At 42.2% G+C, this 283,075-nt stretch overlaps 8 protein-coding genes across 25 annotated transcripts; 3 read left to right on the top strand and 5 right to left on the bottom strand.

The window, feature by feature from the left end:
- Window positions 1–33,504: 33,504 nt before the first annotated feature.
- On the top strand, window positions 33,505–90,983 carry AGPAT5 (1-acylglycerol-3-phosphate O-acyltransferase 5). 2 transcript variants are annotated; one of them, XM_068414056.1, is made up of 8 exons: window positions 33,505–34,059; window positions 51,106–51,175; window positions 51,385–51,500; window positions 57,119–57,208; window positions 64,905–64,995; window positions 72,628–72,789; window positions 86,628–86,751; window positions 88,425–90,983. In XM_068414056.1, exons 1-8 carry the CDS (start codon window positions 33,841–33,843, stop codon window positions 88,648–88,650), a joined length of 1,098 nt encoding a protein of 365 aa, XP_068270157.1. In that variant the 5' UTR covers window positions 33,505–33,840; the 3' UTR covers window positions 88,651–90,983. The 2 variants fall into 2 exon arrangements, with proteins under 2 accessions (XP_068270157.1, XP_068270165.1); XM_068414064.1 differs by lacking the exon at window positions 33,505–34,059 and adding an exon at window positions 46,306–46,609.
- A 39,124-nt stretch (window positions 90,984–130,107) lies between these two features.
- Window positions 130,108–140,438, top strand: TMEM14A (transmembrane protein 14A). Of its 3 annotated transcripts, none has more exons than XM_068407291.1 (5): window positions 130,108–130,282; window positions 132,928–133,013; window positions 134,766–134,867; window positions 138,742–138,829; window positions 139,821–140,438. In XM_068407291.1, exons 2-5 carry the CDS (start codon window positions 132,938–132,940, stop codon window positions 139,858–139,860), a joined length of 306 nt encoding a protein of 101 aa, XP_068263392.1. In that variant the 5' UTR covers window positions 130,108–130,282; window positions 132,928–132,937; the 3' UTR covers window positions 139,861–140,438. The 3 variants fall into 3 exon arrangements, with proteins under 3 accessions (XP_068263392.1, XP_068263373.1, XP_068263382.1); XM_068407272.1 differs by lacking the exon at window positions 130,108–130,282 and adding an exon at window positions 130,762–130,838; XM_068407281.1 differs by lacking the exon at window positions 130,108–130,282 and adding an exon at window positions 132,341–132,412.
- A 2,187-nt stretch (window positions 140,439–142,625) lies between these two features.
- LOC137676342 (glutathione S-transferase) lies at window positions 142,626–152,759 on the bottom strand. Of its 2 annotated transcripts, none has more exons than XM_068423131.1 (7): window positions 152,683–152,759; window positions 149,279–149,385; window positions 148,142–148,193; window positions 147,765–147,897; window positions 146,528–146,669; window positions 143,857–143,988; window positions 142,626–142,976 (listed from the first exon to the last, which is right to left on the bottom strand). In XM_068423131.1, the coding sequence occupies exons 2-7, from the start codon at window positions 149,363–149,365 to the stop codon at window positions 142,854–142,856; spliced, it is 669 nt and encodes a 222-aa protein (XP_068279232.1). In that variant the 5' UTR covers window positions 149,366–149,385; window positions 152,683–152,759; the 3' UTR covers window positions 142,626–142,853. The 2 variants fall into 2 exon arrangements, with proteins under 2 accessions (XP_068279232.1, XP_068279315.1); XM_068423214.1 differs by having other exon boundaries at window positions 152,647–152,737.
- A 1,418-nt stretch (window positions 152,760–154,177) lies between these two features.
- LOC137660878 (glutathione S-transferase-like) lies at window positions 154,178–172,461 on the bottom strand. Its single transcript, XM_068396087.1, has 7 exons — window positions 172,337–172,461; window positions 159,830–159,943; window positions 158,831–158,882; window positions 156,884–157,016; window positions 155,848–155,989; window positions 154,839–154,970; window positions 154,178–154,510 (listed from the first exon to the last, which is right to left on the bottom strand). Exons 2-7 carry the CDS (start codon window positions 159,914–159,916, stop codon window positions 154,391–154,393), a joined length of 666 nt encoding a protein of 221 aa, XP_068252188.1. The 5' UTR covers window positions 159,917–159,943; window positions 172,337–172,461; the 3' UTR covers window positions 154,178–154,390.
- A 2,941-nt stretch (window positions 172,462–175,402) lies between these two features.
- LOC137660749 (glutathione S-transferase 3-like) lies at window positions 175,403–196,722 on the bottom strand. 3 transcript variants are annotated; one of them, XM_068395784.1, is made up of 9 exons: window positions 196,241–196,722; window positions 196,015–196,066; window positions 194,718–194,851; window positions 184,623–184,739; window positions 183,862–183,913; window positions 180,380–180,512; window positions 179,883–180,024; window positions 177,958–178,089; window positions 175,403–175,694 (listed from the first exon to the last, which is right to left on the bottom strand). In XM_068395784.1, the coding sequence occupies exons 1-9, from the start codon at window positions 196,304–196,306 to the stop codon at window positions 175,572–175,574; spliced, it is 951 nt and encodes a 316-aa protein (XP_068251885.1). In that variant the 5' UTR covers window positions 196,307–196,722; the 3' UTR covers window positions 175,403–175,571. The 3 variants fall into 3 exon arrangements, with proteins under 3 accessions (XP_068251885.1, XP_068252061.1, XP_068251969.1); XM_068395868.1 differs by lacking the exon at window positions 175,403–175,694 and adding an exon at window positions 175,701–176,626; XM_068395960.1 differs by lacking the exons at window positions 194,718–194,851; window positions 196,015–196,066; window positions 196,241–196,722 and adding an exon at window positions 189,102–189,160.
- A 5,879-nt stretch (window positions 196,723–202,601) lies between these two features.
- LOC137663304 (glutathione S-transferase 3) lies at window positions 202,602–213,819 on the bottom strand. 2 transcript variants are annotated; one of them, XM_068400379.1, is made up of 7 exons: window positions 213,684–213,819; window positions 210,985–211,091; window positions 208,336–208,387; window positions 207,436–207,568; window positions 205,534–205,675; window positions 204,322–204,453; window positions 202,602–203,386 (listed from the first exon to the last, which is right to left on the bottom strand). In XM_068400379.1, exons 2-7 carry the CDS (start codon window positions 211,069–211,071, stop codon window positions 203,243–203,245), a joined length of 690 nt encoding a protein of 229 aa, XP_068256480.1. In that variant the 5' UTR covers window positions 211,072–211,091; window positions 213,684–213,819; the 3' UTR covers window positions 202,602–203,242. The 2 variants fall into 2 exon arrangements, with proteins under 2 accessions (XP_068256480.1, XP_068256490.1); XM_068400389.1 differs by lacking the exon at window positions 202,602–203,386 and adding an exon at window positions 203,713–204,074.
- Window positions 213,820–215,320: 1,501 nt separating this feature from the next.
- On the bottom strand, window positions 215,321–248,168 carry CILK1 (ciliogenesis associated kinase 1). Of its 9 annotated transcripts, XM_068415508.1 has the most exons (15): window positions 247,963–248,168; window positions 247,170–247,284; window positions 237,435–237,614; window positions 235,254–235,308; window positions 233,476–233,597; window positions 231,398–231,477; window positions 228,847–228,979; window positions 228,214–228,385; window positions 227,488–227,655; window positions 224,768–225,064; window positions 223,497–223,687; window positions 222,695–222,846; window positions 221,298–221,426; window positions 219,444–219,557; window positions 215,321–218,978 (listed from the first exon to the last, which is right to left on the bottom strand). In XM_068415508.1, exons 3-15 carry the CDS (start codon window positions 237,533–237,535, stop codon window positions 218,824–218,826), a joined length of 1,869 nt encoding a protein of 622 aa, XP_068271609.1. In that variant the 5' UTR covers window positions 237,536–237,614; window positions 247,170–247,284; window positions 247,963–248,168; the 3' UTR covers window positions 215,321–218,823. The 9 variants fall into 9 exon arrangements, with proteins under 9 accessions (XP_068271609.1, XP_068271617.1, XP_068271583.1 ...); XM_068415516.1 differs by lacking the exons at window positions 247,170–247,284; window positions 247,963–248,168 and adding an exon at window positions 247,494–247,699; XM_068415482.1 differs by lacking the exons at window positions 247,170–247,284; window positions 247,963–248,168 and adding an exon at window positions 245,414–245,582 and having other exon boundaries at window positions 237,435–237,693.
- Window positions 247,972–270,823, top strand: FBXO9 (F-box protein 9). 3 transcript variants are annotated; one of them, XM_068415572.1, is made up of 13 exons: window positions 247,972–248,190; window positions 252,261–252,334; window positions 253,317–253,475; window positions 253,916–253,973; window positions 256,892–256,991; window positions 260,916–261,046; window positions 263,946–264,060; window positions 264,741–264,859; window positions 265,149–265,239; window positions 266,237–266,332; window positions 267,097–267,190; window positions 267,940–268,094; window positions 269,421–270,823. In XM_068415572.1, exons 3-13 carry the CDS (start codon window positions 253,329–253,331, stop codon window positions 269,527–269,529), a joined length of 1,215 nt encoding a protein of 404 aa, XP_068271673.1. In that variant the 5' UTR covers window positions 247,972–248,190; window positions 252,261–252,334; window positions 253,317–253,328; the 3' UTR covers window positions 269,530–270,823. The 3 variants fall into 3 exon arrangements, with proteins under 3 accessions (XP_068271673.1, XP_068271656.1, XP_068271665.1); XM_068415555.1 differs by having other exon boundaries at window positions 248,107–248,190; window positions 252,257–252,334; XM_068415564.1 differs by lacking the exon at window positions 266,237–266,332 and having other exon boundaries at window positions 248,107–248,190; window positions 252,257–252,334.
- Window positions 270,824–283,075: the final 12,252 nt, after the last annotated feature.

The raw sequence follows: 283,075 nt of genomic DNA, 5'->3' as shown, positions 1-283,075 counted from the left end.
TCCCCTCAGAGTACTGTCAGTGTAAGGCAATGGAAACCCTGTACTAAAAATAACGATTTCAAGTTAATATTATGGAACAATCAAGGTGAAATGGTTTATAAATGTTGCCATTCTATTGCATTGTTCTAACTTTTTAAGGGATTTGGATGTACAATTTCTGTAAACTTGAGAATTATTTCTTCAAAATCTTTTCTTCAAAACAAGTACAGCAGTATCTGGGTGGCAGGATGTTTCAGGCACAAATTGCATTTGTATAGTTGCTCTGTAAAATGTTAAATGTACTTCTTAATGGAAAAGCTCCAAGTTATGATTATTTTATGGAAAATTAAACTGACTTTATTTTCAGAAATACTGAGCACCTGTAACTCAAAATGTTGAGATCTCATTTTCAAGTATCTAAATGCTATATAGCTGGGTTTAGTATATAAACCAGAAAATATAATTTATTGAGGTCTTTTCCTTGCTTAGTTTTCTGACATGTATATTTTTAACAGCATCTTAGCTAGGAAAAGTATGTTTGATACAAAAATTGGTAATCAAGTCTGTGTACAAATTGTACTGTTTATAATCAAAACTGTTTACCTATTTACTGCAGAGCTCTAGTAACATGGTATCACTCTTCACGCTTGACCTTATGAGCCCCTTTATTAAGAAACTAGTTGCCAACTACTATAGACTAAAATATAAATACTTAAATAGGTTGTGACATGTGAACATATGGTTCCCAGTAAATAACAGAATAATTTGTTTGAATTATATTGCTTAACTTTGAATATTACGACCTCCTAGTTTATTTTGTAGTCATTTCCTAAGTGTACTACCCATAAAAATCTGTCACTATTAATTTATATAACATTCCATTTCTCATAAATCTTCTTAAGATTAATCTCAGCTATTTAAATTGTAAATTCTTGGATCAACTTGTTGGTCTTTATTAGTCACATGTGTAACAGACTTGACAACGAAAAGTCTAATATACTTTCTTCTGAATTAAAATGTTTCCGATAAAACAATCTGTCTGAATTAAAGTGTTTCAGATAAAACAATCTGTCAATTTAGATAATTTCATATTAAATTATATGGTTTGCTAGAAATACCTATCTATTGGCTGTCCTTGCAAAATTTGTAGTACACAGGTAGATATAGCCAGCAGGAAATTAAATGCCTAATTTTGGTCTCACATTATGGGCAAAAGGAGTGCTGTCCATCCATACTGACTGTTGCTTTGTAATAGTACATAGCGAACACAGAAGAGGTTAGAATTAAATCCAAAGACTAGCATGTTGTATAGGCAGTAAAAAAAAAATACTACTTCATGTTTATAGCCTGGAGTCTTTCACACAAACAGCTTCTGACCTACATACCCTAGTGTGGGTTCTCAGCCACCTCAGCATTGGAAGGAAGGCATGTTTCTACCCAAGACCTCAACAGGAAAAGACACCGACGCTGGTCAGTAAACCAACATGGGAGGGAGAATGATGAAAACCTGTCAAATGATTCATTGGAAGAAATCCACCAACCAAAAAACCACTTGTGCTTGATACCAAGGTCCTAAGGACAGTAACACACAGAAGAAAAGGCAACACCCAGCAACATGAAGCATTAGTGATTCATGGGTAGTTTCAAGTTGATCGGTGCTAAGATCTTTGCAACATACAGTGCTTAATGGACATTCTGCCATAGTACAGCCCAGCCGCGCACTCTCCCCTACAGAACAGTGCAATTCTCACCTTATCAGGAATCTACTTTTTTTTTAATTATTTCCTCTTTTTTCTCTCAGTCTTTTTTTTGTGGAGGAGAGGTTGTTTTAACCGTACCTTTTTTTGTCCTGCATGAATATTTTTGCCGTTCATTTGTGAAATGACTTAGCTTAGCTGCTGTCTCTCCTCAGAGAGCTCCTGCACCCCTGCTAAAGGCTGTCTCTAACAAAATCACATTAGCATGATTAAAGATCTTTCTAAATTAGCTTAATTTGATTAGGAATCTGTTTAAACCAAAATAAATTGAAAAGCCAAAATAATTATTATTCTTTCCTGAGATTCACATTCGCTGAGTTCATTTTTAAAAGTAGTTTAACTCCCAGCACAGGTCCTTTTTTAACTCATTTTACTTGCATCAGTGATATAGATGATATCACTTGGATGCACAGACCACCAATAACCCTCCCCTCCTTCCTCTTCCAGAGGTAAGAAGAGGTTTTACCACACTTTGCATAATTGACTGGGGACTCACATTGGCAAATGCAGAAATACTGAGGACAGACACAGGCAGGACATTGAAGAATGTGTTGCTTAAGCTGTGTCAGAATGGTAGCAAAATTGGTGTCCTCTTCAAACACTATATCCTTAAAAAACAAATCAGGATCTAAAACAATTTCTTTATAGTTAAAGTGAGAAATATTGTGAGATTGGCTAAGGATGTGTTTGACAGCGAGACTTCCCGAAACTCATAAGGGGGATGGATTAGACATGTCTTTTTCCCCCTTTCTGTGTTATTGTAATCAGTTTGAGATTGCAACTGCATTTGGGGTGTGTATATCTAGTGAGTAAAAAACCTCTACATATTCACAGTCATCCTAGTATATGAGCCATCTGGTATTGACTTATTAAACTACAGATTTGTTGAGCTGTTTTTATGTTTCCATTTTCCTGACTCAACTATAGGCAACTTCTTGGAGATTGTTACTTTTTAAATAAAAATATCTAGTAAAAACTATTGCATCACTTGATTTTGTGTTTATAGTTTATTAAGTTTATAATAAAGTTCTGTTATCTTAATTGATCTGTATATAATGTAATTTAGGCATGACTGCATTATGTGGTAAAGAGTTATCAGCACATTCAGTGCCAGGAAGCTACTAGCACACACATGCAGTTTTTGGTGAAACCTATAATCAGCTTAGGGACTGTAAGGCAAAGGTGCTTTTAATTAGTATTTCTGAGCAGCAACTGTGGCTGTGTGGAGCTGTGTTTCTAACACTTATAGAGCATAAAATGGAGGTATCCCAGGAACAATATCTAGAAAGCTGATTAAACTCATTTTTTTCCTCAAGATCAACACACAACCCTGCAAAAAAAATTGAATATTTGCTCAGACTGAAAACTGGAAAGCATGAAAAAGTCTGTGTCTGTGCCAGCAGCCTGGCTTCTTTAATGACAGATATAATAACAGAAAACCAAATGGCTGTAGACCTATTGCATTAAGCAGAGTTTTATTTCTGATCTCCTTTAATTGCTGTTTTTCAGATCAAGCTCTTTGCATGACATGACCAAATAGTGAGCTCTGGAAGAGCATCACCTTTACTACAGCATCATGCAGCAGCTGACAACAAGGTGGTTTAAAACTGCCAGTACTAAATAAATAACAGCAGGTGTAGAGGTTATCAGCACAGGTGTCTGCTAAGAGCTTTTGCTGGAAGCAGGCAAAGCAGAGTTTTTCTTCTGTTGATACAGATGTGAAACAACCCTCCAAGCATCCAGGAGTGGCTCAAACTCCTGCGCAGGGCTGAGGTGTTGATAGGTAGCAACCAGGTGTAATGTAGGACTGCAGCCTTCTTTGAACTGCCGGAGTCAGCATCCTTCAGAGCGATTGGCAGGGATTTGTGGCATAGTGCTGGAGGCACAGCCCTCCCAGCCTGCCAACAGGTCCACACCTTCCTCACTCCTGGGAATCCCAAGGTCGTGCTAGCTGAACCTTCATATGACTTCTTGCATGCCAGCTTGTGTTGTTTGCCTAGTAGCTTCTGTTGTCTGGAAAGCACCTGAACTATCACTAGAGACAGAACCACCCTGGGGTGTTTATTTCCCAAGGAGATTTATCAATGTCCAGAATGTCTTTCATGTTGTTCTCAGATATTAAAAAAAAAAAAAAAGTGTGGCTACATGTGAGGTGGTGAAAGGATTGGTACCACGAGTCCAGGCAGGTTTGGGGTTTGCTTGGGGTTTGCTTTTTCCTTCTTCATGACAGATCTTATCGAACTATACAGTTAGGGCTTTTAAGAGAGAGAGAAAACTAGGTCTTTAGGGAGGAGTGTGCAGAGGGAGGTTATTTCACAATATTATTGCTGTGACATGATCTTTTAATAACAGGCAATGCAGCTAAAGCTGACACTTGGAAACTCTTCTGTAAGTGGTTACATTCTGCAGTACGTAGGTCTCTCTCAAGACCCTGCTTTTTCAAAACTTTGGATAATTAAAGAAATATACTTTAAAAATCACAGGAGGAGATAGCTTTACAATTGAGAACTGTTATAGAGATTATCTCATGTCTAAATTACAATGCAAAATATTTACACACAAAAATCAAAAGAATGCAGCCTGGAGCATGGTGTAAGTAAGGATGAAATAGCCTTGTCAAAGATGGAAAATCTTTCCTGATAAGGATATCGCAGACCTTGCTACTGGGCAGTGAAGTACTGTCTGCAGAGGAACAGAATCAAGCAAGTCCTTTCACTCAAATCAAGAAGACGCACAACTTTTATATTATACAGTGACTGAGCATCATCATCATTTACTCCTTCATATTCTTCCAAAATAACTATTCCCTGTATAGTGCCTACAGATTTCATAGTCTTGTGACAGTCGAGTTCCTAAAACATAGTCTGTCTGACTGGACCCTCTAAGGCATAAATGTTTTCCTCAGCCAGGCACCATGGTTTTAATGGAAACTTCAAGATGTATCCTTCCCTCTCTGTCAGAACTGCTGTCCAAGCCCAGAATTATAGTTTACATCTTGACTGCTGTTATCTTTCCCTCAGTCAACACTTCCAATATCAGTTCCTCTTGTCCACCAAACGCCTGTTCCTAAGATAATTTGTGCAGTTCTTTGCCATCTTCCCTATTTTAGTCATTACTTGTTTCATTCTTTCAGTTCATCAAACAAAACCTTCATTTTCTAAGCTCTCATCACTGTAGTCTCACCCTCCCTATCCGATCTGACATGTAGCTACTTTTTTGATTCTCACTTTTGTTCCCTTACAGGATACCAGCCTTAAACATTAAATCTTGTGGGGGGGAGAATGGGATGGGACAGTTAATAACTATTTTCATGCTTCTCTTTTCAGACTTCCCTTTTACAAGTTACTGTAGAAATCCACTGTGCAGTTCTCCATCCTCTCCACATCCTACCTCAAAGCCCTTCACTTCTTTACCATTTGTAGTATACTGCAACTACCTGGTTAGGGCTAGGCAGGTAGAAAGCTATACTCTGAGCTTCTGATGGGCCAAGAACTGTATATTTGCTGTTGTATTTAGATGATGTTACGTTGGTCCATCTGTTCCAGCCCTCTGGTTCATCTGCCTCCTTCACATGTTCCCAGAGGAAGCTCTCCAGCACATTGATGTGTTTGTGAGTGGAAAAGTGCCTGGGACCATCAGACCCTACCTTGCCATAAAAATGGAAGAAGAGTCATGACAGAAGAGATTCCCATCATATTACGGTAAGACACAGGATATGTACTTTGCACAACCCTGGGCCTATTTTCAACAAGCAGTAAATACTCTAACATTATCCCAGAAAGGCTGTGTAGACTCAGATTGTATCCAACACACGATATGCTTGAGCCTTCAATTACTTTCCAGGTTTCCTTTCAACTTGGGTAAGGCTGTTTTTCCTTTAGATCATTTTTAGTTGTTGAGTTGGTTACAAATATGGGGAGAGGTAAAGCGAAAGCACTTTCCAGATTTTCTGCTCTCGAGTGAAACATTCCAGCTCATTCACTCACAAACCAGAAGTTCAGTCAGGGCAAATTTTGCTAAGTAGTCCCTGGGATCCAGAGATAAGCCTAAAGCCAAGATGAATTGTATGTATGCAGTACGGAAGAAGGTATGACTTTAATATTCTGTGCAGCGTACAAGGGTAAAAGTCTTTCAATGTGGACAACTAAAGGAACATCTGAAAATCTGCATTATACTCTTTAAATGTTAAGTTGAGCAAACCCAGGGGTTTTGATTTTAACAGCTCTGGGGAGGGATAAAGGTTTTAGTTCAAGAAATGAACAAATATGGACCTGCTCTGATCATAGCCTAATGTGTCAATGCATATGAAAATCAAGACACTTGGAAACAGTACTACAGGCTTGCAGATACTTGACCTCTGTGAAGAGCCTGACTGGTCCCTCTGCCACTTTTAATGTGTACTTAAAGAAATCTGGTGCTCCTCCTCCCCCCCACTGATGACTGAATATTTCTGAATAACTTGAAATTCACACCCACTTGAAAGGCTGACTTGGGAATACACTTTTTTGGACACATGCTTTCAACTGTACACAAAGATAAGGATTTTAGAAGTTTGGAGGCAGAGCATTTCCTCCTACAGAAGAGAATTTATATTTTCCCTGACATTGCCCAGGCAACACAGGCTTGAATAAAAAATTGACGCTAAAAGCAGAGTTCTCTAGTCTGGGAATCAACACTGTTATTTTATTCCCAGCTACATTCAGTATCCTACTTGATGAAGAGAAGAATGTCCTTCATAAGTGCAGCGATATTGAACATATTTTGATGACCCATATAAAAGCTATTAGAGGGCATAAAGATGCAAATAAAAGAATATGGAGTTATAGAATGATCCAACTTGAGACTCAATTTTCCCTGACTTTATCCAGCCTTTTCTCCTGTGCTTTCTTGTCTTCTTTCTTTTTCCCTCTGTTATTAGTAGTGGTATTTCATGTCTATTATATTAAAAAAGTGTTGTGTGAGAGACTGAAACCCATAGTCTCTAAACAGTACTCTCCTGAGCAGTATCATAGCCACTGAGCTACAGAATCAGGTCTCCTCTTCTGCCTTCCCATTTGAAATCTTTTGTAGCCCTAGAACAGCAGTGGTGAGCCACACACAAACTAGGAAGCTATAGAAATCTCATGGGAGATACAAGCTTGAATCTGCCCAGGCTAACAAGGGCTTTGTACCCAAGTCTTCAGTTCTCTGGATGCCTTTATGAAGGTTACTCATAGCATCTACTTTGCTATATGACATGCAAGTTAGAGCATCTACATTAGAAACCTAGGTGAGCATGAAGACAGCAGAAGCAGGAAGACTCCTAATAAAAGCTGTCTGAATATCCAACTGAAGTTTTCCAGGAGATTATATCATTAATGAAGAGACGTGTGTACCTCTGAAAGCTTCCTCTCATGCCTAAATGCTGAAGGCACAAGTAACTCAAAAGGTGTCTGCACATTGAATTCAAGAAAGGTTCCCTCTCTTCTGCCTGACTAGCAGCATCTTCCTTTGCATTTCCAAGCATGCCAGGTATGCAGTTCTGATCTCCCTGTGTCTAAATGGATAAAGTACATGTTGAAAAGGCTCAGAGAGAGGCAGCAAAGTCAAACCTACAAAGTGATCTCTGTATGAGAAGTGATTGCATAGACTGGGATTCTCCCGCCTGGAAAAGAGATGGCTCAGAGGGCGATGTTGCTCTTCACACAAAATATAATCAAGCTATGGAACTTAGTGGATGTTGAAAGTTTATATGGATTTAAAAACAACTGGACACATTCAAATCAGAATAATCTGTCTCAGGAAGGTCCTGAGCTAGGAAATGTTGGAGGCTGGACAACTCTGCTGAGTGGCATGGTGACTCCCTCGATCTTGATGGGACCAATTCCAGGTACTTTCTGGCCTTTTTGCTGCCAGGCAGCACTTATACAAGTTATTATGCACCTTGCAAAACTAGCTGGAAGTGATGGGTCTGATGATCTACAATGGTTTGCAACACTGTAGAGAGACAACATCCTTCCTGATGATGAACCATCACATCTGGTCAGGGCAGCAGCTATGATGTGTGTTGCATCAGTGGCTATGGCACAGTTCGAGGAAGCTAATGACAGCCAAGTCTGCTATGGCTTCGTTTGTGACTGTCACCCTGAAATAGCATGGGTTGAATCTTATGAATACCCTACTGCCTAACCATAATCTTTCCATCCCTGGAGGAGGAAGTCAGCATCTAAATATCTTGGCAATCTTACGTTTGTGGTCCCATCATTACTGCACCAAATAAGAGGTGCCTTCCCTTTCTTGAAGTCCTTCCTACACTGCTGAAAGACCATGCCCTCCCATAGCAGCAGCACAAACCTGTCACTCTTCATGGACCAGAGACTATGAAATGGGTATATAACCATAAGAAATGACTAGCAATGTAGTCAGTTCTGCCTACGCTAACTCTCCTGGCACAGATGCCATGAGCTGTTCTTTCTGCCATGCAGTGAGTAGGAAAGCTTGCTCACTTCACAAGGATTCCCAATACAGTTGCCAACCATCTCCATGTCTGTAGTCAGAAACGGATCTGTGCTGCTGCTGCAACTACAGCAGTCCCAGGGAAAGCTGAAAATGGCATATTGTTCTCACCATGCTGAGATGCAAATAGCAGCCTGGCTCGCAGTGACGTGCCATGGCACCTTCTGCAATGCTCTTTCTTGTGGTGGCTTATTGAGAAACATCTTTTCACAAGAGTTGCTCAAACTTACCCATAGTGTAAGCCATTCCACAGCACACGGGCTCGGGCAGCGGTAGGCTGGGCGCAGTGCAGTCCTGCAATACAACCGAGAAGCACCTGGCTGAGAAATCACTACTGGAAATGTGGAAATTAATTGGAAATGTGTTCCTTACAGCTGTGCCTCTACTGCCAAGTGCTCAGATTCAGCACTACAGATTACGAAATTGCACCCCTTAATGAATCAGCTTTGGAAAGAATAGTTTTCCTGTCTGCACTGCTGTTTAGTTATTCACACATGCACCTTCCTAGTAATGGCTAGGAATCATTCAGTACCTGAAGTAATTATAGCGTACTTTTTTTTTCCCCTGGAGCCATTTTCTTCGCAGCTGATGGTAGCTACCGACGAATACTACTCCTTATATTTAAAGTACTACCAGAATCCTTTCCAATTAATCAAAGAATAGTGTTCCAGGTATCTTCAGGAAGCAAAAATGTTTGAAATTATCAATAAATAACTGAAGCCACACTTGATCTCAACTTGACAACTTTGTGCCTTTGTATTTTTGGCAGAATTACCTTTAGTTACTGAGGTAAGAAAATCTTTGCTTTTTGCAAATCAGGAAGAAGTGCTCTGCTCTGTCATAACTAAAACAATTTACTCACATCAGTGCTCTTATCTGTTCTCCAACTCTATCTTAGTAGCTGGACTCTGTAAAACCAGAGTTTCACTAAGATGATGTCCTGGTTTGGCCCAAACCAGGCCAATTAGTCTTAGAGAAACCAAGGTCACTGCTAAATTCCTCACTGCTTATGAGTGAAGAGCCGAAGGGGGCTCGCACCTGCAGGGAGGAGCAGACAGGGCAGGTGACCCAAGATTGACCAACGAGGTATTCCATCCCATACATGTCATTCTCACTTTCCTATTTATCACTAACCCACTGCCTCCTGGAGGTGGGGCCCAGGAGGGAGGGGCCCTCCTGTCTCCCACTGATTGGTACCAGCTTTGCCAATTTTCCAGTTAAAAGCCTGCAGGTGTGATGGCAGGGGGAGCTACTGCATTTTCCCCTCTGCCCGTGCTGGGGGGAGCAACTCTGCCTGAGGAGGATTTCCAAGCTCTCAGTCTTGGTTTTGTATATATTTGTATTATTATTGTTATTATACTCTTTTTCATTATTATAGTTTATTAAAACTGTTTTAACTTTCCAACCCATAAGTCTCCCTTTTCCCTTTCCCTTAGGGTGGGGGGGGGGGAGAGGGTTAACAGAGAGCATCTGCCGCCTGGTTAATAGCTAGCCCAGCTTTAAACCGTGACAGATGATTACTACTTTACTCCACAGCAAGACAGAATTCTTAAGCCACCTTCCAAATGCAGACTTTCAACTTCTAATGCAGAGCAAAAATTGTGTGCAAATGTACGATCCCAAGTTATACAAGGAAAGTACAAATACAGGGGTCTCTCTGGAAGACTGGATGGTACAAATCGAGTGTGGGAAAATGTTAAGAGCTTCAGGTCATGGCTGACATTTAAACTCAACACCTCTGCTTCAGCGTTGCTATTACTGGTAGTCGGTGACGTAAAACTCTGCTTTGCTGTGGGTTTGATATTGAGATAATTTGTACAATGAGCTACTGGATACAGTTACATTTGCAAACTTAATAAACTTTCTGCAGAATATCGATATGGGTGCATAGAAGCAATGTTCCTTTTTAACTAGCAGAGTTACACTTTTTTGTATGACCTGCGCAAGGACAGTACTAATATCTGCCTCTTTACAAGTGTTTTCTATCCCATTATTATTGCCGATGATTAAGGTAACTGAATACCTGAAAACTGATAGCTAAATTTTGCAAGTTAGAAAATTTCAAAAGAAACTAGTGAGGTGATTTCCCTCCACACTTTACTTCTGCTGCACTAGAGAGGGTCAGAGGTGTTTTATCCTTGGTGATTGCCTGTGGTCTCCTTCTTAATAAGGGGAAAGACTAACATTTGAACTGGTTCAGCACAGGCTCTGTCAGTCCACTGCTCCTGCAGAACAGTCTGGTGGTCTGGTTTATGGACAAATCATGCTATTTATTTTCCATACTATTTTTTAAATACGTTGCTGTAAAACATTTTTCTATCTTTTAGAGAAAGAAAATGAGCTCAGATCTTGATGAATTTGAGGTTTGGAAAAAAGGGGACTGAAATGATACAGCGAGGAAAAATAAGTTTGAAAATATCCTTTAAAAACACCCAGCGTTGTCTTAGGGAATACTTGAGTAATGTACATATGGCTGCTAATAAGGCTGTAAATGGCTGCATTACTGCCAATAAAAGACGCCATCTGGTAGGTGTGCCTATTAAAACACAGGTTTGTCTGCAACCTTTTAAGCCTGTTTTTTCTTGCTGCGGGGGGTTGCTGAATCATTAAGAGAATCAGGGCAGTGTTAATAAAATTATTTATGAAGTTATCAAAATGCCAGTTGTGATAAATTAGATCTTAAACTCCAGCCACCCCTAAATTGGGCTTTGACTTTGTGAAACCAACTTTACCCCAGTTTTGGCCATCAGCCCTTCATACCATGATGGGTAGTAAAAGCACGAGTGCATCAAGTCAGGCTCTGATGGCTTTCTTCTTTCAACAGTGAAGGCTGAGGTCTGACCTGGGGGAGTTATTCTGTGCATACATCAGTATGTGATTGCAATGTGAAACGTGTTATACCTGAAGGGGGAGGTGGGGGGAAAAGAAGGATACCTTACTTCAAAGGGTATTTTTTACCCCAATAAACCTCTTTGTCCACTCCACTGCGGGTCGCTACAGCAATATAGCCAAGTTGGGGGAAGTAGAGTAAAATAACGGAAGAACACACAGGTAGTTTGTACATGCACATACACATCCCATGTTTCTGTTCACAGAGATTGCAGGCACAAGGTGAGGCAATCTAGACACCCAACTCAAACATGCTTGTCCCAAGGGCTGGAAGGACCAACAAAAGCACTAGCAAGCAAAAATCCATTTTAAGTAAGAGGTTATTGCCTATCTGATTAGTGGCATCATCACACAGCAGCTCTTTGCTGACCCTAAAACCATGGCAAACTGCAAATGATACAAGGTTTAAAGAAAACTGAATGAATTTCAGCATTAGGCAGGACCAAGGAGAAGCTTGGCTTAGAGCAAAAATAATAGACAACTCTCATTTGAAATGAGTCATTTAAATCCACTACTCAAAGAACAAAAAGTGGGTTTTTCTGAAGATACTAAAAGGCACTTCTTTCAATACTTGAAATAATCCATTTATCAGTGATACCAATTGAAAGATATTCTAGTCAGGCAGAGTAAAAAGTGTTGGAAGATAGGAGAGGTTTTTTTGATAATAAAAGTAATACTTTATGAAGTTTGGATTTGGGGATTTTTAAAGAGACAGAGTAGATATTGCACACCGACTTCATCAATGAAGCACAGCCGTGGGAAAGCATGCATCACTGTGATTTCATGTTTGACATTATGCAGGTTACAGTAAGAAGAGCTTCCCCTTAAAGGTTTAATTACATTAACAGTGTTATTTTATGTGATATTTTAGTACAAATAAGCTGCATTTCGATGTCTTTCTCAGGTTGTGATTCTGTGATTTATGTTTAGATGTCTGTTTGCATCTGCTGATTGTGTTCAACTGTCAGTAGATTGGTAAAGAGATATTCCTACAGAGATCTTTGATTACTATGGCAAATTCAGGCTTGTTTCAGATAGTTTTGTCAAAAGCATGAAAAGCTTTAGAGATGATTTATTTGTGAAATGTAGTCAGTCACCAAGGTGCTATGAGGATGGGGGGCCCCAGACAGTCCAAGGAACCATCCCTGCAGCCCAGCCCACCGCCATCCACACGCAGGCAATCCCTGCTGCTGGAGCTTCAGAGGGAGCCCTGCCGCAATGCACAGCCGGGAACATGCCAAATAATGTGCCTGGTGACAGCCGGCTCCTGCTGATGCCTGGGGAGCTCACTGAAGAAAGGCTCATGCACAGACTTACAAGGATTTAAAGCATAAAGAGATCTGAAACACCAAAACAGGTAGATAGCGGCTCTAATATAGTGGCAGCTGGCATGGGTTTCCTCTAACAGCCAGTACAAATAAGCTTCTGGCAGTGGAAGACCCTACTTTGCTGTCAACAGCCACAGCTAAAGAGCAAGCGTGCAGATCCCGACCACCTTTCGGCATGGGGTGAAGCTGGCAGGTGCTGAGGCACAACCTGGGCGGCCAGCGGGCCCGCGCAGGAGCCCTTTCCTGTATTCACAACATTGTGTGTACATTTTACCGAATTAGTGTCTTTACCTCGTCTTTGATTTCTCCTAGTTTTCATCAATCTCAGCTAGCCCTATCCCGCCCTCAAAAGTCCCATTTAACGTAACCGACGGATAAAAAGCATATGCAGCTTTTTCAATAAGATTTCTGACTTCACCCTTTTAACCCACAGAATAACTATAAATAGTTTATAATGTCTGGGATTTCCACAGCCTAAGTGCAGCTATAAATAGTTCTAAACATTTTCCCACTTCATGCTTTTGAAAAGAACATTCTCCACTTCCTTTCTTAGAGAACCCCTGGGAATAACGCTAGATCACAGCTCAGAAAACATGTGTATTAGGAGAGTTTAGCAAAACAGAGCTAACAAAGTTGCTAACAGCAGCTCTCAAACCAATTTCGCGTAAGGAAAGGGTCAGGCGTCCTTTGCAACAAGTTCGTATCCATAACTCGCCCCGGGCCGCTCAAGCCAGCCATTTGTGGTATGTCTCCATCCCCTTGGCCCAGCAGGGTATTTTGGAGGGGTTGTTTGTTTTTGCAAGGAATTCGTTGCTCTCCAAGCCCCACAAGCAATGGCGGGGTTTATTTGTCATTACTTGAAGTACGTGTGCGTTCAGCGGTTGGTATTTTAAACACTAAAGCAGGACACGTCCTTTCCACTTATTTTTTATGCGTGACTCCGGCAGCCTCCCGGAGACGCCTGTGTGCGCCGCACCCGGGCCGGGCAGGGCCCGTACGAGCAGACCCCGGCTCCGCCGAGCCCTTCGCATGTCGGCTGCGGGCGCGGAGGCCCGGGCCGCGCTCCGCGGGGCGGGGCGGAACCGGCTGCCCGCGCTGCCCGCGCTGCCTGCGCTGCGCGGCGGCGCCCCCTGCTGGCGCCTGCCTGCCCGCCCGCCTGCCCGGCGGCAGAGCCGCTGCCCGCGCACCCCGCGGGGCAGGACCGCCGAGAGACGGCGAGAAGGAGCAGGAATTCCCTTTCTGCGAGGAGGGGGGTAGCTTAGAAACGAGCTAGGGACGGGAAAGCCGGTCAGGCGGCAGCTCGGAGCGCACGTTTGCGAAGGAGAAGGAAAAAAGGGGGAAAAAACCCCCAAAGTCGATCTAACGGCAAATTCTGTCCTTCTGCCATTCTGTCCTTCCTTTCCTCCGTGTTGCCTTTTTTATCTTGCCTTAAGTCCCCATAGCCCTTTCACGAGGGGGAATGGTTTTAAACTGAAAGAGGGTAGATTTAGATTAGATATCAGGAAGAAATTCTCTGCTGTGAGGGTAGTGAGACACTGGAACAGGTTGCCCAGAGAAGCTGTGGCTGCCCCCTCCCTGGCAGTGTTTAACGCCAGATTGGATGAGGCTTTGAGCTACCTGGTCTAGTGGAAAGGTGTCCCTGCCCATGGCAGTAGGGGTTGGAACTAGATGATCTTTAAGGTCCCTTCCAACCCAAACCATTCTATGATTCTATGATTCACTTAAAAAGCTCTAAACCCTCCGATATCTATTTTACCCTTGATGGGGAGATATTTGAAGCTGACGACCAGAAAACACTGGAATTTATCGCTACAAAGGATGATAAATTATTTGCTTAGTGACAGCAGATCATATGTCTCCTAAAGAACTGATATTTGCAAGATGCAGCCACAGGGAATGGCTTCACATAAAAAATTTAGGAAGCATAGACCAGTACAAGAGCTCAGTTTAGAGACTACTTATTCTGAGTGGCCACAAAAAATTTGTGTGAAAACAGAAAATCCCATTATGCTATTATATCTTTTCAAAATATAGAGCAGTTTGTCGAGACCATTTTATGCATGGTTTACACGTATACAAAAATCTAGATGAGCGGTAGTGAAAGACCAGATTCAAAACAAACATATTTAAATTGGGCCTAGGAACTGGCAGGGATGTTGAGTTCCTAATATTAGATGGCAATGACTTCTGTAAACAAGGAGCATGAGAAGAGAAAGTCTTAACCCCACAGGACTCCAGCAACTCAGAGAACCTCCATAGTTTAAGGTGTAAAGTGTGTGATGGCTAAGACGAAGAGCACAGTGAAATGGTTTAGCAGAGATAAAATCAAGCTGAGATGCCTCCAGGAATTCAAACTTGCTTTCTTGCCTTAAATTAAAATAGTTTTAAATGACGTGTATCTATGTAGTGGCAAAGTTGTATACAAAATGAATGCAAATTGTCTGTGATGTAAGCAAAACCAAGATGCTGAGTCCTTAAAAAGAGCTTCCACAAGCATTACTACCGCAGCCTGTGTGCTGATTTGTTACATGGTACACAAACTCTGCACCCACTTAAGCACTCAAGCACTGAATGAAGTAAAGCTCACTTCAAAAATCCCTCCTTTTTAAATTGACTCAGTTTTAGTTGGTCCACGTAAAAAAGTTGCTGACATAATGGAAAATTTCTCATAACAGAGAAGATCTGACTGTGCATGGGAACAGAGAGCTCTCTGCATGGCCACCTCTCACAACATCGTTGAAGACTTCGGTAGTTGCACATGGTGGAGGGCACTGGGTATTTTCTTCTTGAATCTATTGCAGACAGAATGTGGGAACATGACAAACCTTTGTATCACAGCTGATCAGCCAAAAAGAAAACATCCAATCAGTCCGCTTAAAAACACTCATCACAGATTACCTCTATATTAAGCTAATTGTGAGAAAAGAGAAGCAATCACTTCATGGCTAGTGATAAAAGACAAGCCTGATCTCTTGATGACGGAGAGTAGGTAGTGGCCAGCACATACTCTCATTCAGGGTATTTTTGAATCAGAATTGAGATGCCTATACCATCAGTAAAATGATCTTGCTGTTGTGACTGCCCCAAACAAAGCTAGAGAAATAACCACAACTTTGAGACACAACACTCCTCCCTCCTTGGAAAGAACACTGAGAACGCACCAAGCAGTATGTTGCACTTGCAGTTACGTGGGATAATCCCAGAAATTTCTGTTAAGTCAAAAAAAAAAAGAGCATTGTTATAGCTTCTGTCTTACTGTCACAAAGTACTTGGTAAGCACTCAGGCTCCTCGGCCCAGTTTCTTTTCCTTCCAATCTTGTTTTTCAAGTGGAACTCCTTTACTAGTAAGCATTAATTTACATAGTCATAGTATAAGCCATGGCCTCTGAACTGGCAATTTCATTCACCTCCCTTCTGTGCAGCGTTTTTCTTTTGCACGTCCCTATCTCTGTAGGGTATAATGCAATTAACTTTAATGGATTCAACTCAACATACTGCTCCCATTTGGCATGGAGCAAGTTCTTACAGAACCCAAAAGCCAAATACATGTTTTCCAAACAGAAGTGATATGCTGAGAGGGCTTGGTTCAAGGTTCAAGCCTTAGCACTATTCTAGGTAAGCTCTACTGTGCAGCTGAATGTGGAAGTAAGCTGAGCTAGGAAAGAGTTAAATGATCAAGCTGAAATGTTATTTAAATATCATGAATTAAAAGCGCCAGCCTAGCTGCAAAGAATAAAAAAGGGCACCAGCTTGGCAATGTTCCTAAGGCAGTAAAAGCAATGTTTAGAGAGAAAGAAATCTTTGTTTGAATGCAAAAAGGAAACTCAAATTGGCAAAATGGAGCAAGGAAAATGTATCTGGGTGATAGCAAACTGACAGAATACAAATTTCCCTCAGTATAAGGAGAATCTCCATGAATCTCAGCACGGCCACTGTCAAAGATCTCATAATATATCCAAGGTGAAACCCCAGCAATTTCATAGACTATTTTTATAACTGCATTTAATTTGTAATTGTTTCTGGCACATCTCACTCTCCTCTGTTTCCCACTCCGAGGGAGGAAGGCCAGTCACTTCTTCCTCACTCATCTGTGTTATAAGAAATGCTGTCTGAGAACTCAAATTCTCTCCTGTTGGCACCAATGCAGCTTTTGCTGATGATTTCAGTAAAATGGGAACATGGACACCAGCCTCCCTGGAAAATCTGCAGCAAGTGCAAAGGAACCTAAACCTCTTGCCTCTTCAAAGGAAACCATTAGGCAGAGGAGCAAGATTACACTAAATTGGTGGGTTTTGCTGACTGTCGCCAAAAAAGGGTGGTCCCTCTGCCTCCTCTGCAGGGAACCCAATCCAGCATGGGGACACTGAGATGGACTGGTTTGCTGATTTGGGAGAATGATTACCTTTTGTCTCTTGTTTCGATGGGTTAGTTTTCTCTGGAGTCATCTGCTTGATGAGGTTCAACTTGTGGCCACACGACATCTAAATCCCACCTCGGGGAAGCGGTGTGTGAGCACAGGGCTGCGGGGAGTGGGCCCACTCCATACCAGAGTCAGATATACTGTGAAATAGCCCCATAAGAAAAGTATGGTTAGAAGCCTCAGCACTAGACTGTGAAGGACTAGGATGAGAGTTTCTACAGGGTGCAATTAATGAGATTACTGAGCATCCCTGTTCTTAAATGGCAAGCCTGCCATCAAAAACTGGGTGGGGAAAATTAATTCAATTTCTTGGAGGTTTGTATTGCTTCAGAGTGCATTCATCCTCCCACCTCACCCTGGCAGTGAGAAAGTCTCCACGAAAGACTGTGGAGGAGGGACGTAGTGCTGCCCTGGAGCTGCAAAGTCCTTTGAACATGCTAGACTGGGTAAACCGGGCAGGTAGGCGAGGTGAGCCCTGTCAGTCAGCACAGTGGTGACGATCTATCCAACTCCACAAACCCCATGGAAAGGTTAATCTATCTGCATTTTTTCAATGGGTTTACTCTGCCCGCCATGTCCTTGCCACCCAACTCACAGTGCCGCTGGCAGGGGAGGACTAAGAATAATTGAGCTACAGCAAATGTCATCACTTCCCACAGCCCCTTCCCCTCTGAGCTGGGCACTCAGAGCTGCAACCCAATGGGGGGAAAAGGGACATTCCTCACTCAGTGTGAATACAATCAAAACATGCCAGGGTACTTCTAATGCAATACTATTTAAAATGAATCTCTCTGTAGAATTCCCTGTAAGGAAAATCCCCAGAATAACTCAGTGAACATCTAGTTCAACTCACCATTGTTGTCTGTGATCGATGCCAAACACATCCGAGAAAAGGCCATCGCTGACATAAATTCCTGCAATCGTACGAACAAGTAGAAATGTCTTCCTGACACTGTACCTGGGATTTGGCCAACGGTACATTAATAGCCGTTGTAATTTTCTCGTAGGTAGTGTAACCACAGAGGCCCTCTACACTAATTATTTCAGTTAGGACTTTGGAGATTCCCTAAGCTAGTTCCCATGAGAAAAGGGTTTTTGGGTAAGCTTTCAGGACTCTGGTAAATTGCTCAGGCTGGAATAAGATGACAATATTCCTTGCAGTGACAGAAAGAAAGAAATCACAAGATAATACTGGAAATGGATCCCTTCAGCTGGAAATGTGATACTACATGATCTGCTAATATTTGTTTCTTTCTTTATATTTTCAAAGCAAAGTGGGATGAATGGTACCTAACTGCTGTGCTGGTACTGATTAATGAAACATTTTGGAAATTATCTGCTCATCTACCTATATGCTTATTACAAGAGAAGGATGGAAATTTAACTGTATTCAGCACTTTTATAGCCAGATTTAAAAGCTTTAGTTTTACAGGACTGGGTTCTGTGCAACTAAGGAGTACACTTGTGCTGCTGCATGGGAAATGTCTTGTTTTTAACGAGTTGCCAACTTAATGACCTGAGGGATTTCAAAGTTCCTTTTTAGTTTTAAAGGAAATGATTAATATATATTCTGTCTTTAATTATGGTGCTATAATTGCATGAAAGGAATTCCATTCATTCTTTTCTTCATTTAAATGTTTTACATTTGTGCATGTTACACAATATATTCTCCTAAAAGGTCTGTCTGTAAAAGAGATGTATGGGGTAGTAGCTGGATGGGGTAGTAGCTGGGCTTGCACCACTGGGGCAACGCTCTAGTGTTGAGGTAGACCAGGAGGCCTCCCATCGCCCTGGGGTGAAATCCGTGTGCTCAGCTCGCTCCCTGAAATGCCTGTACACCAATGCACGCAGCATGGGGAATAAACAAGAGGAGTTAGAAATCCGTGTTCGGTCGGGGGGCTATGATCTAGTGGCAATTACAGAGACTTGGTGGGACACCTCGCATGACTGGATTGTGGTCATAGATGGCTATGTCCTGTTCAGGAAAGACAGGCCACTAAGGAGAGGTGGTGGAGTTGCTCTTTATGTGAGTGAGCAGCTAGAATGTATTGAGTTCTGTCCAGGGGCGGATCAGGAGCGAGTTGAGAGTTTGTGGGTGCGAATTAAGGGGCAGGCTGGCAGGGGTGATACTGTTGTGGGTGTCTATTACAGGCCACCAGATCAGGATGAGGAGGGTGATGAGGCCTTCTACAGGAAGCTGAGAGCAGTCTCTCAATTACAGGGCCTGGTTGTTGTGGGGGATTTCAACTACCCTGATATTTGCTGGAAGGCCTACTCAGCCAGCCATCCTCAGTCCAGGAGGTTCCTCCAGTGCATTGATGATAACTTTCTGATGCAAATGGTGGATGAGCCAACTAGGAGAGGAGCGCTGCTGGATCTTATCCTCACTAACAAGGAGGGTCTGGTTGAAGAGGTGAAGGTTGAGGGCAGCCTTGGTTGTAGTGACCATGAGATGGTAGAGTTCAGGATCTCATGTGGCAGGAACAGAATAGCTAGCAGAATCACAACCCTGGACTTCAGGAGGGCCAACTTTGGCCTTTTCAAGCAATTGCTAGGGGAAATCCCATGGGACAGGGTACTAGAAGGTAAGGGGGGCCCAAGATAGTTGGTTAGCATTCAAGGACTGCTTCTTCTGAGCTCAAGATCAGAGCATCCCAGCAGGTAGGAAGTCAAGGAAGGGTACCAGGAAACCTGCATGGTTAAACAGGGAACTGCTGGGCAAACTCAAGTGGAAGAAGAGGGCGTACAGATCATGGAAGGAGGGGCTGGCCACTTGGGAGGAATATAAGTCTGTTGTCAGAGGATGTAGGGAGGCAACTAGGAAAGCTAAGGCCTCCTTGGAATTAAACCTTGCAAGAGAGGTCAAGGACAACAGAAAGGGCTTCTTCAAATACATTGCAGGTAAAACCAACACTAGAGGCAATGTAGGCCCACTGATGAATGTGGGGGCCCTGGAGACAGAGGATAAAAAGAAGGCGGAGTTACTGAATGCCTTCTTTGCCTCTGTCTATACTGCTGGAGGCTGTCCTGAGGAGCCCTGGACCCCTGAGGCCCCAGAAGAAGTCAGGATAGAGGAGGAATCTTGGGTCAGGGACCAATTAAGCAATCTGGACGTCCATAAATCCATAGGCCCTGATGGGATGCACCTGCGGGTGCTGAGGCAGCTGGCGGAAGTCATTGCTAGGCCACTCTCCATCATCTTTGCTAAGTCGTGGGCAACAGGAGAGGTGCCTGAGGACTGGTGGAAAGCGAATGTCACTCCAGTCTTCAAAAAGGGCAAGAAGGAGGACCCGGGTAACTATAGACCGCTCAGCCTCACCTCCATCCCCAGAAAGGTGATGGAACAACTTGTCCTTGGTGCTGTCTCTAGGCACATCAAGGATAGAGGGATCATTAGGGGCGCTCAACATGGCTTCACCAAGGGGAAGTCATGCTTAACCAACTTGATAGCCTTTTATGAGGACGTAACCCGGTGGATAGATGATGGTAAAGCTGTGGATGTGGTCTCTCTCGATTTCAGTAAAGCGTTTGACACGGTCTCCCACAGCATCCTCGCAGCTAAACTGAGGAAGTGTGGTCTGGATGATCGGGTAGTGAGGTGGATTGTGAACTGGCTGAAGGAAAGAAGCCAGAGAGTGGTGGTCAATGGGACTGAGTCCAGTTGGAGGCCTGTGTCTAGCGGAGTCCCTCAAGGGTCGGTACTGGGACCAGTTCTATTCAATATATTCATTAATGACTTGGATGAGGGAATAGAGTGCACTGTCAGCAAGTTCGCTGATGACACAAAACTGGGAGGAGTGGCTGATGCACCAGAAGGCTGCACAGCCATTCAGAGAGACCTGGACAGGCTGGAGAGTTGGGCAGGGAGAAATTTAATGAAATATAACAAGGGCAAGTGTAGAGTCCTGCATCTGGGCAAGAACAACCCCATGTATGAGTACAAGTTGGGGACAGAGCTGTTGGAGACCAGCATAGGGGAAAGGGACCTGGGGGTCCTAGTGGACAGCAGGATGACCATGAGCCAGCAGTGTGCCCTTGTGGCCAAGAAGGCCAATGGCATCCTGGGCTGTATTAGAAGGGGTGTGGTCAGCAGGTCGAGAGAGGTTCTCCTCCCCCTCTACTCTGTCCTGGTGAGGCCGCATCTGGAATATTGTGTCCAGTTCTGGGCCCCTCAGTTCAAGAAGGACAGGGAACTGCTAGAGAGAGTCCAGCGCAGAGCCACGAAGATGATTAAGGGAGTGGAACATCTCCCTTATGAGGAGAGGCTGAGGGAGCTGGGTCTCTTTAGCTTAGAGAAGAGGAGACTGAGGGGTGACCTCATTAATGTTTATAAATATGTAAAGGGCAAGTGTCATGAGGATGGAGCCAGGCTCTTCTCAGTGACATCCCTTGACAGGACAAGGGGCAATGGGTGCAAGCTGGAACACAGGAGGTTCCACATAAATATGAGGAAAAACTTCTTTACAGTGAGGGTGACCGAACACTGGAACAGGCTGCCCAGAGAGGTTGTGGAGTCTCCTTCTCTGGAGACATTCAAAACCCGCCTGGACGCGTTCCTGTGTGATATGGTCTAGGTAATCCTGCTCCGGCAGGGGGATTGGACTAGATGATCTTTCGAGGTCCCTTCCAATCCCTAACATTCTGTGATTCTGTGATTCTGTATATTATTCACTTTCAAATGGGAGAGTAATGAGAATAATGGCATTCCTCAGTTTTGGGGCAGAATATTTTAATTCTTACTCTAAAAGGATACACAAGTTGTTTAAATGATTGCTTGACTAAAATAAGGTGGATTTATATGGAAATAAACGCCTGGCTTCAGATATCTGTTAATGTAATACTGTCCCATATTTTTTACAACAAAAAAAATTTTATAAAACAGGAAATCTCATGTGTATATTTTTGTTGATGCTGTAATTGGCTACTCTAGCCCACTAGCAAATGTCCTAGGATAAATGTGGGTAAATAGTAGTTATACTTCAGAAAGCAAATCTTAATCCTACTGTTCTGCCTGCATAATCTAAGGATTTTCTAGTTCTGGAAATGATTTGTGACTTCTTTCTCCTGTTTTTGCTTCAAGTAATTGGGATATTAAGTTTCTGGGTTTTTAAGAGCTTATATATGCGCCGCATACAAATCCCATCCCTGTGACTTGGACATTTTGATCCCTTGATTATCAGCCAGATATTTTTCAACAACCTGTGAATCTCTGGAAATAAACTCATTGATCTCACTATCCCTTATACCTAAGAAGAGCCTGATTTTGAAAAAACTTGATTTAGAAAAGCCTTTTAGTGTGCACAATACCACCCCACACAGATGCAGAACACTCTTCTCCCACTACCTCCTTGGCTTTCCTGTAACCAGCACCACACCAGGCACCACACCAGGTGCTCATCACCAGGGATCCCTCATCTGCTGTCCCAGATAGTTTGGCCTAGGGACCAAGACCCACTCCTCGACATGGGTCACAAGGACAACACAGACTTAATTTATGAGATTGGAAACCTTTTCTTTTGCATATGTCTGAAAATTTTGTTTCTGTGGGGTTTTGAGTAGTCCCCAGTTCTTTAGAAAAACATATGAAACCTGCATTCATTAATGTAATTCACAGCTGCTCATATGCACCTCTCTGTCCTGCCAGAGTCAACTGGCTCTTCCCCCAGCAGCACCACCACAAAAAAAAAGGAACAAAGACTAGGAAAGGACTACCTGGGTCATCTACCAGTCAGCTACCTGGGTCATCAAATCCCAGTCATCTGCTATCTCAGGACCCTGTCATATAATCCATTTATTAGGCTCCATCTTAAAACTACTTAGGCTTTGTTGCCTCTCTACACCTGCTGGGAAGCTCTCATTTCCAAGAGATAAGCTTCTATCATCTAACAGAATTACCTAGCATTAATGCCTTGGTGCATCGACTTGCATTTTGCACAATTACACTTAATCCCGCTTCCGTTTCTCCAGTTCTCATCTACCCTGTTAGCCTTCAGTGTCTTGCCTTTACAGAGCTGCATCGGGAAGGATGTAAGTTTAAGAAATATATTTGATACACAAGAACTGCATTATCATTCTGCTGATAAACAGAAAATGCTCTACTATCCTAGCAAGGTTACAGTGACCTTGCTTGTTAGTTCAGAAAGGAAAATATGCACACTTGTTCTGTTAAATGAGTGTGCTGGCATCTTCTGCTAGAAGTGAAGTGCAAAGTTAAACTGCAGCAATACATCACCACGAGATTACAAAAGGAGTGTTGAGGTAATTTTCACAAATGTAATTGCGTAGCCAAAAAGAATGCCACTATATTAACTGATATAATTATAACCTAATATATTAATGTAAGAATCAGCATGGTTATGAAATACTTAGAAAAAGAACTGGCAAAGCAGGTAACAGATGAAAACATCAGTAAGGCTAATTTTCTTTCCCTCAGACGTGTTTCTGGAAACTCTGCCTCAAGCTTAACTGTCAGCCTTGTCAAAATGAACAAGATAAGCAATTTAGCAAAACAGGAATGATAACTTTATTTCTCTTCAAGTAGACCCATAGCTTTGATAATAGTTTTATTGTGTCCACATGTGAACCAGCACACCCCAGGCATTAGTCTGATGGGCCATTGCCATTACTGGCAGATGTTCCTACTTCCTCTGTCCTCACCCAGCTACTCAGCTTGCTGCCATTAGGAAATAACAATAGCACAGACCTACTTTTTGTGGCAAAGTCATTACAGAAAACATTGAACAGTATCAGCCTCAAGACCAGTCTTTGAGGAACTCCACTTTCACACTAGTTCTCTTGTCTCTTTAGCCAGTTCCTCACCTCACCTGCAGTTCTAAAACTAATCTTCAGGTTCTCTACCTTGATTAATAATTTTCCATTTGGCACTGTATCAGGTCCTCTACAGAAGCTGACAACTTTATCGCATTTTTTCAGTTACCTTATTAAAGAAAGAAACCAAGTTTGTCTGGCACGAACTACTGCTGCCAAATGCAATTTGCATTTTATCCTCTTTACAGCAACTTTAGTGTCTTTAATAACTTTTTCCAACAAAAATAGATTTTAAAGTCCTGTGAAGTCAGACTGAAAGACTACCCAGAATACCCTTCCTAAATATAGCACCATGTATTGATATGAATGAAACCTTGCAAGCTGCAGAATCAATGTTATCTGTTTTCTTCATGCACGCAGCACATTCTGCCTATCCTCAGCAGACCGTGAAAACACTGCTGGTAGATGAGCACTAATTTAAAAAGTCAATAAATTCCTCCATCAGGCATTTCAAGTAGGTTAATGAAAAATGAATGCATTTCATATTGCCCAAAGTAGAATTGGATAACTTATTTGCATTTGCTCTGGATTATATTAGCAATCCCAGTTGTACCGGTGCAGCAGCTCCCTGCAGGCCCCTGTGGAGTGAGAACATAATTTCTGCAGTCTGTGATGTTGATTCCCAACTATGTTTCTAACTTCTCTTCTCCAGAACTTTGAACAGATACTTGAAATGATTATGTCTGAGAGGAGAAGCTAGGTATATCTCACAAAGAGTAGGTCTACAGCTTATTATGTGCTCAGTTTTACAGACCACAGTATATACATTGTCCTTCCTTATTATACTGCAGCCACCTTTGAGAGAACAGCACTGCTCTTTCTTTTCTTTTTTTTATTACATACTGTTCCTTTCAGAATGTCTTCTCAGGTAGAATACCGGTGGTCCTGGGTGTACACACATGGTTTATCACTTTGATTCCAGTGGTCTTGGGTGTACACACGTGGTTTATCACTTTGATTCCAGTGGTCTTGGGTGTTCACACATGGTTATCATTTTGATTCTCCCTTTCTGGCTGTTTGGTACCTATCTCTCCAAGCAAAAGCATTTGTAAAACATGAAATCATTATTCTGTTCTGTTTTGTTTAGGGGAGGTTTTCAAACTTGGGCTTTAAGAAGTTGTTTACAAAACAAGAAGAATCAAGAAAAAAACAAGTACTATGAGAAGAGATTTAGAAATTGTGGCATAGAAATAAAAGATTGAATAAATTAGATTTGTTTTCTCCAGGATAAAGAAGACTGAAGAGACTTCAGGGAAGAAGTCTGGTAATAACCTTGTAAAAAATGTAAAAGAATAACTATGTTTGAGCTCTTCTTAATGTAAGGGGCCTGAAGTTGATAGTCTCTTGACATGTGTCAGTTTTGCATTTCTATGCTTTTGTTTCAAGACAGAAAGTCATTACCACTTCACCAACAGACATTTTGGGCCTGGCAATTTCACCATAGGTGCCTTTGAGCATTGAGATGGTTGCTTTCATGCATATATCTGTATATAAACTGTTTTCTTTTTCTTTTCTTGGGTACCTCTTTGCAGGATACGGAGATAAAGATGGTGTATAGCCAAAGAGGGGGCAACCCTCTACCCTGTTACATCTATTCAGTCACAAATTACAGGTGATCATACATAGAATTGTGACTTTGCGTGTGTGCATCTCCTATGAAGCCTTTGACTGCTGTATGTCTAAGATTATTCCTTTGGAGATGAACAGAGATTAGTTTTGCTGACACTGGATATATTATTAAAACATTATGTATATTACCTGTTTTCTTTGGTGTTACAATGTCAGGTAAGGACATCACCTTCCCTTTACAGGGTAAGGGTATCATCTGCCCTTTACAGGAAGGGGAGTAGGTAGAATGAAGATCAGCCAACTAGTTCCAGCTCTGTTCTTACACCAGGGTCTCATCCAGGCAAATGGCTTGAGCAAAGTGTCTAGTGTTCTGAGACTGGAAACTATGACAAAAGTATTGTGGGAGGCAGTGAAAGGACTAACTGTAACTGCTGTGTCAGTCTGCTTTCTACGTTGTTTATTGCTTCTTTTTAAAGAAAATTGGCAGAGTCCGGGTCTCTAGGTTTGCTGGTTTTATTAAACAACTCAGAGTTGGACCACCACTGCAGTGAATGGTACCTGACTCAAATTCACTATCGGTTTATATAGAAACTAATAATCAATTACATCATAAACATTTCATAAGCTTCTGTTAATAATCCACTAACTATTTCAATTCCTCTTTCTTCCTTCATCAAGAGTCCACAAAAGTCCATTCTTTTCCATTGTTTAGCTGATCTTTATGTTCTGGTTCCGCTCCGACTCCGGTCGACACCCCGTCCTCGGTGTTCTTGCTGTGATCGGCGTCCTTAATGTTCTTGCCGTGATCAGCGTCCCGTCCTGATCCAGGTTGATCAGAGTCCGGTTCCCACCGCCAGTGTCTCCTAAACATTCAACCTTAAAAACAACTAAAGTTATATTTAAAACCTTATCTATACTAATTTTTATTTCTAAGTGTCCTATATTTCTTTTAAGGTAAAGAAAAGGTTAACCATACATCCCCTTTACTAAAATCATCAAAAGGTAATACTTCTAGGCCTACTCCTGCTTAGCTACTCATTAAGCTTTGATTGATGATTTGTTCAGTCTTAGGTCAGGATTACACAAGGAGCTTTGAGAACAATATTCATGGACTGTGAAAGCCCACCTGTGTTTATTCAGATAGACTTATATTAATTATTCTATTCACTATTCTATTTCACCCCTATTGATTCTTGTCTCTCTAACTCATAAGAACTTTTTCATTAATTATGTGAAAATTTCTATAACATTCTTAAACAGACGGCTATACTTCTCCTTGTCTTACGCAAAGTACCAGCATTAAAGCAAAAGACAGTCCTGCTCTGAAAAGCTGAATACAGAAAGGTAACTTTGTTTTGCGGAAGACTGTGTTATTTCACAATATGGTTTCTTTCTGTTGGGAACAACCCCCTATTTAGAAAAAAAAGGCGTGAAACTGCGGCCCCAGGGTACTGGAGGTGGACTGCCCCAGAGCCATGAGCAAGGGCAGTCCCCATGCAGCAGGCTGCCCCACAGCTGGGGACACGGAGAGCTCCAGCTATCAAGGAAGAATGAGCCTGGAAGCCCTGAGAGCCACGGCTCCCGGCACTTCCCAGATCTCTGCCAAGGAACCAGGTCAGCAAGCTCTCAGGAAGCTGGGTAGGGTTCTCATTGAAACACTAGATTTTGATGAGTCAGCAGATGCTCAATTAAAAACATGTCAGAATTTTTCCAACCAGCTCTACTCGCAATCTAAACAAATAAAGGGTGTGGGGAGGAAATACTGTCCTTATTTTACACCAGAGGGACTGAGGCAGAGAGATATGAAGTAACTTATGCCAGGTGCTATAGAAAGTCTGCAGTCAGGAGGCAAACTTAGATTCCATGCCGTCCCTTAATCACAGGAGTATCCTTCCTCTAAACTTAATTAATTTGCCATTACAATGACCTTGTGAGATAAGTATTACTTTCATTTTATACATGGGAAGCCAAAATAACTTGTACAACAGCAGGTAGGAAGCCTGTATCTGAGCCAGGACTTGAACCCAATGTTCCTAAAGCTGCTAAGCTTCAGTAGTAAGCCTACCTGTTTCTTTCATGGCCAGGGTACACAGACAAGATACAGTCAGTCTTGGATGACCTTAATTACCTAACCATACTAATTGCAGCAATGGTATAGATTCCTACAGCAAAATACTTCTGTGCTACAGTCTTGTTATACCGACGCCGCACTGTCCATACAAAAATGCTGTTTTACTATGAATAAAGCCCTTGTATGTGGTCATGGGTAGTACAGAACTAAAACTTTAGATAGAAGGAGGTAACTAATGCTTCCCCAAACACTCATATATGCAGTTCAACTGTCTTTCCCGGTTCTGCGAAACACAAGCAGCTATAGCTATACATAGGCACACCACATAAGCTCTTTTCCCAAGTCTTTTATGATCCCAGGTGTCTTAGGCTTCTGAATATCACAGAATCACAGAATCAGCCAGGTTGGAAGAGACCTCAGGGATCATCGAGTCCAACCGCTGCCCCTACACCACCCTGTCAACTAGACCATGGCACTAAGTGCCATGTCCAGTCTTTTCTTAAACACATCCAGAGATGGTGACTCCACCACCTCCCTGGGCAGCCCATTCCAATGTCTAATAACCCTTTCTGTAAAGAAATTCTTCCTGATGTCCAACCTGAACCTCCCCTGGTGAAGCCTGAGGCTGTGCCCTCTTGTCCTATCGCTAGTTGCCCAGGAGAAGAGGCCAACTCCCCCTTCACTACAACCTCCCTTCAGGTAGGTGTAGACTGCAATACGGTCACCTCGGAGCCTCCTCTTCTCCAGGCTAAACAACCCCAGCGCCCTCAGCCATTCACCACCACTCTCTGTGCTCTCTCTGGGCTCGGCCATCCAGCCAGTTTTTAACCCATTTAAGAGTCCACCCATCCAAGCCCCGGGCAGCCAGTTTGTCCAGGAGGATGCTGTGGGAGACAGTGTCGAATGCCTTACTGAAGTCTAGATAGACTACATCCACAGTAGTAGTTAATATAAATATTAACTCGTCCTTCAGCTGCATTTCCACTTTGAACACAGCCCTAATTGTAGGCAAGAACTATAACATCACCTGGTATTAAAGTCAGTTCAGTTTTTATTAATAGATTTTCATTTCAAATGTCAGAGGGCTTTTCTTTGTTATCTTGTCTTTGCCTATTTTAAAATTTGGGGTTGAAATTTCCTAAACTGCATTCTTTTAGGGAACATAGCTATGGAAAATATGCTATTCTGCTGGTGTTTGTTAGTATCCTCATAACCTTTTCTTTTCTACTAATTTTAGCCTTTGAACAGGAATTTGAAATTTGATAAGGTAGTGAGTAGCATTTAAGCTATTGACATATCTTCTGCTGCTACTGTGAAAATCGTCTCAAATGTGGCAGTCACAGACCTTTGTTTGCAAGTGCATAATAGAGAACCCAGAGTTTACCAACTAAAACGCACAAATCCTGTTCTCACTGAACAGGCTGTATAGATGCTGTCCTTCCTGAGAGACAGCATGCTTTTCCCCCTTCGGGCTGTCCAAGGACCAGCTGGAGGGCCACAGTACCTTATTTCTGCCATTCTCTCAGTGCTCTCTCTGCCTGCACCCAAGTGCCATGGAGTAAGAGGTCACCCAAGATACATACAAAAGGAATGAGAGCTTGACCAAAGGAGGGGAAAAAGGCAAAACTAGAACTGCTGGTCGAGGTTGAAGCTGTGCTGAGAATTGTTGAGGAAAGACTGGACTGTGACCAAGTGGGCAGGAAGTAAAAATCAGAATTGCTCGAGCACAGAGATTTTGACATGCAGAAGAGTGGATAACAGGATTAGGAGCTCTCGAGGGAAATTAAGAGCAAACTAGGATTCACTAGGAAAAAAAGAGACTCTCATTGTGTGAGAAATGTGAATGGGATGCACAGGAGTCATGGGAGTAGAATTAGCTAGGTTTGCCTGGGAAGGAGATTGGAAAAAACATGTAGAGACAGAGCAGAGCTGAGAATAAAGGCTGTGTTTTGGAGGGGAGACTGAGAGTTTGATGGGTGAAGGCTGGAAACGAGAAGGAGAAAACTTGGAGGCAGATGAAAGGTGACAGGGATCCAGCTTGATGAAAAAGAGTCTGTGTTCATTAAAACACTCTTTCCTCCACGATCTGAAGAGAGTCTTGAGAATCACCATTTCTCTAGAGTTATCAAATACGTTTTAGAACCATTGGCAAAGTGCATTTCTCCACCTTTACTAGTTTCGTTTATTAAATGGTGACATACTGTACTAGACCTGTAGCAGAGAATCTGAAAGTTATTTTTACGGATAAATCCTATGAGAGTGAATATAATGTCTCATGTGAAGTTTTGGGATTTCTTTTTGGTAAAAGAAGAATCACTTGCAAAGTGAAACTTTAGAAGTTAGCAAATGCCATAGGTAATACTGGCTATGCTTGCAAGACAGAAGTTAGAGAACAGCTTTCATATGGAGCAAAACTGAGTAAAGTTCAGTCTGGAAAACAGCCAGCCTAGAGGGGATATTACAGAGATCTGTAAAAATTATGAGTGGCACAAATAAGAGAGTGGAAAGGGATTTTCTGTCTCTTTCAATACAAGCTCTAAGGTACATAAAATGAAAATACAATGAGGCAGGTTCAAAACAAAAGGACATGATTCTACTGCTTGCCAAAGGATGTTGTGGAGGCTAAAAGCCAATACGGGTAAAGGGAAGAATGGATAGGTACATGTAGGATAAATCTGTTGGTGATTACTGCTATATATATAGAAGTCATACCTGGCTCTAGACACTGAACCACAAATGGGAGGCTTGGAGAAGGCTGGGAGAGCATGGGAGAAGTTTGCCTCATTTTTACTTCTGTATCTGTCATACTTACTTACTTGTAGAGATGAAAAGTATAGCAAAATCCTCAAGAAGAAATTTCATAGGAGGCAGAGAAGAACTGAAACCTGCCTCAATTAACGTACAGTTGAATTTGAGTTTCCCTTTCACTGCAAGGGCATGACGTAGAAGACTCTGTAGATCACACCACGAATACAACCATGCCCACTGCCACCCAGGGACATAAGATGTAAAATCCTCTTGTGGGCCACGGAATTAGCTCAGAACACAAGCTGTCCCACAGTGGTTCCTCATCATTTTCTGGTGGTAAGAGACATAGTCTCTGGGCAGGACATGAGGGTGAGGAATGGAACGAGCAGAGCACAGGCATGTAGCCATGTTTCTCAGGTGGACCAGCTAGATGTTGTACAGCCTTATCATGTTCTGTGTGAGGGGCGGCCAAGGAGTCCCACAGGACAGAGGCACAAGAAGGAGCCCTGAAAGGCCAGAGTCGGGAATGGACAGGAACTACTACAGGTAGCACTGCGGCACAATTCAGAATTATCTAGGATAAATAATGCCTATGAATCACGAGAAGCAAGGACTTGATGGCAGTGTCCCAGATCTAATCACTGTGGCATGCTCATTTCTTGAATTGAAAAGTTTGAGTTTCATTCAGCTGCAGACATTTCAATGCCATATTACCATATCATACTCATATAATTATACTAGTAAATTAAGCAAGCCCTAAGCCATAGTACAGGAGACTCGGTACCTTTCATGTGACTAAAAACTAAGATGGTATCTATATATTTGATAACATCTACTTAATAAAGAGAGGAAATGTATTAAAAGAGCCTGTTGAAAATATCAAATTATCAAAAGCAGAAGCAAAGTGTGGGAACGTGTGTGTGTGTGGTGTGGGATGGTGACAGATTAAGAATGTGAAAAAGCATCAAATGGACGAAAAAAAATAAAATTCAAACATTAGTGTAACAAAAAAGGAAAAAGAGGGGGCATGTTAAAAACAGGCGGAATGTAAAATACAGCAAAGAAAAGACAGGCAGTCTTACTTACTCATTGGTAATATAGATGGAAAAAAAGATTCGAGGGGATCAAGAGGCAAACATTCTAAAACTGGTAAAGACGTCTTTTTATATATAAGTCTAATGACTTGAAGGATCTCAGTGCCCATTTTTATCACTGGGGCAAATGACTGAGTCAGATTCAATATAGGAATAATAGCCATATATATAAACACATATACAAAAGAGCCCCACAGATTGTAAACTGAAAGAGTATTATTAAGGTTGCAAAATCTAGCACTTAAATATAGTGATGAAATTTGTTTCATTTCAACTATGAGATTAGGTACTACTTTTCTACTAGACCTCTGTTGCATTTGGTGCATAGAATGTGCATTATTTCTTCATGAGCTTGGTATTTTATGTCACTTTTTGTTCAAGGTGTGTCTTCAGTTATTATTTATTATACGATAGGCAAACCATCCTCCAGAGGCAGAAGTGGTCATTTCTGCAGATTTTGTAATCATTTAATATGCAGGCTCTTCAGACGTATGAGTGAATTTAGAGCGCCGTAAGGAAAGATATGATTTATATACATGGAATCAGAGGCCTCAAGTTCATTCCTTGATATGAAGGTTATTTTTATTCCCTTCACATTCTTTGCACTGCAACTCATCTCTTCAGGCTGTTCACTGAGTCTTTACCCTCATCTCACAAGCTCATACTCTGCCTTTAAACCCAGGCAGCTTAATTTCACCGTACTTTCCCCAGTCCTCTGCCATTTCCCAATCCCAGTTCACTGTTTATTTTACAGACTGCTAATCTACATTTTCTGCTCCTGAACGTAGTCTCATTAGCCAAACACACCTAGTCTCTCTGAATCCTAGTCTCTCTCTGCAGTTGCCTTTGTGGACCAGCAGGTCTGGATCCGCTCTCCAACCCGTCCTGCCATTCCAGCCACACCAGTGCACTCGTTCCTGCATATCTGGCTCTGCTCTGCTGGCACCAGCTTTACCTTCTCTGTGTTGTGTTAGATTACTTTCTCCTTCCTGTATCGTGGTGAATTACTTTTTCTTCCATATGGCCATGTCATAGGCATCGCAAAACAGAAGTTTCCTCCTCAATTTTCTGTCCAACTTAGCTTTGCTTGGTTTAGAGCAGAAAAATTCCCTGCCAAAAGAGGCCGTGATGGGGAAAGTGCCTCTATTCTGGTAGTCCTGAGACGAGGGCAGCGTATGCAGTTACTCAGTGACAGAAATGTATGCATTGATCAGGATGGGAAGCCCTGACAGAAAAGCTGCCATGACCCCTCCTGTCCCCCCTTTCTGGAGAGGGGAAGGAAATAAAGACCATTTAGTCTCGTTAGGGACACAGAAGCTATGATGCATGTCAAATATGAGTACTCTCTGCAGAGCTCAGGACCCCTGAGGTGGTTTGAAGAGAACATTGCCACAGTACTTCAACCTGGTATCATTCCTCCAGTCTTCTTTTGCTGAACTATTCAGGATACAATTCCAAACACACGTTAAAAAACAGCTCGCACGAGGTGAACGACAGCAAAAGACAAAGCTTGCCCCACTTAAAGCCTGGCAAAGGAAACAGATATTAGCAGAAGGTATTGAGCATCCATATCTTTTAAAACAATGAGATCTTCACAAGCTTCAGGATAAAACAACTTTTTTAAAAAACAAGGAATAAATACTTCGCTATGGGCTAGAGCTTAATAAGAAACTCCCTCTGGGAAGGTTATTACACTGTTGTTTTCTACAAGACTTCTTCCATTTTCTTCAAAAGCAGCTGGTGTATCTGGCTGCTGCTGTCACCAGGTTATCGGGGGCAGAGAGGAAAGGACGCGAGGCAGGCAGCTGCCTGCTTTTGGGAGAACCTGGGGGAGTCAAAAGGCAAACTGCTATGCGCAAAATGTGTACAAGTCCCTGTGCATCGCCGTGGTTGTAGCCGGCCAAAGTGCGAAGTACAATTTTCTTAGTGCTCCGCTTTGGACTCATGGCATAGGGAGGGGCGGGGGGGGTAAAGTAAATTTTCTTCTAACCTATGCTAGGTTAAAATTAATGCTAATTACAGCTAATCAATTATAAGCACAGGTGCCTCACATCGCATGGTGCCAAGCAGCCCTCCACCACACCGTGCGGGGGCGGCCCAGCACCCCCCGCCCCTCAGGGCTGCTGTAGCCACCGCTGCGTGCCGGGGCCCGAATGGGGTAGCAGCGGGATGGGGACAGGGCCCCGGGCCTGCTCGTGGGGAGCCCCCGCGAGCAACCACGTCTGCCGCAGCACGGCAGCGGGGCGGCCCGGGCGGTGGGGCCCAGCGCCAGTCCCCCAGGTCGCGGTGGAGGAGGAGCCACGGCGCCGCCCGCCCCTCCCGGAAGTGCCGCTGCAGCCGCCGAAGGGCCGCATTCCTGCCGGCGCGGCTCCTCCTCCGACCGGGCAAGATGGTGACGGCGGCGGCCGGAGGGGAGCTGTGATCCGGAGCCGGTGCCTGCTCCCGCACCTCCCTGCCTCCCTCCCTGCCTCCCTCCCTGCCTCCCTCCCTGCCTCCCTCCCTGCCTCCCTCCCTGCCGGTGGCGACCGCCGCCGCCGCTTCCCCGTCCGCCTGGCGAGTCTGCCCGGCGCGGCGGGCGATGCGGTCGGCGGGGCTGCCGGGCTGTGTGTGAGCGCGCTGCCCATGTGGGTGTCCCGGTGAGGCCGGGGGGGGCAGCGGGAAGATGCTGCTGTCGCTGGTGCTGCACACCTACTCCATGCGCTACGTCCTGCCCGCCGCCGTCATGATGGGCACGGCGCCCACCTACGTGCTGGCCTGGGGCGCCTGGCGCCTGCTCTCCGCCGTGCTGCCCGCCCGCTTCTACCGCGAGGTGGACGACCGCCTCTACACCATCTACCAGAGCATGGTGCTCTTCTTCTTCGAGAACTACACGGGCGTGCAGGTGAGCCGGGCAGGCAGGGCAGGGCGGGGGGGGGGGGCTCCGGCCTGGTGTCCCCCCGGGAGCCGTTGGGGAGCGGCCGTCGGTGATGTCGGCTGGGGGCCCGCGGCGCTGGGCTCGCCGCCCGACCGGCGCCAGCCCCGCTTTGCCTCTCCTCAGGGCGCAGCTCGCCGGGCAGGGCCCGCCCGCCGCCATGTGGGGCCGACGGGGAGGAAGGAGCCGGCAGGTGCGGGCTGTGGCCTTTCCCCGGTGCCGGTGGGGGCTCTGGATGGACAGAGGACAGCCGTGTGTGTTTCGCAGCCGCTGTGGCTCCTCTAGCGATGCTTTTTCACGGAGTATTGGTGTTGTGTTCATTTTGCAGGTCGGGAAAACGGAAGCGATGCGGCAGCGGTCGTGCTCTGTCAGCACTTGAATGGCAGCCTGCTTTGCACACTCGAACCCTGGGGCCTGTGTTGCACATCTGTAGTATTAAATTGGCAGCAGATAAGAAAACTATAATCAACTGTAATTGTACTTAATACAGATGCAAGTTTTTAATAAATAGGTTACTTAACCTCCAAATTATTACAGCTTCTCAGTTTTCATGCAGTCTGCCCCCGGTCAGTCTTTGGCCCTTAAATTTTGTATCAGCCGTGAATTGTAATTATTCAGTATCTCAGAAACTGAAGTCCAAGGTTTCAGGTTAATAAGTTGGAACTGGAGGCCTCTCTTGCATGACCAGAGGGATGTTTGCGTTCAAATAATACTACTTCACTTATCTCATGAAGCGTTAAATGTTTGAAACATTATGTATTTGTCTCTAATTTGAAAAGTAAATAAGGAGACTTAATTCTACATGTAAAAAATAATTATGTAAATGACAGGTGCTTACTGTGCCTAAACCTGACTTTCAAGGTGTCTGAAGATATAGAAATGTATTTGAAGTTAGTGTCAGCTGTAGCTGCTTGAGGCTAAAGAATAACAAGTGCTTACATCTTGGTTGTCAAGTGACAGAGGTGGTACAAATACGCCCTTCTTCATCGTTACAGCTAAAGGATTTGTCCACTCTCTTATGAAGCATTTATTTCAAAATCAGGCTAGGTCTCCACTAATTTCCACTATTGAGCTGCAGTTGTAGGCCTCACTTCATACCAGCTCTCATGGAAACCCCCAAAACCAGCTAAAGATAGAAGAATTGCACAGTTTGACATCAGGGTAAACAGAACAGGTACAAAAGGGAAATGAGATCTTCTTTTACTGGTAATTAGTTTTTGATTCAGCTTGTAACTCATGTAACTTCACCCTTGTGTCTTGTCCAAATCAGTTAACTTGTGTTGTGATTTACAGATCTGTTTGTTTTTTTTTTTAAGGGAAAGAGGGAGCAGTAGTTCACAGATCAAGTACCTACTGTTTTATCAGCCTTTTATGTGGCATCTTTAATGCAGGTGTCTTGAAGTATAGTAACACACCTTGGTCATGAGCTGCTGAAAGTAGCTGTATAGTAGTTTAATTCAACCCATCCTGAGAATTAGAGCCAAAAATCACAATATAAATTTTAATAGAAAAATTACACACATTTCCTACGAATAGTGTGCACAGACTAGCAACCACGTTGAACTTTTGATAAGAACTTTTATCAGAAAAATGCCTGTGGCATAAAGGTACAGAAAGGAAGATGCTAACCAAAAGAAACCAAAAGGCAGCCGTCACCTGTTGAACTCTCTTTTCTTTTATTGCATTGGTAAAACTTCATACACACACACAAAAAAAAAAAGGTAGGAGATACTACATGTGATCACTTAGGACAATATTAAAATAGAGATGTTTTGTCACAGTAAGCAGCAGATGATGTTAAGAGGAGATAATATATGCAAAGTTGAAATAAAGGATAATAGAAACAAGTAAGAGAGCCCACAAATCAATGTGGCATATGTCATAGGATAAATAAAATAGTAACTGAGACTGAAAGGTAAATAAAAACTTGGAAAATATGATACATATGTAGAGAGGTAAGAGGCAGAATCCTTAAAATTCATGTATTGTTTAACTGGAAGATATCTCCCATTTGCTTAAAGAGGAGAAACAGGGTGTCCTTTCAGACCTACTCTTGTGAACACTGAACACGTTTAACTTGAAACTCACAGTGGAAAGTTAAGCATGTGCCTGAGTGTTTGGGATTGGGATGGTAACCTGAGAGCTACTGTGAATTGGCTGGTTTAGGGCATGTAATTAGATGCAGAAGTGTAGCATCATTAAACTTAATCACTTAATCCCAAAAAACAATGCAAGAATAGTAACTTGCGTGGCTTCATGAAGGCAGCGGTAGGCTTTACCAGCATTAAGGCATCGGAATAGCCACGGGAGGGAGGAATTCAGCATCTCCTTCAGGTTTATTAATTTCTTCGATTGATTGGAGTGTGTTGGGATATTTTTTTGTAACTGGATAAATAGGAGGCCAACAACATCCATCAGAATACTGGAACTTGTTGCATGGTCTCACTGAAGTCATTAGGATTATACAGATGCTTAAGTGACTTACTGAATCAAAACCTTAAGTGACTTTTTCTTAGCACTGCCACTGTCTTACCCTATATAAAAGTCTTCAATGTTATGTACTGTTTAGCATTCTTTGGTCTATTACACTTAGAGTATTTGTGGATTTCAATATGATAACACTCTAAGGCAGCTGTGAATATTTGAGATATCTGATACTGAAATAATAATTTTGCTGAAATTCCCAGTAATGTGAGTGGGGTCTTAATAGAGTAAAGTTGGTTTGGATCATAAATGTAGATTATTTTTTGACTGAATTAAATACTAGTGTGTCTTGAGACTTATTTGTTTACTTATTTATCTGTCAGGAAGTGATGTTTCTGTGTATCATTTGCTGTTAGTCCATCAGGTATCTAAATCTGTCTCCCCCTCATGACTGTATGCACAAACATATTTTTCTTCTTTTTTTGTTCTCCTTGACTTGGATGTTTTTAGCCAAGTTTATGAAAACAAAAACTCTAGTTAATGCTAGGAAGGCATTTTATCTTTGTAGCAAATTCTTTTCAGTTGTGAAATGTAACTAAATAAGGTGATAACCTGATCTGCATGACACAAAATCTTGAAAGACTAGTAATTCCATTTCTCTTAAGTATTTGACTTGAGATCTAAAATAATTACAGAGCTATAATTGCTGTGAACCCTTACTGAGTATTTATGTTCTAGAGAGTGGCTCATGAAGTAACTGTAAAAGTTTCTTACTTTCTCATACTGTAAATACTTTTCCTTTTTAAATTTTGGGTCAGACCTGTTTTTTTCTACCAAACAATGTTTTACAAAGCCTTAGAGGAATTGAGCTAAGATGGAATCAGTTTAGGTCTTCCAATAATATTAGAATTCTGTTAATGAATTGCCAAAAATAGCCCTTTTGCTGATTATCATGCAAGAGTTGGCTGTAGAAAATTGAAGAACCAGTATTTAGAGTACAAAAAGCAACCCAGAACATACCAACCCTGTAAATGAGGTAAACTGGACAAAGCCAATATCACTATAATGTAAAATCCTATAATGCTTTGTAAATTTGTCAGTGCAATTGCAGTTTAGCAGATATCCATGAATTTTGTTAAGGAGCTATAAATATATAAAATTAATCCATATGTGGCATTGTGACAGTGCTCGTCAACAATGTCCAAGATTATAAACTCATAGTAATGAAAATCTGTAAATGCAGTCTGTTGGAAAAGTGACATAGAGAGAATGGCCCTGCTTTGGCCCTATGTTGCTTTTGATGCAAATGCAGTTGTGTTGCTTCCCACGTGTCCTGCTGTAAGCTGCAGAAGTGCTACAAGTACTCTTTTCTGGGAAGAATATATATGAGATGCTTGAACTTTATGTAAAGTGAGTAGTAGGTCTTAGAGAGCAAAGGATGTTAGTTTATCAGCGACGAGCCAAAGCAGTCACTGACACAAACAGGTGCAATTCAAGTGCTTTGGAGGACTTGCATTTGCTTGTGCTAATAGTGGATTTGGCCCCAAGTTTCTAAATTACCAAGTAGCCTGTGAACTGTGCGGTTGTGTTACTGCTTTTGTCTTTACTGTGTTAGAGAAGACTGGTCTCTTATATTTCATACAGACAATAAACAGTTGCATCTTCCCATAGAATGTGAAAGCCAAAATTACTGCAAATACGCCTGTGGTTAGGACGTTTGAAGGGCTGAAAGGACTAGTAATTCAATATGATGAATGCTGTCATCTGTGACCCTTAGTGTGTTACTTATCCCAGTTGCTGTCAGAGTGATGAAATTAATGCCTGTTGTGCTTGTGCACGTTTCAGATCAGATGAGGACTAAATTTTTCAACTTTTTTTTGGTTGTAATTAGGTTTCATATTTTGTATTGAGTGGCGGTGAAGAAAAATAAAGAAATCATCACTGGGACTGCTTTCTAAAGGATTGTTTTCCATCTGAAAGGTTTTGACAATTGAATAAAATCCATGACTGAATTAATGTGCATGGATTTTGTTCAATGCCTGTGTCAACTCACTTCCCTACCCCCACCTCCTGCTGAACAGGAGTTTTTGGAAGTGGTTCTTTCATTAAAGGCATTATGAAATTCTGTTTTTCATTGTTATTACAGGACTCTGGAAGGGCTATGAGAATCAAATGCCACCCCAGTGTTGTTTAGCAGAGCTGTAGTGTTTCTAACAGTTGTTTTAGAAAATACGGGAGATACCTGTTAATGCAACGTGCTTTCTGGATTGGTATTGAAGCTTGGACTGGCTGTGTCTCAACAAGGTTGAAAACTGCTCAGGAATAGAGCAAATTAAAACTTTGCGGAGACACTGTGCTTCTGAACTCTTGATGCTGTTTTCTGGTGAAGTAGAGCCTGGGCTGTGTTTCATGTCTTGGCTTCCTAGGAAGTCTGTGAGGAGAGCTCGGCATCTGAGCTTGGGATGGGTGCTTGGTCTTCTAGGTATTGGCCAGTTTGCATTGGAAATGAGGGTTACAAGGTCTGTCCTCTCCCAGGACAGCAGCCTTGCCAGACGAGATTATCTTTACTGACTCCCTGCTTTCCCTTTTGAAGGTGTTCAGCAGTCCAACAGGCAATTCAGGAGGGCGCAGGGTGGAGGTGGGAAGCAAAAGAGGCAGCTGAAGTCTAATGGTCAAGTTGCAACATGCTGAGGTCAGGGAGGTGCTTCTGGTTGCTGTTGGTGAGGTCGGTAGTCATCTCGTAGGAACCTGTTTTTTCCCTCTCCACAGTGGGGGAGGCATCATAACCAGGTTTCATCAAGGCAGGGTGAAGGCTCATCTTCTAACTGCTCTATGTCAGTAGATGTGAGTGACAGAGTCTGACTCCTCTCAAGGTGAGGACCCATTCCCATAATCAGAAGGTCAAAAGGAGACGTCGCTTTTCACCCTCTCCAGTTCTGTTTGGAAAGAAGGTGCTGGCAGTTGCGTTTTGCTGTGAGCCTGTGCTTGAGTTCCCTGAGCTCTCCTCCCAGTTCAGGAGTGGGAGAGTACTGGGACAGTATGGGAGCTGACGGGAAGGCGCAGAGCTGCAGGCAAGGCAGACCTCCAAGCTCAGGCGGTGGCTGAGCAGCCTCCAAGGGCTTGCGCTTTCCTAGTTCATTCCATTTAGCTTTGCAGCAGCAGCTCTTGTTAGCACCCTCTCGTGTTGTTGCTTTGCAAAACTCTGTTAGCTATTGTGAGGCATGTTGAGAGGTGAAGATAATCATAACATCATTTATTTGCAATGGTAGAAATAATGAAATAAAGGTCTTGGGCGAGTGATAGAAATTTGGGGATTGGTGCTGTGCAAAGATTGAAAAGAAACTGGAGAACATAGTGAAGTGAATCACTTTTGTGTGGTAAACTTCTGAAAGAAGCTTTTTATAATGAAATTTTTTGCCGTGATACTAGCTAGCTCCATGAAGGTGGTTTACCCTGGCTCATCTCATTAGAGATTTCAGGGAGCAGCTCTCTCCAGGTATATATGTCTTTTGTAGTATACAACAAAGTCCTATGTGTTATTGTAGCAGAAATTAAGTGATACCTGCTAAGCCTGGGGGATGCAGCTTTCACACTGAGATGAATGCCTAATTTTAGACTCTTACGTTCAACTGTGGTGTGAGGCAGCAAAAATAGATACATTAGGTATGTAAGCTTTGTGCTCTTTCTTTTTTAGATATTGCAGAAGATATATTTGCATATATCTTAACTTTTGTTCTGTCTGCCTTTGGCTACAGTTCTGAAGGTGAATATGAAGTCCTTCATGACTCTGGTTCGTCGGGGTATCAGCTAGAGTTCGGGTATGCTGCAGCTTTGGCACTGGGGCAATCTGGAAAGAATTTAGTATGGGGAAATTCCACATTCAGTGCTGGTTTTGATCATCTCCCTCCTTTTGCCCAGTATATGAAAAATAAAATAAATGAAAGCTAAGATCTATTATCATTTTTAGAAATCAAGTATCAGTTATCCGAACCAAAGTTACCGCTGTTTGGTTTCATAAATTAGAAGCTTCATGTGGAAATTTGCCTAGGATATGTTTTCTGATTGACAAATCACAACTGAATCTGATCTTTTTTATCGTCTTTATGTAATACCATGATACATGTTCATTTTAAATTGCAGTTTATATTTTAAAATTAGCTACCTATATCTAAGAAAATCACAAAACGTCCAGTATTTGTCAGGTAGGAAAAGCTAAAGAGTCCAAGGGGAGGTTTGAAAGCACTTAAAAATTCTGATTCCAAGTATTTAGCCAGTAAGTTTTACAGTCTCATGGTTTAATTTAAAAAAAAATCTGTTTAAATAGATTTTTAATTTGAGTGTCTTAAGATTCATAGTATATTGAGTTCTTAATATAAGTTGTCCTAATTTTGCATAATTTGTTACATTTGGAAATACAAATAATATTTATCAAATTTTTAAAATTTATCTTTTTTTTTTTTTAAACCTGCATGAGTTTTATACACTTTCCTCTTTTTGCATGTAACTCTTTTTTGGTAGACACTGGGCCATGGAGTTTTACAGTGCTCCTCCATGCCCTTTCCTCCTTCTTACATAATACAGCCATGAGAAGTATTTTTTCCTGGTACTCTACCATCAGACACTGTTCTTGCTAAGAGAAGATTCTATTCATGGTTAAACATTTGACTCCAGTTATTTCAAACTATTTACCTCAGGCTTACAGGGTATCCTTTTTTTCTCAGTTTTAGTTGTGTTAGATAAAGTAGGCTCAGCTGTCAAGGATTTTGACATTTCAATTAAGAGGCAGTGTAACTTCTCAGGAGAAAACTATTCTTTTATCTTTGTTCTGTCAATTTGAATTTATGCTATTAAGAGATTTGGGATAAAAAAAATGGAAATTACTTTCTTCTTAATTTCATTTATGTCGCATAGTACTTGTCATCTTCCCTGTTATAACTCACTCCTCAGTGTGGGCCTAGGACATAGTGTAGTTTATGCTAGTTTGATTTTTAAATGTAAAATTAGCTACCCATGATTTGGTTGAATCTGTATTTGAGCACACATCTAGATGTGAAGAAAAATAATTATTTTGGATGACTTTGAAGTGTATTGTGGTACCTGCAGTAATTTTTCCTCTGTAACTTACAGATTGACTTGAAAGACTTATCCCATCTAATTTTCTAACACTACTGGGAATCTGAGGGCACGCGTGTTTCTTTTTGCATAAGCATACATAGTGCGGTGTCCCAAGCAAGCTACAGGTGAACTGGTTCGTTCGCCCGCTGTGGTGGTGTGCGGATATTAGAGTGATTTTTAACAGTGGCCTTTTTTTGAGGATGATTTAAGTTTACTGTGTTCAGGTCTGGAGCCAGTTTAGTTGCAACTTGCTCAGATACCTCCCTGCTTGTTCTCTTTTGCTGTGTAACGATGTCTTTGCCTCACCTTGAAAGTCCATAGTGCTTAAATTCTGAATAATTACTGAAAATTATGTGTGGAGGAGCTTTCAAAAATCTTATTCCACAATCAAAAGCAGAGGACTTAAAGGTTTCTTAATCATCCCCTTTCCCATGCATGTCAACTCACTGATAACTTCACACCAGTTCTGTCTGTACTTGGTACAAATGCTTATACGAGCATTACAGATAAAGACACAATCAACTCCTCCTTGGAGTCCTTGGCATTTAGAAGCAAAGTTCCTACTATAAAGAGCTCTAGTCAGAGGAACAGTGCAAACTGCCACAAGGTTTCCTGCTTCTGGCTGGTGTGAGGTGCACAAAGGATAACATTTCCAGAATATGCTTAATATGCCAAGGCACTGTAGTTGTTATTTTTGGGGGGATGGATGGGATGGCACACGAACATGGCGTATTTTCCACTGCAGAAGAGTAATAAAGTAAACAATAGCTACATTAAATGTGGGTCACTTTTTCCTTTCTTTTAAGGAAAGTACAAAATCTGCGGGAAGAAATCTTCAGAGGAGCCAAAGGCTTATAAGGGAGTCTGTTTCTCTCCTAATGAAACAGGTGGAATACTTCCTTCCACTCTTGTGCTGGAAGGCATGTTCAGATTTTGCATAACACCAAGATGCCAGATGTTAAGAAAAACCCTCCTGTTGAAATCTCAGTTTATAAATAATCTCCTTTCACATGTGCTGTATATATTTGAAATATGTGCAGTACTTGTTTAAAAAAATACAATTACTGGTGATTTATGGTAAAAGTTATTTAGATGCTCTAACTTTGACTTTCCCAAGTGGTCCCAAGTGGTTGTAATTGTGGGCCATTCCACGCTCCATGCCATAGAACTGCCCTGCAGTCAAAAGCAAGTCATTTGCAGAAAGACCCAATAAATTATTTAGGCATTGAAAATGGGATTTTTTCAGAATTTAGATGCCAAAATCTTAAAATTATGTTCGTGATAAGTCCTGCCTTTTTCTGTCACCATGACTGAAACAGTTAAGTTATACAGATGCCTTTTTTTTTTAAGGTTCCTCAGATAGATAAGGAGTCCAGGCAGGAATGAAGTAATTGTGTGTGCTTAAAACAAAGTTCCCAACCCATGTATAGCCCTGATCAGAATCCAGAAGCAAAGCTACTGAATCTGCGAAGTACTCTCAAATGATATTTAACATAACGCTGGCAGGACTGGGGACCTCAGAAAAAGTTTTAGCTCTTTTTTTTTTTTTTTCCTATTTAAACAAACAAAGATCAAAAGGGAATAAATTACGGTACCTCTCTTTAACTTCATGAGTTAGAGCACAAATGCAACTTACAGGATGCATCAGTTTAGTTCTCTCTACATACATATATGCCCACCACTTCTTTGGAAAAGATGATGAGCAGTTTGTTTTCAGAAGAGAGAATCCCCACTCCGTAGATGTACCTTCTAAGAGTAGTGATCAGCATGTTAGGATGGGATAGGATTTAAGATCTGCATCTGCTTTCAGTGGGCTAGATTCTGGCAATTCAAAACTGGCAGGCTCAGTATCACAGATTTTATGAATCCTCTTCTGCATCATTGAGCTCCCCTAGAAGCCAAGAGCTCCTGCTTCTGGTTCATGGGCCATGGGTAACCACTGGAGTGGTTTTGTTGAATCTAGTCTGGGACTGTTGTTTAAATAAGTGTAAACTAACTGAAATTGCCCTGACATACTTGGTATTATGGAAACTTATTTTCTCTGAAATTAACCTTTTGCTCAGATTGGATATTTCAGTTATTATGGATGTTTCCCAGAACTACTTTGCTCTGCCATGTTCTCCTTCTCTAAACAATAATCACCACCTGAATCACCCTCTGAATGAGAAGTTGCGAAACTGTACGCATCACTCTCTAGTTAATGTTAGACTGGTGTGAATAAAGTGGTTTGTAATGTTCTGCTCTAAATCACCATTTGAGGCTTTGGCGAGGACTGCAAGGAAAGGTGCAGAATGCTGCTGTAGGATTAAGCCCTTCAGATCTCAGTCCTCTCTGCAGCATCTGTGAAAGTTGCAGGCAGTTGGGCATTGACAACAAAACTAGTACCATTAAATGTGATATTGCTCATCTCAGAATCACAGAATCAACCAGGTTGGAAGAGACCTCTTGGATCGAGTCTAACCATTGCCCTGACACCACCATGTCAACTAGACCATGGCACTAAGTGCCATGTCCAGTCTTTTTTTAAACACCTCCAGAGATGGTGACTCCACCACCTCCCTGGGCAGCCCATTCCAATGTCTAATAACCCTTTCTGAGAAGAAATTCTTCCTGATGTCCAACCCGAACCTCCCTTGGCAAAGCTTGAGAATGTACAACTGTTTTATTCCGTTTACAGGATTGTGGGGATTTTGTGGGTTTTTTTTGGAATTACAGTAACCCTGTTAAGAGATTCAGAATAATGGGAAATGTTGGCATAATTTAGCCTGCTGCTCTAACTAGATGTTCTGAGTATATGCTTTTTAGTTAACTTTTCTCTGTATGAAACTCTTTCAGCTTTTGCTCTAAAACAAGTGTGGTAGTTATTATTGCTGTTTATTTGATTTGCTTCAGTAAGCTGATGGCAGTGAAACTCAAGATTTTTCTTCAGATTACCTGCCTGCAGTGAAAATTATTTAATTCGTTATAAAACTCTGGAAATTACGCAACTACTTTCTTATAGCCTAAATATTTGCAAGTCTTTTTGTATGCTCAAATACAAAAAGTAGTCAAATGCGCACAGAATAAAAGATTCTAAAGCTGTATTTTTACTGACATATTTGTAATAAAATTTATATTATCTATTAATATGTTTTCATTAGCTCACAAGGTAACTGCATTTCCTTTCAGATTTTATTGATTCTGATTCTTCCAGAAGGCATTTTCCCTTAATTCAGGGGTCAATTATCTTTAATTCAGCTGAGAAACTGTAAACCCTTTACGTTCAGCATCAGAAATAGACTTCTTCTGTACATGTAGCTAGTACCATTGAATGAAGCATAAACACTCATGTTTGTAAGTTTGTCAGTTTAGACCGTAAGACTAAGAGCTAATATGAAAGCAAAAATGTACAGACTTCATACTTAACATGAGATGGTATGATTCAGTTCTGCATAATCCATATATGCTCCTAATAGTTGTCTTAAAAAAATACAGTTACAGCCATTTTATTTCCTTTTTTGTAAGTTCTCTGCTTTTTGGTTCAATCAAATGAATGAAAAAAAAATTGAATTATGTATAGGAATCTTCTCAATATTCCCCAGAGCTCAGTCTCTTGGAAATGGTTTTCTTCACTGAACCCCACTAAAATATATAGCTGCAGAATATTTGAGTGAACACTCTGCTTCAATAAAATGTATTGCAATGTGATTTTATGGTTTGATGCTGAGCCTGAGCAGCAGACTTCAGACGTGTGCAGTTATGTATTGAGCAGATAGTCTCTTTAACTGAAGAGGTTATGAGGTGTAGCAGTAATATGACCATTACCTAAAAACTGTATGTGACCTAAAGGTATTTTTAGAAAAATGATACTTAAAGGTAAAATTTTTTTTCAGATCTAGAGAAAAAGCGACTAAGAACTAAAACATGAAAGTCCTGTCTCCTTCTGTCCTATTCATATTCCTTATGCTGTAAGCAAGTAAAACCTGTATCTGTTTAATGCACATAAAAGTGCTTCTCTGTCTTCTGTGAAGAAAAAGAAACATTTGAAATTCTTATAGCAGGGCATCTGAAAACCTGAGAAATTTGTCAGCACCAAGTACAAGTTCCCCATTTGTATCCTGTCTTGAGCCTGCTTCTTGTCAAACAGGGTAAATAGATTCTGTGATCTGAGGTACTTTCTCTAGAAGCTCAAAGGACTGGTTGTGTCATCAGACAGGTTTTTAGACTAAAAGAACTTAAACAACTTCCCATGAGATGCCTGCAGCAATGCTGCAGAAGTCATCTTGCACAGGGTTACATGTTGGCTTCAGAAGCCATATCTGGTACTTGCTTTTGGTGGTTTGTTGATGCAAGCTCCACCCTTTCACCACAAAATTATATCCAGACTTTTTAACAAACAGATGAGAAATACATTCTAGGATACTATTTATTTTAATAAGCACTCAACGTTATAGTAGTGCCCAGCTAACAAAGATGCTCTTGTCCCAAAGAGCATGCAATCCCAGTTATAAAAGTAGTCAGGAAGAAACAGCAAAATGGAGAGAAGTGCATGTTGTGAGGATAGCACAGCTGAGTATATGAAGTTTGTGTAGTTGTTCTTAAGTGTTGATGTCTTCAATGTTCTGTTTCTCCTGTCTTCTTCCAGGAGAGAGAAGGAATGTTCTGCTATTATCCTACTGCTTTTATTCTTCTTTCCAGTTGCTGCTGCCTGTGCTTGAAGCTGACTTTTTTCCTGATCAGAATGCTCCACCTTCTCCACAAAGTGCCCGGTGCACATCAGTTTTGTTGGAGTAACAGCAAAGAAGGGAGCATCATTCTGCGATTCACACCTGGTTTCTTTGAATAGAGAAGGGAGGAGGGTTAAGAAGTCTGAGGAACCAAGAATGAGTGTGCTGGTAGACGTGTGATAGGACATCAGATGAGATGGACCGAGTTTTTACCACCAATAACCAGCTGTGTTGCCTTACTGCCACTGAAGCAGAAGTGCCAGATCTGCTTGCAGGTCAGCTCCTGAACTGCTCCCATTATCAGACACATGCAATTATCATATTAAGGTAATCTCTTTGCTAGGAGTTTGATGTGGTCACCAGTTGACCTGCAAGCAGGTCTGCCGATAGTGTGATTACTTTTACCTCTTGATTTATTTTTCTCATGGCCCTGTTTACTGAGCTGATGTAGCTAGGATGTGATTAAATGATCCAGATTTCATAAAAGAAGTAAAACTCTAAATTGGGAGCGTCCACCTTATGCAGTGAAACCCTATGCGAATTATGAGTTACTCAGGTGTGGCTGCCATGCAGGACTGTTTTACATAGCTGTGTGACCTACCACGTTAGCACAGCCATAGTTGAATATGTTGCACTGGAAGAAGCAGAGGCTGGTAGGGAAGCTGAAACTGGTGTCACCAGATCACCCAGGAGCTCGTATTCGCATGCCTAGATCAGCCTGTCACTGAATTAGTAAATTCTCCCATCAGGAGAACTTGTTGTAACCTCCTGCCAGTGAATCAGAGCTTCCTCTGGCCATGACATGCTGAGGTGTGTCTTGTGCCTGCTGGGCATGTGAACAGCTTGGTGTATGGCATCCAGGGAAGCTGGGTACCAGCCTTCCCACAGAAGGGAATCTGTTTGCATCCAGTTTCCTTTATTTGAGACCTGACTGAATCGAGTTTGACAGCGCTGCTATGTAAACAGATGTGAAAGACTGCTGTTAATGGTAACTGTATTACCCATTATTGTGAACTGGGCTGTGAAACAACCAAAACATGGCTAAAAGCACACATTTTAATGTTCTGTGCCCAAGTAATGTTTGCAATCTTAGACTGTAAATCTGCATTTTAAATATTTTCCCTCAAATCTCTGCTTACTTTGGCTTGCTGTGTTGCTCTTCTTTTTAACTTATTTTCTTTGCTTGGCTTCATTGTGCCTTTTTTTTTTTTTTTTTTAACAAAACAGCACCTACTTGCTTCATTGCAACAGACAGGACATTTATCTTCTCAGTCTTTCAAGCTGATACATAGGTAGAACGTATATGTGCTGTGGCATTTGGAGAGCTGTGGATACAATACCTGAAACACCAGATACCTTAGTTAGCTTCTGAAACTGAAAATCGCTTCCCAAGTGTGTCCTGGACCACTTGCCTGGTGCTGGCTGGTGAGTGCCCTGCAGAGGGAAGACCACCGTCTCTGGTGCTCTGCAGACCCCAGGAACAGCTCTGTTCTGAGGAGGAGGACTAGGAGTCTCTTAGCTACTCTGATCTCTTCAGGTTGCTTCAAAAGGGGCGTGCACACAACCTGGCACTGTGGGCACTTGTTTCTGCATTGCTGTCCCTGGTAAATCATTTAAGTGCTTGCCTTCCCTGTGGTCCCCACATCTCTTCTGCACCAGCAGACTGAGAAGGAGCCAGTCGCTGCTGCACAGTCTCTGCAGCAGGGAATTCTGCAGAGTTAGCTACAAGCAACAGCAGGGAGTCTGATGGTTTCTGGAGACCATGAAGAAGAGCACTTTATCATTTCCTGCTGCAGCTATAGTATACATTAAGTGCTCTGGTTCACCTAAAAGCATCAGATTGCCAGAAGTTGAAGGCTTGCCCTGAGGGGGCTCTTTCCCTGCTTATCTACAAGCAGATGAATTCATCAGAGATCATCTAGGGAGGGAAAATGGCAATGTTTCTGCAGGATTCAAAGTTCTTAACTGTTAGCCCTCTGTTGTGTAAGGTCTATGAAAATTTCCAGAAACACAACAATAAAGCAAAAATGCTTCATTCTCAGGAGAGCTGTGTAGCTGCCCACAGAGTAGGTGTCTCCTGTGAAATCGGAAGAAGCCTCTAGAGAATGCAGGTTGGAAGTTGCCATGCTTGCCTGCCTGTAGTAACAGTTGTATGGTAAGTTTGTAGCTCTCAGTTCCTAGCTGTGAATGTCTAATGTGTGAACAGCTGTTTGCCGGCCCTTCATGAACTGTATAACCCTTTTCTTGAGATTAGTGAAATGGGCAGTGCTGAAGCGAATGATGCTGCAGTTACAGCTGTTGCATCCTCCTAGGCTGAGCCATCTGAGTAAAGAAAATAGTGTTTCCAGATTTTCTTACTCCTTCCTTTACTTTGAAATAAAATATCCTGATTTTTGTGTTTAATGAGAACTAATTATAAATAGGAAAAGATAGATTTATTTTTTTTTTTAAAGTTCTGTATAATAGTATGGCTGTGTGTTTTATCATGAGTAAAAAATTCTCGTCCGTTACATGTAAACACATGTAACTGTTATGGTAAGACTTAATGTTGCACATAGAAATTGCTTACAGTAACCATGAGCAGGTGTTCCTCTGGGATTAAAAAGTGAACTAGATCCAATCTTACTGAAATAAAAAATAATAGAGATTAACTGTTATATTTGGCAGACACAATCATACATGCTTTTTTAAGGGAATGATCCTTTATATTTGTTTTTACTCATGCAATAGTCACAAGTGAATGCTTTGAATTGTGGGTCTGATTACACTGAGATTTTGACTTTGTACATTAAAGTGGAAATTTTTAGAAGTTGAAGTTATAAATTACATATTTCAAACCTTGTTTCTCGTGTGGGGCAGCTCTTACAGTGTCAAGGGCAGATTTTGTTTTTCTCTTGTTCTTATTGTCTTGGATTTTTTTTAAAAAAGCACAGATAGCATTCAGGACCTTCTGCTTTAGTGGTTTGTTGTATTGGGCCTTTTCCCTTCCTCTGAAACAGTCTTTGCCAGAAACTGCATAGTGGAGTCTAACTTGAAACTAAAGAAAACAGTATTTATGGACCTAGCACATAACCCTGCTGGAAAAGTGTACACTTGAAAAATGAAGCTTTAACTCCATAAGTGAGAGTAGGAAGGTAATTTTTTACTTCAGTGGAATTTTTGCACCTGAACTGTAAATCAGACCCTCTGACCGCTACCTTGCTCTAAAGAGTGTGTGGTACCTGGAGTGTCAGCAGTAAGTTTATAAATGCTCCTGGAACTTCAATGAGAAAATTACTCATACAGCTTTTCAAAATCTTATTTGAATTTCTTGGAAACTGTTCAGAATATTCTTGTCAGCTGATTTGTTACAAATAATGTTCAGTCAAAATTTGTTGTGCATGCCTTTTTTTGGAAAAAATTTATTCAAATAAATAACGTTCTCTTTTATGCTGGATGATCTCTTGTTCACATATTTACTGAATATCTCAATTTGCCAATATCTGGTTTCTTGTCTTGAAAACAAGATTTGACCAACAGTGCAGTTGCAAAGAAGGAACAGCATGAAAGTAAACGCACAGCTTTTTATGGGGTTTTTGCCTAGCGTTACAGTACAAGACGTTACCCATCTGCTATCACAGGTTAACTGAGGGCTGGACAGATTTTCCAGAGATGATTGTGAGACCTTCTGTAAGGATCAGTACAGGACTCGGCATACTAAATAACATTAATCAAGATCTGAATATCAGTTAGATCTTCCTGATAAAATTCCCAGATGGTCCAGACTGGGGAAGTGGTCATAATATGTGGGTAAACCTTCAAAATAGCGCTTTGGCTTTTGGTAAATAGAGTCACGTTGAAGAAGGGTGTAGGTTTAATACAGCTAACTTCCAGAAACAAGGAGTACAGCCATTGGTATTGGCAGGGCAAGGGGGGAATGCTCCCTAGAACGTACTGGTTGGAAAAAGTAAGCATCATTAGATAATGAAGGTATTTATTAAAGATAATTAAATGGCTGCATGGTTCTTCAATTCAAAATTGAAATGGTTTAATTCATTTCTCATTTTCTATTTGAAATAAAAGTAATTGAATTAATCCATTTTAAAAGCTGATTTAGATTACTACTTCTGCATCTTGCTTTGTAGTCATGCTCTCAGAAGGTTATTTCACTAGTAGGCAATTACCTTTTGGGGGGAAACTACAAGGTTAAAGGGTGCCTTTAACGTAACGCAGAAAAAAACCACAACAAAACCTGCTAGCTGGAAGCTGAAGACCAATTTAAAGACACCCCTCAAAATCCTGCTTTTTTGCTCATCCTTGATGGTTAAAATTATGGCACAGGGTTGAGATTTTGTTCTTGATCTAATCCAGGAAAATTTACCATTTTAGATTGAATGATAACGTGTGTCTGTCTGAAGCATGTTTTATTCATTAGATGTATAAAGTTAAATGGTGGTTTTGTACATGTCTGTGGTTCCTCTTTACCTTTAATTGTATTAATGTAGGAATCTTGTGGATAAAGGTCAGTTTCCATGGATCCAGTTCTAGGGCTGAGGCACAGGGACAGAATAGCTTTCTTAAACCCTCATTAATTAATATTCACTGCTTTCTTGATAAGTCAGATGTATGCATGATGGGCACTGATGCAGTGATGGGGTGTTTTTCTGTTAATGGTGCTAACTTGCTGGTAGTTTTCCTCGTAAGTAGCTAATTACTGCGTTGGAGCGCATTGCTGCCTAATGCAATGAAAATAAATAATAAAGTAATACTACATTTCTTTTTTTTTTTTTAGGTAATAATCTATGGGGATTTGCCAAAAAATAAAGAAAATGTAATATATTTATCAAATCATCAGTGTACAGGTTTGTGGTGTTTTGTTTGTTGTAGCACTTTAATAGATTTTAAAAATCTGCTTATCTGTCTACTGTGTCTGTTTCCAGCCTTGCCCTAACAAGCAAGAACTTCTAGTTCAGAAACCTTTAATGATACTTATATGTACAACATGCGCTTTTTGTCTCATCGGTGGCAATTAAAAACTTGTTTAACTAATTTTTGGCTTTTGTCTTTGCAGTTGATTGGATTATTGCGGACATGCTGGCAATTAGGCAGAATGCTCTCGGGCATGTCCGGTATGTCTTGAAAGACGGGTTAAAATGGCTTCCCCTGTACGGGTGGTATTTTTCACAGGTAAGCCCATTCACTTTTCTTTTGCTGTTTGTGAGTCAAATATGTAAGATGTACTTTCCTTCCATTTATCGGACGTGCTGGAAAGATGTAGTTCTGAGGTGGCACTTGTTTATCTGAACATGAAAATAGCTGGTTTCACTCAGTGTAGTTAGATGTGTATCTTAGTTGAGAGACAGTTATTAAAGAATCAGTTTACTTTTCTGAAGGAATTCTTTTTATGGACAGTGTTTATTACTACAGTTAAAACTGTAAGGTCTGTTAGCAGCATTTCAGAATATTCTAGAACTTTGTTCTTTTTACAATCCAAAACCCTACTTAAGAGTAGGTGTAAACAGACTTTTTTTTCCTATGTATGGGGTTTTTTTTATCATGCTACAAATTGGGAGTAAATTGACATTGCTGTGGTGTACTTATTTATTTTTTCAGTTGTTTGGTTTTAGCACAATATAAAAGAGGAAAATTGGACCTTACTATAGTGTGGGTGAAAAGTAGATTCCAGCCTCTGTGAAAGTGTTGATGGCTTTGCTTTGGACTTCAGTTAAGTAAAAACACTGTAAGCCTGAGTCTAACAGTGTTGCTATTACTACCTTTTACTTTCTCCTCTTCCTACATAATGCTCCTCTTCTTCCTTTCAGTTTGAGAGCTCAGCCTGCTATAACTCAAAATTATACAATTACTGAAGAAACAGTGGGCCATGTTCACTGCACAGCCAACATACTGAGTGGATGTGATCTTTAATCTAAAATGGTGAAGGACAGTGTAGATGGTGTTTACCTCCCTAAAATCCTCTCTGAATTTGTCATGTCTGTTCTTTGCTTTTTCTGAAAGCGGGACTGTTTCTATATACAAATGAAATAAAATCTAGAGGGGGATGTTTTTGGAAGTATTGATATGTTTTTGCTAGGTGATCAGAACCTTCACAGTACTTATCTCAGGATTTAGTTGTTGGAATAGAAATGGATTAACTTTTGGGTAACTGTTCCAAAGTGCCTGTTCGATAAGATTATTCTTCTTTGGCTTCTGTCTTTGATCTTTACCTGTTCCCTGAACACTGATCTGCTTTCCCCCCCCCTCCCCGTCGCCCAGAAAAGAAAAGGAAAAAACACTTAGAAAAATATTTCTGATAGAATCAGACGATTTGATTGAATTGACCATCAGCCCTGTCTAAGATGATGGGGGATATTGAGAGAAATACTATACTGCGTATGATTTGAACTATATATTAGTTTGTAAAGGAATAGATGAAGAGAAGGCAACTACAGATGTATGTCCGAATAGGAGGCTTTAATCTCTCCCTCATCCTTGGCTGCACGTTCCTCTCTCTCACCACTTGCACTCTTGCATCCATAAGTCAAGTCAGATCAACTGGTTGCTAGAACTAGCAAAAGGAGGATGTTTTTTGAGTATATGGCCATGGGGGGAGAAGAGGGGAGGAGGCAGGATAGCCCTTGTGTCACAGTTGACCCTGAAACTTTGCCTCCAAGAAGCTAATGTAAGTTGGATTGGGTTTAGAAAGCATTGGGCGAGGGTAGGTACAGATCTATGAACTGCCTAATTAATATGCTGAAGAATAGGAAGCGCCTTAAACAGTGGCCTTTCTCAGCAATCAGATGTAGCCTTCTAGCTTGGGCATAGGTTCCTAATTTGAACAGAGGTTCAGAGTCTTAGATCATGTCACATAAGATGCCCATCTCTAGGGTGTGGACTGTCTCACCACTTTATCTTAGAGCACAGGTAGCAGTTAGGGTTCCTACTGTCTCTTCAGTTTGTGAGAGGTTGCAGTGTCTCCTGAGATAGTGGGAGATCCAGATTGGATGTTGTTTTCAGCTTGATGGTTGAAAATGATTGTTGTCTTCTGGATGAGTGCCTTAGACAGTGAGCAGGCTATAAATCTAGGCTTGAGCACGGTTGGTTGCCATCCTTTCTTCTAAAATCACTATGTTTAGAAGATAATATGCTGCAGAGAAAATAAGAAGACCATTCACGATTTCTTTTTATTGGTGGGTTTTCTGTCTCAGTCCCCTAAATAAGTATGGACTGTCACAGCCTGTAGTACCTCACTGAGGGTATCCATTGGGGGAAAATGGACCTTTCTGTTGTCTAATGCATGTCCTCACTAATGACTCTGGTTCTCCATATTTTTCTTCCACTAATGTGACCAATCTGCTGCATGGAAATATTTTGCTCTTTGTCCTTGCCTGTAGTCATTACATTGGTGGTGATTTAAGTCTTCTTTAATTAAAATACAGACAGGATATATATTCCATCCGCTATCACTAGGTGTCCAGAAATGATCTTTTTTTTCAAGATTTTGGAAAATTACTATAGCTATCCGGAATATCTGGCGCTTAGTTTCCTGACTGCTATATTGACTGTTAAAAGAAGGTTCCTGTGGAAATTAATCTGAATGTAGCCTACATTTTTAATCAAAACATATATATTAAATAAAATCTGTTCAGCTTTGGATTCCTCAAAACATAAAACTACTATTAGATTTAGTGGGGGATGATAAATTTTTTTTTTTTATATATTTATATATTTAAGTCAGTGACACAAATGAAAGGTAGCTTACTAACAGTGGTGATGCGTGTGTGTTTAAATGAACAAGACGGGATGCAGCACGACTGCACTGCAAGCTAATAGGTTTTTTTATTGTTTTTATCACACCAAACAGTGCAAAAACATAAAACACTTCCTGCCTTTCCTGTTGATGTTCTGTCAGTGATGTCACTTACACTCCACTAAAAGTTTCCAGAGCCAGGTAATTACGCCATGCTCACAGAATTCATATTCCCTACCTCAGGTAAACATCCTGTTTGGAAATAAACGTGGTCTGGATGTCCAGGAGAGCGAAATTCAGGCACAAAGGAAGTATACTTGTAAACATAATCCATTGTTGACTGAGAGAAGGGCTTTTAAAGTACAGCGGAAAAAAATTATAACCTTAAAAACAGTACTTCCAGAAATCTGTTTTGAAAAGTATTCATATATTTGATCTCTTACTGAAAAGGAAATGCAATACAAATTGGGGAATTTGAGCTATATACAACTGCATACCTAGCATTCTTCTTTGGAGGCAGCTATCTAATAGCAAGAAAAGAAAAGAACCACTTAAATTAACCTGTTATGTTCCAGGTTTGATTTATTAGGTAGAGCTATTTCTTTTCATAAAACTGGCTTTATTATTTTTGGGTGGATCTGAAATTTTTTTTACCCTGTCTTTCTCCACCAAAATGCAGCTAGCTCCTATTCATCTTATACCATCTAGTGAGGCTGGGATGTAATTTTGATAAACATTTTTGATATCCCAGAGTTTGCTTGTCTTTTCTGTTATTCAGCATCAGCTTGTGCACTCTTTTGATTGTTACTGAATTTTAGCCAAATATTTAGCTAGTATGGCATCTTGCCTCTCTTTAGCTTTGTAACCCTGTGCCATAGGGCAGCTGACATATTTATGTAGTAGGGCTGTATGCAGCAAATGGCAATCTTACAATATGTAATTAGTCTGTTTTTAAGTGACTGTATACTTGTATTTGAGAAGTATAAATCTATTTCTGAGCATTAAAAAGTCTGAGGTGGGGACACCAAACCTGTCTTTGGTGTTGTGGTGTCCCTAGGCAAACGGTACCACAGTAACTTGATTTCTCCAGGTTCACAAATTAAACAAGGAAAAGGTTGTTCCGTATTTTCTCAGTACTGCAGCTGGTTAGTATCTTGATAAATAAGTGAAGATGTTGATTCCAGCCTTCCCTCATTTATCAAAGCTTGACCTAGCTGAGCTCATACAGAATGTTGAGTTACCAATTACATAGAAGTCTTGTATAGCAGATGCAGATGCATTATTTCTCATACCAAACTGAGTTTGCCCTTCCTGAAAGCGGTGGTTGTGGTGAGTGTCACTGTACAGAATTAGACTTCTACTTCCCTTTAATGGTGTCAGATCTTAAAAATGGTCTTACATGTGGAGTGTGTAGATATGTGGCTCTCTGTTTGCTGCACAGCTGATGGAACATTTTTCTGTTCATGCCGTTATCTGTCTGGGACTGGTAAACTACTTGTGGGATGGTGCTGATACGATGCTCCAGCCTGCTAAAGGACTGGAGGATCTGTTCTTGGCTTTGATTCCCTGCCAGCCACAGCAGCACAGCTGCTTGCTGCAGCTGGCTACTTCACCTTGGAAGGGAACCACAGACAATAATATTAAAGCAGAATATTTAATGTGGAGCTAATGTACCACTGACTTTCTGTTCCTTTTCACTGCAGCTTTTGGAGAACAACTTAAAAGTCATGTCAAATACCACGAGCTAAGCAGCTGCATGGCCATCTCTCCACACCATGAAAAGCAAAGGCTGAAAACACTTTGCATAGCCGCCTCTTCTGCCTGCCTCCTTCTAACTCCTTAAACTTCATTCCTGTCCATGCCATGCAAATAAAATAATAGCTCCCCACACACAACACTCCCCCCCTGTTTCTACAATGTACTGTATGTTTTCCTTAGATAAGACATTTGAATGAGGTTCAGCTCTTAGTTTTCATCTTACTGTCGCCCTTCTGTTAAGAGTGTGTAAAACCATGAATGGACAGAAATTATCTGACAAATCCTAATGCCAACAGTCAAGGTGGGCAGAAAAGAGTATTATCAAGTTAGGGAATCAATTAGAAAACCCATGAAAAGAGCGTACCTTAAAAATGAAATTCTGTTATTTGGAAGCTTTTTTTTTTCACCCCCCTCAGAATTGATTGTATCAGTAGATCATTTTGGAGCATGTTTTTTTTTTTTTACATCCTCTTGTAGCTACACTGTAGATAAAACAAAGTGATGGAAGAGGGAAATGATGAGGGAAATTTTATTTCTTTATAACCCTCTTTCTTTGTGTGTACTTTGCCATAGTCCTTTTACTGAAGTTTTTGTGATAAATCATGTGGAACGAGTTATAAAATGAATCTTTTCCAGGAAATGGTCTAACTTTTTGTAATGATTTTCAGTGAAAAAACTTTTATAAAATCCTTTGTCTTCTAAAGATTGTGTTACTTACTCAGTTATTATCTCAGTATAGAACTTCTTTATTAAAAGCTTGATTTGCATGGAAGTTTTCAAGACCTATGCTAGTTACTTTTGTGCCATTCATAAATTTTGTATGTAGAGGTACAATACTTCTAATTCCAGTGTTTGCATTAGTCACTATTTAAGAGTGGGCACATAAAATTGAAAACATTGACCTGTAAGTACTTGCATGTGAGTAACTTCAGTTGCATGATTTTCCCTTGATATACAAGTTGAGCTGTTTGTCAGTGCTGTTGGGAATAGAGAGATCCCTGGAGTCTGTTCCAATGCCATCTTCCAGTTAATTATTTAACACCTTTAAACAAGACACTTCAAGTGTCTTATGTTTTGGGGTTTTTTTAAGATCTGATCTTTTTTCAAACAGATTTTATGAACTTAAGTACATGCAAATGTAGAATTAGTTTTATGTGCTCTCATCCTATGAGAAAGCATCTTGTGGTCAATTTGCAGCGTGAGTCATAAACGTGACTTGTCACTGTCATCTTGTTTTTTCTTCTATCGGCTATTCTACATTAAAATATTTAATAATTTTATTTTTTTTTTTCTCTGTTAGCATGGAGGAGTCTATGTAAAAAGAAGTGCCAACTTCAATGAAAAAGAAATGAGACAGAAGTTGCGGGCCCAGATGAAAGCTGAGACTCCGGTAAGATTATACCTTCCTTCCCCCGCTTTTCCTCATTTCTTTGACTTTTTTAATGGCAAAGGATTATTGGAGAAATGAGCCATGCCTGATACCTACAAGCTACAAGACAGTAATCATGGATTTGTTTTCTCTCTGTATTTCTACAGTTACTTTCTGTGATTAGAGTGATACCTCTAATTAAGCTTAGGAGAATTTGACTAGTCGTTAATGAATGATACGAACTTCGTGTTTCTGTCTGTAGAGGGCAGGGAGGATCTGAACTAAATCTTAGAATGTGAGCTGTAGCACCTTCCTTCGGAAACCACTGTCAGTGTTCCCTGTGTTTCAAAGCACAACATTTTGACTACTGTATGCTTGTCAGAGACTGGTGTTTTTGTAGAATACTAATTGTTTGATCTTCTGAAAGTCAAGAACCATTCTTACCAAATCTTAATTAGTCATCCCAATGATCAATCATTTTTAATGGCCGTGACATCTTAGAACTGAGTAACTTTGTCTGCTATGCCTGGAGGACAAAAAAAATAAAAACAAACAAAAAAACCCCACAAAACCCCCCAAACTGTTGATAATTTTCTATTTGAAGAATGATTGTTAGTGCCAAGTGACTTTTCTCATGACTCTCTGTATGGTTTGTGGCTCAGTGGTTAGAATCACTGTGCTTCGCTTCCATTACTTGCTGTGCATTAAAATGTTTTCTGCCTTTTTGGCTAGACTTAAGAAAGCCAACTCAGCAAGCCTTGATACAGAACAGTTACACTTTCATTTTATTTAAAATGATGCGATTAGAACTTGCCACTCCAAATACTAAGTGGCAAACCTTTTATAAGCTGAGGCTTGGGTAAAAGGAATGCATAAGTTGTTTTGACCTTCATAACAGTCGTCTTTTTTTTTTTTTTTTTGGAGATAATGTTTATGTTTGTGCATGTGTCTGTGTTGAAAAAGTAAACTGGCCTTGCACTTACTGAGAGGCTTAAATGAGTAAAGCGTCCCTGTTTAAGACAATGCTCAAACTTACTTTGTCTTGAACTAAGATTTAGCTTGAACAGTGGTTTTTTTTTTTGTTTTTAATTAAGGTAAGAAAGTGGATCTATTTCCAGTTTTTAGCATATGAGTTACAAAGGCCAGAAACACATTACAACAACTAAACTTTACTGTCCAATGTCTAATATAACGATGTCCACATGGAGAAGATGGTCACCTGTGCCTGCATTACCAGAGAGGGTCCTGGGATGCGAAAAGTTTGCATTGCATCAAGTTATTTTCTGTATGTCAGTGGCAAAGTTTCTACTTTCTGTAAAACTTGCGGTGTAACAGAATAAGCAAAGACAAACGGCAGGATGTATGAAACTTACTTGTAGTCATCCCCCTAAGCAATTCCTCCCCCTGCAGAGTGCTGGTTAAGTTTGCTTTAGTTAGTCTGGATGAAATATCCTAGCAGGGTGTTTTCCTGCATAGACCTATGGATTTCTTGCTAGCCAAAGAGGCAGCTTCTGGTTGAGTCTGGCTCTCCGGCTTCCCTCTGCACCCCTTAAAATGGAGGGGTTTGCTGTAATAATAAGGTTTTGATTGTGATAAGAGTCTTGATTTGAGCTCTGCATTAAATTAGTCTCCTTTATAGAAACATGGATTTTTTTTAATAGTCTTAGGAAGATGTGCCTAGAAACTCATCTAATTCTGCATGTCTTTGGAAACCTGCAAATGATGTTCAGTGTTGCTGCAGTGTTATAAATTGACTGGACAGGCTAGCCTGTGATTTTAACCCAATTGGAATGTAAAGGGAGGTTTAAGCATAAAGCTTTTCTTTAAAGCTATGTACTCTGTGGGTTCTGCTTTCCATGGTGGATGTCTACAGGTGATTAATAAATGAAATAAATCCAGAAGGCTTTTTTTTTCTGGAATCATCTTTCTTCTCCCTCCTTAGTTGTATGTGGATTGAAAACCTATATGTAACCTATGTAAGCTAATGCCAAATGAATTTGAGACCACTTGGGTACATTTGGGTTTTGGTTTAATTTGGCTATGTGGAAGTTCAGTGGTGTTGGAAACGGGCACAGAACCTGGACGCACTTACCAGGCAGTTGTTGCCATTTTCCTCGTATTATCTGGGGTAGCAATATAGAAGAGAAGTAAGTGTAACTGCTGCAGAAATGCGTGCAGTTTTAAATCTCTCTCAGTCAAACCATATAGAGAGCGACACATAAGTTTTACAAAACCAAAGCTGTCAAAAGCCCATTTACTAAGACAAATGTTTGCATCTTCTGGGGTAGAAGACAGAGACCATTGACTTGTCATTTGAGGGAAGACTAAACTTTCTATAATCCACTTTATCTGAGAATTTAAATGTAGATGCTGTAAATGCCCTTTAACCTACAATTACTGCTGGAAGAAGAACGTGATAACCTGTGTCCTTACTGCATTATTCATGAAGAAACTTTGCAGTTCTGCAACTTAGCGTGACATTCACAAGCAACCGTATTGCTTTTAAAATTAAGGCATTTTAATCAGTAAAGCAAGTATGCCCTGAACTCATCAGCATCATGTGAAAATAGTTAATTTACTACTCTGGAATTTTTATTAAAATTTATGCACTGGATGCTACAGCTCAGGGTGGTGAGCTCAGTTTACTGAGCAGCTGTTGTTGCTTGGTCATTCTGCACGAATGTGGTCGAATTCTTTCTTTAATGTAGCTTTAGAGAAAAGCTTGCCTTTCAGCTGCTAAGGAAAGAATTATATGCCAATAGAGAGGAGATGGATGGGAATCTGTGTTAAGGGTCACTTTGTTATTTACAGTTTCTGTGCACATACAGTTTAAACAAAAGAATCCAAATGATTAATGTTCAGTGTGTCTGGAGCCATCCCTGTTCCCATTAAGAAACTGAAGATGTGTAGGAAGGCAGAACCAGTCTTCTGCTCTCATTAGTGTAGCAAGGCCTTTAGTTGTTTTACTGCCTCATGTCATGTGGTTCTTCTATTTTTTTTTTTTTAATTGAAAAGTAAATCACAGGTAGAACATGGACAGGAAAAATAAGGTTGCCTCTTGGCCTCTTACATTCACAGTAGAACTGGATTAGTGATCTGGTGTGCTTGAGTTCATGTAGGGACAGTGGACTGCATGATGCTCTTTGCTCACCTTCTCTTACGGCTTCCACCTGCCAGCCTTAAACAGCCCCTGGTCCTGCCCTGCTGTTCGCAGTTGTTCCACCCTTCTTCCCAGGTGCAGCACAGCAGTGTTAGACACACACAAAACTCTGATGCTAGACTGAAATGCTGTTGCACCTGTGTTTTCTTAGTGGGGATCTTGAACTAATAAATTTTCTTGTTTATTTCTGGAAATTACTTCTCAAACTGCCATTGAAGTATACACTCAAATGGTTCGTTACTGGGCCTTTTGTTGGCAAAACTCAATTGAAACAATGTGATTTTGTTTAAAATTCCTTAAAATCCGGCTGATTGTTAACAAATTGCAATCTTATGTCTTATTGTGAGAGCAGAGACTGTCACACGGTTTGAAGGACACTTTTGTGTTAATGTTTTAATGTAAGCCATAACAAAATAAATGCATTTTTTCAATGTAATACATCCAGCCAGCACTTGATATATTCAATCTGCTTGTTTTGTAAAGAAAGTTAACTCTTCTGAACAGCAAACTATTAAGTTTGATAACTGAAAATGTAACTTTTATTTGTTTTTATCATGCATCGATGAGGAAATCTGTATTCTGAGATGTGGGATTTAACCCAGTACAACCAATATTTAGCTGGTTATTACATGTTTTGTTTTGTCACTCATTCAGTCACAGAATAAATCTTTGTCATGTGAAGCAGTGCCCATCAAACAGTAAAAACCTGGAGGTGACAGATACATTAATAAAACTGCTGTAAGGCTTAATGTAATTATTTTGTCATGTAGTTACTAATTTGCAAATCCCTGACAACTTCTTCGGAAATCCTGGATGTCCTTGCTGCTTTCCTCATATCACCTTTTGTATTTTGTTCAAATTATACCAGATATGCTTTCTCATACCCTTATCTTTTTCCAGTTATTGATCTGAGTGTTAATGTTTCCTATTCAATTTGCTAGAAGCATATCTTTTAGGCAGTGGTCTAGATGGATTCATATAAGAATCTGTCTAGTTGTCAGGATTCGATAATGAAGATAATAACAAAATTAAGCAAATGCATTGTTTAATATGATTTTGAACTTTGAAAATAAAAATACTTGTTTTCCCCTTGTCACCCACCTGGGAACAGCACAGTAAATGCAAGATATCTTTAGCCAGTAGTTACCACTTCTTGATGCCATTATGTTCTTCTACAGTGGCAGCTACTGTCTCTGGGACACCTTCCAAAGCCCTGTCCTTGGTGAGGTTTTCTCTTTATCACCTCTTCCCGCTATATGTTTGTGGTATCTGAGCTGGCTTTGTTCTGTACTCCAGGGACCCCAGGACAACATGTGTTGCCTCATGCCCGTTTCCCCTGCTCCACTCATACCAGCTCCTTTTCTGGTACTCTGATTTGTCTCAAGGACTTCCTTGGCTGCCCTACTCCCCCTTCTATAAGCACAGCCCCTCTCAGTGCCATTGCTATTTCTTTTTGCCTGGGAGACATTGAGAACACTGGGGAAATGAATAGAGTTGCTATTCGGGTAAAAACAGTTATCATCATCCATTCATTTCATTTGTGGATTGTGGCAAGTCCACTGATGTTATGCTGGGGACTTTGCGGGTAACCCCTGCCTGTTTGCTGGCTCCAACAAGAATCAGTAGGGTTCTTCTAAACGAATCCTGATCCACTCCTTGAAGCTTTCAAATTTAAGAGGGAGAGAACGAGTGTATTGACACCTACCCATTACACAGAAACAGGCATGAAAGTACCATGTATCTGAACATAGGGACCTACTCTGGCTTGGGTTAAAATTGGTATATCAATGAATTGGTGACTGTGGTAATGCAAAATTTTCTGTATAATTTTGAATACAAGCACTGTATTTTGCAGTCACTGTGATAAAGTGTGTAACTTTTATGTGGCTAATTGTCCTAAATGAAAAAGTCTGTATAAAAAATTGCTTTAGCTGCAGCTAGTGTTTCTAGGCAATTAAAATGCTCCTACAACTCAACAGTTCTTAATTCAAGTTCAGGGGAGCTTATTTAGTTATTAAAATCTTAGAGATTTGTTGTTCTTATAATCTTTGGAAATAGTGCTTAAGGATTTAGCTTCTGCTGCCCATGGTGAGAGAAGAGAAAAGCCAGTCATAAAGTAGATTTGGTAGGCTGAATTGCACTGGCGGAATATCTTTGTCTTGTACAGGACTGTATGTGAGTATGAGTAGGACATTTGTTTACATTCATGAATTTTACTCTGGTAAAGTAGTACTAATGAGCTACATATTAGGTTTATATATACTGAATTTAAAGCAAAGGCCACTTCTCTGTCTTGTTGGTATGCTTTCAATTCAGATTCTGGTCAACAAACGTGTTTGGCTGCTTGTGTTGTAGAGGTTTTCAAGAATGACTAAAATGCAGTTTCAGCCCATGCTTTGTATTACACACGTAGGACTGGAGTAAGTAGATACTATTCTCTGTTGTGTAATCAGCTTTTAGTGGCTGATGATCTGTTGTTGCATGCTTATAAATGCTGATCTCTGTACCAAGAATGGTATTCCTGTCCCATATGCTTCACTTACTTTGCTTTGTCAATTATTGCCTGTTACAGCCAGTATGTTATGCTTTGGAGCTGCGCATTCAGTCTTTAATGGGGTGGGGGGGAGTAACCTCATCTTGAAGTACCATTTTAAGGACCCAAATTTATGTGCTTTGAATATAAGCACATTTATGAAAAAAAAAATGCATCTGGATTTGAATATTATGCCCTTTCCAGCTAACTCTGAAAAGTTTTACTTAGTCACTTAAATATCTCAACAGTGTACTTCACAGTATACTGAAATGTATACTTGACTGGGGGAAGTGTGGACTGCAGCTGGGTCTAAAGATTCCTGCAGTCGTTCCTGTGCTTATGCAACTGTCATGTTAGGAAAAAAGTAAGCACCTTGGCTCTTAAACTCATTTTCTTTTGTTCTTTCCCCACCAAATCTGTGTACATCTTGGGTTTCTGCCAGGCCTTGAACATTCTTGGACTTCACCTGCCTCTGCAAGCTGCCGGTTCTCCTCCCCAAACAGGGGGAGACAAGTACAAACAAGTACAGCCTTTCCTCTAGCTCTCTTTACTCCACTCTACTGACACTGGTTTTGCCTTTTTTTTTTTTTTTTTTTTTCCCCCTCTGCCAGATTCTAGGCTACGTACTTAGTTCTCCTCTTTCTTGATCTCCTGCTGGCTTCACTGGTTGGCAAGTTCCTAGATTTCTTCCCTCCTCTGCATTTTAGTGCATCTTCCAACCTTCCTCACTGTGGGGTGATTCTGGAGTTTGCTTGTGGGGTCCTGTCTTTCTGCATTCAGCCTTTTCTCGAGCTGTTCTGCAATCATTAAGTGCAAATACCAGCACACTCTGATGTTTTATGGGCCAGAAGCACAAAGTTACATTCCTGTGTGTCTCTTTCTGAGTTTTTATTTAACTTTGCATCTTTTTGTGATGTGCACTCCCGCTTGGCAGTGTCTTCCTGTACTCACTGATAATCCTCCTTGGGCTGTTTTGTAAATCTACTATGTCTTTTTCTTTCAAATATTTCTTGAGACTCATTTCTGCAAAGATAACAAATTAAGTAGTTAGTTTAGGGTCAGTAAGCATGATTTTACTGTGAATGTGTCATCTTCAGTGCCATGCTAGTTACCATTTGTGGCTGTAGCCTTTTCTTCTGCAGCTGAGCCCCCAAAATGAAATTTTCACTGCTTAAGTCATGTTTTGCATCAGCTTTGTATGTAGGAGATTATGCAAGACACAAAAAAAGAGGGATGAAAACCTCTGTTCTGTTTCAAAAGCAAATGGAAAATTCATCAAATTTGACTGCTTCTATTTGGGTACATAACTTTACACTCAGATATGCAGATACTTAGGCAACTTTTACCTGTGTAATGATTTGAGAACCCATAGACAGTAGTTGCTGAATAGGCAAGCAAACTAATTTACTTGGGAAATCTAACCTTGCAGACGTGCATACTTAAAGGAATGTGACTTTAAAGTTCAAATTATGCTAAACTATTGAGTTTATGTTCATAATATATTTAGTATCTAATACTGTGAGATGCATAAAGGCACATAAGGTAGCTGATCTATGATACTTTCAATTAATAGTACTTCTGATTATGAATGAAATTAAATGTATATTTCAGTATAAGAAAAGACTAGATGCAAGATCAGTATTAAAGAAAAAAATATAATTTAGGTCATCTTTAGGTCTTCTCAAAATCTCCTCTTATCCCACTTAGCAAAACTGATACTCTTGTTGATATCAGCTGCTCCTGACTTGCTCACTTTTGTTGATGTGTGCTGTCTCCCTTCCTAAATCACCTGGGCAACTTTCTGTGGTGTACATTCCAAAAAAATTATTTTGAACCTCGAACAGTAAGTTTCTTAGAGCTAACATTTTAGCTCAACTATTCTGATTTTCTTTGGATCCTTACAGTAATCGATGGTGTGAACTAAATATAATATGGACCTGTCAAGGGATGATAATTTCTGTAAAAGGAATTGGCTTGCATTCGTTGTAAGAACTTGTCTGTTTTGTTTCTTTTTAATCCCACAGATGTATTTAGTGATTTTTCCAGAGGGGACTCGTTACAATCCAGAAATACCAAAAGTCATTGCAGATAGTCAATCATTTGCTGAAAAGGAAGGTAAGCAAAAAAAGTTTTGGAATCATTCTTTTGCTACAGTGTTAACATATGTTATATAAAATTGTTGTATAATATGAAGATGATCTTACCTTAACTGGACTATTAAGCCTGCCTGATTGATACTTAAAGGGTAGCCAGTGTTTCTCATACAACAGAGTAAGAATCAAGTAGCTTACATACAGACATTTCATGCATTTTACATTGTGCCAAGAGTATTAATTCTCAAGAAAGCTCTCTGTAGTTTCTGTCTATATCTGTGTATTTATGGACACTTCTTTTCTTGCTCCTTCAAGGACATAAAAAATTACCTATGCTGGATAAGGGCACTGTTCTATCTAAGTTGATGTTATAATCCAAATACAGTTGTTACTCAATATAAAGAATATTTTGCATAGATTGTTGTGCCTTAAAAGAAAAAGTCTTCCATCACTTCATTTTTAATTACTGTTAGTACTACTGTGGCTTTTTTGGTTTTGTTCCTCTCTCACCTTCTAGTCTCACCCTTCCTTGGTTGAACTTTATTCTGTAGTCACTTTGTTGGCGTCATCTCTATAACCACAGATGGAATTACTTCATCTCTGGAAAGGCTTGCAAAAAATCTAAGGGTCCCAAGCTTTTTCATTTTTCTCACATCATATGCACAATACACGTAAGCTTTTAAGTCCAACAGTTCAGTGAACATGTTTCCTGGTTTTGTTTTTTCCTGTTGACCAAAAGTGAAATAATTCACTCTGAAGGTAAACAAAGACTAACAGATAGGTCTGGTAAATTCATTTCTGTGACACACTGAAATGAATTCAGAAGTCTGTGAATCAGCCTGTTGATATCATCAAGCTATTACGTATTGTTAGCTCTTGTCCAAAAGGATATATGCTTTTCTTCTCCTCCTTGGGAAGAATGGAGTTTGTTTGCATGTATGAGCAGGAGAGCTTAAGTCATAATGTATTTATTCATCGCTTCAGTTTCCTGTCGGAAATGAAAGTCAAATGTTTCATTTAGGTTGGCAGTTCTTTGAGAGTTCAGAGGGGGTGTTTGATAGGGGTTTTTTTCTTCTCTCCTACTTTTTCAGGGAAAATAAAGGACTCTTGTCATTATTATTATTTTAATAAGCCTCTTAATTATATCTCTACAGTCTGCAAAACAGTAAAACACTGCTTTTGTGCTTTCAGAGCACCTGTTCGTTTCTTCTAGTGCTTTTCTATTAGGTATTGTTCTGCTTTTATTTTGTAAGGGTTACTCCTTTTAAAAACTCTAAAGACAAATATTAAACAGAAAGCTTCTCCTATTCTAGTGCAGAATCTTCTTGATCTGCTTTTCCCCAATGCTAAATTCTTTTGTTGTTGATCTCTCCTCAACTTTTTATATGGAGAATATGGGAAGCAGTGTGCATGGGACCCTTCTCCCCTGCATGTTCATGCAGAGTGGTATTGCTTGATCTAATGAACTAGAGCATCCCTTGCACAAGCATGCTGAGAAGCAGGGATGGCAGACACTGAAAGCTGCGTACCAAAGTATTCTGACAGCTAAGAGCCACAAGACACATACCAGTACAAGGCGCATATCAGTATGTTGGGGAGCTGCAAGGGTGGGGAACTCCGCGTGGCTGCTGGCAGGAGATGACGACGACTCCCCAGGGTCCCACCACGCCGCTGTGCAGCGGTGCGGGTCCCAGCTTGCGGCTTCCACCCGGCAGCCCCAGTGCCACCACAGTCCTGGCTGCTGGCCATGTGCTGGGGCTGCAGCGTGGGAGCCGTGACCAAATGCCTCACCAGCTGGTCGCGTGTAGATTGAGCGCTGGCTGCGCTCCTTGTAAGCGTGCGAGGGCTGTTATGTGACACTGCTGAGCTGAACTGAAAATGCACAATTGTATGCTTGTCTAAAAGAACCAGGAGGCTTCTTATTCCCTACAGTTTTAGGAAAGGTAGTAACGCTCAGTAGTTCTGCAAGGCAGAGGAATGAGAACGTAATGTAACTTATAGTTTAAAATTTGCACTTCATTCCTCACGGGGATATAAGAAGTCTGATAATTTAGTCTTGTTGTCTTAGTGTGTTTGTTACAGAGCACAGTGCTGCAGTGTTGGTTTTACAGACACGTAGGGGAATTTTTTTGGTGGTTTTATACCTTGAAATGTAAGCTTTATAATTTTTTTCCTACATTTTTGCACAATTTTATGTTGAGAAAGTAGTGCAAATGTAATATTGGAAAAAGTGGTTTAATTAAGAAGAATTAAACTTCAAATTGATGTTAGGACCAGAGATACTGAACCAGAAGATAACAAAGCTATAGCTGAACAAAGCTATTCCTACAGCACAAGCATAACTCATGTTTATTATGCTGTCTGAAATACGGTTTTTGACATAAGTGTGTGTATATGTTTTAGTAGTTTTGCAGAGAGGAAGTGTGGAAAGATTCTCATAACCAAATTAAATATTTCTTCCTCTACTCTCAAAGATCTAAGAATGTGACAGCATGTGTTTTGCCCCTAATCTCCTGAGCTTTCGCCTTCCAACTTCCAAAATTTAAGTATCTAGTCAGTAATCTTAGCTTAGAGTTTGCTTTAGTTCTCCATTGTACGGGAGTAGTCAGCTAATGTGACTCCTGTCTTCAAAATCTGGTGCATTCATTCAGTTGACTTACACATTGATGACCCCTTTTAGGCTCTAATCTATTAGTTTAGGCTTCTTAAAAGTGCAGTGATTCTTCCACACTAGTTAGTGGGCTTGAGTTGCTGAGTCCAGGGAATTATAATATGTAGGTGGCACTCGCATTTTCATAGGGATTTAACTCTAATCGTGTCATATTGTTAGAAGTGGTAATTTTTATTTTAGGTATTTATTTCCAACTGTAAATCTGTTAAGGCTGGGTCTTTTTAATGGTACTGGACTATAGGACAAAATTTGTGTAAAACCCACAAAGTACACGATTGTTATTTTTTGTACCAGCTTCTGGTATAAAATTTGTTCCATTTGTATCTTTCCTATATATATTTTTTTTTCTGATCATCTTGTAGTAGTGAGACCTCTATGTTTCAAACAACCACAAATTTCTCAGGTTTCGTAGACTATGAGTTTTATCCAAATGTTAAGAAATGGCATTTTAAAAATTTGAAAATAAATAGGAATAATCCAAAGCCCTCCTACTCCTAATGTTACTAACTCTGAAAAGTCAAAGCAAAGGGGGTAAGAAGCTTGTTAAATTTAACTCGTCTTGCTTTTGCTGAATGAAGACAAAACAATCTTCCCTGGTGAAAGGCATTTATGGAATTTTGTATTAACGTTTGATTGCTAACAAAGGTCATGTAATCAAGCAAATGTTTCAGGTATTCATTTATTATCTCGCGTGTTTTTATGCAGAAAAGTTGCAAATGTAAATGTTTTTTAATGCTAAGTTTATCTTGACTAGTATCATGCTTTCTGCTAAGATGTTTGTACGTGCAGGATATGCTTATCTCAAAATTGCTTTTACAGGTCATGTAAAAAAGAGGTATTTCAACTGAGCTAATCGAAAATGTTTCCCTTCTAGATCTTGGCATTGATTTTAGATTGTATTTTAAAGCAATCTGAAGTATTTAATATCCATAAATGTTATTTGGAACTGTCTCTTAAAGAAAATTGCTGTTGGTGATATTTTTTCCACACGCTTTCATGTAAGCAGGCTTGATGTAAAAGTGCACAGTGAGGTGTGGAAAGGAGAATATAATTTTTAAAAAGAGGGGGGGTAACCTTGAGTAGCATTTGAGAGACGTGCCATTAGGATGAAGAAAGGATTTCTGTTATTAAAAGCCATCCTTAGGAAATTAAGTTTAGGAAAGCAAGAAGCTACTACGTACTCTTCTTGAGGGGATTACTTGCATTTCTTGTGCTTCAGTTCATGGTAACAGAAAACACTTTTTACAAGAGCATGCAATTTTTTAATACTATCATCAGCTGAGTCCTATTTATGTAAATCGATGGAATACTAGCATACAAATGGGTGAGCTCTCCCACCATATGTCATTTTATAAGTCTAACTCTGGACTCTGGTTTCAGTAAGTAAGGCTTCAATCACTGGGAGCATTCCAGAAGGCTGATGGGAACTCAGTCTTGGGCAAGTACTTGGGACCTCCCAGGTAACTGCAAAGTTTACAGTCTAATATTCCTGCACACGCATACACACAAAAAAGGAAAAGTAAGGAAAGAATGATCTAATTGGTATTGAAATCCATTAATTGTTTTTCACCCTGCTTTCAGTCTTTGTGTCAAGTAACATGTTTTTATAGGGGAAAAAACGTTCTGACATCCACTTTCAGTGCTCACATAACTTGTTGATGAGATGTGGTAATGCAAATGTAATACACGTAGGGTATTCTTAATTTAGAGCTTTTTTTATTGTTTTCATTTAAAAATGTGATGTGTGCACATGTCAGGGGTGCAAATATGACTAATGGAGTCCAGGTCTGAAAATGTAGGTGGTCTGTCTCCACTGAACAGCTCTGTGAGTTTTTGGCATGGATGAAGGGAAGAGAGATCTTCTCCACAAAGTTGTACTCTGCTATTGTATATGTAACTTCACCCTGAGAGGTTAGGTAAATGATGTTTTGTTTGGTGATTTTTATTCTTTTGTGTTTAAATGAAAAATTCAGTTCTATAGACATTAATGATTTGGGCCTTTGTACTTCCCAAACTAAAACTTTATTTCATTCAGTTTTCTTGCAGACTTTCTGAAGTAATTCTCCATCTTACTATAGTAAAGAGATGATATTCGAAGTACCATTGCTCACCGTATTCAGATTTTCACATTATTTTCATATTTTTTTAATGTCTGTTTGTCATTTAAAAGTTAGCTAACATAGAAGATATAGCATTTTAAGGTAGAGTATTACATATTAGACATCTAGTTTGTTTTCTTTGGCATTCAAAATAAAATCTCATGACCTCAAATACTTTGACAGAGAGTCCTAACTTAGTATTGCACAACATCAAAAACAGTTTAAGCACAGTGTGTTTTGTGAATTGGATGCAGGCAGCTTGCCAAGGTAACTATACTGTAACTACTTGGGTTTAAATTCTGTTATGTTGATTTTAGCAAAGATCATCAAGTAATTGTAAGAATGTGCTTAATGTTTTTTATAAAACAGATTCTTCAAAAGGATGTGCTGAACTCCTGTTGTTGCTGCATGTTTTTCATCTACTGAAGTGTTTGAATAATGGATTCTGGACTTTCTTTATTGATTTTAATTAGATGCGTACTCATTCTGTACTTAAACCTTCAAAAGTTCACTGGTAGCACATGGAGTAAGAGGGGCTTACTGTACAGCTGCACCTCACAGATTGTCACTGACCATCTTCATTACCAAAACTTGCAATGGATTCAAAAAACTCAGCACCAAGTAGTCTTAGATACCTAAATTAATTTGTCTAGATGATTCAGTTCTCCCTGAAGCCTGTTTTCCCTTTTTTCTTCCCCACAGTAATAGTTTGGTTGAGGGGAAGATGAGTTGGGCAGGGAAGGAATGACAGTGTTTTTAGAATATGTTTGGGAATTTGGATCAACAAGAGTTGTGTTGAGTGGAATGTCCACACTAATATAATTGCTGACACAACACTAGAATATTCAGTGCTTCATTTACAGAGTAAACATTTGGAAACATAACATAACTAGCTGTTTGATGTAACAGTTCACAAGCTAAGAAAACACTACCACCATGTTATGCTTCAAAATATTTACATGATCCATATAACATTTTGCATAGACAGTTATCACTATTGCCGGTAAAGGTTAGAACAATGACTTCAGAAGGAGTGCTAGATCACCTTTTATCTCTGTGTTCAGACAAGGAGATTCTTAGCAAATATTAAGAAATCAAGGTAATTATTTATACTGAAATTTTCAACTGTAAGAATGATAGAGCAGTTCAGAAACTAGCATTATCTTACAGTGTTCAGTAGATATTTTCATAATTTTAGATCAAAGTATGCTTTGCCCAACAAGGGACAGAAGTTCAGTACAAAATCGGGACATAATATCTTTTGAATTGATTTTGCAAGCAGAGAGATATCAAAAGCAGTACCCACAATACTTTGCTTTAGAAAAATTTCTGCTTCATTTATCAGGAACCAATAGCACCAATGGGTGGTTCTTTAAAAATGGACTGAAGAGTAAGCCAATGAAAAATAAGGCTAGAAACGAATAATTGCAATTTTATTCTGATACTTCTCATTGAGAAAGATACGTATCTTATAGCAAAATAGTGAAAATTTTTGCACAATATGCTTTTTTTTCCTAGAAGCACTTTTAAGTAAGTGTGGAAGAGCTATGTTGAGATCATGAAAAGCTTTGGGTTGGTTTTGTTTGTTCTCATTTTGAAAGTCATTGTATGTTAAAATTCAGGAAATAGAATAAAGTTTATACTTTTGAGTGCAGAGTACTTTTATGTTCTTAAGTATGTTCTAGGTGGAAGTGGTCAGCTGAAGCAAACATGGATGTGAAATACTGTTGTTAAGACTTGTGAAGTACTGTTAAACCTGATATTCTTGTGTCCTTATTGTACCAATCTCTGTGTCTCGGTGTGGATGGTTAATGACAACAGTTTATTTCTGTGGCTATGGATTTGTTAGTAGCCAAGTCACTTGTAATAGGTTATTCGCAGGGAAACAGAAGATTTCCTCCTTGCTGTGGGTTCTCGGTGCTGTATTTTCCCCCTCCCTGCTTCGTTTTTCTGCTGGGTTGGTGAGTTGAATCAGCTGGTGGGAGGGGGGTGCCAGAGCAGTACAAGGTTAGCAGCAGGAATGAGCAAGCGGAAAAGAGCAGTAAGAGAAATGACTGCAAGGATAAAGTGGAATGTCCCATTTTCTGTAGCAGCAAGTCATTGCAGTGGGCTGAAGCTGTCTTGAGTCTAACTGCTTTCCCCTGTCCTTCCCCGAAGTGAGGACCCTCAGAGTAACCATATCTAACGTCCCTGAATATGCCGTTAGGAGAAGGAAGCAAAAGCAGGGAAAGCTAGAATCTATAGCAGAAAATAACAAAATGTATTGACATTTCTGATAGCATGGTAGCTTTGGAGAAATGTAGCGTCCTGTTTAAGCATATGTAGTTTAAGACAACCACTTTTTGTTACCATGGGGCAGTATTAGGATTCAGTATGTTGACAAAATTGGCTTGTTCTTTGGAAGTAAAATGCCAGATGATCATTAGGCGTGCTTAAAATTATCAATGCTTATGCCTCACCTACCAAATCTGTTTCTGATACAGAATTCCAGGAGGCGATGTCCTGTGCATTTAGTATCTCTTAGTTAATTTTCTCTTTTTTTTTTACCTCATTTGAACAAACATAAACAGTAAAGAGAAGTGCTGTTTCATTGCTTATGAGCCACATTAAAACCCTCACTGTTTCTAAAGCAGGAGCTATATAAAGGACTCAGCAGCCTTTTTGTCATTAATATCCTTTAGGATTTCTGTTCATCTTGTGCATGTGCTCAGTAGAGCGTATGCAGTGTACACATGCACGCATGCTCTCTCTCAGCTGAGAATTGAGATTAAGGATAAACCTTTGTGATTTTGAGTTGAGGTGCTGACGTTCCTTGGCATGATGTTCCTTTTGTGAATGTAGTCCAGTTTACTTTCAAACACTGTAATTTTTTTTTCCTCTCTAGGACTTGCTGTATTAAAGCATGTGCTAACACCACGCGTGAAGGCAACTCATGTAGCCATTGACACAATGAAAGACTATCTGGATGCAGTGTATGATGTGACTGTAGCTTATGAAGGTACTGTGGACCACAAAGGGCAAAGAAAACTGGCACCATCTATGACAGGTGAGTTGAGGTATATTAGACATGCTATAGCCATATACTATGTAATATACAGAACCAACTTCAGGTGCTTTGTGGTGTCCTGAAGATAATCTCCACAGTGCTTCAGCCATCTCACCAATGCCATAGGGCATTGTTCATCAGTGACTAGGCTTTACAGTAGTTACCTGTGACATTCCTGTCCTCCCCTTCCCTATTCCATGCAGAGAATATTTCTGTAGTCAAATTCTGCATACAAGTGCTTTTGGAGTTAAAATGAACTTGGGGTCGTAGGCAGCAGGTGCCGTTTACCTTCATGTTTCTTCTAGCACTGGGATTTGACATCATCATAAATTCTCTCCCTCTGCTGTGCTACATATGTGTACATGTGATGTAATTGCTGACATACATGTATTTTGAAGGGAAAATGTGTAGTAATTTTATTTTACTGGCAATTTTTCAAATTGCTGCACATACCCAGTAACCTTACAAACACTTAGCAGCATTTTATGCAAGTGGGCTTTACTTGCTGTAGCATTTTAAACCACCTACAACGCCTTAAGAGAATGGGGTAAATCCATTGCCTGTTCTTTGAGTAATCTAACCAAAAAGTAAGTTCTGGGATTTTTTGTTGGGGGAAACTGTGGGACAGAGAGCTTCAGGGTTTGCTGGTTTGATTGTGCTTGGTGGTGGATTTTTTTTTTTATGTAATTAATTTATCTGCACAATCAATGGAGGGGCAGACGTCATTTTTTCTTTCCAGTTGTAGTGGATGTGTTACTCAGCTGTATCTGTGCACAACTGTCTGTTGCTAGTTGTCTCAAATTGGTACTTCTGAGTATTTTGCACGACTGATACCAAGGGGGACAAAAAGCCACAGTAGTTCCACAGAGCTGTTCAGACTTTTGGGCAAGGGATCAGTGTTGGGTGAGGGACCTGCAGGGAACTTCTTAGCTAACTCCCTGCTCCTTGGCTGGCCCATGTCACTGTGGCACTGGGACTTGTTCCTTCTGCTGCTAAAAATAGTTCATAGTGAGGCTGTTTCCATGTCACTTCATTATTGGGTGTAACTCCTTGAGGTGGTGTGAAGTTTGCATGAACTCCTCGCAGGTGTTAGTTGCTTAGAAGTTCTGGAATTGCCTATTTTTACACTTTCACCCTATTTAAAATTTTTCTGGATAGGTGAGCAACAAAACTGTTAATAGCTTGTATTAACACTTACGTTGTACTGTAAGGTCTTAGGATGGTTTTATTTTATGCATGTTTTGTTCCCAACAGGAATTTTTTGTGGCTAAATATCAAAAGCACATTTTATAATTTAACATTTTTTAGTTATAATTTCCTTTTGAATTGATTTTACAGATTTTTGTGATTTAAAGTTTTGAGGGTTTTTTTAAATACCTTATGACCCTCTTATAGACTACCTTGAAGACTGGCAGCCTCCTTCTTGTCCTGTCACCCAACCCTTTTCAAGACCCCCTTCAAAACAAATAGGTTCGTTTCCCCTTCCCTGCAGCATATCTTGTTTTGTGACTTAATTGTTAAGCAGTTTCAACCATTCTCATGCTGGATTTCTCACTGCCTGATGGTTAATTAAACTATTAAAATGTCATTACCTAATGATAAGATGGCAAACGTTCAAATTCCTTATAAGACCTCTTCACCTATTGAACCTTCCAGTTTGCATGAAGCATGATATAATTATGGAAAGGGATCCAACGAACTGAATTTCCCTGTTGGCTGTTTCTTATGTCCGGTGTCAAGTGGTGACCAGATGGTTTGGGGTGGCTACTCCGCACCCAGCCTTTTGGAGACTCCACAGGAGGCAGTCCAGGCGTATCCTTCAGCCACCCATAGCGTTACGGCTGGAGTAATTACTGTCTCAGCCTTGGCTAAACGTAAAGGCGTAAAGCAGAAAGAAGTGCAGCCAACTGGTTGTTACCCATTACAGAGCAGATAAATGAAATGTCCATCCAGGGCATTCCACGCTATTGTGGCAGTCACATGTATTCCATATAATATAAATTATGTAGATTAAGGACACTTTATAAATTACAGTGTGGAACATAGTTGTCATTCTTTTAGGCCCTCCAGACGCAAAGTGGAAGAAAAACAATTTCTGTTCAGGAGGTCAGGATCATTTCACTATTTGTTATACAGAAATCCAACAATTGGTCTGTTCAGGAATATTAACAAGAATTGAATTACATGTAATGCATTTGAGATTTTTTAGCATTATTGCTCTTTTACAGTACTAAAATGAGTTATAAAATGCCTTTTTCATGTGTGCATTTCATTTGAACATTTTGTATTTGTGTCAGTGCTGAATGAGAATTTTGTGTTTCATTCTCATCGGAATAAAATGGCAGTGAAATCTTGGTCATTTTTAAAAGATAAGGTTGACATGTCTTTTTCAATCTAGCAACTCTGATTGAAATTTATTGCATGGAAAACAAACTTCTGATAAACACAACTTTACTTGAGGACTGTGTTTCCCATAGTATGACATTTCCCATGTGAATGAAATCTGAATTCCACACAGATATAATGTTTCTTGAAATGCATTTTACTTTCAGTTCTATAAATCGCAGTTCCTCAGAAGAGCCTGTCCCACTTGTGGAAAAGCCATACTTACCCAGGGATGTGATCAGCTCTTGACTGCTGTCTCCAGTAGTAAACAGCGCAGGTTAAAAGGAACATTTTAGTGACTGTGGGTAGTACTACCATGCTTTATCTGAGAAATTGTGTTAGTAAACTGTAAATGGGAAAAAAATTCTGAAGAAATTAATTGCATTTTAAATTTTGTAATATAGAACTCTTAGTGTAAATAGCTTTTATTAGCAAAATTGGGGTTTTTTTTTTCAGTCCAGCAAGCTTAAATCTCATAATGTTGACTTGCTCAACAGGATGAAAACAAAGTATAGTATGGTAGCAACTGGAAAATAGACATTCACCATCCTTTCTGCATTGGTGCTTTGAGAAGAACAGTGTATGCCAGGCACACCTGATAACATTGTACCTTTTTAGAGCAGGCAAATTCTTATAGTATATCCTTTCAAATGTGTTGAACTTTTTGTCACTATTTATGCATTTTAATGTTTTGTTGGCACTTTCCAGCTGCAAGTTGTTTGTTTTAGAAGACATCAAATTTGATTAGGCTTAGACAGAACCTAAGATTATACTAGCTTTAGATAGGGATATTGCTTTCCGCTGTTGCTATTTCTTCATATCCAGTTGTGACCAAAGGATGCAATTTTTTTCCTACCATTTATTCATTATTCATTCCTTTTCATTCCAACAAGTTTGGATCTTGGTACGTTTCCAGTGGAAGCTTGTCCTGCACATGGCAGACTTTCCAAAGAATAGCAATTTCTCAGAGATTTCTCCCCTTTTACTACTGGAGATGGTTTGTCCAGATCATTAATGACAGAATGTGATGGTCCTGCTTAGGGAGGATCATGATGCTAGACAGTATTTATTTGTGATCATTAGAATAAGATGCAAATAATGGTATGGGCACTGCGGCACAGCTGAAGTGCATCTCAGGTACTAAATTCTGGAAGAACCATTTAGAAGGGAAAAGGAGGAGGAGAGAAACTCTTGTGTTGGATTGCTTGGTATTGTTTTACTACACTGTCATTAAGTAAAAAGTAGAAATAAGCTTGGAAAGAAAGAATGAGAACCTAGTTTTCCCCCTTCTGAATGAGTATCCTAAGTGTTCACATCCAGCTTTGCCTGGTGTTAAGGGGCAGGTCTTGTGGGACATGGGAACTGGTGTCATTATTGCACCTGAAATACCATTATGTACACATCTACGTCTTTATTATTCTGCCTGAAGGCTTTAACCAGATGGTATTTATCTGGCCATTGTAGATGAGTGTGTGAAATAGCAGCATGTGACAATGATAAACACTGAATAAAAATAGCAAGTACGTGTAGACTCTGTCTTAAAGAAATCAGAGGCATTCCTGAGAATCATTGACTCTGCTGTATATCAATTCCAGAACAAACACTTTGAAAGCATGTGTATGTGTGCATTTCTGAAAATCTGTACATCACTTTGATCGGTATAATTTGAGGAGGTCAGACTGGCCCAGCTTCCCTAGGGGAAACTACACTTTACCAAATGCTTGCACTTCTGTTAGGACCCAGTTAGACAGTGAAGTACAGGACAATAGAAAATAAACTGGAGCAATAGAAACCAGTCTTGATCTGGACTGTGGCCAAATTTGATCACATCCATTGTCTTTCAAGGCCCAAAGAACGATAACAAGCACGTGCTTATAGATATGTTGAAAGAATTAAAAAAATAAATGAATAAACTGATAAACAGTAACAGGAATGTAAAACAGTCTATAAGTAAGATTTATAGTGATGAAATGACTAATAATCTGTTCAGATCTCTGCTAGTTGTCATGTTCTTATTGCATGAAAGAATATTAAAAAGTAAATGGCAATTATTTTAGAGCAAACAAAGAAAGGATGTAGATTAGAACTGAGGCTGGACATTGGCATTGGTGAAATTTGCATCAAGTGTGGGATGGCTTTTTAACATACACAGTAAATCTCACGTCAAGAACTTGTCATTCTGCATCTGTTCAAGCAAAATTTAAGTAACTATCTTTCATATTTCAAAATGTACATTTTCTATTGAAATATTTGGAGGAATTTTGATAACAACACTAATTGGCAACATAGTTCTGTGATATTATATCATACATTTTTCCTTTAAAGGAAAACCCTGGTTTTATTTTGTTTAAAATATTAAAATACAACTTTTTTAATAACATGATTCACCAGATATCACAAAGTAAGTAAACTATCATTCAGTTTTAAACTGAATGCATTTTCACTTGTCCTCCATAGGACTAGATCTGTCATTTTAGAACCCCTGTAATTTCCTATTAAAAGTAGTGTGAGTAACATGAAAAGCCCATCTGTTAATTTGTGGATGACTTATTTGAAATGGCACTTTGAACACAGATGTGGACATATGCATCAATATTCTGCAGATAAGGACAGTCCGAGTAAACACAAAGTATTTTCATACTGTAATAATTAAACATTTTACTTCTGCTCGAAAATAATGACATTTCACTGAAGAGCAGCATCAGTTTATGGAAATGTATGCAGGCCTTGCTGTAGATCTTCACAGGACTCCAAAAATCAGAGAAAATGAAGGTCAGTCTGACCATGAGTAGCACCTCTGTTTCTTTACCTGTCTCAAAACAAGGACATAAAGATGACTCTGTTTGGAGTCCCAGTAGCCCAGTTTCTTGTCTCCACCAACAACCAAACTTGGATGCCTAAGGAGGAGTGTAAGAATAAGGCAAGCATAAATGATTCTTCCTTTTCCCACATCACAAACACCTGTGGGTGCTTTGTTAACAACACCCCTTCCATGGGGGCAATAACCCCCTTCAGCATCCCTTCGAGCCCAGAGGGTGTGTTCCTCTGATTGTAAACTAGGACCTTGTGTATCTCAGTTATTCTCAAGCAGCTGCTACTGAAAGTAGGTATCTGTAGCTTCTCTTTGGGAATTTGTGATCAGAAAGCACATAGCCATCAGAAAACATCTGCTACACAAAGATTTTGAAAGTATTTACACTGGAGATTCAAAAAATTACCCTGCACCCTGGGCCTCATGCACATGTGAGAGGAAGCATTCCGCTCCCCAGGCAGCATTTATGTACAACAGCTCGAGGAACTTCTGATCTTTATGCAAAAGTGTATCTAAACCCTGAGGATAACAAAAACAACTTTTAATTTCTTCACACTGTCAGGTTTGGCCAGAAATATGTTGCTGCTTTGAGAGCCTGTGTTTATTTTTGCTTTTTTTGTGCATCAGAGTCCTTTTCTTCTACTCTGTTTGTGGTACTGTTCTCTGTTTATCAAAACAGACTGTCTGAAGGAAAGGCAAAACATCAATACTAGCAGTACTGGCATAGTTCCTAACAGATCCTGTTTATTTGCTAGAGAGAGCATTGTTTTGAATGGGTCCAATCCTTGTATCTTTTCTTGCTTTTTTTTTTGAATTGCATAGTTCAACTTTTTGTTCTACTTTAAAACTTTAAAAATGTTCCGGGGAAGACACAGGTATCTCCTAAATTTGCTCCTCTTCAGTTACCAGCAGTGGGAGATGTTTCAGATGTGATCCACAGACCTAACCTGATCCAGGTTCTGTTGCTGGTAGCCTGTTGATCAAAACTGTTATGCTTTTGTAGGAAACCTCCTGCTAACTTGGCCAACATACAATGTTCAGAAATGGTTATAGAGCAGTATAAAGGCCAGAATGCATCTGTTACAATAACAGATTAAAGCCACTTGAAGATTGTTTCAGTGAACTACAATGTGCACGTACTATGGGTATTCATCAAATACCATCTTGTTGCAGCAAGACAGCTTACCATGACACTCTGCTGCTCTCCAGTGCTAATACCAGTGTAGAAGACTATATGTACCATTTTCTAATAACAATTTTAAAAGATTCTTTAGATCTGGGCATCTTTAGGAAGGTAGTTATGTGATTATTTACCCTTGAATTTGCCGGATTTGTTGAGCTATAGCTCTTACCTACCATCTTCAGAGTTTTTTTTTATTATTTTTTTTAAGCTGTCATATCTTTCCCTCTTCTTCTGTTCTCCAAACTGAAAATTTGGCTTTTTTGATATCTCTTTGTTTGTAATGCAGGTGCTTTTTCTTCTTAAATGTTTTAGTTGGCCTTTTCTGTGGCCTTCTCTGAGTCCACTACATCCTCCTTGAGACACAGAGACCAGAACTGCACAAGGTATTTAAAATGTGGATTCACAATCTTTTTATGTATCTGAAAAGTGACTCACTTTGCCCTGTTCTCAATGTCCTTGCTGATGCCACCCAGAATTTGGGGCTGCTGCTGCACAATTGAGAGGATGGTTTCAGAGAAGGGCCAGTGACTCCCCATCTGTAACCACCAATTCCAAGTTAAGCATCATGTAATCAGGGTTTCCATTATTTTTTCCCATGTTTGTTTACACTGACGCTCAGCTGCCACATTTTCACTTTGTTTGCTCAGCTTTGAGGTCTTTTTGGAGTTCAGCCAGTGTCTGGCTACCCAAAAGAGCTTGGGATCTTCTGGAGGGTTCACTGTTTGCTCCCTTCTTCAGCTCATCAGTCAGACACAGAATAAAACCATCAGTCCCTGAAGGACCTCAATTGCTGGGTCTTTTCCATCCTGAAAAGTGACCATTAAGTCCTTCCATTTGCTTCCTTTCCTTTAAGCAGCTTTCAGTCTATAAAACATCATCTCCTCTAATCCCATGGCAGCTTAATTTCTTTAATAGCCTTCAGTGTGGAACCCTGTCAGAGGCTTTATGAAAATTCATATATATCACATCCAGTGAATCCCCTTTATCCGCCTGGTCCTTGACGCTGTTGTAGAAATCCAGCAAATTGGTGAGACAGGATTTCCCTTTACAGAATGCATGCCAACTCTTTTCCAACAGACTGTGATTATCTCTGTACTTAGTGATCTTATTATAGACCCTGCTATCTTACCCAGGGATGTAAGACTCTTTGGTTTGTATTTCCCAGCATCATCTCTAAAACCCTCATTTGTAGAAGGGAAACTCCCTGTTTTTCTGGCACAATGGCTGTTTGTGATGATAGGTTACACATCTTTGTTTTTAAATTCCACATTTGAGAGCTTTTGGATGAATGCTGTCTGGTCTTGGTGACTTCCTGACGTCTGACTTGTTTATTTAGTCTAATACTTTCTGTCTGTTTACTTATTGATCTAGTTCCTTTGAGCGATCTGGTAGAAAGAATGTAATGGGTGCAGGAATCAAACATTTTCAGCAAGAAAGAATAGTGCAAACAAATATTTGAGCTTCTCTTGCATGGGCTTACACTCTACCATGAGTACTGCTCTTCACACCTTTGTCATCCAGCAGTCCCACCGGTGCCTTAGCTGGTTCACTGCTTTTGATATATTCAAAAAAGTTAGAATTGTTAGAGCATCTTTTGCATTTTTCAAGTTCCTTTTTAGTCGTCTTAATTTTATGTTTACATTTGGCATGAGCGGTTTTGTGGCTTTTCCTTATTTGGACAAGCTTTCCGTTCCTCAAAGAGGAGAAGGTAGGAATATAGTGGTAGCCTCCTTAATTTTCCCATGAAACAGGTGGGTTTCAGACCCATCCAAACTTCTTTCTTTTGCGGTGTTACACGTCTTTTATATGGGTTTGTAATACAAGTTATTCTGGGGTTTGGTATTTAGGGTTTTTTTTTAGCGGCCTCTAGGCTGCCTCCTTTTGGACTGTTTTCTTTTAAGGTGTTTTGGTACTTTCCCATTTTTCTTTTACCCCCATTCCATAGTTCCTTTAATTGTGCATTTGTGTGCTGTAGACTCTTTCTCTACAATGCTGAAATTAATTGTATTGTGGTTGCAGAGCAATTCCCACTAACGCTGTGCACCACTCAAGACCACATCAGGAATGGCATCTTTGTGGATTTTGCAACTAGTTGTTCCACAAAACAATCTTTATTTTTCCTCTCCTCCCCCCGCCACCCCATCCTGATGGAAGCATTGATGCAGTTCAATAAAGGTAGCTGGAATCTCACACTCCTGCTACCAGTCCTGAACGTGTAGCTCTCAGTCTGGCTTCACAATTCCTGATCACTATTATCAAACTTACCAGGAAGTAATTTAATATATTTATCAAATATATATTTTATTAGAGGTTGGGATTTCCATGCACAAGGATTTGATTGTGCTTCTGTCTCCTTATTATATAAAGCTATTATACTTTATAGAATCCTTCATGCGCACTACCAGTCCCTCACCTGTACATCCTACTGTCATTCCTATAAATCTGCTAGCCTCGTAACGTTGCACGCTCCTTCACGGTCACCGGGATACCTGCCTTACAGGGTAATCTTTTGGTGTCAATAATTCATGTTCTCCTGTCTTCATATTTAGGCTTCTCATGTTGGTACAGAGGCACTTCTGAATTTTGCCCTCACACTTACCACATCCACCTCACACATTATGTCAGTCTGAACAGGTTGCTTCTCCTGACCTTTCACTTTCCCCAACTGCTACTTGAAATGCTGTCTCAGACCTTTTCAGTTTTCATTGCCAGCACCTTAATAATGATTCAGTTGCATCCCATTTCTCTCGTCTCAAAAGGTCCCCCAGCTCCTAAGGTGCTTACTCCCTGTGCTGTGTCCCTCGGGGATGCTTGGAGGCTCTGATCTCTGTGTGCATCTCAGGCCTCGCACAGAGGATTGGCAGTACTACTGAGAGTGCTGTTCCTCACGTCCCATGCTTGTCTCCTGGCTGCAAGCTTGAATTTAGCCTGCAGAACATCCCCTCTGTGCTTCCCTACATCAGCAGTACCAGCAGGTACAGGTGCTGCCTGCTCCTCCGCTGCTCCCCAGGTTAACCCATCTAAGCAACCTTCACTGTACCCTGGATGTTTGCTTTCTCATCTAGTGCTGCTTTGCTGTACCACTGCTTTATTTTGTTAGAGCAAGCCATGAAATAGTTTCCTGTCAGCTCAACCTGAGGTGATGGAAAGTGTGAAGCTGAAAAACAACGCAGCACTTTAAAGTTATGTTTGTTTTGCCAACTGATTGTTAAGTTGGTGCACAAAGTAAATGAATGTGGAGAGATGGGATTTCTTTCATTGAGGAAGAGATAGTTTATGAACTGCTTTGGTAGCTGAACACTTAAGTCCAGACTAATGAAAATTTTAAAAGTGGAGAAAGCATCTACAGTTCAGAGAGGAATGTCTTTGCTATTAAACTATACGCACCACAACATGCAATGTTCTGTTACTGAAGTGACATACTCTTACATGTTTGAAATACTAGTTACTTAGAATAGATACACGATATTCAGATTTCAGCTTCCTGTGATATCACTTTGAATTTATCACAAACATTACTGAAATCTGTTAAAACAGGAGAGAATTGAGGGCTCTTTAAGTGGACATGACTATGTCAGGCTTCAGTTTGTCCTTTCTTAATTTTGAAGGACTTTGGCAATAATTACGTTGCATTAAAAGAGCTGATGTAGAAGGTTGAAATCTGAGCTACTTTATTGCTGTCATATTTAAAGTGCATATAAAAATAGACTTCATTGGTAACTGGAAACTGGAATATCTGTTTAAGTGTAACGCCACTGTCACAACTTTCTTAAGGGGCAAGGCAAATAATTTGGAGTGGTGGAATTAACTTCTGTGGGAGCATTAAGGGGAAGGTGGTCTGAGGCCATTTGTGTGTCCCTTCTCAGTTACAGGTATGTCTGTGCTTCGGACCTTCTCTCCTTCCCTCATTTTCCCAGGTAATGCTGATAATTCAGAACAGAATTAATTGACTTTTGATGGTGAGGAGTTGAAAACAGGTAGAATTTATTATTTTCAATTCGTTCCTTCTGCTGTGGTTGGTCACTAAAAGCATTATAAACATTCTACACTTGTATCTGTTATTTAGCCAGACAGAAAGTTTTATTAGGAAATTCTCCCACACACAAGTCAGTCCACTTGGCTCCCACACAAGTTGTTAGCGTTCATTTTACCCAAATCATACTCGGTTCTTGATTGACTTAACACTTTCCCCAATACAATGTTTGATTATAACACATGATTTGCACTTACATTTTGTCTTTTGAAGGAAAGTTCAGGCTTGCTTGTTCCCGCTGTTATTATAACAAATTCTGGAAAGTTTAAGGATCTGAAAAGCCTGTCAGATGTTGGCCTTAAGGGCTGGTGTCCCTGAAGTTGGATGTAATTTGCACATAATAAATTGCTTCAATAAGATTTTGTTTCTTAGCTTAATTACATAAGCCTTTTGGGAGTTAAGCTAATGTGAAATTAAGGGTCATGGGACCACCACAAACCTTTAGAGGTTGTCATGATAAAATCCAGCTGTTTCTTTTCAAGAACAACCTCTCGATATATTGTTCTTATCTAGTGGTATTCTTATGTGATTGCAGTGACATTGTGCATCTCAAAAAAAAAAAAAAGAAAAAAAAAAAGAAAAAAAAAAGAAAAATTGGATTAGTTGCATTAAACCCTGACATGAATTGGATACTTAAAGATTAGTCACGTTCCCTGACTAGCTTGATTGCATGTGTTACAATGTCATCTGCACATGTCCTGGATGCTTTGGATAAAATGGCTTTGAATCCGTGGGTGGGAATCGTGATCCTCTGTAGGGGAGCACCTGCAGTTGCAGATCACACAGCCTTCAGTGAGGCTGCACTAAGTCTCAGACTGCAAGGGAGGGTGTAGCTGTGGAGAACGGCCCTGGGATTTACAAAGCTGGGAAATTCAGAAGAAGTTTTAGGATCTTCACGTACGGGGATTCAGTGTAGACTGATGGGGAGTCAGTGTAAACTGGTTGAAGACGACCAGTTTAGGAAGTAAGAAAAGTCAACTTGCATTGGAACTTGGGTGTAAGGTAGAAAACCAGCAGCAATACTTAGATATATGTGGATGTTTTTTTGCTTTCTAAGCAGATAGGTAGAGTGGCTACATTTCAACTTTGGGGGAAAGTGGCTTTTGTTTAATTATCTATGTCTTATTCCTGTTTTGTTAACTAGAGCTTATTATTAATAATGTACTCTGTTGCTATCTTTAAATGACCAAATATAAAATTTTTTTAAACAGCTTAACATTTGTTTTAAAAATATCATATAGCTATTAACAATGCTATCTCATCTAACTTGGAATTTTGCTTGTTTTATAATTTTCCTTAATAATTTATAACAGATTATAACTAACATCAGGAAAGAGCTGTTTGTACCTATACAGAACAACCTGTGAGCTATGAAGCAAAAGCAACATACACTACACAATGCACAGAATGTTTTAAATAACTTTTAAAGCTAGATCATCAGCCCTAGCTGAATATGCATAGCATAGATGCTTTTTCTAGAAGTCTAGTATAAAAAAAGACGGTATCATCTGGCTTCCAGGCATTTGTTTTCTAGAATACACTTTTGCATATTTTTAGAATGTTCCACTTAATAGATAATGCCACTCAAAAAGAGGATTTGTACATCAGTGAGCATTATAAGCATTTAAGACATGGAGAATGCATCTGTCATTTTAAAATATTAATAGTATGCTTTTAGGTGCTCATATAGTGAATGACCTTCATATGGTGGCCTGGATAGTATCCTCAGAGAAACAGACCTGGAAAATCCTTTTTTCCCATTAAAAGCAAGAGGAAAAACCTGCTCTCAGATACATGAACACTGATTTCTTCGTGGTTAGTAAAAACATTGCACATAAACCTGAAGACAATGTCTATACCTATCATCATTCTGGACCTCCAAGTATTTAACTTGCCTGCCATCTAATAGCTGTAGCTAGGAGATGGTTTTACCAGAAACTTTTTAGCGACAGTTGTTTGCTACTACATGGCTAAGAGGTGGCCTTGTTTCTGGTTAGAGCCCTCAGCCATATCTTCAGTTGATGGTGCGTGGGCCATGTTGCTCCCTTTACGCTACGGTGCGGTTCAGTGAAGGGCTCGCTCTGCCTGAGGACTGGACAAAACTGCACACAGCACCTTACAAACTTCTGCGTCAAAGTGCTGTAAGACTTTACTGATCTCTTTATCTCTTCTCCATCCCTCCCCCTCTACAAGCACGCAAACATATTTGCATGAACAGGCTTTTAAAATTCTTTAAGGCAATTTCTAGTGTATGATAAGGATTGCTTTTACAGCAAAGTCCTTAAAAATAAATAATCCTGTAAAGAAGAAAAACAAATAGGGGGATATCTGCTTTGGCAGACAACAGTAAAGATGTACATGCAGTGACAATTAAGTTGCACAGACATTCCTCGAGATACCCCTAACAGTTATGGGTCAAAGTCTTCTGTGCCTCTGCACTGTTGTCCAAAAAATGTCAACAACCTAAAAGGACCACCCAGTCTGTGTTAAGTTTGTTGCCCATCTGTGTTGTAGGAGGACACTTCTGTTCCCTTTTCAAAATATGAAGATTGTCCACATTCCCAAGGACTTCCATCCTCACATCATGCATCTCTCTGTACAGGGATGCTGTGGTTACTGCGGTACCCCTTGCTACTGATAAATGCACATGATTACTGATACACAAATACCGGTGTGTTTTTCATCCCATGTGCAGTATTTTTACCACTTGTTAGTTGTAAGAAATCCCACAAGGCTATTTGACTGATGGAGTTTTATTTGCAACTGGTTTAGCACTAGCTTGCTACGTTTTTCTAGGGGCAAATTAAGGAAATGGGGGAGGGGGAATTGCAATAGGGCTGTCTCAAGCTTTGTTAACGCGGTATGACAGAAGAAAAATGAAGGGATGCGAAATGAAAAGCAGCATTTAGTTCTGAGTCTTTTGCCCTATTACACTTTTTAATTATAGGTTATTACTTAAACTAAAGCCCACTTCCTCCTGGAGATGCTTTGGAAAATCACTATAATTCAGATTTTGTCATCCAGGAGCAAACAAAATTTAGATTTTAAAAAGGACAAGCAAAGAGGATTACTAACTTTAATCAAAATTGCGGGCTGGATAACTTGACGACATCGAAGTTATTGCATCCCACACTACAGAATGAGTAGATTGCTGCTGAGGTAGAAGTGTAACATTTTTAAGCACAGCATTTTACAGTTATCAGAGTGCATTTTAGGACAATGTTTCCGTGCTGCATGTGATAACGGACTGCCTTTTCAAAAGCATGTAGGCCAGATGGCTTCTAAGTTCAGTGAAGTGCTCAGGGTCTGAAGGTAGGTTTCCAAGGCATGCACAGCTATGAGGTCAGATTTTCAGCCTATTTTAGACAAATAAATGCCCTACAGCTTTTCTGTAACTCAGTCCTGTTGTTTTGCTCTCTTTTTAGAGTTTCTTTGCAAGGAATGCCCAAGAGTTCATATTTTCATTGATCGAATTGAACTGAAGGACATTCCAGAAGAGCAGATGTATATGAGAAGGTGGCTTCATGAACGTTTTGAAATAAAGGATAAGTGAGTAGCAATATGTAGAACTTTCTGTTTAAAGATGCTGTCTTCCTTCTTTTATATTAACAGATGTACCCATGATTTCTGTGTTACCAGCAGTGTAAGCTGTAGGGCTCTCTGAATAGAGGTGGTGTTGGTACTCCTGTGCACGTTTTGTATAATGCACTTGCCGTTAAAGCTTTTGCTCAGGAGACTGGGATTCCTGGGTTTTAGACCCTCCTTAGACTGAAGAGCTGTGAATCCATGTTTCAGGCAAGACTCATAGTCGTCTGAATACTCTCCATTTATCTTCTTGAAGCTGAGTCATGCGCAGGCAGAAATGTAAGATGCCCGAGGTAGGCCAGCAAGCAAAACTAGTTTGGTTCTAGCCTTGTATTTAGTGTTAGAGTTAGAAAGGGGCAGGTCTTGATCTAATCTGTTCTGCCAAAATTGTTTACGCATCTTCCATCAGACAGTGACTGGCTAAAAACACAAGTAACCCCGAGATCCCTACCTTCACTGGGGAAATTAGGTGAAGAAGAAGTTTTATCTGTTCATCTTTGAATCATGGCAGGACTGAAGTGCCTGGCTCCCTCCAGCATCTCCAGATAAGGTCACTAGTGAGCATATGCAACGGATCCTGGCAGACCTTGTGCCTAAATGTGAGATTTAAGTATTGTTTCAGAGATGATGGTTTAATTTGCCATGTTTGAAGTCAAACTTGAGGGAGCTAAATGTGTTTACCTTCTAAATCCCTTAAGACATTTGTGTGAGTTAGAAATTTCCCTCGTTCTTCGGGTATGTTCTGCTTCAAAATTGTTCTGCCAGTCTCACGCTCCATGGAAGTAAAAAAATGAATTAATTTGTCCTGTGATCTTTGAATCCATGTAAAAGCTAACGTGTCTGTCTGTAAACATGGCACTATTACTGAAGTGTCTTAGAAGTTTAGGATCACTAAGTTATTTTTCTTTTCTACATTTTGAGAGGCAAGAAAGTCTGAATTTCATTTTATAGACAAGTAACTGATAGATAAAATAAAAGGCTGACCAGTGGCCCAGAAGTAGTCTTCTGGTGAAGACCAGCAAAACTGAACCCTGATCATCTGTGTCTTACTTTAGACTCCTGTTGACTGGAATCTCTTTCCTGGGACCAAAGCAGTCTCTCAGGCGAATTTAGAGATACTTAAAACCGCAGAATTTTCAAATCTATTTATTACTGGTTTTCAAAAATAGAAGAAAAAAAATTACTCCTGAACCTATGGTGTAGCATTTTATTCTTGAATGTTTGTTATTAGTTTATTTCATGAAGATAATTCCCCCCTGCCTTTGGTGTTCAATGATTAACTGTGTGCTATTTTGTCCTACGATATTGCCCAGTACTCTGGGCTTATTTGCTAAATGCTGAATGAAAAGGATTCTTTTCAACTTTCATATTCAGTGTTAAAATTGGTCCCTCCAGAAAATCTGCTTTTATTGCTCATGAGGGTTTGGGTTGAGTACTCTGACATGCAACGTTGCTTGAATGCATCATATTCTTAAGGCATACTGATTGCTTAAACTTGTTACAGATGAGCTGCTACGTATTGTTAAATCATTTGTTAAATAATGCGTGAGTAGAAGCAGTTATTGGATGAAAGCAAGTTGCTTAAAACTTCTTATGCTAATGCATAACTTTGACCATCTCCTTTTGTCTGCTTGTAGGTTACTAATAGAGTTTTATGATGCGAAGGATTCTAAAAGAAGAAACAAGTTCCCTGGAAAAAGTGTTCATTCCAAACTAAGCCTCAAGAAAACTTTGCCATCTTTGCTGTTTTTAGGTGGCCTGACTGCTAGTATGCTTCTGACAGAATCTGGAAGGAAACTTTATGTAAAAACATGGATATATGGGACTTTAATTGGCTGCCTGTGGGTTAGCATTAAACCATAAGCAGGTGTTAGTCTCCAGTCAATGAAATGTGCAGTCTTTTCTTGCACATTGCACCAAACTTTTTCCTGACTTTATAGTAAAAAAAAGTGTAAATAAAGCCTTACTGATTGAACATTGGAAATAACAGAATTTGTGACTTAAGCCTTTCTGTGGTTGGTCTGGGGAAAATAAATGTAGATTTTCAAATTTGCTACTGATTTTTGCTGGAATAATGACAGATAAACCGAGTCATATGATAAATTGCTTTCCCCATGAACTAACACCCATCTCTGCAGATGTGAAGAAGTGTGAGTTATGCATAAGGGTGTCTTAAGAGGACCTGTGAATGTATTTACAGAGATTTAGAGTATATATTTATTCTTCTGATATTCATGTTGAATTTTCATTACTCTTGGGTGCATTGCAGCAGCTCAGTTGCATCTGTCCCAGCTGTATCGCAACTAAAATCAAAACTTTTTTCTTTTTTTTTTAATTTTGCTTTTCAGTTTTAGCTAAATACTGTGTTCTTTAAAAGGGACTATGTAAGCTAGCAAATCATGAGATGTTACCTGAAGCAGAAAAAAATATTTCTGAGAACTACTGTTCATGGGGAAGAAGCTCTGTTTATCTAGTGCATGATTTTTGATTATATTGCAGCATTAGCTGATTATTTTACATATGCAAAACATTAAATTTTACTGAGCAAGCAGCTTATTTTGCGCACCCTGTATTTGTGCATAAAAGGAATGTGTGCAGTATAATGAAATGTTAAGTTTTTGTTTCTGGCCTAACCAGACTGTAGCCTATCTTGTGTCTGCATTATCCCTAGCGCCTCGAGAGTTTCAGCTGAGCTCACAGACCTTTCGTGTGTACGTGCCATAAGCAGAAGTTTCCTGTTACCTCACGATTTTCCAGAAGCAAACTCTGTTGTTTGGGTAATGCAGAGAATTACTGTAACTTCAGGAGCGTAAGGATATGGTAACGAGGAACCTTCAGATGTTCCTGCTAAATCCGAAGCATGTGCCTTTTCCTACTAACCTGATTTAGCCTGATGTTTCATAATCCAGCAGTCATCTCCGTGCTGTAGTATCACACTAGATTCTCAAATCATTCTAGGTGATGCAGACTGCAGTTGGATTGAAGTTACAGGGTTGATGTATACAATTTGCACAATAGACTAGTAGTGAAAGAAATGCATATCCTATCAGTATTTCACCTGCTTGCAAATATACTTTAAAAAGCAAAATCAGCAAACCCTTACTACCAGAAAGTCTGTGATTCCCATGGCTGGTATTTTTGGGGGGAAGCGCCTTTTCCTGGTATCAAGGTAATCGCCTATATGTACAGCGATGGGGTAGGAAAGAGGATGGACTTTATCTTCTTCCATTAGGGAACTGGACTCCTTATATCAAAATGAAAGAACTAGAGAATATTTTTTATATTACACTTGCAAGCTTTAAGTGTGCATTTCTTTTTAGCTTCAGTGCGGTTTGTCTTGCATTAGAGTCCATCGTGAGTTAAATGTCTTTTAAAATTATAACTCAGTTTTTCAGATTCCACCATTGCCAGTTAAGATACTGCTTTTACTGTGTGTTTTGGTTTTGGTTTTTTTTTTTTACAGAATTTTATAGAGTAGTTAGAGAACCACCTTAAAATCATACGGTACAACGTTCAGTTTGCAGTTCTGTGTCGTTCCATAATGGATTTTGTCACTGGAGTTATTTATATCAGTGATTGATTCAGGATATGTTGATGAGCCATTTTAAAAACAATGACTGGGAACAATGTTGAAAAACAGTATTGTTATGAGGCTGTGAAACGAGAAAAAAAAAAAAAAGCCATTTGATGTAACAGCCAAATGTGCTCACATGTAGTTCTTCCTATTCTCAGCCGACTGTTTCCAGTGGGTATGACCAGAAGGCAGTGTTCCTACATGAGTGTGATCTTCAATTATGGAATTAAATATTACGCTGACATGACTAAATTTCTTTGTAACAGCTAAGAGTAACGCTTAATTATACATCAGAAATAAATGCAAACTGCTTAATTTATAGAAAAATAACTGCTATTTCGGAGAGCCTAATCACCACAAAATACTGGATCTCTTGCTGTTTTAAGTACCAGGAATATAATCGATGCAGTGCAACGAACAAACAGGATGTTTATTTTGAACCTTATTCTCTATGTTAATCTTAATTATATTTTTTCTTGCCATTAATTTATAAAGTTTTGAAACTGTAATTTGCTGGTGTATTTGGCATTGGGAGTATCACATACTATTTCTAAATATGCACTGATATTAACTTGAAATATTTCTTCATTAAAATAAGAAGAGCCAATGCTCATTCAACTTTTCTGTCCTGTCTACTTGCTCAATTTTTTCTGCACTTTTATGTAACTTGGTTAACAGGGACTGCTTACAAAAAGGCTACAAGTGTGGTTTTAAGTCCTTGATGGATGGATTAGTGTGAGAAAGAGTCAAAAGAAAACAACTTGTGTCTTTTTTCTGTGCAGCTAAAATGTGTTAGAATCGATCTGTGCTTGTTCCAACGCAGCACACCACCAGGTCGGCTGGATTGCAGTAGCTTTTCACCCGTGAACACCTGCACCACTTGTTGGTTGTTAATGATGTTCATTAGCGTGCAGCACCACAGCTCTGGCCAGGAATCGGGCTCTGCCGCACGATAGGTCTTGCACAGAAGACACTGGCAGACAGGCTGGACAGACCCGGGGGTGGGAAGAGGTATTGCAAACAAACACATGAAGTATATCTCGGTAGTAAATGCCACCAAAGGTTTAGTGACGTATTAAATCTGAGAGGGACCTTTATGCTCAAAAACTTACTTTTCCAGCTGTATCAGTGTATCTGATAAAAGCGATTTCCCTCCACACAAGTACTGCTCTGTTCGTATGCATAAAGTATGTGTAAACCTTTTACAGCCAGCAACACCACTGATACTAGCACTGATACCTGCTAGTTCCACAGTGTTATTCTTGTGGTTACTTTTGTGGAAGGAATTGGGCTAGTAAGGAAGCGTTAACTTAAATAATGGCGAACACAACAAGTGAAGTGAGACGGAATACTAAAGCACCGAGTGATGCTGCCATGAAGAAATGACTGAGTAGGACACAAGAGGGGCTCCAGCCTGCCACAGTCTTTTGCTAACTCCTCTGAAGCATCTTCTTAGTGTAATACTTGTTTTTTCTCCCTTCAGTGGAACATAGCATACCTGTAAAACTACTTAAAAATTGGCCCCTGATTATTTTGGCATGTTAGCATGCATAGAATATATATACTCACTTTGGGGGAGAGAGGGGTAACTATTTTAGGATTGGGTAATGAAGGGGACAAGGAGAAGGTTTGACATTTTTGGCTTAGTGTTAAAAATGAAGCAAGCGACTTCTCCCCCATTGCCTGCAAATAAAAAACATTGTTAATGGCAGAAATTTCAATCAGGCCCAGAAAGGCAATGGAAAACCAGTTAATAGGTTCAAGATCTTGGCACCTGCTTTATAAAGGCTTTTCCTTTATAAACATGGAAACCACAGTTTGGTCCTAACCTGCAGTTCTAGGTCACCTTGTAGCAGAGTGGCTCTGATGACAGGGCTTGAAGTGAACAGAACGGGGTTTTTCTTGTCCTCATTTTCATATTCTTGCCTGTCTCATCAGTTTGGAGCTCTGTGTGAAGCATGTTGCACAGTTTGCTAAGCATAAGACAAAAAAAAATGGTTACTTTAAGTTTGTATAATGGCAAAAGTAATGCAACTAAAACAAAACACAGAGCAAGTCCAGAGAAGGAAAAGCTGCGATAATCTAATAGAAAATAAGATTAGAAACATCAGCTCCAGTCAGGCATGACCACATCTGATTGATTCCAGGGAAGATCTATTTTCTGTGTAGGGACCCATTTCCCTGTCAGTGTGGTGAATATTTCTCTTACCTGTGCTCCTTCAGTCACAGATTTGCATCCCTGCCTTGGACTGACTGGTCTGCTATTTTGCTAACGAGGAGTCCCTCATCACTTTTCCAACTGATGCGAGTCTTGGGTTTCCTCCATTCTCTTCGTGGACCCAAAGAATTTCCCTATTTGTGTTCAGCCCGATAAACTGCTGACAGACCACTGACACCCAGCTACATCCTCCTTTTGAGGACTGGCATTCGGTGGGCAAATGCCAGTCAAGAGGCTGGGGTCTGTTGCTGGTGGGCTGGAAGATGTTGGTGTTCAGAGAGGGGTTATTGCTATGTCTGTGTTGAACATCAAAGACGGATCTCCCTCCCGTCTCTGCTCGAGGGTGCTCTTCCACTGACGGACAGCTTGCACGGCTGTAAGTAAACACAAAGGCTAGAAGCTGCCCTGAAAAATGATTTGTTCCTGGGTCATATTTGTAATGTGAAAACTTCATTAGTTATGCTTGTACGAACTGTTTCACAGCTGGTTTTGTCTCCCTTTCATCTTGTGTGGGAACTCAGTTTTTGAAGGACATTTTGATGCTTCTGTCTGTGTTCACTGCGTGACCAGTTCTAACCAGAGCCATTTCAACCTGTTTGCCTGATTGGCCCAGAGATCTACAGAGGACACAGATGTTTAAGGGCAGAAGTTGCTGTCGGTCGTCTGGCCATGCAGTGGCAGTCGGAGCTGCTGGTCTGAGCCACCAGGCTGACCACACAGCCTCTGTGGTACACAGGCCCCTCAAATCCCAGTCCCACCACCATAGATTGAGACATGCAGCACCATGGGCTGCCAGTACACAGGGCTTCCGAGAGAGGTAGGTCCTAAAATCCACTTGGCTTGTTTGCCAAGTATCCAGGACCTGGTGTTCTCTCCAGAGGGTCCCTTGGAAAGGTGGGCTGAGGCTCATTCCTGCTTTGAAGCATGGATGGGCAATGAGTTGGAGGACGATGCCTACTCCAGGGCATCAATCCCAGTCACTGGAATGGGAAGTAGGAGATATAGTCTCAACATCTCCTGAGGAAGACCAGAGCTACGGTACTTTCCCTACCAGCCCCCAGCCAGTGCCACTTTTCACCCCTTTTGGGTGCTCTGGCAAAGGTCGGAAAAGATTTCAAGATTTGCAGGGCCAGCATGACTGTAACCAGCACCGAAGGCATTGGCTGGGTATGTGGATGTCTGCATTCAGCTTCAGCCCTGGGGCACTTCAGCACTCAAAATTGAACCGTCCTAGGGACAAGGTGGAATCAGAGATGGCCCCACGAGCTCACGCCAGCGTGCAGGCAGCTGCAGCTTCCAGGATGTGGTTATGAAATGAGGAGAAGGGGAAGGGTTCTGCTGCAAAGTGCTGTATTTTTGAAGTGCCTTTCCATGTTAGGAGTGAGCCTGGCACATGCTGGGCGCTAGCAGACCTTGTTGCCGCTACGCCTGTTGTGGTCCCACACTCTCTGCACCAAGACCCTCCTTCCCCATCCTCTTCAGAGACACCCTTGAAATTGCCAAAGCAGTTTTGAATTTCTGGATGCAGCAAGCCCTGGCCTTACTCAGCTGTGCAACTATTTCAGCCAGTTGGGACCCCAGGTGAAACTGAGCTAGAGAGAATTTAATTTGCACTTGGCCAAGATGGGAGAGTTAACGCTGTAATGATCCCAAGAAGTATTAAATGCTGTACAACATCGTTAGGCACAACTAAAGGAATATGCAGAGTTTTCAAGGCTGAAACCAGAGCTGGAGGTATTAAGTTAAATTACTTTTCATGCTGTATGTGTAACAGTCCCTGGTTAAGGTTTTCACTTATGGTTTAGCAGGCATTACATCTCCTATAGTCTAATGTTGCACTTTTAGCAGAAACATTATAGGTCCAGAAAATGGCGTTGCCTTTACGTTAGTTTGCACCTGAGTCTTTTAAAGTCTTGTCTGATAGAGACTATAAAAATTTCCTTCTATATAATCTATGAGCATTTTTTGGCTTTTATAAACTAAGAAGTCTTAACTTCTTGTCATGTGAGGTATAAAAAAAGTTGGTTTGACATCAAGGTGCTTTAATAAATTCCTGTTGACCACAAAGGATTGCGTTAGTATGGTCACATACTGACAAATGTTGAAAAGATTTTTAAACACCACACACATTTTTTTATAGCTGGGGAGGATAAATTAAAATGCAGAATTACTTCTTTATGGAACCACTCACTTGTAGGTAGGACTCAATTGCAGTCATAGGCCCACCTGCTTTTCTAATGAGAGAAATAAATATAGGTGAACAACGTAATCCACACTGCTGTTCAAAGACACAAAAGTTGCTGAAGAAATGGTGTTTTTATTGTCCAGAAAAGGAAAGGTATTCCAAAGAGCTGACAATTTTGCATAGCTAATAGTACTCCTGCCAGCACAGGATACCGTATTGTTTTCTATGTTTAAACAGTAATAAGAGATGTGTGTACGTATCCTGATACTGTCAATTGTATTCCCGTTCTGTGACAAGATACCCAGAGATTCAGGAAGTCGCAATACTTAAAACACATCATCCCCTTTCGCACCGTGGGGTTGGAAATGCCAAGTGGCTGCTGTCGCTAACTCGTCCCCTGTGTCCCTTTGGAAAGCCGGCTGCTGCTTTCGGAGCCGGTTTAAAACTAACAATTATTCTTGGCTGCGCAACGTGTGTAAAAGCAAATGTGTGAGCGGGGACACGTACCATCACCAAGAATGCTGGTCACAGGGATGAAACCTAGGCAGCCCATCAACAAGCCCTGCAGAAGGTGGGAATGGGAACTGAAGCCAAACAGTGGGGCTGCGGTCACGGTGAGATGGTCAAGTGCCCGTCGGACCAGGGAATCTCAGAGCAAGCGGTGGGCACCGGCAGCACCGCTGGCTTTACACAGTGGGCACGGCAGAGGCAGAGGCAGCATCTCCGAGCGCCAGACCAGGCTCAGATGAAGTAAACAGGGACTTTGCATTCCTTTTCTGCTTCTATTAGGACAAATTTCAAGCTTTAGAAGAAAAACCCTCTGCAAATTTTAGGACGTCCTGGAAAGGAAGAGTGCTCCCAAAACCCTCAGAGTCTGAAGTAACTCTGATATCAAATGATACCGTAGAATAATTGGATAATTATAAAAGGTCTGCCAGGCTGCAGGTTCTCACCTCTCCTTTCTTTGTCATCTCAGGCCAAATTCTTCCACATGCAGTTATGAGTTTTGCGTCTCTTATTCCTTAGATGCCTGCCTTAAATTAAGCCTCATTTGTAGAAGAATTTAGGACTTGCATCTGCTGTAGAAGGTGATGGGAACATATGAAGTACATCCACAAACCCCTATACAGCAATCTCCTGCAAATGTACTTGGACTGAATAATCAGGAAATACTTCTAGGCTCTGTTTTTCTGTTTGCAGTATGACGGTAATGCCCTTCCTTGCATTTTGGGGGTGTTCAACGAGCACTTTGTTTTGTGAAGTTTTGGATCTTTTTCTGTAACATTCACCGTGACAGTATCAGGAGGAAATGTGTGATTCTGTCTTCATAACCAGGTTTATTTAACGCACGGTCAGTGAGGTATGGGAAGGCCGCCTGAGTGAGCTCAGAATGAAGCGCAGAGGGAGGCTGAAATGAGATCCTGCACATCCTTTCCCCGCACACCATTTCCCAGTTGCTTTGCCAGACTGCGCTTTGCCATGCCTCAGTCTCCTCTCCATCCCAGTCTCTGCGCACCTTGGGTCCCCCCAGCTCTCTGCAGGGTTCATTTTGTCTGCTCCGAGTCTCCTCTTCCAACCTATCTCCTCCTCTTGCATGTTGCACCTCCTCTGAATGCAGTTCTGCTGACGTCCTTCATGTAGCCTGGAAACAAACAGGTAAAAAAAGAAAAATTGAAACCCCATGCTTTTGACTCCGAGTGTCTAGATTTAGAGCTGCTCTGGCCTGAAGCAGATAGCAATTGCAGTTGCTAGGGAAGTCCTGCTCTGGGCCCTGGAGCCTGTCCCATGCTCATGAACTCACCAGAGAACGAAAGCCTGCAAGCTCTAGCTGGCCTCTGGCAAGCACGTGTGAACTACAGCTGTCTTGGTTATTTTCCAAAGCCTTATGAATTGGCCAAATTGAGACAGGCTTTTCACTGAGACTAGAAAAAGTCCATCTCAGCAGTAAGGTTACTTTTTTGTTCAGTTCCAAGTCCCTCTTCCAATAAAAAAAAAAGCACCACAGCTTTTTGAAGAAGATTGCCAGAGTGTTGGGAGGGGGGTGTGGGCTTTTGTTTGCCTTAAACCTGGCCATGGTTAAGTTAAGGAAAAAGGATGCTCTCAGAAATGTGGAACTGTTTGGGCTGAAAACTTCGAAGAAAATCCAGCCTTCAACACAAAGGAAAGCTTTGGCTTAAATATTTGCTGACTGGGCAAAGGTAGATGCAAATAAATGCAGGATCAAGACAGCAAGATGCCTTGGGCAGTCCTAACCAGAGGTTGCACTACCAGCCGTGCATCTTTCCCTCCCTCAAACTTGAACTCTCAGAAAATTTGGACTCAAGGATTGATGTGGGATTAGTTGTGGTTTGGACCAGATTTGTCTCAGTCTTTGTTTTTAACTGAGTGTCTTCAGTGAATCCATCTTATGGCTGCACATATCTCAGATTCGGCTTTCGGCTACTGGAGCCAAACCCCGATAATATGCCAAGCCAGCCTGGCTATACGAATGAGGTTATAAAGGTTTAACTAAACCAAAGGGCTGAAGCAGAGAGTAGCTAAGTCATGTACAGAATACCTAAGTGTTTTGCTTCCTCGTGTAAGTAAATACTGCATTTTGTTCACTTAGTATTAATTTCTAACAGCTGTTCCCAAGCACGCCTTCACTGTCCGGCACCGATGTGTCTCTACAGTGCTCAGCATTGGTCCTGCCACCCAGGTGAGGTCGGTGTTGCTATAACCAAACTGGCTGGCTGATATTAATAACTTCTGCCTGGAAGAAGTTTGATAGTTTGATTATCAAATGCATTATTAGAAACATGAGACTTAAGGCTGGGGGAAGAATGCAGCCCTTAATCAAAAAGAAAAAAGATTTCTGTCATTAAGCGGACCCTGCAGCACACAGTTCCTCAGTACTACGTGTTCAGCAACAGCCATGTAGCTCGTATGTTCAGGCTCATGGGGCTCCTTTTTGGGGTTTCAGCATCCTCTATAGCCCCTAAGACAAGCGGCTGGCTTGCCAGGGCAGCTGGAGTTTTCATCTTTATGCTGTGCGAGTCGGTTGTGGGAGGCAGGGCTGTAAGACCCCAGTGCTCTGCCAAGTCTCATGTCCTTCTCTTTTCTGGATCAAAGAGGTCCTCTTACACCACCTGCCATCTAAGCGACGCTGTTGAGTTTGCACAGGAGCAGAGCCAAGGAGCAGCCTCATGCAAACAGGTCAGGAGGCAGCAAGTACGAGCCGAGAGGCTTGTCCAGTGTTTGTTAGGACCTAATTTGTTCACAACAGCAGCGGCTCAGCCAGCATCTTGGACTAAACCCCAGAATTCAGGCCCAGCTGACACATGCGGTGTGGATGCTGTCTTACAGGTTGCCTGACACGAGCTTCCCCTTGCTCTTATCCACTCCTGAGGTGCTCGGCTAGCACAGTCCTGTGGGGTTCCCTCCCTCCTGTCCTCTGCTGTGGGAAAGTTCCCTTTGTGTGTTCCCTTCCCTGAATTCATCACTGACCAGGCTGCAGCGATGAACACTGGGGTACCAGCTACTTTTCCCTGTGCAAATGAACTCAAACTCACATGTCCTCTCAGCAAGCCACCCGCAGTCACCAGTGGGTGACACACCATCCCTGCAAGCTCAGCCTCCTCTGTCCACAGGAGCCTGAGGCTGGATGCCCCTTCTGATCCTACTCGTCGTCCCCTGGGTCGTGATCTGGGCTACATGGGCTTTTTGAAACATTTCACGCCAAGTTCTTATGTGGGTGAAGCTCATACATTGACCAGAAGGACTGGAAGAGATCTTACAGTTCATAAGCCATGGGGTAGAGTTGTAAGGGGGTATTTATTATTCAACAGCAAGCACGTGCCGATGCTGAGCACACTACAGGACTGCGGCCGTGCACCTCGTGGTGTCTGCCCGTGGGACTCCGGCCAGCGTGCACCTCACATGCCTGCAGCAGGGCACACTGACATACGGGGACTGCACGTGTATTTGTGTGTAAGGACTGGTGGGGTTTCTGTTTCCATTCTTCCATGTTTTTCCATGTTAAACTGCAAATGCAGAAGGGACATATTGGTTTTCACTGCAGTGAAAAGGTCAACCCCAGATCTTTTTGTGCGGTTTATAATGAAGCTTCAAACCCAAGTTGTCTTGCCTGCACAGCTTTTGCAATGCAGTGGCTACTCTAAGGTAGAAAATACACATTAAGAAGGAACTTTCTGTAAGTCAGACGTTCCCTAAGGAATCCTGTGCCAGAGCGCTGGGGAGCCAGGGCTGCGAGACAGCTCCCTTTGCCTGCCCTTTGCAGATAATCCTGCTGTGCCCCCAACAAACCCCAGGTGTAACCACGGGTGAGAGCTGCCGTCCTATGAAGGCAGGCTGAGAGAGTTGGGGCTTTTCAGCCTGGAGAAGAGAAGGCTCTGGAGAAACCTTCTAGCAGCCTTCCAGTACCTGAAGGGGGCCTACAGGAAAGCGGGAGAGGGACTTTTTACAAGGGCAAGTAGTGACAGGATGAGGGGGAACAGTTTTAAACTGAAAGAGGGTAGATTTAGATTAGATCTTAGGAAGAAATTCTTGCCTGTGAGGGTGGTGAGACACTGGAACAGGTTGCCCAGAGAAGCTGTGGATGCCCCTTCCCTGGCAGTGTTCAGGGCCAGGTTGGATGAGGCTTTGAGCAACCTGGTCTAGTGGAAGGTGTCCCTGCCTGTGGCAGGGGGGTTGGAACTAGATGATCTTTAAGGTCCCTTCCAACCCAAACCATTCTATGGTGCTACGGTGTGGTGTGGTTCTTTGCGTGGTGTGAGACAGCGTGTGTGCAAAACAAGGCTGGAAGGGACCTCTGCAAACCCCCAGCTCCAGCAGCAGGGAGCACGGCAGTGTTGGTAACGGGGTAAAAAGGGAGGGTAAGGCTGAACGTCCAGGGTAGGGACCATAACACAAAAAGGTAAAGGAGTCAGAAGGAGAGAAAACTGGGCTATAATGACAATGGAGTGTGTTGGCAGCAGTTGTGGATGCCCAGCACAAATTTGTCACTCCCTGGCCCAGCGTTACCATCTACCACCATCTCGTGGTCAACCAGGAGATACCAGCTTTTCGACGCTTCCACTTCTTCATTAAGAGCCAGGGGAAGAGGATCCTCACGTCTTACAGTCAGGGCTGTCCCTGGTCACCCCGGCACAGAGGAGATGCGGGAACTCACTGAACGGGGCTGACCAAGGGCAACGGAAGCGTCACCAGGTTCATTTGCTGGAGATCACAGGTGACGTGCAATGCATGCCCAGCCCAGGACAGGCCTGAGAAGGTCCACCCGACAGACCTGCTCCCATCTGCACTCACCAGGCTCACAAAACTTGGCAGGCTCACAAGACCTGCCTTCCAAGGAGCCCTCAGTCCGGAGCGGTGGTGCAAGAGGACATGATGCTTCTCCTCCAACACTGGCATAAATGCTCTATGTTTGGAAGGAGGAAAAAAGCAACCTCCCTGCTCCTTTCCCTGCAGGGTGGTAAAATACATGAAACGAGCAGCGGTAGCAAGCCAGGTTCACAGTGAAAGAAATTATGGAAATCAGTTTAGAAAACAGAATTTCATGGGAGGGCAGAGGAGGAAGAGGGCTGCCAAAACGACGGGGAAGATTTATGATTTCCTACTGAAAATATGTGAAGCAGTTTTGAGCTTTGTTTTTAGCTGCTTTCAGAAACCAGTGACACAATAACAAGCCTTAATGCACCATGCTTTTATGTAGGAAAGTCGCTTAATGCACAGTGGACTAATTTCTACGTTTGGATTCTCCCCAGCCCGATAATAAATCAGAAAAGGTCTTGGGGGGGTGTGTTGCAGGGGTTAGAGAGCTGCAATCTCAACCAGACAGAAAGGAGCTGAGGATTCAGGTAATGCAACCCAGGGATGCTTACTGAGTGCCCTCAGAAAATAAAGTAAGTATCTAAACAAACGCTCATCTCATGGGCTGGGTATTTTACATCTGGTTTACCCATACAGAGCCTAGTGAGCTGGACCTCAGGTTCAATGTACTGACTAACTTGTGGCCTACAGGAATAAACTACTTTCCCCTCCCCGCCCATCTCCTACTTTGCAGCAAAACCAGGGGGAGGAATAGAGAGATCCCTGTGCTCTGACTTTCATCTCCTCCAGAAAAAAAACAAGGACTTTCTCCTCCCATTTTTGAAGGATCCCTAGTGAGGACTGTTTTGCCTGTGGACCCCGTGCCAAGCTCCCTGCATTCCTTCCCTCACTTCTTGGCTGTCCCAGCTAGAAAGAGGGCGTCTGATTTAAATTTGTGGGTGGTGATCAGCAGGCCCATGAGCTACAGCTAAGCAGACAAAGCATTTGGCATCACACTCATCTCAGATAACTTGAGACATCCTCAATATACACAGCTACAGCTGAGCTGGACTCCCTTGTGGGAGACAGAGGAGCCCAGACCCTTTTACTTCTCTATACTGTCACTCAGGAGATAGATGCACGGTCCAGTGTTTCCTTCATCTGAACAATTTTAGACATTGATTCTAGGATGAGATGAAGCAGAGCCTATCTTGATTCATTATATTGACTGTATGTCTGCTGGCTATAAGAGCAGCACAGCCTGAGCAGCTCAGGCGCAGACATCCACGCTGGCTGTTGCCTACATTGAGCCAGGTGAACGCTGGCCCTTGTCCCTCTGCCTCCACTGGGGCGCAGGAGATGTCTCAGCACCTGCAGTCCAGGGGAACGGGCTGTAGGCAGTGCAGCCACCCCTGAGCAGAGGGGTCACCTCCCACCATCCTCTGCTCCTGGTCTGGGGCGCAGAGGCTGATGTGGGGATGCCACCCACCTGGGAACTGTTAAAAACGATAGCTGAGCTTCCAAAGCACCACAGCGAAGCAGCTGCAATGTGTGCATGGTTTGGCTGCTGTGTTTTGACATCCTCACACAGGGTACCCCACCCTCCTCCCTTCTGGGGATGGGCCTGGGGAGAGATCTGCCCTCTCGTAGGGTCTGCTTTCTCTGCCTCTTTGTTTTCTTGATATCCAGCTGATATGGAGCTACTCATGTTCTACTGTGGAGAACGACAGGAGCTGAGTTATATTTAGTAATGTTCCCATACAAACAATCAGTCTTGTTAGGCAATGTTTGATGCACTCCATCTAGTGAAGTACATGGCTAAATGCCATGCTCTGATCCAGAAATTTCTATTGCCCAGGCAAACAGGAAGCCCAGAAGGTGCAATTATGTCCCTAATTTTAGAAAGAAAAATCTAAGCCATGGTTAGGTCTATTTCTACCTTACTTTGGATACTTCTGAAATGCATTTTAGGGCAGTCAGTGATGCACTTGGGGGATGACCAAGAAAAACCCCCAAAGCTTACCACCATTACCCGAGCTGAAAGCTCTGCAGAGGGAGATGGCTGAAACCGTGGACTCTGCACAGTGTTCAGCTCTGGCACGTCATTCCCACTGGGTTCAGAGTAAATTGCTTCTATCCAGTTTTCAACAAACTTGCATTAAAACTTTGAGTCCCTGGACTTTATAAGTTTTATTTCCTCTCTCAGGCATGATCACTTTCTGTGTGGTGTTAATGATCTCCTAAGCATTCCTGTTGTTTAACTTTCCATGCAGAGTGATGCATGATGAGAATGGGGCTGTATTGTATTACATTATAATAGTGTTTCTCAAACTGATATAATGAAATACCTGCAGCGGAGCCAGAATGTCCGAGGCATCCTGGTGTGTGTTCAACAACACGCCATATGCAGCTGTGCGTATTCTATCTGTGCAGCCCACGGTCAAAGAAAAATGAAGAGCAGAAAATGGAGGAATTTGTCTACTCTCACATTGGAGGACTGTGCACTATGACAGAGCCATGTTTATTTGTACAGCATCTCGAGGCCTGTCTTCTCAACTGAACTGTGGAAGGACAGACAAACTGGAATCTCCTCTCCAGAAACAGGCAATCGTTGTCACTTCTGTCCTCACTAACACACTCACTGCAACCTACAACCTCCCTCACCTCTGCACACACCCCTTATCTTCAGGATCTAACACATGCTTTTACTGCTCACAGAGAACATAACTTATATTGCCAACAGCTCGCTTTATATTTAGTCATTATTAAAAGCTGGGAGAAGCAAATAAAAGACACTATTGGCTCTGAGCAGCTCCCTGCGCTGCAGGCAGTCAGATGAGATGACCTTGAGAGTTCCTCCATTGCTGGTTGCTGCAGTAGTCACTGCTGCTGAGAAAATGAGCCTGAACAGAATGAATTCAGCATGCAATTTCATTACATTTTTCTGTACTTGTTTTTTTATGAAAAAGCCTCCCACACTCTCAGCTTTCAACTTCATTTCTCTGTTGTTCAGTTGTCCTAAGTGTTTCTACCCTTCTTACTTCATGCTGTCTTCCCTCTTCTTGTTCCTTTCCTTGTGGTTTCTAGATCGCTGTTCTCTTAGCCAGACACACTATCTATTTCTTTGTGTGCTGTTTTCTTGTATCCTTGTTACTTCTGTTAGTCTATCTTGCCCCTTCCCTCTATCTATCTTTTACCTCTCTTCACTTTGGGGTACTTTTTTCCCCATCTGCTTTTGCCTTGTGCTTTTGTGTATCCTGGCTTACATACTGTTATTTGCTCCGGTTCTTTATTTTTGCATGGAAAACCCATTACATTTCTTTCTTTAATCTTCTCTAGTACAGTCTCACCATCACTTATACTACATTGACTTCGTTGATTTCAGGGGCGCTGGAAAGAATAAGAGGATAATCCAATTTGGAAGAGATCAGGACCCAGATAGTACAAAGTGGCAAAATGAGGAAGGGAAAGCCTACAATAATCCTTAAGCTCCTGTGTTGCAAAAGGAAAACTCTGCCAGGTGTATGGATTTGCTAGGCCCAGGAGCAGCAGGAGACCTGTTGGCACGACTGCGACGCGCAGCTGGGCACGCCATAATCTCACTTGAGCTTTCCAGACCCAAGCAAATAAGGGATCAGTTCACCTGCGTGACTTCACAGCATCCTTACAGAAAAGCCGCAGTCTCACATTAGGTACTAGGAGTGAATTGGGGATACAGATGTCTGGAGAAACTCGTGTTACACAACCTGGATTCGTATTCCCTTTTTCCCCCACAGCCAGTGACAGAGAGTTCTCCTTTTTCCCACGTTGTCTGTCTCTGGGCTAGGAAACACAATGAACATCTGTCCCTTTGTTCAAAGAATCTGTTGGTGGAATTTGTTAAAGACACATAAGTATTGGGATTAGGGAGATGATTTCAGTCCAGTCCCTAGCGTGAGGCAGTTACGCAGCACAGCAGCACCTTGCATTGGCGTAGCTGATTCCCTGGCTTGTAGTTGGGTCAGCAGGACAGCGGCTTAATTGCCAGACTGTGCAAAAGAAAATGTGAGAGCAAAATTAAAGAACCAGACCTAATAACAATGAGTATCTGAGCCAGGCTGTCAGTTATTTCCGTCTCCTTCCTGATGACTGAGCTCGCAGGGCTGGTAATGCTGCTAGCAGCATGACTGCAAATAGCAGAATGCTTCCTAAGAGCAGTTCATTAGTATGCATTCATTAAAAATTGCATCTAATCCATCCCTATTTAGTCGCAATGATTTAGTATCTGAAACATGCTCATCCAATGCAATTCCCATTAGTTATGTTTAAAAGTCCTTATGTCACCCAAAGCCCCTTCAAAGTCCCCAGACTACCAGAATACAAGTATCCCCTCACTATTTCTACAGTGTAAGGCTGTTGTTTTTTGGCTCCAGCTGAAGAACAGTTTTCAAGTGTTCAAACGCTCTCTCCCACATAGTGATTTAAAAAGCAAAAGAAAACAAAATGCAAAAGAAAAACATAAACTAGTGGGCAGGCCCTGTAAGGCTGACTTTGCAAAGCCGACCTGCAGAATGGCCTTTGGTGCCGCAGCTCAGCCCATGCCTTGGGTCTCCATCAGCCTCCGAACACTGCGAATGCAGAGCACAGCCCTTCCCAGTGGCGACAGGAACTAGTGGGGATCGCACTCGGCATTTTACATTGCTACTAACACACCATCAGAATTGCTGTCAACATTGACATTGCTGTAAAGCTGAAATTGCTCTGTGACTGGCTGAAGAACTTGAGGAAGTGGACATAATGTAGAAGTATATTAAATCATGTCTTTTTAAATTGCATGGTATTATAAATTTCTCAAAAGAGCTGCAGTAAAAGTTGTCTTGACCACATTCCCAGTGAAAATGCCATAATCCTATCTATTTTACCTAGAGCAGATTATAATGGGGATATGAACATACCACCCCTTAAAGAGAATTGCCAACTCTCTTACTGAAATAAATTGTTCCTTTGCACTTTACAATGGATATATTTTTCATAGCAGAAATGTTTAAGAGTTCATTTTCCTAATGAATGCAGACAGTAGTGTGGCTTTCGCACGCTGCCCTGGAGATGTGTGTTGACTTATATTTTGTTATCCAGAGCTGTCAGGATTGTACGTGCTGGCTGAACTGGAATTTTGCTTCCAGCTTTTCACCTGTCCCCGTGCATGTCCTCACCATTTCCCATCCCTCCAGCAGTTCGCATGACTTCCAATGCCCCAGCTGGCAGTCTCCCTGCATCTCGCTCCTGCTGCCCAGCAGCCTGGGTCGCTGGGGGCTGTCCTTGGCCAAGTGTCTCAGGGAAGGTAATATTTTCTCCTGTCTGCCTTTTCTCAGAGGAAAAATATACCAAGGTTTGCACAGAGACTTCATTTGGGCAGCAAATGTACTCAAGTGGTTAATAAACAGGCCTGGCGCTCAGTGACGTAGTTCAAACTCTACCTTCATGACTCTGAACAGGGCAGTTGTTAGTTTCATTTCCCTCCTCTTGCCTCTCTCATCCTGGAGCTCAGTGCTTACATACTCACAGAAAGGTTGAGGTGGGAAGAGACCTCAGGAGATTATCTAGTCCAAGCCCAGTATCACCTAGCAGGGTCACCTACAGCAGGATTCCCAGGACCCTGTCCAGTTGGGGTTTTAATATCTTGGGAGGTCACCAACGTTGTGGCTGTGCCCTGGGTCTGGCTGCAGGAGAAGGTGTGAAGCAGAAAAAAGTACGAAATCTGGACTGATGTGGGGAAAATAAGGGTGAAGTGGAAAGAGGTGAGATAAGGGATCCCAGCTGCTGAAGCAAGGGAGGGAGGTTGGGGTATGTTAGGGATCCCAGAGTAGCAGGTAGGAGAGTAGTATCCTGGACTGAGAGAGGGTTGTTAATAGGAAAGGGGTACACGGGGTATATGTACTAGTATAGTGGGATAAGAGTATATTACAGGAGGGGTTGGAAGTGTGTCTTCCTTAGTGCTTGTGTACAGCCCATACAAGGCATATTTGGAGAAAAACTATTTTCTCTCCTCCCCTTGGTCCTCCTCTGAAGCCTACACAGGCCAGAACAACAGGGTCCCAACTTAGGACTCTCTTTGTGTTGCCTTGCTTTTCCTCCCTGGGATCTGTTTTTTTCTAAGCTTTATGCTCTTAGATGTTTCAGCTGCAACAATTTTTATCACACTCATATCAGGCAGGAAGCCTGACCGTACATCAGCCTGTCAACCACCGGCTGTTTGATCAGGTGCACAGAGGTAGCAGGGAGAATTCAAATAACTGTCTAGCTATACAATACATATTGTTTCCCCTATCTCCCAACTCCAGAGCTAGAAAAGAAAGATGTTGTTTCCCATCTTTGCTTCTAAAAGCCAGGGTTTCAAACAGCCTTTTGATCTGACTTTCACTGACTGCCAAGGCAACCGGTTCCTGGCTTGCACACAAAGGGTGCTCGCTCTCCCTTGCCCACTCAGGTCATTAAACTTCAGGGCCTAATTCTCTGCTGTTGTTCGTTTCAATTTGGGAAACTACTGCTGTCAGGTAGGTTTATAATGCTACTGTGCCATGTTTGTAAAGTTTCGTTTCTGCTTTCCAAAGCAATGTCTAAATCCATAGACAGCTGTGCCTCTAGTATTAATTTCCTAATCAATGAATTGCACCGAGAAAACCGTCTCTCAATCATCTCAACGTGACATAGAATATGTCTCAAGAAAACCAAAGCATCGGTCATGAGAGCAACAGACAATGAGAAAGACTGGACAGACAAACATCTTGGTCTTGATGATTTAAAAGCTGCATGAATGTGAGAAGTCTGCATCTGATTACTTTAAAGAAATCCATTCCTCTCATCTTCTCTCTCCTTTGCTCGGCCTACGGCAAAGGAGAAAATTCATCCCTGCTGTAAGCCCACTGAAGTTATTCTCATCTCACTGGTTTTAGTGCTTACTGCTGTGCTTTTTGTATTTAGATGAAGAAATAGCATAAAGAAAAGAGAGAGAGAAATTAGGCAAAGTTACAATAACAAGTGAGATACCAAGCAAAGATTAAAGCAAGAAACAAAATATTACCGCTCAGTATGGGGTCAAACACACAGAAAACCAGCATTTTATCTTTAACTCTCCTCTTCCCTCTTTATCTATACGATGTTTCAAGGACTCATACTGTTAATGAATAGCAATAAATAGTGTCTTTTGTCTTCCTATCTAGTTATTTTGGATAAGCCATCCTTGACGTATACTCTTCCAACTGCAAAGCAATGTCGCTACCGTCGCGTAAAGTCTACCCTGGACAGCAGTAAGGGCATGGTGTATGTATACCTGGGGATGTCTGCTGTATGGATTGCAGTGTAATACAGAGGTATCCTTGTAAACCTGGGTTTCAGAAGCAACCAGGTGAAATAACTCTGTGTACTGAGGTTGCAACACTCATACAATAAGAAAGGTCAATTAGCAACACTGTGTTCATGGCATGGGTATCACTGCAATGGCTAGTCAAGCAGCACAGATCCGCTCTGCACAAGCACAGAGAAGCAGTCAGGGACAGGTGTAAACCAAGATGGCCACGTCTGGAGACCTGTCACCTACACACCAAACACTTCTGTCTTCTCCCTGGGGTAAAATTCGAATGTTGTCTGGTTACAGCTGTGTTTGTGAGCTCTGCTAAGGGCATCTGCCCAGATAACATTTTAAAGAAGACATTGGTGGATGGCAGTTATGATTTCACCCACACGGACGTCAAGAAGCATCCCAATACAGTGCAAGACAATCCTCGTAAAAGAGTAGGTTACGCAGAGCACTGCAATATTGGTCATGTCAAAAACCATGGCTAAAAACTCCCTTTAAACAGAGCGCAGCTCCCCTTCTTTCTCAGGCACATTGTTGAACCTCCAAGCAGGTTCAATAGTTTAACATTAATAGTCCTAACATTTTAATTATATTTAATATATAATAATTGCTAGCCTGGAGATATTCAGCACCCCAGGTCAATAACAAATGTGGTCTCCTGATTCCCTGCCTTTCTCTCACATGGCTTCCTCTTCCTTCAGAACTTGTGATGTCTTTCCCTTTACCTGCCTGTTTCATCCACCCTCATCAGGGAGCAGGAGCAGGCTATGGTCACAACTGGTGAGGTGGTAATGAGAACTGTCAGACTGGCCAATGTCCATCCATCGCAGGACATCCTCTATGGTGGACAGTAGCAGATGCACAGAGGCACAACCAAGGCCATGCATAGGCTGAACTTTTTCCTGACATGTCCTCTTGACCTCCACCAAATAGTCATTTAGGAATTTCCTGAGGTGACAGTTTCATCCAAATCCCTGTGTACCAATGGATATATTTTCCATGAACTCATCTAACCACTTCTTGAATCTACTTGTATTTTTGGCCTCCACAGAATCTTTCACAATGTTGTTATACACTCATAAACAAGTCTTGTTTGTTTTTAAACTTGCTGCCTGATCATTTTGTTGAGTGATCTCTACTTCTTGTATTCCAAGAAACAGTGACTAATCGTTCCCTTTTTAGCATCTCCTCAATAATCATCACTTCCTAGGCCTGTAGCGCATCCAGACCCAGCATTTCTCTTCAAGTTGCAGAACCTAGCCTATTTAGTCTTTCCTCACAGTGTTCTTTTCTGTATCTTTCCTGGTTCTCCTACATCTATTCTGTAGTGTGGTGAGTGGAACTAAGCAGGGCATTCAGTAACCCAGGGACAACGTAGATTAGGAGAGTGACGTAATGCTGTGTTCAGTTTTGTTCTCAGCTCCTATCCTCATAACATCTGACGTTGTGGGCCTTGATGAGAAGAAAGGGCATGAAGGAGAAGTCAGAGTGCATGGTCAGCTGAGAGTCACAGACTTGTTCAGGTTGGAAGGGACCTCAGGAGGCCTCTAGCCCAACCTTGTCCTCAAAGCAGGGTCAGATAAGCGGTCAGACCAGGTTGCTCAGGTGGTTCTAGAAAATCTCCAAGGATGGAGACTGCACAATCTGTTCCACTGCTGGGCTGTACTTGTGTGGAAAAGGTTTCTCCTCATACTCAGTGTGAACCTCTCTCGTTTCAGCTTACGACTTTGTCCTTCATCCTCCCATCATCCACCACTGTGAAGAGCCTAGCTCCATCTCCTTGACACCCTCCCTGTAGGCACTGGGGGCTGCTGTTAGGTCTCTCTGAATCCATCTCTTCTGCAGACTGAACAAGCCCTGCTCCCTCAGCCTCTCCTCACAGGCCATGTGCTCCAGCCCTGACCATCTTGGCAGCCTTCACTGAAGTTGCTTCAGTTTATCTATGTGTTGCAAGGGGAGGACTGCGGGTAAAACTGGACATATTAATCTAGATGAGGTCTAATGAGTGCGAAGTAAAGGGGAATAAGCATAATACTGCAAGTCAACTGACCATGCTCCTATTATTACTAGCCCAGATGCTGTTGGCCATGCCTGCTGCCAGGGCTCGCTGCTGGCTCAGCTCACTGCCGGCTCAGCTCACTTCCCACCAGGACCCCCAGGGCCTTCTCAGCAGAGCTGCCCCCCAGGCAGTCAGGCCCTGGCCTAAATCACTAACAAGGTTTTTTCACAGAATCACAAAATGGTTGAGGTTCAAAGGGACCTCTGGAGGTCGTCTGGTCCAATCCCTCTGCTCAAGAAGGGTCACCTAAAGCGGGTTGCCCAGGGCCATGCCCAGACGGCTTTTTAGTATCTCCAAAGATGGAGATTCCACAACCTCTCCAGACAACCTGTGCCAGTGATCGGCCACCCTCACAGTGAAAAAGTGTTTCCTGATGTTCAGCTAAAACCTCCTGTGTTTCAGTTTGTGCCCACTGCCTCTGGTCCTGTCATTGGGCACCACTGAAAAGAGCCTGGCTCTGTCTTCTTTATACCCTCTCTTCAAGTATTTATACACATTGATGAGATCTCCCCTGAGCCTTCTCTTCTCCGGGCTGAACAGTCCCAGATATCCCAGCTTTTCCTCATAAGAGAGATGCTCCAGTCCTTTCATCATCTTTGTGGCCCTTCATTGGACTTGCTCCAGTATGTCCATGTCTCTCTTGTAACGGGGAGCTCAGATCTGGACCCAGAACTCCAGTGTGGCCTTACCAGTGCTGAGTAGAGGGGAAGGATCCCCTCCCTCGACCTGCTGGCAACACTCCTCTGAATGCAGCCCAGGATGCCGTTAGCCTTATTTGCTGCAAGGGCACATTGCTGGCTCATGTTTGCCATCCCAAGTGCACAACTTTGCATTTGTTCTTGTTGAATCGCACATTGCTCCTGTTTGCCCATTTCTCCAGCCTGTCTAGGTCCTCCTGAATGGCAGTCCTGCCCTCAAGTGTACCAGTTGGTCAGTCCCCTAACCCCACTTTGTTGTCATCTGCAAACATGATGAGAATGCCCTCCCTCCCTCACACCCACCAGGTCATTAACGAAGATGTTAAACAGGACATGTCCCAGGACAGATCCCAGCACTACCTCACTTGTTACTGACCTCCAGGAAGAGTACAAACCATCAGCCATTACCTGTTGAGCCCGACCATCCAACACGTTTCTTTCTGGACTGAAGAATGCTTAAAATTTGCATCTGAAGGTTTAGGAAAACATTATAAGCAGAGGTTGGCCAATCTGCTTCTGAGACTGATCAAGACTGGTTCATGAAGATCTAGGGTTTCAGTTATGCTAGTTTTGATCATTACCACCAGTGGACAAATTGGCTGGAGGAATTTTCACCTTTGGCTTCCCCTGTAGTGAGTGGAGAGACAGAGCAAAAGCCTTATCAAAGGATAACCCATTCTATCCACTCTAATATAGATTTTTAAGACAGATGGTATAAATCAGTGAGGGCTATCTGTCTCCACTAAGGAATGAGCTTAAGCAACTAGTTCAGTATTAGACAACTAACTTGCATGCGGCTCAGGTCAGTGAGATGAGCCATACACTTGCCATCTTTTTGTTTTAATTCCCTGTCTGTAAAATGAGGATGCTAATACTTCCTTGTTCCTCACATCTATTTGAACTGTATGTAACTACTAAGTTAGGCTGAAAGGTGTTTTGACTGGTGTCTAGAATAATGACAACTGACATCTTTTTGAGCTTCTCTTATTGGCTTCATGCTACCACTATTAATGATGAGGGGATGGAAGATGGAGCTTCTAGAGCAAATAAATCTTGAGTATCTGCACACAACCTAAAAAAACTCACATGTAGAAGGCATGAGGGGAAAAATAAAGCAGTGAATTTCTACAATTTCTCATTCTCTCAACCTTCTGAACTGCTGCCAACTTCAAATCTAAATTGGCATATTTCTTATTTTGCTGTTTTTAACAGGCGACAATTATAGCTCATTGTTCCGCAGCTTACTGTGTAAAATGCTGAGCAGTACTTCTGTCTATTCTTCTTAGCTCTGAGGAACTTTAACTACTTTTGATTCTTGTGTCCCAGATAACCACTATTTAGCAGTTAAAAGTTCATTAAAAATGAGGCCAAACATAGATGAAAATGCCAACAAAAACATGTCTGAAAAGATAGATGAATAACATGGCAGTGCCAACAGAAACAGGTTTTCTCACACTATATTTTTAAACATATCTAATGAACATTTTATAAACTTTAAGTATATTTGATGAAATGGACTTTCTACAAAGTAATTGTCCTAAGGATGGGGAATTTTAAAATGTAAATTATACTCTGAAGCAGCACCCAATGAGGACACTTTCTGCAAATATCCATGCGTATTTTTTTCATGACCTAGAGTTCAAATTTCTCTACTGTTTTGCACACTATGGAAATAAGTTTAAACTATAATGCACAATTAAAATGAAGATGGAAAAAGCATGTTTGAGTTGCACTCCTGCACTTTTCCACAATTAGGAAGGCAACAGTTTCCTTGGGTTTTCCTTCTTTGGCTGTGAAGGAAAATGGCTGGTGAGTATTTCCAAAACATTTCTGTGCTATTCCACATCAATTAGCTCAACAAAAGCAGGTTTCTTCTCCCATTCTTTTAATCCAAACTCCAATTGAAAAACATATCATTAGAAAACATTCTTTTTGAGGTTCCTCCATTTTTCTTTTTTCATTTGAAGTTTTCCACATTGAAAGGATGCTCAGATCATCCCTTCTCTGAGCTTGAACTTTGCTAATGAGAAGGTCCTCAGCTTTTTTTATTCTTTGTGGATGAGGAAGGGAAAAACAGTAATTTTCTCGCTAGCAGAAAAACAGGGTGGATGAACAGGGTACCAGAATCTTAGATTAGGACAGAGATTCATCACTGACAGATAGGACAAAGGTCAAATAATCTATTAGAAAATATCTAAAACAGTGAAGCACACTTGGAAGCACAAGTTGCAACCAGAATTCCTCACCAGATCACAGCAATAACATCTATTTCCCTACATTTAAAACTAAATCTAAAATACTAAACAATTATTGGTAAGCTTTGTGTTTTGTAGCACTGGTTGAAGAAGCCTAAGAAGCTGGTAGAGTTAGGGCTGGCAAATGGGCAGCAAGGCAAGATGATAACTTGCACAGGGCAGTAAAAGCGTGCCTCTGTGTCAGCAGGCACACTTCACAGGACAGGTGTTTGTGGAAACACACATCACTGGAGCCTGAAATAATTGTTCAGAGCACAAAGTGGGGCAGTTCTAGTAGAGATATGGGCTCAGTAGCCACCACCTCTGCTATGGCACTGGCTGGCAGGAAGAGGATACAGATAACCAGTGATATGACTATCTGTTATGAGGGGAATCATTTTTTATTTGCCAGAGGCAGCAAATATCCCCATGAAAACTGTTGTTCACCCATTCCTAACAGTTTACGGCATTGTTTGAAATATATTCCAATGAGAACATGATGGTCCTTCAGAGATACAAAATGAGCCTCTTTGTTCATGTTATGCAACGGGCTGATAAAAAGAGACAAACATAAAGTTCTTGCTAAAGAATAAAAGAAAACCAGAATGTTTTCATTAACCCATCAGAGGCCTGACATTGTACCAAGGACCACTGACTAAATTCATATTTCTTTTATAGGAACAAGTTTTGGTGAGAAAAATATCTGGATTTACATTGATTGGTCCTTGTTTATGTTAAGAAAATTTTATGTAATAGGAATGGCTAGACACTGCATAGAAAACCAAGCAGGGTATGACGCAAATCTTTAAGGAGATGGAAAATCACCCATATGGTAATTATTTATTATAGAGATGTTCAAAAGCATGCAACTTCCACTAAAAGTGCCATCAGTTGAGTTCATAACTTCCTTGTACCTTCAAAGCTTTTTCTCTTCTAGTGTCATGGAAACTGAAATTTTTTTCTACATTTTCTTCTTAACTGATGCAGAACTTGAGGAATAATGATCCAACTCCAAACTGCTGTGCTCACATGAACCAAAACAGAAAAAGAAAAAATCCAGTGAATGTGAAATGCCAAACAGAAGAGAAACAAATTTATACGAGTACATAAGAGATAAAAAACGAGGCCAGATATTATATCTGGCTATGTGGTCACCTTGATAACTTCAACAAAGAGCCCTTCCAGATTGGTTTTGAGCCAACCTAGTGCTTTTCTCTTATTAAATAACTTCAATGATTTGTAGTCCTGTTTGTATGCTATTTCCTCCTATTTTAATCTTCACAGGATCAGTGAAATGTTAGCTCAAGGATACTTTCTCTCTGAAGCACAAGAGGTTTAGTCAACTTGTTCTGCATAAACATCTGAAAATACATAGATCAATCGATTTACCAAAGGTATCTAATTTGTATCTAATTTGCCCATTCCTTCCTGTCTTGAGATAGTAAACATTAGAGACAAGACACATTGATTAGGTTTTCCCTGTGCCTGAACAATTGTCACAAACATGCAGTTCTGCTAAGTCTGTAGACTAAGAACCATGGATAGTTTGACTCCTTGTGCTTTGCCATCACAACAGAGCTTTAAGGTATGAAAGCTGATCAGGTAAGCAGTCAAATTCCACTGGGATTGGGGGGGTTTTCTTCCTCCCATTTCTGAAGGACAGTCAGTTAGATGTGTAATGTGGGACTGAAATAAAAGGGATGGCTCCAAATTTGGTAAAGTGAGATAGTCCTGTTCCTTTTTTAGGGCCTGAAATATATAGAAATAGGATAGGTAGCTCTTCTTGATACTTCTGTATGGCACTTTCCATCCAAAAGAATCTCAGGGACAGGTGAATGCTTTCATGCACTGCTGAGAGCCCGAAGCTCCCCATGTGGAATTCTGGGGCCATGATCTGAGACAGCTGTGAGGACTAACACACGTAGCTGGAGCTGCAGGAAATGACAGAAGCAGCAGGCTGCTCTTAATTATATCAGAGCTAGCTAAGTACCAAAGATCTACCCTTGGTTTAAAACAAGGCCTGTGTCATCTTAAACAACCACAGTTTGTCGGGATGATGGCCAAGCCAGAATTTCCAGTGCCACTTGGAAATCTGATGCACTTCATGTGCCAATTAAAGAACATTCTTTGGGCTCCAGTGTCCCAAACTGTGCAGCCCTGATAGTCTCCCAGCTCTACCTGGTTGGGCAAACTGCACCAGGCGTGCATCCGATTTGAACCCACCATTCAAAACGTGTGTCTGCATCCTCCTTGTGCCTGGTGTCCCTGGCATCTGATCACCACAATGACCAACAAATTTGATCACTCACAGGTGAATCAGACTGAGCAAAGGACTGACCTCCATCTGACACCTTTAAAAGCTCTTGTTCAAGGAAGAATACATGTCAACATTGATTTGAGCTTCTCTAGAGTAACTGAAAGGAGATCTTCTGTCTTCCTGTGGTGTCTATTCCAAAGCTGAGGAAAAAAAAATGCAGACCATGAACGCAGCTGAAACAGGCACATCTATATCTCTGCCTGAACACTACACTGAGCCCCTATTTTTACCCACTGTTATAGCTAAGATGGCTGAATTACAAGGTCACGTATTTTGCCGAAGGCCACATCATGAGTCATTTGATTAAAACTCTGCCCTTCCTGGCTCTCAGTCCTTTACTCTACTCATTAGTACACACAATGTAATGAAATGTTGGAATATCCCCAGAAGGGAGTCTTGCTTAGACCACTTCCTCTGTAGTTCACTACCACAGACCTCAATTCTTGGCTTGGGCAGCTTTCCAGCTGAACTACATGATGCAAAATAACATTTTAAGTTAAATTTCAAGTGGGATAATGAGCAGCTACAGAACTTCAACATTGTTCTAAATTTAAACAAAACAGCAAGAAGAATTTTAGAGAGTATTCAAGAGAGTAAACAGAATAGAGGCTAAGCAAATACATAGCGGACCCTATTTGCCCTTCCTATTATCCATCTTGACAAGTGTTCTTTGATGCACTTAGTAACTTATGACCTTGTCTCCCTTGTCTTTTTTTTCCAATTTTTAGCAAAAATCCTTTACCCAACTCTCTAACCCAGGATAACTGAAAACTGAAAAGCTGGTAAAATTAACCAGCTGGGGTGACTGATGAGAAATCATTGATAACATTAGATACTTTATTAAAGTTTCATTCAAACTCTTCTATTTAATAACACAGTTTAAGGAAGGGTTCATTTCATAAACTCATAGGGTGTTGGAATGAAAGATGTGATAGTTCCCATGTAACCTCATAAATTCTCTTGCTAGTCAGTCTCGAGTCTATGAGCTCTAATAAAATTCTCATGAGAACACAGTATCCGTCCATAAAAACTCCTGAACCCCCCATGGGAATCGGCTGGTTTAGAAGGGTTCAGAGGTTCAAGCCTGTGGTTTATTTATTAAAATTTTCTCAGTAAATATATCATGGTATAATAGATAACAACCACACTGTTCTGTGCTAGTAACATCCGTCTTCCATAAAATACATGAACAGTAAACTTCAAAAATAAGAACCTTAAGATACATTTAAATGTGGGTGCACTGAACCTTTTCTGACAAAGAGGCTGAAATCATAAACAAGAGTGAGAATTTGCTTCCTTATTTTTCCCCTCACAAAACCACTGTCACCAGAAGCAGCTAAAATGTTGCTCTATGCAAAGCCATAAAAAGGGAATTCAGATCACCTGAGCTTTTAATAGACTGGGCTGAGGTTAGACACTTATAGTCCCAAAAAATGATGGTGACTTAGAGATAACATAGCTGTAGTATTAGAAGTGTGAATCTGATCAGGAACACCATGTCCATGCTGGAAATACAAGCATTTTGCATAGTCTGTGGTTGAAGGCTCTGAACCCATTTTACCTCCTCCCTCTATAAAGCCTCCAAACCAACCCTAAAAAAGACAAGTGCAAACTCCTTCCCTTGGAGCTAGTGAACAGCAGTAGGAATGTGACAGACAGTGGCAGCTTCTGTGAGGCAATACTATACCCAAGAATTGCTAAGATAATCTAGTGATGAGTTTGATAGCTAGCTGGTGTCAGACTAATTATTCCAACAAAGAATCCACACAGTCATTTCCACCATAAAAGGCTCCTTAGGGAGGAAAAGTATCACTAAAATCCAGATAGATTTTTTTTTTTTTTCCTTTTCTGTTGGAAGGCAAAACCAGTTGGTCTAAATCCTGGACCTCTCATGTTGCTGTTTTGAAAAACACTTCCACCCTAAGAAAGAGTAAGTCTTTCATAGATGGTTTATGGCAGGTCATTTCAGGCCTTTGGAGGCAGGCTCTTGGGGTGGCAGGAACAGGGAGGTGATAAAGTCCTTACTCCCAGCACTACAGCCAGCTTTCAGCTCTGAAAACGAACAGGCAGCCAGTCACAGTGCTCCTGGTCCAAAAGACACTGATTCACGAAGGTGGGCAGAGCGTCGCAGCCCCAGCACACTGCGGGACCCAGGACTGCTTCTGCCAAAACCACTGTTACTCTGAGGTTCCGGGGCTGAGCATACCACAGGCAGTCTCCACTTTCTCTACTTCTCAGCAACTCCCATATCCTCCAGTCTTCTCCTGGTACTTCTGTATTAAGAGAAAATGGGAAAGGAGGATGCCATGTGGAAAGGGTGTAATACCCTTGCATATTCCCCGCCTTGCCTCCCTAGGACACAAATGCATAGCTGTCATACTCAGCTGCTCTGCGCTCCGTATTTGCATCCCATACTCATCTCCCCGTTCCCTAACACTGATGCAGTGTTTGCCTATAGAGAGCACGAGGCTGCGCAGCAAATGAGCCATTAGCCTCATCTCTCTGCAGTCTGTGTGCAGGGAGATCCTGCTCAGAAAAATGGACTCTGTTCTGATTTCTGCCAACCATCCACTGAAATGTACATGTGTTTTACTTCTTATTCTCTGTTTCAAACAACTCCAAGCAACTTCACAGGCCTCCTTCACTTACCATAACAACACCCTGAATACGTTCAGAAAATTTGCTTAGCTTGGATAATCAAGTTCTGGCTTTGTATTTCAAAGCAGTGCACTTCAAATCCTGCTGAGACTGCATTTTTATTAAAAATTCTCTGTATCTTTCCTTTCTCTCCATGTGAGCTCGGCACAGTATTTGAATGTCTGGATAACAAAGATAATTAACCAAAATGTTCAAAAAACCTTTTTTTTTCCCCTGGAAGAAGCCAAACTTAATCTGTGCATGTGTTTGTGCATGGTCATGCATATGCCAGAGCTGGTTTCCTTCACACTGACACACAAATGTTTAAATAGAAATGTGTATATAAAATTCAACTGTTCAACATGTAAAAAAACATTAAAAATCTTTATTAATTTCTTAACGGAATCAAGAGTTTGATCCTACAAATAGTGGACGTTATTATTTACTGTTAACCAGCTATAGCTGTGCACATACAAGAAGTCTGCAGGCACAGCACCTTTACACATCTATACATCTTTTGTCTGGAATAGAGCTGGCATTTGCATTTGCCAAATGATTTACACCATACAGATAAGAGAAAGCAAGGGAATATAGCATTCACTGACTTTTGCAAAGTAGAAACTAGATCTGAATTCCATTTTAGCCCACTCAAAACCCTAAGGCTTTAGGGAAAGCTTCTGCTTACATTTTAGCTCCAGCAATAACAGTGACCTGTAATTTACAGAGCATATCTTTTGAACAAAATCTCAAACTTACAAAGATTTACAGAGATCTTTTCAGCCAACAGTGAACTGCAGGGATGGGGGAAAATAACTTTGTGACATAAAGAGATAGGCCACAGAAGTAAAAGACAAAAGACCAAGAATACTGTATTCCCTTGCAAAATGTAGAGCATAATATGTAGAGATGCTATAAATTATAACACTGGATTATCCTTCAGCTTGTAAAAAATGTCAGGAGACCTTAAACACCTACAGATGGTCAGTGCCTCCATTTCCAATTACCTGTGACAGAAGGTCCTTTCCTATGGCCCAGTGCTGATATGCCAAGAACAGCAATTACAGATTGACTCAGAGGCAAGAGTGGTGCCATACTTTGCGGCTGTATTTGTAGTGAGACCCAGAGTTTTCCTTGCATGTCTATCTGCAACTCAAAAACACTGGCTGAAGACATACTGAAACAATGGCAGTAACACAGCTCTATCCCCCTGCCCTGATTTACCACCATAAATCATGCTGTATTGAGAGAAAAGGCTATTCATCAGTCACATTAAGACCCCAGAACTTATCTGTATCCTTCCTAGAAGCTAACAGTTCTGCGTACACTTAATGCATTAAATTATCAATGCAACTCTCCTCCATTCCCAAAAGCTGAGGATTCTGTTATAGATCAAATCATCAGTTAAACTATCAGCCAGTAATCACAAAATCCAAGCCAACTGTTGACAAACCAAATCCATAACTGGCATTTATACTAAATTAATCATGTAACACGTGGCATTTGTTAGCACTTTACCACATTGTACACAGTCTGGTTATTTCCTGAATCCAGTTCCAGTTTCAATCATGGCTCTTCATTTTATGTAAAACATCCAAAAAGTAAAATGATCCAAATGTCTTTATCACCTCAGAAAATGTAAACTGTGGGAGTGTGAAATGTAAATTCTTCACCATTCAGTAAAACACCAGGCCTAGATGGCCTCTCTGCACAGTTTTTCCAATGATCCAATTTGCTGCTTCCATCCCATTTATGATGCCTTTATTGAGAATCATAATAGATGTTCAAAAGCCATTTAGTAAAGCATGTTAATTTTATTTTAGGATTTTGGAGCTTGAAGAGAGTCTGGAAACACATTTGCTTGCCCACTTATCATTACCTTCAACCGTGTGGGATGCAAGCAGAATATCACAACTCTCTCTGGTTTGAGCAGCGTCAGCCCCATAGCAGCAGGCAGTTGCTTGGCCGTGCCCCTTGCTCTCCCTGCTCCTGTGGCCCACGTGCCTCCCAAGGATGGCTCTTCCTCACTATGGACCTGGCGGGGATGCACAGCACCCCCCTTGACAAATGGCATAGATAATGTCACCCATGAAGACAAAGATGTGTCCAAAGAGTGTATGTGTGTCTATCTGTGGATCAAATACACCAAAATGCCTGGTCAGCATTTGCCCAAACTGATCATGTTACAGAAGATGATCATCAGCCATATTCAACAGTTACTGGGGAATTACAAAGAGACTTGACACAAAGCAGGACTCAGACTGAAAAGAAGTAGAAAAGACGTGAAAACTCTTAACAGCACAGAACTCCGTGCAAGTGTGTGCCCGTGTGTTTCTATGTCTGTACGTGTACACTAAGAAGGCTTTGGGATTAGTTATAGGAGAACGTCTAGAAACTTCTAGTATGGTTTGCCTATTGTATTACTGATCTTGTATGCATCGTTCACTGATTGCTGGTTAATTACATACTGTCAATAAAGCAATAAACTGCTTTGATCAGTATTTATTTTAAACTATGTGAACTCAGCAGTTTTTCCCTGCAATGTCTAAGTTGCTGAAGCAACCAGAGATCTCTGTAGCACAAGGATTTTATGTTTTCTTCCAGAGCATTGACACTGAATAAATTCATGTAAAGAATAAATCCATATAAATACAGGTGAGATCCCTTAAGTGCATGCAGTAGTTGTCTCAAAATAGCTATTTTGAAGTAAGACATTACACATGGTTATTTCAGACCTATTTCACAGGAGTTTATATGCAGATGTTATACATGGTTAGCATTTGTAATTAAACATGCTCTTACACTTCAATGTGGGGATCAGCACTCACTGTTTGCACCATATTTTCCCTTTGAGTTCTCTGTGAAAGGAACAAATGGGGCTGGATTTGGATCTCAATTACCACAATCTCACATAGAAGAGCTTAGCTAAGCCTCACTAAAGAATCACAATTGTAACTGTACAAGTGGGATTTGCATAGAATCACAGAATCATAGAACGGTTTCGGTCGGAAAGGACCTGAAAGGTCATCTAGTTCCAACCCCCTGCCATGGGCAGGGACACTTTCCACTAGACCAGGTAGCTCAAAGCCCCATCCAACCTGGCCTTAATCACTTCCAATGGATGGGGCATTCACAGCTTCTCTGGGCAACCTGTTCCAGTGTCTCACCACCCTCACAGTCAAGAATTTCTTCCTCATATCTAATCTAAATCTACCCTCTTTCCGTTTAAAAGTGTTACCCCTTGTCCTATCACTACATGCCCTTGTAAAAAGTCCCTCTCCAGCTTTCCTGTAGGCCCCCTTTCAGGTACTGGAAGGCTGCTAGAAGGTCTCCCCGGAGCCTTCTCTTCTCCAGGGTGAACAACCCCAGCTCTCTCAGCCTCTCTTCATAGGAGAGATGCTCCAGCCCTCTCATCATATTCATGGCCCTCCTCTGGACTCACTCCAACAGCTCCATGTCCTTCTTATGTTGGGGGCCCCAGAGCTGGTTGCAGTACTCCAGGTGGAGTCTCACAAGAACGGAGTAGAGGGGCAGAATCACCTCCCTCGACCTGCTGCCCATGCTGCTTTTGATGCAACCAGGATACGGTTGGCCTTCTGGGCTGCAAGCGCACATTGCTGGCTCATGTTGAGCTTCTCATCAACCATCACCCCCAAGTCCTTTTCCTCAGGGCTGCTCTCAATCCATTCTGCACCCAGCCTGTATTTGTGCTTGGGATTGCCCCGACCCACGTGCAGGACCTCGCACTTGGCCTTGTTGAACTTCACGCGGTTTGCACAGGCCCAGCTCTCAAGCCTGTCAAGGTCCCTCTGGATGGCATCCCTTCCCTCCAGCATGTCGACTGCACCACACAGCTTGGTGTGTGGTGCATGTTGCAGAGTTTCACTAATCCTATAGGTTTTTGGGGTTTTTTTGTAACATGAACTCAGAATTTCCTTTTTCTGTAAGACAGACAAATCTTTTCAGTTTTACCCATTTAATTGGCCTGGCCAATTCTCCCTCCTTCCATAGCTGTAATAACACACTCTAGTATTCCCTAAAGCATGTTTTGCTGTGCGTGCCTGGATATGCTAGTCAGTGCTAATTTGCTATAACCCTGCTGTCCTGACTTTCCCAGACCACACTGATATAAATGTGGGCAGTTTGGTCCCAAGTGTGGACTTTGCAATAGCATCACAGCCCTGAATATTGCCCAGCATTGATGCACTACCTGTGACAGCAAATTCTCCACACATCCTCGCAGTATGGACAGGGCATAAGCAGGCAATCAATCAGGAAGGCTCTAACACTTATCGAACGATGAACTTTGAACAACTTGATAAAGGAAACAAACAAACAAAAAATCTATTTCTGGGCTGAGATTGTAGCTGGATATCCCAGCCAAAGCTAATTGCATTTCACAAAATTGCAAACCTCACATGAGGGTTTATAGTGGAAAAACAGACAGGCCATTGTCTGCGGCATTGTATTCACAATGCTGTAATTATAGCTTTACCATAACGAGTGTAACTCTGTGGTCAGAAAGATGGCAAGAATATATTTTTTCCATGGAATACTTCTTCCTTCATAGATGTTTGGCCTGAAATCTAGAGTTTAAGTTGCAGTGTTGTTGGCATTATTTTTCTCACATTTTCATTTTTTTGGGCTGATCTATAGAAGTGCTTTAACCTGGCTTCTCCTTTTAGGTGTACAAATAAAAATTACTTCATTTTTTACTTTACTTTTTCCAAGCTTGATTAATTATACATAAATGTAGACATGTAAACACTTTCTATCATGTGATGTTTGTAACCCTCTCTTTGCACCCATAGTGGTACTCCTTTGGGTATTATCAGCCACAAAAAATGAAGATAGCTTTTTTCTCTTTTTTCAAATTAGGTCGCTGCTGTTATTAGGCAAGATCCCTGAGGTCTCACTGAGTTGTGCTCCTCCAGGCTGGCTTGGCAGGAGACGTATCCTAAACCACGCTGCCTGATGACAACCACCATGAGATAGCAGTATACACACACTGGGGGTTCCTTTACCACATGGTTGTGGAACATTTCTGGCTTGTCTGCACTGGAGGAGCAGAAAAAATACCCTCAGCAGAGACCAAAGATCTGTCTCCATAATTAACCCCTCATGAAATACAGCACTGTCTAATATACCCTCATGTATCTAAGTGTGGGATGAGCTTTGGAAGGGGAAGGAAAACAACATCTGAACTGTTAAATATGTTACTTCTGATAGGTCTAAAAGATGGGTTGGTAATCATTACTGGAGGCTGCTGAGTAGTGGGTGGTCCTCCGTAGTGGATGTCCCAACTCCAATGAGCTCTGAAGAGGAAACAAGGTCAGAATCTCACTGGGAAAGTGCTGGAACAAGAACATTGCTTTGAGGGCCCAAGCCTCTTTTCTCCACTTTTTCTCAGTAGTACTTGTGTAAGCAATACTCCTGATGTTAATGTGATTATCTACAGGCAGAAGGAATACTCATACAAATAAGGGTTGGGATTCATGCCTAGTAATCTGTCTAATCTGGCACTCTCTCTCCTTCAGCTGCACTAGAAGTTTTCCAGCAGAAGACTCTCAAATAATATATCCAAAATACACCAATATCCTATGGGAAAATTCTGTCACAGCTTATGAACTCTCTCCTGGGACATGAGCATTCATCAAGTTCTGTGCAGACAGTGCAGAAGGATCCCAGGGGAAAAGTGCAACATCAGAAGAGCTATAGTTTAGTCTAAGGGTCCCTTTCTAAGCACTAATACTATGGGGATTGTCCTATAACTGCATGTTTCCTCAATAGGGTACAACACAGTGTTAGTGATCTAAGCCTCAGGTTCCACTGAGGTAAGAGAACCCTGAGATATCACCTTCAAAAAAGAAAATACAAACTCCTACCAACATCACATTTGTCCTCAGATACCTGCGGACACAAAACCAGGGCCCTGAAAAGAACACGAGGGATGCCCTGGTGGGTCAGACCAACATCCAGCTATCCCCAGTATCCCTTCTCCAATAACAAGAGATGCTATTTAAAGAGAACATGCAAGGCGGGTATATACATTTCCTTTGTTCTCCTCCAGCATACACAACCATTGTATTAGGGAAGTTAGGAAGCACATCCTACTCATTCCTTTCAGTATCTCTTTATGAACTCCATTTAATTGTTTAGTCTCCTTTCTTGTCTGCTGACCTATCTGCTTCCAAACCCTCTGCTGGCAGCAAATTCCACAAGTTCCATGTACCTGCTACATAAAAAAAAGTATTCCCTTTTATCTTTTCTAAACCGATCTCCTATCAGTTTTAATGACTGCCCTCTAGTTCTAGTACTGCAGAATTTGGAGAACAACAATCTGCATTCACTCTACCCACTGCCTTCAGTTTATAAATCCTGATCATACCCACTCTCTCCAAATCGAAGCTCATGCTGTGGATAGCTTCACTCCCTTCTATTGCCCCCTGAGAGTATGGCACGTGGGTTTGTGCGGCACTGTCCCTCCGCCTTTCACTCCCCTCTTCAATACACGAGCAGGAATCAGCTCTCTAAGACTGCAGTTCCAGAACAGAAATGTCAACAGCAAACTAAATTTTCTGATGATTTGTCATCATGGCTTGACACAGAGTTCACTGAATGCCAGAGGTGGTTTAAGGATGGAACTGAGAATGGGGAAGCCAGCAGTTGAAGTAAGTTATTGCAGAATCACAGTTTGAGCCACTCTCTGTGCACCCCATAAATTCTAGGATCTCGCAGACCTCTTCATTCTGGGAGGGATGGTGTATTTTACTTCCTTTCTTTTTTTGCTGTGAGAATGATCCGAAGGATGCTTATGATTTGGATACTCCTGTCTGTAAGTTTGCTCATACTGGACCTGAACAAATGTGCACTTGCAGCCCAGAAAGCCAACCGTATCCTGGGCTGCATCAAAAGCAGCATGGGCAGCAGGTCGAGGGAGGTGATTCTGCCCCTCTACTCCGTTCTCATGAGACCCCACCTGGAGTACTGCGTTCAGCTCTGGGCGCCCCAACATAAGAAGGACATGGAGCTGTTGGAGTGAGTCCAGAGGAGGGCCATGAAGATGATGAGAGGGCTGGAGCACCTCTCCTATGAAGAGAGGCTGAGAGAGTTGGGGTTGTTCAGCAAGAAGAAAAGACTCCGGGCAGACCTCCTGGTAGCCTTCCAGTACCTGAAAGGGGGCCTACAGGAAAGCTGGAGAGGGACTTTTTACAAGGGCATGTAGTGATAGGACAAGGGGTAACACTTTTAAACGGAAAGAGGGTAGATTTAGATTAGATATGAGGAAGAAATTCTTGACTGTGAGGGTGGTGAGACACTGGAACAGGTTGCCCAGAGAAGCTGTGAATGCCCCCTCCCTGGAAGTGTTCAAGGCCATGTTAGATGGGGCTTTGAGCAACTTGGTCTAGTAAAAAGGTATCCCTGTCCGTGGCAGGGGGTTGGAACTAGATGATCTTTAAGGTCCCTTTGAACCCAAACCATTTTATGATTCTATGAAAGGTCCAGACAGCTCCTGTCTCAGTCAATGGCCACGGGTAGGAGAGAAAGAGCAAGAACAGTGGGCATGAACTGATGTCTAGGAAAGAGTAAGGACAGGGCATGCATATATGAACTTCCATGCTAAAACCTTCCTAGCTTCAAGCTATTTTTCAGCCCAGGAAGCTGCCTTGAGGCATATACAGGTTTTAGGTATGCCTTGGTGTATCTGCTAGAATTTGGAGAGGGCAAAGGATCCTGTGTCTCTGTCCTTCAGTGAGCTGTTGTCTGGGAAACTCTTGTCTCTCAGTGTGTGCAGCTGAAAACAGACCCTCTGTACCAAGCACATAGTTGTGAGAGGTATCAGAAATCTGATGTCTATCATAGGATGACAAATATTAGGGAAAGAGTCTGAAAATACACACACACACAAATCTCTCCTCTGTCCCAAGAAACTTTCATCTTCATGAGTTGTTTTCAATCAGCTGAAAACATCACACAATGACAAACAAGCCACTTCAAATGCCTCTGAAATCCCTCAGGGCTTCACTATGACTTCCTGAACCGCTTTAAAATCCACATACTTATTAAGAAAGATGGGAAATTTGGGATGTCTCGGAAGCAGAGCACAGCTAGTGGTCCTAATCTGGATTTATTTAGACCAAGGATTCCTGAGATACTGAAGAAAAAAGCCTCCATTTCTTCAGGAGATGGAGTCTATCATCTTTTGAGAACTCAGCTAGGAAAACCAAATCACTCTGCTGATCAGAACCCAAGCCAGTTTAGTCACTCGCTCTTAACATCTGCTACAGCCCTTTGATCATATCTGGTGAGCTGAAACAGTTTTACATATGCTTGCCCAAAGCACTGCATATCACAGTCACATTCTTGCATTTTGTTTCCTTTAATCTCTCCAATATTAAATGTAGCTAGAACCTAATTTCACTGGAGACCTCATACTAAAATCACAGATATTGTCAGCTCACAGTAAATTTGGATATTGCCAGCTCCCAGGGCCCACAGGTAGGTTTTTTGGGCATGTACCTTATTTCAGTGTTTGCTAGCTTCCAGAAGTACTAATTCATTGGATTCAGCATCTGGGAAGATTCCCAAGATACCACTGACCAACCATAATTCTGAGCTGCATTTCACTGAATTTACCAAGAATTTCAGTTGGTGCCATACCAAAATGTTTTCTCATAGGCAAAATTCCCTCCTGAAGTCAGAGGAAATGCACAGCTTCAGGTTACCTCACTTGTTCTTGCTGACCTCTGCAGAGGCTCTCCCCAGCCTCCCACCCGGTCATGCAGTCTCAGCTCTTTCTTTGTGCCCTGAAGCCTGTTAGACCCTCCTAACTTAATTGAAAAAAATGACCGACTGAACTAATTCAGCAGAAAGCTATGTATTTTTCTGCCTGGTTATGTTTCTGTTGGGCTACTGAGTTGACTCAGCCATTGAGGATTGGGAGAGAAGGAGCAAAACTCATCAATTACTGCACAAAATAAGGGACTGGAAAGCAAAACTGGAAAAGAAGAGGCCCTTTTGGCAGCAGTGAGCTGTTAAATTTGAGCACCATCTCCCGTGAAATCACTGCCCAAGAACCATCTCTTTTTCCTTTGCAGGCTTTAGTCCATGTTCATATACATTTAATTCATAGAAAAGGCCTTAGTTTGTGTGGCTGTTTATTAATGTATATGTTCTGTCAGATACTTCATGGTTATTATAAAGTGCAGTATCTCCGCTTTTTACCATTTGATTGAATTGCCAGGGATGATTCTGGATCTAAGCTTTCATACTAAATTTTCAAGGAAGTGACACCTCAGGACCAAAGGGTAATGACCCATAAAGGCAGTCCAATGAGACTGTAGATCAGTCTCCTCAGCCTTTTAAAACAACCTTCTATTACTTTAACACCACTGTCCTTCTCACTGCTGCATACACGCGTGTGTGTATACATGGAAGCTTACAGAATTCATTTCTAAGAGTCACGTTTTTGTACCGGAACATGATAACTGACTTCTTCCTTATTTAACTACAGATTATTAAACCTGAAGCCTCTCAATCTGCATTTCAAAAACTGTATTTTGCTTCTCTTCCTTTTCCATAGTCCCACCTGATGAAGAAAACAATCTTTTGCACAAAAAATCTTCCACAATTACAGCTATCTCAGCAAGCCTAGCTGCTCCTTTTCCCCCCGCTTTTCTTCTGTCTCTGGTATTTTGGAGGCACTCTTCCATTCTACAGATCCCTTCTGGTATCACATTATGTTCTGGGATAGCAGTTAGCATTAACTCTTACTTGGAGCTTATACCTATGAGTAGCCTTTAGTGTTAGTACAGGAAAACAAACAAAAACCGCAAACACCTTACAGCAGGAGACAGGTCTTTTACGTGATTCATCCTGCCAACACCCTAACAACAGGTAGCCTGAGCAAAAATGTTCAAGGGGAAGGAGATGGGCTGCATTACGCAAGCCCCTTAGAGGCTTCTTGTTCTATACAGAACACTAGCAAAGCAAGGCACAAGCTCAGCCTTTCCCTGGAGAGAGTGCATACGTTCAGATGTGAGTGTAGGTGGGGATAACAAAAGGTCACACACGATCAACACAGGTGTAACTTTCTGGGGACTGGGCTGTACAATTTCAAGAAGGCCCCGCTCATCATTTTTACCCCTTTTTCTCTTCTGGTCATATTTTCATGAAGATGGAAAAATACATCCTGGAAACTAAAGCAATTTACTTGTCAAATTTGAAAGCTGTTTTTCCAAACCAGAGAGATGCTAGAGGCTGTTCAGTGAAATGGTTATGTTTATAGTGGACAAAACTGTGTATTCTCCCCTAAATTCATCCTTGTAGGTGGCTCGATTGTTGTAAGTGGAACTTTCCAAAAACAAGGGAAACAAATCAAATACAAAACAAAATAACCAAACCATGCTAAAATAAAACAGCTGGAAGCAGATACTCAACAGGGGAAATTTCAGCTCAGACTGCCAGTTATGGACAACTGAAAACTAGAATAGAAAGCGCTTAGCAACATTACCACTAGCTTTGCTGCTAGCTCTGTTATACCTCACTGTTAGGACTGAGGGGTTTGATTTATCATGCTACCAACAAACTAAGTTAATGAATTCTGCTCCCATTAAAAACCTCCCATGGCAGACTACCTGTGCTGTAAAATACAGCAACCATTTCACATCAGACAATGGTTTAAGTAACAGTTTATGGAAAACAATACCAAATACTTTTTGTAATTAAAAATGGAAGGGAGCATAACAAGCAGCATATAATTATGTGAATTCAAATTTAGCCCAGACTTCAGGGTTATCCAGTCTACTTTAGTGAGGAGTATCATCGAATCAGAACCACAACTGATCATTATCCTAGAGGTGCCAAAAGACACTGTATTTGTTCCACTTTGGAGCCCTCTCAAATAGAATTGTGTGGTTTTGCTCTGTTTAATCCACTGTTTATTTTACTGTGCTTTTCAAGAGCTCCAATACTTCATAAAGACATCCAAGATTTCTGGATTTCAGCTTATGAATCTGTTTTTGGCTTGCATTTTGGAGCCGTCCTGCCCTCAAATGTCCTATGTTTGTTTTCCAAAGTTGCTGTACCTTCAGTCTTCCTTCCCACAGACACTGGTGAGATAAGGAGAGCGGTTCTGTTTTCCACTGGGCAGACAGACTTGGACAGCTCACATGGAGCGGGTTTGTGTCACAGCAGTGAAACGCTAACAGAAAAAACAAACAGAACATTAGGAGTGGAAATTAAATACGTTAACCCTAATGAGACTACTGATTCACTTTCCAGCAAGCTCTTTGGAGAGGAAAACTCCCACACCTTTAAGCAAAGAAATCTAAAGGAAACACAAGATTTTGGCAGAGATTTTCAAATGACCCCTGAAGAAGGCAGGTATCCAAGTCCCATCACACAGCATTGTGTGTCTCTCCCTGTTGTTGCCATGTTTATGCTCAGCCTGTTCATGGGAACAATGGACGCGTGGGGAATGTCACAGGCAGGCACCCCTCAATTACTGCTGAAGCACACATCCTGCACTGGTCAAGAACAGCTCACTTGAAAGATAAAGAAATACTGCAGAGGGTGACAAAATACAGACAAAAATAGGTTGTAGTGGAATAGCTCCAGCACACAGGGCTGGCAGATGAGAAGTCAAGGTGTTAAAATAATCATATCAAGCAGTTTCATAAACTAGCTACGTGTGTAGTATCAGAGTCTTGGGGTTTCCACCTGCTGGGTTTCCCCTGACAAACAGATAACATCAGCGTTCGGTCAATGTGTCTGCTCACCTGACTTCATGCAGGCAACACTCAAAGTTTCAAAGACACAGGCAAGGAGGAGAGAGGAACCGCCCTGTGTGAGGGGCAGTGGTCAGAGGGGTGCCCAGCACAGCAACGAGAGCCTGTCGCTGGGTCACAGGGTGCCTCTGGGGTGCTCCAGACAGGAGACCCTCGCCCCAGTCCCTGACCAGGTCTCCGTGGGATGCGCACCCTTTGGGGACAAGTGGTTCTGCAGACTGACTCACTCTTGTTCATGAGTTCCTACAAGGAGAGGCTGAGGGAGCTGGGTCTGTTTAGTCTGGAGAAGAGAAGACTGAGGGAGGATCTTACCAAAACTTACCTTAGAGGTGGGTGTCAAGAGGATGGGGCCAGACTCTTCTCAGTGGTGCCCAGTGACAGGACAGGGGGCAATGGGCACAAACTGACATATGGGAAGTTCCATCCCAACATGAGGAAAAACGTCTTTACTTTGAGGGTGAGAGAGCACTGGAACAGGCTGCCCAGGGAGGTTGTGGAGTCTCCTTCTCTGGAGATATTCAAAACCCACCTGGACACGATCCTGTGCAACATGCTCTAGGGGAACCTGCTTTGGCAGGGACTCCAGAGGTCCCTTCCAACCCTTAACCATTCTGTGATTCTTCCATCCCAGCACGGTAGGGCAGGGGTTTTTAGGCTTAACAGGCTAACATGGGCCACGGAATTCTCCGCTGCCCGCGGAGCCCAGGCAGACGAGCCGCCTGAGGCAGGATGAGGAGCCTCACGAGGTGGGAGACGCCGGCCCAGGAGCTGGGCCCTGCTACTGAGGGGCCCCCATAAACCCGGTGCAAAGCCCCGCTGCCCCGCGCCAGCACGGGCACGTCTCCCGACCTCCCGTCGCAGCCAAGTGCCACAAAACACCGCTCCCCCCTCGCAAGGAGCTCCGCAAGTGGCAGTGCGGCCGGGCCCCAGCGCGGCGCCGCCATGATAGCGGCAGGCGCTCTCCTTCCCCCTCGCCCGGGCGCCGGCCCGTCGAGGGGCAGAAGCCGGGGAGGGGGCGGCGAGGCGGCCGCAGACAGCTCGGCGGGAGCGCGGCGCAGGCCCCGCGGCGCCTCACGGTGGCCACCGGGCGCGGGAGGCGGGGCCGGGGGAGGTCGGAGGGCAGCGGGCGCGGCGGGACGAGGTACGGGGGAGCAGCGGAGGGGCGCCGTGTTCAGCGGGGCTGGGGCGCGGCGGGGGCGGCTGAGGGCGAGCGGGCCGCAGGGAGGGCGGTAGGGCGGGCGGCGCGGCTCCCCTCCGCAGCCACCTGCCTTCAGGCGGGGGCTGCGCCACGGAGGGCGGGGGAAGCGACCGCGGGGTTGCGTGGAGCGGCGGCGGCGTGGCGAGAGGCGGGCTGCGGGGGGGCGCGGGCCCGGCGCGGGAGGTGGGAGTCCCCGCCCGAGGGAGAGCGGCCGGCCGCGCTCGGCCTCCGCCCCGGCCGGCCCGCCTGCCTGCTTGCCTAGGCCGCGCAGGCCGGGTGGATCAAGGGCCGGGTTTTGAGCCTGGCCCCCGCCCCTGCAGACCTCGCTTTCGGGGGTGCCACGGCCCCCTGAAACCGCCGGTCTTGTGAGGGGGTTACAGCTGTTGGGGGGCTCGCTGTGAGTTGCGCACTTTAGTATTAAAGGCTTGAAGTGAAATGATGAGTGTGTGCTCTTTTCTGCCACCTCTTTAACGCTGTGATGGAGGACACACCTGCTCAGGTAAAAAGAAGGATGAACTTAATTTGGGAGAAGGAGGGGAAAGTGTATCCCACCGGTGTGTGGGAGCAAGGCCATAGTGCTGCTGGGGCTGTTGCCTGCAATCCACCACTCGTGCCTTTATAAATGTCTCCTTTTAGCTCATGTCCAGGGAAGGGAACCCATGTCCCCTTGAAGGGGAATTGAGAAAAGGAAAGGAGACCTGTGGGTTGAAATGGAAACATTTAATAAAATAACAAAACTAATATTAATACTAATGCTAATATTAAATACACAGAGTTGTACTCAGCCCAGTGAATGCTGGATGTCAAACACCACACAATGGTCTCAACAAACAGGAGAGCAGGCCTTGGGAGCAGAATGATGGACAAGCCCTTTCAGGGATGGTGACCATTGGGAAGGAGACCCCCCCTCAGCAAAGCTCCCAGTGTATAGTGAGCATGACATTTATGGTATGGAATACACCTGAGGGCCAGCCTGGGTCAGCTGCCCTGGCTTTCCCTCCTCTTAGCTTAAGCACCTGGCTAACTCGAAACTGCTAACGGCCTTGATCACTGTGGACACCTGCATACCATGGCTGGCCACCAACTAAAACAAAGCGTCTTATCACCTTTGTTCCCGCCGTATCGGGTGCTGCAGTCCTCTCAAAAATGCAGTTTTTCTGAACAGAAAATTGATTCTATGATTCTATCCCAGCGAAACCAGGACAACAAACCATAGCCAGGGAAGTAGGGATCAGTGTTAAACTGGTAACTTAAATGCTTTTTGGAGGACAGAAGCCTAACTTCAGACAATGCATCAAAATCTAAAGGTGAAACAAAAGGGGCATAGACAGAGATAGGATAAAGCTGCTGTATATATAGCTTCCTGAAGACAGCCTAGGTTTCTGTCTGGAAACTTTGTGTAGACTCTGAAAATGCCTATTTTTGCCTGGTGTTGCAGGGCCTGTGACATTGCACTTGCAGTACACCAGGTACAGCCTGGTTGAAAGGGCACTAAGCTGTGTGTTCAGAAGACCTGTGTGCATCTGACCTGGCTTGGACTAGGACAGAACCAATTCTCCTTTCAGTGTTTTTTCCTTTCAGCTAAGTTTCTTCTAAGTAACTGCACTTTCTGAAGCTAACTACATGTTTTTCAGACAGACTCTGCTTCTAGAATTGATAACGCTTGAAGTTTATAGTTATTGCTAAGGTAACAGTATGAACGGTATGCAGAAAGGCTCTTGCTTAGACTTATTCCTATAGAGACCAAGGTCACTGCTAAATATCTTATGATCCACAAGTGAAAGGCTGTGGAAGAGTTGCACTTGCGGGAAGGAGCGGACAGGACAGGTGACCCAAAATTGACAAATGAAGTATTCCATCCCATACATGTCATTCTCAGTTTAAAGCTGAGGGTCACTTGCTCTTCTTCTATGGCCGGTGTCCAAAGAGGACTCTGTCTGTTCTTCCGCCTTCAATCCCAATCTGTGCATTCCTGAGTCCAGTTGCTGTCTGCCACTGAGTCCTGACCAGGACTTCCTGGAGCCTGCCCTGCAGTGTCATCGGGGGAGCTCGATCTTGGTTTTGTATATATTTGTATGTATTTAATTATTTCCATGATTATTATTATACTTTTTTTCATTGATATTTGTTTTATTAAAGCTGTTTTAATTTTCCAACCCATAAGTCTCTCTCACTTTTCCTTTCCCCTTCTGGGGCAGGAAAGGGTTAATAGAGAGCCTCTGTTGTCCGTTTACTAGGCAGCCCAGCTTTAAACCTTGACAGTATCCATAGCATATGCCCAGATCAGCCATGTGGCACAAATGCAACAAAACTGATGCTTTGAGTGCATACCACGTACATCCCCAAAATACCAATTTCCCCTCATGGAAATATGGTATACCTGGATACTGAGGTGTAAGGAAGGGCAGCAGTTAGTGAAAAGATCATACAACAGTCAACAGACACACCTTCACCTTTTGAATGTTTTGACACAGTAGTGAAACATGACTTAGGAGAATGTAGTGTTATTTAGAACACTTTAAGTAATAATTTTTTTTTTACCAAGGGGAAGGAACTTGTCTTCAGTTGCAATGTGTTTTCTTCTCCAGAGTTAGGACCATGGCTATTGACTGGATTGGTTTTGCATATGCTGCATTGCTGGCTGTTGGAGGTGTCGTAGGATACACTCGTAAAGGTAAAGACTGGGACAGCAGGATTTGGAAATGAACCATTTGAGTTTCCTCTCTGCTACGCTTTGTAAAAAAAAAAATTGATGTAAGACGTGAAAATTTTGCTATAATGAACACGACCACATCTTAAATCCATCCTGCACAACTATAAATTATCTGAGTCTCATGAGATTTACTTGGGTCAACTTAAGTATTTAAGTGGTCACTTTTTTCTGTTAATCTAACTGATGAGTTTGTTTTCAGGGCAAAAGGGGGCTGTCATGTTATCTTTGACCTTCAGTGTATTTTAGGAGTTCTCATTTCCTTTAATCATTCCTACATTGAGCACAGTAGAGTATCTTTGATTAAAGCTTATTTTCTATGGCGGCATCCTGGCTTGATTCTGGCATTTCCAGATGCACACTGGAAAGAAAATCCTTTAGTTGCGTGTGCTGATCTGGTGGTTAATTATCTCATACTGCTAGAATTGTGCATTTTCACTCTAAGATAATTGGATAGGGCTTAGGTTATCATGTCCTGTGAAGTGCATGTTCCCTGTTTCAGTCATTTTTGCAGCCCTTCCCAGCTGGCAGCGCCTTGCCCGAGCCCAGCGGAGCATCCCGGCAGAGGTTGCAGCCGTACCGAGGGCGGGCACGCAGGATCTCCAGGCTCTGCTCCCTGCTCGCTCTCCCACAAAGTGCACATCCCAGCAGCACGTCAGTCATCTTCCCTGTTGCCATTATCCATCCCAATTCTGATTCAGGGACACTGTTGCCCCGCGCAGCATGCACATGCTTTTCTCTTAGAGATACGGCTTTGTATCTGACTTTCTGATAACGCTGTATTTTTTTGTTTGCACGCAGCTGCACTCACTGACTATCCCATTCGCTTGTTCTCTTCACTCTAATAGTTGTTCAGTCCTTGTGGCAAATCTAGATTATTTTTTTTATTGGTAATGATTTCTGTTTTCTTGCAAATTCTTATAACAGGACTGTGAGCTAAATGACATCTGGGGATCTGGATTCTTCATTTATAAACATTTTGGGATCAGCTTAATCCTGATAATGCCTTCTGTACTGATTCTATACTTTTATCATACGGTACTGAGTCAAATGCCTATTCAGAAACCTAGGTATATTACCAGAACTGTGGGCTTTATGAACCAGTTTTGTAATAGCACTAAAATAAGATGTCGAGTTACTGTTAAAAGCCATAATTTCATCTTCATTGCCATCTAATTGTTTTAACTGTTTTTTAATTCTTTATTCATTAAATGTGATGTCGGTGATAGCATTTCTTTGTCCAGAACTGATGTCAGACTGAAAGGCTTGTGACTACATGTGTTGTCCAATTTGCCCTTTATATATATTGACACATTTCTACCATTTTTGGAGACTCCCAAGTGCTGTAAGATATAGTTAAAATCAACAGATAGTCCAGAGGAATTACAAAAATGCTTCTAAAGGTATGTATGGTAGAGAAAATAGCCAAATTTAGGTTTGTGCTTCAAAGATTATTTTTCCCAAATTGCAAGTATTACTGGATCCACATCATCTCCCTCTAATTTAGTCAACTTTGCCCTTAATGCCATACAAGAGAATGACCCAGTTACAGAAATATTACCCCTCTGTTCGTGCTGGGTGAGCTAGCCGCACTGTGGCAAAATCGGTTTTATTTTAAAAATATTTCAATAATACTGTGTAGAGAGAGAAATACTGTGTAAAGATTGAGTTTAAAGACTTAATATTGAGAAATAACGCTCGAATGGTTTCTTGCAGGTAGTAAAATCTCTTTAGCTGCTGGTCTCACCTTTGGTTCTGTGGCTGGTTATGGAGCTTATTGCGTAACACGTGATCCAAGAAATGTGAAGATATCATTGTGTGAGTGTTTTACTACAGTAAACAAACAAACAAAAAAAACCAAAAAACAACAACAAAACCAAGCAGTTTCCTGAATTGCATGTAAAAGTCTCTCTTATATTAAATTTTGAGCATTGCTTTGGTTTAAATGTTATTTTTTAAATAGAGTTAGACGTTTCAACTTAGCTTGCAAAATCCAAGAGCTTATACCTGGAACTGTTTGCAAGGTCAGGCAGATCATTCACACAAAGCCAGCAGGTGTGTGTTGCCACCTGGCAGCGCCTCCTTTTATTAGATGGTTACCTAACACTGCAAATATTGTGAAATCCAGCTGAGAAACATGGGAGAGTACTGGAATAAAATCATTAGAGCTACAGATTAGAATGTAATTTGAGAATTAGAGTAGGTGTAGGATCCAGTCCTGCATAATGGAATGTATCCTCAGCTGCCAGTGAAACAAGTAGTTTGACTTGGTGTTTTTCCTTTCCTGCTAAGAAAGACAGGATACAAACAATGCAGTAGTTGTCATGTTAGCTAGTTTGCCATGAAACCCTCACAGAGGCGAGGAACTACAGTCTCTAAAGGGGATTTTGTAACCTCATACAACTCATTTGCAGGAAGAGCTATTTGGAGCTTGTCTCACTCACGGTTTTAGCAAAGATGGCTGTGGTTTCACATGCAGAAATGCATTTAAAATACATTTAAACCAGATTGTGTGAGTACACACTTGCTTTTTTCTGAACTTAGTTAGAGTTTATGGTACCATGTTCATGCTGGCTTTGTGCTTTACACCAGCCACAGCTGTAAAAACTTCCATTTCAAAACAAAAGTTGAATAGCATTGTTAGCAAAGTATATTCGCACCAACTGGGTTCTTTAGTAAAGGTGGTAATGGCATACCTGATCTCCTCCTAGATGGGCTAAAATTGGATATTCCAGTTTTGCCACCATGACCTTGCTCAGATTAAGTTATCCCACTGTTTAAAAAAACTCCTTTTTTGGAATGAAGTCACAGCCTTAAGTATATGTAAATTTGTAATCATTCTGTGTGACATGCTTTTAAGTAGCATATGGTATTGTACTTTTACGGTCAATTAAATCACTAATTTGGATACAGAATTTGTGGAAGAAAAGACTAATTAAAACTTGGTAAATGTTGCCTGTTTCCTAATTCGCTGGTTTTGAAAGGACTAATACAAAATTTCCACTAATCTGCTTGTTGACATCAGATATACTAAAATATTGTCAGTGTTGTGCATTTCATGTAGCTGTAGGCGTGTGAGGACTGTCTCACAACTGGAGAAATATGTATTACTAATTTAATTTTAGCAATTTACTAATTTAATTATAGCAATACAGATGAGATACAGTTCACTACACCTGCCTTAGAAAGTTCTTCTTATGTAAAGTAAAAACAACAAAGACTTTTTAAAGCAGTCTTAGTTCAGAATATTTACAAACTGATGTTCTGATTGCTTAAAAACTAAACAAATATTTAACCTTTGCTATGAATGGGTGGCCTCTTCAAGATCCACCCGTGCTAAATGAAACCAAGAAGGTGGTCTGAACAAACTGGTAATTTTTGCTTGAAGTGAGTTAGGAAGTATTCATACAAAGGACTCTGCCGGTGCCAACCCTTCAGGCTGGCTTTAATCTCTTCCAGGATGATGTACCTCAGTCTACAAGAGGGTGTCTTCTGGCTTCTACATACATAGGTATCTCAAATGAATAAAGAACTCAGCAGGGAGACTTCAGAGGAAGGGAGAATTAGACATACACAGAAACATCTACAGGTCCACACCTTAAAAACCTTTGGTGGCTACTGTATCTGCTACTTTCAGAATAATAAGGGCTTTTCGTTATAAATGTGTATTGCTTTTGTAGAAAATCAGAATGTTTTCACTTATGCCTAACCTGCCGAAGTGCCAAAAGCAACTAGAGCACAAATGAAAGAAGGAAATTAAGCGCATGGAAGAAAGTGACGACTCTGAACTTAGAAACCAGTAGAGTAAATTGCAATGTAAAATGAAGCAAGTACCCAAACTTTTAAAGGTTAGGAAATTTAAAAAAAAAATCCCCCTTCAAAACCATAATTATCTATAGTATTTATTACCATCGCAAGAGCCTCTATAATAATGTAGGTAATGTTTTAGTACAAGACCTTGATAGTAGGGTTCTTGTAACTTGTCCTACGTACAAAGAGTATGTAGCATACGGATACCCGAGGCAAATTTCCTTAGTTGTTTTATACATTATTCTTTCAGGCATATTCCCGCTCCCCCTGAAATTAACTCTGCACTTTCTTGAAGACTTTAATGCAATTTTATGTGTTTGGAGTAGGTGTAGAAATTCAGACTGCAGTATACAACAGTTAGCGTTATTCAGGGTGCAAGTTGATGCACCCAATTTATTGACTTTCTGATATGAATCTGATTTACTGAATTGAATTTGGCTTGATTTATTGAATTTCTTTGACTGATTTAAGGTGAAACAGTGAATATCTAGCACTTTTGAAAATCAGATCTAAAAGCTGAACATCATAAAAACTCACTGGCACATGTAAAAAGCCAGATACTAGTAACTGGAAAAAAGAACATTACAGAGTGAATATGCTTTGAAGCTTGTAATTAATTGTGAATATACTCAGGGCTCTGGCAAGATGCATACTGTGGAATAGTCCACTCTTCAGACATTCCTGAGAGGATCAAGCCTATGGGACTAGAAAACAAGAGCAATGGATAATGGAGCATAATACTTTTTTTTGCAGGGTATCTTTAATGAGTACACATGCATAGCTGGTAGCGTTTCGTAAGATGCTTGCAACTGTCAGAGCTTGTTTTATAATGCTGGAGTGAGTTTAAAACTAATTCTTGACACCTGTGAGCACAGAACTGTCCACAGGAGTAGATAGTGGAGTTTGAAGAGAATTAGTCAGATGGTTTAACTGCTCTATAAAAAAGGGAAGATATTTGTGTAACTGCCATCACTTTGGCTGCAAAAGTGATAAAGCCCAGCTGCCCATGAGAAGTCCTGCCTCTGCCCACTTCTAGGAAGCATTTGAGGTGACAGTTCTTTAACGAAGCTATCTATCTTTGCAGAGTTTTATGTATTCTCATTAATCTTCTCATTTATGTAGCGCTCTGCAGCCATAGTTCAATATGAAATCCCCATGCCTGATCAGTTCATTGCTACCTCCATTTTTAGGTAAAACTGCACCGGGAAGAAGATGCAGTTCCTTTCATGATGTTTGTTCTTTGCTGCTTGCACTGCATTTGTTGCCCTCTTGGGCTGCCCACCTCTTGTCACAGACGAGGATGGTTCCCTCATAGCAAAATGAAACAAAGGAACTTGTGGTCATGATGAAGATGTTGACAGCCATATTCTGTAGCGAAAACAAGTGGCAAACCTTCCAATCTAGTTTTTAAGGCTCAGCAAATAAAGAGCTAGCATTCTAAAAAGAAAACACATAAAGCTGGATGCTCTAGCTCCTTGAATAGTTAGAAAACAGCTGCAAAGATCTAGGGTGGTGGGAATTATGAGACACTACTCCTGTAATTCAGCATACATGTTACTGTTATGATGAAGATTCTTCTTACTTTATTTGTATCCTTGTAAATGTAGATATGCAGGAGTAGAATTCACTGTCTGACAAACTTAGTGTCTGTGGAATATGATTTAGAGTTCTGCTGCACCGGGAAATCTTATTTGTAGCTGAAAGAAATAGAAGTGCATTTTGGAAAAGGAAGAATGTTTCTATAGACCCTGTCTCTGATCTAATGTTTTATTAAATTGCAGTTCATAGCAAAACATAGCAATGACCTTTGATAACTCTCCATGTTCCTGAGTGGTCCACTGGGAGAAGAAAGAACATAAATATATCAAATTGTCTTTTACAGTTTCAGCTTTTCTTTTGACCATTATAATGGGAATGAGGTTCAAGAGGTCCAAGAAATTAATGCCAGCCGGACTAGTAGCATGCCTGAGGTAAACATATATTGAGGATCTTAATGTAAAGATTTCACTGATTTTCAGATAGTTGCCATTTGACATCTGATTCAAGCCAGTGTCAGTGGAAGTTACTATCATCCAGCAACTGTACGGTTTAAGTGAAATTAGTTTGGAGGTCACTGTCCTGTTTCCAGTGAACAGCTTTTTCATCTCACTAGGCAGATACGTGTGATATGGAGTGACTTTCTCAGCAAAGAAAGGAGATATCTGCAATTAAATATTAATTCATATTGATAAGGGTCTTGGAAGAACCTGAGGTAAGCCTCAGTGTTTCCAAACACATATGCATAAAATTAGTCATCTAATTTCATGCAACACAGTCATCATAAAAAGGACCAACACTGGTTTAGGAGTGCTGCATTCAAAACTACTGGAAGCTCAGCACCTTTGAAAACTAGGACATTTTTCACCTAAGAACTTTGGTTTGTATTGCTGCAAACTATGATGTTTCTACCCATTCTGACTGCTTTATTGCTCCTGTTTATTTTAGCATTCTGGAAAACATAATTTTTTGTACTTATTATTTTGGAATTAAATTATGGAGTAAGTTGAAACTTTTTTTTCCCAGTGAGTCTGTAACTCAAAACACTTTTCAACTGTAAGTCAGAATCTCCGTCTTCTGAAGGAATAATAACTGTTGCTTCGTTGTTACCAGATATAACACCATCAACTGTTTTACTCCAGTTACATACAGGGAGGAAAAAATCTGATGCAAGTTGTCAAGATGCAAAATTTAAGAATCAGGACTTAAACTGGAAAATGTTATTTTCCAGTGTGGATCACTTTCAAGGCTAGGTGGAGTGTGTGTGTCAGCAGGCACTGAGGCTGTCGATTTAGACCTTTTGAAAGATTGCTTACTAGGGGCCCTAGTGCCAGGTATTTGTGAATGTGTTGTTATGTAATGATGACTTCACGGGTTTTGTTCATGCATAAGAAGCATGTTTATGTTTCTTGTTCTGTTTTGCAGCCTTTTGATGATTTTGAGGCTTGTTTTTATGCTGCTGTAGGAGAATTTAGCAACTTAAGAACCGAAGTACGACTGCCATGCCCACCGAACAAATAGGCAAGCTCTCCATAGTTGAAAGACAAGTTGAACACAAGTCTTACATTGCATTTATCTTTTCTGTAAAAGATCTATTCCTGTAATTTGATTTTTGACATTTGCTGATATTTTGCAAGCTTTTTAAAAAAACTAAAACAAACGTTTTGTTGAGGATATATTTTGGTCTACTTCTGTTTAAGCAGTCTGTTAACTCAAGGGATCTTTCTCTGTAAGTTTGATCTCTTTCAGGGGTGCTGAGCACCCCAAGAAATTGAGTTAATCTTGCACTGTATCTCTGAGAGAACAATATATATAAATACATGTTTATGCTAAAAAGGTATATTGTATTGAACCATAATTTTGTAGCTCTGAGGTTAGATAATCATTTCTAATCATATTGTCAGTTATTAATCAATAAAGGCACAGGTCTGTACTGTGTTGCACTAGAAAACCCACCTTTCTTTCAGACACACGTGTCTCGTTCCACGGGTTCTAAGTGTAAAAACTATTATCAGTGTTCAAATAAAACATAAGATGTTCAAAGCTTCTGGTTTTTACGCAGACTAGTCAGCCGTTTTGTCAATGGAAGAGTCTGGTCATCTGTACTCTGCACCAGTTTAAAACACGTACCATGCTGTAAATTCCCACTGACATGAACCACAGCTGAGGAAGGTTCACCATTTTGCACAAAGAGCTTCTAAACTCTTGGTCTCAATACTCTTTAACAGGTTTGCCATTGTGGTCTTACACAGATCTTGCTGAAGTCCTCTCCATAAGCAAAGGAGAGTATTCAGACATAAACCATTCAGGGATTGAAGTTGCTTTGGTTTGCACAGAAAAATAATTAAATATTCCCTGGGTCTGAAATCTTTGCTAAGACAGGACACGTGCCGCCAAATCATGAGGAAACTGAATATGGGCGAGTGCACTATTGAAGACAAAGAGAAATTTTGCTTTTCATTTTTTTTCATACAGAGCTTGCTTATAAAGGCTGTCCTGTATCAGATCCCGGTGCTGCACAAATCCATCAGCTGAATACCAAGCTTATTATTCTTGGCAGGGGCTTAGGTCGTGACAAGGTGGTGTGTGCAGCTCAAATGTCTAAGGCACAACTGACCAAAAAAAAAGAAAAAAAAAGCCAACCAACCCCAAACCTCCAGGGCCTCCAGCTCTGGAATCTCTTGCTAACAAATGTTGGTGTCAGTCATCTCCGGGTCTTGCCAGGCTTACAGGTGATTGAGCTGGTGCGTTAGGGATTTCAGATTGGGAGGACAGCTAGACACATAAAATGTGGGTCATTTCCTCCTGAAATAGAACTTCAGGGCACATCAAAGGAATTGAACTGCCACGTACCATAACAGGCTTGGGTGGCCAATGCCGATTTGTATATTTGTACTGTAGACAAGATGAATCCTGCCTTAGATAAAGCTTCAAGGAAAAGTTTAGGCAACCTAGTGCTGAAATGCAGAAGCCACCCTGCGGTTGCTGCTACCCCAGATCCTAAATGCAGTAAGATTGTGTATTCTTGAGCATGTCCACAGTTGAGTCTTCTGTGCATTTGCAGAATTACCCCATGGGGGAAGCGGGCTGGGGCTTGCCTCCGAGCCGCCCAACTGTAATCCAGCAGCGTTTGCTGAAATTCCTGAGCAGCCCCAACAAGTAGTATTCTCAGCAAGTCCAACATATCCCTATGGGCCTGAGGACTCACAAAATGCAAAGGTGATGTCCTGTGCCAGTCTCTGATGGTTCAGCAATCATAGCACTTATTGGAACAGAGGTGTAGCTCAATGAAACTTGAGTACTATGGTGGGCATGGCAAACTACTGCTTCCAGCTGCCTAGGTAATTTTAATGTGAAACTCTTTGGAGATCATCTGGCACTGCGTGTGTGACTGGGATGTTTCTGCTTTGTACCTCTGAGGTACAGCATGTGGCTCTTGTTATGCACAAGTTGGAAAAGGAGCTAACTTTGCTGAGAGAAGTTGTGTGTATACACTGGTTGACTGTTCTCTCTGTTCAGTTTGAGTCCTAGTGAGAAAAAAACTAACTGCAAGGAAGAACAGTTTATGGTGCTGTTCTTCAAGGGGATGGTGATGGTTCCCATGAACATAGGGTAAAGAATCTGAAGTAGTAGTGAATGCTTTAAGCACTGTTGAGATAAAACTCTTTTACTGAAAAGGTAAGCAGCCGGTGCAGTTCTCTTAACAGCTACTTGGGAAGTGACTGGAGAAGGTAAAATCTTTTAGAGAAAAACAGTCAAGTGGTATTTTCCTTCCTGTGACCAAGCAAGCAAAAAGAAGAGCAAGGGAATAGATGGTTTCAATGGATGAAAACCACATCAGGCTAATTAAACTCATGTACTTTGATCTTTCAGTGAACAAAATCTCTTCTGAGAGATTCATATGGTGATTAAACAAGTTTCTTTTGCCCATAAACTTATGAGGATCACAAGTTTTAATTTTTAAAATTTTTAAAATATTTATCTCTGAAACTGCAGCTCTGAAAGTACAGAGACAGCATTGAAATACAGCAGGACAGTGAACTTTGATCTAGGAGACCACCTAGAGAGCAAAACCAAAAGATTCTAGGCCTGATTTTAAATGGCCTCCCCATTTTTATGGAGTGGCTCTTCTCTCCTGCAGTTTTGGGGGGGGCGCTTCCTACAGTCCTCTGAAAGCCACAGCTGAAACATTTTAACCTGCCAGGCGTGTACTGTAATTAAACACACACACAGTATCAGCATATTTTATTTAATGTAATTGTTCCATGAAATAGCACTTTCTGGACTCAACAGGTCCAAATCAGCCTTTTACTCTAATTTAAAAGTGTATTCTGTTTCAACGATTACTATGTGACTGGCTATACGATCCAAGCTATAGAATACATCTATGCAGTTTACACTCACAAGGCACAGCTCTGGTAATGTACTACAGTTGTGTTATCTTCAGCAGCCACATGATTAGATGTTGAATATTTTCCTCACACTGGCAATAAACTTATCATCTGGTGGTGGCTTCCTCTGGCTGCCAGGCTGCAAGAATTTTTTGATTGTTGGAATGTTGCTTGTTCTTCCTTTAAAAGCCTGTAAGAAGCAGCAGTAAAGCCAATGAGAATCAGGAAATTATAATTCCCATCCTTTATAGCTTAGAAACCATGTGACTTCGATTTTTACTTCTCAGTCATACTTATTAAACAGAGAAAGGTAGTAGCTCCTTATAGCCAGCTCAGCACTCAGTATTTTACATTTAAAAAAAAAAAAAAGGCAAAAACACACCTACAATGTATTAGTCTTTTTGGAAAATCCAGGTGCGAATATTCTCATCTGCAATGCTGGTGCTATAAAGTTTACCTTAGTTTCCCAGATGGGGATGGGAGAAATTAATATTAAAGACTTAAGATTCATCTGGTAAAGGTGGAAGAAAAAAGAAAGAAAAAAGAAAAAGCAAAAATCACAGTCTGAATCCAAATCCTGCAGATATATTTGGGAAAAAAAAAGAGGCAAGGACAGGAATACCTCAGTGCAAAGCACCATGGAAGACAAGACATAAGAAACTTAACAGCTCTTGTATATGACTTCTTCAAAATATAATTTTGCTAGCAAAAACAGAAGGACCGGAACTGCAGATGCAACAGGCCACAGCCTTCCTCTCCTGATGCTCATTGCTGTGTTTGAAGACACAGAAGTAGCAGTTACAGGACCAAACCTGTAGAGTCAAGTAAGTGAATTCCTGCCAGCTGAAAGCAGCTGGGAAAAGTACAGCTGGATAAAAGGTGAGTGTCCATCAGCTCTGGAGGCAAGGCAGCATGCGTGTGTTCAGGCTGTTGTAGTCAACAGAAGTAGACCAGAGAACTGTCACTAACATAGAACAATGGCTTAAAAAATTTAAACGTCAATTAGCTTTTAAAACTGGGCGATAACATTTGTATGTTACATTCCATATTGAGATCAGATGATTACTAACCTGTAGCACAGGGAATGCAGACAGTATGTCAGGCTTACATTCTTCTGCCATTAAAATGGCTTCCAGCAGATGGATGTCTGCCCAGCTTAATTTGTTGCCAACAAGATAATCATGCCCATGGTCTTTTAAGGCCTACAAAATAAGAATGAATAAAAGAAGTCATATAGATGCTAACAATTTTATCTAGGTATTTCATTACAGACAGATTTCTACAAAAACACACAGCAGAGCAAATCCATGCAAGAATCTATAAAGTTAGAACGTGATAGGTATTCTCACAACAAAAAATGACATCAGAACTCATGTTTCAGTGTGTGTGGACCTATCACTCACTCTAACCTACTGCACCAGGTAGCTGTAGCAAGTCCAGTCCCACAAGAAAGACTTAAATCATAGAAAAGAAACAGGACCAATGTAACTGTAAGAGGTAGTCAGGGCAGTTTACCTTAGTGTACTTTGACTGGGAAAAGAGGAAAAAAAAAAAAAAAGTCAAGTGAATTCCCAGATGATGTTTCAGCAAAATTTCAGATTGCTGATTATAGTTTGAAACAGGTCAGGAATGAAGGAACACAGCCTTTCCACCCTTCATCGTATACAGAAGGATTCTTTCATGGCAAACTGCTGATGGAAGCATCACAGCCCACCAAAGCTACTAATGGCTGTAATAGGCAAGTTGTGGTGAATGTTGCAGCACAGCTTCAGAGCAGTTACCAGCTCTCCAGCCTACCTTTTCCCTGACGACTGTCACCCTTGTAGCAGAAGCAGAAGGAAACGTGCCTGTGCCTACACTACTCTAATGCTACACTTAAACCATTAACAAATGTGCACTAAAACTAGGACATCAGTCTGTGACTTCAGAAGCCGAGTCCTTCTCCAGTCCCATCTGCCAATTTTACTACAAAAGAGGCAGTGACCTCTGACAGAGGCAAGGCTGACACCTTCATGTAGTTATTTCCCATACTGCTCTAACAAGGTCCACCACAGCTTGTCTATCAAAGCCATATGGGAACTCCCAAACAGAGCACTGGAACCAGATTGCCTGCAGTGCTTAAATCACCTTCTGCTGCTCTGTCTGGCTGCTGAGTGGTTAAAGTGAACACTCATAGCTAGGGATATTCTCTGTGACGATTGCGTAACACAGGGACTGCAGACCTTGCTAAGCTTAATCAACAGACAACTAAAACAGCTGATAAGAGAAGGAAAATTATTAATCATTCTAACAAAATTAACTAGGCTAAAAATCATGAAAAAGTTTAGCTGTCTCTTTACCATAAGTGAACAAGGATTAGTTTAAAGACTTTCCTCCAGTGAGCATACACACTAACAGTATCATATATCATATATCATAACAGTAGTTTATGCCACCTAGGCACAGGTTCGGAGAATACTGATGTCTAAATTTGCTTTTTTATTTTTTAATTACTGAAATATGTTATCAGACTTCAAATCTTTGAAAGATTAATGTGTGCAATCAATCTCTCTCAGCACAGCCTTCCATTGGTACGGCAGTGGACCTACATGAACTCTGATTACAAGAGTGCTGGCTTATGTCATTTATGCGCAATATTTTTTTCACAGGGCAGCCTCTGTGGGTTTTGCTTGTGCAATTTAAGGCTCTGATAAATAGGCACATGAAATTGCATCAAGTCCTGTATTTCTTCAGCTGCCTGTGAAGCAAGGATTCAAGCTAGAAACTGCACCAGGCTCAGCTCCGAAACAACACAGCTTTGTATTCTTGGTACAGGACTTGCAAGGAGACTGCTGCTCTCTGAAAAAAGTGCTGTGAGAAAGCCTGTATAGTACAGCCATACAAGGTACAAAAGGTAAAGTTACAAACAGAAGTTGGACAGTGAGATGAGGATCACAGCTGGCTCAATTCAAACAGGAAAATGTTAACACCAAAAAAAATTAAAGTATCCTAAAGGTAAAACCAAACCAAAACAACAGCAAGTTTGTAGAAAATGGCAACTCAGTAACATCCAGGCTATGTTCCAGGGAGTAGCAAAGAAAACAACCCGTCCCCTCCTGAACAACTCTTGCCTAGCTAAAAAAGACTTGGTGTGCTCTGTGGGGGTGGCAAGCATACCAATGACTTACCTCATAGCTCATTAGAGGCTAACTCTTTAGTCCACGCTAGCCAGTAAATAATTGCTTTATGCTTTTAAGCTAGATACATCCTGTTTACAGAGCCTCTTTGTGCATACCTAAGGATGCCCAAATACCGATTCAGAAAAAGTAGTAGTCTGTAAGTATAATATATTTAAGCAGTGGGTTTGAGAAAGATCACAGAATTAGGTCCTTAATTATAAAGGACAATTATATTTAACTTTGAACAGCAAGAGTACATAGGCTTTCAGGCAATAAATTCTGAAGGCTGGCACAGGTATTTAAATGGTGCATTTATGCAAAATGCTAGGAGCTATCAGCCACTAAGCTAGGTTTAAAAAGGAGGATCTGCTCTTTGAGGAGTCTTAAAGAAGACACCAAAGATACTCAGTACTGAATCCAGACGAATATTATTTTGTGGCCCTCTTTTCACATTGCTGAATGCTGGCTCTATCCTATCACCTGCCTTCTGGAAAGTAGGGGTGTGCAGCCAGAGGAGTGGGGTGGGGGGAAACCTGTACCCTACTTTTCTGTCTTTGTGGACTACTGGTGATTGATCACTTACCTTTTCATAAACAGGAAAGTACCTAGTTGTAGCTCGTTCAATGATTAAGGCAAGATTCTTTTCTTTTGCGTCAGCTGGTTGAAGAGGGAGATACATGATCATTCCCATCAGGTCTGTTGTTCCCTCCACATACATATCAATCCTGAAACAAACATTTTTATTTCATATTTATCATTTGAACATTCCATTTTCGTTATTTTCCTGAAATACAATGCTGAAGTGATCACTGAGTAAAATGCTTATTAGTGAATGTAACATAAAACATTAGTTGTTTTCTTGTTCTTCCACTTTGATTCCAGGTCAGTTTTTTCCAAAGCACAGATTTTTATGAACAGGGTCACAGTGTCTGCAGCAAGTAAGGTATAAATGAGAGTCTGCAACTAATGTATTTAAAGTGGAGTTCACACTGTTTTCCACTTATAACCTGTTTGTCTATACTGTGGGAGAAAAGACCACATATGCCAACCACGATACAGGAACAAAAATAGTTTTGAGGTCTAATCATGAAAGGATCCTGGCAAAAAATGGCTGCTAATTGCCAGTTCAGACATGCCAGCCCATAATAATCCCCACAGTCTCTGGAGCTGCCCCTCCATTATCACAGAATAAACACTTTACAGTAAGTGGTATCAGTTAGGTTAATGACTTAACTGAACTTTTGCATTACTTTTTTTTTAACGAAAGTAAACAAGGATTTTTGCTTTTGCGTTAGCTCTTTAATTACTACAATGGAAAGTATCCACAGCTTACACAGTAAAGTAATACTAGGAAAATACTGGTTTAACTTTCAGTAGCCCCTGAACATGGCTTTTTTTAAATCAGCTATGAAAGATTCTTTACATTTTGGAAAAAAGGAAATTAGAACACTTAAAGACACTTCATTTTTTTTCAAGCAGCTGTAGTTTTTCCTACTGTTTTCCAGTTTAAAGAGGAAAAAAAAAGGCATACTTAGACTTTATTATTGTATTAAGGTCCTGTAGTTGCCCAGGAACTTAATGTACTTCTGGTCTCTGTGAAATCAAATGCGCCTGAAGGTGGCCATAACATTCTGTGTTGACAATTAACAATCATTTATCAATCACAAAGTCCATTCACCCAATCCCTGGATCTGAGGAGACAAAGCACTGGCAGACGTATATGCACCTTTACATGCAGATATTTCACAGCAATATTTTTCTCATAAATATTAAAAATCATGGAAGAGTATTAGTCAGGACAGTATGCACTGTTACCATACCAGGCTCTCTCCTTCAGGTCTTTCCCATAGAGATTGTACTTTGCTGCTATGTAGCTGAGGATGGCTCTAGTCTGCACCATCTTCATCCCATCTATCTCCACCATGGGCACTTGCTGGAACATCAGGACTCCATCTAGGGAAGAAAAGGAAGCAAACTACTCAGACTGCTGCAGTACTACATTCAGTCTGAGAAAGAAACCTGGTAACACACCAAGACATTTCCAGTTCTGAGGGATGAAAGCATTCGCAAGCAAGCAGGTCTTTCAAATCTTCTCTTTACAGGTCATATCGCATTGGAGGTCTTACGAAAATCTCACCTGTTGTCCTTTTGTTATATTGGTGTGAATTTATGTTTAGGGTACAGTTTACAAACTCACCATTGCGTAATTTTTCTAGGTCTTCCTTTGTTTCTATGAATTGTTCCTCAAACTGAAAAGCAAAGATAGGAAACAACACTGTGTCACTCCAAAGGCAATGGGGAAGTGGAAGGGAGTCTGGATGTTAGACTCCACCTCTCCACACTATTCCCCATACTTCTCATGACCGTGTTGACACCCAACTCCTATTCTTCATGTCTGTGCCAGCAAATAACCCAGGACTATAATGTCCCCAACCCACAGTCATGTACAATGCTTTACACTTCAAAAAAGCTTCCTTCATTATGAAGACCAATCTACTTGCCTGCACGAACAACTAACAGAGGCCAAATCATTCACTTAAAAGCAGCTGATGCCACGTGAAATATTGAGAAATTTTGAATAAGTTACGCCTCTGTTACACAGCATTTATGTCCCTCTTTCCCCCTGCTAACATTTTTTTTCTTTAAATGAGAAGGACATTTGAATGAGGGCAAGATCTTTGTTTCCTCAGCACTCATGCTCTGCAGCGTCTCTGTCAGCAACATTCACACGTGAGCACCATTAAAAAAGCCTTTTATTTCCAATACAGTATAAATAGTTTCTGAGAAAACAGTTTCAAAGCACTGTATTCAAGCAAAAATTGCATGTAGAAATTCAGATGCCTTAGGATGGTTTTCACCTGATGTTAATCTAGATAGCTTCCCCACTGCCTTCCTACTCAGGTCCTCACCCAAAGAATGAAAAGCATTTTGTTTGGAGATAATGTTCTAAAGTTTTTCACGTGGTACACATGGTCTTTCAGTTGACAACAATCATGAGACACAGAGAAGTAATGAGAGTTCAGAAAAAGTCAGAGCTAAACAGTTTTGGTCTGTAGCAGCAATTTAAGATCTCCTCAGCTTAAAGTACATTTCAAAAATGACACAATAATTCTCCTTGTATGTTAAAATCCTTTTACTGGGGAACTACTGCTCAAGGAATACATTAAATAAATACAACATGAGAGAGTGTATCACTGAATCTAAGTACTCGGCATCACAACATGTGATGTTGTGCATATCTCTAAGCATAAATGTAATTGGGAAACCTTTCCAAAGAAAACTTATTTTAATAACAGATTAATCTGATCACCTTATAAAAAAAAAAGATACAAACCTCAACCCCGGCTGCTGCTAACAGCCATCGGATTGACTCCATCTTCCCCCTTCCCTTCGTGTAGTGCAGCTTGGGTTTCCCCGCCATGATTTCACAATTCTTGTTTCCTGTTAAATTCAAGATGATCTTATAGAAAGCATGTTTTAAATTAGCATTTAAAATGCTCCACTCCAAACTACTAAATACAGTTGGATGAATGTGAAAGTAGAAGGGCAATCAAGACATAGATACCTGAGCTTGATTCAATCAAGTTTCTTGTGGATTAGTGGAAAAAAAGAAAAAGTACACACTACCAGGAGAATATGCGGCAATTCAAAAAAGAATCATGACAACATGTAATAAGCATCTACTAAACAGTACAGATATCTTTAAAAATATTAACATAGCTTTAAGAGCTCATTAGAGTTTTATAACCAAAACCGAATTGTAGGGTATTCCTCATTATATACATTTTTAACCTTGTAGTGATGCAATCTGTTCAGTGTGTTGTGTTTTGTGACAGTATCTGTATCATACCAGACTTGAAAATGTACTATGTCAAATGAATTGCTTCACAAGAAGACCACCCCAGAGGCACTAGCATTATCTCTGCATCTCTCATTATGAAGTTTCAGAGCCCCATGCTGCTGTGCCTTTATGAACATGAGCTTGTAACGGCAATATATATTCCAGCGTATAGTTCACCAGGCCTGCTGTCCTCCATATTTAGCTAGTTCTGTTTGGACCATTAGCCAAATCACAATATATCCATTATAGAGAATGTGGACCAACTTCAAGACCCATTCCACTTTTACAAACAACAGTTAAACTGTAATAGGGATTTATATCCTATCAGCTCTGAAAACTTAACTTTAAAATCAAAACCAAACAAACGAGACCATGACCTCTGTTGGGCAGATATGGCCTGGTCAATGTCCCCAGCAGCAGGGGCTGAAGTCAGCCCACTGGATGATGGCAACGGGATGAAACACTGTCCTTTCAAATTTCACTAACACCAAGGGCAGTCACATGCCATAATATGAACCCAGCAGCTGATGTGAGCTTGCCTGGTGCTGGGAACAAAGCTAACATTGTACTCTTGTCACGAACGGGTCCCAGAAGAACAAAGGAGATTTAATAAGAAGACAGAGTCACAGACTAACAGAGTGCTTCACCATTAAGCCAAGGTTTTATCTGTTTACAGGCAGGCTTGTTGATTCTTGCATAGACTTCAAAGTACATTAATTAAGCCACAAAGTGGAAACTTTGGCCATAATACCAAAGGCATCAATGAAGAGGCACAAACAAACAGTACAACAGTGAGAGGGGAGATCACATCCCTGGCCTTCTCCACTGAAGTCCTTTGCGTTGGGTGATATCTTCAATAGGCCCTATAGCAAACAGCTATTGCTCTACTAGGGGCTGGACTCACAGGAGAAACCTGGTGCCCCAGTCCAAGATACAGGTCCTCAAAACTGCTGCTCAGCTTCCACCTAGCCCTGGAAATGCCTATATCCCCAGGCACCTGCCTCTTGCAACAAAGTGCTCCTGATACATAAATATGTGCTTTTTAATAAAGACTTGATCACGTCTTGACAGTTTAGAGTTGGCATCTAGTCTAGAGCTGCCGGATGCCTATCTAGATTCCTAATACCTGAATAGCAACAGGACGCATAAACTAAATGTGCATTTAGAGAAGTGCCTTGTCACAGCGACCTTACCAGGCCCTACATACAGAAGACCATGACCTGTGCTCCATTTCTAGTTCCCGGTAAGTGTGTGAGTTACACTATACCAAGTGAAAGAGCTCTCAACCTTCCATACTTCAAAAATACTTCATTCCCTGGCGGTCAGGAAGTAGGTGACAGTCTCCACTCCATCAGAGAGAACTGCACTTGGTTCCTCACAGACTGGACAACCACTCTAACCTCCAGCACATGGGATCAAGGCTGGGAAACACACTACAAGGACAAGCTAGCATAAGCAGAAAGAGCAAACCTCCCTGACCTCTTCCAAAGGTAGAGCTGATAAAAATCAGCCCAGCCAGAGCCCTGCTTGCCATCGTCAGCTCAGTGCTCCACTCCAAACAGCTGAGAAAGCTGAAGAGCAGGGCAAGTGTCAGTGAAAAAAAGTCCAGGTACCAACATAACCTGTCCATGATAGTTCCTTGCGGGGACTGGCCAAGGGTTGGGGCTTCTTGTGCAGGTAAGAAAAAGCTTACATTTTCCTGGAGCCACACTGCTTAAGGACTGACGTCAGGGTTTAGGCTGAACGCTTGCATAGGGTTGGGAAGTACTTTGGTGACTCTGTTACTGCTCTGCAATGAATATCCCTTTGAAACGCAATGAGCCACAAAAGAGTAGCAAAGTTGGTAAATTACCTTTCTTGAATAGCAATAATGGACCTGAAATCACAAACTTTCTTGATGCTCTAGTGCATGGGACCTTCCTTGGACTTCAGCCAGGCACAGTGACAGCTACCGCTGTGATCGCTGTCTTAAAAAAATCACACTATTTTGTCCAAAACAATTCAGGCACCGGCCTTCCAGTAAGAAACAAGTAAGTGAATTTAACAGCAAGGTCATAATCTGCTGCAAGATCTTGAACTTCCTTCCTAATTGGATGTCAACCCCAAAGTACTTCTCCGCAACGCTTTGTTCCTCGCGCAGGGCTGCTCAAGCAGAATGACCCTACAGCACAGGCCCCTCACTGTGCCGAGCCCAGCTGGGGCTCCAGACCACCTTAAGACTGTAATTGCTCACCAGCCTGTGGCTTCTACTGGGGCTCAGGCCAAGTCTGGAATCAAACAGCCTTCCTCCCACCACCCGAGCTAGAAGAAGCGTTTGAACGAGACAAAAGGCAAAGTACCCGGAGAGATTTTAAAACTTTAACTCCGAACAGCAATTCCTTTTCAGGTTCCCTGCTGATCCTGCCCGGAGCCAGACACAAGCCCCCTCCCTGCACGCCCACCCCGGCGCGGGTCCCTGCTGCGGGAGCGGGAGTGGGGGGTGACCTCAGCACAAACTCCCTCGAGTAGCGCCGCAGGACACTCGAGCGTGTCCCTGTAGCACAGGCCGGTCTGTCACGCACCTCGCCTCCCGCCCTCCCGGCAGGGGCCCCGGCCGCCGCCCCCAGCCGCGCCAGGCAGGCTCCTTCCCCCCTGCCCTCCCTCCACACGTAGCCGCGGCTAGAAGCATGCTCCTGCGGCTCCGCCGGGGCTCGGCGGCAGAGGAGGCGGCACACGGTCCCGCGGCCGGCGGGACGGAGCTCTGCCCGCGGAGCAGCCGCCAGCCCCCGCGCCCCGCCGCCACACGCCGTGCTTCGCAGCGGAATTCACACCCTCCGCCGGGCCGGGACCGGCCACCGCCCCCACCTCCCGCCCCCGCTGACCTCCGCAACGGCCCCCCAGCCCGCCGCCGCCAGTACCCTCGGCACGGCCCGCACCGCCGACAGCTCCCCCGGCCCAGCCGGCTCCGCGCGGACTGTCCCCACCGCCCGTACCGCCCCACGGCCCGCCCAGCCGCGGCCGCTCCTCCCCTCAGCGGCCGTGCCCGGGGGCCTGCCGGCTGCCCGCCGTCCAGGGGGCCTGGCGGCGGCAGCTTCACCGCATTGGGACACCGAGGCCCGGCTTCCCGCAGTTAAGCCGCATCCCTAAGCCCTACAAGTGTAGCTGAGGGAAAAGCCACCTCGGCCTTGTCCCCGAAGCGACTTCTTGCGCCGGGCTACCTTCAAGGTCGGTGGGATGCTGTGGCAGCACCTCAGAGGGACATGGCGGCCAGGGCACAAGGGGGCCCGAGAAAGGCTTTGAGGCCCCCGAGGCCGCAATGGGGTCACGGGGATGGCGTGACGGGGGAAGAGGCCTGGGCTGCAGCCCCTGTGCAAGGGGTGCCGGGCTGCTGGTGTGCCAGGGGCTCTGGCGCTGCGTGGCTGAAGGCTGGGGTCAGTGGGCAGGCTCCTAAAACCACCTTTGCTACCCAGGGGAGCTTGCAGGGTAGCCAAGTGCTGCCTGGATGCTTCAGTGAGGCAGGAGGGAAACAGCTCTTGCCTATGAGTAACTAATAAATACATGCACTGCTGCTGAAAAATGTTGGGGTTTTTCCTTTCTTGTTTCTAAAAACTGTTTCACATTTCTTACAAAGAAATCATTGGTGTCTGAAAGAGTTTTAGTGCCCTGAGTTTGCCCAGTTTAAAACTGCCAATACTAGAGCATTAATTGCTTTTAGGGCACTGGCTGTTGCATTTACATGTGTGGTTGATTTGGTGTTTAAATAATATACATATTTATGTGTTCAACTGTCTTGCTAGCCTCTCAGTAGTAGATCTTGATTTAAGTGATTATAATGTACAACATACGTACAACTTATGTTTAGTTGAGTTTAATATAAAGTGACATAAGTCAACGTGAAGTCCTACATTTCAAGGTCTCACTAGCACCTGACACCAGTCTGACTCCTCATTCCTCAAACAGCAAGATTTCAACTTTACAGCTGGCGACAAGCATTCATCTCTCAGTCAAGTCTGCAAAGTGCTTTTAGCTGCTACAGTAGACCTTTTGTTAAAGGAAATACTGATGAAGCTACAGTACAAGAGTTTAAATGTCTAGTAACAAAACAGAGGTGCAGTAGGACCTCTGGTCCCAGCATGCTCCCCAAGTTCAGAGGAAAGCTGAATCCAAACCTGTCATCCTCATCAAACCAGAACCTGCAGGCTTTTCCTGGCATTGCCCAGAACAGATGCATCACCTGCTGTTTGGGCTACGCTGTCTTCATTTTCCAGCAGTTCTTGAGTATGCCAGAAAGACAGAACCAGAGAGCCCTTAGGTATATAAGTAGCAGCAAGAAGTCATTGAACAAACTGGTTTTAAGTGTCAATAGTAAGACTTTATTTCAGGTATGCTCTTAAGTAATTTAAGACATCCTGTGCTGTGCAGTGTACCCCCTAATTCAGTGAACTATTTCATTTGCTGGTATGCTCATGTAGATTTACCTTGGAAGTGTTTGCAGTAGGCTATAACCAGTCCTGCAGCTAAGGAAAGAGAGATCAAAAACCTTTTCACTATTTTCATTAATTTCACTTTGCCACTATCAGCAAACACAAAGACAATGAAATAGAGTTTCTGTGTTCAGGTTACTGCTCAGTAGAAAATTTTCATCACTTTTGGTACATCTTTTTCTAGTAGTGGTGGTTTCCTCTGGCTGCCAGGCTGCAGGAATTTCTTTATTGTGGGGATGTTGCTTATTCTTGCTTTGAAACTCTACAAAAGAAAACCAAAACAGCACTGTGCTTAAGAACCATAGTAATTGTCAGGCATGTAGATGTTATCCATGCTCTAAAAGTAACATTATGGGTTGATCCTGTGGAAGAATCTATATGCTTCATCCTATTATGCTCTTGTGGCTATAGTGACAGAAGGCGGCAACAGCCATCAGTATTTGAGGCTGGATAAAAGTACTCAGGATACTTGATTTTGTTTTTGTCTTTCACTTCTTTCCTCACCCTCCCACTCTCCCATATTTCTCAGCCAGTTTAAATCAGTGGTCCTGCTTTGATTCATTGTCCGTTAAAACTGTCCATTCAATTACCTGCAAGAGAGGAAATTTGGCGAGTATATCAGGCTTGCACTCTTCTGCCATTAAAATGGTTTCAAGTAATTGCACGTCTGCCTTGCTAAGCCGGCTGCCAACAAGAAAGTCTTGTCCATGGTCTTTCAAAACCTAAAACCAGAGAACCAGAAGCAGATGTGACTTTTTTTTCTCTGTGTGATTTAATATGGTATCTTCAAAGCAAGGTCATACACTGCATGGAGTTATCCTTGAAAAGAAGGAAATGCAGTAAGAACATCTGTAGTACAAACAAATGATCTGACCACACTGTCATCCTAGGCATAACTTACCAGTTCTTTCTCTTCTGCATTTTTTTATGGCAGCTCAGTTTTACCCTTGCCTTCACCTCTGTAGCTCATGTAATCAGTGCTGCTGTGTTGAGGGTTAAACTCTATGGGATACAACCATCACTGCAAATGCCTATACAAAATTTATAAGAGGCTTAAGTACAGCCCAGGGCATAGTAAGAGTATCTTAGACTCTTTCAAATTATGGGCTGCTCCCTTATTTACCACCTGTTTCCTCTTCAGTTTTGGGAATTGCATTGAGAGCTCTCCACATGTAACCTGTGCCTCATGGTCTTGACACCCAGCTAATCCATCCTCCTTTCTGTTACAGAAGGAGCTGTAACGCTTTTACATAGCACGTAGGGTAGAGGGGGTTCTGCGCTTCAGGAGGAAACTTTATGTAAAAGCTGATGCTGTGGTGTCTTTGTCTGTAAAAAATACAGACTGAAATATGGACACTTGGGGAACTCATTGTGTCCTGGGTTTTTGCAGCTCTGCATCTCTCCCACATTTGTAGTGCTTTCTGTCCCCTCTGTAGTGTCCCGTCTCCATCCCCATCCCAGCCCCACCAAAACCGTAGCATTTACGTTTAAGTGGTAATTTTTCTTCTCTGTTTTCCTCAATAAAAATTGTTTGTGCAGATCCAGGATGGAGTTTCAGGAAAACAATATTAATTAAGCTACTACATCTTTGCCACGTACCTTCTCGTAGACTGGGAAGTATCTGTTTGTGGCCTTGTCCACAATAGTAGCAAAATGTTGCTCCTTTTTATCCGCTGGTTGGGAAGGATGGTACATGATTAACTCGTTCAGATCTGTTATTCCTTCCACGTACATATCAATTCTGAAAGGAATAGATCCAGTTGGTCAAGTCAAACACAGTAGGTCTGAATAGTATGATAGCTGCTGGCATAACCCCATGGAGATGTTGGGAACTCTCCACCTCTCTGTCCAGCACGCATAGCTCGGAGCGGTTTCCCCCAGAGTGCAGTAGCTTTGCGGGGGAGGAGGAGAGCGTGGGTGAAAGACAAGTACAAAGTGCCTAACCAAAAACTAAAAGACTATACCCCTTCCATTTTTCACTAGGGGTGATACTCCTCTGTATTAAGCCTTTTTGAACCCGACTACAAAACTGGCATGTGTGTCATCCAAACTTGTGTTAAAAATACAATCAGACATGGAAAGTGAAACAGTGGGTCTATACAATTTCTAACAAATATCTTGACATGTGTTAATGTGTAAATATTAGCACTGTGACCTATGATAATTAACTTGAAGCATTTAAAAATACTTCAGGTCAAACCATGTGCCCTAAGAGCCCTGTCCTTTAATAACCAGTTATTAATTCTAATTCTAATTCCTGCTTATTAGAGAGAGAAGTTTTTTGTTTCCATCAGTGACATTTCCCTGAATTTGATGTGGTGAAAATGCCTGCTGCTGACAACTGCAGGAGAAAATGAAAAGCAGCATCGGTAAGAGAGTCTGCCCTCTGCACTCCTGACTGCTGTCTTCTGATAATTGTATTGACCTTTGATCTTCATGAACTCCCTTGCACCGTGCTGCCTGTCTAATCTAGCTGGTTATTACTGTTGTAAACATCACCTGCAGTCACAGTCAACACGTGCTACATGAAAAACTGCTGTATCACCCTGACTCTGTGAGCTGCGATATTCTTGTGTTACACAGGGAAATAGTATGAGCTGTAGTCTAACAAACAAAGGTGGTACTGTTACAGTACAGGGCTCTCTCCTTCAGGTCCTTCCCGTAGAGGTTGTACTTTGCTGATATGTAATTGGCAATGGCTCTGCTCTGCACCATCTTCATCCCATCGATCTCCACCATTGGCACTTGCTGAAACAGCAGGGATCCATCTAGGGTAAAGGGGACAAGGCAAGGAGATATTCAGTCTCTGAATGAGAACCGTTAGTGGGTGTTTGGCAAAGTAACCACATGTATTATTTTTTATTTAGAAGCATAGAATCATTTAGGTTGGAAAAGACCCTTAAGACCCTTAAGATCGTCCATAAACCGTATACCAACCATAAACTTAACACCAAGACCACCACTAAACCATGTCCCTAAGCACCACATCTACAGGTCTTTTAAATACCTCCAGGGATGGTGATTCAACCACTTCCCTGGGCAGCCTGTTCCAGTGCTTGATAACCCTTTCAGTGACAGTCTTCGTCATTCTCACAACAAGGTATGGAAAACGCTTACCATGAAACCAAGAACCATTTCCTAGTGACATGTTAATAATGTAATATTATAGCAATCAGCTTCTTCAAGCTTCTTCAAATCTGAAGAGGCACCCAAATGCAGAACTTCTAGCAGTCATACACTGAAAAAGACAAGTCCTGCAGGGTATGGCCCTAACTCAGATGATTTTCATGGAGATTAATACAGATGAGAAGGACTGAAGGATCTGACCCAGCCAGTTTCTGTCATGCTTTGGTAAGTATTATGGAAATCTGGACTATTTAAGGGCTTGTCAACATATAATGTGAATATAAATGCATATAGTATTATCTTTGTGACTACTATATTGATTTTATACAATGGCATACATCTGTACATGCATGAAGCAGGGAATAATGCGTGGGTTTCATGAGATTCCTGCAAGAGCCAAATATCACCTGGTGTGAGACTGTAGCCATGTAAATCCCTTATAAGTCTGCAGAAGCCTTATTCTAGCAAGGAGGAAGTCAAAATACCTCCAGGAACTGATCAGAGAAGCAAGTCAGAGTATTTGCTTTATGGAATCATATTTCTTGACTCAAATAACTGATCATCTATGTCTGTCTTTATATCCACTGTAAACCAAGCATGCAGAGAAACTGCCTGCTATTAAGGGCACATTTTCATTTATGCTTGTGTCTCAAAATACTTTTTGAAAGCTGGCAGGTTGCAAGGGGATCAAGTCATCATTCCTAAAGGAGAGCAGGACTACAAATGCCAACCCTATCTCAGACTTCTTTGAAAAGCCAAGTGAACTGGAAGAGCACAGACAGGTAATTTGGTTTGGAGGAAATGTGAATATCATGTCCACAAAGATAGAAGCTAAAGATAGCAAGGTGAGTAGTTGCCTTGGGAAACAGGAATGCATCAGAGGTGCAGGTTAAACTCAGAAATCTGGAACTCTGGTTTCATATGGATTATAAAACGACAACTTTGTAGGCAGCCTAAAATGCTAATGAATTTCAAGACTATCTGATGACAAAAAACCTGTATTGTCATAGGACAGGAAGCAATGGGCACAAGCTGAAACACAGGAGAGTCAATCATCTGAACTTAAGGAAAGGCTTTTTCACTGCGAGAGTGACTGAACACTGGCTTGGGTTGCCCAGAGAGGCTGTGGAGTCTCCATCTGTGGAGATACTTAAAACCCAACTGTACACCATCCTGGGCAACTGTCTCTAGGTGGCCTTGCTTGAAGAAGAGGTAGGAGCAGATGATCTCGAGAGGTCCCTTCTGACCTCAGCCCTTCTGTGATTCAGTGAAGACTGAAGCAACTGGGTGGATGATACTGTCTAACACACTGCAGTGTGCATCTGTGATGGCTCATGTACAATCCAGTCTAGATATTCTTTTTAAGATATGTAAGACTTCTTAGGTGTTCTAAGACAAACTACTATTATTATTATTATTATTACTATTTAATTATTAAAAAGTCAAGGAAACTTACCCTTCTGTAACTTTGTCAGATCATCCTTTGTTTCCAGAAAGCATTCTTCGAACTGTAGGAAATACAGAAGAAAAGTTGTGTTGTCGTTGCATGTTTTAGCTTCTGCTTTGCATGAGACAGTGAGGGCACAAAGAGCTGTGTTTTGGGGAATTTGATTTTTTAAAAAATAAATCAGGTTTGGAGGTGATATCTTTAAAAACTTATTTTGCCTCTGTCACATCCCTCTCACACGTGATTCATATTTTTGTGCAGGTAAAGATTTTGGCTAAATCTGAGGTGACTGAAAGGCACGAAACCCTGTCTGCTGAGCAAACGAGGACCACGCTGCTTCTGTTTCAGTGCTGGCAAGAGATGGTGCAGACAGAGGAGAAGATAGATAGGTAAATTCACACTGCAACAGCAGAACTGTGTTATAGGTTCTTTGCCACAAGCTGGCAAAAGGAGGAATGAAGAGGAGAGATCATGTGCCCTATGCAGCTTTCTGGCACATTGTCCATGACAAAAACTCACGTCTCTTAAAACACACAGATCCCCACACTCCCTCTCCAGTTTAATATCAGAAACTGTTAGAGGTAAAAACAATTACTCTGTGTTTTATAATATACAGTACCTTCAGGGGTAAGCTACATTGTAGTAGGCATAATGATTTTTTGCTATTTTGGACATTGGGATTTAACTGAAGGTCTTCAGAATTGAAAGTGCCCGACCCCTGTGATCAGAAGATAAGAAGCCAGGTTCCCCTGCTGTGGTTTTAAATTTTTTTCTTTCACTAGCTATAAGGGAGAGGCATTTATGGTGCTAGCAGTAGGCTTGGCACATGATGCTTGGAAATGAAATGGGAACTTGCCCCACTGCTTAGGGTAAGCTGGGGCCATTGTTGGCTTGGTCAGCAATGCACTAACTGCAGAGCTTGAAACTGCTGGTCAGTCACATTTTTTATAAGGGACAGTAAAAATACGTATTTGTCACATGCTCTTAGTATAAAAAACAGAGGCAAACCTCAACCCCAGCTGCTGCTAGTAGCCACCGTATTGATTCCATTCGGCCTCGTCCATTGAAGTAGTGCAGCTTGGGTTTCCCAGACATGTTTCTACGTGCCTGATTTCCTACTATCTGGAATAAAGAAGTAAGTTTTGCAACATACAGATTCAGAATGCTGGTTTTGAGTCTCTAACTGGTTCTCAAGCATTGTTCAAAGTTATCTTGTTCGAAACCATTGATTTATGGTCCAAGACTGTCATCAAATTAGTAGAGGAGGTAAAAGACTATATTGAGAGACTGTATTGTATCATTTTGCCTTCAGATGTCTTTTATATGTGCAGTTTAGTTAAGGAGAACTCTGTACTGAGAGCAATTGGACCATGTCAGAGAACAAGCAAATCAAAACCCATTTGCATCCCAAAGCATTCTGCTCTGACCAAAAAGCAGGGTGTGCGAGATACACTGCTCTGTTTACTGTGGCATTATCTCAGGATACAGTTTACTCTTTAATCAGATACACAATATAAACTCAGCAATTGCCATGCTTTTTCCAGCAACCTTTATGCTCCATTATTAAGTGACAGGAAGGATATTTTTGCCCCATTGTAAGCATTCAGTCTCATTAACAACACTCCCCGCTCTTCTCATTTCTTTAGGCAAGCATTTGAAGACATGGAATTTAATTTTGTCTCTGGTAACATTAGATTTGCCTTTACCACAGACAGAACCAAAGTGCAGTACCTGCTCGGTTCAATTCCAACTCTTTGCTGGAGCTTAAAGCAACAACAGTTTCTAAACAGGCTGTCATCCCCCCCATTCAGAACCAGTATGTCCACATCACCAGCAAACATATAGAAAGTGCCTAGTTTATATTAGCTTCACAGTTATTAACACCGTGTCAACCATAAAGCTGAAGCATAACAGCAGCAAAAGCAAATGACTAAAAAATCCCATATTCCCCTTGTAAATAGCATGTAATCTTCTTTACAACAGGAAGAAGGGGGTAAGAGGAAGCACTCCACGCTTCTGAAATCTAAATTTCTTTTTCTTAAATATGTACACCTCGAAAGCAGTTGATTAATGATTTAACATTTGATGCACATAACAATGTTAATAAAGAAATTACATACAATTATTTAATCCATAAAACCCATTCACTGACTTAATTTCAAGTACACCAATTCCCTATGTATGTCCAAATCCAAAAAGCTTACCTTGTACACGGTATAACTCACTCTGAGCTCTCAGTAGCTTTGCCTTGAGATTATATAGGTCTGTAGCCCTCCTACAAGGAGGGGCAAACAGTTCTCTGCCAATGGAAAACTTTCGTAAACAACAAAAAAACCCAATTAGGTCTGCTCAGTCACTTCTCACCTACAGAAAATAAATTCCTGACTAATGTTGACTATGTACAAGATTCACGAGAGGTCATGATCATTGGGAACATCTGTGCCAGCAGAAAACTGTATGCTTCCTATTTTCATTGTTTGGCAACCTGCTACTTAAAAATAATTGGAATGGCTGAAAAGCTCCCACAATTTAAAAAAATACTGTGATAGCAATCAAAATTTTATTTTAATATTTTATGGGTTTTTACTTTTAACAGATTGCCGCTTTACGTAAGTCACATCAACTAATTCAGCTTGAATCCTTCATAAGCTTCCTTCCCTTCCTTAGTGTGGAGGATACTCCTTCAGGACATTTTTTCTGCTGAATTTCATTGCTGGACATAAAAAGGTTTTTTCTGCTTCTGTCACAAATGTTTCTGTGAATTTGACCTGGTGAAAATGTGTGCCAAAGACACCTGTAGAACACAGTAAATGAAGAGCGGCATCAGAAGACAAACTGCCCTCTGTACTCCCGACTGCTTTCTTCTGATAACTCTGTTGACTTCAAAGAGTCAGTGAAGCATAAACTCTCATGCACCATCTGCCTGTCTAATCTAGCTGGTTAATACTGTTGGAAACACCACCTGCGGGCAAGGTCAACATGTTATGTAAAAATCTGCTGAATCACTCTGAATGTAACTGTGAGCTGGGATATTTTTCTTGTATTACACAGGGAGGTTGTACGAATTGTAGTCTATCAAACAAAAAAATGAGCTCTTACAGTACAGGGGGCTCTCTCCTTCAGGTGCTTCCTGTAGACGTACTTTGCTGCTACATAGCTGAAAATGTTCCTCATCCCACCAGTCTCCACCACTGATGCCTGTTAGACAAATGTGTTCCATGCTTGACGATAAAATAAACTTAATTATTCACTTAGAGCTAGAATAGCAGAAGAGCAAGGCATCAGAATGGTCACCACTGCAAGGTCTGGTCTTTTAGGAGGTGCCTAGTCCCCAAATGGAACACTCTGTACCCTACACAGCCTGTGAGGAGAGTCAGCCTTCACAGAAGAGGACTTCTTACTGACAGCACATCCTATAGCCTCCACCTTCTGGTTTGGGCTCTTTCTTATTTCCCTCTGTCCCCTTCTTACATTTTGGGAGATTCTTCTCTCCAGCCTCTGAAAGCCTGCAGCGGGGCTCAGTCACCTATGCAGAGGTGTCCACATCACTGTGCATGTTCCACGGCGTCCGCTGGCCTCCAGCTGCTGCTCCAGAGAGCCCGGCTCTGCAGCGTGCACCACAGCATCATGACCAGCCCTTCAGGGTGTCACGGAGAGCCCCAAAAGTGCAGCAGAAACCCGCTCTTGGTATCGCTGTAGAAGCACAAGCTGCACACATTTTGCTTTCTGTTGACATCCATCCCAAAACAACTTGTTCATATTTTATAACGAAACAGAACTCTGCATGAAGATGTTTTATTTACTTGCTTGAGAAGCGACTGCTTCCCCTCAAGGCTTCCAAGAGTGCTGACGTTTGCTGCTAGCATAGGGGTTTTTAAGAGTAAAAGATCAAACTACACTGCTGGAAACAGTGTTTCTGGCATTGTGGGACAGACATGACTTGTGACCCAGAATCTAGGATAATGTGGGAGATTAAAGGTTTCTCCTTTACCAAGGTGCGCTGGGTAGTGTTTCACAAGCCAAACTCACTTTTAGGTGGCTTGGCTGGATTAATCATTTGTAGGCCTGGCCATGATAAACTCTAGGAGATATCTCAGAAGGTCGAATGACTACTCCTACAAGGACTTGACATCCACTGTGTCAGAGGACTGTAGGGTAAGAAAATGTGAGTTCAACCTACATCCAGTCTAGCTATCTAGTCTCCTTTAAATAAGTATAAATTCAAGTAGGAGGAATCCCTCACCATGCACTTGAGCTACAGCTGATATCCAAACCAAAGCCAGCAGCATGCACTCGGAAGGTAGATGGATGCTGTTTCAACTGAGGCAGTTAAAAGTTTAGATGAAGCCAGTCCCTTCAACCTTCCCTCACGCGTAGGGCAGAGGAGTAGGAGTCTTCAGGGTATGATTTATCCCAATACTGACATTTCTTACCCTATCAGAGGTATCCACCAAGATTTCAGGAAAGTCCTCTTAAACACAGTTACTAGCCTAAATAAAAGTGAAAAATGCAATACCAATCTGTCTCGTAACTTAATGGGACTTTTGGAAATGTCACTTCACTGAGCTTGTAGAGTATTTTGGAAACTGCTATAGAAGTGTCATTTGTATCTCACATGCCTGAAGGCATCTGATCTCTTAAGCACTTCTATGTTCAGATTGACCATCCAGGAGTTAAAACTGGGGGAAATGTCAAAGATACACTAGTAACTTAGGAGTGGATATTCACCCCAGCTGATGCTATTGCCCACCAGCTTGTTTCCATTTAGCCTCTTCCTTTAAAACAATAAGGTATAAATATTTTTTTTAATTTGTTTTTTTCAGACATGATACTGATTTCTTGATGAAGCACTGGAAAATGTTTTGTGTCATCAGGCTTTGTGAACTTTCCTCTCTATAGAAAACACACCAGAATTATGTTCATTTGGGTTGGAGCTGTGTTCAAAATTACGAGCCAATATTTAAAATGTACTTGCAAGGGAAAAACGTACACACACGAACTGTGGTATCTTATTGTGTTAGCAGGGGGAATAGGGACTGTAGAGAAGGGAGCCTCATCTGTGGCGAATGAGACCTGCTGGGATATGCCCAGCCCTGCCTTGCTGCAGAAATAAAGTGCAGCTCCCGTGTTTCATATTATTTAAAACAAAGTTCCCGTTTGTTGTTGTTTTTCCAAATTGGCGCTGCCTGTGTTCAGCACACTTAAGAAGTGCAGCTCACACATTATGTCCCATGAAACATTTCTCCACACTGAATTATGCCCTCCAAAGCCGGCAGTTCGTATGTGTAACCATCTTATAAACCCAGGAGTATGGCAGAGGGAAGATAGAAATTAAAAGAAAGAAAATGTCCTTTTCTCCAGTGATCCTCATGCTGACTTAAGACTTGCCTTCAGGTATGTGAAGGGCATGAGGTGTTTTCCCAAATGTTTTGAAGAGCAAGTGGGTTACCTAGAAGCGAACAGGTGTTCTAGTGCTACTGAGCTTGATTTTTTTTTTACCTTGATGTATTTTTGCTGCAGTTCCTTACATAACAGTTTGAATAACAAATGTGAGACCTTGCCTAAGCAAAACCAAAACAACGCTGTGATATTCAGTGAAAATTAGTGTCCATCTTTGGCTAACATCAGCAGCTCCTGCCATCTCTCATTGCTTCTATAGGTATGTCAGTGATAAAAGGAAGACTAGGGAAAATATGGACCCTCTCCAGAAGGAAATGGGAGACCTGGTTACCCAAGATATGGAGAAGGCTGAGGTACTCAATGACTTTTTTGTCTCTGTCTTCACCAACAAGTGCTCTAGCCTCACCACCCAAGTCGCACAAGGCAGAGGCAGGGACTGGGAGAATGAAGAACCGCCCACTGTAGAAGACAATCAGGTTCGAGACCATCTAAGGAACCTGAAGGTGCACAAGTCCATAGGACCTGATGAAGTGCATCCACAGGTCCTGAGGGAACTGGCAGATGAAGCTGCTAAGCCACTATCCATCATTTTTGAGAAGTTGTGGCAGTCTGGTGAAGTTCCCACTGACTGGAAAAGGGGAAACATAACCCCCATCTTCAAGAAGGAAAAAAAAAGGAAGACCCAGGGAACTACAGGCCAGTCAGTCTCACCTCTGTGCCTGGCAAGATCATGGAGCAGATCCTCCTGGAAACTATACTGAAGCACACAGAAATCAAGGAGGTGATTGGTGACAGCCAACATGGCTTCACTAAGGGCAAATCATGCCTGACAAATTTGATGGCCTTCTACGATGGGGTTATAGCACTGGTAGATAGGGGAAGAGTGACTGATGTCATCTACCTGGACTTGTGCAAAGCGTTTCACACTGTCCCGCATGACATCCTTGTCTCTAAATTGGAGAGACATGGACTTGACGGATGGACTGCTCAGCGGATAAGGAATTGGCTGGATGGTCGCACTCAAAGAGTTATGGTCAACGGCTCAATGTCCAAGTGGACACCTGTGACGAGTGGCGTTCCTCAGGGGTCTGTATTGGGACCAGTCCTGTTTAACATCTTCGTCGGCAACATGGACAGTGGGATTGAGTGTGCCCTCAGCAAGTTTGCCAATGACACCAAGCTGTGTGGTGTGGTCGACACGCTGGAGGGAAGGGCTGCCATCCAGAGGGACCTTGACAGGCTTGAGACCTCAGCCTGTGCGAACCACATGAAGTTCAACAAGGCCAAGTGCAAGGTCCTGCATGTGGGTCAGGACAATCCCAAGCACAAATACAGGCTGGGCAGAGAATGGATTGAGAGCAGCCCTCAGGAGAAGGACTTGTGGGTGATGGTTGATGAGAAGCTCAACATGAGCCGGCAGTGCATGCTTGCAGCCCAGAAGGCCAAGCGTATCCTGGGCTGCATCAAAAGCAGCGTGTCCAGCAGGTCGAGGGAGGTGATTCTGCCCCTTTACTCTGCTCCCATGAGACCGACCTGGAGTACTGCATCCAGCTCTGGGGCCCCCAACATAAGAAGGACATGGAGCTGTTGGAGTGAGTCCAGAGGAGGCCCACGAAGATGATCAGAGGGCTGGAGCACCTCTCCTATGAAGACAGGCTGAGAGAGTTGGGATTGTTCAGCCTGAAGAAGAGAAGGCTCCAAGGAGACCTTCTAGCAGCCTTCCAGTACCTGAAGGGGGCCTAAAGGAAAGCTGGAGAGGGACTTTTTACAAGGACATGTAGTGATAGGAAGAAATTCTTTACAGTGAGGGTGGTGAGACACTGGAACAGGTTGCTCAAAGAAGTTGTGGCTGCCCCCTCCCTGGCAGTGTTCAAGGCCAGGTTGGATGAGGTCTAGTGGAAAGGTATCCCTGCCTGGCAGGGGGGTTGGAACTAGATGATCTTTAAGGTCCCTCCCAACCGAAACCATTGTATGATTCTATGATCTCCAATTAAGGCAGACAAAGAGAAGGTTGTGAATGGGGTGTTACCTGCTCAGCATTGCTTTTAGAGCTATCTCTCCACATAACAGCATGTTAAGCTTTCAGGTTTCCTTCTAGTTCCCTCTAGTTGGCTCCCTTTCTCTCTGTCTCTCCTGCTTTGTAACCTTAGTTTTTGTCTTCTTGGCAAATTCCAAATTCTCACTTACCTGTGATTATTCCCTGTTTTCCCCTCTACACTTCCAGCCCCTGGACCTCTCTCCTTTCTGGATGTAATTCTCTCCCCATGGAGACAGTCAGTATGTAAGAACAGAAGGTAGCATGCCATTGACAGGCAGGCAATATCAGGACTTCCAGAGCATTTCACACCTGAAAACCTCTTTAGCATCTTTCCTCTTCACTTCTCCGCTTTTCATCAGACAGCGCAGAAAGGATCCTAATATTTATAGAAATTCAAGGGTTTCTTAGATCAGTACGGGTAATGATTTCAGACAACTCCTCTCTGAAACCACAGTAAAGGGATTAACTTCCTCTGCAAGTATCCCTCTGAGCCCACTCAAGCAATAACATGATACAACTCCACTCTAAGGTCACTTATGGCCTGATGTGAAGGTGCATTGACCATTCAACATCTGACCTGCAGGTTCTCACTATCCTAGAGTGAGAGATGCCAGCCACTTAACTCCGCTAGCTGTTCCTCCAGCAGTTGTTGGGAGTTTAAAAGTAGAAAACCGATGGGAAATACAACTTCTGTTTTGAAACCCAAGGTGGGCGTGGAAAGGAAGACTTACGCACCAAGTACCAGAAGTCTATATTTATCTGCCTTCTCCCGACAGTGACCTCCAGCCCTCTTGCTCCATGGAGCCTAGAACATGCCATATGGCTTGTTGAACTGCTTGTGCTCTCTACCCCCACGGTTGAAGCCAATGTATGTCCTATACCAGTGGGAAATGCACTTGCTTTTAACAGTTTTTCATACCTCTTACAGAATTAAGCTGCAAATAGGGTATGCTAGCATTTTTCCAGCACCCTTCTTTTCAGAAGATTTGCTCTCTTGTTCAGCTTGCCTAAAGGCTTGACAACACTAAGGGACACTTTTTTTTTTTTTTAATCCTGGTTACAAAAGTAATAAAATTTTATAGGAGGGCCCTACCTTATACACACTTGTGAATAACTCATATCACAGAATGTTAGGGATTGGAAGGGACCTCGAAAGATCATCTAGTCCAATCCCCCTGCTGGAGCAGGATTACCTAGACCATATCACACAGCAACGTGTCCAGGCGGGTTTTGAATGTCTCCAGAGAAGGAGACTCCACAACCTCTCTGGGCAGCCTGTTCCAGTGTTCTGTCACCCTCACCATAAAGAAGTTTTTCCTCATATTTATATGGAACCTCCTGTGTTCCAGCTTGCACCCATTGCCCCTTGTCCTGTCAAGGGATGTCACTGACAAGAGCCAGGCTCCATCCTCATGACGCTTGCCCTTTACATATTTATAAACATTAATGAGGTCACCCCTCAGTCTCCTCTTCTCCAAGCTAAAGAGACCCAGCTCCCTCAGCCTCTCCTCATAAAGGAGATGTTCCACCCCCTTAATCATCTTCGTGACTCTGCGCTGGACTGTCTCTAGCAGTTCCCTGTCCTTCTTGAACTGAGGGGCCCAGAACTGGACACAATATTCCAGATGCGGCCTCACCAGGGCAGAGTAGAGGGGGAGGAGAACCTCTCTTGACCTGCTAACCACACCCCTTCTAATACACCCCAGGATGCCATTGGCCTTCTTGGCCACAAGGGCACATTGCTGGCTCATGGTCATCCTGCTGTCCACTAGGACCCCCAGGTCCCTTTCCCCTACGCTGCTCTCCAACAGGTCTGTCCCCAACTTGTACTGGTACATGGGGTTGTTCTTGCCCAGATGCAGGACTCTACACTTGCCCTTGTTATATTTCATTAAATTTCTCCCCACCCAACTCTCCAGCCTGTCCAGGTCTCTCTGAATGGCTGCGCAGCCTTCCCGTGTGTCAGCCACTCCTCCCAGTTTTGTGTCATCAGCGAACTTGCTGACAGTGCACTCTATTCCCTCATCCAAGTCATCAGTACATATATTGAATAGTACTGGTCCCAGTACCGACCCTTGAGGGACTCTGCTAGACACAGGCCTCCAACTGGACTCTGTCCCATTGACCACCACTCTGGCTTCTTTCCTTCAGCCAGTTCACAATCCACCTCACTACCCGATCATCCAGACCACACTTCCTCAGTTTAGCTGCGAGGATGCTGTGGGAGACCGTGTCAAATGCTTTACTGAAATCAAGATAGACCACATCCACAGCTTTACCATCATCTATCCACCGGGTTATGTCCTCATAAAAGGCTATCAAGTTGGTTAAGCATGACTTCCCCTTGGTGAAGCCATGTTGAGTGCCCCTAATGATCCCCCTATCCTTGATGTGCCTAGAGACAGCACCAAGGACAAGTTGTTCCATCACCTTTCCGGGGATGGAGGTGAGGCTGACCGGTCTATAGTTACCCGGGTCCTCCTTCTTGCCCTTTTTGAGGACTGGAGTGACATTCGCTTTCCTCCAGTCCTCAGGCACCTCTCCTGTTGCCCATGACTTAGCAAAGATAATGGAGAGTGGCCTAGCAATGACTTCCGCCAGCTCCCTCAGCACCCGCGGGTGCATCCCATCAGGGCCCATGGATTTATGGACGTCCAGATTGCTTAATTGGTCCCTGACCCAGCCCTCATCTACCAAGACAGATTCCTCCTCTATCCTGACTTCTTCTGGGGCCTCAGGGGTCCGGGGCTCCTCAGGACAGCCTCCAGCAGTATAGACAGAGACAAAGAAGGCATTCAGTAACTCCACCTTCTTTTTATCCTCTGTCTCCAGGGCCCCCACCTCATTCATCAGTGGGCCTACATTGCCTCTAGTGTTGGCTTTACCTGCAATGTATTTGAAGAAGCCCTTTCTGTTGTCCTTGACCTCTCTTGCAAGGTTTAATTGCAAAGAGGCCTTAGCTTTCCTAGTTGCCTCCCTACATCCTCTGACAACAGACTTATATTCCTCCCAAGTGGCCAGCCCCTCCTTCCATGATCTGTACACCCTCTTCTTCCACTTGAGTTTGCCCAGCAGTTCCCTGTTTAACCATGCAGGTTTCCTGGTACCCTTTCTTGACTTCTTACCTGGTGGGATGCTCTGATCTTGAATGCTAACCAACTCTCTTGGGCCCCCTTACCTTCTAGTACCCTGTCCCATGGGATTTCCCCTAGCAATTGCTTGAAAAGGCCAAAGTTGGCCCTACTGAAGTCCAGGGTTGTGATTTTGCTAGTTATTCTGTTCCTGCCACATGAGACCCTGAACTCTACCATCTCATGGTCACTACAACCAACCAACCATATATTTTCTACTTCAGTTCTATTTATGCTTAGAGCATAAAGGTGCACTTGAGTACACAGTTTGCTAGCACTCACTGTTCGAGTTATAGCTGTGCATAAACACACACTTGGCCTCAGATGAACAAAGATGAGTTTCAGTGTTTGGGGGTCATAGCCAAAAAGCTACATAATTGTATAAGGCATAATAATAAAAGATAAGTTGCCTCTGACAAAACACAGAGCATATTCAGTTAAAAACCCCACTTCATCTAGTTGTATCCTAACAGAAATAAATAAATAATTGCCCTTATGCAGTCTGCTGTGTGGGAGAGGCGTGGGGGGATGCTGGAGAGCAAGCAGTCTGAAAAGGAAGTTCATTCTTCTCTTTTCTCCCTACCAGGTTCATTTTCCAATATTTTTTTCTAATTTCCTTTTTTTCTACACTTCTGTCATGGCAATATTAAGCATCAAATTTGGTTACTGACATCTGCTGGAACAAAGGTTCTTCTATGCAGATGCTGCTCTGCCGCATCAGGCCCCTTCACAAGGCAGTTTTTGTCTGCCTAAAATGTATATAAGCCCTAATATTTTTGTTTTAAAATCAACAGAGGCTGACCCTCTGTCCCTCTGTATTCTGTCCCACAGCTGTAGAAATAAACCACCTCTGCCTGACCTGAGCCTGCAAAACAGATTGTGTGTTTCTTCCACGGCATTTTGTTCTCAAGAAATAATATATTTGTAATATATTTGTATACACAAGGTTTGAAATAATCAATTTATGAAGAAAAATAATCAGTTCTGCAAGGAAAACTTTGCAGAGAGATCTTAAAAAATCCAATTCACCCACAGGCCTTAATGTAAAGATGGTAACATTGACTACATTTTGACCTGTTACGGGTGTGTAGGCAAGTGATGTACCAACCAGCTCACACGTTCAAAGCCCATCTTGTTGCTCAGTGTGGAGAGGTAGCAGCTGCATGGATTGCACGGAGATGTACATCACTGTGGTAGCAGCTACTACTGGTTGTGTCCTTGCACAGGCACGCAGTGGCTTTCTTCTTGGGACAGCACAGAGGTGCCTGGTGACACGAGGTGGCAGGATGCACCACAGCACCGCAGCCACACGGGCAGTTTGCCTGTGGCATTGCCAACTGTTAAAAAGTCCAGGTACTTTTCCTGTAAAATCCAAAAGCAACTTCTTCCAGCAACTGCTGAGACCCACCTGCTTTCACTTACTAGGGAATGAGGAGGAGACAAAGCACTGACATCAAGGGTGACACAGGGAAGCTGGTATCACAAAGCTGAGAACTTGGGTGGTCAGGGGAATCACGGCTTGGGGCGCCTGGTGAGGGTGAGGCAGGCCAGCACAGATCCCATGTGCTGGCATGCTGGCTAAGTGAGGAGCCATCTCCAGAGGAGATCTTTCCAAGACCTCCTGTGACTCCCAGAGGGTTAGGTAGTCACCATCAAATAGGATTGACAATCTTGTGGAGCAAGGTGCCGATGCCAGCCACAACGGCTGGCACTGCTGTGCCCAGTGGCTCAGTATTTGGAGCAGAGATCCAGGGTGAAAGCAATGCAGGTACATTCCTCCCTTCAGCCTGAGATGACCCTGACACCAGACCTGTGAGTCATTTAGGTGGCATATTCTTCATTGCTCACATTGGACCAAAGTCACTTTCCAAGAAACGTTAAATAGTTTTTTAGAATAGAGATAATAGAGATGGACTCACTAAATGTTTAGTGAACTTACCTGCATGAGGAGAGATTGCTAAGAGAAATTTAGGCAACTTTCTTACACCTTTAATGCACCTGAGCTGCCCTAGCCATGAAACCTGTGCTGCTCTGTGACCCCACTCCTCCCTTCCCCATTGCCACTCTGAGAATCGCCTCCACCATTACAGACAGGCCTCGCTGGGAGGAGCTGTGACCACCTTGGTGTCACTGGTCGCACCACATTGCCACGAGGGCGGGTGGTGCCCCACAGTGCTGCCGCAGCAGCTGCAGCCCCAGGCTGCCTGCATTTCACTCTGTGCCAAGTGCCAGCTCAGGCTCAGGTTTTGCTCTCTGGAGTTCTCCAAAGATCCCATCAAACACGAGGCAGTGCCAGAGCACAGGTGCTGGAAGACGCCAGTGTTACTGAACGGACAGCGGCTCGCTCCAGGGTTATTGGTCTGTGCCCACTGCTCTCGCCCAGACGGCTCCCAGCCAGAGTCAGTCCACACCAGAGCCCAGCCACAATAGGCCGTTTGGATGAGGTTACACAGCTTTGGGTAATAAGAGAGTTTAATAGTCTGTATATGGCCCCAGAGTCAGGGAACGGAGCGTGGTGGTTCTTGTTTTACAAGGACAAAGATGTAGCTGGCCATTGGTGTCCAGAACTGAGGCTAGGAAGCAGCTGAGAGTGCCCCCAAATGGCCGATGAATGCACAGAAAAAAGCATGAACAAATACTGAACCTGAGTGATCGTCTGTTTGAGGATGCAGCTCTGCCCTCCCTGTCCTCTGAAGAGGTTCATCAGGTGAAGAGGTGCACAGACTCCAGTGCACAGGGAACAATGAACTATGGTGACTGGAAGAATCACATTAAAAAGGCAGAGGAAGAAAATAATGGAACATTATAAGAGCTGGTTCATAGGCAAGACCTGGCAAGTGTGAGAAACCAAAGAGATCTGGCTTTGGTAACAACAGATGAAACTAATACTAAATTAGAAGTTTCACTCACACAATACTGTAAAAATAATGCAATGTAAGTACTTACCAAAATTGCTCTTGAAACAAGTCTACTTCTTTAAAAGATAAGCGATTCATTCAGTGAGTTGTCTTCTCTTTCTTCTCTTCCATAACTCTTACTCTGAAGCCTATTTCTGTCTGGAAAATATCTTCTTCAACAACTTACATTCTGACAATACTAACACTGCATCAGTCTTTTTCCAGATGAATAAATTCCCTACCCTACAAATAGTTCTTTGCTTCCATACTCCTTTGTTTTCATGTTTTGCCAAGCATTTGAGATCAAGAAAGACAAAAAACAAAAGTTGCGATTACAGAGACATGGTGGGGTAGCTCGCATGACTGGAATGCTGTCATGGATGGGTACGTACTTTTTAGGAAGGACAGGCCAGCAAGGCAAGGAGGTGGAGTTGCCCTTTATGTGAGAGAGCAACTGGAATGTATCGAGCTCTGCCTAGGGGTGGATGAAGAACGAGTCAAGAGCCTATGGGTAAGAATTAAGGGGCAGACTAATATGAGCGACACTGTTGTGGGTGTTTACTACAGGCCAACTGATCAGGAAGAGGAAGTAGATGAGGCTTTCTACAGATAGCTGGAAGTAGCCTCACGATCGCAGGCCCTGGTTCTCATGGGAGAATTCAATCACCCTGATATTTCCTGGAAAGACAACACAGCTAGGCACCCACAGTCCAGGAGGTTCCCGCAGGGCATTGATGATAACTTTTTAACACAGGTGGTGGAGGAGCCAACGCAGAGACGTGCGCCACTAGACCTTGTGCTAACAAATAACAAAGGTCTTGTTCGGGATGTGAAGGTGGGGGGTAGTCTTGACTGCAGTGACCACGAGCTGGTGGAGTTCAGGATCCTGCATGAAGGAAGCAGGGCAAGAAGTAGGATCACAACCCTGGCCTTCAGGAGAGCTGACTTTGGCCTCTTCAAGGACCTACTTGGGGGTATCCCATGGGATCTGGCTCTAGAAGGTAGGGGGGTCCAAGAGAGCTGGTCAATATTTAAGCATCACCTCCTCCAAGCTCAAGATCAGTGCATCCCTATGAGTAAGAAATCGAGCAAAGGGGTAGGAGACCTGCATGGATGAGCAATGAGCTTCTGGAAAAACTCAAATGGAAGAAGGAAGTCTATGGAATGTGGAAAAAGGGACAGGCCACTTGGGAGGAATATAGGAAGGTTGTCAGAGTATGCAGGGATACGATGAGGAAGGCTAAGGCCCACTTGGAATTAAATCTCACAAAGGACATCAAGGACAACAAGAAGGGCTTCTTCACATATATCAGCAGCAAAAGGAAGACTAGGGAAAATGTGGGCCCACTGCTGAAGGAGAAGGGTGCCCTGGTGACGGAGGATGCAGAGAAGGCAGAGTTACTGAATGCCTTCTTTGCCTCAATCTTTACTGCTAAGGCCGGCCCTCAGGAATCCCAGACTCTGGAGGTAAGAGAGAAAGTCTGGAGAAAGGAAGACTTTCCCTTGGTTGAGGAGGATCAAGTTAGAGATCATTTAGACAAACTGGCTGCTCACAAATCTCTGGGACCCAATGGGATGCATCCACGAGTGCTCAGGGAACTGGCAGATGTTATTGCCAAGCAACTCTCCATCATCTTTGAAAGGTCATGGAGAACAGGAGAGGTGCCTGAGGACTGGAGGAAAGCCAATGGCACTCCATTCTTCAAAAAGGGTGGGAAGGAGGACCCAGGCAACTACAGGCCAGTCAGCCTCACCTCCATCCCTGGAAAGGTGATGAAACAGCTCATCCTGGATGCCATCTCTAAGCATGTGAAGGAAAAGAAAGTTATCAAGGGTAGTCAACATGGATTCACAAAGGAGAAATTATGCTTGACTAATCTGATAGCCTTCTATGAGGACATGGCCAGCTGGGTAGATGAGAGGAGAGCAGTGGATGTTGTCTACCTTGACTTCAGCAAGGCTTTTGACACTGTCTCCCACAACATCCTCATAGGGAAGCTCAGGAGGTGTGGCTTAGATGAGTGGTCAGTGAGGTGGATTGAGAACTGGCTGAATGGCAGAGCTCAGAGGGTTGTGATCAGTGGTGCAGATTCTAATTGGAGGCCTGTGGCTAGTGGTGTTCCCCAGGGGTCAATACTGGGTCCAGTCCTGTTTAACTTATTCATCAATGATCTGGATGAAGGGACTGAGTCTACACTCAGCAAGTTTGCTGATGACACTGGGAGGTGTGGCCGATACACCAGAAGGCTGTGCTGCCATTCAGCATGACCTGGACAGGCTAGAGCGCTGGGCAGAGAGGAACCTCATGAAGTTCAACAAAGGCAAGTGTAGGGTCCTGCACCCAGGGAGGAATAACCCCATGCACCAGTATAGGCTGGGGGTTGACCTGCTGGAAAGCATCTCTGCAGAGAAAGACCTGGGAGTTCTGGTGGACAAAAAGTTCACCATGAGCCAGCAATGTGCCCTTGTGGCCAAGAAGGCCAATGGTATCCTGGGGTGCATTAGGAAGAGTGTGGCCAGCAGGTTGAGGGAGGTTATCCTCCCCCTCTACACTGACCTAGTGAGGCCACACCTGGAGTACTGTGTGCAGTTCTGGGCTCCCCAGTTCAAGAAAGATAAGGAACTACTGAAGAGAGTCCAGCGGAGGACTACAGAGATGAATAGAGGACTGGAGCATCTTCCTTATGAGGAGAGGCTGAGGGAGCTGGGTCTGTTTAGTCTGGGGAAGAGAAGACCGAGGGGAGGATCTTATCAACACTTACAAATACCTTAAGGGCAGGTGTCAAGAGGATGGGGCCAGACTATTCTCAGTGGTGCCCAGTGACAGGACAAGGGGCAATGGACACAAACTGAAACATGGGAAGCTCCATCTCAATATGAGGAAAAAACTTCTTTACTCTGAGGGTGACAGAGCTCTGGAACAGGCTGCCCAGGGAGGCTGTGGAGTCTCCTTCTCTGGAAACACTCAAAACCCACCTGGACATGACCCTGTGCAATGTGCTCTAGGTGAACCTGCTTTGGCAGAGGGTTGTACTAGATGACCTCCAGAGGTCTCTTCCAACCCTAACCATGCTGTGATTCTGTGATTCTGTGAAATCTGCTGTCACATTGCCAGAGTAATCAGAATGCTTTATTTCTGTTTTGTTTTTTTTTTTTTACCATTGGTTTTAACTACAGTGATACTAATTTACTGTTTCCTCCTTCCTTTGGTTTGGGGTTTGGGTTTTGGGTTGTTGGTTTTTTTTTTTTCAGTATTTTAGGTCTCACTGAAGGTAGCAAGGCAATCATTGCTTTAAAATCCTCGACACAGTTTCTATATAACGTGCATCTGCTGGGGGTTTCCTTGGGCTGCCAGGCTGCAGGAACTTCTTAATTGTAGGCATATTGCTCATTCTTATTTTAAAAGCCTAAAAAATAAAAACAACAGAGTAAGAGAAAAATTCCAGCTACTCCAATGGCAAACAGTGCTCCTTGCACAGAACAACTGCTTCACTCTGCTGCTAGAAGAGATCCTAACATTCATTCAGATCTCGTGCCATCTACAGTCTCCTTCTGTCTACAAGAGAAGGACCCAGCTGCTGCAAAAAGCCTGTTCTTACCAATGAAGGCAGTGCTGGAACAGACAATATCTACATCTCTTGCTGCCTGAAAGAAACTGAAGGCAAAAATTCAATATCGGGGAGCACTAGGGGATAGTTTTGAAGGTACAAATACACTAACCCAGCTCATGACCTTTTTCTTTTCATTGCTGGTTCTGATGGTGCAAACTACCATGTGGGCAAACCACGATATATGTTAATGTGGTTTCCATTTTTCCTATATTATGTAAGTATCTGAGCTCTGTTTGCATCTAGCATGGCCACTGTTGTCCCACTGTCCCAGCATTTCTAGGATTGCATGGGTGAAGGTGAAATGGCTGGAGACATCCTTGGCTCAACTCATTTGTTCACTAGAGGCTTCTCGTACTGTATTGCAGCCTAGGGTAGCCAAAATATCTACATAGGGCTGGCAGATATAACACAGCCCCTCGGGGGCACCTATTCCCTTCTGGAGCAGTGGCTGGAGGCCAGGACTAGGATTAGGGAAGAGTTGGGCATCTCAGATGGCAAGAGATGCCTGTGTGAAGGCAACTGAGTCAAGGATCCTGAGACATCTCATTGTACAGTCAGAGAGGACTCGCTGATGCAGACTGCAAGCAGCTGGAGACCCCACAGTTAGCTGAGCAACCTTAGATACATAAGAACCTCTTCTAACAATGGGGCTAAGGCAGAGGAGCTTCACAGAGCGACAGTCAGTTGCTGGCAGATGTATGAACATGTTTTCCTCTTCCTTACAGGCACTGGAAGGATAAGGGGGAAATACAAGAAGAAGCAAGAAAAGTAAGAACTGTGAAATAAGTAACCACCAATTTTAGAAACATTTTCCCTTCTGGCAGTGAAGGAATCCCACCATAATTCAATAGAACGGCTTCAACAGAACTGTGCACATGCCTAGTGGCTAAGATATCTTGCTAGAAAATGGGAGCTAGAGGCAAAAATTACCTGACGCTGCAAAACTGCATATGGGATAAAATCTGACACATGTTACTGCCCACTTTGTGGCTGAAGTGCCTCATTCTGTCACACTAAATTCAGGCTTAAACTGTTGGGATTGAGATTTAAAAATTTTTTAAAAGTAATTAAAAAAAAATCAAAGCCCTTTTCCTCATCAGTTCCAAGCAGAAAACCTAACTGTGATAGTCTGATGCTGAACTGTTTATTTTGTTAATGGGAACACAGCCAAAGTCTTTGAGTGCACCCCTCAAATTAACAGTTTGTAAGCACAAAGAAGCATGGCCTCAAGCCTTGCATCCTCATCTCAAATTTGCATTGCCTACACTGCTTTATTAGCATGATTACAGGCACATGGGAGGACACCTGAACACTATCTGCTTTTTTCCAGTCACAGACTACTTGGGTCCACTGTATTTCAACTCTTAATGACTCCTGCAGGTCATGCCCCAGGCTTGCCCATGCACTGTGCTCAGCAAGCATGCTGCATGCCTGGAGGCTTCTGGTTTCTGGCCAAGTCTCACAGCAGAAGTGCCTCGCTTCTGCTTGGTTTCAGACTTTGTACATGGCACAAAGGCAGAGAATCCATCCTCAATTGTATCAAGATGATTATTGAAAGAAAAACTGTGGCTTAGTGCTAAGGCTTGAGTTTCTAGTTATGCTGCAGAAGGCAGAGTGAAGTGAGGTTACTGGGATCCCAAAATTGTAATACCAGCCAGTACAGAAAATAGCACGCTGTGCCTTATTCTAATGTGCCAAGCTATATCACAGACTTAATTTGTTGGTTGGTATTAGATAGCATCTACTGACAGGAAGCAGGAAAATTAAAACAGGGCAGCTTAGATCATTGATTCCCTTGGGATGACATTGATTTATTTCTATTGAGGAGGCATATACTACTCAAAGAGGGACAGGCATACCTGAACAGGGTTAATCAGGACACAGCGTCTTACAACAAACCAGCTAAATCAATTCACTCTTGTGCTTGATGTTAAGCAAACATACAATAGTGACAGTTCCTCGAAGAGCCCACACTCCTGATTTACACAGCATAGAGAGATGATCACTTCAGGATTGCCCTCCAGCTCCCAAAAACAGGCATGCTCAATAACAAAATTACCTGCAACAGAGGAAACTCCGACAGCACACCAGGTATGTTCTCCTCCACTGCTAAAATGGCTTCAATTAGCTGAACATCTGCCCAGCTGAATTTGTTGCCCACGAGAAAGTCTTGGCCATGTTGTTTCAATACCTGTAGAATACAAGAGAATGTGGGCTGCAGATGAGAATGGGACACATGGTGCCTGGCAGCTGAGCCTCTCAGCACAGCCACAGAGCTGAACAGTGATTATATCTGAAATTTCAGGGTGGAGTTTTCAGCTGGAAGCTGTGAGCCTAAATCACTTCATTATTGTTGGGAAAAAAACTGAACTCTTATAGTACACACACTACAACCTTTCATCACTCGGTAATGGTGAATGATGATAGGCACTGGGAACAGGGACACCGCCACGCACTTAAGTAGACTAGTAGCAGTCACAGAATTAGAAATAAGGATAATGGAGGAACTAAAGAGTAGCTTGGAGAATTTATAAAATTGCCATTTAGATATTTCATTTAAAGTTATGTCCAATGTTGATACTGTTACCGGAAAATAGTAACCAAGAAAACTCTCCAAACCAAATGATAGTTTAGAAAGCCGACAGTGGTTTATTGCAGCGCTGGGTGCATGGGGGATCTCTCCTCCTAGCATGCACGTCTAAAGAACAAAAGCTTGCCCCTTATATACAATTCCAAGAAAAAAACCCACCCAATTAAAAAACAACTTATACATAACACATTATGTAATGCATTACTTAATGTCTTTATGCATGCGTACTAAATTGGGGAAGGGGTCTTGGGTGGTCTCTGGGGGTCGCTGGTGGTTGCAATCCCCCTTTAATCGTGCTTGTGCGCAAGCGTGGTTGAGGCCTTCTTGTTTACAAGTACATGTGTTCCCAAGAAGAAGATATCGTTTTGGACTTATCTCTCCTCTGACAGAAGAGTTTATGAATCAAGTTAATTTAGACATCACAAAGTTGTTCTTTACAGTTTTGTTTTGTCTTTTGGCCTTATATAATTAGCAGAGACCTTTGTTTTTCTAGGACTAAGCGTAAACAGCATGATTCATTGTTTACTAGAACCTTGTTATCAATCTCATAAACAAACTCTATCTACAAAACATGTAGTTTGCTTCAGGACCTATTGTTATTTTCTACTATTCTAGCTAAAAGGAAAATTATTGACAGAAAAGCTTGTTCTGTGTAAAGGTAACACAGAGCAGGCTTTTAGAGCCTACTCTGAGGCCTACTCTTGCTAAACTGTTGCTAAACCTGAACCGTCTGGTTCAGGAAGCAAACTTAGAAATGCAGAATTACAATAGCTAACCAAAGAAAATCCCTGCCTTTGGGAATAAGTTATTATAGTCATAAGAACTTCTAGCACGTTCAGCCTTTATTATTGTTTTCCATCAAGACTAGCTGAATGTTACAAAAGTGAGAAATGTTGCCAGATGCCTGAGTCATATGGGTTTGGTTTGTTGTTTTTGAAAGTGGGATGTGCAGAAATCTATGACTGTTGTTTTACTAAAGTATTCCTAATCTCTCTACTGATTTATTTGCAAGAGATTTTCGTATTCTTCTAACGAAAATGTTCCAACTGAAATTAAATATAGCAGAGAGATGTGCTCTAAGCAAATATAGGTGTGGAACTGTCCCCTCGAGGAAAAAAGAAATCATACATGCTTGCTATTACTTTAGTAAAAAGTTTTACTGTATAGCTGAGAACACATTGCTTTGTTTGCTTTGTAGATGTTCAAATACCACAGCCCTGACAACACAAGCCAACAAATAGAGAAAACGTGCTGCTGTATTTCCCCTTCTTTGAGAGAGCCAAGAAAGCTGAGGATTTGGAACTGACCTGCACTACAAACATGTTCTTATTGTGGGAAAACTTTTGGATAATTGTAAATACAAGTTTTATAGACACATCCTCACTGTCACTTACCTTTTCAAAGACTGGGAAGTACCTGTTAGTTGCCCTCTCCTTAATTGAGTCAAGAGTTTTCTCCTTTGCCTCAGGTGGAGAGAAAGGAAACATCAAAATCATTTGCATCAGATCTGTTATTCCTTCCACATACATGTCAATCCTGTTGGTGAGGGGAAGACAGCAGAAAAGAGCACAGAAGTTATTTACTTCATCTGTTTTCCAATTAACTAAGGCAACTTACAGGAATTTTATGTCACCACCACAATACCAATTTTCACAGCCAAAACTAAACATAAACTAAAGCTAAATATGTTTTAAAAGGACTAAAAGCCTGTCTCTCTTCAGCAGCATTTCAGAAGCATGGTCAAAACCTAAGAAAAGGCTAGAGTCCTTGGTTTTTATTGTGTTAGCCTTTCTCATGCCTTTCTACTGGATTTACAGGATTGAATTTGTTATATAAAATGCAGCTATCAAATAACAGATTGCTCATTAAGTGAAAGAAGGTGTTACAGTACAGGGCTCTCTCCTTCAAGTCTTTCCCATAGAGATTGTATTTCCCTGCTATGTAGCTGAGGATGGCTCTAGTCTGCACCATCTTCATCCCATCGATCTCAACCAGGGGCACTTGCTGGAACATCAGGACTCCATCTAGAGTGGAAAGTTGAAGAAAAGCTTGTTAGTTCCTCCTAGACTGCTAGCTTTACAGCAGACCGAGAGACTAAGCACATTTCTTTTGTAGTGTATGAGATCATTGATTTCTTGCCCTAACTGTAAAACTCCATGCAGTAAACTAACATTGTTGGAAAGATCAAATATTGACTAGCCTGCATCACACTTTTGTAGCTAGGTCATCACAGTGCAGCTGGGCCCCTTGCTGTACAGCATTGCCAGAGCTTCACTGGCTGATGGGAGCTGGCACCGCCTGCTCCTTTGCACTTCTGGACCCTGCCTCATGCTGGCAAGAAAAGCCTGAACCAGCACTTTGAACCCAAGGGATCAGAGGAGAATAAAGACCTGTGTTAAAGCTGAACTTAAAAAAAAAAAAGCCAATTATTTTGAATGCAGATCAGTTCCCTGTCAGAGACATATACACATGAGTTGAAAAAATGAGAGGGGTAGTACCACATCAGGACTGAGCTACTGGGATAAAGGAAGAGGTCAGGCCACTTCAAACACCGTGAAGCTACAGAGTTAGAGGCCGGGACTGCGACAGCAGTTGCGGTTTAAGTGAGTTTTACACAGTCACTCCAGGCACAAGAGTTTGAGAGTCCCCATAGATTTTCATTACAGGCCTATCCTCAGTGTCCTTCCACAACAATTTAACCCTATTTAGATATGTCTTTGTAGTCCCCTTTTCTCCTGGTGCTGGCAGGAGTGTAGGTCTGAGCCTTCAGTGAGGCAGCTCTGAGAGCTAAGCTGACACAGAGGTTCAGCATAGCAAAGTCAGTCTTTCTAGACCAGTTTTCTGCTGGACTAATTCAGTGTCTTTGGAGATACTCCCTCCTCCATTTACACATTAAGGGCATCCAGAGAACAATCTCACCCTGTTAAAATCACAGCAACACTCCAAATCCAACTAGGCAGCTGCCACTTTGCATTGCTCAAAGTTAATAATTTATTTTAATTGCTCAGTTGTAATCTGTTCAGTGCATCCTCCTTTCAGGTATAAGTGTTCATTTTAAGAGGCATGTCTGTGTGCTTTTTTTCTCCACAGAGCTATTAAAATAGTTTGCTAGTCTAGAATTAATAAACATTCTTCACTCATTCTATATTATTAATTTACAATTTAAATTCAAAGAGTAGTTCTCTCTGCAGCAACAAATGGCCTGTGTTTGTTTCTTGTAGACATTCACAGAAAGATCATGTGTCTTCATGTCTTTCCCGAACACACCTCTGCAGCTTAAGGAAGAAATATCACTTGGTATCTATCTAGCAGAAACACAGCAGAATGGGAAAACTAACAGCTCTGCAAGGATATTTTTCAGCAGAAAGATGTGAAGTGAAAAATAAAATCTGACTTTCTGGCCCTTGACAAAAAGTGATGCAGCAAATGTGAGTGAACTGAATGCACCGTTTGTTTCTTATCTACAGAAATGAGGGATTTATGGATTTCATCCAGACCTACTATTTGTCGCCGACCCATAGAGCTTGTTGATGTCCAGGTAGCAACTTGGGCAACCTGTGGCTGCACAGATTGAGCCAAGCTAGTGATCTCTCAGGCCAACGGGTACAGATCTGGCCAGGCCAATGCTATTTCACTCTCTGGGCCTCCAAAACAGCTGTCTGTCTGCAAGCTGCCTGTTGGGAACTGCACCTGGCCCAGGCTTCATCCTGGACGCCGCTAGCGCATTGCTTAGATCATCATCTGGCATGGGCCAAAGTCACGCCTGGACCGTTCTAACAATGTGGTGGTGTCTAAACACAGGATACCCTGGCAAAAAGCATGTGGGTAAGGAAAGAAAAAAATTAGAGGGAGACGTGATGTGGGATTATTCGTGTTCAGTCCTGCCCTGCATGACTGGCAGCGTTCCAGAGGTCCCTTTATCAGGATGACTAATTTGTCTTTCTTCAACCCATTGTATTAAACCCCACCCTTTTCTTTGTGTTGTCTCCCTCTTAAGCTCCCAGGTTAAGATCTTCTTTATAAAGAAGCAATCCTTGATCTTCTTTATAAAACTGCCCTATCCTTTTCATCACCATTTAATTCTCCTCTCTGGATATGGATAAGCTTGGATGCTATATCCAGGATTGTACCACGCTGTCTGGATTGATTAATCCTGTGAAGCAAATTCAGATTTGGGCTTTCAGTACCTGAGCTATCGTATTTAGAGCTATAACTGGTGTCTTTACACTGCATTGCCCTCCCACGTTGTCAGATGCCCAGCCAGTTGGACCTGCAAATATAATTCTGATCTTGATACCACTTCTTTTTTTACTTTTGTTCATTTTAGCTTTCCTGTTAGAATTTCTTTAAACACAGCTTTTCCTTTCTGATCAAGCAGCCAGAATGCAGCCAAGTCCTCTTCCAAGTCTCCTAGTATGTCTTGGCAAGCTGTGACATTTCTCTTGCATGTCACAGGCAGCAGGTGCACTCTGCAGTGCTCCTCACAGTCCCAACTCCTTCCCCACCCCACCAGCAAGGTCTTCTCCTTCCAGGGTGGCTGTGGAGGGGTTCACTGCTGGATTTCATCTGGCCAAATATCAAGGGCAGTGGCTGGGGGTATGCACTGGTGTTTGGGAACTGGTCTCACTCCCAAGGTTGACATGAAGCCTTTGTGGCTTGCTGCTTTGAACATGTCAGACTTTCCGCAGGTCTCCCCGCTGGCTCCCTGTTTTTTAACTGGGGGAAGCTTCATGGCTCAGGCTTATCCTGCTTAGGACTGTCACTAGTGTGTTTGCACAGAGCCTAGCACCAAGGAAAACTGGCTTTCCTGGGGATTTTAGTGCCATGCTGGCCTTTCATTTAGAGGCTTATCTCACCGAGGTTCAGAACCAACATACGAGTGCATCTATATTAGTCAACTTGACAACAGCTCAGGCCAGCTGGCGCAGACTGGCCACATTCACTCTGCTCAGCTCTGCCTATAGAGCGTGATGGTCACATCTAAATGACATCTTGGAAATGGCTCTTGGCCAGGGACAACTCCCAGATGATGCCTAGGAATTGCTTCGGAGAGTGCTATTTGTCCTGGACCAAAAGTGTGCCAGGAACCATGCTAACAGTTCAACAGCACAGACAATTAAGTTTCATTAAATAGGAATGTTTGCTACCCCTGTTTAATATACTACAATAAACACAGGCACAGAAGCTATGGCTTTTAGCTTATAGGAGTTATTTGGCACTGGAAAGAACAGGTTACTTAAAACTAGTATTTCAGTATTCTAGGTGTGCACCTAGAAGTTTGCACTGGTTTAAATCCACTAATTTTAAACCACAAATTTTGCTAAATTGGAGCAATTTTTTGAGGGACTAAGCTGCAGGTGTCGGGATTCTTACCTTTGATTAACTTTTCATACTGTTCTCTTGATTCAAAAAAAATTTCTTGAAACTGGAAAAGGAAAGAGAAGAGTGTTACACTGCTGTACTTGAACATTGTTCTTCTGTAAGTGACTGCACACAACCGTGCGCAGAATGACCAAACTAAGCAAAAGATAATGGGCCGGATCTTCAACTGCACCACTTGGCCGCAGAGGTCCTGAGGATCCCCCACGCATCCACACAGCTGGGGAGGAGCAGAAGGGCCTGGCCTTCTGAGTCAGGGCACTGATTCAGCAATAATATGCTTGCGGGTAGATACAGAATACAGACATTCACAGAAGGCAGACAGGTTGCAGCCAGTGCCAAGGGAAGCACAAGGTAAATCAACTATTTCTAATCCCACCCCAGGGCATGTAACTCAACAAAACTTTTGTTTATATATATTGTAACTGCAAAATAAATAAAACTGAGTTAAGGTGGTTTTGCACAGCTGGAAATCTCAGATTAATTAAGGGCCTTTAAATAAATCCACATTTTGACCCATTATGATTAATTACTTCAGGGGCCTCATACTAGCTCTAATAAACTCCAAGCTCCACTGAGTTTGCATCCCAAGTATTAACTGCTGAACAAGGTAACTACAACCATGCAGTGCCACTGCCCAAATTAATTTAGCCACCCTCTTGCAACCATTTGTCCTCCATGTGTGTGTTAAATTGTTCCTTACTGGGGCCAGTTGAAAACACCAGTCTGGAACACTGCACCGAGCGTCAACTAACCTCCACACCGGCTGCTGCCAACAGCCATCGTATGGACTCCATTCGCCCCCTTCCATTAAAGTAGGTAAGCCTGGGCTTCCCCGACATGCTTCTGAGCTCCTTGTTCCCTGAAAAATACTAAGCAGAAAACAGCGTCTCATAAAACTGGTGTAAGTACCATTATTTTGAGGGGAGAGAGAGCCTTTTCTTCTCACTATGCGTGTTGAGGTTTAAACTTCATCTGGTTTAAAACACAAAATGAGAGGTGGACCAGTGACACCGCACAGCCTGTGCTAGGAAAGGAAAGATGTGCAGATCTGTAAAGCCTTCCCCAGTGCTACTAGGGAGGTTTGATATGATTATAAGCAAATACAGACGTGTTTAAACAAGTGGTATGAGTCCTGAGCTACAGGGGGAACCTTGCTGCATTTTAAGACAATTATACAAAGGCACTGAAATTCCTATCACATCCTCAGAGGAGTTACTCACCTTGATTGCCATCATCCTCATTGAAAAGATGGACAGAAGAAAAGGAAAACATGTTTTACTGGTAGGCTGAAATCTGTCTAGCTTTGTTTGTCAGATGTTGGAGTGAATTTTGCAGCTTCAACTGCCATCCACTTCTTTCATTAAGTAGGGGCAAATTAACTGTTAATCTTCCCTTTATTCCATGAAACAGGCTGAGCTTCCTTGGCAGACCTATTGAATGGCTACAGCCTGATTTCTTACTGCTTATGGCAGCTCAAAGCCAGATCTGGAACCTAGCTGCACTGGCTTCAGGTGCCCCCAAAAGTACCTCCCAGGGCACCGGAGACCTGTGTGCCCAGGCGACTGGCAAATCGGAGGCTGTCTGAAGCTTGCTGTAACAGCACCTGTCCCTGCACCATGAGCAGCAGAGTGTAGCAGAGACAGCGCGTCTGTATTGAGCTGTTTCATACGTAGGGACAACCAGCTGGACTCTTTGTGCTGACCCTTGAGTATAAGCATTTGCAATTCCAGGCCTTAATTTCTCTGTGCTTCATTGCCCTAATTACTAAAAAAGTGGGACTAGCATTCCCCCTTCACAAGTATTATTAGTATTATATCTCCCCCCGTTAGTATCATACACTAATGATTGGGAGAAAAAAAGCTTAAAGATGGGTATCCTAATTGTGTCCTAATGGCTCAGAAACCAGAGCAGAGTGCCTGACTTAAAAAAATAATTTTACAGATGACCCCAGTTTTCTCAGAGCTAAAAGCCAAAGCTGTAACATTACTCCTGTCACACTTTGCATCCACATGACATTTCCCATTCCCAGTACACTCTAGTGATGTCTTTTCTTCAAGTCACAGTGGTTTGTAAGTGCGCTTAAAATAAAGTACATTTGGAACATATTTTGCCAAAAATTGATTTTAAAGAACAATCAGATTGAGAATTCTCCCTTGAGCAATTCTGGTAAGAACCAAGTCATGTTACTTCAATAAATAGGGATATTTTGGGTAATTTAGATGATGTAATCCAAATACACATAAAGGAAAAAATTATCACCTCCAGTTTTAAAGTGCAAATAGCTGTTGCTAATTACAATGTTTTGCCTCTAAGACAGCGGTTTTATCCATTTCTGCATGTTACGTGACTAGCTTTCACTATATGGCAGTGCAGCTTATCTATCTAGTTCACAACAGCTAACTAGCGCCTCTTTCATTATCATACTTCTCAGATACATTGCATCCATATCATTTCAACACACATTGCCCCAACTTGTAATGTGCAGAAATTTACAGTAAATAAGACTTTTTCTTTAACTAAAAAAGCCAAAGACTGCAATACCAAGAATATGAAACTTAATCCTCTTGGAAAATTTACCTATTGTTTGCAGAACAAAAGCAGAGGGATTGAAAAGCCTTAGGTATCATTTTATCATGTTACATGACCAAGAAATTCTATATGGCATTAAATTATGTGACAAGAACAATGACAAATGGAGAATAAAAACCTGTCACCAACTTCATTTTTTTTAAAATTAAGAATAACTCTCTCAGCTGTAAGTGGATTTTAATTGTCTTAAGCTTCTGACACGGAAAAAAAAAGCCTTGTTTTTTTGTAAAGTCTCCTCAATATTTAGATCCACTGAACATATCTCCATTGGCTATACAGGGACCTGACACAAGTAGCTCACATATAGACACCTACATTTTGGTGCTTGGACCTGAGTCTTGCTCTGAGGGCTCAGTTTAGTTGCCCATTCCTATGTGTTTACTGACACTTGAGATTCCTTAAGGGTGGTCAGATACAACCCTCAACTTATTGGAGACAGGGGCAACTTTTTCTGCCTTAAATCAGTATACCTATTCATCCAGACTCTCAATGCCTTTTTGCATTTGGGGAAAGATATCTTATTTGGGGAAAGATACAGCTAACATAGATAAGGATCCCTCAGGGCTTCCCTGTGTCCTCCACTATTTTTCTAAAATTTTAGTAAAAGATTTGCAGGATGTTGTGTTTAAAAAAATTAATCCATTTTTGATACAATATGTTGATGATTTATTAGTAGTCAAGGAATCTTGTATAGCTGACATCTGTACCTTACTGTTTGCCTCAGCTGAAAAGGACTATCAGGCTTCTCCACATAAGCTACAATTTATAACAGAAGTGTAGAATATCTGGATTACATTCTCCAACAAGAGGAGCAGCATTTATCTGAAAACCGTATTAAAACCATACAAAATCTTCCCTGACCAGTTACTAAAATCAAATGCGAGCCTTTTTAGGAGCTGTAGGATTCTGCCAGCCCTGGATAGGTCCTTTTGAGGAAATGGCAAAACCACTGATACAGATTATTGCTCAAGATGCAGAAGAACCCATTCACTGGACAACAGAGAAGGTAAAGACATTCGAGATTTTTGACGCAAGTTGCACCTGCCCTAGGACTGCCAGACTATGGTAAACCATTTACCTCATTCATACAAGAAGGGAAAGAAATAGCCTCTGGGATGGTAACTAACACACTGAACCCTGCTACTCTACTCCCTTCACCTGGGGAAGGAACTCCACATCACGACTGTGTAGTACCCACCCGTGAAGTTGAAAAGACTCCAGAAGATTTAACTGACATGCCGTTTCTAAATCCCAATCTGGAACTATTTGTTGACAGTCCTCATATTATCCGAGCAGCAACTGGGTTACAGGTTATTCAATAACTACTGTGAATGAAGTAGTGGAGGCTTTACCACTCAGTCTGAAGCTGAGTGCACAAGCAGCTGAATTAATTGCATTAACAAAGGTCTATCAGATGGCCAAAGAAAAGACTGTAAATATTTATGCAGATTCTCAATATGCATTTGGAGTATGCCATGCTACTGGGCAGTTATGGAAGCTGCATGGGTTTGTAACTTCTAGTGGAAGTAAAACAGCAAATGCTCTGCAAATTACTGAACTGTTAAAAGCTATGCAATTGCCAAAGAAACTTGCTATCATTCATCAGCCAGCCCATACCAGTAGAAGGACACAGGAAGAGGTAAGAAATAGTCTAACAGATATTGCCACTAAAGCCACAGCATGACAGGTGTATGACCCACTGGGCTTACACGCAGTCCAATGGTCTGACCTGGTGTTGCTCACTCCTGAAAAGATATGTTTGGCTGTTCCTGCTGAAGAAATTGATTCTTGCAAAAGGTACAAGCGACCAAAGACTCCCAGGGAATATGGAGAGCAGATATAGAAAACATTTCTATTTTACCTAAGCAATACCTGATTCCCATAGCAAAAATGCATCACCATCCGGGGCATTTTGGGACTGCTGCACTAGCCCAGACACTGCTGAAGAACTGGTTCACGCCAGGAATTTATGCTGCAGACAAATAAGTAACCGCATCTTGCATGCACTACCTTTAGCCTTAATTAATATTTGGCAAAGACCTCATCACAATGTTTGTCTATATACAAATGTTTTTACTGCTTTTGTCTAAAATCCATATTTCCATCCTATTTCCTAGTGAGCCTTAATGACATGCCTGTCCTGAATTTCTCTGAGGATGCTTCTCAGTGATGTAAGAACCGTTTAAGAGGGGATGGTGTTTCAGAAACAGCATTGTCTGCATTCAGGGTGAAGTGCCCTTTAGCCCTGGAGCTGGGAGCAGAGTTCAGCATACCAAATGGGCCAGCTTTCCTGCTTAAACCCAGAAGAAACCACCATGGTGCTAGAGGCTTGCACTGTGTTCTCCCACCCACCTTTGCCTTCCCAGTTTGTCCCCTCAGCGGTTTCACAGCTGCCTTGCTCACCTCTGAACTGCACCGCAGCATTAATTTCCTGGTTAAAAACCATCTTTGTTTTGCTTTCCCTCTCCTGCAGCTTCCAGCTGATGAGTAAATATTGAGCCATGCTTAGTCTACCTGGCACACGAACTAAAGAGAGCAGAGAATTTACATTATCCCAGCAGATGCCCTAATAAATTTGGAAGTAGCTTCACTATAAATAGTCGCTCACTTTAAGAAAAAGGAATTTATAATTTAGTACTTACCTTCTGACCTTAACTCAGCCTCCACCCCGCACAGGCAGGTTCCCCGGGTGTGTTTAAACTTCGGGGCTTGGGGGAGTTTCCAGCCATACCCAATTAGAGACAAAATCTCTGGCACTACTCAGCTTAAAGACGTATGTCTGAAAATTGCCATCCAAAGCAGAGACTGTCTTTCAGTTCACTGATTTGACTATACTATGTGGGGAGCCTCATAGTTTCTACGGAGCCATCTATTCAAACTGCTCTCTTGGAATTATTGGGGAGTTTTACCCAAATACAAGGGCAAGACACTTTAAAACACTGAGAAAATGATACATTTTTCTGGGTCATATTTAGGGTAATAGTAACCATTTAAAGACTAACCACTGAAGTTTCTAGGCTTATTTCACATTTAACAGTAACCCAGGTTTTTATTTTCAGTGCTATATGGCACAGAAAAGATACCCAAAGTATGGGTTAACAATGCTCAATTACTTTGAAATACAGTTTGCCAGTATCACACTTACTTAGTGATAACTTGGTGTAAAAAAATAGATGAGCAGTTTATGTCACAGCTCACCCCATGTCTTAAGGCACTCGCATTAATTTTGGAAATTGATTGTGCTTTGAGTCCAAAGCCTTCTCAAAACGTACCTGCCTGCAGTCCTCACAAACCACTAAGCAGCTGGCTTGGGGGACCATGCCTGATTCCAGCTTCCAACAGCATCCTCTCAGAGGTGGGGACAGGGTATATAACTAACTGCCACGAGAGAATTAAACAAGGGGGGTTAGGAGGATTCTCCCCATGCTGCTTATCAAGCTCCTAAACTGAAGCACACCACCACTGTGACAAAAAATTAAGAGTCCACATGAATAATTAGAACAAGTGATGCGTCACTCCAGCCTAGACTTGCTGCAAACCTTCAGCGACTGCTCTGGTTTTGCCCTGGAAGCTTTACTGTCCACCCAAGGACAAGGTTAACCAAGCCTGTATTCACCCTCACACATATTTCTGTAAGCTGTTTGGCACTTATTCAGACCACCGGCACAGAAAAGTCTGAAAACAGTAATCCTAATTCTGATTTACACCCGATGTGCTGCTGGAAGGAGAGCTTAAATGGAGAGCCAGTTTACACAGTGTTGTTATATGGATCCTTTGGTCTTTATTGATCTAAATATCTCAACATGGTCAAAAGGCTGATTTAGATAGGCACAAGACAGGCAAGATCAAGGCTTCAAAGCCAACTGAAAAATAACCTTAGTGGTACAAATTTCATTGTGAAATATTTATCTTAAATAACTCATGTATTATAAGGACTTCATATTTTGATAGAAACTTGTGTATGTTTCCTCTTTTTGGTCTCTAGTGTGTGCTGTGAAGCTTTCTAAGACTCTCAGTTTATGTGCATTGTTAGAACTAAAACGAATAATAATCTAAGCTTAGGTTTAAATAATCTTTTTATTTTCAAAAGAGGGTGTAAAGAAGTAAAGCAGAAATTACAATCCTATTTTTATCTGAAGCTGACCAGTTACAAAGCTGGACAACAATTTGGGTGTTTTTCCCAATAAAAAAGGGTTTTTTTCAATAAAAGGAAGATAAAAATTGACCACTTGAAAAAATTTAAAATGAGCTCTCATCCTGTAAAACGTATTTTGTTTGTTTTGGTCCTTTTTTAAATAAAACCAGATTTATTTATACTTCTCAGACAGGGAGAAATAGGTTTTATTGACCAGAAGTCCTTTTCTTCTCTTATAAATCAGTTTTGTTTCCACTGAAGTTCGTGTTTCCCTGGAGTTCATCAGAATTTTAATAAGACCCCGTAACCCTAATACAGATTTCAGCATTAATTTATCTTCAAGGGCAAATATTCTCTCTTGACCTTAAACCCTCTTACACAGATCTGTCAGCATAAAAAGATTCAATGAAACAAGGTTAGTGACACATTATTTACACAGTCTAGAACTATCCTGCTTTTAACATACTCTTTATTCACTGTTTGGTAGCCTGTTCAAAATTATAAAATGTAGGGGTTTTAATGACATTTATGTGTAACGTTCTAACTCTGCATTTACTTTTCTTGCAGATAACATATAACAGTTTGTGAAATGTAACTTGGCTTGCTCTCTGATGATGTTTTCAGCATGAGATTCATTTGTTCATGCTGCATGTGCAAGATTGTACAAATCTAGAGGAACAAAAATCAAGGTTTAAGTAGGAAAAGAGGTTGAAAAATGACAGTAGATGCAACCTGGCTTCATTTCCTTGTAAAAAATCTGTTTGTTAATGCTACAGCTTCTTCATCTGGTGGTAGCTTTCGTTGGCTGGCAGGCTGAAGGCACTTCTTATTTGTGGCAATGTTGCTTACTCTTGCTTTAAAAGCCTAAAAGTGAAAACAATGCAACTTCTAAGAATAGGGGTGGGAAAAGTTCTAATGACAAGCCAAAACAAGCTTGTGACATCAGCTTCATCAGATGGTGGGTCAGGGCTAGTGATGAGGGAGGAGGCAGTTTCCTAGTAGTAGTTGGTACAATCTCAGAGAAAAGTAGGTGCGAGTCAGATGGTACAAGTCTACAGGACAAGATATAAAACTATGCAATGATCTGCAGTGGGGTAATCTGCCTTTCACAATTTAATCTTTCAGCACTAGAGAGCTGCTTAACCCCTGAATGTTCAGTATCTTTCAAGATTTCACACCATTTATTATTCTACCCTCGATATCACTTTCATTATTTTAAATTCCTGGCCTCAATGACATCCTCTAACAATTATTTCCACTGTCTTAGTGTGAAAATGTTGCCTTTCATTGTTTGTATTTTGCTGCTTTTAATATCCTTGAGTGTCTTATACCACTCCTATTATAAGATAAGGGAGATGAAAGCCCTTCTCTGTCTCTCTTACAGGGACCACATGCATAAAAAATAATTTATCTAATCATTTTCTAAACAAATTGGACTGTAATTCACTTCTCACATGCATTCCTCAGCTCTGCTTTTTCATTTTCTATTTGTATTTTCCTTTGTTGGCTGTATTTCCTGATCCTCACTTGATTACTTCTGCATTCTGTAAAAGTGCAAGAAACTGCCAAGCATTTTAACTTGTCTTCCTCAAAACTTCAAATGAATATGGGTGTATTAATATTTGATTTGATTACCTGCAGAAATGGAAAATTGGAAAGAATGGAGGACACTTTCCCTTCTACCATCAGGATAGCTTCAATCACTTGCTGGACTTCTGCCCACAGAAGTTTGACCGACATGAAAGATTGCGACTAGCTTGATTCAAGAGGAAAAAGGTTTACATGAATTAAAAAGCTAATTACTTTTTAAAGTTTTGCTCCAGTACAAATTTGATGGAGATACTCATGACCTAAACCTACATTTCAGGTTTATTTCTGCATCCCTGGACAGTTTTATAAATTGCACATGTACAACAGTTGCTACATTTCCGTAACAACTACAAATAAAAAATTATCAGAAGAAACTGTAAGTATGGTATAAAATATATTAAAAGTGGGGGGGAAAGATAGGAAGTTAGTCGTATGTGCACTGGGTCAGATACGAGCCTCCACTTGCTTTTGTTCCCTTGTTCTCAAGGAGAGGTTTTCAATGCAAGTTTGACAATGGAATAGAAATGTGGCTCATCTTGCCCAGCTAGTTTGCACTGCCATAGACCTCAGTGCTTACTTCACACAGTCAACATCTCACACATACATAAGCCTCTTTTCATCAGCCTGTGCAGTGGGAGGTTAAATCAAATGTATGTATACATAGAACTGAACTGCGCTTGCCATAGCAGGAATATGGAAAGAAGGCTTTGGTGCGCTTGAGAACCACGCTGAAACCGTGTATGGTCTTTATGTACAAGGTAATAAAGTTGTAATAAGTAAAATACAGTAAATACACTCATGTTAGAAAAGTGTTGATGGGGCTATGTTTCACTGCTGAATGTAGATATTCCTAATCTTCTACATAGGAACGAGCAGAAAAGACAGATCAGTCTTTGGGGCTCAAATGTATACACTTGTCTTCAGTAGTCTGGCTTGAAGGGGCATCCTTCTTGCTTCAGGGAGAACCAGGACACTATCCAACTAATGAAGTTTTACTCTGTCCCTTTTGTAGGGTAAAAATGACCCCTGGATCCTGGAGATGCATGTTCTCCAGCCTAACCCTGCACTGCTTCATATTAGCACCTGTTACTATCAGCAAGAAAGTACCATGGCACTAGAAAAATAGTGTGCTTGTTTACTTAAGGTTAAGATACACACACAACTGTTACACCTTTGTTTTGTTGTGTGGGCATACTTTGCTTGCAAGAACTTAAACAATGAGATACTCTGCAAAGAATGAGAGTTATGTTGTTCATTTCAAAGCTGTCTCTGAGCAACCCCTTCTTAGAGAAAGTTTCTCAGAAATAATTGTTCAAAGCATGTTTTCAAAGGAATCCAGAACAAACAGTTCTCTCCCAGATAATCCCTTGAGCAAAATTCTCCTATAGCAAAACTGTCTGCTGAATAATAGCAAGAAGTAAATAAAGTAGTTACTTCCTTGAGAAAGCAAGTGGAGGATGATCTATGCTTGAACTAATGTGCAACCCAGTAGACTGGTACAGCTGGGGTCATAGATGCTAAGCTATGGCATCTAAGGCTGAAGGATGAGGTGAAGCTCTTTTTCTCTTGCCAGAAATTACAGCATTTCCATTCGATCTTCTCTTGGATGACGTTTCCAGGTGTGAGATTAAATGGTTCTGCGGCAGCATAGAAATTGGTCTGAAATGGAAAGTAGTAGCTGCAGGGCAAGCAACAGAAACGAACTGGAATCTGCAGCATAACCAGAAAATTGTCCCCAGTTCTGCATTAGGATTAAGAAGTGATGCCTATAGCTAGGTACTTCATGGGTCAATGCCGAGTTGGCCATGGAGTTATACAACCATACTATTTGAAAATTTCCACGATACGCCAAGGTCACATTAGCTTTTTTGGATGTCAGTGCCACACTAGGAGCTGGTATATGGCTGATTATCCACCATGTCCCTCAGTTTCTCCTCCTCTGAGTTCCTGCTTCTCACATCAGTAGGAATTTAGGTAAACTGAATTTAGCTACACTAAATGCATCTTGTTTATTCATTCCCAGTATGCATACTGATTCAGATCACTGAATTTCACCTTTCCTCCCTATTGTAACTTTATTTTTTTATCCTCTGTGAACTGTGCTAATTTTTCTTTCAGCCCCTTAATAAAAATATAAAATAATAGCAAAGTGCCAAGGATCTAATTGTTGTCTTCACCTACCTAATACATAGTTACAGAGGGTCCAGGAACAGACTCTCCTCAGAGGAGCACAGTGAAAGGAAGAGAGGTAAAAGCACAGGCTGCAGCATGGGAAATTCCAACAGACACCAACAAAGGAAGTTTTACAGGTCAAAGCCTAGTAGGGGCTGCTGGAGATGTGTATATATATGCCTGATCTCTGCCCTGCACTCCTAGGTGGCTTGCAGACATGCTTTCAGTCGTAAGCTAAGAGGTTAACCATGCCTTATAGATAAATTTCCATCTGGTGATATTTATTTCTTTTCGTTGACTACAAAAATAGTCATAGTTCAAAAGTAGGCATCTAGTGCTTAGCGGTGTAAAGTTACTGTACCAGGTTCTGTCCTTCAGGTCCTTCCCATAGAGGCTGTACTTTTCCGGCTGTATGGCTGAGGATGGCTCTGGGCTGCACTATCGACATCTCACAAGACCTCACCATGGGCACTTGCTGAAAGAGCAGGGCTCCATCTGGGGACAGAAAAAAGTAACATCAGTCTAATACAAAGCCCACAGCTCTTGCATGGTTGAAATGGAGCTGAGAGACATGCCTAGTAGTTGTCTACAGCTGAAATTTCCCCCCAAAGGAAACAGGGTATAGAAGAGCCTTTCCTAGGAGCAAGATTGGGGTTTAACACAGCTCTGAATTTCAGGTGCCACATGTAGCCTCCCAGCAGCCCACCAAGGACTCCTCTGCACCAGCAGTACCCAGGCAGGGACCTGATGTCCAGCTCCTCTGCACCTCCTCTGAAATGTGAACTCCCCCCTCTTGAACCTCAAAGCAGCAGCCAACGCACTTGAGCGCTAGCTCCGAGGCCACCAGCAGGTCCCATGAGTCCCCATGGCCCATCTGGAAACCAGCGGAGGGGCAAGCTTATTTGTACCACATAAAAACACATATTGATGTATGGGGTGCAGGTGCCCAGGCACTGGCAGCGGGGCGGCCTCTGTGAGGAGAGGCCGGAGCTGCCCCAGGCCGGACAGGGCTCCAACCCACCCACAGCAGGGCACAGCTCAGCCCCGCAGCCAAGGCGGTGGTGCCTCAGGGGAAATATAGTTAAGAAGGGACAAAACACTGCACAGCAGAGTGTGAGGGAAAAACAGTGTGAGAAACAGTCCTGTGAACACCAAGAGGAGAAGGAGGGGAGGAGGTAGAGGAGTCGGGAACAAAGGAGGGAAGTTGAGCCTGGGAAGAAGAGGAGTGGGAGGAAGATGTTTAAGATTTTTTTTTTTTTTCACCATCCAACTCTATATTAATTGGCAATAAATTTTTTTATTTATTTTCCCCAAATCAAGTCTATTTTGCCTATGATGGTACTTCGTAAGAGATCATCCTCTTTTTATCTCAAACCACAAGCTTTTTCATTTTATTTTCTTTTCCTGTCCTGTTGAGGGGGCATTGAGAGAGTGGCTGCGTGGGCATCAGGCAGCCAGCCAAGGTCACCCCACCACAACTACTGACAGAAGGAAAAAAATGGCAGCTAGCAGCCTAACCCTAAACACTCAAAGCACACTCCTTTGATCATTTTGAGATAATATTCCCTCAGGCTGGGAAGACTAGAGACTGGTTTGCATGGTAGTACACAAGGTAACACAATCTGGTAGAAGTCATTCAAGACTGTCAAACATCTTACCTTGCAGTAACTTCCTAGACTCGTCTCTGTTTTCCAGAAATTCTCCTTCAAACTAGAAAGGTAACAAGGTAAATGAGGCAGGAAAGATGGCCTCAGGCTGCAGCCACCTTTCACATGGCCCTAAACAGTGGGGTAGACATACAGCATGCTGTTAAACACGGGCCAGGAACAAAGACATTTTGGTGTTGAGGTGATTGTTACAGAGGTAAAAACGAAAAATTCTTACCTTAAAATATATCTTTTTTAAATGATGGATTTCTGTGCCTAAGTACAGCAATAGTGATAACTGCATTGTATAGGAAGTATAGTGACGATCCTCTCAGAGATCAGGAAAGGGATTCACTAAGTGAAAATCACTTACAAGAAATTATTTTGTAAGAGTATGTTAATTGCTGTACTCGTGTATCCTGAAAGCTTTGGCAGTAGTTTTATAAACGCTTAAGCTGATCTACACAACTGAAAAGAGTACAATTAAGAAAGTGGTCATACCTCCTCTGTGGCTCACAGCCACTTGTTCTTACTGCCTAACTTCTGCTGGCACCAGCAATCTAGCTGACTCTGTGATTAATTGTCTGAGCCGGTAAAAAATCACCCTTAAAATAAAAAGTCTGGAGTTTTCAATTCGTTCAGCTTCTGTTGTCAATAGTAAGACAAGAAAAGCAGGGAAGGACTCAGCCAGCCATCTTCAGTCCAGGAGGTTCCTCCAGTGCATTGATGATAACTTTCTGATGCAAATGGTGGATGAGCCAACTAGGAGAGGAGCGTTGCTGGATCTTGTGCTCGCTAACAAGGAGGGTCTGGTTGAAGCGGTGAAGGTTGAGGGCAGCCTTGGTTGTAGTGACCACGAGACAGTAGAGTTCAGGATCTCATGATCTCATGTGGCAGGAACAGAATAGCTAGCAAAATCACAACCCTGGACTTCAGGAGGGCCAACTTTGGCCTTTTCAAGCAACTGCTAGGGGAAATCCCATGGGACAGGGTACTAGAAGGTAAGGGGGACCAAGAGAGTTGGTTAGCATTCAAGGACTGCTTCTTCCAAGCCCAAGATCAGAGCATCCCAGCAGGTAGGAAGTCAAGAAAGGGTACCAGGAGACCTGCATGGTTAAACAGGGAACTGCTGGGCAAACTCAAGTGGAAGAAGAGGGTGTACAGATCATGGAAGGAGGGGCTGGCCACTTGGGAGGAATATAAGTCTGTTGTCAGAGGATGTGGGGAGGCAACTAGGAAAGCTAAGGCCTCCTTGGAATTAAACCTTGCAAGAGAGGTCAAGGACAACAGAAAGGGCTTCTTCAAATACATTGCAGGTAAAACCAACACTAGAGGCAATGTAGGCCCACTGATGAATGAGGTGGGGGCCCTGGAGACAGAGGATAAAAAGAAGGTGGAGTTACTGAATGCCTTCTTTGCCTCTGTCTATACTGCTGGAGCCTGTGCTGAGGAGCCCCGGACCCCTGAGGCCCCAGAGGAAGTCAGGATAGAGGAGGAGTCTGTCTTGGTTGATGAGGGCTGGGTCAGGGACCAATTAAACAATCTGGATGTCCATAAATCCATGGGTCCTGATGGGATGCACCCGCGGGTGCTGAGGGAGCTGGCGGAAGTCATTGCTAGGCCACTCTCCATCATCTTTGCTAAGTCGTGGGCAACGGGAGAGGTGCCTGAGGACTGGAGGAAAGCGAATGTCACTCCAGTCTTCAAAAAGGGCAAGAAGGAGGACCCTGGTAACTATAGACAGGTCAGCCTCACCTCCATCCCTGGAAAGGTAATGGAACAACTTGTCCTTGGTGCTGTCTCTAGGCACATCAAGGATAGGGGTATCATTAGGGGCAGTCACCATGGCTTCACCAAGGGGAAGTCATGCTTAACCAACTTGATAGCCTTTTATGAGGACATAACCCGGTGGATAGATGATGGTAAAGCTGTGGATGTGGTCTATCTCGATTTCAGTAAAGCGTTTGACAGAGTCTCCCACAGCATCCTCGCAGCTAAACTGAGGAAGTGTGGTCTGGATGATCGGGTAGTGAGGTGGATTGTGAACTGGCTGAAGGAAAGAAGCCAGAGAGTGGTGATCAATGGGACAGAGTCCAGCTGGAGGCCTGTGTCTAGCAGAGTCCCTCAAGGGTCGGTACTGGGACCAGTACTTTTCAATATATTCATTAATGACTTGGATGAGGGAATAGAGTGCACTGTCAGCAAGTTCGCTGATGACACAAAACTGGGAGGAGTGGCTGACACACGGGAAGGCTGCGCAGCCATTCAGAGAGACCTAGACAGGCTGGAGAGTTGGGTGGGGAGAAATTTAATGAAATATAAGAAGGGCAAGTGTAGAGTCCTGCATCTGGGCAAGAACAACCCCATGTATGAGTACAAGTTGGGGACAGACCTGTTGGAGAGCAGCGTAGGGGAAAGGGACCTGGGGGTCCTAGTGGACAGCAGGATGACCATGAGCCAGCAATGTGCCCTTGTGGCCAAGAAGGCCAATGGCATCCTGGGGTGTATTAGAAGGGGTGTGGTTAGCAGGTCAAGAGAGGTTCTCCTCCCCCTCTACTCTGCCCTGGTGAGGCTGCATCTGGAATATTGTGTCCAGTTCTGGGCCCCTCAGCTCAAGAAGGACAGGGAACTGCTAGAGACAGTCCAGCGCAGAGCCACGAAGATGACTAAGGGGGTGGAACATCTCCTTTATGAGGAGAGGCTGAGGGAGCTGGGTCTCTTTAGCTTAGAGAAGAGGAGACTGAGGGGTGACCTCATTAATGTTTATAAATATGTAAAGGGCAAGTGTCATGAGGATGGAGCCAGGCTCTTCTCAGTGACATCCCTTGACAGGACAAGGGGCAATGGGTGCAAGCTGGAACACAGGAGGTTCCACATAAATATGAGGAAAAACTTCTTTATGGTGAGGGTAACTGAACACTGGAACAGGCTGCCCAGAGAGGTTGTGGAGTCTCCTTCTCTGGAGACATTCAAAACCCGCCTGGACGCGTTCCTGTGTGATATGATCTAGGTAGTCCTGCTCCGGCAGGGGGATTGGACTAGATGATCTTTCAAGGTCCCTTCCAATCCCTAACATTCTGTGATTCTGTGAGATGGTGTAGGCAAAGGAGGCCTGTTTTTTTGGTGAGAGAGTTGGCTGTAAAACCACTGCCTGAACTATACACTATGATTAGGGTACACAGTAAAGACATTAGAAATAAAGTATAGCCCTTGCAGGGGATTTTGTATCTCTCTACTAAGCATAGAAAAATCTGTCAAATACCTGCTGTAAACAGTGTTAGGAACCCTCCAAACAGCTGGTCCAACTGGTTTTGCCTGAGTTTGGCATCTTGCTTTTTTTTGGTTAGTGTTGCTGTACGAAGTGCCACAAGAAGCATGCAGATCTGCAAAATCCCTACAAATAGCTGGCACTTCTTTTTCACCTTCAAAGGTGCTCACCCAAATACTGAAGTGCCATTGGAATTAACTGCAACCTACCAAAATATAAGCAAACACAATGCAGAGTAATCTATAAAGATCCCATACGGTCACCAGAAACCGTAACTTGTACTAAAGCCTATATCCTGGACTCACTATTAAGACAGTGAGCATTTTTCCAGTGCTTTCAGTGGGAATGAACTTGAAATTCCATTGACAGCAAGTGTTTTAAACCAAAATAGGTTTCGTAGGCCACAACCCTTACTAAGGGTTAATGGTTAACTAAGCATAACTTTTGCCTGGCTATCAGAATGATGCTGCAGGCTGATTTGTACATAAATAGGTCTTACCAGAGCAAGGGCTGAAGACAAACCCAAGTCCTTCTTGGAAAATACATCAAAACTGCCTGTCTAACACCGAAGTGCTTTGGGACAGTTAAGAGTGAAACAATTCCTGAAGTTATCATGCGTTCTTAACTAACTTTGAGTCAAGAGTTATTGGGCCAGCAACATTGAGAGACGTAGGAGAAATGACAACAAACACCTGTATATCTTCTCTGCTTACTACTGTCTTGAAGGCTGGTAACAGACCTGTAGTGCTCTGACGTGTCTTAAAAGCATTACCAAAGTCAGCTAAAGACCTAAATAATTACTGCTAGAGAGCTGTACCAGGACTCAAGGATACTCAGTGTGGGGATCTTTTACAAAAGCCGTAGATCTAAGCTGATTTCCTCCCTAGTTTGCTCAGAATTTGGAAGAGAATAGTCTATACTGTTACTGCGTACAGGCTAGAAACTAAACTGACAAACCTGGGTGGGAATACCCACCTAAGAAACGCTACATCCTTAGACAGGGTTAACACACAACACTGTGTCACACCGTGTAGCCTTGCGATGATAGCATAAACAAAAATGACTGTAGATGTTATATGTAGAAGTATACACTAGCTCATATATAAACACATGTAAGTGTCTTCATCTCAAACCAAACCAAGAAGACAAATAAAAAATAACCAAACAGAATACAAGTTCTCATCAACGATTTACTGAAATATCAGGAAATGACCCATCAGTTGGGCCAGACCTGGAGCAGTACAGGGTATGTCTACATTGGTGGTCTGGAACAGGAGTGTTTTTAAAATTAATTTTTAACTGTGCTTTGACTCCCATCACAGTGTGATCTTGGAGTGGATTCTTTCTGGATGAAATTAAACTGAAAGGTGTGCTCCAAGAGCGTGCCTAATGCAGTTTAAATGGCATTCTGTCACACAGAATCACAGAATCACAGAATGTTAGGGATTGGAAGGGACCTCGAAAGATCATCTAGTCCAATCCCCCTGCCGGAGCAGGACTACCTAGACCATATCACACAGCAACGCGTCCAGGCGGGTTTGGAATGTCTCCAGAGAAGGAGACTCCACAACCTCTCTGGGCAGCCTGTTCCAGTGTTCAGTTACCCTCACTGTAAAGAAGTTTTTCCTCATATTTATGTGGAACCTCCTGTGTTCCAGCTTGCACCCATTGCCCCTTGTCCTGTCAAGGAATGTCACTGAGAAGAGCCTGGCTCCATCCTCATGACACTTGCCCTTTACATATTTATAAACATAAATGAGGTCACCCCTCAGTCTCCTCTTCTCCAAGCTAAAGAGACCCAGCTCCCTCAGCCTCTCCTCATAAGGGAGATGTTCCACCCCCTTAATCATCTTTGTGGCTCTGCGCTGGACTGTCTCTAGCAGTTCCCTGTCCTTCTTGAGCTGAGGGGCCCAGAACTGGACACAATATTCCAGATGCAGCCTCACCAGGGCAGAGCAGAGGGAGAGGAGAACCTCTCTTGACCTGCTAACCACACCCCTTCTAATACACCCCAGGATGCCATTGGCCTTCCTGGCCACAAAGGCACACTGCTGGCTCATGGTCATCCTGCTGTCCACTAGGACCCCCCAGTCCCTTTCCCCTACGCTGCTCTCCAACAGGTCTGTCCCCAACTTGTACTCATACATGGGGTTGTTCTTGCCCAGGTGCAGGACTCTACACTTGCCCTTCTTATATTTCATTAAATTTCTCCCCGCCCAACTCTCCAGCCTGTCTAGGTCTCTCTGAATGGCTGCGCAGCCTTCCGGTGCGTCAGCCACTCCTCCCAGTTTCTGTCCACACTACCACTCTTGAGCTAGGCTGAAGGAACCCTGTCCCCAAACACACACAGTGTTGATGACAAGGTCTCTGTACCAACTGCTCTTCTGTTCACCTTCACTGTTACTGTGCCACCCAATTTACTAAAAGGCATGGCCATTGGCTATTAGGCTTATCACCGACAGGTACTGGCAGACAGTCACCTCCTATTTCTTCTGCATCTTGGCTTGTGGAACATTTGTTTGAACAGCATTACACCACAACTGTCCTCTGGAGGAGGACAGGAGGACTAGTCTGGAGAAAAAGTTCACTTAGTAACAGAATTAAGATCAACAACTGCAGGGTTTTCCAAACTTTCTTATCAAACTAATCTGAGATTAAACCAAGGACTAAATTGTAATTGCAATTGACATTAGGAAGGCAGGTGACAGATAAGCCAAGTGTAGGTCAATATAAACCTTGTATTCCTGGCAATGAGGGAAAAGTATTCATAGTGCTGAGAACTTCAGTCGCGCTGAAGCTGGGGAGATTGATGAGCTCTCAAGTGGGCAACTCATCACATATCAGATGAGTGCACTCATTGCATTCCAAGGCCAAGCAGCATCTTATTTCTCAACCCATAGCTAACAAGGGAATTAAACAATACCATTAGGGATTGAGCACAAGTCTTTTCTTGTAAACTACATCATTAATACAGAACTATAAATAACAGATACGAATCCCCAAGATAACACCATCAGAGTAGCTTTTCAAAGCGTGACATTTATCAAAGTGATTAAAAACATTTGAAATTCCTTTGTCACTGCATCTGCTGAAAACATAGATTTAAAAAAAAAAAAAAAAAAGAGAGAGAGAGGAAAAGAAATGACATTTTGAGTTTGGCAGGTATTAGACCTTAGATAGGAGCTGTACCAGGTTGGTGTGATGGTTTACTACCTCCCCTTCACATCTCCCTCCTCTGGTTTATAAATACAAATGAAATGCCTTTTCATGAGGCATGTGGGTGAAGTTTGCAAGCCCCAACTTTCATTCACAAACCAACATGACAACATGATCACATAAAAATAAAAAGTTTATTTGATTAGAACAGATCCTCTAACTACAGCAGTTAGACAAAAATGACATTTGTTAGTCAATTTGTTTCCCGATTCAGTAACTAAACTGCAGCTTAGTTATAAAGGCATGATGCTGACATTTCAGACAAGTCACTGATGTCCAATAGAACTGGCAAGAGAAACACTTCCCTCCTACTTTCTTTAAAAGCAACTTGTTTCATTTACCTACAGTGATATTAAAAACAGTAAAGGCCTGAATCGGAAGCAATCATCATATAAAAATCGGATCTGGATCTCAGAAGAAAGGTCTCGGAAGTAGCAGAAGCTGAAGCTGTCAGTCAGCAACTCACATTTCTTTCTTTTTTTGCTTTCCCCTCTTCCAAAAAGTCTCCAGGAAGACAGCATGCTTGGTGCCATTTCACTTGCTTAAAATTACCAAAAATCTCAAGAAGGAAAAAAATAGGCTAGTAGTGAAGTGTTCTAAAAGACACCTGCCTACTGTATTTTTTATGAGAGAACACGAGATACTGCCCATTGAAACTCCTTTCAAACACCTCCTCACCTTCCCTCTTCAGTTTAATTGTACATGTGCAATCTGACAGTTCTCTTAAACTGAGCAGAGCTGTTTTAGCCAGGCACACTAATTCGCTTTTACGTCATAATACATGCGGAGAACTCTCCTCACGGTCTCCACATATTTATCATCAGGAACAGGTTTTCTCTGGCTTCCTGGCTCTAGAAATTTCTTGATTGTGGGGATGCTGCTTATCCTTGCTTTAAATGCCTAAAAGAACAGAAAGTAACACAAGAAAAACCAATTTTACTGATTTCACAGAATCACAGAATCACAGAATGTTAGGGATTGGAAGGGACCTCGAAAGATCATCTAGTCCAATCCCCCTGCCGGAGCAGGACTACCTAGACCATATCACACAGCAACGCGTCCAGGCGGGTTTTGAATGTCTCCAGAGAAGGAGACTCCACAACCTCTCTGGGCAGCCTGTTCCAGTGTTCAGTCACCCTCACCGTAAAGAAGTTTTTCCTCATATTTATGTGGAACCTCCTGTGTTCCAGCTTGCACCCATTGCCCCTTGTCCTGTCAAGGGATGTCACTGACAAGAGCCTGGCTCCATCCTCATGACACTTGCCCTTTACGTATTTATAAACATTAATGAGGTCGCCCCTCAGTCTCCTCTAAGCTAAAGAGACCCAGCTCCCTCAGCTTTTTGATTTGTGTAACATCCTTTAACAAGCTGTATGTGGAGGCAAGATAGGAAATACAGTTTTAGCCATGGATGAGTTTTACTCCCCCTCATTCCAACCTTGTTATTTTAAACAGTAATAAAACAGCCCTCTGTCTTGTACGGATATGGGATGAAGCGGAAACAGTTATCTGTGGTTTCAGATGTGTACTTTGCTCAAATTACTTCTTGTGATCCAGGAAACATCTTCTGCTTAAAGGTATCACAGAACTGGTGAGGGAAGGGAAAAAAAAAAAAGGAGGGTGGATTTCTTCAGATCCGTACAGCGATTACTCCAGAAAATAACAGATGCTCTAGATGAAACGTATTACAAGGTTCTTCCTAAAGCAATAAGAGCAAGACTACAATGAAAGAGGAGTGACAAATGCTCTTGTTTTGTGGAATTATCTACACAACAGACTTTGAAATATCATTTATCATATTCCAGCCATATGAATGTATTATTAGTGTAAGGTACCTGTAACTGAGGAAAGCCTGAGAGCACGTCTGACTTCTTCTCTTCTACCATTAAAATGGCTTCAAGAAGATGAACATCTGCCCAGCTAAAATTGTTGCCAACAAGAAAGTCCTGCCCATGGTCTTTCAAAACCTAGAAGTGTCATAAATTAAAACATTCAGATGTGGATACCCAGCTGGGGTTGATGTTTTCAAAATGCACAGGCACACCTCCTTTGACAACACTTACTGCCTCTCCCTTTCTCTCCCACGCAACTAGGGATACTATTAGTGTGGGGATGTGGGCCCAGTGCCTGCAGTCACTGATCATTTTACGGGATATCTATGAGCAGTGCTCACAGAGGCAATCTAGAATCCCAGGGTTTCTCTTACCCATCCTTCCTTCCTGTAGGTCTAGGTAACCCCACGTTCTGGACTCAGATACTTCCTTGGCATTCACTCCTTTCTGGCCTAATAAATACTGAATTTTTCCATATGTAGATTCAATGGGAAAATAGGGAATGTAAAAGAGAAGTGATCAGCCTAAAGCATTGGGGCTAGGATGCAACAAGCGGAGTCTAGGGCAGAATGAACTCAGGCAGCCATCTATAGGACAGCTGGTATTTAAGTGGGAAACTGTCTTCCCTTTAATCTTTAAAACAGAAAAGCAGCTATTTCTGGCAGATCATCCTGTTTGTGTATATTGATTTCCACTGAGAGCACTTCTTGGGTCCTGTCTCTCAAAGGATCAGTTAGAGAAACACCAAGATTCCAGTATGGCTGTGTATTACTGTGGTTAAAAAAACATGTAAATGTATTTGAAACATTAAACAAAGCTGACAATGAGCTATTCTAAAATGGTGTTGCCTTTGCAATGCAAGTTTCATTTTCATTTCTCCTAAAAACAGGAAGTTGCTATTTTAACTATATATAGCTATGTTTACACATTCATTGGATCAGGTTTGAGCCAAAGGGGATACCTGGACCCTTCAGTCTGAATGTTGATGCTGCCCAGACCATGAAATCTCACTTAGGAATTTCTGCATTTAACCCATCCCAACACGTCTCATACCGCTCTGACCTCCCTCTCATCTCTCCAGCCTGCAGACAGTATGGTGTCCTTGTTTACAGTACTGTGCTGACACCTTTCTGTTTCTTCTGCTTTTGGTAAAATACACAGTGTTCCCATTGTTATCCTTCCAGAACAGTGGAAGGAAATGATTCTCCTACATACCTTTTCATATGCTGGGAAATACCTGCTTGTCGCCTTTTGAACTACAACAGCACGTTGTTTCTCTTTATCCTCGGCTGATAAGAATGGGAACATCATAATGAAGCCCATAAGGTCATCAGTTCCTCCAACATACATATCAATCCTTAAAACCAAAGCAAACAAAAACCTTAAATAAGAAGGCACTTCCATAAATGGAGTTTTCTTAGATTTGTGATAGTAAAAGTTGAATTTCCCACCCCCCCATGAAAATTATTTTTGCAATTAAAAAAAAAAAACGTCACAGTCTGAGTCTCACTCATATTTGTAGTGTTGTTGGCACTTTACCTGCCTCATTGTGCAGGATTAAACAGGGTTGTAGAGAGGCTAAAAAAAGTTTAACTTTGGTGTTACAGATCACTTCAGAATCACCAAAGAAACTCACAGCACCACAAGAAGAGTCATCCCCAACTGGCTTAGTTGTCTCGATGGATCCCACCTTCAGGGTTTCATGCAAAGTCCAAATGGTGCCAAATAGATTAATAATGGGGTTGGAAACACCAAGTGTAGTAGGTTCCACATCTAGCTAAATTATTGGTACAGCAGTTCTTCAGATCGCCCCTTTTATCTGTTTTTCCAGAGCTCTGACAGCAGGTTTTGTGCAGTAGATGAGACTCAAATTTAAGTTAAGTCCTCATGAATATGAATAAAATATCTGGTAAAATAGTCTAACAAAGTCCTCTAACCATCCTATGTTGTAAAAGATTTGAGTTCCTGCTGTGTAATAAGACTAACTGCAGTTTTTGTTGTCAGGCGACAGCTTCAACAAAAAAGCCTCTGTAACGATTAAACATGTTATGTGCAATAAGAAGCTATCAGATATTCCTGCAAGCCTTAATGTATGCCAGCTTCTCACCTGCACCTATCCGGTCTTCCAAAACCGTACTTCCACACTGTACAAGACCAGCTATCCAGAGTACTTAAAACCTGGACCTAATCACAGCAAGCATTCCTCGAAACACTGATGCTCCCTGCCCAAGAACAAATCAACAAATGTACTTCATTTATATTTGCTGGTAAGACAGCAGGAATAGGCTCCAGGCTAAATCTAAAGCTTGATGGAAGAGTATTCTGTTTGAAGAAAGAGGTATGCAAAGAATGCAAGCTACAGGAAATGATGGCTTATTATAAGAAGCTGATAAGCTGTGACTGAGGCTCCTGTCTGAATATTAATTCTTTTGTTGCTTCCCTGAACCTGCTTCAGCCAATTCTTCCAACCACTTCCACCGTTTACTGGCAGTTTATTGTAAAGTATCTATTAAAGTTAGATGCTTTACTAGTTGACCTTTAGTCTTCCTTCTTTTGAAAAACAATAGGAAATGGACATTTAAAGGCTACATACTGAGACAGCCCAATAACACTTCTTTTCCTTCACACAGACACAAGACCTGGATTTAATTTCACGTGAAACCAGAAGTTTTTCAACAGCTTTTGGCTGTTCCTCCCCAACTCCCAAAGACCTAAACCATGCACTTTTTACAGTGCTGTGGAACATCATGCAATCACAGAGAACATCAATGACAGATCTTATATTGCAGCCAAAGGTTAAAAACTAACCATTGCTTTCCAAAAAGCTTTCTGTTTACAAAAGTAGTTCAACATTCACCTGCCAGTCACCTCTTGAATACCTGTGTCAGGCTGTATTAATCTTTTACTAAAGCACAATAAACGCCCATCTCAAACATTTTTATGTAAAAATAATTGAATTAGAACAAATCGGTTGGCTTGCATCCAACTGTGGCCTGCCAGGCTCGCTGCAAGTTGTGCATCACTGAGGCACACAGGTGATTCTCTGGGTGTGCAAGTATGCAATTAATTCTAGATGTATCTAAGCTACTGTAATAAATTCAAGAAGAGTTACAGTACAGGGCTCTCTCCTTCAGGTCCTTCCCGTAGAGGTTGTACTTCGCTGCTATGTAGCTGAGGATGGCTCTAGTCTGCACCATCTTCATCCCATCGATCTCCACCATGGGCACTTGCTGAAACAGCAGGGATCCACCTAAAGGGAAAGCCACACATTATCCTCCTCGATCTAGTAACTCCACGTCAGATTTCTCGCTATCTTCAGAAGATCATTACTTTTATGGTGAGTTTGCTGTGGGTAGTCATTATATTAAACTGGGATTCTTCCATGCAAACAATAAATTACAGTGGTGCAGACAAATTAAACTGCAGAACACAATTACTGTGGATTAACATCCTTGCTTTAAAAAAAATTTCACTGAAGTTGCAGTCACAACTGTGTACAGCAGCTTTTGTGCTGAAATTGAAATACAGTGGAGACAATCACACTGAACATAACAAATGAGTAAAAAGTGTCTAATTGTAAATACATTTAAAAAATTCTGCTCCAATATTTAAAACACAGTTGAAGCAAATGTCAGATTCCCAAATTTCTCCCTTATAACCAGTATCTTAAGCTAAATCAGGACATTCCATGAAATTCAGGACACGTTTTTGCAGGTTACTGAAGCCCAGGGTAAGTTTGTGGGACCAGGTGGGACATATAGACAAACAGAGAACAGAAGAAGAACAACCCAGAGGCCTAGGAAACTCTCCAGGCTGGAAAGACATTAAATTTTCAACTGCATCTGTCCACATACGGGAAAAATCAGCCTCTGCAGCTGTTCACAGCTCTCAGTTTTACTCCTCTCTGCTGTGTGGAAAGTCCATCCCACACTGTCTTCAAAGTCTTCACTTCACATGTCTTCTTGGAGACTAAGTCAAGTCTGGTCACACTTTTCTTGAGGTTTCACGTGGACTCACCTTGCAGCAGCTTCTCATACTGCTCTCGGGTTTCCAAAAACTCTTCTTCAAACTGACAGAAGAGAATGAGAAAGAAGAGGAAATTAGCATCTTTTCACATTTCTAGAACAGATAAATTTTTTAAGTTTCATAAAAGGAAGAGAATATACATCATGGTTCCTTCCATTCCAGATATGACTCTAAGGGAGAAAATACCAAGAGCAGAAGCACTGGCAAAACCTCTTGGACTGTCATAAAGGCAACCCTAGCAGAAGAACAGGCAATAAGAACTGGAGTGAGGATGGTTGGTTTGGTACTGACCAGGCAATCTAATGTGAGACAGTCAACAATACAGACTATGCTGTCCTTAAAATGCTTTCCAGTATATGGAAAAAGGCTCTGCTGTGAGATATTTTCATTTGGGAGCTAGACAGGAACAAATTCTTAGAAAGTTAAAACAAAGCTTTTACAAAATAATGTAGAAGTGTTATGCCCAACAAGAAGCTTAGTACAGAAGCATGTTTAGGACACTGAAAGATGAATTATTTACTAGATGAGAAACAAAAAGATACAGAATTGCCTATGACCAGAATGATGTAGTTACATTTAATACCGTTGAGGATGGCTAGTCCAATCAGTGCTACTTATAGAGGAATTCAGTTTGATACCAGAGGGTTCAATTTAGCAACAGTTTAGCAAGAGTAGGCCTCAGAGTAGGCTCTAAAGGCCTGCTCTGTGTTACCTTTACACAGAACAAACTTTCCTGTCAATAATTTTCCTTTTAGCTAGAATAATAACAATAGGTTCTGAAGCAAACTACATGTTTTGTAAATAGAGTTTGTTTATGGGATTGATAACAAGGTTCTAGTAAACAAAGATTCATGCTGTTTACACTTAATCCTAGAAAAACAAAGGTCTCTGCTAATTATATAAGGCCAAAAGACAAAACAAAACTGTAAAGAACAACTTTGTGATGTCTAAATTAACTTGATTCATAAACTCTTCTGTCAGAGGAGAGATAAGTCCAAAACGATATCTTCTTCTTGAGAACACATGTACTTGTAAACAAGAAGGCCTCGACCACGCTTGCGCACAAGCACGATTAAAGGGGGATTGCGACCACCAGCGACCCCCAGAGACCACCCAAGACCCCTTCCCCAATTTAATACACATGCGTAAAGACATTACGTAATGCATTACATAACATATTATGCATAAGTTTTTTTTCTGGAACACGTGGGCTTTTCTCGGGATTATGTATATAAGGAGCAAGCTTTTGTTCTTAGGTGCGCGTGCTAGGAGGAGAGATCCCCCATGCACCCAGCGCTGCAATAAACCAATGTCAGCTTTCTAAACTATCATTTGGTTTGGAGAGTTTTCTTGGTTACTATTTTCCGGTAACAAGTTCAAGACTAAGACACCAAAGTTACATGTCTACATGTACATGTTTGCATGTGCCATATGTGTCTATAGTCAATGTAGTCCATGGAGACTAGAAAATGATTGAGCTTACCAGTCCCTAGATGCCTAGCTATGGACTCTCAAGGATCCTTCCTCAGGCAACCTCTCTCAGAACATCTGGGCAACTTACGTTAATAATTAAGACTTGCTATACTAGGGAAGCCCTGGAAGATCAGGCATACTGATACCAATGTTCAACAACAGTAAGTGTGATCACAGAGTCTAAAATTCAGAACCCAGGTTTCTGCTGATGAAAAGCTGGGAAAAGAATACCCCAAGGAAAAATATAATAACTGGTACCCGTCAACATGGGTTTTTAAAATTTTTTTTTAAAAAAGGAGAGGGAATTAAAACATTGGAACAAACAATGCAGGGAAGCAGCCAGTTGTGTCTTCCATAAGGCCTTCAAATAAAGACTGGTGGTCTTTTATGAAAAACTCTTGTTCCTCGGCTCAGTACAGGGGTAACCATATGAAGTGTAACAGCCTACTATATAAAAGAGGACACTCAGAGCAACTACTAGTCCTTTCTGTCCTCAAACTGAATTATCAGTTTATCACCAAGATAGATAGCAAATTAATCCATAAATTATATCCCATCAAAAAAAAATATTTTAAAGTGGTGTCTTGCTTCTCTGGTTTACCCAAATATTTTTCTTCCTGCTCTGAGATTTCTAATCTCCCTACACATGTGGGTCAGTTTGCCCACTTCACCCTGTTAAGCCTCATCTATGATTCTAAATGATGCAAGTAAGACAAAAATCTGTTTCGTGCTATAGCTTATTGTGGAGGATGCAGCCAGTGGAGTGAAAAATAAAATAAAAATCTGTGTGTGAGCATCCAACTGAAAACAGAAAGACTAGAGAAAGTAAAGTCGTTGCTGTTTTACTTGGCACAGATAATACTTGTTATGCCAGGAACACATCTATCATTCAGCTCAACAGCTCTGGGTCAGTAACCAAATGCTTAATTAAGCATTACGCATTCTTGCATTAAGTAAGAAACTGGTTTACAGTGTCATTGCTCAGAAGACATGTAACTTGAAGCCATACTTTGTGTTTAAAGTAAGAGTGTTTAATTATACTGAACAGCCAATGCTCATTTACGATGTGTCTTGGGATGCCTTTTCTTTTTTGGTTAACGACCTGCGATCTGCCTCAAAGACAAGCTTACCAACGTGCAGCTTAAAGTCAAAAACACTAAAACAAACCTCGACCCCAGCTGCAGCTAACAACCAGCGAACTGACTCCATCTTGCCTCTGCCATCAAAGTAGTAAAGTTTCGGTTTTCCGGCCATGACTTCAAACTTCCCGTTACCTAAAACGGTTGTAAAAGATAGTAAGTTAATAATGACACAAAAATCTGATGGCAGCTGGAATAACAGTTCACAGGTCACTCACATGACAAAAATTCAAGTTAATTTTTGACAAAACATTTCAGTGCAGTTTCAGTCTAAACTGATTTGGTTTTACTGCTGCAGAGTCAAGTCACAGTATTTCATGGTCTTTTCATTCCCCTGCAATTCAGGAAAAATAAGCATCAAGTCGCTCAGTAGGAGAGAACGGAAAAAAATAAACTCACCACTGAGGAAATCCTTAAAACTTTTAGAAAATGTAAGTTTTAGCACTAGAGTTACTCAATCACCACTGAAAGCCAAGTTTTTATCAAAGGGGAGAAGAGGCAGTAGACAGGTTTTTCAAATCTGGCAGTCCTTGTATCAAAGAATGACAAAAGTATCTAAACATTAATCCTGTGCATACTTAGGTGAAGTGTGGGAACGTATGTTCCAAGCCTCTCACTTTTCTTTCTAGCTGTAGTGATCCAGGGTAAGTATGTGATCCACAATCAGTAGAAACATCAAAAGAATGACCAGTTTCTTCTGTAAGAATCCAGATTAAAATACAAAGATTCAGATTGTTGCACTACTTATCCTTCTACTGGTCACATTTCTTTCTATTAATAAACCTTGTTGCTACGCAAAAATTTATAGTCTTTTCAGTTGATCAAATACACTATGCTTTGCAAGCAGCATTTTAGTTCTTGAATGGCTTCATAAATGAGGCTATTAATTGTTATTTTTTGAATAGACTAGTGTTTACGTCTCCGCAGGAATTGGATTCCACTGTAGAGCCATAAACCAAGGGAGCATCAAATTTCATCACACTGGCATTTCATACGCAGAGCTAATAGCAACTTCTTGCTGCAACTGAGAGCTGTTTTCCCTCTGTAGGGAGATTTCTTGTCACTCCAATCTGCAGTTCAAGTACCCCTGAAAGAGGCTGTTGGCATGCGAACAATAACCTCCAGTTCCCAATATTGCAAGCATTCTTTCCTAAGCGATGGGAAAAAGCGACCTTTGAAAGACCTTGAGCACACCCGAGGCAAGCGATCCGCTTGTGAGCCAGCAGGCAGGAAAAGAGAACACAAAACAGGAGACTGCATCCAACCAGGGGAATTCAAACGAGCCAGGCTATTTGGCCCTGCATGCCTGCTTAGAGGCCTCCATTTCTTCTTAGGTAAGTCACTGGGAACTCAAACATTGCTGAGTAGTATCTATACTGCAAATAAATTTAACAGTGCATGAGAATCAGAAAAAAGACTAAAGTATCAGTGTGAATGAGATTAAAGAACAGAATGAAACAGGAGTTGCTTGTAATACAGCTACATTCACAGAAGAAGAAAAAAAAAAACCAAAGGTTATTTTTAACTTGAAGTTTAAAGAATTAAAGAAACAGAAGAGTCACTTTTCTTCAGAGCACCTTCCTAAGACATGCTCCTAGCAGGCCAGCTGACATGTCACAGGAGATAAGCAAGTCACTGATGCCAAGCACACATCAATGCAGCAAAGGCAAACGGAAGGTAAAGACATGGTGGATGCTCGTCTTGTAAATGTAGGAGGATCGACAAGCTTTGAAGCAAGCCATAGCATTCTGGTTCCTAAGACTGAGCCTGCCATGCAGTATTGGAAAAGAAAGTCCAACTTGTGAACTGAAGTCTGATGGAAAGAGAGCTCCCTGGGGATGGGCAAAAAGCTTCTCCCTTCCCTGCTCTTCTCAGCAGAAGTAAAGGAGGGAAAATGGCAATTTGCAGCCAGGAGCCACAATCACAGGGAGGTTGCTGGCCATTCCCCTTGGCCTGACATCTCGACAGCAAGAGGGGCTTTGGGAAAAAAAAGAGTCTGAATTCACTCCCTTGTTGTGATTTATGAAGGCCACCTGGGCTAACAGGGGGAAAGAGGGAACATAAATATCTGTGCAAGAAGTCATCAACCCCATACTAGCCACACAGACCAGAAGAACATGGGTGAAGAGGGACAGGAGACCAGCTGCGCCTGGCATGTCCTCCAGATCCAAGACTGCAGGACCTGATTTTCATTGCTTGCATTCAGCAGCCCTCAACAGCGGCCGCTCCTTCCTACCCTGCATCATGTAACTTCGACCTGGGGGAAAGCCCCCTACTCAACGTATGCCAGGTAGCGGCCTCCCGGGCCATCAAGTCCAACCCCTTCCACTCGTGACAAGTTCTTCGTAGACACGAGATGAAGAGTGGTTCATGTTATTAAATGGGGACCCCTCATGCTTGTAAGCTGGCACCGAGGGGAGGGCTTGGAGGGAAGGGGTAGCACGGAGCAAGCTCTCACGCAACAGGTGAGACCCGCTGGGGGATGCGCTTCTTGTGCAAGCGCTCGTTAAGTCCAGGGCGAGCAGCTCGTGACCGGGGAGGTTGTCTCCTGATCAGACACCCGAATGCCAACCTGAACCCCAAGCACAGCTCCCCCCGCCCCCCAATACCACGAGAGCCAAGCGAGCCAGAGGACACGGGGGTGCTGATGGTAAACGAGAAATCACAGAACCCACGTTATTCGCACAGAAAATTAAAAAAAAAAGTAATAAAAACAAACGAACGTACGCGGCTTTTAACTGGCGAGGCAGCAGCGCTCCCCCTCGCAGTCCCCGCAGCTGGCTGCCACCCCGTGAGGCAGGGAGCCGAGCCGAGCCGAGCCGAGCCGAGCCGAGCCGAGCCGAGCCGAGCCGAAGGCCACCGCCTACCCACTTGCCGCGCCTCGCCCAGCGGCGTCAGCTCTACGAGGCGGTGACAAGCAGGACAGCCGCCAATAGGAAGCCACTAATCTGCATATTTCGCAAAGGCTTCTGGGAGGAAAAAGTAAGGGGGAAAAAAAAAAAAAAGTTAAAGCTTTCGAACTGTTTTATCCAGAAACGTTTCTTCGTTGAACAGAGGTGATCACGGCTGTTTGTTGCTAAATTTTTCAGTCCCAGCAAATTGCCGTGACATGGAGATAACTCGAAGTTTGATCCTTATATACCGCCTAAGTCAGTGCTGTGTTCTGGATGTGAGGGCGATCTGGCTGCGACATCTGTCACCCCATTGATCGCCAGGGTTGATTCGGCTGATCTGGCTGGCTAGGCGGGTGTCCCCTTCCTCCCTCACCGCTCCATGTGCGTCCCTCCCGAAGCTGCGCGCTCGGTCGAAGAGGACGACCTTCCCCGATAGAGGCGTGTACCGTTCATCGGTCCAAGGGTATACGGTAGCTGCGCTCCCCTGCTAGAACCTCCAAACAAGCTCAAGGTCCATTTGTAGGAGAACGTAGGGTAGTCAAGCTTCCAAGACTGCAGACACATCCAAGTGAGGCACTGCATGGGGCAGTCTGCCATTGTTTTGTGCCCCCTACACCCGGACAACTAAGGTTAATTTTTATTTCCATCCCTGCAGGCCATGCTCAGTTTTATCACTCCTCCCACTATCCACCCCCCAGTCACCTACAAATCCTTGAGCTCCCCACCTTACACACACACCAGTTACAATCCAGCATCTCTGCACTTAGTAAATGTTTCACCCAGTTCATTGCCTGTACAATTTTAAGCCCACTTGGACAAGTTAGCAAAAGGCCTGGGCTTGTAAATTACCAACCGCCTTCAGTGTTTACTGCCTTGACAGCAGGGGTAGAAGGCTGAGGAGAGGTGACACAAGACACTGGAAACAACAGAATAGAAAGAAAAAGAGAAGAAACAGAAAAGAAGAAAAAAGAAAAAGAAGAGAAAAGAAGAGAAAAGAGAAAAAGGAAAAAAGGAAAGGAAAGGAAAGGAAAAAGGAGAGGAGAGGAGAGGAGAGGAGAGGAGGAGAGGAGAAGAATAAAGAAGGAGGAGAGGAGAGGAGAAGAAAAATTTCTGTTGGAAAGAACCTACAATCACCACCTAGTCCAACTGCCTGTGCTTCTTCCGAGGTGTTATGCATCTTGTGTTTTAGCTCAGCGCTGCAGTTCATTTCAGAGGAGTTGACATCCCAGGACTAAACCATCAGCTTTACACGACGCTCACAGTATACTGCAGAAATTACATGCCTAGGCTCAAATCACGTGGTCAATGCACCTGTAGAAAGACCACGGCTGCCAGGAGGCAGCACCCCTCCAAAAAAGCACCAAACATAAGGCTTATTTGAAAAAAACCCACACAACTAAACAGACACCAAACTAAAGTGCTTTTATTAAAAACTGAGTAAAAAAAGATCACAACTCCAGTCAGTCAATATTTCTTCAAGAGTAACTTTATTCTGGGCAGGAGACTTGACACAGAAGGAATGAAACAAACATTTAAAATATTTTTGAACAAAAACACTGAATAAACAAGAACCGTTATTTCTTTACTCATTCTGACAATTCTACCCTCTCCTTCCATGAAAGTTCAGAAATGTTCTTTCAATATATATGTTTTCCTCCTCACATTCTGGAACATCCTACTCGTATCAATAGCCTTACTGGATACAGAAATACCATGGAAGTGGGTTTTCTGGCTTAGGTGGGGTGTGGGGTTTTTTTTTGCGAACATCATGGCACTTACACACCACTTTTACAAAAATCGTGATTACAGAGGTGAAGGAGTCTGCTGTCAGGCTCCTTTATTTCCACCAGTCATTTTTACACGTTATGCACAAGCCTGAGAAAATGTAAACAGTAGAATTCTAAAAAAAATTTGCATAAAGATGCTGCTAAATATTAAAACACAAAGTAGTAGGTTACATACGATAAATTCTCAGATATGCTGCTCGTCCAGATTTCAGTATAATAAAGACCTACATCTTTTCCATATCTGTATTGCACGCTGAGACAGCACAGCAAAACACACAGCTCAGTCAACTCAGGCCTTGCTCAAAAAGAACTTTTTCCAACTTCAGTAGGAATTTGCTTGAGTAAAGGCTACAAGTGCTGTCATTATACTTAGCTAATTTTCTGTCCCACTAAGTTAAAACTAGCACAAGTGATTCTGAGTATCAAGGTTATTAGCTCTTTTCCAAAATAAAGGCTTTAATTTGGGAAAGGAAGAGATATGCCAAAAAAGGTACTACTACTTTTTCTCATCTATTTGACTGACGAAAACCTGAATGCTATAGTCAAGAAAATTACTGCAGGGCTGATAAAGGCTCAGAGATTACAGGCCAGGTTCAGATTCATCCTGTATTCCTTTAAACACATGGAGTAGTCCCCATCCTTAGTAGAGAGACCCAGGCATCTCCAGGGGGCTACTATGTTCTCAGGTGAGCTGAATTTCTCTTGAGACGATTCTCACTCACCATTGGTTTAAAGTGTCAGCTCACAACAAAGGAGCTCACCCTTAGGTGCCTGTGGTCAGGTACGATGAATCCACGCCTCAGCAGCCCGTTCTTGTGACTTGTTCATCTCCTGCTTCCATTAGTAGGAATTAAGCATATGGAACAGACTAGTCAAATTGCCTACTTAGGTCTAGGGGTACTCAGGATAGGTTCAGGGTGTTCTCCAAGACCAATTATTCAGTGATAAAATAAATTAAATGATATCACGACATAAATACAGGTATTTATTTCCACCAAGAGAAACAACTATCTTTCCAGTTCTAACACAAATATACATATTTCCCTTTCCACTTACTTACCCAAAGACACCATCAATGTGTGCTTCAGAAATCGAATGGCTGCTTTATTTTACTGCTATGTGCTGGCATCACTGCTTTGGAAGCAGTTAGGTGTGGTTTGGAGTTACAACTTGCTAAGAACAAGTAAAGGAGTAGCTGGACACAAAACATGTCCTTGGCATGTGTCAGCCTTACACGCATATTTTTTTTTAATGCATAGACCCTTTTGCTCCCTTTTTGTCGTGTACTGTCTCACTGCAGACTGAGTCCATAAAAGCAAACAGGGACCAGTGCTCCTCACGGTTCCCCCTGTAGCGCTGAGCCAGCAGCCTACTCTAGGGTACAGTTTCCTTCAAGTCCCACATTTCTCCACAGTAAGTCCTGAAAAGGCCAGCGTGTGTTACCAGTCTCCAGTCCAGAGTGGCTGCCCCTTGTGGGTGCTGGCAGAGCCCACAGAGAGGATCTCACCGACACACTAGCCATTCGGCTCCTTCGAAATGGCTGGATGCTGAGAACCATACCTGCTCTGGTCCCCTTAGACTGGATTTAAGTCTCATAAATACACGGTTTGCCTGATCTGTTCATAAAATGAGCTCAGAGAGGTGAGCATTTCTGTACGCTTCTGCAGGAAGATGCACTTTCACAGCACCTTTCAGCTTTGGCGGTGCTGCTCCAAAAGGCAGCTATAAAAGATGCTCTCCCACAGCACTGTACTGTTGTATCTTCCTTCTGTGGAAGAAGGGGCAGGAACAGCCAAATGCTGACTGTGATCTAAATGAATCTTCCACTGACGGCTGGACTCTTGGCACCCCTTTCCAGTGCAGAATTAAACCAGAGTATGGGGCTATTTTCTTTTCTCTGTAACCTGATAATTCATTTTCTCTTATAAACTGAGTTAAACTGCTCTTCAAAGAGCTGTGTCAGTTTCTGTGAAGTCAACCACAATTTTAGAACGTTTTTTGGCAGAACCAGGTAAGGTCCCATTTTTCCCAGTAGAGCCTGAGGGCCTGATTTACAGAAGCTGACATATTCTTCACAGAGTAAGTGAAGATGTATTAAGAACTGAAAAAAGCTTTAGCTGACTCATTTCCTCTGCATTTTTTTTCAGAAGTGATTTAAAACAGTGTGAAAATTAAGTCAGCTGCATAGATATTGTTTCCTTATACTCTGCTGCTGGCGTAGCACTAATACTTTGTTACTCTGAAACCAGCTTTATAGTTGTTAATACTGTCTTAAAAATGTCTTCAGATCTTATATTCCCAACGATAACAAAAAAAGAAGAAACAGAATCTGACTTTTCTCCTTAGAAATCATTAGAACATCTAAATTTAACAGAGGTAGGTCCACATTCTATTTCATAGTGAACAATGCCAAGAAGCAACTTTGAAGCAGGATAAAAGAGCACTGTGTCAGAAAACAGACCTACAGAAGGGTATTCACCCTTCACCAAACAAGAAGGTTCCGCAGATTTGGTAAAGGCAAAAGAACAGAGCTGGAAAGCTGGAGAGCAGTCTAACAAAAACCTTTTAAAGGTAAAAAGAAATTTTAAAAAAGCCTCGCACTAACTTCCATCAGTCTCTCAGTGACTGCAAAGGAGAGTTCAGACTGTTAGTCACTCAGTCCTTTGATGTCAGTACAAAGCAAATGAGTATAGGACAACAGCAGCGTGGCATCGAGACGTGGCATCACTGAAATTATAGAGCCTCATTTAGCACATAAGCTTCAGAAAATGTCAAACGAATGCCCCTTCCTCAGTACCTCTTCCACTGCAATATTGCACCACTTTGCTTTTTTAATCCACTTTTATAAAAAAGTTGAATCTAATAAAGGAAAAGTTAAATTTTTAAAAAGTTCATTATAAAAATCTATCATATAAAAATGCCAAACCCCCTAAGCCATATATACAAAATGTATCAGATTTATGAAAATAACTGGACCCAATTATATAACAAAACAATTTTATACAAAAAGGTACAAGATTGCATTCAAATTAATACAAATAAAAGTAAAAAAACCCTTCAAAATATCTCATTCATAGAAGATCTGTTTCGTTTAAATTTACAGGTATATAAAACAGTATCAAATTGTCTCATGTTCGCCACCATATCATGGGAAACACGCACTGGTTCAGAGAGTATTTCCACATGTCACCGGTGAGCACCATACTTTGCAGACCAGTCAACACGCCCGTGGATTGGCTGAGCTGGTGGTGGGAGAGGCATTAACCTTGGGGTGCTTTTTGTAGGTGAATTGAACGATGGCCGTCCAAGATGGGGTCTTACTGACTTCAGAGAAGGATAATCTAACAGAAAAAAGAAAATGCCATGAGATAAAAGTTCAGTGAGTAGCTGTCCACACTCAACAGCAACTGGATGCAGGTCCAGATCCTTATTTCTTCAGGAAATAAGCCTTCTTTTTTAATAGAATTTGCTGTTGTGAAATAATAGTGGATCCAATCCCTAAAACGTATTCAGACAGGGAGTATCTATATCATTGATTTCACAAGTGTGAATTCTGTGCCAGCTCTCACACCAGCCTCTAGGTCCCACTGAAATATGCTGTGGATAAAACCACATATTTCATAAACAAGGTAAAAATAAACCAAATCCTTCTCCATATGATGTTCTGCAAGGTTGTGAACTGTAGTTCTAGTCAGTCAAATATTTACAAATAAAGTAAAGCAAAGATATGTAGTTCAGTGCTGCACATATACAGCATTACCAGAATAATGATCAAGGGACCAAGATAACTTTGGTACTATACTTACTAGAAGATGGATCCACAACTGGTGCTAACTGAACCCTCTGCCCAGCAGAGCCTACTTCCTTCTTCAGAAATGAAGGGATATAACCAGTAGTTAGACCGCTTGATCCTACGGGCCCTGAAAGAAATGGCAAGGAACACTTGAGCTCAACACAACGGATCTCCCATACTATCAACAGATGACAAAGGTGTGCTCCGATGGGTCATATTCAAGATCAAGCATGACCGTGGACTGATGAGAACAAGAACTTCATTGAAGACACTGGAAATCCACAGATCCTATATATACCTGCATTCAGGAGACTGCCAGCATCAGATTGCATTAAAGATGAATGGAACACAGGTACAAATTGTAGTCTCAGAAAGGCAATTTCTGCTTCTCCCTGACATCTCAGCTTTTCAAGGTTTCTCAAAGCTTTCAAAACTTAGGATTTCAGTTGGAATTACTTTGACTTTCAGCAACTGGGTCCTATGAATATACTCACTCTTGATTTCTATGCAGTGAGTCTGGGGCTCTGGTGCTACACAAAGCTCTTACCGAAGCCAGTAAGAGCACAACTTAATAAACTCGGACAGATACATGTTCCAAATTTGGAAAGCAGCTACGAAACTTGTTCCTAAGGTGTGCAGGAACAGATCTGACTGACCTGTAGGATAAGCCGCAGAAACTGGAACAAAAATAGTTACAAATGAAACAGTCTAGAGTCATAGCACAGATGGACACCGAACAAGTTTGCATGTCCAGATCAGATCCCTTGCACGTATGCCTGTAATGTACTAGAGCAGTAAAGCAGCGGCAAAGCATATTGTGGGGAATGATGGTAAAATGTAAAAAAGGGAAAAATCTAATGATGTCCTTGCAGCTACAAAAAAAGCAAAAACTTGTAGAAGAGCCAGGAAGGAGACATGGGCTATGCATATAAAGGTTCTCATGTAGTTTAGCCATTTACAACATCCTCCCATCTTGAATCTTTAAAGAACAATTTCCTGATTAAATTACATCCACAATTTTAAGTTTTTTATTTTTTAAACCAGAGTTTCTGAAGTCCCAAAATGTTTCTTTGGGCCAAGATTCAACAGATATTTTCTCAATCAAACATTTTCATAATAAAATTGCAAAACAAGTATTGCACTGCAGAACTGTAAGATCACATGAACACCTGAAGCAAAGAAAGATTTAGAGAGGAAATGCATAGATACAATCTAGAAACATCAACATGTTTATCCAGTAAAATCTAATGAAAAAATCTACAAATAAATTACTTCAAATCAAATAACAGGGATTAAATACCTGAAATACCAAATGCCCCCAAAACCTGAAGAAGAAAAATTGAAGAATTTTGCTTTTGGTCTGAATTTTTTAAAGCTACCATTATTTCACTATTTTAAACAGCATCAATTAAAAGACATGATGACAGATTTTATTTGCTTTATTCACATAACAAGAGTGGTGTGTATGGCTAGTCAATTTAGACCAGCTTCCTCCTCTATGACAGTCATTTAAGCACCAGCTGGACTAAACTAATTTGGAAACCTGAAAATACAACTTAAAAAAACTGATGAGGGAAACAAAAGGCAAGATGAACAGACCTAAGCTGTCCAACCTTCTATGCATGTGGTACTTCAAACCAGACTTTTGGGGATTCATTGGAAGAAATTACTGTGTTTCAGTTTAAGGTAATCTCCAAATCCAAGGAACAGTGCTCATAGCTGATTTTGACAGAAGGAACAGACACGGTAGCAAATATCTTCAGAGATGACAATGTATTAGAAATGGGTGACCCCAGAATACAGCTGTCTGGAATTGCAAAGACATCACCTATCACCTTTTCTCAGTGTGTTAAGCACAGCTTCTTACCTGAATTCATCCTGTTAATACTTCCTCCCAAACCAGAAGCTTTCCCGGGCAAACCAGAGCTGGGCCAGGGATTACACAGAACAGACTCTTTGTTGGAAGTGGAGACTATGCTATTCCTTGTGCTTATTCCTATTGCAAAAACGCAAAAATTACCATGCTGACATCTCTGTTGTTACACAGGCTTGCATTCATTCCATCTGATGCACAATCTTAGAGCAGATGTCCAGTTCAGTGAACTTAAAGAAAACCTTTTCACTCTTAACATGCCTCTGGGTTACTTCCCACCCTCTCATACAGGAATGCCATGACTAGCCATAGGCCCTAATCCTGCAAAGGAATAGTGTAAGTAGTTCCACTAGCATCAACGGCTGCTTATGTGAAGGGACAGGATCCTTACATCAAGGTCACAAATATTCTGAAGTAGCAGAAGGCAAACCTTGCTACGTAAATGAAATCTATGCTTCATATCAAACATAGCATTTTACAGCTTTTAGACTAACAGTGACAAGATAACCTGAGAGTAAATAATGGTAGATCACATTTCTCATAGTACTGTACTCTTCTTTGATGTATCTACTGAAACCACAGATTGTGCAAACAGTTTGCAGTTCATATGTCACATATTATTTGTATTTAATATACATCCCAAGTTTAAGCAGGGCACCTAACATGCAAGGATGTGCTCACAATTTACGGTAAAGCAAAAGCAGGCTTGGGACCAATGTGTTTTACAGCCTCCTCTAGTAACACAACTTTTAGCTAACATTGCCTTTATAAACAGAAATTATGAAAGACGACACATTTATATTCAGCTCATTTTAAATACAGGCAGACATGCTGTCCACTCCCTGTACTTCATCCTGCCCCAGTGCTGGTCTCTGTATAGCACAGGTTAACAAGAAGACAGGCATGAAATTCCTCTATAGAGACATGGATTTGCATTCTATTTAACTCCAACCTACAGCAAAGCATATTCCCACTATTAGTTAGCTTCTGTTGTTCATGGCATTATATACTAATGAGGTAAACATAGGGCACTTTCGTTTCCACTCTAGAAGACCAGTCTTATCCTTCTTAGGGAAACAGGGAATAGCTTGGCACATTAACAGACATTTTCTAACACACTTCAAAGTATGAAAGAGTATCCAGTAGAAGGAAGAAGTACCAACAATGCTGTCCCTTTCTTGCAAGCAGGATCTATCTATCTCAGTTGCTAGACTGATAGACCATAGTTTGTATCATGGCCATCTACATTAGCAAAGCTCTTGCTCTTCTCATTTTCTTTAAGCAATAGCCCCCTTCCACAAGCTCAAAGGATAAAGCCTAATGTACCAATGACTATTCCATACCACTGTTGGAATTACAGGAAGAAAAAGAAATAAGTACTTTTTACTAACCAGGTAGATACCTAGAATGTCTCAAGTAGTGTTGCTTTGCTGCAGAAACCCGCAATGTGGGAGTGTCCTGCTGTGGAAAGGTCGCATGGGAAGGTGCACTGCTGCCAGAGCCTACAGCATCCGCAGGCTTCAGGTCCGAAATGCTTTCAAATCTATAACCCAAAAATTGCTACACTTAGTCCAATTCTTATAGCATATGTTTATCCACAGTTGGCCGCCTCATCTCCTTCTCATCTCCAGGGATCACTTCCTCATACTGTGTTTGCTACAGCATAAACACACAGACAACAGGGAATATTTTCAGCCTGAAGCCATACAAGTGCCCCTGAAAATAAGATTTTTGCACTTCTAGTTCCCTTATATATTGCTTTTAAAGTTTTTATAAATCACACAGTAAGTTTTTCTCTACTGTGAATGATCCATGGAAACTGCAGCTTAGAGTCACCCCAAACCAGTTTATATGCGTGTAATATGTCAAAATGGTTCATATGTGAAATAGAAAGTATATATTCAAAGATGAGCTTTGGAAGACTTAAGCTAAGCATCATTTTCAGTGGGGAAAAATGAAGAAGGAATTGTATAGACAGGTGCACTGTCCATCCAAAAATGCATTGCAATTCAAAGGTCAGCATTCAACAAGAAGCCAAGGCAAAGCAGGAGAGAGACAAGCTGCATGTCCTTTACTGGCCTGGATATATGTTTCTAGATCCATAGAAAGCATAAAGAGCAACGTTATGAAAAAAAGATGAAGCCTAAGGGAATAAGACCAAATAGCATATGGACATAAAAGAAACCAACTTACCTACAAAGAGTTTCATCACTCTGCCTCTTCTTGTTTTTCAAGTCTATCCTCGTGATGGAAGAGCTGAAATCAAGGTCTTCCAAGTCATCCCAGTCTTCAGAACTCTTCACTGTTCTAGCAAGATGTCCCCATCTTCGCCTAGTTTTTTGTTTCAGTTCACCATTTATATTCTCAGTCCCAGCAGACGTTTTCTGTTACAAAGATTGAAAAGAAACAAAGCCACACACTTACACCGTAAACCAGGTGACAGGAACAAAGAGGACTTCTTTTCCCTGTCTCAAAGAGTAATAGTGGTAGTAGAACTGTAACAACAGAATCCCGATCTTACATTAAACATGCTAAGAACACAATCTGTAGCCTGTAGACGTTATTACATATTTTCTGCATTTCATCCTGTAATAAAGTATCTTGCACTGACAGAAGAATAAATTTCTTAGGTCTCAACTCCATTTATATTTCACTACACACCTCCCAAACAATTAGCTCACGCTCAATTTTTATTTCTTGACCCATCCTGGGAGTACAAAACTGCATGCACGTTCATGTTTCCACAAGCCTGTGGCTAGACGTTTATAAAATCTGTTTTTCTTGCAGGACAGCATAGGTACAAATTTGTGTCTCTTCACCCATTTAAGCTCATCAGTATATTGCAACCTGTGCAACTCTGTACATGGCCAGTACAGATCCTATTAAGACAGATCCCTTAGCAGCAGCATTCACACTGTCTGCTCTCGTCATCTATCTTATGAATCCAGTTTCTTTGTATAATCAACAGAAATGGTAGGTTCTCATGCTGAAAGAAGAATCTGTTGTTTTTCATGGCCAGTATAGAAGCCCAAAGGGACTATTATTCTCAGTCACATAAATTGCCTTATATGGATGAAGGCAATAGCCCCCTTCCCCCTCATTTCAATACTGTTTAGCTTAATACTTTTCTCTCTGGCATCAATCCCATTAATATTCTGACCACTGTACACCCTTTTTACTCATATGAAATCACAGTGTCATCCTTTAAGTGGTGCTTTACAACAAAGGGAAGCAAAAAATAGCTTCGAAATGAGAAATCGACTGCTTGTTTCATAGCAATTGGATTTAGATTTCAACAGAGTAACTTCCAGTTTCTAGTAGAAGGTTATAACTACTCTTTATTCCCATTTTCTGTCCTTTCAGTAAAGTATAAGAACCTTGAAAGAGAATAAGAAAAAGAAACACAATTAGGGAAAAATCAGGCAGCACATCAGGAATTGTATCTTGTGCTAGTGGACCTTTACCTGTGGAGGAACCTTATTGTGAATTGCAGGCAGAAGAACATGGTTAGACTTGTCCTCCTGTAAGTAGTTACTGTGCTCAGCCCCAGAGTTGTCTGTCTTATACGGGTACACCAAGTGCTGAGAAGTCTGGCTTTGTTGAAAAGGCCTTGACGAAATGCGGGAGTGAGGTTTCAGAGGGGGTTGTGCTGGAGGGACAGGCTTAATATGCAGAGATGATTTATTATGCAGTTCCTTTTGCTTCCCTAGTTCCTGAACACCCAGGGCATGCCCAACCTGGAAGTACGGATATCGAAGTGCCTAAAACATAATGAAGATGTTAGGATCCAACTTGGGAAAGCAAAGTTTTTAACTAACCTTAGCCCTGTGTGATGGTATAAATTTAATTTCCTTTTTTTCTGAGGTGGGAAACAGCAGAAGACCCGTCTCAACACTAGATTAGTGAGCACAATCCACTTCAGAATAATACTGCAATAGTAGAAAAGTTTCAACAGATACCACATTACCAAATCCTCTGCGGACTTGCACAAAAGGAAAAGGTTCTGCAGAAGTAAGATACTTAACCAGGTACACGGCATCTAGAGGCATGTTTCATTATGTGCCATCCCTTCGTGTGTGTGAGTGCATGTGCAAACACATGCACACCTGTCAACACAGATTCAGCCACCAAGACTTGAGACACCCCAGAGACATCCCATCTCTTCCATTTTCCAGTTCCAAGACTGAAGCAAGTGAAAGAAATACAACCCTTATGAAAATTAGCCTCTCTCTTTTTTGGAAGACATGTTGGTAAAAATATCTTTATCCTGCCTTACAAGTAATTAAGGAGTTGTCAGCAAAGGCAATTCATTTCTGCCCATCTTGCTGTTTCAGGTATATTCATCTACCCTTCCCAAAGACTTCTCACTGCAAAAAGCTTCTAAAAGCTCAGATTCCTCACCATATTTTTACCTTACTATAAAACATTTGTTAATGGCTCTTAATACCAAGTTATAGTCAGTATTTTTTGCTTTTCGTTACCTTTGAGAGTTCTTAATATATTTTACTTTGTAACTCCTTTAATCAGCTTTAAAGCTTTTTACTACAGTTTTTATTGAAGGTCCGATATAATCACAAAGGTTCAGCTACGGTCCTATAGAAGTCAAGTCAGATTTGAATCCAGGATCACATCTGTTCTTCAAAAGGTGCCCTGCTCATTTCCTTAGTTGGGTACTACCACTACAGTACTGATATCTGAAATCAGTGGCTACCACCAACAACATCAACTGGAGCGTTGTATGTGCAATAGTTGGGCTATGCTTACGTACAGGATGTTGGGACATATCTACAGTGCAATTGAGCTGAGACTGCCCTGCAAAATGCCTTGTACAAGCCAGTTTTATCCAGGCAACACTGGGCTGGACGAGCAGACAGTGAGGTGGACTGAAAGCTGGCTGAACAGCCAGGACCAGAGGGTGGTGATCAGCGGAACAAAGTCTGGTTGGAGGCCAGTAGGTATTGGTATACCCCAGAGGTCAATACTGGGGCAAATACTGTTCAATATCTCCATTAATGATGTCGATGGTGGTGCAGAGTGCACTCTCAGCAAGTTTGCTGACGACACAAAACTGGAAGGAGCGGCTGATACACCAGAAGGTTGTGCTGCCACCCAGAGGGACCTCAACAGGCTGAAGAAATAGGCTGACAGGAACCTCATCAAGTTCAGCAAGGGGAAATACCAAGTCCTGCACCTGGGGAGGATTAATCCCATGCACTAGTACATGCTGGGGTCAACCACCTGAAAAGCAGCTTTGCAGAAAAGGACGTAGTAGACACCAAGTTGAACATGAGCTATCAATATGCCCTTGCTGCAAATAAGGCTAACGGTATCCCGGGCTGCATGAGCAGGAGTGTTGTCAGCAGGCTGAGGGTGGTGATCCTTCCCCTCTGCTCAGCACTGATGAGGCCACACCTGGAGTGCTATGTCCAGTTTTGGGCTCCTCAGCAGAAGAGAGAGATGGACATAATGGAGACAACCCAGCGAAGGGCCACAAAGATGATTAAGGGACTAAAGCATCTCACATATGAGGAAAGACTAAAGAGAGCTGGGACTGGAGAAGAGAAGGTTCAGGGGGATCTTATCAAAGCACGCAAATACCTGAAGGGCAGGTGCAAAGAAGATGGAGCGAGGCTCTTTTCAGTGGTGCCCACTGACAGCACCAGAGGCAATGGGCACAAACTGAAACATAGGAGGCTCCCTCTGAACATCAGTAAATATTTTTCTACCATGAGGGTGACTGAGCACTGGCACAGGTTACCTACGGCAGGGAGGCTGGTCCAGATGACTTCCAGAGGCCCCTTCGAATCTCAGCCATTCCGTGATTCTGTGGCATGTATCAATAGCAATGAAAGACAGCATCACAGCCTTCAGCTGTACATCCTACCTTCACTCTGCTGCTATTCACAGTGACTGGATTATACTTAATTCAGGTGTTCTTAGACACACTGCAGTCACACATTTGATCATTGAAGCACACACCCCATGCAGCTGATGTTGCATGCAAAAGATTAAAACACAGTAATCAGTTACTCCCCTTTGTCTTGCAAAGTGTTCTTGGCTTCTGCTCTTCACCCTTCTACGAACTGCATACCTGAGCAACTGTTAAATGATTGTCTATTAAAGGTGTCTTGCAGTGAAAGGAAGTGTCACATGCAGATGTGAGAAAAAGAAAACAAAACCAAACCTGACTAGCTGTTGGCCGCTTTTTGGGGTCCCACTGCAGCATGTCTCGCATAAGCTGCACCGCTTCACTGCTAGCATTGGGTATGAGGGTTTTTAGGTTGTTGGGCACACACTGAGGCCAGCGAAAACTCATGGAGGCTGAAAGCTGGTAGCCTTCAGGCCAGTCATTCTGGAAGAATGAGATTTCCGATCACAAAGAAAGTTCAGCTGTAAAGTATCATAGTGCCTAAGTACACTACCATATATTCTCCTGTCAGTAACAGACTGTGTCCAGCTTACTCTAGACTATATTAAATATTTCACTAGAAATTTTCACCTCAAACCTCTGGTGAGGGGTAAGTCTTGCTTTATATCCCACCAAGTCACAGGCACAAATGGAATTGGGAGATAGGAGTCTTGCCATGATTCCAATTTCTAGCCTCTTAAACCATAGGTTTATACGCAATATGGAAGAGAAAATGAAAATTCCACCTAATGAAATCACAGTCTAATAACTTTCTTTGCTGTTCAGGGATCTGTTTCTCCTCCTCTAAATGCCAGGTTTTATAGCATAATTACTGAATGCTTATTTCACAGAAAATATGTTTAGTTTACTATATCTGAGATCAATACCATACAATAGCAATAAGCGTGACAATGGATTATTTTTATGCTTACTGCTATTGTGCCATTCTGTATTGTAGAACACCTCTAGTGTTACTGCAGTGTGGAATGTCACTTTAGCTACCTTCTTTGGTGTCCCCAAGACTTGGCAAATTTTGAATATAGTATCAATTTCACTGGCGCCTGGGAAGAGAGGCCTCAGTGTGTAAACTTCTGCCATTATACAACCAACCGCCCAAATATCTATTGGAGAACTATAGGTGGTGGATCTCAGAAGGACTTCAGGAGCCCTATACCTGTAAGAGAGAAAAAAAAAAGAAACAAATCCCAACAATCAACACAATTCAAACAGACATACATGAAATCATTCAGCTTTTCATTCTTTGCTGTTAAGAGCAAACATCCCTTAAAATGCTCCTATCTTCTCCTGCACTATACATAAGACTTCATGTTTTTTCTAGAATCAAGAACTAAAAACTGCGTAAGCTCTTGTAAGCTCTCTTATGCCTTCCTGACATGCAGCAATCCCAGTATGTCCCCACCTGCCTTATCAGGCTCCCTCTTTGCTCCTGCACTGCTGCCATCTGAAAACGGTCTTGCACTAACTGAAGCTTTTCCAATTATGCCAAGCTTAAATAAAAGTTTCATAAAGAGAAGGCATCAAAAGTGGTATTACATTCAGCACAAATGTAATACTTTACTTCTTTAAAGGCTTGATTATAAGTTTCACACAATGTAGGTGAATACTAGCACTTACCATCTTGTGGATACATAATCGGTGTAAGGAGGTCTAGATCGGATTTCTCGGGCTAAGCCAAAGTCTGCTATTTTCACAAGTTCTGGTCCCATGCAAAGGAGGTTTTCAGGTTTTAAGTCTCTGTGAAAGAACCCTAAAATCCAAATGAAATATTGATGTGCATTGCAATGCCACTCCCAGCTCTAGCCTTTATTTTCCACCTGGATTGTTTTGCTTTAGTTCTTATTGTTGAAGCTTGAATAGTACAACACAGTGTTCAAAGTCTTATGTGATCAATAGAGCTAGTCAGTATAATGGTTGTTCAGTCAGACTGTGAAGAACAGTATACACAAGTTGACTATCTTACTAACAATTCAGAGCATTCAGTCAGATAGCTCCCTTTCAAGTGACACTTCTTTAACATAAAAAAAAATGTACACCATTTTAATGGTAGTTTCATTCTAATTGTGTTGGAAGCCGTACAATGAAGGCATCAAAAAATTACTTCAAAAGCTCTTTTAACCAGAATACAAATTAAAACATGAGGGGTTTTTTTTTTGCACTTTGAAACTTCTTTTTAAATCTGAGAACATAATAATCTGCAAGTGCTCAGTTACTCACCGCCCTATCAGACAGAGGATCTCAGCATATTCATTTAGTGCTCTCTTCATTCAGCAAAACTTGATCACCAATCAGCATCTGGCAAGAGCTTTTTCAATACAAATGAGAGAAGAGGGCTAGAATATGACTGACTACTGTCTCTGAAATTTGCTTCCACCCTTAGTCTGGAAAACTTGTCCTTATGCTTCTTTCTGGCAGGCATTTGAGACCACTGTTTCCTATCTACAGCTCCCTCTGTAGTACCTTACTAGAGCTCTATGACCTCCTTTTCAGAGACCTTCCAACATGCTTAGTTTTCTCCATGGCCTTGAAGATGCTCCCACGGAGAACAGAATAAGCATTCACATACGATGTGTCTACGTTGTCCAGTGTAACTATATTAACTTTTGTTTGTTACAGTAATGCGTGACAGCATTGAAGTCATAGGGCTGTAGATTTCTACCAACAGCAGACTACGTCCTTCATAGGGATATTAAGTAGATGTTCTGGTGCCAGCTTGAATTACCACCTCTTTGTGGAAGGTACCAGACAGAGCAATCAAGGTTGTTTTTAGCACTTAGTACAATCACTTCTGTATTTTGCTGCACAGACATGCAATGCACCAACAGAATGCTTTTGAGGCAATTTGTTTTGTGGCAAACTTGTAAAAAAGAACAACTGATTGTGTATTTAAATATGAAAAGATGCTTAGAGTTTGGATGGACAAAGAACATAAAAAGTTTACTTGACAAGCATTTCTATGTCATATAGGAGCAGAAAAGAGAAATAAAGAGAGGGATAAAAAAGTTCATGTGATTTTTCCAAAACTGTTGCAGAGAGAATCTTGGGGCACCCAGTCTTACACTGTGAGCCACAAGACCATCAAGATCATCCTGTTGGGCTTGCCATGAATTTCCAGATCTTTGTAGCTACGGATTTGCAACATCTTGGCAGAAGTATCAGTCTAGTGTGTAGCAGGTCAGTGAACAAGACAGTTAGTTTTGACACAAAATAGTTCATTCTTTATAGCTATAGTAAGTTAAATAGCAGTAAAATGTATTCTGAAAAGTTGTGATCCATTTGACAATTTATTAAAAAAGGGCGGCTTAGATTTTTGCAACCAAACCATATTATTTTTCTACTTTTCAATATTTTGTATCTCACTGGACAGACTGGAATTTCTGATTTGGTTTCAGAAGAGTATCCAAGCCCCATCAGAATAGAGAATTAAGCCATTACCTTGAAAATGTTTTGTAAAACGAAGTTATAGGTGTTCTTCAAGTGAATGAAACGCTGCTCCTACAAGCCTTTCACTTCCTGGACTTTGGCCACTGATGTTAATTCTTTTCTGATAACCCCAAGAGCTGACCAGCAACATATACTATAGTGTATTTAGCAGGCAGAATTGCAGAGAGCAGCAAAACATGATGAGGAAGCTATCATTGAAGTAACTGATTTTCTTTATTAGTTAAGTGGGTCTTGTTACTACTGGTTGGTACATCAGCTTTAGCTTTTATCATTATTGTAAAAATTAGTTGGAAGGCCATGCAATGAAAGCTGTTTGTCACTCAGACTTTATAACTTTAAGTGTATCTTACAGAGAATGTGCATTTTATTCAGGTACCTGTGTGTACCTTGAGAAAAGAGTAATTCTTGCTTTATTCTCAATCTCAGGAGACCTCCAAATCTATCATGAAATGTGCCCATTACAGATGAGTTTTAGAAAGTGGCCAGCTGCCAGTTTGAGAAAGTAGAAATCTACAGAAAAGGAACTGAGCAAACCTCCAACTAAAATATCAGGCAACTATAAAATATGGGTATTTTTAGTAATCTTAATCTCTCATATAGTGCCATTCTTTTGATCACTCCCTTTACTCAAGTTAGTAATGTAATTGTAGTGTACTCATTAAAAATCTTACACAGACACCATCTTGCTCTAATTCAAAATGTTTACAGCTAAAACATAACCTACCATGCTTATGGATAAACGCAAGCCCTTGCAGGATCTGATACATAATATTCCTAACTGTAGACTCAGGAAACAGTTTGTTTCTGTGGGATAAAAGGGAAGAAATAAATATTAATGATTAAGTTCACACATTAGCTTATGCTATCGAATGAACCAAAGATAAAAGGTAACAATGACAATAAAATTGCTAGATATATTTTAAGCACTCTCATGTAGTTTATTTCTCCAATAAAATTTACAGTGTTTGCAGAACTGCCATATTACATTATATTAAGACTATGTAACATCATGTTAAGACTATGTGGGACAGTGAATTAAAAAAGTGAAAAAAAGAAAAGAAAAAAAAATTGGCCAAACTGAACAGACCTTAACATGTTCAGCTCATGAGGCATGCTCCTCAAAACAGCAAGCCTTCATGTTAACTTAGTGCTGTTCATGCACAGTTTCTTCTGGCCTCCCTTATAGAGCATATACAAGCCATACTTTCAACTTGCCTTTGTTATTATCTAACAGCTAATATGCTACTTCTTTCTCTTCTGTTACCTGAAAAAAAGAGTCTCATCTGCTATCACTGAAAACAAGAGGCTCTTTTCCTCCGTAACATTCAGGTGAGACGATCAGCCATGGCAGGCAGTTTAATGATAGCCCCTCTTACCAAGAGAGGATTCTGATCAAACAGCTCTGTACCAGCTGCCTCTGCACATGCCAAAACACAGTAGAGATGGGTTGGGGTGCAAATCAGTGACAACTTTATTCCAAAAGAGCCTAACAGTGAATGAAGAAGATGGCCTGGGCCTTATTCAATTTCCTGAGCTTGATTCCTCTCAAAAAAACTGACCATCACATATTTCAGAAGTGAGATCAGCTACTAGTCAGCTTTTCATATTCACTTGCTTATTTTTTTAATTACAGCAGAAAGAGAGTCCCTTCCAGCAAAACTGGAAGCAAGACTCCTCTAGAGTCCCTTCCAGCAAGACTGGCAATTTTAACTAAGACTTAAGCAAACAAATCACATCCTTAAATGTTCAATTTATACAATGTCTAACCAGTCCAAGGCCTGGCTAAACCATAGAGAATATGATGTGCAGCACACTTTTACAAAATCTGCTCTCTTTGTTTTTATATGGAGGTAGGATATATCAAGCATTTCTAAGAAATTCCTAAAGATAATTGGTTTGTATGTTATGCACTTGAACTATTTTCTCAAGGTTCATAATTTCATCTAATTAAAAATCAGCATCCATATACATGCGCCCAATTTAGTTAAAGTTGTTCTATACCTGTGCATGCATAGTAAGTGTTTTTATGCTTAAAAAGGTATTTTATGTAGTATTCACAGAGATATGTTACAACAATAACCTTACTTTGTTAAATCAAGTAAGATTACTGTCATCTCCCAGGCTGATTCTATGGTCCATAGACAGAAAACGGCCTTCTCAGAGAATAATTCAAAGCAGGCGCTATTTTGCTCCAAATTATGCTCTGGAGGATGCTATCATGGCCCAAAGGCTAAAATTAAGACTTTATTAATGCTCCAGCAAATATAAAAAAGCTATATTTTATTGAGAATGATGACAAATAAAATAGGCAGTCTTTGCATATCTCCGTTCAAATTGCAAGGAAAAAAAATTCCTAGAAGCAATCCAGAATTTGACCCCTCATGATTACCGTTTCCACCACTTTTTATTTATTCATTTATTTGAGGATGCCATAACAGAAGAGGTGGCGATACCACCCTCTAATTGAAAAAGCATTGCTGGTTGGAGTATTTACCTAGAAATCAAAAGTTCTAGGTTCAACACCTCCTCAGCGTGAGGGCTTTTAAAGTCCATAGTTCCCAACTCTCAAGAGTGCCCTACTTATCTGCCAGGCTAATCTGGGAAGAGACACTGGAAACTCTCACTAAACTGGGATATGCTAAAAGGTGACAGCCACAGCTCCTACTGCAGCACACAGCTTTAAGCCATAGTGATCTAAGCCTAAACAAATGATCCAAAGTCCTTTGAAAAGTAACAGGGGTGTTAAAAGCACGTTGCACAAGTAATTAATTTATATCAGGAACGGATGATGCTGTTACATACCTTTCTTTCATTAACTGATAAAGATTTTCCTTCATGTATTCAAACACAAAATACAGATGATCATTTTCCCTGATAACTTCTTTCAGCTTTACTACATTGGCATGGTTTAATTTCTTCAAAGACTAGAAACAGAAAATACAAACATGATTTTACAAGGGTCTTACTCTAACGAAAAAGAAAAAACTATTTCACTGATGCAGAAGACCTGGCCTCAAAAATTCTTCAATATTTTAAATAATCAGAAAGCTTGGAGAACAAAGACCAGATCTCCAAGTATTACCAGATACATACACAGTATGCGTATCAATGTAATGCGCTGGTCGTTCAAAAGCCAGCTATCCGGCATCACAGTAGGCACTTATAGAGAAAACGCAATTGTTTTGGTAACTTCCTACTGGCAGAATTCACACTCTTCTTGTACTTGCACTGGCAACAGTCAGGTTAGACTCAGGACTAAATACAACCCTGGAAATTCTTCCTTGGTATTATGGATTAACCCTGGTGGGAAGCTGAGCTCGCTCATCCCTCCCAGTGGGATGGGGGAGAAAGTCGGAAGGGCAGAAAGTGAGAAAACTCGTGGGTTGAGATAAAGGCAATTTAATCGGTAAAGCAAAAGCCACATGCGCAAGCAAAGCAAAACAAGGAATTCATTCAAGGTTCCCATCGGTGGGCAAGTGTTCAGCCATCTCCAGGACAGCAGGGCTCCATCATACGTAACAGTTACTTGGGAAGTCATCACTCCAAAAGATTCTCATTTCCTCCTCCTTCCTCCAGCTTTTACTGCTGAGCACAATGCTGTATGGAATATCCCTTTGGTCAGCTGGGGTCAGCTGTCCTGGCTGGGTCCCCTCCCAGCCTCTTGCCCGGTCTCAGCCTACTCACTTGCGGGGAAGTAAGAAACAGGCAGCTTGAGGCTGTGCAAGAACTGCTGAGCAGTAACTAAAACATCCCTGTTATCAACATTGGTTTGGTCACAAATCCAAAATACAGACCCATACAGGCTGCTATGAAGAAAATTAACTTTATCCCAGCCAAAACCAGCACACATGGGTCTTCATTTTCCCTTATTTTTAGATTTTCAGTGTATTCTACATTAATTCTTGCTGCAGCAACATAATACCAATACGTGGTACTGTAAGAAAAGTGACTTAGGCTTTCTGCATGTTTGCAACAGTGATAGCAAGGACTAGAAATTAAGGGAGGTCCTTAGAACATACCCCTAAAGCTTTGCTGGTGTCAGAATTTCATGCTAAATGTCTGTCCTCAAACCAACTATCCAGAAACAACTCTGGAGATATTCAAAACCTGCCTCGACGTGACCCTGTGCAACGTGCTCTAGGTGAACCTGCTTTGGCAGGGGGTTGGACTAGATGAGCTCCAGAGGTCCCTCCAACCCTAACCATGCTGTGATTCTGCATGTACAAAGGTTACTGCTGAGCAAAGTGCACGCGCTCTCAAGCTCTGAAAAACAAAACACCAATCAAATCCAGGTTTCGTGATAAGAAAGCTCTCTCACTCACTCACCACTCACGTCAAGGAGGAAGCAGCTCTCTACAACCAAATGATTTTTTGTAAGACTGCAGAATTTTAATAAGAATTTTTGTAAGACTACAGACACCCCATTCAAATGCAGCGCCAGGAAACAGAACTGTAATGCCATGTGCCACAGCTCATGCTGGGTGGAGTTTTTGATAAAAGGGGTGGAAAGCATTTGATGTTACCCCGAAATGTGATAGGGATTGCCTAATTTAAAGTCAACCATTGAATGAAACAAGTACCTTAACCTCTCGAAGGTTCATGCATTCCTCCCAGGAATAAAACTTTCTCTTCATTCTACAATAGTAGAGGGAAAAAAACAATTAATACATGGTCCACATCAGCTGGTCTTAGACCCATAAGTCTCACTACATCTTAACAATTCAGTTCTTCCATCAAAATATAACGTGTTATCTCCTTTGTCAAAAAACTTTACATCTCTAGACAAGGTACACTCTAATAGAATCTAAAAGCATCACTATTACACAGGATTGCCTTTTTTCATATATACACATTGCTGCAAAAATTTCAGAGCCTTCAACAAGTCAGGGCATGTTATTTTTCTTTCTAGTATACAATGTGGTGGAGTAGAGTCTAATTGTAAAAAGGACAAGGGCTACGACAGTTATGAACAACTCAGACTAAGTTTTAAAACAAATCTAATGAAGACCAAACTAAATCACTTCACTGGGTCTCCAATTTTATTATATCCTTCTTGCTCCTCTTCTCTATATTTTGATTTCTCTGTAATTGCAATACCTTTCTCCTCGAAGTTGTATTACTTCATTTTTCAGTGTCTGCTGCTCCCCATGTTTCTCTCTCCCTTGTGAGGTGCATCTATCAAGCCAACTGCTTTTCGAATTCTGCCTTTCCTCTCAAGCTTATAAGCAACTCTGCTCTAACAGAAACAAATTGCGTGGCAGATCTGTTTTCTCCTAAACCAGAATGTAAGTCTGAACGTGTGTAATATATAGTCCTATTTGGTCATACGCATTTTGATTAGGTCTCAGTTCTTTCACACATAATTCTATGCTTTAGGGCCAACAGGACGAAAGCTCACACGTACACACACACACACACACACAGAAGAGCACAGATTAAATTCAGAAAAATACCCAACTGCTTAGAGTCTGGATTCAGATACGAGTCTTTGTCAGACTTTAATAATAATTCAGTATTACTTATTATTATAGTAAGTTTCCAGTTTGAAATCAGCTCTTATAATTAGAATAGTTTAAGAAATACAAGCCCTTCATTTCATGAAGGGGGCTGGGTTATTTTTTTTGTTTAAGCAGTGTTTTTGCTGCTGCGCACAGACAAGTTTTACTGTCTTGTGCGCTCAGCCACCAGGCCATTTTAGTTCTTAATAATGGATTGGCATTAGGGTCTAGGCTAAGAGAGTATCATCTTCTTGTTTGTTCTGAAATTCTTGAGTTTCTACCATGTTGCAAAATGAAGGTGCCTCTGGCAAGGTTCAATACCAGAAAAACAATCTCAGCACAGAGGACCTCAAGCTTCACCAGGGGAGGTTCAGGTTGGACATTAAGAAGAATTTCTTCTCAGAAAGGGTCATTAGACATTGGAATGGGCTGCCCAGGGAGGTGGTGGAGTCACCATCTCTGGATGTGTTTAAGAAAAGACTGGACATGGCACTTAGTGCCATGGTCTAGTTGACAGGGTGGTGTCAGGGCAATGGTTGGACTCGATGATCCCAGAGGTCTCTTCCAACCTGATTGATTCTGTGATTCTATTCTGTGTGACTTGGAAAGTTGGTAAAGCCGGCTATTGACTGTTCATACAAAACAGCATTGTACTGCAAGCTCTTTTGACACGTATGTCCCTGGGTCATGGTCAGTATTTCAGGAAGGCGCCTGCAAAGCTCTACAGCAGTCTCTCACCGCAACTAGGACAAATAAGCCATTTACAAACTGAGGTCACTGCTGAAGCGGCAGAGAAAATCAAGTGCATTTCTCAAGGAATTTTAAGCAAATCTTGAACTGAAAAGACCGACATGTAATAGCATATAAAGATACAGATAATGGACAATGAGATCCGTTGTGTTAATTATCACTGCAGTATTAACACTCTACTGGAAATTAGACCACAAAATGTATGCCCCATGTAAGCAGTAGGGAAGGGGCTGCAGATTCCAAAGCAGCATTGCAGAATACTCTAAATAATATACATAACACAGGTTTGACTGCACATAGTAGAGAGCACTGTTATAAGTCGTCTATGTATCTCACCCTCTTTATCTTCTGCTGGGGCTTTGGAGGATACAAGGAACTTGAGCTTTGCATGCTGCCCCGATACAAATGTTGCGTGGAATATGAAGTACTCAAACTAGCACGACTAAGTGATGCGGACCATAGAATGGAAAAACCTGGACCATCCACTGTTAAGTAACAAATGAAAATACTTACTTTTTAATGGCTATTAGCTCTCCAGATTCAATGCTTCTCCCTAGGAGGACAGAGCCGTAGGTCCCATCACCAAGCTGTCTGATAGTTGTGTACCTATTCATGATGAGGATACTTTAGATGCAAGCGCATTTCAGTCCTTAGTGTTTCTCGTGTTTCTCCTCCGAGCGTAACCAGTTCTTTCTGTGGCAGCATAAATACAGAGCACTCAGGACAGTGTGAACAGTTGCAGGAATCATGTTTTCAAGACTTAGCCTTTGGTCTGAAAGCACAGAACACAATCCATTTGATTTCCGTACCCTTCTGACATTGCTTGTCTGCAGACTCCATTCTCCTTCAAGAGGTACTCCTTGTAAGCTATACACAAACACTTGTCTTGGTCTTTCACCAGAAAGGGCCAGCCTGTATCTGGACATAACTGGGTACGTTCCCCAAATCCACTCGTACGCTAAAGCTAGAGGCAATTTACAGTAAGCTTGCAGGCAGCTCTAATGGGAGAAACTATTATTAAAAGCAGAGGATGAAGTCTCATAGCTTGGAGAAAATAGTTTGCTATCAGAAAAATGAAGCATTACAGTAAGACAGGAGGCAATCTAGTCTAGCCAAATTATCAGACATGTAAGTCACCATCTCACAAGTCATGCTGCCATCAGTTAAACCAATTTCTTGACTTTCCTTAAGGTCCAATGCTAGAGATATAGCCATATGTATTCCCTTAAACAAAGTCTTCAGAGGAAGAATATTCTATTCATATCAGATAAGACCAAATGTATTTCATTACAGTAGCACTAAGCATGAATCAGTCTCTAGAAGTAGTGCCTACATCACATTATCTATCCAACCTATTGTCCTGACACTGCATGAACAACAGAATGCTAGATAGTCGGCAGCAGCGACAGCAGCAGCAGCAGCGACTGAGGTGAGTGCGGGGCGAGGGCGAGATCGGGCTGTACCGGGCGGTTTCCGTACTCTGGGCCCCCCCCCCCCCGAGCAGCAGCCCCGAGTCCCGTCCGGACCCGGAAGTTCCCGGCAACGAATCAGGAGAGGAGGGGGCGTAGCACCACCCCCCGCTGATCCGGTGATAAAGAGCCTCTGGGAGGGCAGGGACCTGCCCAGAGGGTAGAGGGTGAGTAAGCAGTGGCTGTGAGTAGGCAGTGATTGTGTGTCAAGTCCCGGGGCGGGGAGGCCACAGCCATTTGCAGCTCGTTGGGGAGGGCGCTGACTCCCTCCCAGTGCACAAGGCGAGGAAGGCGCCAAGGAGCTGTGAACCAGGGGTGGCACCAACAGGTATTTCCCAGCTCAGTGAAAGAACAATGGTCTCCACCCGGTGGAAGAAGACCAAAACGGATGTGGGAACCCAGACAGAGCTCCCACGGAAGGAGGCAATTGTGCAGGTCACAGGCTGCAGGGAATGCTACAGCGTCTCTGTGGTGACAGGGGGCTGTGTGCGCTGTGAGCAGGTAGATGATCTGCTCGGCCGAGCGGCACAGCTGCAAAGCCAGATTGAAAGGCTTCAAGCCGAAGTAGAAAGGCTTAGGAGCATTCGGGAGGCTGAAATGGAGATAGACTGGTGGAGCCAGGCTCTGCCCTCCCTGCAACAAAAATGGGAGCACCTGCCGGAGAGCTCCCAGGATCGAGGGACCCCTGTACTCTGCCCCTCTCAGGTGGAAAACAATAACCTAAATGAAAGGAGTGAGTGGAGGCAAGTTTATGGCCGTGGCAAAAGGCGAGTGCCCTCCTTGCCTACCTCGCCTCCACAGGTGCCTCTGAGAAATAGATATAAAGCCCTAGTGGAATACAGCCAGTCCAATGGGGACGTGGTGGAGAGGCAACCTATATCAGAGGTCCCACCACAGTCAGAAAAACCTGACAGGCGTATAGCTACCTCCTCCACAAGGAAGAAGAGAAGAGTTTTAGTGGTTGGAGACTCCTTCCTAAAGGGATCTGAGGGCCCAATATGCAGAGCTGACCCCCATCACAGGGAGGTCTGCAGCCTGCCTGGAGCCCAAATCAGGGATATCACCAGGAAACTCCCCAACCTGGTGAAGGCCACAGACTACTACCCCCTGCTGATCTTCCAGACAGGTGGGGAAGAAGCTGCATCCCGTAGTCTGAGGGGGATGAAGAAAGACTACAAGGCCCTAGGACGGTTGGTGAAAGAGTCTGGGGCACAAGTGGTTTTCTCCTCCCTCCTTCCATTTTCAGGTGATGACGTGGGATGGAATAGTAGGATTCTCTCTATAAATGCCTGGCTACGAGACTGGTGCTACAGGCAGGACTTTGGGTTCTTTGGTAATGGCTGGTTTTATAAGACACCAGGCGTGACAGTAATACATGGGAAAGCTTTATGTTGCAGGGGCAAAAGGGTTCTGGGACAGGAATTAGCAGGGCTCATTCGGAGAGCTTTAAACTAGATGCGAAGGGGGATGGGGTTGTAGCTGGGCTTGCACCACTGGGGCAACGCTCTAGTGTTGAGGTAGACCAGGAGGCCTCCCATCCCCCTGGGGTGAAATCGGTGTGCTCAGCTCACTCCCTGAAATGCCTGTACACCAATGCACGCAGCATGGGGAATAAACAGGAGGAGTTGGAAATCCGTGTTCGGTCGGGGGGCTATGATTTAGTGGCAATTACAGAGACTTGGTGGGACGCCTCGCATGACTGGAATGTGGTCATGGATGGCTATGTCCTGTTCAGGAAAGACAGGCCACTAAGGAGAGGTGGTGGAGTTGCTCTTTGTGTGAGTGAGTAGCTAGAATGTATTGAGTTCTGTCCAGGGGCAGATCAGGAGCGAGTTGAGAGTTTGTGGGTGCGAATTAAGGGGCAGGCTGGCAGGGGTGATACAGTTGTGGGTGTCTATTACAGGCCACTGCATCAGGATGAGGAGGGTGATGAGGCCTTCTACAGGCAGCTGAGAGCACTCTCGCAATTACAGGGCCTGGTTGTCATGGGGGATTTCAACTACCCTGATATTTGCTGGGAGGCCTACTCAGCCAGCCATACTCAGTCCAGGAGGTTCCTCCAGTGCATTGATGATAACTTTCTGATGCAAATGGTGGATGAGCCAACTAGGAGAGGAGCGTTGCTGGATCTTGTGCTCGCTAATAAGGAGGGTCTGGTTGAAGAGGTGAAGGTTGAGGGCAGCCTTGGTTGTAGTGACCATGAGATGGTAGAGTTCAGGATCTCATGTGGCAGGAACAGAATAGCTAGCAAAATCACAACCCTGGACTTCAGGAGGGCCAACTTTGGCCTTTTCAAGCAATTGCTAGGGGAAATCCCATGGGACAGGGTACTAGAAGGTAAGGGGGACCAAGAGAGTTGGTTAGCATTCAAGGACTGCTTCTTCCGAGCTCAAGATCAGAGCATCCCAGCAGGTAGGAAAGTCAAGAAAGGGTACCAGGAGACCTGCATGGTTAAACAGGGAACTGCTGGGCAAACTCAAGTGGAAGAAGAGGGTGTACAGATCATGGAAGGAGGGGCTGGCCACTTGGGAGGAATATAAGTCTGTTGTCAGAGGATGTAGGGAGGCAACTAGGAAAGCTAAGGCCTCTTTGCAATTAAACCTTGCAAGAGAGGTCAAGGACAACAGAAAGGGCTTCTTCAAATACATTGCAGGTAAAACCAACACTAGAGGCAATGTACGCCCCCTGATGAATGAGGTGGGGGCCCTGGAGACAGAGGATAAAAAGAAGGCGGAGTTACTGAATGCCGCCTTTGCCTCTGTCTATACTGCTGGAGGCTGTCCTGAGGAGCCCCGGACCCCTGAGGCCCCAGAGGAAGTCAGGATAGAGGAGGAATCTGTCATGGTTGATGAGGGCTGGGTCAGGGACCAATTAAACAATCTGGACGTCCATAAATCCATGGGCCCTGATGGGATGCACCCACGGGTGCTGAGGGAGCTGGCAGAAGTCATTGCTAGGCCACTCTCCGTCATCTTTGCTAAGTCGTGGGCAACGGGAGAGGTGCCTGAGGACTGGAGGAAAGCGAATGTCACTCCAGTCTTCAAAAAGGGCAAGAAGGAGGACCCGGGTAACTATAGACCGGTCAGCCTCACCTCCATCCCCGGAAAGGTGATGGAACAACTTGTCCTTGGTGCTGTCTCTAGGCACATCAAGGATAGGGGGATCATTAGGGGCAGTCACCATGGCTTCACCAAGGGGAAGTCATGCTTAACCAACTTGATAGCCTTTTATGAGGATGTTACCCGGTGGATAGATGATGGTAAAGCTGTGGATGTGGTCTGTCTTGATTTCAGTAAAGCGTTTGACACGGTCTCCCACAGCATCCTCGCAGCTAAACTGAGGAAGTGTGGTCTGGATGATCGGGTAGTGAGGTGGATTGTGAACTGGCTGAAGGAAAGAAGCCAGAGAGTGGTGGTCAATGGGACAGAGGCCAGTTGGAGGCCTGTGTCTAGCAGAGTCCCTCAAGGGTCGGTACTGGGACCAGTTCTATTCAATATATTTATTGATGACTTGGATGAGGGAATAGAGTGCACTGTCAGCAAGTTCGTTGATGACACAAAACTGGGAGGAGTGGCTGACACACCGGAAGGCTGCGCAGCCATTCAGAGAGACCTAGACAGGCTGGAGAGTTGGGTGGGGAGAAACTTAATGAAATATAACAAGGGCAAGTGTAGAGTCCTGCATCTGGGCAAGAACAACCCCATGTATGAGTACAAGTTGGGGACAGACCTGTTGGAGAGCAGCGTAGGGGAAAGGGACCTGGGGGTCCTAGTGGACAGCAGGATGACCATGAGCCAGCAATGTGCCTTTGTGGCCAGGAAGGCCAATGGCATCCTGGGGTGTATTAGAAGGGGTGTGGTTAGCAGGTCAAGAGAGGTTCTCCTCCCCCTCTACTCTGCCCTGGTGAGGCTGCATCTGGAATATTGTGTCCAGTTCTGGGCCCCTCAGTTCAAGAAGGACAGGGAACTGCCAGAGAGAGTCCAGCGCAGAGCCACAAAGATGATTAAGGGGGCGGAACATTTCCCTTATGAGGAGAGGCTGAGGGAGCTGGGTCTCTTTAGCTTAGAGAAGAGGAGACTGAGGGGTGACCGTAAAGGGCAAGTGTCATGAGGATGGAGCCAGGCTCTTGTCAGTGACATCCCTTGACAGGACAAGGGGCAATGGGTGCAAGCTGGAACACAGGAGGTTCCACATAAATATGAGGAAAAACTTCTTTACGGTGAGGGTGACCGAACACTGGAACAGGCTGCCCAGAGAGGTTGTGGAGTCTCCTTCTCTGGAGACATTCCAAACCTGCCTGGACGCGTTCCTGTGTGATATGATCTAGGCAATCCTGCTCCGGCAGGGGGATTGGACTAGATGATCTTTCAAGGTCCCTTCCAATCCCTAACATTCTGTGATTCTGTAATAAAGCAAAGAAGTTCTTATTCCTTCATTTAATCTAATTGTTCCTAGTATTTCCCACACTTCAGCATAGAACAAATGTGATCTGTTCTGTCTAAATTAACCATACATTTGGAATAAAACAAAATTCCCCTGCAGTGAGGGTCTGGTCCCTGCATTCTCTTTTTCTCCAACTTTAAGAGGACAGCAATATTCATGGCTGGTGACTTTTGCCTTCTGTAACCTGCATTTAAAGTACATTTCCACAAATCTTTTCGTAGCAGCCTTAAATCTCTCCTCCATCTTGCCTTATTTCACAAAGCCAAATTATGATTTTAGAAGTAATGGGATTATGTTGCTTGAACTCTGAACTGACATAAATGCACAGCTACAATCCTCTAGATGCAAGATGTTGTGAAGATCCTTTGTTTTCAGTCTTCTAAGCCTATTAGTCCTGCTAACACTGATACAGGAACACACAAAAACAATTAGGAAATACGATGTTTATATACTTTTTGACAATTTTACACATCGTGTATGGAAAAGAAATAGCATGTCTCTAGCACTTAGATACTGGGTAGCGTCTCAGACAGGCAGGAGGAATTGCCCTCTAGTGGTACCTGTTTCTCTCCACACACTACTACAGAGAACCACCACTGAGCACCTTACATTAGAGACCTAATCCCACATTTTGTACTACTTGCCAAGGAACACAGAGCCTGTCTGTAAGAATGGCACTTTGGAGTACCAGTTTCTTTTTGGCTGGTTTTCAGGCTGTGCGCCTGCACAGCACAAAGCTATGTTTAGGCAATGTTCTGCAACCAGGTTAAAAAGCTTTGGTTACTCCAGCTGGTCAGTGACTGGATGGCGACTCAGAAGCCTTGGCTCCCAAGTCTCCTAGTCTGAAAACGTAATATTTACTAGCACCCAAACAGATAATTTTATACAGAAACTTAAAATCGAAAGAGATGGGACTTGTGGATTTTTCAGCACATATTCCCCCAATGACAGAGTTCTGAAATTGCAATCATAACAGATATGATGGCTTACGATTCATGGACCATTACACTGTCCCTGGCTTACCATTCACATATCCCTTTCCAGGGGACTGTGACTGCAGAGTCGAGGAGCATCTTTGCCTCATGTTTGATAACCACAGCAAAGCAAAAGATGCATAACACTGCTAGCACATGACATTGCTAGTAGTAATTACCAATGGCTATCACAGACAGATTGTTTGTCTGTCATCTCTTGAATAGATGAAGAAGTGAACATAACTGCCTATTCCTTACTGAGGCTACTAATTTAAGCCCCTCTCCTTTCCACAGCCACTGATTTTCACAAAACTTGTAAGAAACAATCTTTGTGATTCCAGCTCTGCTGTTGAATGTGACCAAAACAAACAAATAAACTGAAATATTTCTGAGGCATAATGGGGAGGCAAAGAACCTAGAGAGGAAGAAACAGCCAAAAAATACAGATTTCAGTGAGGAATGCATGTTAAAAAACACACAAGGATGCACAGAAGTTAACATGGCTCCTATGGAAGCACAAATCCACCTGCATGAAAATCCACTGAACAAAATCTAAATAAAGTCTTCTTTGGTTAATTAAATCAGTATCATTTCTTGTTGAGCTTAATAGTGAAGTTGTTTTTAAAAATCTATTTTACTTGGCAAGATTTATGTTCTTGCATACCTTCTGCTATCTCTTACCTTCAACTATGGGAATAACCTAAACCTTAGCCTGCAGACTGTTTCACCTAAGTAAAGTCCCACTGAAATAACTGAAAAGAGCACAAGTCTCTGACAAGCAGTTTGTAGAGCGACAAGATGTATAATCTAGGCTAGATTCTAGCCTAGGATGACAATCTAGGGAAATTCACACCATTAGAGAATGTAAATACAAACAGCAAATCTGTCTTGAGTAAAAGTTATTATACCAAATAAAGTAAAAGCCTGATCTACACTGTGTTCAGACTCCACCTCACCTATAAACATTTTTTCCCACAGAAATCAACCAGCAAAGCCCCTTTAAAAGCAAGCCTAATTTAATGTATCAAGATTACTTTCTGACTCTAACTCAAACTTACTATTTCACTTATGAACGCTTTAAATAAGTATCCTCTCCCGTTTGAGGGGATGCAGCGCTGAGAACTGAAAGTGAAACTGGCTCACTCTCTGCCACAGCCGAGAAACGCAAACAGTAAACCATCAGCAAGTGCCTTTTAAAATTTGTCCTGTGCTTTGGCAATAACCTGAAGGTGTTACTAGTAGGATGCACAGAGAAAGGCGTGGTTTAAAGCCGCGGGTTCAAATCAATGTCCCCGCAGCCGCTGTTAGTGAAGGTTTTGGGGGTGCCCCATAGGCAGGAGCAGCGGGAGGCATCGGCCCCTCGGCAGCAGGAGGGCCCGGGGCATCTGGGAGACGGTGGGGAGGCGAGCCGCGGGCCCCTGCGCCTGTCCGCCACGACAGGCCGGGTCGTGGCTGCCCCCGGCCTTCACGTTGAGGCGGGGACCCATCTCCAGCCTCGGCCCCGACACAGCCGAGTAACCCCACTCCAGTCACTCTACTGAAACACTGCTCTCCCCCCTCCCCGTCGCGCCAGCGGGCAGGAGCGGGCCCCGCCGCGGGCGCTCACCGTGCCCAGCGGTACTCACGGCGTACGGGGCTTTCCCTCCTTCAGCCCAGCCCCGGCCTGCGCACGCCGCGCCACAGGCCCCTAATGGCGGCGCTCGGGCTCCGCCGCCCCCGGCCACTGCCACCGCGGCTGTCTCCCGCAGCCTGCGCCGCCCCGGACGAGCTGCGGCCCACGGCGGCCGCGGGCCTCGCTCAGGGCGCCGCCGGCCGCCGAGCCCATGGCGCGGCCCGCCGCGTCCCCCGCCCCGGCCCCGGCCCCGGCCCCTGGCGCTCCCCGCCCGGCGGCAGCGGGGTTCCCCGCGGGGGGATCACGCCCCACGACAGTGGCCGGGCGGGCCGGCACCGCTCCCCTCCGCGCCGCCCGGGCGGTCCCCTCGCAGGAGGGAGGGCAGCGAAGGCCCGCGGGCCCCGCCGGCGAGGCCTCAGGCGCGGGGAGGGGGTGTCGGGGTGCCCCGAAAGCGGGCGACTGTCGGGGAGGAGAGGGAAAGGGCTGCGGAGCAGCTCGGCGTGACCCCCGGCGGCAAGGCACCCCCGCTGCCGGAGAGGGGATTACGGCTGAGCTGCGTTTTACTATAATTAAAAAAAATAATAAAAATCCCCTGATGACTGGGCTCTCTAACATCCCCGAGAGGAGTTTAAATAACAAAACAGGGCTGCAGAAATACCAAATTGTAAACAAATGGCAAGAATATCGACATTTTAACGGCTGCTGGAGGGCTCGAGCCTTCCTCACCTCAGCCCCAGCACCTCTCCCTGGCTCTAGCAGGGTCAGGTTAAGATATAGGGGGGAGGCTGAAAGAGGGAAATGAGGAACAAAAAATTTGGCCTCAAGCTATTCATCATCAGATCTGACTGTAATAATGATTCAGTAAGTCTTAGCTTCTTTTTACACTTCATTTAGGTTTTAAACGTAAAGCCTAGAGTTATTTCCCGGGGTTTGCAAGACAGGGTGAGCTGGCGTCATTCAGGACCATGGCGCACCCAGCTCCTGCCTGCGGGGTGGGTTTTACATCAGTGAACCCTACAGTGAAATACACTTATTTGACAAGACATTTATTCCTTAGAAAAGGTGTGAAGGAACGCCAAACAGCTCTTGATGATCAGCCCCCTCATCTGAACAGAGGCTAGTCTTTACATTTACATTTTTTAGAGTGAAAAAAGAATAATAATAAAAAGAGTTAAATTCCCTCTTGTGGACATGCATGACTCTCATTGAGGACAGCAGGAGCAGTGCACATTTACTCACAAGAGATTTCTGCTTTAAGCCATCCCTATTACATCTCATGCATGAGCACGTATTAGTGCCCAGCCCGGTGATGGCCGTAGTACCCCGTTTTTCTGTTGCTAGAGGCAGGGCTTCTTCATTCCCACAAGAAGACGCACCCCCAAGCAGGAGAAAAGCCCGCTTTGACTCCAACGCCAAACAAGAAGCAGCATTAAACACCACCAGTTGTATTCATGATCACCCCATCTCAAAACCTCAGCTGCGCTGCTGTCATCTCAACTATTCACACAGGGTCTGCCAGCGTGCCGGCACCCAGGGCCTTCCCCAGCCCTCCCACCCCAACCGCCCTGCAGCCCCCCACCACCTCCAACCACCCAGCCAGGGATCGGCACTCGGTCTGTCAGACAGCCCCCTCGCCTCTCACGCTTTCCACCTGGGTTGGAAACCCGCTGCTGGTGCCAGCTCCCACACCCCTCCAGCCACAGCCACCTGCCCTGCTGCTTGCTCCTGCGGCCCATGCGTGGGCTCTCACCTGCCCCTCTCTGGAACAGGCACGCGCTTCCTTCTGCTCCTAAAAACATTCAGGGCTGTAGATACAGGTGAGGGTTCACAGCTCATATGTAAAGACCCGTACACGTGATTTTCTTCTGGAAAAAAAAGGTTGTAACACAGATTTAAAAAATGGCTTTAGTCCTGTTTAAGAAAGCCTGGTGAGGTGTAGAGAGAGCATGTAATGACTGTTCACAGGACTGGATGGGCAAAGGACGGGGCCACGCAATTCACATGACCTCAGTAACATTATTATCTATACAGCCGCAGTACCGACCACTCCTTCGTCACACGGTTCTTAATTTACCGGTAACAAGGCCCCCGGTCTGACTGAAGTCACAGCAGAAACGGCTGCTCCCACATTGAGCCCTGCTCCCGCTAACACCGGCCTGAGGGTTCGCGCCGAGGGGGCGGGAGGCCGCCCTGGTCATCGCCGCCTTCTCTCGGCTCCCGAGCCGGAGCGGCGGCGGAGCCTTGGGCCGGGCCTCAAGCGGAGCGCCAGCTCCGGCGGCAGTGAGGTCTGGCGGAACAGCCGCCCTCCGGATCGCCGCCCGGGGGGACTACACTTCCCGGCAGCCTCCGCTCCGCCGCCGGGCGGGACCGGCCTGGGAGAGCCCACGGGCTGCCGCCCGGGGACTGCGCTTCCCAGCAGGCAGCGCGCCGCGCCGCTGCAGGCGGGCGAGCGGCCGCGGGGCCGCGGTGCGCGCTGGGACGCGTAGTGCGGGCGGCCGGCGCGGGCGCCTCGGAGCGGCCCGTGCGTGAGGCGGCGCTCTGACCTTGCGGGTTTGTCTGGCCGCGTGTCTCCGCTGCTCCCGGCCCGCCGGCCCCTCACTCGCCGGGAAGATGGCTGCCGTACGGAGGGCCCGCAGTTACTCCCGCTGCGTGGTGCGCTTCTCCGACCGAGAACTCTGCTAATTTCCCCCCGCGGGGAGGACACACGGACCGAGCGGGGGGGGGCAGAGACCCCCGGGACAGGACAGCGCCGCCCGAGCGTTGGCAGCATGGTGAGCGGGCCCGGGCCGGCCGCGCCCTGCTCCCCGCTGCCGTGCGGCCTGGGGCGGGGGGGACTGGGGCGCAGGGCGGGGCCGGGATAGCGGGATCTCCGCGGGGAGGCCGTGGCGGTGGGGGCTTGGCCGCCATGGCAGGTGCGGGCGGAGGCCGGCCCGGCCCGGCCCCGCCGCCGGGGGAGGCTGGGGGGGGGCGGTGGCAAGGGGGTGTGTGGCCGGGGGCGGGAGGAGCGGCCCCCCGAGCCGTGCTGCTGCCAAGCAGCCCTGCCCTGTCCGCGCGTCCGCAGCCGGCGGGCACCGGGTGACGCGTGTGGGAAGGGTGCCGTGATCCTGGCCGTGATCCCACCCCGGGTAACGGCGGCGCAAGGAGACACGGTCGCTTTCCGCAGAGGGTTTGGGGTTGATGAGGGGGGCTGCTTGATTCAGGACCGATCTAGCTATCCATAGAAACACCTGAACAAATCACCGTGTCATTACCGATGAGCGTGCCCTACCTTTCTCTTTTCTTCCCTCAAAAAACAGATGGCATAAAGTCACTTGGTAATTTAAAGGGCTCCATGGGGCAGGCACTCTACTTGAGTTTGTGATCTAACATATCAGAAATAGTTCGGTTCAGTATTGCTTTTCTGACTGCACCTCAATGTGGATTCAAGTATCCATGGTGAGAACTCGATCATTCAAAGGTAAAACCACGTATATCATTCAGGAGCTCTCACTGTGATAAAACTCTTTATTTTTGAATACATTGTTGCTTCTACCGCATTGACAGAAAAATGGAGCAACTTCCTCATTTTCTTACAAAACCAAGAAGAATGTTAGCTGTCAGTCACTGTTTCGCAGTGTGATGCTTGCTTATCCTTTAGTTCTGTACAGGTCACATGTAGCCCTGTTCAACTGATGACAGTCACCTTTGAACTGTTTCTGTTCTGGGCTTTATTTTGCCGAAACAAGATCTGAACCGTTAAAGGACTTGACATTACAGACAATATAGTAAGGGAATGTTGTGCTCTGAGGAAATTGGCATGCAATTATGAATTGCAAAACAGTTAAAACTAACCTGTGCAGATAAACTAGTTTTGCATTTGGCAAATGATTTCTAAAGCTTTGCAAACAAATGAGAAATAGACTCAGTTGACTTCTTTTTACAGATCACAGTCTAATTCAGATGTTTGCTTTTGACATGTTGACCTTTTGGTGGCTTGACTGGCTACCACTTTTCTCGTGGAAAATTATTTGGTCTGATCAGTACACAGTAAAGATGTCTCACTTACAAACAGGATAAAGTCACTTCTGTATGACAGCTGGCTTGTAGCAGGAGGAAGGCCAACAGCATAAAGATGAACAGGCTGGGTTTATCTGCTAAGTAGCAGTTACAATACAATATTCCGTGAAGTTAGTGTTGTCAGAGTCGGGGCAAGGATCCAATTTTTACAAGTTACAGCCTGCTTTAGGTGTGGTCTCATGAGCTGTCTGCTAGTGAAGATCCTTGCTTCAGCGGTACCTGTGCTTACTCATTTGTTCTAGCAAAACCATAACGTTTCAGCAGATCAGATAAATAGCAGAAAGGTTGATAATAGAGATCAGTTTTCCAGTCCAGTTAGCCATGCAGTAGCAATGCGAATGAATTGCTTTACTGGTAAATTTAGAGGGATAGTCACTTATGGTGCCACTGGTGCCAGAAGACAAACCTTTGATACAAGAGACTTCAGATCACGCATACACTCTATATAGAGGAGGTAATGATGAAAGTCAAAATTTTGGTTGTAATCAACTTCATGATGTTTTTTTGACAGCTTTTAGGCTGTGGACTACGTCTTCGTAGTATGGTGTATGTTTTGTTTCAATTGAGAGTACATTTAAGTTTTAAAGAGCATTGAATGACAGTTTGGAAGCAGTTGGTCCAGAACTGTGACTGACTGTAGCTCATAAGTGAAGGAGAAGTAGGGCAGTTGAACAGAGATGAGGGGAGGAAAATCAAGGCTCTTGAACAGGTTACTGAAACAAAAAGGTTTTGAACATGAGGTAAGCTTCAGCCAGCTTGATGACCTTCTAAATAATTTTAACTCTTACTCTTAAATTAGTTTATTTACAGACTTCATGAGCTAAAGGTTTTAATGGGCGTACCTTTATGCACAAGAAGATAGTGTGTTGCTTTTGGTTAGGAATTACTAGTTTCTGCATTTTGGAGATAAAACCAGGTTTATTCTGCCCAGACTGAGAGCTGACTGGACATAATTCAGCTGCAAACCAGAAGCCTTGCACTCTGTGCAGGCAGAGGTAGGCCTGATTTATGTCAGCCCAGTGCCATAATAATGCACTTACAGACATCCATTTCAGTTCTAGCTTGTTCCTAGGCTGTCTCCGTTTGGCCAGCATAGACGTAATCCCTAGATGCTAAAATAACGTGATAGGACTGCTGTAACTCGTAGGACATTATCTGTCTACAATCAAATTCTGCAATCAAAACCCATGAAATTTCCAAGTTATTTACTCCTTGCTCATATTTAACGCTGCTAGTGCTTTCGAGTGTTCTGGCTTACCTGTTTTCTCCACTGAGAAATTCAAAATGTACAGCCTCAAAATCAGAGTGCAGAAACAGATGCAATATCTGTTTACTTTAACGAAACAACACTGTCTGCATTATAAATTGTAAAAGATAAATTGACTGAGACATCAGTGAAAACACGTTTACAGAGGACAAGCTAGTAAGTTTGTGGTTGGCTGGGGAACTGGAGATAAGTGCTACAGCTGAACTGCGGGGGGATGCTTGTCACCACGACAAAGAGATTAAACGTTGCCTTCCCATCAGGTTTGCCAGTATTCTGTAGTTTGATCATGAACTTCCAGATGCTATAAAAATTTTATAAATTTTCTGAATACAAGAATGCTTTGATTTCTGCACTTTGACTGTGCAGGAGAGAGAGGTTTCTTTATGAGAACTCGGAAGAATCTCACTGACAGAATGTCACTTGAAGTCTTTGAGCACTGTCTACAATAGGAAGGAGTGGGAAACAAAACTTCTGTAAGTAGTTGTGGTAATCTTAATGCCAGGTTTACCTTCTTAGAATCTCACTTTGCAGTAGGTGCTTGCTGAACTATAGATGTGAATTTCAGTGCAGAATGGTAGAAAAACTGGGATGCTTCAGCTGCAGGAAGAGCTTTAAACAAATGTCTTAATCTTTGTTGAGGTTTTTTTTTTTTTTTTCTCTTACTGGCATCTTGCTGCTGTTGTCATTGTAGTGGCTTGTCACTGATGCTCAGAATTAGTTTTTCTTTGTTTTAGTATAGATTCCATAAATCTCAGTATATTTCACAGTGAGAATTTATTTGCATCTTTTTAAGTTTTGCTTGTAAACTAGCTGTCTAACTCCTCTGTAGGGCCCGGTTAAGTTTAGTTAAAGGTCTTATTTAAGGTCTTATTTGTTTAACCTGTCTCACAGCAGTACTGTAAATAAAACCAGCTGTCAAGCTTTCATGCTAGCTTTTTATTTTCTTTTACAATGCATTTCTTGTTTAGTTTCACATGTAGGTATTGAGATTGCCCCTATTGTCCCATAATTTTCATAAAGTATCTGTTGTTACTCAAAGCACTTGTCTTTTTGTGCTTTGTAGATATTAAACAAATCAAAGCTACTGGTTATCTTTAAAATGAGAAGATAGTGATTAAATTTTAATTTCTTGTATGAAGCATGCTACTGTTTAATACTGAAGCTTTGGTTCTATGGTTTGACTTAGACACTGAGTGTATTGATTCAGGTATTATGGCAGTGTACTGATGCATGTAAGCCTTCAAATGATACGTAACCAACCTGTGTTGGATTGATGTGACTGAAATGCAAAACCCAATTTGATTGGGTTAACAGGGAAGTGTAAACAATACCAGTAATTTTAAGATTAATTTTTATCACCAGTTAAGACTGATCTGTGGAGTAGATGGATAGGATGGGGAAAAGGGGAGTATGCTTAAGTTTTTTTTAATGAGTGTCCATGACAGTTGTGCTTTGTGAATGTGCTGTAGGGACTTATGCAGACTCTATAATCATGTCTGACTGCTCTCTACTAGGCAGAAGCTGAAGAAGATTGTCACTCTGATTTGGTAAGAACTGATGACAACGAAATATCCGGTGAAGCAAATCTTCAGGTATGTCTCTCATGCTAGTGTTTTTTACAAACATAGTATTGCTGTGATTTAAGCTGCATTACTTATGCTCATTTAGTTACCACACATTTGTTGATCTGACAAATGCTTAATCTGCCCCTCCAAAAGTGAAATAGATAAATTTTGCATTGTGTTCCAAGTGTCAAACTCAGTCTTCAGTTATCTGTGTAGATGAAAAGAAAGTTTGTGGCAGATTTGGAATTTCTTTGAAGAACTGTAGAAATCGGGCAGTTGTTTCTGTATGGATCAAATTCCAGTTCAAGTTGTCGCTCTCTTCTGGAGCAGAAAGGTGATAAAAACAGTCTGTTAGAAAAGTGTGTTCTATTACAATACTAGATTTCTGTGTAGTTACTCCCCAGAAGTCGTGATGATTGCAAGAGGTATGTAAAGTGTAACTTCAAAGATGCCGAAAAAAATGCATGGCAAGAACTATAACTTATCTTGTTTCACAGAGCGTAGTCCTTTCTTTTTAAAAGAGAAAGGAGTGTAAGGTCTTATTTGTATATTATATAAATGACAGCCTTGATTGTCATAAAGCCTAGTATGCTTGTGTACAAAAAAATCTGGTTTTCTAAATTTTCATTTCAAGAGCTAATTGACTTCCTGCTTAAGATAACTACATAAACAAGAGCAAACACCATGTCTAGAAAGAATACTTATCAATGGAGTCTTAGGTCATAACCATGGTACTAACAACCACTTCTTGAAACATCAGTTTTTCTTCTGAGGTGAACAGTCCGGATAAAAGCACTTATTGAATGAAATTGAACAAGTACTTCTGCACTTTTTTTTTTTAAATTTACTGTAAAACAGTTGCTAATTCTCTGTGTCTAAACTTACTGAAACCATTTAAGACTTGGAAGTGTAAAGCGTAATTTTCTTGTGTTTGTACTTTATAATTTCTTCTCAGAAGATGTACTGTCTGAATATGTGATACTAAATCAGAATTAATCGTATTTTTTAGGCAGAGCTCCAGATGTTCAGAGCTCAGTGGATGTTTGAGCTTGCCCCAGGTATGAGTTCTAGTGGGTTGGAACCTCTGCCATGCAGAGCATCTTCAAGAGGACCTGGAGTAAAGTGTGTAGATGCCAGAGGGAAACAGGAGATAGCAAAAGAGGAAAAGGTACAAAAAATAGATGTATAATTCGGGGATTTTTTTGTGTGTGTTAGTATTGCAGTATAACTATCCTAAAAGCTAATGATAAATTAAATCTAGAGAAACAATAGAGGTCATTAACCTGTTGTCTCTGTACCAATGTCTTTCCATAATCCTACACCGATCTTTCTAGTTTTTCTGCTTGACTTTGCGTCACCTTCCCAGTCTGCTTTCTGAAAGACTGTAGGGAAGGGGTGAGTAGCAGGAATGTGAATAGTTTGTTGATTGAGAATTTAAGTTATGGCTTGCAGCACATGAATATGGCTTCTCACTCTATTTATGGAATTATTTTATTCATCTCCTTCATAGGGTACAGTAGGTAAGATGAAGAATAATTCTAAGTTAAGTGACAATGCACTTGTATTTGTAAGGAATTTAGGAAGTGTTCTGTGTAATTTATTGTGCAGGCGAAAGAACTTTTCCTGAAGGCGGTGGAAGAAGAGCAAAATGGGGCCCTTTATGAAGGTAATATGGAAGTCTACAATGAACACCCTTATTGCAGAGGAATCTAGTGCTCTCTGATTTATGTGCAAGACTGCATGATGCCAGTGTACTTAAACTGCAGGCTAATAGTAATTTGAGAGCTCAATTATTCAGATAAGAAACAAACTTGCTATAAAAGGAACCGTCATACCACAGTTCTGAGGTTGAGGTGAAGCTAAAGTGAGATCAAGGAAATAATTTCTAGCTTTCAGACAAAACAACGGTATTTTGAAATCGAGCAATTTAATGAAGCTCTGGGTTGCTTCTTCATATAGCATGCTTCTTTATGTGACTTTTGTAACAGTAATTAAGCAAGGCAATATACTATATTTCCTGTGCTCACAGTTTTCTTCATTCCACTTTGAGCAGAACTACTTAACCCATGGAACGTTTTGTTGTTTGGTTTTTGTTTTCTTGCAGTTGGTTTTTTTTTTTCTAATATACAGCACGCTAAGATAGCTTTTTTAAGAATTCCTGAAGTGAATGTTTAAATCTGGTAGTCTTATTTTATGAGGTTTGCCGTAAATATTTAAGATGCTTAGCTTGCTTGCCCTCTTGCTATCAGCATTAGCAAAAATGGAAATTCAAAGTTTGCTTCCTTGTATTTAGCTTTCAGAATATATAGAGTAAGAAGCCTGTCCTAACTTCAAGTCCTGTAGGTCAGTAGCGGAGATACCAGGTAATAACTGGTGACTCAGTTATTACGCTGTTTCCTATTTCTTTCATTAAAAACAGGAACACATAATGTATGTGCCATCCTTCTCATCCACTAGAGGTTATGGCCACCTTGGTTAAAGTGCAGGGGCAAAATACAGCAAGATAGGCAAAACTGAGAGTACTTTGGAAGCTCCTGATTTCAGCCACCAGTTAAATACAAAATTTCGTCTCCACTGTGGGAGTTTTCCTTCCCTTGCAAGGGATTTCTGGTTGTTGTTCCAGATCTCAAATAAACTGAGAGAAATATGAGTCCCCAGTAGGTAATAAAATTAGTTGGTTCAGTTTCTAATTTATTACATGTTTTTATGGGGCAAAATTACTTTCGGCTAAGGTATTTTGTGTGTTGGGTGTAGAATTAAAGGTGAAGTAAAAAAAGGCGTCAGAACTAAATCTGATATGTAATCTATCATTTAGGAAATCATGAAGTAGACTGTGAAGGTTCTTTCACACCAAAGTTTCCAAGTAAATTAAAAAAAAATGTGAGAAAGCCATCTATTTAAGCATTGTGTATATAAAATGAAAGCTATAGCTTCATCTGCTTGAGGGCACTCCTTGTTTGTTAAACACAGCAGCAGAGAACTGGTAACATCTAACAGAGTTGCATTCACAAGGGTGTTTTAAGCATCTGGATTGTGTGAGTATGAATCCATTCTTTCTCAGTTGAATTTGATTTGAGGCTTAAAGAAACAAAACAAAACAAAACTGTTTGTACACATACATCTGTATGAGACCTTAGAGACATGGTCCTATGCCAGAGACAGATATATTACTGAGCACATGCTGGGACATCTTTTTTTCAGACCACACTTCTGTCTGCTGATCTGGCCCAGCTCACCAGGATCCAAGTGACATTTCAGCCTACTTCGGAAATCTGCTGATACCTGATGTTTGCGAGGCAGTTATGTGCAGCAGCATGTTCATGTTTAAGTACAGTACAGGCCTTGCTGCAAGATTAAATGCTAAAGTTGAGACTGATCTCTGTTTAGCTGGCTGCTGGTGTTCCTCATCCTCACCCACCAAAGCATACTACTTGTCAGTCACTGGCCCTGACATGAACTTGAGGAAATAGGAACGCTTACTTGCCCCAAACTCAGGCTTCTCAGACTCATTAGTGTGTCAAATTCTGAAACTCACTGATGTTTTATTTTGAGTTTTGTCTTGTTTTTAAGGGTCCAAACTGAGGGGGAGTTGCCCTCTGGTCTTGGTATTGCCACGTGAAAATACAAAGAGACATATAAATACATATATGATCTTAATATCGGTATTAAAACAGACTGAATGTACATCTAGTGTATTAGAATCCACTTAGAATTAAGAAGGATCCACAGAGTTAACTCAGAAGACAGACGTTCTGCAGTTTAAATAACCATTCTTTCCCACAGGGTGATTTTCTTGCGCCTGTTTTTCTGTTCAGTGTTTGTCGCAACTTTGGAGTGTTAAAGGCAGAAGTACTTCTCTGTGTGCTGTAAGAAGCCTGATCCGTCAGTTTTTTCCTTCATGCCCCATAGTCTTGTGCTTGCTACGTAGCTTTTCGAAAAGGCTGCTTTCCTTCAGTCAGATTCCTCACCCTCAGCATTTTGAGTGGCTTGCTTCTGTGCCGTCTGTAGTTTCCAGGGTTTTGCCACAGTAAAATTTACTTGTTTTGTGTATGTTTTTGATGTTTTAAAAGTACAACAATATTTTATCTTTTTCATGTTATGTATGTCTGAATGACTGTCTGTACTATACTGGGTACCTGCATCATCTTTTAAATTCTCTTTCATATTCCTTGTGGTTACTTACAAATATAATGCCTAAAATCTCTAGGGCTCATTGACAAACTTTTGTAAGTGCTGAGCAACAAACGAAATCAGGACTTTGTAATGTTTTAATGTAAAATTTTGTGGTCCATAACTGAATTTGTAGTGGTTAAGGTAAATCTTTAAAAGCTGAAACACGTCAGAGAGAGCTCTTTATTCTGAAAGAGTACATGAAGTTTTTAGTTTTGAAAACAGGTGCTTAATGTGCCTCTCTTCTGTATTGAATTTAAACCTAATCAGTTTAGATTAAATAAGATTTACTAGGAAGAGGCATATTTCACCTTTTTAGTGCTTTTAGCTGAAGCCATCTCTCTGAAAACAAATCTTTGCTTTGATAAGCTAGTATAGGCATCAGACATTTAAACATCAAACCTTTCTTTTCAGCCATCAAGTTTTACCGTCTAGCCATGCAGCTTGTACCTGACATAGAGTTTAAGATCACCTATACACGGTCCCCAGATGGTGATGGAGTTGGAAAGAGGTGGTAAGTATGAAAATTTACTAATTAAGTGTATAGGAGTACTGAAACCTGGAATTTTGTTCCTAAAGCATTTGAATGCTCCTCTGTGATACGCAGTTGTGAGTCTTTTAACATTTGGAAAACTTGTGTGCTTTCATTTAAATAGACTGCTTCATAGAGAGTTTACAGATACATTAGTCCAAGGAGGACTTTTCTATACTGTACTTAAAAGAAGGTAAAAGGCTTGTTCGGAGCTGGTTAAATTCAAGTGAAAGGATTGCAAATAGCTATGTTGTTACTTAAAACAAAAAAAGAAAAAAGCATCAGTCACTATTACTTTTGACTTCTGATCTTCACATTTATGAGTTACACATTTAGGACCATCTACAAAATTGTAGATGGCAAAAAGATCAATTAGTAAAAGCTTTGTACCATGGAATAAGCAGTGTAATTAAGCGAGGGAATATACTGCTGGTTCTTGTGCAGACTAACATGGCCAAATGGGAGCATTTCCAATAAGTAGAGCAATACATTTAGAAGCTCATAGATTGTAATCTGGGTAGTCTAGTTGCAAGCATCAGAATTGCCGTGCCAATTGGACACCCACAAGGCTATGGGCCCGGATGGGATTCACCCCAGAGTAATGAAAGAACTGGCAAATGAACTTGCCAAACCACTCTCTATTATCTACCGGCAGTCCTGGTTAACTGGAGAAGTTCCAGCTGACTGGAAATTAGCAAACGTAACACCCATCTACAAGAAGGGTCGGAAGGATGATCCAGGGAACTATAGGCCTGTCAGCCTGACCTCAGTGCCAGGCAAGGTGATGGAACAGATCATCCTGAGTGCCATTACATGGCACATGCAGGACAATCGGGGCCAGCCAACATGGATTCATGAAAGGCAGGTCCTGCTTGACCAACCTGGTCTCCTTCTATGACCAAGTGACCCGCTTAGTAGATGAGGGCAGGGCTGTGGATGTAGTCTATCTAGACTTCAGTAAGGCATTCGACACTGTCTCCCACAGCATCCTCCTAGACAAAGTAGCTGCCCGGGGCTTGGATGGGTGGACTCTTCGATGGGTTAAAAACTGGCTGGCTGGCCAAGCCCAGAGAGTGGTGGTGAATGGGGCAAAGTCCAACTGGCGGCCGGACACTAGCGGTGTTCCCCAGGGCTCAGTTCTGGGGCCGGTGCTGTTCAATATCTTTATGGATGATCTAGACGTAGGGATTGAGTGCACCCTCAGCAAATTTGCAGATGACACCAAGCTGTGTGGGAGTGTCAATCTGCTGGAGGGTAGGAAGGCCCTACAGAGGATCTGGACAGGTTAGATAGATGGGCTGAGACCAACGGCATGAGGTTCAACAAGAACAAGTGCTGGGTCTTACACTTCGGCCACAACAACCCCATGCAGCTCTACAGGCTGGGGGAAGAGTGGTTAGAAAGCGGCCTGGCGGAAAGAGACCTGGGGGTGCTGATCGACAGCTGGCTAAACATGAGCCAGCAGTGTGCCCAGGTGGCCAAGAAGGCCAATGGCATCCTGGCCTCTATTAGGAATAGTGTAGCCAGCTGGTCTAGGGAAGTGATCGTCCCTCTGTACTTGGCACTGATGAGGCCGCACCTTGAGTACTGTGTCCAGTTCTGGGCCCCGCACTTCAAGAAAGATGTTGAGGTGTCGGAGCGAGTCCAGAGGAGGGCGACCAAGCTGGTAAAGGGTCTGGACGGTCTGACCTACGAGGAACGGCTGAGGGAGCTGGGGTTGTTTAGCCTGGAGAAGAGGAGGCTCAGGGGTGACCTTATTGCAGTCTACAACTACCTGAAGGGAGGTTGTAGCGGAGTGGGAGTCAGCCTCTTCTTCCCGGCAACTAGCGATAGGACAAGAGGACACAGCCTCAAGCTTCACCAGGGGAGGTTCAGGTTGGACATTAGGAAGAATTTCTTCTCAGAAAGGGTCATTAGACATTGGAATGGGCTGCCCAGGGAGGTGGTGGAGTCACCATCTCTGGATGTGTTTAAGAAAAGACTGGACATGGCACTTAGTGCCATGGTCTAGTTGACATGGTGGTGTCAGGGCAATGGTTGGACTCGATGATCCCTGAGGTCTCTTCCAACCTGGTTGATTCTGTGATTCTGTGTGATTCTGTGAATACTCTTAGCCTGAACACACTCAATGTGTAGTGGCTTAACATTGACCTAACTTGAGCCCAAGACTTATGCTTGAGGACAGGATTCAGGTTAGGCTGAAACTTTTGTTATAGCTCACATAGCGTAATGAAGACAGGCTTATGAAACAGAGCTTGCAAATTCACTGCTTACTGGTCGCAGCCATAGATGCTGCTGATAGCTACAAGAAATCAAGAGTTTTAAAACTGAGAATAAAAGAGCACAACCATGTCAGTGTGGTACTGGCTCAGTCTTGTTGCCCCAGGGCAGTACCGCTGCAGTGCAGTAGTTGACTCAGTATAAAAGAGAGTAAGATGACCTAAGTGCTTTGTTTACATCTGTTACTTTAGTTTCTGAATGCATTGCTAGCATGAAATCTTTGCTGTGCGTTTGTGCACTGGGAAAAATACTGGATAATAAACTACAGTCATGTAAAAATCTTGGTTTTCTTAGGATTATTTTCTTATTTTGGCATCTTTTTCCCTATTCCCTTCATTAAGCTTCTCTGTCCATCTGCCACTTACTGTATGAATTTTCATTCAGTTTTGTAATGTTGCTGCACCATCCCCAGCACTACGTGACAGTGAGGGAAAAGCAGCCAGTACTCTTAATTGTTGTTTAGAAGCAATATTTGTAGAGGTGTGTCTTTTCAAGAGATTCTAGTTGTGGTGGTTTTGCTTTCTGAATTACTGTTGTAGGTGTTTCATACAATCTTGGTGAGAAAAAACAAATTACACAGTTACAGTTGAAAAAAAACCTGGCCATCATATTCACCAAAATAAAGGAAGGTATGTTCAGCGCAACATCTTACTATGGTCTTAGTTATGACAGGCTCAAACATAACTGTCTTTTCTATAATACTTTAAAACCCATTGGTAGATCTGCTAGTTGCTTATATTCTCAGCTCATTCTGTTAAGCTTGTTTAGAGTAGAATTGAATAATACTAAAAAGTGACTGGAAGATCTCTTAGCTAGCTTGTATACCAAATCAGGGGAAAGGAAGTGTGTTGTGATGAGATCAAGGTGAGTGGTGTAGTTTGTGGTTACTTGGTGCAAGAAAGCATGCACCTGTTAAAGGATCATATTATGACATACAACTTAAATTTAGATTTTTTTTTTTGATGTGGTAGTGTTCTTTCATCACTTAGTAATCCTTCAAGTTTACTGACAAGTAACAAGCATGTTGCTTCTGCTCTGCCATCTTGTTCTTGCTCCTGAAATTTTTTATGTCTGCCTATTTACAAAATTGGTAAAAGTAGTGAAAGTTTTCCTTCATTATTGAGGAATAAACCCACTGAGGATCACTCCTCAGTGAATAATGCAAGAGTTAAAAAAAAAAAACCAACCTGAATTGTTTTCAGTGTCTTACATTGTGACAAGGATTACAAAATACAACTTTCTGGCAATGGTAATAATTTGTTTCCTACGTACGGCTTATCTTAGACAAGGTAAAAGATCAGATTTGTCTCTTCATGGGGTCAAGCAATTCTTCAGTGACTTCACAAAAAATAGTGAACAGTGAATTTTCAAATCCAAAAAGAAACTGGAATTGGAATTAAATTAAAAAAAAAAAGTTGTTACTGTCAGATGGGTTCCAGTAAAATCTAAATGAACTTGATAGGATTGCAGTACTTCTTTTAATGTATGATGAAATGAGGTTGCTTTAAAAACATACAGGAAACAACTATACTGAATGAGGGTAACACAGTGGATTGATGCCAAGATAAGGACATCTGTTGGTATGTTTTGTCCAGTATCTCAGTGTTGGTATTCCCCCTTTTCTAGTGTTGAGGATAACAAAGAGGATGACAAAATGGCTGATCTCCTGTCGGATTTCCAGCAGCAGTTAACTCTTCAGGAATCTTCAGTCAAACTTTGTCAGCCTGAGGTTGATGTCAGCCAGACCCATATCTCAGGTATGAGATAAGATACCCTGGAAGAGTTCAGAGGCAGAATTTATAGAGATGTTTCACTCTGACTTTTTATTAGAACATTTGTCTCCTTCATTCTAAAGCCACCTTTAAAGAAATGTACACAGTATCTCTTTATTTACTTTTAAAGTTAGATGTAAAGGAAAAAAGATCATCAACTAGCTAAACAGATCTTCTCATACATGATTTTGCCTTTATCACACAAGCCTTTCCATGTGGTACTACTAAGTAGAATTTTTCAACATTAGAGTCATACTTAAAGTAGCAACTTCTAGAAACAGACTTGCTGAAGTAAGTGTATTCCAGTTTTCCTTTCCGTTAATGTTTGAAAAAGTGAAATGCAGGTTTTTTTGGTTTGATTTGCAAATATTTATTACAATTCTTAAGTGTGAATAAGAGACAATTGTTCTCTGAAGAATATGCATCTTTGCATTTCCTGTTTTTATCTGATTCTGTATGAGATTTTTACAACAAATACATTTTCAGGTTCAGCAAGATTATGTAACGTAGCTAGAAAGGCTTTTGAAGGTTAATGATTTTCAGTGCTTGAGTTCTAGGATAGTCATCCCGAGACTTCCTTATGAGATCTAAATTGTAGAGAGTGTATATAAGCTATGAACTCTCTTAAAATCAGATGCTTTTAAAGCATGTGTTTTGCATCCCAAATTATCAGTTGCTCTTGGAAATCTTGGCCTGATCTCCTCTGTTCTACTCAAGGAAGGAAAATAAGTAAATGTAGCAAGCTGTTCAAGTCAAAACATAAACTGGATTTGATTTTTATTTTATTTTACTAAATGTGGCATTGTACGCTTGAGGAAGCATCTTTTCTTTTTTTGCCAGTAAAGTCAAGATGTTGTAGACATTACTATAAAATGATCTCAGGAGATGTCCCTTGAGCAGCAAACTCTTTCTAGTTTTATTTTCTGCCTTCCTGCCAGTCCTGTGTTACAGTATCTTGTTTACTGACTGTTTATAGCAGAGTGAAAGCTGTTAAAATCATGATGTCTGCTTCCGAAGTTAGTAGGCTGGAAAGGATCCCTCTGGGTCATCCCAGTAGTACAATAGTTGCAGACCTCAGCAGCCCAAGGAAAACTGAAACAATGTGAAGCAACAGATTTGGCTGAATTGATTTTCTGTATTCCATTTTACATTTTATTTGCATTCATAATCTTAGAATGCACGTTAACCTTAAGTACAGGACAGGATCAGACCTCTGCTATGTAACTGACATACTGAATATATTTACTTCCCCTCCCTAGTATATGAGCAATTTTTCATAGCAGTGTTTTTTTTCTTTTACACAAGTAAGGCTTAGGACCAAGATAGTATTCTTCACCAGAAATACTATAGTATATTTCCTACAAGATGTGCCCAGTGTCTGAAGCAAAGTGTTTTAACAATCCCTGATTTACTAGAAAGTTAGAAACATGGATGGTAAGATAAATAATCAAAGGCTTTGGCTGACTGGTGACTATCAGAATGGAAGATGTATACCTGTTAGCACAAGTAGCAGATTTTTAAGATTTTGTAACTCCCAATCTCCAAGACACTTAAGAGTTCACATACCAAAGAGCTCCTAAATTGCCAGAGACTGTTTTGTACCTTGTAGCAATAAATGCATCTGTACAATTTTGTTTATACTGGAACATTAATTTAATGGTTGCAAATACAGGCAATGTAGCAAATTTATGACTTCTCAATAATAAAACATAGAATTAAGTCAGATTAATGAAACAAGATGTGTGTTAAATCAATACAGAAACTGGTGCCCAGTGACATGTATGTACTTTTTATCGTGTTAGTATTCTGAAATGTGAAACTTAAGTGTCATCAAGTTTTATAGCAAAAACAGTCTCGTTGGATTTGTGGAAGTGCAGCAACACAGTTTTTTTAAGCAGCATGTTTTTTTACTAAAAATCCGAATTCTACTAAATTGCAGTCTCTACGACAGCATTTACAGCTAGTAACTGTTTAATGCACCTTTGTGCCGCTCAGCTGTTTTCTCCATTTGATCCCAAAGCAGTTATACTAAGTAAAATCATCAAGTCTTGTGTGCATGTGGTGATACAGTTCAAGCCATAGGCTCTGAGAAGCAGCAGTAGTTGAAAATAGATGCAGGGTAATTCCTGATGCTATAAGAGTAGTAAACAAGATTATACACAACCGAAACAACAGAGAAGACTTAGGGCGGCAGAAAGTTATTAGAAAGAATTTTGACTTAATTTCCCAAGGCTTTCTCAGTGAACTTTTAATGCTAGGAAAGTAATTACATGATCTTGTGGAGAATTGATGAGGATTCTATCATTCTCTTGTATTACATTAGAAAAAGTTTCAACACAACAGTGCTGTGGGATACCATTTTCAGTCACTGGACCTGTACCACAAAATATGGAGTCATATCATACAATTTCATAGTGGATATGTTCTTAGGACCTCCTATCCAATACTGAACCTGACTTGAGCTTACTCAGCTTGTCATGCAAAAGCAGTATGCTTTGAGGTAATGTGACACACTAGATCAGTTTGAAGAAAATACTACTTCGCAGGCACTGTGGATGTGCAATGTGTATGTGGAATTTTTGGTATACCGCCTTACAGTTGTGGATATTTGAAGTCTAAAACCATGTTTTATCCTGTCATCTTACTGTAATGCACTTTCAACCCCTGATTTTTGTTCTTTCATTATGTGACTTTTTTTCTAATATGTAGTGACTTTTTTAATTAAAGATAAATATTTTTTTTGTTTCCTGGCATCCGGCTATGATGTGAAAAAGTAGGATTTTTTATGGAAAGTCAGAACTTCAGTAATGGTCAAACCTGGAATTATAGGTAACCTGTTGATTTACAGGTTACCATCTAACAAAGATTTCTTTTCTCTTTGCAGTGTTGCCAATGGAAGTACTAATGTACATTTTCCGATGGGTTGTTTCGAGTGACTTGGACCTAAGATCATTAGAGCAATTATCTCTTGTTTGTCGAGGATTTTACATTTGCGCCAGGTATTGTAGATCAATTAGCTAGAGTGAAGTTTCTCTCTACTCTAAGGAAGAAAAAAGCTTTTTTACACTCAAGCATATGTGAACAGTATGTAGAGGTGAATGAAAAATCCATAGAGCAAAATTGCCTGTGTTGGAAAGGTGGTTTTAATTTTTTTTTTTTGTCTTTTAGGCTGCTAAATCGTGCATGTAGGACTATGTCCTGCTTTTTCTTCCCATTGCAATTTTCATGTTATGCTCCTCACAGTGCTAATCAGCTTTTGAGTACACCACTAAATAGTTTGTTAGATAGATGACTTCACTGTAATAAAAAACGTTGCTGAAAGTCTTACTTGCTCTACATTGTTTGAAAGTCAGAGTTGCAAGGTCTCCAAAGTAATGTTTCTTGCATTGTCATCCTCATACGGCCACACAGAGAAGTGCCAGGCTGCTGCAATGTTGTTCTGTACTTGGCTGAAAATGGCATTGTGTTCTTGAATTTCACTAGGAGGGGGAAGTGGCTTTCAAACACTCCAGGATTAAGTAAATTAGTCAATGATTTTAAGTTGTTACCTATTGTTGTTCAAGAAAGTTTCTTTCAGTTGCATCCAAACTAAATAATGGAGTGTGTTACTTTGACACGTAAAAGCTAAACAGGGTTTGCAGGAATGTTACAGGATTTGCTTTTTTCTCATTTTCACTAGAGATCCTGAAATCTGGCATCAAGTCTGTTTGAAAATATGGGGCAGGAGCTGCAATAAACTTGTTCCATATGCCTCTTGGAGGGAAATGTTTTTGGAAAGGCCTCGTGTTCGATTTGATGGTAAGGTGTACATTTGAAAACAGTTTTTTTACTGCATGTAACCGTGACAGAAGCAATCAGGTGGGTGTGATGTTTGTGACATTGTTGTTAGACCTAATCTGAATTTGTTTGGGCCTCTGAATCTGTAGAACATCTGTAAAGAGAATAGGGGGTTGCAAGGGATGAAAATAAAAACTTCCATGTATTTAAGTAACAAAAGTAAACTAAGTTTTAGATTATAGTTTTTTTCATCTTAAATATTTTATGTACTTAATTTTTGTTTGTATGCTTACATCTTCCTTTCCTGTAGGTGTATATATCAGCAAGACGAAATACATACGTCAAGGAGAACAGTCTCTTGATGGTTTCTATAGAGCGTGGCACCAAGTGGAATATTACAGGTACAACTGTAGTACAATGAGTGAGTGAAATGTTTCTCTCTCTTAAGTTCTTTAAATCCAGCCCTTGATATCACAATCATTAATTGTTCTGTAAAACTCAATGGTACTACTACAGTGTGTAAAGCTATGTGTATTTTTTGAGAACAGGTCTTAAGAAATAGGATTTATTGTGATAATTAGAGACGGGCTTAGAAAAACATTTTGTCCTCAGTTATACCATTTCATGTGGATAAAACTTAAACAGTAACAACAGTAATGCTCATCCACAGATTTCTTTCCCCAAATCACTTCTGCTTTACATTTCTGATATAGTAATTGTTATCAGCAAAGGGAAAATAAGTGATGATACAAGAATTGTCGTTTAACTTATTTGTAACCAATCAAGAGGCTGGGCTTTTTCAACTTGCTGTAAATACCTTGCTATTTGTTTCCTTGCCTGTTTTTCCTCTGTTCTTCATCTTGACATTCCCAGCATTTATTGTTCCATTCTGCTGTCCCTTCTGAAGCTAGAAACGGTTAGCAGAACTCATTGAATCTCATGGCTGTTCCGATGGTCTCACAAACATCAGCACAGTATCTGAGTATTGCAAAAATTGATCAGATCCTAGAACCTGAAAAAGTCCATATGACACTGTCCATTCTGTACTGATACTGTAATTAAGATTTTTTTGCATTTGTCTCAATCGAGGCTAGGAATGGAGAAACTTACTGGAGGTCAGTTTTGATTCCAGCCTTCTTGCTTTTATTAGAGGTGACAAAATTCCTGAACTCTGCCTGCTTTCATAACTCTTCATAACTTGATCTTTTAATCTTCAAAACTCTCTTGATTTCTGATCTCTTTTTTCCTGTTGTATCATGTGTGAAGAAATATGTTTTCAAATCCCAATACCTATTAAGTTCTATATCCTTCTGGGAAGCATCCTGTGATTAAAAAAAACAAACAAACAAACAAAAAGAATGTTTTCTAGGTTTGTATTGTGTAATTATATTTTTGCAGGTATTTGAGATTCTTTCCAGATGGTCAAGTTATGATGCTAACAACTCCTGAAGATCCTCAATCTATAGTTCCTCGCTTACGGACTAAAAATACAAGGTTATTGAAATAAAACATTTGACTCCACAGCTTTCATCATGCTTTTACTTGGCAATTTCTATTTACTTTTGTCTCGCATTCTATATCCTGGCTTAGCAAAACAAGTAAAAATACAATGTTACTTAATTATGTTATAGATGTTCATAATTCTCTTCTGAGAGCTAAAAAAATGTTGGTGTTTATGAAAACATATCTTTCATTTTAAGGTCCTGATATTGTAATTAGATTTCCTTTGTGGGTTATGTGATTTTAAACTTTTAAAGGAAGTAGATGGAAGAATACATGCTGTTAGCTTGGTGGTTTTAGAATCCTTTTAAAGATACTATTTTGTTACTGTCTGCCTTCTCACACTTCCTTGACTGTTTGAAGGAAAGAGAAGATTTTGGTGGGATATGACTAAATTATTGCTTGATTTCTTCCTGATGTTTGCATGAACTTCTTAAAAACATAGAAAATCGTTTGCAACTTCAGAACAGGTTTGAGCTGTTCACCAGAAGTCTGAAAATATTTAGCAGTAGGCCAGGTAGAACTGACTAACTTGTCTTTACTGTCCTGTCTGGGAAAATTAAAAGCAACCTTCCAAAATCATCAGTGTGTCATCAGTGAGCCTGATGCTTTGCTAAACGGAAATAAAAAATAGTTCCCTTGATTATGATATGCAGTCAGTGTCCTTCTCATTGCTGATATTTGTATGATAAGTACATCACTCTGTTGAGACAGGATATTTTTATGTCCTTGACACTATCCTCCTCTTAACCTTCCAGAACGGATGCAATCTTGCTTGGCCATTATCGCCTTTCCCAGGAAACAGACAATCAAACCAAAGTATTTGCTGTAATGATGAAGAAAAAGGAAGAGGTAGGTAGCAAAATAGAATAGAGAAAAAATAGTTTAAGGAGTGGGCTTTTTAAAAAGTTTTTTTCTCAGACTGAATGTTTTAGTCTGAGATTTGCATTACACCAGAGGATTAAAAAATTAATTTCATTTTTTAAATGGTTTTAAAATAAAATCTAAGTAAGCATGATGGTTTATCTTACCTTTTTTCCCCAAATCTGTAATAATCTTTTTATTAAGACAGATAAATACCTGGTTCACATTTGAGCAACAGTTCTCCCTCTTAGGCTTAATTGCCATGTGTGGTGCTATTAGTAGTTTGTTAGCGTTATTAACAAACAGAAGGGAAGGATGAAGAGATCATTTTCTGAGATCAGTTTTGACTGTGTGCAGTTTTGTTCCACAGCATTAAATAAAACTAAATAAGCAGTATTTATTAACTGAACTCCGAATCATTTGGTCAACTTATTTACATCACAAAATTTTCTGATTAACAAAGTGTCTGTCAAAAGAAACTTGTGAAAAGTTGGAAGTGTTACGTTACTTTACAATGAGTTTGCATAGTTTGGGTGGTGTCATCCACGCTTGTCTCACTTTCTGTGAAAAATTCTTCCATAATTAACATCTAATTTATGTATTTTTGAGGAATACCAGTACTTGCTTTTAAGTATGAGAGTTTTAACAGTCTGTCCTCACAGTTACTTAGGCCTCAGGATAAGTAGTTGCGCGATGTGTTCTTTGTAGCTCATGAAACTTCTTTTCTCTGTGTACAGAAACCAATTGACTACCATAAATACAGGTATTTCCGCCGTGTTCCTGCACAAGAGACAGATCACAGTTTTCATGTAGGACTACAGTTGTGCTCCAGTGGGCGCCAGAGGTTCAACAAACTTGTCTGGATACATCATTCTTGTCACATAACCTATAGGTAAGTAAATGGGGAATAAGACCAAAGGAGGATACTTAACTATAGAAACACAGGTGACATTAATTTGTCCAGTACTAAGTTCAGAAGGTGTAAAGACTGTGAGACTTAGGAGGCTTTAACAACATGTCCTGAAAACAGTAACTGGTCCTGATTTGATATATCATAATGAACTTTTACTTTAAGAAATCCCAAGATTTTAGTAATTTTTAATAATGGTATGGGAGGTTTCCTAAGTAGTAGAACTGCAGTATTTTAGCCTTTTAAACGATTTATGCACAATGTTTGATTTCAGAACTGAATCAGGGTTGAATGACTTAGTGTGGTGCTAGTAAAGGGGAATGGAAAACTTATATTCATTAAGGTATATTTCTTTTCCTCTGTGGATGTGCAAGCTAGAAATGTCTGCACCCTCATGTGAGAACTGTAACACTTACAAACTATGTAATCCAGCAGTGCAAAATATGGGCATTTGAGCAGCTGTTGTGATCGATAACGAAGAAAGAACCATGGCCACTGTTCTTGCACCTGTCACTCTAAATTACTGTCAAGTTGGCTGTCCAGATGTTTAACGTTGGCATTTACGGTGGATTTACGCCTTGTCTTCCGGTCTTCTTAAGCTCTATATTCAGTGTTTTTATAGGGACATAGCTCAGCTATTGAGCTGTAAGTATTTAAAATCTAGGAAGTAAACTACTGGTGGTTGGGTGTATAGGTAACTTCTATAAACAGAGAAATTGCTTTTATAAAAACAAATATTTTCATACCAAATTTATGAAGAAGTGGCAATATCACAGACACTTTTTTCAGCATGAAGCTTCTGTACTGCTCAGGTTGTGCTGTACCTCTCAGTATGGTCGTGTCCTTTTGAAACCAGAATAAAGATGAGTATAAAACACAGCTAGGAGGACGTATGCTTTTTGTCACTGATGTTCAGAAATACTTGGGTTTCTGCTTTTTAAAGTTTTGTAAACATATGAGTTTTTGCCGTCACTGTATTCTGAATTCCGGGTTCTAAGTGAAACAAATGAAAGGGGATTCATTCAATATGAATATGGTGACTTGAGTGACATCCTGTGCTGTTTCAAGTCTTGGAGCTAACAATGAGAATGGAAAGGGAAAGTGGTTTCTTTGGTATTAAAATAGACGTGTATTCTATGTAGTGTGATTTGGCTGACATTCAGATGCTTTCAGAACGAGGCAGTACGAAAGACACTTACATTCCAGCTGTAGTTTGGTGCACACACTGTGCTATGGAACATGATTGCATTATTGAGGGACTTAAACAGCAACTTGTGTGTAATTTAACTTTTACAATACTCTTTGCAGATCGACTGGTGAGACAGCTGTTACTACTTTCGACATTGACAAAATGTACACCCCTTTGTTCTTTGCACGAGTGAAGAGTTTTACTGCGTTTTCAGAAAAGCCGCTCTAAGAAACACCTTTTCCTCTCACAACTCTTGCATGAATAAAAGGTTGTAGCTAATGAGCACTTAAGTTATAGATGTGTATATATTTGGAACATTTTAAAATTCTGGGGAATTTTTTGAAGGCTGTATGTTCTATTTGGTTATGAATGGCTGGGTTTTTGTTTTGAGATCAGGCTTATTGAGTATTAAACACCTTTACTTTGTGACAAGAATTTGATAGCAAAGTTTTGTTGTTTGTTTTGTTTTGGGTTTTTTTTAAACAGTTTTTATAAATCAGTCTGCTTAAAGTGTGAGTCTTCATCTTCCTGGACACTGGTTTGTCCAAAAGGAATTGTTATAGGAAAATCTCACTGTCCATGGGACAGTGTGTATGGTCTCTGGTGAAAGCTTGAAATGTGAAAGGGAGAAAGTTGTCTTGTATCTGTTAAACTGTGTGTCTTAAAAGAACTTCAAATAAATGTTTTCTTTAAATTAATGTTTTCTTTAAATTATTTTGTTTGCCTTTAAGATCTGGCATTTTGTCAGCATCAACCTTAAGAAAAAACAATCAAGGGCAAGCAAGCATGAAGTATAAAATTTAACCATAGAGGTACATTCCCACCAATGCAGTGATGTCAGTTGGTCATAAACGTAATTTGGTCTTGATAGAACTGGAGCCTGCCTTCTTGACAGGATGGGCATGAAGGGGAGAGGGATACGGGCAGTGAGTTGTACCCTTGTACTGTAGGACAAGTTTGCAGGGTACGTGGCTCTGCTTGGTAAGTGTCACCGTGCAATGGTGAAATGCTGGCGTGTACTGCTTGTGCATTGGCCAGCTCTGAACACACAGGTAAGCAGGGCTCGCTTGGACACGATTGTAATGTGTTATAACCCTTCATCTAACCTTGCTACAGATGCTGTAAACCCTTTGAGCATTTGTTGTACTAAGATAAATTTTGAGGCTGCTGTAGATGTTCAGGTGCTGTGTACTGCTAATTATGAAGTGTACCTTGAGGTTTGGTGCAGGTACTGTACGCTGCTTCTCCTTCTTATATCGCTTGGGGGTGTAGTGCAGACGCTGTAATGCTGCTTATTATATATGTATTTTGGATTCTGAAAGAACTGAAGCTTTTTAGTGCAGTTTTTTAAAGCCATTTTGCATAATTTACCTTTGAGCATCTCGTTTCAAAATACTGGCCTGGACTTGAGGACTAAAATGTGAAAACTGTGGAAAGAACTATACTTGTTCCATAAATTATAAAGTGTATCTTTGCGAGGAGCTACATGATTAAAAATACATCAATAAATCATGATTTTGAACATGCAGTCCCTTGTGATTTCTTATTTTGCGAAGAAATCATTATTTTCACACAGTTAAAGATGATTAGTTAGGAGTTACCATGCATAAACTGCATGCTAGGCAAGACTGACAGCTAGAATTAACCTCTTAATGACTTTTTATTCTATTGCTTGCAGGTTATCTGAGAAAAGTAGAGAAGCTGTCAGGTACACGAGTTCTGAAGAAGGATGTGTGTATCTGAAACTTCGTGCTTTTTCTAGCTAGTCTAGTAAGCCTCTGCCTACATCCTTTCTTTGGCCTGTGTCCTTAGGCTGCAGTTGCACTATGACTTTATACAACAGAACATTTAATAAGGATCGAATTGTGTTCTCATTGCCGAAGGGAAAAATGTTTCCTTAGAATATCAGCTTCATGTTTTGAAATATTGCCAAGTTTGTAAACAGGGAAAGACAGTTACCTAGACTTTTGTTGAGGATGAAAGATCTGATTCTGCCTGCTGAGAAATGCCAAAAGTGTTTGTCACAAGAATCAGAAGATGATACCAATTATTTATTTAGGTATAGTTTTGTCCAGTAACCAAGTTGAATGTAATAGAAGAGCCTTTCAGTTCAAAGCTCTTTTCATACCAAGACTTACCTGCTTCTTCTGAGCTTTTGTTTTTTCTTGCCTTGGCCATGTGTTTGAAAAACACTATGAGCGTAAAGGAAAAGCTGGCTAATGTCCAGTTGTAAACTGAGATGTTGATTCAACGGAAGTCTCAGGCAATGATTATTTCAAGATTATACAAAATATTCTTTCACGAAGAAAATCGTGAGCCTTCGATCTGTGAGACTGAGCTGTGATTAATATGCTTGTTCCTCTGCCTTTAGCAATATAAGAAAGTCAAGCTAGTTTGGTCTTTTGAAATGGTTTATCAGCAGATGCTATTAGTGTCTGTTCACAAGCAGCTGTTAAAATAGTACATGTCTCAGCAAATAAATGGGTGACTAGTTGCTATTCCTTCATTCTGTCTCATGATTTTCAATAGTCCAAGGCTTTAATTGCTAGAGGCTCTATGTTCTTATAATTTAGTTTTATTGTCCTTTTAATTACCATATGAAGACATTAGTTGGTATAACTAGTTTACTGCTGGGAAAGCACACAGAGGTCTCTTCCAACCTGATTGATTCTGTGATTCTGTGTGTAATTGTCCTTTACTAATTATATTAGTAACTTGAATAAAAGAATAAGGTATACACCTATGCAGTCCTTTTTCCTAAGAGTTTATTGTATGAGTTGAGACAAGTTCACTTATAAAAATAGAAGGAGGGCTACAAGAGGTGGCAGAAACATGGTTCTCGGAGCTGTAGATCAGCTCCTGATTCACTTGGTAACTGTGAGCCAAGCTGGCCAGAATTTCAAAAACGTGGTGTTTACATAAGTTTTTTTTTGTTTAAAGAAAGAAAACAATAGAGTCCGTTTTGATTTTTTTAATCCAAGAAAATTCCCCTGGAACGTGTGCCAGTGTATTTGGAAACTTTGTCGACGTTAAGATGGCTGAACTATTGAGGTGCTTTTCCATTTTGTCTTTTCTGCTGTCCAAGATGAGAAAAATATAAAAGCTTATATACATTTGCAAAACAGTTTGGATTTCAGAAATTAATGTTACATGTGTTATTTAGTATTGATAGCACCTGTAAAGAAATCAAAGACTTCCATTTGGTAGTCACTCAGTCTGGATTCAAGCTTTGCCCTTTATGCAAAGGCTAGCAGCTTTTTTAGTAAAATGGCTTGCATAATTGTTTGCTTAAAAGGAACAGTCAGTGCTTTGCCTTACCTCTGTCCAGAGTATAGTTCCTGAGCCCTTAAAATAACTCTTACAAACACAAGTCCTAGATAATATTGGCTGAAACAAAGGATTTGGAAGAGAAATTGGAGTCTGCTATTGAGTTGAACTTTTTGGGACATATATAAGTGGCGTACTCTCTTAGCTAAAACTGGTTTCAGCTCTGGTAGCGTAACCCATTTGAAAGATTGCACCACGCTGACGTGTACCTCTCATTCAAGGCAGTAAGAGACAGGTGTTAAAATTACAGTATAGTGTGATTTTATGGAACACATATACAGAGTGTGAACAGAAAAAAAATCATGAAACGTGACTGCTTCTGAAGACAATATTCCTGCATCTTTTAGGCTTGACAGCCTTCCTACCTTGACAACTGCGTGTATTCTGACATCTTGTGAAGACGTCTGTAGCACATTTATCAATATAGCCTCAGAATGCTCTATGAGAAAGAGCTGGATATGATGCAGAGCTAAGAAAAGTAAGACTAGTAAATCCTGCCTAATTAAATTATTCTTTAATGTGGAAAGCCAAGATGAGTAGATGTTTTTTCCACACATTTTATTTCTGAATTAATTTTCCCTTGAGAAGATACGTACAAGCACTGTGACCCCTACACGTTTCCATGATAAATTTACACCCAAAATAAATTTCTTTTCATTAATTCTACTTCTGTAATGGTAAGAGATTGCTAAAGTTGCTAAAACAGAAGTTCTGCCTGGTTTAGTTTGCTAACTTTTTTTTTGCAAAGAAATTTGCTTGCGTGATTCCGCCCCCACCCTCCCCAAAGTAGCTCTGTCCCTGCAGGTTGTCGCATCTTAGTCATAAACAAGAGCTTTGGGATGTGGCTTCCTGATGTGTGTTTACTGGTACCAATGCACAGTGTTGCTGGTCTGCCATTAGGCGGCATGCCACAGTTTGAAGTTTTCTTTTGTACTTACTAAATTTAAGTATATTTCTTTTTCCCTACAGCTTATTTAAAATTTGAAAACATTCCAGGAAAAATAGAGAAAATGCAATCAGCAGTAGATCACCGTTACGTTTAGCCTGCCAAACGTTCAGCTCCTTGGGCTTCTGCACTAGTAAGACATCCACAATAACACAACTGAATGGGAATAAATAGAAAGGCCAGTTCTTCAGAGGGATTTTAAGTACCTGAAGCTCAGAGTGGAGCCTTCAGCCCTGAGTTTGCTTACCAGGCTCCAGGCGTACGGCCTCCAAATGGAATCTAAAGCAGCCAATCTGCGAAGCGGGAACATCCTTATATGATGAAGGATGATGCGCTGAAAAGAAGTGCGTCTTAACCACTGCCCCTCGGAGAGCACACGTTCCCAAAGCAGCGGTTGCCATTTTGGTCGCTGCCCTGCTCTGAATGTTTCTGTTCAGAGTCCAGGTTTGCTAGGGCAAGGTTGTTGGCCCTAGCCAGGGGGCCAGGCAGACAGGCTTTTGGGGGGTTTTGGTTACCCTGTCCTGCAGTATGTATAATGAATCTACTTGTCGTAGAACAGCAAATAAGGAAAACTGAATATCTCCCCAGAAAACCCATAGAACGGGTAAACATGGATGTGAATGGAGTAGCTCAGCCAGAGGAGAGAGGTGAACCTGTGAGCTGAAAGTGTGTTTGCCTTCTATGCGGGTCTCCCCCAAACTTTGCTGTTGCATCACCTGCTATCTTTGGGAAGCAAAAAGGAGCAATCCTTTCTCATATTTTTAAGAAGATACTACAGGGGTGTCTCACTGCAAGAGGAGTTAAGAAATCAAGTTTATCTCTACTACTTCACACTTCAGTGTATATTAATTGGGTTGGCCAATTAAGATATGTTCATAAGGACGTTAATTTTTATCAGCTAGCAGTTGCACATTGGAAAATAAAATTTAAAAAAAAAAGGACAAAATATTGGTCCTTTTCCTTCCCCTTTCCCTAAAGCCCAACGTTCTTGCCTCCTGACTTGAACTGTGGATGCACAAACAGCTGACTTTGCTTTTAAAACAACAGGGGGAGCAGACACCTCAGGGCTGGTGGGAAATGGGATTCAGTGGCTTAGTGCAGAGGAAAAGGCACAAATCTCTTCTGTGTTATAAAGGAAATTCAGTAAACATGTATGAAAGTAATAACCAGTTACAATCAGTTTTCGTTGAGAGTATATGTATCGGGGGCTTTAAGGTTTTTTTTCCTAGCTGATCTGTCCCAATGGCTGTGGCATCTTCTCCAAGAGCAGCAATGCTGGAGATCAAAACATAGACAGAGCTTAATCTTGCCACCCTGTGTGATATGATGTGCAGAATGAAAATGCTCGGTCCTGGGCTACCTGACATCTGCACCAATGCCCGCAGAGCTGGCTCCGCACGTACTGGGGACTGCTGACCTGTGCTCGGCAACTCGCATGTACAGAAAGGGCCGGCTGTGCTAGAAGCTACTTAGTAGAAGCTGTATTTACGCTAAATGTTATTGTTCTTTTTCTGACACAGCCGAATTGCTCCATGTACAGATTAATACAGGGGTGGGTATCATCAGCCTGCTTGCTCCTCAAAAGCTTTTCCCTTTTCTCTTTATAATAAACAATGTTAACCCACAACTTGTTTCAGCTGAATCCTTCTTCCCACACCTCACTGATTTTTTGGGGGGAGTGGGGAGATACCCAAGATTGTTCCTGTTATACGACCTTCAAGACCTTTGAAGTTCCGGGTCCTTTCCACAACTTCTGTACTTTGGTTTCAGTAAAAATCAATGAAAAGGTCTTTACTTTCTTTTGGACAGTGCGACATCTGCCTTAAATGACAAACGTGAATCACAGAATCACAGAATGTTAGGGATTGGAAGGGAACTCGAAAGATCATCTAGTCCAATCCCCCTGCCGGAGCAGGATTACCTAGACCATATCACACAGCAACGCGTCCAGGCGGGTTTGGAATGTCTCCAGAGAAGGAGACTCCACAACCTCTCTCGGCAGCCTGTTCCAGTGTTCGGTCACCCTCATCGTAAAGAAGTTTTTCCTCATATTTAAGTGGAACCTCCTGTATTCCAGCTTGCACCCGTTGCCCCTTGTCCTTCAAGGGATGTCACTGAGAAGAGCCTGGCTCCATCCTCATGACACTTGCCCTTTACATATTTAAAAACATTAATGAGGTCACCCCTCAGTCTCCTCTTCTCTAAGCTAAAGAGACCCAGCTCCCTCAGCCTCTCCTCATAAGGGAGATGTTCCACCCCCTTAATCATCTTCGTGGCTCTGCGCTGGACTCTCTCTAGCAGTTCCCTGTCCTTCTTGAACTGAGGGGCCCAGAACTGGACACAATATTCCAGATGCGGCCTCACCAGGGCAGAGTAGAGGGGGAGGAGAACCTCTCTTGACCTGCTAACCACACCCCTTCTAATACACCCCAGGATGCCATTGGCCTTCTTGGCCACAAGGGCACATTGCTGGCTCATGGTCATCCTGCTGTCCACTAGGACCCCCAGGTCCTTTTCCCCTACGCTGCTCTCCAACAGCTCTGTCCCCAACTTGTACTCATACATGGGGTTATTCTTGCCCAGATGCAGGACTCTACACTTGCCCTTCTTATATTTCATTAAATTTCTCCCCGCCCAACTCTCCAGCCTGTCCAGGTCTCTCTGAATGGCTGCGCAGCCTTCCGGCGCATCAGCCACTCCTCCCAGTTTTGTGTCATCAGCGAACTTGCTGACAGTGCACTCTATTCCCTCATCCAAGTCATTAATGAATATATTGAATAGAACTGGTCCCAGTACCGACCCTTGAGGGACTCCGCTAGACACAGGCCTCCAGCTGGACTCTGTCCCATTGACCACCACTCTCTGGCTTCTTTCCTTCAGCCATTTCACAATCCACCTCACTACCCGATCATCCAGACCACACTTCCTCAGTTTAGCTGCGAGGATGCTGTGGGAGACTCTGTCAAACGCTTTACTGAAATCGAGAGAGACCACATCCACAGCTTTACCATCATCTATCCACCGGGTTATGTCCTCATAAAAGGCTATCAAGTTGGTTAAGCATGACTTCCCCTTGGTGAAGCCATGGTGACTGCCCCTAATGATCCCCCTATCCTTGATGTGCCTAGAGACAGCACCAAGGACAAATTGTTCCATTACCTTTCCGGGGATGGAGGTGAGGCTGACCGGTCTATAGTTACCCGGGTCCTCCTTCTTGCCCTTTTTGAAGACTGGAGTGACATTCGCTTTCCTCCAGTCCTCAGGCACCTCTCCCGTTGCCCACGACTTAGCAAAGATGATGGAGAGTGGCCTAGCAATGACTTCCGCCAGCTGCCTCAGCACCCGCGGGTGCATCCCATCAGGGCCCATGGATTTATGGATGTCCAGATTGCTTAAATTGGTCCTGACCGAGCCCTCATCAACCAAGACAGATTCCTCCTCTATCCTGACTTCTTCTGGGGCCTCAGGGGTCCGGGGCTCCTCAGGACAGCCTCCAGCAGTATAGACAGAGGCAAAGAAGGCATTCAGTAACTCTGCCTTCTTTTTATCCTCTGTCTCCAGGGCCCCCACCTCATTCATCAGTGGGCCTACATTGCCTCTAGTGTTGGTTTTACCTGCAATGTATTTGAAGAAGCCCTTTCTGTTGTCCTTGACCTCTCTTGCAAGGTTTAATTCCAAGGAGGCCTTAGCTTTCCTAGTTGCCTCCCTACATCCTCTGACAACAGACTTATATTCCTCCCAAGTGGCCAGCCCCTCCTTCCACGATCTGTACACCCTCTTCTTCCACTTGAGTTTGCCCAGCAGTTCCCTGTTTAACCATGCAGGTCTCCTGGTACCCTTCCTTGACTTCCTACCTGCTGGGATGCTCTGATCTTGAGCTTGGAAGAGGCAGTCCTTGAATCCTAACCAACTATCTTGGTCCCCCTTACCTTCTAGTACCCTGTCCCATGGGATTTCCCCTAGCAATTGCTTGAAAAGGCCAAAGTTGGCCCTCCTGAAGTCCAGGGTTGTGATTCTGCTAGCTATTCTGTTCCTGCCACATGAGATCCTGAACTCTACCATCTCATGGTCACTACAACCAAGGCTGCCCTCAACCTTCACCGCTTCAACCAGACCCTCCTTGTTAGTGAGGATAAGATCCAGCAGCGCTCCTCTCCTAGTTGGCTCATCCACCATTTGCATCAGAAAGTTATCATCAATGCACTGGAGGAGCCTCCTGGACTGAGGATGGCTGGCTGAGTAGGCCTCCCAGCAAATATCAGGGTAGTTGAAATCCCCCATGACAACCAGGCCCTGTAATTGCGAGAGTGCTCTCAGCTGCCTGTAGAAGGCCTCATCACCCTCCTCATCCTGATGCAGTGGCCTGTAATAGACACCCACAACAGTATCACCCCTGCCAGCCTGCCCCTTAATTCGCACCCACAAACTCTCAACTCGCTCCTGATCTGCCCCTGGACAGAACTCAATACATTCTAGCTGCTCACTCACATAAAGAGCAACTCCACCACCTCTCCTTAGCGGCCTGTCTTTCCTGAACAGGACATAGCCATCCATGACCACATTCCAGTCATGCGAGGCATCCCACCAAGTCTCTGTGATTGCCACTAAATCATAGCCCCCCGACCGAACACGGATTTCCAACTCCTCCTGTTTATTCCCCATGCTGCGTGCATTGGTGTACAGGCATTTCAGGGAGCGAGCTGAGCACACCGATTTCACCCTAGGGGGATAAGTTGGTTCATATAATATAATGAGTTGGTTCAGTGCTGCCTGGAAATTTAATCACATGGAGAAGAAAATAATGAGCACCCTTACACTCACCTTGAGTACACGTATTAGTAATGGACAGTGTCTAGACAGATGGTGATCTGGGAAGTAAAGTCTGGGAAAAATAAACGTACAGATATTAAAGTCAGCTGCATTTCCCAGTGGTAATAAATTGGGAAGATCGTAGGGGGTTAGCTTTCATAGCAGCCGACAACACAGTTGCCAGCAGTTTTGTTTGGAACCTGCTCCCTCTTTAAGAAGTGTGTCTTTTTAAACGTTTCACATAAAAACTCACCAAAGTCTGCAGAACCTGAAAAACTACCACAAAAATAAATCTGATGATAAGATGAATATTTGTCTAGGTATGTGCAATGCAGTGAATCAAGTTTTTCTTCTTTCCTCTTGAAGGACTCTAAAGTAAGAGTCTTTTATGATACCGATATCATGCAGCGTATAGTCAGCATGTAGTTACTGTTGTTCACAGGAATAAAAAATCAACGATGGGGCGCACTGTTGATCAGCTGGCGATCACTGAGCTTCAGCACAGCAGCATTCCTGATCATCTTATGCTAAAATTGCATCTGTTCTGCTCCTCATCAGGCCTGGAAGATGGTTTGCTATAGAACAATTGTAATCTAAACAAAGTTTAAACTTACGACATATGAACAGAGAAAAGATTACTGTTACCTCAGTTTTACAGGCAAGCTTGAGTTAAGGTTTTCCGAAAGATCTAAGAGAACTAGTCGCTGTGCTGTCCTTTAATTTAGTGCTCTTTGCCTTGCTGTAGTACTTAAGGACTACTAAAAATACAGAGGTATTAGAGTGATGAAAGGTTGAAAAATGTGGATAGAAGTAGGAGTCTGCAAGGTTTTCAGGAGCCCTTGTGTTTCAGAAATGTGCAGAGTATGCCTGCTGATTTGGGCAGCGTCTGTATGGCGAAATGCAGGGTGGGCTGGAGCATGGTGGCACAAACTACATCTTTCTACGCTACTTGCCCTGGGGACAGAGCAGCCATGCAGTTATGGGGATGGCCCAAACGGTGAGGCTGGCTCTTGTGCTGTGCAAGAGTTGGGGCTGTTCTCAGGAGGACGCTGGCTGACCCCTCTCCCTGGTACTGGCTGTATGCCTTCGTCATGAGCCATTTGGGGTTAATGATGGAGGACCTGGCCAGGCAATCCTAACTGTAGCTATGCCCAAACCACCCATGTTCTACGTAAAAGTGATCTTGGCCTGCACGAAGGTGTATGTGAGCTAAAGCTTTCTCTTATTTTGCTCTGAAGCCTTCCTGAAGCCCAGGCCTGGGAGCCGTCTTGATTCCTTGAATGGGCAAGAGCCAGACAGAGAGAAAGACTTTTGTTTCTGAATCAGAGGAAGAGTTATGTTGTGGTTACACGGCTAGAGCCGATCACGTGTAGGAACAGTGAGCTTGGTGGAAGTGGTTCCAAGTTCCCACAGGTCTGTGCCTACTAAATACGCGCAGCCAGCCTGCACGGTTAGCATAAGGTAAAACAGGACTTTTACTCCCTTGCTATGAATCTGCATTTATCGACAGGACTAGGGTGGGATAACAGCTGGTAAAGTTGTTGTCATCATGGAGATGAAGAGACTATTTTGATGAAAGAAAGACCACATTATATAGTTTATCTGGATAATCACAACTACCTGCAGCAGCAAATATACCTGTGCTGCCCTCACCCTCCAGTGAACCGGCATCACGGCCTGCCTGGATTCTAAGCCCTGTGACTACCTGCAGGTCAATTTTTAGCTAGTTCCCTAATGAAATTAAGTATTACGCAGTCATCTTGTCAGCCACCAATAACTTTTGAACAGTTTCCACCCATAACTTTTGAACCCAGTGACCAGTTCCCAAATAAATTTGACATTCAATTATACCAATGATGAAAGTAGGCGATGGGTGGAAAGCAACACTGCTAGTATCTCCATGGTGGAGAAAGGCTGCCATATGATGTCTATTTTCAGTTTTTATATCATCACAAATGATCTTTATAGTACTTTAATAGTTTTTATGCTGTTCCATTATTAGACCCCGAAGAATTCATGAGGGAGAGTGGCAGAGGAAGCCAAGCCCCAGCTTCACAGTTTCTGCCATGTAAGACCCTGGTTTTTATCAAGTAGGTAGAAGTTCTGAATTTTTTTTTAAGAGAAATTAACCTCCAAGAATAAGTGTGGAAAAACATAAATCCACGCTGTGCAATGTCAAGAGGGAGGGAGGAAGCTGTCTGGAGTCCTGGACACCATATTCCCGGGCTATGTCCTGTTTAGGAAAGACAGGCCACTAAGGAGAGGTGGTGGAGTTGCTCTTTATGTGAGTGAGCAGCTAGAATGTATTGAGTTCTGTCCAGGGGCGGATCAGGAGCGAGTTGAGAGTTTGTGGGTGCGAATTAAGGGGCAGGCTGGCAGGGGTGATACTGTTGTGGGTGTCTATTACAGGCTACCAGATCAGGATGAGGAGGGTGATGAGGCCTTCTACGGGCAGCTGAGAGCAGTCTCGCAATTACAGGGCCTCTCGATTTCAGTAAAGCGTTTGACACGGTCTCCCACAGCATCCTCGCAGCTAAACTGAGGAAGTGTGGTCTGGATGATCGGGTAGTGAGGTGGATTGTGAACTGGCTGAAGGAAAGAAGCCAGAGAGTGGTGGTCAATGGGACAGAGTCCAGCTGGAGGCCTGTGTCTAGCGGAGTCCCTCAAGGGTCGGTACTGGGACCAGTTCTATTCAATATATTCATTAATGACTTGGATGAGGGAATAGAGTGCACTGTCAGCAAGTTCGTTGATGACACAAAACTGGGAGGAGTGGCTGACACACGGGAAGGCTGCGCAGCCATTCAGAGGGACCTAGACAGGCTGGAGAGTTGGGTGGGGAGAAATTTAATGAAATATAACAAGGGCAAGTGTAGAGTCCTGCATCTGGGCAAGAACAACCCCATGTATGAGTACAAGTTGGGGACAGAGCTGTTGGAGAGCAGTGTAGGGGAAAGGGACCTGGGGGTCCTAGTGGACAGCAGGACGACCATGAGCCAGCAGCGTGCCCTTGTGGCCAAGAAGGCCAATGGCATCCTGCGGTGTATTAGAAGGGGTGTGGTTAGCAGGTCAAGAGAGGTTCTCCTCCCCCTCTACTCTGCCCTGGTGAGGCCGCATCTGGAATATTGTGTCCAGTTCTGGGCCCCTCAGTTCAAGAAGGACAGGGAACTGCTAGAGAGAGTCCAGCGCAGAGCCACGAAGATGATTAAGGGGGTGGAACATCTCCCTTATGAGGAGAGGCTGAGGGAGCTGGGTCTCTTTAGCTTAGAGAAGAGGAGACTGAGGGGTGACCTCATTAATGTTTTTAAATATGTAAAGGGCAAGTGTCATGAGGATGGAGCCAGGCTCTTCTCAGTGACATCCCTTGACAGGACAAGGGGCAATGGGTGCAAGCTGGAACACAGGAGGTTCCACATAAATATGAGGAAAAACTTCTTTGCGGTGAGGGTGACCGAACACTGGAAGAGGCTGCCCAGAGAGGTTGTGGAGTCTCCTTCTCTGGAGACATTCAAAACCCGCCTGGACGCGTTGCTGTGTGATATGATCTAGGTAATCCTGCTCCGGCAGGGGGATTGGACTAGATGATCTTCCGAGGTCCCTTCCAATCCCTAACATTCTGTGATTCTGTGATTCTGTGATGAAGGAGTGATCAGGCTTGGAGGAGAGTAGCCATATGCTGCCTGAGGGGGTGTGGGTGGCCAAGAAAAACCCACTGACAGTGTTAAAAGGAACTACGTAGAAAAAATTTAAGCTTCTTGCTGCATAATGAGGTTTTCTTCTCTTACTGGAATAGGGCTTCTGAGAGACCATTTAAAAATACTGAAGCACTCCCTTGGCGCCTGGGAGGGACCTTTCGGGAAAGCATTAGTTTTACACGAAAGAGAAATCACACACTTTATCGTGGGGTCGGGCAAGATCAGGGAGTGCAGGAGGACAGTCTGGCAGGGAGGCTGCGTGCTCTCCGCTGACAGCAAGATGCCTCATCTCCACCGTATGGAGGGTCCGCAGCCTCACCAAGCAGCCGAAGCCACCGCAGACCAGCTGCTGTATGCTGTGGAGCAGGCTTTGTCCCTCCTCCAGCCAGCGCTGGGGACTGGCGCTGTGGGTGCCTGAGCTCACAGCGATGCTGCAGGAAGACCACAGACATGTTTTTGAGCGGGCTTCTCATGCGAATCATGGTTACGGAGAATAGTTTCATCTGGCTGAAGATAAACCTCTTTCTTCCTTACGTTCAGCAGTCCTGCTGCATGTAAAGGAGTTAACAGTGAATGTGGTAATTCAACAAAGTCAGGCAAACCTCCTCTGCTCTCAAGAGAAGGGCTCCACAAGGCACTGGGAGGGAGCAGGGTTAAGCTGTACATGAGATAGTATCTTTGAAGGATCATTTTCTGGAAGTTTGCAAGAGGAGGCTGGTGCGTGACAAGAGTTTTAGTATCATTGCGATGAAGTACTCAGTGAGTGCCTTGTGCGAGTGCTTCAGTTAAGTTAGAGCTTGTCAAGTCCCACCAGAACCCCCAGTTAAATTAGCAGTACAACTGTTATTAACTAATGAGCTATAAAATAAAAATAAAACCAGAACATAACTCACTTGAACTGGAGGGGAAAACCTCCCTCTGCCCATGCCTAGTGGTGGGTTGTCCTGTTGGCCAAGAGGAGGAGAGGAGAGCAGGTTACCAGCAGCCCGATAGCCTG

Source organism: Nyctibius grandis, chromosome 1 (genome assembly GCF_013368605.1).
Source record: "Nyctibius grandis isolate bNycGra1 chromosome 1, bNycGra1.pri, whole genome shotgun sequence".
NCBI lineage: Eukaryota > Metazoa > Chordata > Aves > Nyctibiiformes > Nyctibiidae > Nyctibius > Nyctibius grandis.
Note: the sequence above shows the minus strand (reverse complement) of the source record. Positions and strands in the feature narration are given on the sequence as shown.

Excerpts from the sequence above, each read along its gene's own strand:
- CILK1 (XM_068415508.1), bottom strand. The coding sequence starts at position 237,535 with ATGAATAGGTACACAACTATCAGACAGCTTGGTGATGGGACCTACGGC. Across the intron at positions 233,598-235,253 it reads TGAACCTTCGAGAGGTTAAG|TCTTTGAAGAAATTAAACCA; the intron begins GTACTTGTTTCA and ends TTCTGTTTCTAG. Across the intron at positions 221,427-222,694 it reads ACATTCTAGGTATCTACCTG|GAATAAGCACAAGGAATAGC; the intron begins GTTAGTAAAAAG and ends TTTTTGCAATAG.
- LOC137676342 (XM_068423131.1), bottom strand. The coding sequence starts at position 149,365 with ATGGCGGGGAAACCCAAGCTGCACTACACGAAGGGAAGGGGGAAGATG. Across the intron at positions 148,194-149,278 it reads TAGCAGCAGCCGGGGTTGAG|TTTGAGGAACAATTCATAGA; the intron begins GTTTGTATCTTT and ends TTTGCTTTTCAG. Across the intron at positions 142,977-143,856 it reads CTGCATTCCCTGTGCTACAG|GCTTTTAAAGGAAGAACAAG; the intron begins GTTAGTAATCAT and ends TGCTTCTTACAG.
- FBXO9 (XM_068415555.1), top strand. Across the intron at positions 261,047-263,945 it reads CAGCCAGACCCATATCTCAG|TGTTGCCAATGGAAGTACTA; the intron begins GTATGAGATAAG and ends TTCTCTTTGCAG. Across the intron at positions 264,860-265,148 it reads GCCTCGTGTTCGATTTGATG|GTGTATATATCAGCAAGACG; the intron begins GTAAGGTGTACA and ends CCTTTCCTGTAG.
- AGPAT5 (XM_068414056.1), top strand. The coding sequence starts at position 33,841 with ATGCTGCTGTCGCTGGTGCTGCACACCTACTCCATGCGCTACGTCCTG. Across the intron at positions 51,501-57,118 it reads ACGGGTGGTATTTTTCACAG|CATGGAGGAGTCTATGTAAA; the intron begins GTAAGCCCATTC and ends TTTCTCTGTTAG. Across the intron at positions 57,209-64,904 it reads AGATGAAAGCTGAGACTCCG|ATGTATTTAGTGATTTTTCC; the intron begins GTAAGATTATAC and ends TTAATCCCACAG.
- LOC137660878 (XM_068396087.1), bottom strand. The coding sequence starts at position 159,916 with ATGTCTGGGAAACCCAAGCTGCACTACTTCAATGGACGAGGCCGAATG. Across the intron at positions 157,017-158,830 it reads TCTGACAAAGTTACAGAAGG|ATGGATCCCTGCTGTTTCAG; the intron begins GTAAGTTTCCTT and ends CCTTTACCCTAG. Across the intron at positions 154,971-155,847 it reads ACTTCCCAGTCTACGAGAAG|GTTTTGAAAGACCATGGACA; the intron begins GTACGTGGCAAA and ends CTCTGGTTTTAG.
- LOC137663304 (XM_068400379.1), bottom strand. The coding sequence starts at position 211,071 with ATGGCCGGAAAACCGAAACTTTACTACTTTGATGGCAGAGGCAAGATG. Across the intron at positions 204,454-205,533 it reads ATTTCCCAGCATATGAAAAG|GTTTTGAAAGACCATGGGCA; the intron begins GTATGTAGGAGA and ends TGACACTTCTAG. Across the intron at positions 203,387-204,321 it reads CAGGCTTTCCTCAGTTACAG|GCATTTAAAGCAAGGATAAG; the intron begins GTACCTTACACT and ends CTGTTCTTTTAG.
- TMEM14A (XM_068407291.1), top strand. The coding sequence starts at position 132,938 with ATGGCTATTGACTGGATTGGTTTTGCATATGCTGCATTGCTGGCTGTT. Across the intron at positions 133,014-134,765 it reads CGTAGGATACACTCGTAAAG|GTAGTAAAATCTCTTTAGCT; the intron begins GTAAAGACTGGG and ends GGTTTCTTGCAG. Across the intron at positions 138,830-139,820 it reads GGACTAGTAGCATGCCTGAG|CCTTTTGATGATTTTGAGGC; the intron begins GTAAACATATAT and ends TCTGTTTTGCAG.
- LOC137660749 (XM_068395784.1), bottom strand. The coding sequence starts at position 196,306 with ATGCAGTTATCACTATTGCTGTACTTAGGCACAGAAATCCATCATTTA. Across the intron at positions 183,914-184,622 it reads TGGCAGCAGCCGGTGTGGAG|TTTCAAGAAATTTTTTTTGA; the intron begins GTTAGTTGACGC and ends TTCCTTTTCCAG. Across the intron at positions 180,025-180,379 it reads GACTTGAAGGAGAGAGCCCT|GATTGACATGTATGTGGAAG; the intron begins GTACTGTAACAC and ends CCTCACCAACAG.